Source organism: Pseudopipra pipra, chromosome 6 (assembly GCF_036250125.1).
Source record: "Pseudopipra pipra isolate bDixPip1 chromosome 6, bDixPip1.hap1, whole genome shotgun sequence".
NCBI classification, from domain to species: Eukaryota; Metazoa; Chordata; class Aves; order Passeriformes; family Pipridae; genus Pseudopipra; species Pseudopipra pipra.
In genome coordinates this window covers 10,120,253-10,361,679 of record NC_087554.1, presented here as the reverse complement: position 1 = coordinate 10,361,679, position 241,427 = coordinate 10,120,253, and the positions used below count along the sequence as shown (strand labels likewise).

Genomic DNA, 241,427 nt, shown 5'->3' with positions numbered 1-241,427 from the left:
TCTGCTGAATAGACCAAGGTCTCATAAACTCTTAGTGATTATTCCTTACTGCCTCAGATTTGTGAAGTATCTAAAACAATAACAGAAAAGAAGTTTTTATCTAAAAGAGAGATTTTGAGTAAATGATGTTACTTGGGTGTCATTTCCATAGCTTCCTTCTCCCTGTCTGCCAGTGAAAATAATGGAGGCAAGTGTTTGGTGGAGAGATTATGAGGGTGAAAGCTGGGACATTTTCAGCCTGGCATTGGTTTGCACTGTGAGCAAGTTACTTCCACAACATCCACAGCTGCAAAACAGGGTGAGACTTGAGAGTCCTCAAAATAAAAACCCTCTCCTTTGTAAATGCAAATTCTATTTCTACAGTACTACTTCTGTGATTGTACAGATCTGAGACTTGTCTGCAGAATGTGTCCCTCGGGACATTCCAAAGGTTCAGGAATATTTTGGGGTTTTGTTAGGGCATACAGATTAGGACAAGGCATGTAGGTGAGGTTGTCTTTAAGCTAAAAATCTGGACAAAAGGAAATACTTCTACTCCTCTTTCTTGATTGTGGAGTGTGGAAGAACTTCTGTGGTTGTTGCCATGATGAATCATGCAGATAGTAGTTATGCATGAGTTATTGTTTTAGGATGGAACTCCATGCTTAGTTTTTTGATAATGCTTCTGTTCTTGAAGGGAGAACTGAAAATCGTTGTGTTCTGTATTCAATTCCATCTCTAATTTTTTGGCAGATGAATATGCTGCATGATGCTTGTGTGATTATTTAAATAACATTCATTTTTGTGCATAGAAAACACAACAAGATCTCTGATGTTCTAGAGTTGAAAAATTAGAAATGAGTTAGTAAATAAGTTGAAAATGACAATTTCAGCCAGCTATGTCTTTGCATTTCCAAGATAGTGTCTTATGCAAGCTAAAAAGGTCAAGTATTTCTTCACAGCAATGGCCACCCCAGACCAAAAGAGAGCAGAGGGAGTCTTATCCATGTTACAATTTTTGGTCATAAGCCTGTTTGTTTGCTTTTGAAATAGTAGAGTAATTACAGAAACAGAAAGCATTTCAGAGTGAATGAATAAGCAAAATATTCTTATTCTTGGTGAACAAGTGCCTATGTGCTCCCATTGACAGAGTGAATGATTTCTAAATGTGCATATCAAAAAAATAAGGATCAATTTAAACAATATTTTGACTCATCAGTCAAGTTTTAAGCATGCTCATAATTTTCTCACTGGTTTTGAATCCCATGTTTGGGAAGTGACTGAAGGTATTGGCTGAGTCATTTTCTGGTGATTAAGTGGTATGTCTGAACAGGAAACATACTGCAAAAGGCTTAGGGGGGTTATAAATAGAACATGTTCTGAGGGAAAATTGTTATACAGACAGCAAAGTCTGTTGATACATGGCTGCATAGATGTTGTCTACTGTACACCACCAGTATTTTTAAGGAACATTTTCTTGGGTTTGTTTTTTTTTTAACCCCACTTTAATTACTTAATACCATTTCTTTACATCCTTATTTTATTTAGATGAATGTCTGGGGATAGTAGTCACTTTTAAACTTCAAAATAAACTGCCTTGATAGTTGTCCTTTTTTTTCAAGGCCTAAGGTTTTTTGACTCCAAGAAGACATTTCTTTAAACTTATCCTTGCTAAACTGACAAAATCCTGACTTATTGTGCACTTCCTATGTGCTTTCTGCTGTGATACAGTCTGTGTATGTCACATGAACAGAGAGAGCAAGGAATGGGACACAGGCTGGGAATTCCAGCATGACTTCTGCCATTGGTAAACTAGTGAGTTACCTTAGACAAATTTTTCCATAATTTCCCTATGTTTTCCTAGAACAGTGATTTATCTTCACTTTGTTCTTCTGGAAAGGTGAGATAACAACTGCTCCCCCATTTTAGAATGCTGAATACAAAGCATTACAGGATACTGTATGATTCTCTTGAAATCAAGGACTTTGTCCACAAAACCAGAAAGAACATCTTTTTTCCCCTTCTCCAATTAGCAGCAAACTCAGGATCCCTATCTGGTCATATTCCAGTACAATTTACTGACAAATGGATCACTTGACTGGAAAGAGCAGTTCTGTCATTGTTGAAAGAGGAGCTATGTTGCTAACACAGGAAGAAAAATATTGTGGACAAGTAATGGAAATAAAATCAAACTTCCATAATTTATAGCTGGATCAAGAGCTAACCAAAGCCAGTAGGAGTCTTTCCACTGACTTCATCAAACTTTGCATATTTGTCCTCAAAAGTGCAAGTAATGCAGCCCAGCCAGGCCCTGGGAGATGCTCCAACCCCTTGTTCTCAGCTGACCTTCTTTGGCCAGAGCTGCCTGGGTGAAAGTGGTACTACACACAGAACCAAGGGCAGGCCAAATGAAAAACCTGGAACAAAAAAATGCTGTAGGAAAACCTGCACTAAACCAGACAAAGCTACATATATATAACAGTAAATGGTAGCAGTATTATGGGTTCTTTTGCCTGCAGGCAAAGCACCCACACATTTATAAATAATGACATGCAGACATTAGTTTAGTTTAAGATGCTTATTGATGCTTTGTAGACTAATGTTTTAAGCAAAACAGAAGGCAAGAGTGGGCAAGTTTCCAAAATCTGGATATATTGTGAAGTACATGTAAACTTTCTCTCCGTGAGCACACAGTGAAATGTAAGTGTTTGCTAAAAATCCTAATACTGTATACTAAAATAAAAAAAATCCTACTCTGCCACTGCCTGAAATAAATGATAAGAGAAGTGGCTGGGCTCAGGAAGGAAATCCATTTAACTAAAGCAGAAGCCTCCTTGCAATGCAGAACTTTTTTTTAATAAGGAAGTTTCATCTGTAAACTTTCACAATAAACCCTTCTCTGAAACGGTCTGTTAGATAAAGACCATATTTTATAGACATTTAATATTAATTATCCATGTATAACTAAACTTTTGTTTAGTATCTGACAACAAATATTTGTCTGTGTGGGCAAAAGGCCAGACAGTGATCTCTTGATCACCAGGAAGTAAATCAAACATTTGAATCCTGTGGAGATATTTCAAACTGACTTTTTAAAATTTTGAAAATACCTTTTCGTCTTCAGCTTATACACTGCTAAACAGTGTGTTGGTGAATGGGTGATGGCAGATGCCTATCTTGAAAGAGCAGCATAATTGCTGCTCATTAAGAAATTGCAAGGCAGCAATATATAGCTAAAAGAAGCACTTCACATGCAGAAAGAAGCGCTTGCAAATCAGGAAGGCTGAACAGGCAATAGAAGACTTTTGAGCTGTGCTGAGTTTCTCAGGTCAATCCCACGTATGAATTGTAAATATTGCCCTATGAAAGGCACTTGAAAGAAATGCCAGTTCTGTGAGCCAGGCGGAACAATCCCAGAGCGAGCTGATGGACTAAGTTTCTGCTCAACAGGATTTCCCCTGGGAATGTGGCAGTTGTTAGTCTTCATCTCAGCTGTTGAGAAAACGCGCTTGTGCCCGGGCTTTGTTTCCTCCCCAAGTGCCGCTGTTACCATTCCAGGGAGTTCAAAGTGGTTTTGCTCTCGGTGTGTTCGGGCTCCTCCTCCACCAGCTGAAATCTGTTATTTCAGACTCTGGATACAGAGGAGCAGGAAAGGTGGAGGGATGCCAACTGCCCTGTTGACAAATTTGCAGATGCACGGGACCTTTCTTTAATTAAAGTATACTTTTTTTTTTTTATCCTGGTACTAAAACTGGAAAGCTACTGGCAGATGGTGCAAGTCTGAAAACGTCTCTCTTTAAGCTACGATTGTTCCTAACAAGCATGTTCCTAACATGGCATGTTTAAACACTATATGATGGAGTTCATAAAAATATTTTGCAGGTTGTCAGGAACAATACTGCTTGTGCTGTGATCTGGTGAGATTGCATGAGCTAAGAAAATTCAGGGAACAGGAGGCTGTTCGACAAGCCTTGGTGTTACCCCGGGAGCTGGTGGCTATTTGTGAGGTGGCACCCCTCTGCCAAGCCCTAAGCCAAAGGCCAAGGGGTGGCAGAAAATGTGGTGCTGCAAAGCCTGCCATGCCTGGTGGATGCAGCAGCCAAGGCTGAACTACCTGCAACATCCCTGATATCTCCAAAACTTATGGCAGGGAGGAGAACGGCCCTGGCCTTATTCCACACACGGTCTCAACCTTGCCAAATGCTTGCTGAAAAACTTCTTTTGCTCTTCCAGGTGGGCTATAGCACAGGTCTTCCCTCTCATAAGCAGTGCTGAAGAGGATTGTTTCGTCCTGAGCCCCTGTGGATTTGGCAGAGAGGTTCTGGTAGTGCCGATGTCTGTGCATGGCCCACGTCCGTCCGGCAGTGCTGAGCTCCTCTGGGAGCAGAGGTGTTATGGAAGGCTGAGCTCTGCCCTACAGATTTATGGAAAACTGACAATGCTGGCAGGGGACCAATTTAACTGGGAAAACCAAAGTTGACTAAGCTTGAACAACTTAATTATCACACAGGGTTAAACAGGTAAAATGGCTTTAGGCCCCATTTAAGAAACCAGGGATGAAAGGGTGGAAACAGGAATAAGCTGCTTTTTTTTTTTTCTTTCTGTGATCAGATAAGAAAGAGAAATCTTCAGTGCTGCTGTAGCTGGATGCAAAATAAAAAGAAAAAGCCTTAACATTGCAGCAAGTAGTTAAAAAGCAATTAAACTTTGAAGAGCACATTCCCAAGTAGCATTTTGAGAACACGGTTGTGTTTTTACCCAGTGAGAAGTCCAATCTTTTGAGGATAATTTTCCTAAGTTTAAGGTAGTGATTAGACACCTATAACTCGCAACTTTATAACATCAGATTTAGGGAAAGGTCTCTTGTGTCTGTGTTGTGGGCAGCCTCTCAATGCTATGAATACCTTCAGCTTCAGCAGTTGTGTTGCTGTGTTGCTGTGCTGCTGTTTGGCCTCTGGTGACCACCACTGAATTCTTGCTTTTAGTGGATGTCTTAGTCTTTTTTCCTTTCTTCTTTTTATTTTTTTGCAGTTGAGTGAAATCAGAAGAAAAGTTGGTTATTGTTTTAAACGAGCATAGTACTGACTCCAGTGAAACATAGGAGGCTGAATGAAATTTTCCCTCTTACCAATAAGCATAGTAGTGAAAAATGTCAATATGCACACGCCACTTACCTCCTGGACCATGACAACTAAGCAGTTTTAAATGAAGTATTTGTAGCATTTGTAACTTATATAAATCATACTGAAATGCAAACCTACAGATAAACCAAATTTTTTAAAGTATCAACACTTCTTGATGAAATATGTATAATAAGCAAAATTTATGTGGAACGTATAGGCCCTCAGTTATTCCCCTCTTCTTGACAGTCTCCTTTGAAAATCCATAAATGGCATTAAACGTGCATAACTCTTGTTTCTTAGCAACCTTATTTTTTAAACAAAGGGGGTTTGAATGCATATAATTTATTTATTTTATGCTGTCAAGACAGACAATGATGTATAACAGACAAAACTAATACCCAGCAGTTACTGGTTGTTTTCTATTATCTCCATAGAGCAAGTTAGAAACATTTGTGTTAGATAATTTAAAAAAAAAAAGGGACTATATCTTCTTCCTAGTCATTCCTTCTTGGCTAAGCATGGGAAGTGAAGTCATCTCTTCTCTAATACAGCATAATGCAGCACAGTAAATGATCAGCCAAAGATCTCCCAAAGTAAACTCTGGCATTGCCAAAGAAAGTACCTCCTTCCCTGAGATTTAGCACTGAACTTCTAACATGGGTTTGCTCATGCATATGGAGTCATAGACATTAAAGAAACAATTACAATAGCACAGACTTACTAGAAGTGTTTAACTTAAAAATGAGGAACGAGAATCTGTGAAAGGGGAAGGATGGCACTTAGAAGTGTTGTGGTTTCATCCTTGAGTCAGGCAAGTGTGTCTGAGTGTTCAGCTGTCTGAGAAACAGTAATTTCCCTAAAACATCTCTGCATTCAGACTTATCCTGATGGTCCTCACTAGTTCAAGCTCTGTCATTCTCCTATTAATGACACTCAGGGAAGTTTTTGTTCAGTAACACCCACAAATCATAAATAACATTTAATTAAATAAAGTCTCTGCTAAGATTTAATATGCCAAGATCAAAGCATGTGGAAAGTGATCTTTGTCTCTGACAGAAGGTTTCCCACAGACAAGAAATAATCTCAGGTTCTTGCTGACAACACATACAGAAAGGTTAATTTGTATTAAGAATGTGTTTACAGAAGATTCCCTTTATTCACAGACAGTCACATTCTAGGAACTATTTTCATGCAGGTGTGTGCTAAATACACAAGTCTTCTGAGTTGTTTTTATTGTTTTTGTGTTTGGGGTTTTTTTTTCTTTTCTCACAAAATTTCCCCAATCACAGATCAGTGTATTTTTCTTCTAATACAATCTGGAGCACCCTATCTGCCTGCTTTGCAATGTGACATCCTTCAAGCAGTTACCAGCTCATGCAGATGTTTTAGCACCCCAAGAAAGCAGAATCTATTTACCAGCTGTACATGGCCTGGAATCATTTGCCTGTGTGTTAATTTAAATTTCTTTATTACTGTGGTGGACAATGAAGTTTCACTTCTCTCTGCAAAGTCTTAATCTGAAATCAAGCATCACCAAATTCAGAGCACATTTTCAGGGAAGGTATTAGTGCAGCAGTGCAGGAAGGAAATCTTATCAGCTTTGCTGAGCTTGGTGGGTTAGTTTTACAGAGAGTCGTTTGTCAGCAGAATCCAAAGCAGCAAAGCTGCAAGCACTAGCTAGGGAAATGAGGCCTGATCCAAAGCCTATTGGAATCCATGCAAAACAATGTTTAATTCCTTGATCCTTTTCCCTCTGAAGTCAGTGAGATGTTGACATTTATTTCAACAGGAGAAGTAGCTTTATGGCTTTGATATCTCTCATGTATTTCTCAGAGTAGTGACTTCTGCAAATCAAAGCAAAATCAAAAGATTTCTTTTTTTATTATTATTCCTTAGAGCACAAAACCCCAAGTGTCAAAAATGAAAATATAAAATATCTGTGGAATAAACTCTGATGACTCTACATTAAAAAAATTAAGACTTTTAGTGATTTTTTTAAGGAAATAATAAAAATATGTCCTTATGGAAGACTAAATCTTTTAACAGCTGACTAAAAGACTGACTACAAGGACGGGAAAGGACTAAAATGGAATTCTTTACCATGCTGACCTATTCTACCCTTCCAAATGCCCACCTTATTTGATTATCTGTCAAATCTTCTCAAAATTCAAACACATCTTACAAAATGACATGTGCCCTAAGAGAAGTTTCAAACTTTTTAAGGTTCTGCTTGTTGCTTTTTGGAACTTGAAAATGTTTCCATGATTTGTAATTACAACATCACCAAAGCTGGCATTATCCCTTAATAAAGTAAAATGACAGTGAGACAGGACTCTTATCATAGGAATAAATACAGGACTATACTTTTTTTCCTTACTAAAATGAGAGTTTTCCTAGAGAGTCTGAGGGTCATTTCTTCTGCCTTCAAAGAAGGAATATTTTATGATTCCTGAGCTAAAGATTTTGAAGAGGCTGGTGGTACTCTCTATAAATCTCTATAGAGAGCTGGGTACTCTCTATAAATCTATAAAATTGCATTTAGCAAAGTATTTTAGGATATGAATCAACTGAATGACACTGGGAGCAAGAGGTCACCTTGTGCTCAGATTTGGTGTATTGTTAGAAATTTTATGTCACTAAAATCCTTTTTAGCTTCAGAGAGTTACCCAACAGATATGATCCAAAGAGTGAAATTTCCTAGATTTGTGTCAGTAACCTGCATTAGACCAGCTCTATCACCTTTTTGTCAAAATATCAGAGAAAATACACACAGAAAAAAATAAAACCACCCACACACGTGCCCCCAAACAACAGGTGGTTTGCATTGAGGAAAGAGGGACTAATGGTACCAACCTGGGGATGAGTGATTGGCCAGGTGTGCTGTGGGATGGTTTGTTAGAGCTTGCCCTCTTAAAGGGTAGAGGCAGCACAGCGCAAATACAGATCCTGGCAGTTCTGTGCTGGTGTGGAAGAGCCCTACTACTGTTTCTGCAGCAGGAATTGCTAATATGAGGAAAGGTAGGATGATGAAGAACCCATCCCCAAACTTCCCTAACAAATTATTTTGTAGTCTTCTGTGGGAAGAGGGCTAGAAAATTAGCTATGTGTGCTTTGTAGGTACTTCTGTGTGTTGTTTTTAGTGAACCAAAGTATTTTGAACTGTTCCTCAAGAGAAATGTGTAAATCTGTTAATGTGCTTGGAAACTTGAACAGAAATGTTGTTTAGAAGGTGTCTCACACTCGAATAGTTCCTTTATATGCTAAGGGCAGCATATAAATACATCTGATACATCCAGGATTGGGTAGGAAGGGCTATTTCCTGCACACGTGGTAAGAAAATCCTGCTATTCCAGGCTCCAGGAAAATTATATGCTCCCACGTAAAGAGCCCAGCTTCCTTTCCTTAGATCTATTTTCTCTTCCTCACTCAAGAGAGCAAAATTCCTTTAAAAGAACCACTCTAATGGCTTTATGTGTTCATGTAAAACAAAAAGCATTACTAAAGGAAGAAAAAATTTTTATTTAGCTACTGATTCTCACCAGAGTTGAGTATGATGACTAATTTCAGACCCAGTGCAGGAAAACACCAAGGTACCCGTAACGGCCTTTCATGTGATGTAGCAGAATGTCAAGGTTTCACCCTAATAAGAGGTTTTCACCTTCATAACCCCCACAAGCTAAGGAAGTCTTATTTCCTGCACCCTATAGATTGCAAACTGATACATGATGTGTATGTGGATTCTCAAAGTCATAAAGGAGGTGAGTGGTGGAGGAGGGAGCTCAGCATGGTCTGCTGAGAGCCAGGCCACAGTGTAACAGCCAGACCATCTCCTCTATATGAAACATTCAGTTAACTTTGAAGAATACCACAAGAAGGGCTTTTTTTGTGTTGGATATGTAGATAGGATTACATTTGCAAGAATTTGAATACATAGGCTTGCACATATCAGGAAAGGGAGTGTTGCACATAATCAGCCACAGTGAGGGATGAACAGCCTAGAGCAGAGTTAGCAGGCATGGCCTTATCCTAGTTGATAAGGCTGGATTGTTTTTTGTAAGGACTATTCTTATTCTTTTTTTCCTATCCTTTCAATGGGGGAGAACAGAGTATGTTTGAACAAAAAAAAAAAAAATTACAAAGTAGCTGCCAAGTTAGAAAAATGGGCTAGGAACTTGGACTCACTGAAAGGGGAGGCTGTGCAGCACCCAGGGAAGTTGCTATTTCCCTTTATGGTTGCATGTCCCACTCTTCACAGAAGGGAGGGTGGGCTAGAGTAGCCAGTACAGCCCCATGTAATGCCAGATTGGTGGTTCCTGATTAGTGTTTGTTAATCTAATCTGTAGTGAAGAGTGCTCATCTTAGCCCAGAGGGATCAGATTAGAGAGTATCTTAGTTATGTTTTCCTTTGAAGAGAGGTAGGTGTGACTGTGAATAAAGAATTTTTTAATTCTGGTTAAGTAACATCTAATGAAACATAATTTTTAAAGATGGTTATCATAATATTTAAGATTAGTGAGTGTGAATTATACATTCATCTTTTGGCTGTTTACAAAGATCAAATAGTTAAGGGTGAGGAGTAAATACACTAATTATAGTTATTAAATAGCAAGGTCCCTGATGGTCTTCATGCAGCCCCATATGTGTTTCGCTAGTGATGCATAAAATTTTTTGAAGGACTTGGCAGAAGAGAGTCATCTTTTTATGGACTCATTAACTTTTTCTGAGAGGTGTGGAGGGAAGAGGATAGCTGTGAAGGTGAAGAGACACATGGGAGGCCAGTGCTGTAAGCATCTTTCCCAACAAATAAGGAACAGGTACTCTAAAGAAGGAAGTTTTGGAGTATTTCCTGGTAGAGGTTAAATTCTTTCTGACTTTGTATTTTCTGGGCTCTCTGGCTCTCAATGGTGGACTGAAACTAGGAAGACTTTGTACAAATCATATAGATATTATTTCTTTCATACACACATCTCCTTTTGCTAACTACAGATCACTTTTTCTGGAAGTTTGCCAAGAGCATTTTCTCATTCCTTGTTCTTGCCTTCCCCAAGGCTGCTAAAGAAGATAGTCTTTTAGATAACAGGAAAATGGTATGCACCATGATTTCTATATTCTTGCTTTTATCACTTTGAGGAAAAAGTACACTTAATCTCCTGAAGTGAAACAAGCAGACAAACATACTGCAATTCTAAGTTAATGGTTGAGTAAAACTTGGGTTCAGCCAAGCACGATGCAAAAAGCTAGAAGACAAATTTCAACTCAAATGAAAGATATTTTCTACAACAAAATTCCTGCCTTAAGATCAACAAATTATTTTAGAGACTTGGTGAAACACTTAAATCATTACAGATTATGTTACATTCAGCTGTGTGTGGATAAAAAGGGCTACATTCACACTTGTTTTCTCTCCATGTTAACCAAAGTCACTTCAAATTTGGCTCGTAGGAGGCAAGTGTGAAAAGGGTCAGATAGCTTATGTCATGGCAGAACAGGGTCTGGCTCCCTTGTTCTGCCACAGCCTTCTTCTGTGTCACTTAAATGGGACATGTCAAAATATTCACGACTGTTTTAGGTTATCTATAAACTAGGCCTGCTGGGGCTTTTATCAAACCTTTAGGTGAGTAAATATGAGCTTTAGCTTGTTCACCTTCCCTGTTGCAGCACTTCAAGTGATTCTTAATAGTTTTTGTTTGTTCCTTTTCCACAAAACTTTGTTTCTGCCCCTAGCAAGATGTTGTTACTGTTGACTGAAACCAGGCAGTCACAGTGCCAGTGTTGTCAGTCACATCAGCTGTCGATCTTGAACTTTCTTTCCAGTTGTCTCGTATTTGCACGGCGACCTAAACCTTCTTGAACCTCCCGAATACATGACAGCCTTTAAGCTTCCTCGGAACCAGAACCTGAACAGGCGAGACAAACCGCCCCGAGTTCCCCATTCCGCTCCGCCGGGTGCGCTGTCCCCGCACCGCTTTCCCCCGTGACAGGTGGCAGCTCGGGGCCGGACCCTCCGGCCGCGGCTGCGGGGTTCGGAAAAGCCCCAAAACCGGCGCCGACCGTGGGTGGCGGGGCACACGCACCTCGCGGCTCGCAGGGCGCTGGTGGGACAGGCGCTCGCACGGGGCAGGGGCAGGCGGTAACACGGGGCAGGGGCAGGCGGTAACACGGGGCAGGCGGCCCGCCCGCCCCGGCCCGCCCCGGCCGGCGGCCCCGCCCCAGCCGCGCCGAGCGGAGCTGAACCGAGCCCCGGCGGCAGCGGCGGCAGCAGCAGCATGTGGAGCGGAGCCGCCGCCGCCGGTAGGTCTGCGGGGCGGGGGCGCTGCGGCGGGCGGAGCAGGTGCGGCGGGAGCGGGGCTGGGAGCGGGACCCCCGCGGGCCGTCCCTCCTGGGCGGGCGGGCGGCAGCGCCCGGCGCCGGGCTCGGCTCCGCGGGCGGCGGCGCTCGGGGCCGCGCCGGTGCTTGGCCGGGCGCGGAGGGCTGTGCCGGGCTCTGCTGGGCTGTGCTGAGCTTTACTGAGCAGTGCCGGGCTTTACGGAGCCGTGCCGGGCTGTACTCAGGTCTGGGCGCTGCCGGCCGCGGGCTGTACCTGCCCCCCGCGTCCGGGGCACCGCCGGGTGACGCCGCGCTGGCCCGGGCGGCCACGCAGGGAAACTCAAAATAATCTTTCACTCCGGCGATTAAGGGAGACCTAAGTGCTTTCCAAACGTGTTACAACACTGAAGTGGGCTATTAGTTCGGACGCGTCTTAATGAGTGTGTTAATCAGCATAACATCCTTCCCCGCTCACCTTTTGGGCTAATTGAATATGGCATCTGCTGGGTTTTCTCTTTGTGCTTTGAAGTGTTTGTTAACCTGTGATAGTGATTGTCTTGTCGTGTTCACTCCGTTTGTAATGTGCAAATTCAGCATGTGACTTGAATTCAGATAGTTGGCCGTGGGTTGGCTCATAGACTGATGAATGTAGATTTATTTGCCCCAAGGGTTATAGGGTTGAACTAGTATCAAAAAGTTTAAGTTCTCTCTCAAACTTATCATAAAAGATCTGGAGGTCTCTGTCGACTTTAAAAAACTGTTTACAATTGGCAGCCTTGCTGGTACCTTCAGCCAAAGTGAGATCTGAGCGTGAAAACTGAACTGCATTCTTGTATCTAAAGACGGTCCCTTTGTATCTAAAGGTGGTCGATGCAGGTCGAAATGGAGGCATGTTGGCATGGTCAGGAAACTTGATGGGAATGTGAACTTATTCCCCCCCTCCCCTTAAAGACTCTTAAGTCTTGTGGTAAGGTGGAGCAGCACAGTCCCCTGCTGCCAGTGCCAGCTGGGGTGTAGCTGCCCCCTCTCTGACTCTGCTGTTGGTTTTGAGGAAGTTCATAATCTCTCTGTGACTCAGTATCCTAATCTTTAAAATGGCTTAATAAGACTTGTCACGCTTGCCTCCCAGGGACATTAACATCTAATTGATGTTCATGGAGTGCCTTGATCTGGGAGAAAAGAGGGCATCTTGCTTCCCTCATTTCACCACTCTGTGTTGGGTGCTAATTATGTTACATGGGTGGAAAACAGATTATCCAACAACCAAACTGGAATTCATGTCTGTTATCATTGACACAAGCACTCTAAATGAGTGTATGTCCACTTATGCTGAGTTTGAGGTGTCTGGGTGTTTCTCTAAATACGGTGGGGTTTTTCCTTTCTTGAGGATGCAATCTGAGAAATGCACTTCTAAAGTACTGTACTGAAGCATCAGCAAACTTTTGCTCCTAACTCTAGAGTTTTTCTCTGTATTCTGAGGTCAGTAAAAGTGTTAAGAATTAAAACTCAGCGCTCAACACGTCCTTGATCTTAGTCTTACTCTAACTGAATCTTGTGTTCAGTCTTGGTTTTTGTCATGTTTCACTTCTTTAGAAACTGGAAAAAATACAGTTTTACATTTCTCTGCTTGAAAATACAAGATGTCTTTTTAAAATATGAATTTTATCTTTGTAACCACTGTACTTGCTGCCCAAAGCAGTAATTAGCCACTTTACTCCCCTGAGTTGAATCTTACCCCACCTCCTCCTTATCGCTGCTGCCTCCCCCTCGAGCAGATAGCAGGGCCTGCCCTGGCAGTAGCACAGGGCTGGGATGATGGGGTCACCAATGACATACACTAGGAGACATCAGGATTCCATAAATCAGCTGATGTGAGTTAACACACCTCATTACAGCACAGGCCTAGTGGTCTTTTTCACTTAAAACCTTGGGTTGAGAAATTCTCAGTCCTTTTCATACGTCTTGTTTTCCCTTCTTCATTGCAGGGCTGACTAGCCAGGTACCAGCACATTTGACTCATACATTTGATTCAGTTCTCCTTTTCAGCATTGTTTCTGCGATCTAGATATATCATCCCCCATGTTTAAACAGACCTGTCAAGTTGATACCTCACAAATAGAGCTTTTAAAATGCTGCTTGACATTTGTTACTCTTAATAGTACTGGCAGAATATACTGGAGATGTGTCTTGTAGTGTGTGGTGGAAAACTGAAGTTCTGATAGGAAACTGAAGCGTGCTGCTTTCAAGTTCCTCTTGCCATGTGGTCTGCAGCAAGTGATGTGAGTTTTCCTGCCCTGGCTATAAAATTAGGTGAAATCTTAGCAAACCAGTATAAAGAAAAATACATAGAAATGGGAAGTTGTCTCTGTTTCAAATTCTGAATTTCATTTTTTGTTTATTTGTTCTTCATTGCCTTAATGTTGCTCTAAGGTTGTATAGCACCCTGATATCAGAGTGGTGGTTGAACTGCTGTTTGTGAGTTCAGGTTTCCTTCAGTTTTGTCTACAATGTAGAAGTAAGAATGATCCGAAAACATTTTTTTCTTTACTAAGATATGCTGAAGTAGAGTTTTCTTGTCTGGTGTCCATGTCCCATGCCTTGTGGAGATGAGAGAGCCTATGTTTTTGTTGGAGATGTTCTTTAAGTGTAAGAAATCATAAAGCAAGAGAGGTGATTGCTATCCAGTTTCTCCATGCTTTAAGTCTTTCACCTCTTCTAACACATACCTTGCATCTGCTCCAGCTGTCTTGCTGCTCTGGTATTTTATAATTAGTACCTTGAAAACTCAAGGGAAAACTTTCAAATGCTGTATATTTCCCACTGAGGCTCTTCCACGTGGCTGTAACATTTGTTGTGAGTCCTTGGTAACACGTATCTGTTCCTCAGGAATCCTTCGTCTGTTTGATTCCCCTGGCATCAGCAGAAAAGCTCTCTTTTCTAGTGGAAGAGGCTTTGCCTCTTAAGGGCATAGTGTGTTTTGAATCTCTTAAAACAAAGACAATTTCAGGTTGCTGAAATTAAGGTCTGCCTCCCAGTGGTCCTTCTGTTGTCTCAGCTTCCTCACGTGTTGGATCCGGAGCCAAGGTGCTACAGAAAGGCTGAGAGGTTGCTTTGTGTGTCTGTCCCAGCAGCGTGGCTTGCATGTACCTGTAAAATGGATGTGTGCCTGTAAAATATACATTTGGTGTGGGCATTTTGCGTGTGAGCAAATTGTTTCTTGGATGCACCTTTTCTTTTCAAGCTCTTGCTGTGTGAGGAGTCCGTGAGTTTGAAAGACGCAGCCTCTGCTCTGTGTCTGGCAGCCTGGCTGTGCAGGGATGGCACACTGGTTGCTTTGCTCATCACTGGGACCAGGTTTACAGGTGTTTATACTGCAAATTGACTCTTTCAGAAGTTGTGTTAGTAGCTGAGGGTATTCCAGCACAATACATTAGGCTATTTCCAGAAAATAAGTTAAGGCTGTTAAATGTCCACTGATTCAGTGACCGTGCAGATAGTTAATATTGTGTTGTGACACATTCTGGAAATTGCTGCGTTTATTTTTGACATGGAGAAGATGACTAACTCTTTCATCTATGCGTAGTTACATTTACAAGCAAGTAAAAACTTCCCCAAAATGATCTCTAGACTCTTAGTTCCATGAAAGGAAAAAAATTCGGACTTGTGCTTAAATCTGAGCTGCATGTGCTGCCCTCTTCCTGCTCTGAGCTTATAACCCTGTGTTCAGTGGGGGTTATGTTTTCAGGGGTTTTATCCCCTCCAAATTTTTGTGGGAAAATCACTGTATGGGGAATTGGGCAAGAGAAACCCCATTCTTTGTTGGGAAAGGTAGACCCTACTACAACACAAATTGTAAGACACTGCTGCCCTAGCTTATGTTTAGTTCAAATTCTGATTGTTCTCGGTTCAGTGTCCCAGTAACACTGATGTAACTAGGAGGAAACATGGGTTCATTTCTTCTTTCTGTTGGCCTTCTAGAGCTGTGATGGTGAGACCTGGTGAGGCAGGTGGTTTATTGAGTTATGTGATGGGAATATGTGGGTTAGATTTAAACTTTTGTTCTTGGCACTGACATCTCATCTGCCGTGGTCTGGAGAAGCAATGCCAGCAGTTTCTCTGCTTGCTGCAGTCAGCCAAGGGGATATTACCAATTCAGTTTTTAATATGACTCTGCCTGGCACTGTAAGTGTGTGTTGTGGAGTTTTTGGCTTCCTGAAAAGCAGTTTCTTTGGATCTGCTAGCCCACAATAAATCCTTCTCAGACCTTTTAAGCTTGCAGCTTATTGCCTGTTTAGACTCCAGTAATGCCCAAAGGGGTGTTACAGTTCATTGTTCTGTATTACTGCCACAGCCAAGCATCAAAATAGAATTTCCAAAGCCATGTGAAATTTTTTGTTGGGAATGTGCAGGGATGTTCTGTAATGAACTTTAAATAGTCTTATAGTAATTCAACAGACCTTAGATCAGCCTTCCAGTACTTTACAAGGTCCCTCTCCAGCTTTCTTGTAGGCCTCTTTACAAGGATAGGTAGTGGTAGGATAAGGGGTAATGGCTTTAAACTGAAAGAGGACGGGGTTGGATTAAATATCAGGAATACATTCTTTACTGTGAGGGTGCTGAGAGACTGGAACAGACCATTCTATGAATTTTTTATTATTTTTTTAATACACTGTTACTTGTAGAAGACTGAGAACATTAAAATACTTGGTTCAGATAACCTATTTTTCGTCTTCTTACCTGAACAGGCAACTCCAATAGCCAGTTGTAAGGCTTTTATATCTTCCAAGATGTTTTTTTCCTAGTCTGTCATGTGCAAATCATATATGATGGAGTCAAGAAGAAAAAAAAATTAACAAATTTCTCAACAGCAAAGCAGAAGGGGGAGCAGGAGCAGAAGACAAATTTTGCCTTCTCTTTGAGAAGACTTGTTTGGCAGATAGTGGAATTCTTTTTTGCATGTAATCGGATAAGAGTGTATTGCAAAGACTATAATCTGTGTTATTGGCTGAGGTGAGCCCCATCTGTTAGTGGTGTTAGGGATGTGCAATACCCTTGCCCTCTAAACTTGTGCACACAGGGAGCAGCACAGAAGGATTTAGAGGAACAACTGCAGGCTCTGCTAAGAGTTGCTAACAGCAAAGGGAGGAATTCCTAGTGCAATGTGATGATCTCTGCTGACACCATTTCCAGCTGAAGAAAGCTGTGGTTAAACATGAACTTTACAAGATACTGGGTAGCTTTTGGCTTCTGCTCATTCATGAGTTCAGCTTCCTTTTGTACAGGTTCACCTATTGCATGTGCTTGTTATTAGGCCATTTATTGTGGATTTTCTTTATGCTGTGTCACCTTGCACTGATCTGGGTAGTAATTTTAAGTAGCAATCTGAGCTGCTTAAGAGAAAATTTAGGGCTTGTGTTGCAGGAAGTACTTGGGCTTAACTTCTTGGTAGTAAACATGTAGTCAGTGCTAATTTTTTTTAAAATCACCTCCCTGTTGTCACTTCACCTCAGCTGTGAATCAGACACAATTTGTGCTTGTACACTTGAATTGCCATTGGTTTTCCCCTTTCAGAGGCAGTAAAAAAGTGAGCATCCTGAGACAAGAACTTACTTCTCCAGTCTCATTTCCATCATAGGTGGACTGAAGGAACTGCTGATGGAATGTGGTATTTGAGTTTGGATAATTTATGGGAATCAGTTTTCTTTCAGATCTGATCTCCTAGTCTTCTGCTCAGTACTTGATTTTCCCCTTTCACTGAGTGCTACGAATTCCTGTGGTTGCCACCTATACAGCCAACTTGAGTTGTCTGTCAGTTCAGAAAATTGTTTAAGTAATTACATGGCTATAGGGACAAATACTGAAGTCTGGAGCTATTTTTCAGATTTAAGAGTTTTACTTTACAGAACGAATGCAGAATGTAGGTTCCTCCCATTTCTGTGGATTTTTGGAAGTAACAGCTACACTCTTCTGGACAGTATTTGTGTTCAGAACATTAGTGTGGTTGAGTGAATGTCAGAAACGTGCATGTGTTTAAGGCTTTGGAAACAAGCTCCATAAGTATGAACTATTGGTGCATTCAAAACTGAATTCAGTGGATGCAACCACATAGCTCTTGCTGTACTTACTCTCTGAAACACTGCCCTTGCACCAAGTCAACAATAGGTGCCCTAGGAAATGCATTAGGAAGAATAAGGCTCGTGTAAAGAGCTAAATACGTCACAGTGAACCTGTTTAGACAAAAGAAACCATCTTTCTGTGGTTGTGGTGGGGGTGTATGTGATAGGGAAGAAGGATTAGGGTGGTTGCCTTTATTTCCTGGAAATGAATAGCATACATTTTTCAGTGCATAGAACGGATATTACTCAGTTTGTGACCTGCTTCCTAGTAAAAGTATCTTGAAGTGGGGATTGGTTTTAAATCAGTTGCCTGCATTCTTGACACACAGTGTTGCACGATGCTATCTTGTGGCAGAGGCTGCCATGTGCCGTGATGTATAAATAACCCTGTGTGTCAAAGGTAATTTGAGACAATGTGCCAAATATTTAATGAAGTGCTGGGTCTTGTCCTGGGTACCTGGTGTACGTTTGGGAGTAGGTATCAGGACTGAAACCGTAGCACAGGGGTGTGATGGGTAACATAATACTCCCCAGCACATGCTGCAGAGCTGCTCTGTAGGGTGCAGGAAGACACAACCAGTGAGTGCTGCGGGTCAGCCACATCTTATCTGTAGCTTTGATGCTTAGATAAGCAGGCAGGAAAATAGGTTCATGTGCACTAGGCCAGCCTGCTTTGTGCACGTTGTGGGAGGAAAAAAAAAAAATTGCCTTTAGTATCCTCTGCAGAGTAATTTTGATGACTACTAAACATATCAATTTTCAAGATAAAGATAGAATAGCCTACGGAGGGGAATGGCTTTATTCCTTCAGCAGCGTCATTTCTCCCCTCGAGGTGGACTCAGCGGGATGCCGAGCTCGGGCAGTTCAGCACGTTTTGTGCTTCAGAGCAGAGCTGAGGGAGCCCTCTGAGGGATATGATGGCTCGGGGAGATGTGAAGCAGCAGGTGCTGGCAGGGGCAGGAGGAGCTGTGTCACGCACCGGGAGCGGGGCAAAGGTGGGTGCTGGCCCCTTGCTCAGAGAAGAGGGTTTCTGTCTGTGCTTCCTGATTTGGGAATGAAAAGTCACAATGGGGCGTTTACCTCTGTATTTATGTGGGAAAGGAGATGCCCAAGGTCTTTATCTTACACTTACCTATGCAAAAATGCAAAGGGCAGGGTTATTTTTCTTTCTCTTCATTTTCTTTTTGACTGAGGAGCGAGTTGTGATTGTTTGCTGAATGCATGCACATAGAGAGCTTCAGCAGTATTTCAAATGCTATTTCATGACAAGTGCAGAAGCTTGATAATATCTTAAGGCCTTATTTATACATGCATTTAAATATATACCACCAGATCTGTCTATAGCTACTTCCTTAGCTGCTACCTGACTTAATGAATGGATTGTTGTTGTAAGCATGTAGAAGCATCTTTGGGCTCTGTTATGGAACTGAAACATTTGTCTCCCAATTATTTTATGTTTATCAGACATTAATACAGACCAAAATGAACATGGCTGTTTCAGAGCAAGGTGATGCATTTTTGTGTATTGTTCACAAAAAATAAGTCCAAGGTTCAACATGACATTCAATAAAATACACAAATGACTTGACACTGTATTTGATCGTTTCTTGACTCAGCTTTTTCTAACAGAGCATTTGTATGCATCCTTTAGATGGCCAGGTAAAACAGGTAGTTCTGCAAAGAAATGTCAGTATGAAACCGCTGCCCTTTGAGGTAAAGCTCTGTGGATTCAGACCCACAACTTAATAGGATACATATCTGTAATTTGGCTCGTCTGAAATCTCAAGCCGATATAACTACAAACACTGACTTCTGGAAAACAGCTGTGTAATTATTTAACTGTCTCTCTTATTTCACTGATTTCTAAGATAAATCCAGGATTTGCTTATATAGTATAGCAAATCTGCATTTGCACACAAGATTTAATTTAGAGGTAAATATTGGTGCAGATACATCACTGTTTTTTTACTCTAACAGTCCTAGTGCACAGAGACTGAGAACCACTGGTTTTCAATTTTATTTGCTCTACTGAAGTAGCACACAGACAAGCAAAGGACTTTCCTTGCCTCTCTGCCTAATCAGCTGTCATCCAGCCAGTATGCCAACCCACGGGCAAAATTTATTGAAAATGTGTGCAAGAGAGAGAATTACTGGTGCTTCTACAAAGTGGAAAACAAACTTACTTCTTTACTTTGTCTGACTTTCCTCTGCAAGATATCGAGAGGCGATGTAAGGTTGTGACCAGTTCTTCTGATGAATTCATGGAAGCCTTTGTTACATTTATTTTCAATGACTGTTCCTCTAATGAGAAAAATACACCCTTGTCATACTAAGAAGCAGCTCATGTTTTGAATCCAAATTTTCTACTTTTCTTATGGGTGTTGTCTGTTGTATAATATTTAGCTGGGATGTTATGCCAGGCACAGGGCTGAAATAAAAGTTTTTTCTAATTTTGGGGGAGGAAATGAAGTCAAACAGTGTTTTCTTCCTTCAACTGATGATTCTGTAATGATTTTGATGATCATTCTGCTTTCTTGGGGGAAACCATCCAAAAAAGAGAGAGTTTTTCTCTTTTTTGCCAAGTCTGTGGAACTTAAAATGAAAACTAATAGATTATTCTGGACCTCGTCACTAGAAACTAGTATTGACAACATAAATGTTATGTCTCACAATTAGAAAGAAGTAAAAAAAGCTAACACATTAATTATTTATTTACCTAACACATTGATATTCACATGAAGAGTTTCTGTCAAGTGAATCTGCTGTCCCCTTTCCCTTTTTGGAAATAGGATCCAAATTTCTAATATTTCTTACCTGATACATTTAAATCTTAAACAGAATTTTAATAGCAATTGTCCAGTGTGAACAGTTGTTTCGCATCTTGTGCTGTGTTGGTTTTTTTTTCTCTTGTTGAGACTCCTCAGACTTCGTTTGCAATGCTCTGCCTTTGCCATGCTCACCGACTGGAGAGTGTGTGTGTGTGTGGGGGGGGGGAGATAAGAAGAAATTACCTGCATTTTCAAATGGGTGGTTGAGTATTGATGTGCCCGAATACGTGCTGAGTCATGTGCTGCGAGGATGGCGAGTTTCGCTTGGCACACCCCGGCAGGTGCAGCCCCTCCCCTGTTTTCGGCAGAGCCATCTTCCCCGTGGTGCAATTGTAGATGACTGGGTTTGTTTTACAGCAGTGACAGTGTAATGATAACCTTGCCAATGCTCAGGGGAGGTGGAAACAGCTGAACTTTCTGCTTGTATAGCATGTTTAAAAATTTCGCTCAAGATACCGTGACTTGAAGTCAGTGTCGCAAAACTGTAATGAACTTCTGTTAGAAAGTGCCAGAGTGGCAGCGAGGCTCAGGCCAAAGGTTCTTCTCCCTTCCACCAAAATTGTATTTTAGTTGCTCATTCCATTTTTTTTTTGCCTTTACCTGTTTCTTCTCTCCTCTAAGCCTGTATTCTACATTACGTTCCTATGGCTTTTGATTAAAATTCCAGCAGTAAAATTGTCAGCTTTCAGCTGAGATGCACTGGTGTGTGCAACCTCACAGGGATCAGAGAAACAGGGTGTAGGCAAGAAAGTGGAGAAATCCATCTGGGAAATCTTGTGGTAATTGTGTTGGTAACTGTTGCTAATAACCTGGGTATTCTGTCTGGGAATAAAGGATGTTGGATTTACTATGCTTGACACCAGAAGTATCTGTGCCTGTGCTGTCACAGAGTCTGTCAGAGCTTGGGTGGACTCTTCCCTCTGTGCCCGTAGTGCCTGCGAGCGCAGGGCGTTTTCTCTCCCTGCTCCAGTGGTTGTAGACCCGGAGCTGTGGAGTCACAGTAGCAGTGGCTGTGCTGAATGTCCTTGTTGCAATCTTTTCTCCCGCCTGGCGGGCTGTGCCTTAATCAGATTTACTAACCTGACCTTTTAACCCGCTGGTGATGACTAGACCTCTGCCAAAGTGCTATGAGATGAGTTGGCCACTCCAGAGTGGCCCTGCCACTGAAGGTAAAAGGAATAAAAGGAGGAAACATGTAAGTACAGCTGCCACAACGGCAAGAAGATGGGCTGTGTGAAGCTGTCAGCTTCTGTTTTTAGAAAGCAAGGATGCTGCCTGCCTGATGCTTCACTGACCTGAAAATACCGAGGTGAACTGTTCATGCATTGCCATACACTGCCTGCCAAGATGCCTTGGGGAAATAGGCTCTGCAAAAGTTGATTCGTAATCAGTTGATGCTCTGGAAATTGGGAATCCAGTGAAGTGCTGCCTTCTGCACTTTTTTCTAGCAATCTCCCCTAGACCCAGTTTATATGTTCAAAGCAGAAGTTCATGTGCACATTTTATGGGCAGCATGAGGAAGGATTGTAGTAGCCACTGGTGTAACTCAATACCTGTAACTTGTACCTCTTCACAATTTTTTTTTAGTCTTCCTTTATGCAAACATGTGGCATCTTTTGTCCAGTGAAGAAAATAGTATTCTTCAACTATTAGCTTATCCTGTCAGTCACAGGAAGCTACGAATGAACTGTTCTGGATGTTGTTGGCTTATGCACTAGGGCCCTTTGTTACTAAAGCTTTAGAGTTTTTCTCAGTGTGCTTGTGTTGCTCCCCCAGGCAGGTCACTGGTCGCATTCACTGGCAAGACTGGTGGTCAGCAAAGGGCAGAGGTGGAAGAGCCCCTGCTCTTCCCACATGTGGTGGGGGAAGGAGGGCTGTGGATTGTGGAGGACAGAAAAACCATTAAATGAAATACAACAAAAGGTTTTCATGAAAGGGTCCACATTCGTGGCAGCAGGAGCCCTGGAATACGTGCTCACTGGTACATCCTTGGATGTGTGTGTGTGTTTTTAAATGTGGCAGTTTAAGGTAACAGGTTAATCTGGCTAGAAAGGAGCCCGTTTTCCCCAGACTGTGCTATGTCTGATGGAGCTTCTTTGAAAGGAGTTCCTTGAAGTTGATAGCATCAATGAAGAAGCTGTGCTCAGTCTAGCTTTGATAAGAATGTGAGGTCTGACAGCCCTCTCGTCCTGCCCAACTGCACCAGGCTCCAGAAGCACCACCAAAGGGACAGGAATGTTCACAGCCTTTGCTATGATAATCTGTGCCACACATAGGGGAGGTGCTGGGGTGTTTGAACTTGATGTACTTCACAGTGCTGTACACTTGGCAGGAATGAGGGCAGGGGTAAAACCTCTCATGTTGTACCATAAAGGAATTGACTGATTCTATGACTGTTGCAGTCACTTCTAGACGCCCTTTCATAAGGTTTTCTGATTTAGAAGTGCATTATGGAAATACCTTGACTGGCATTTGAGCTTTTTTCATGTTGCCATGCATTTTTCTTTTTTCTCCTTTGGCTACTGGTTTGAGAGTTTTCTTTTAAGTAGTATCTGGTTGTAGTATGACTTGCACACAAAAGAAGGCACTGTTCCTTGAGATTTTTGCCCCAGAGGTGATATAAATACTCTTTAAACTTCATCTGAGATTTAGTTTTCATGTTGGCCCACTTTTATTTTTTTTCTTTCCGTGATGGGGGTGAGCCCATACCATGTAAATTGTATCCATTTGGATATTGTGTCCAAACCTTTTTCCTTTGCTTTACGAAGCGTATCACTTGCTTGTTCTCTTTGGTAATCCACGTAGAAGTTCCAAGCAACTGTCTAGGGGGAGAATATAAACTTTCTTTTTTTTGAAGAAAATCCTATCTGGAATGAAAAGCTGGGGAGCTCAAACCATCCAACAGTACCACTAAAGTTATTTTTTCCTTTCTCTGCTCCCAGGGAGAAGCCCCAGTGCTTTAAAAAGCTGAAAGGTACTACATGATCTCTGGGGGTGTTTCTGCCAATTTGGGTTTTCTTTGCAGCGAGGTAGTGAATGGTGTTACACGAGGGTCCTTCGGCTGCTCATCCCAAACCAGCATCTCTGTGTGCTGTGACAGAGACAGAATCTGGTCTGGTCCAAATGCAGATTTGCTTTCCTGCCTGTTTTCTGTCCATCACCAGCCACCCCTGTGCCGATGCCTTGGCTGGAAGGTGGGCTTGGTATGGCAGTGGCAAAGGGAGACCCCAAGTGCAGGCTGCTACAGTCTGTGAAATAGCTAAGATAAAGTGCCACCCAAGTAAAGGCTGATACTGTGCTGTTTTCATGGGTTTATGAACACTCAGAGCCCGTGCAGGGAGCTCCAGGGATGTCCTACTTTTGAAACATGCTGCAACAAAGCCTGTGCTGTGCATATGGCTTTTGGAGCACTGGTTGTGTTGGTATTTAATCACAGTGGTGATACAGCTGCTGTATTAGGGCATTAGCCAACTCCTTATTCCTAGTAAACTACACCTTGGTAACTGGAGTGTAGATAAAAATCTGGTTGCACATTTCAGTGAAATAAAAGCAATACTGTTTACCTGTATGCAGAAGAGGGGGAAAAATCTGCACTAATATAAAACCAGAGAGAAGTCCAAGCCAACATAAGGTCTCAGGCTACATAACAAAAGTTTTTTAAAAAAAATACTTGTAAAGTGGAAAACTAAACAATATTTGCTTTGTGAATAATTTAGATCCAGACATCTTGCTCTCCATCCTTTTTCTGGTGGTCAATTCTGTTTTCCTTCTTGCTCTCTATAAAATGGGGAATATTATAACTGTTTGAACTATATATGAAGGAACTGTAATAACAAAATACATCTTTGTGTCTTCAGTTAATTTGCTTTGTGTAGGCACACTGGATGGATGGATTTCGGGTTTTCTTCTGATCAGCAGTTGGGTAAAAGCTTCTGGTATTCTGGCAGTTCCCACTGTTGGCAGAGCAGGCACAGTGAGGGAGGAGCAGAGTGCTCGGAGGTCAACGCTGTGGGCTCAGCCTTGGGGACTGTGGAGAGGCCAAGGGCAGCCCACCAGAGCTGGGCTAAGATTAAAGCTGCCCCATGCCCTGGGGGGCTGGCAGCACTGAGACAGGGGCCAGCGGGCATCCAACCGGCTTGCGGAGGCTGGGCTGTGCCAAAGCAAAACCCAATTGACCCAAGATGTTTCTGTAAACCACTTGCCTTCCCAAATTATTGTTTTCCTCTAACAAAGCCAGCTTTAATCAGCACCTTGTGCACCAGGCACTCTGCGGACCCAGAAGCAGTTAACCCTTTCTCTTTCTGAAAATTACAGACTGTTTGAGAGTTGGGGCACCAAAGCAGCTTTAGCTCTGTCTTCCTGTAGCTGTAGGAAACTGATGCCTCTTATTTACTCTGCACTGAAAACATTATGCTCAAGTAAGCACCATGTAGTCACCACATGGCATCATTTCAGGATCCCCAAGCAGCTGTAGCTGTTCCACGTAACCACATGTCAATATATGGGAATGAAACGGTATCACTGCCTGAAAACTTCCTGGGTATGTCTGACATACCTGTGATGTTTTTGCACTTACACAGGCTCAACTCTTTAAATGCACATTAACGTTGGCTTTCAGATATGTGTTTGTTGACGCTGGCCGTAGCCTGCTACAGATGCATGCTTTCATTAAGAAATGTTGACTCTTCAGTGCAGTAAAACAGATGTTGGGACTAGATGACAGTGAGAAAATTATCTTTTTTAGAAGAACTGACGTTCTTTGCCTTGGTACTTTAGAGGTGCCTGCGTTCCTACAGTGTCTGCCTGCTTACGTGCACTGAAGTGCATGATAATATAAATTTTGCAAATGAAAGAATGACTAGTGAAGAGCATGATGATAACATCATCTACGTATTACAGTGTAGGTCATTGGAAGCAAATGGCCAGTGTTGCATAAAACTTTAATATGAGAAGGTGCAACCACCTCTGACCTTCAATGCTGTTGGTAGGACTAACATAGAGAATTTAATCCTTAGGCTTCTGGAGCCAGGCTGTGTGATGAATAATTGCTCTAGGAAGTGAAACACCAAAAAAAGCACATTTTCTAGTAAATATTTCTAGTAAACTAGTTAACTTTTCTGTGCTGGAGAAGATGAATCATAATTTAATCCTGAATTTATCTCAACTTGCCTTGTGAAAACAGCAATGCATTTGTCATCCCTCCTGTTGTTGGTTAATGATGTTTTGCTCTTACAGTGAGTTGTTTTTTTTTTTTGAAGGGACTGCTTCCTAATATCTTATTCCCATTGGGTGATGTGGTTTCTTTTTTCTTTTTTTTTCCTGGTGGATTTCCAGAAACTAACGTTTTAAGATGTATTCTGTTGTTTGACTGATAGGATTTTTCTGCATCAGAAATGGATGATGTTTTTGTAACTCTCTTGGAATCTTTATTTGGTTCTTTTTATACTTTGTTTTTCTTCATTTTTTGGGAAGTCCAGGCAGAGGGAGGGTAGAAATTGTCCTGCACATTTTCTTCCAAAAATACTGTTTCTACTTTCAGAAAATATGTCTTCTCTAATCTCTTCTGGTAACTATTTGTCCAGTTTACAAGGACGAAAAAAAATAAAAGATACACAAAACCATCACAGTAACTTTCTTTCTGTTTTTGTCTTTTTATATAAATGTTCCTTGGAGCAGAGTTTGGTGTTTAACCTAGTTTTCTGGTTTCCCACCACCCTCTGGCTGACTTGTCTGGGTGTGGCTTCACAGTTCTCCACTGTCATTCAGTGGCTGGTTTTTGGTGGCATATTGACATTACTGCAACCAAGGAACCTATCATTTACAACTCAAAACCGCTTTGGGGTTTCTTTGATTCTTTAACTTTGTGGTTCCCATGGATTTTGGTGTGACTGATAACATTAATGCCCCGATAAAACACAGGAAGAACTGTGTGCAGCCTTGCACTAAGAAAAGTTATAGCAATGGAATGTGTTGATTCCTAAAAGCGTGTGTGTGTACACATAGGAAATATTGCCCAGAATGTTTCATTTCTTTGATCATTGGCAAAGCAATCCTGTCTGTGTTTTCAATGGATTAATCCTGGTTGCTGATCTGGAAGTCTGATGTCTACAGATGAGGGCAGCTCTGCCAAATGAATTATTGTGGACTGGAGCCCTCAAGGTCTTGCAGCCCTCGTGCTGGCTGTTTATTCTTCCTGTTCAGCTCTTGGGTAATTGCCACAGCCCTAGTAATGAGAGAGTAACATACTGAAGAGCAGGGATCTACAGATCCACGCTTGGAAAGACAACCTGAAACATTCTCCAGAGAGCTTTTGGCATGTATTTGTGAAAACTAACACTGGTGCTGTTCTTGCTCTTCCCCAAGACATAGCCTGGGCAGTTGACTTCAGCACAGCCATAATTTCATATTATGAAATTCATATTATGAAGAAATATTAATTTCCTTTCTCAAAGAAATCCTGAGGGGAAACAAAAGACAATCTTGCTTTGGTATCCGCTCTTCTCCAGAGGCACTTTCTGGTGTCTCCAGCTGATCTCTTCGGGCAGTTCTCAGCTGGAGTAGCAGCAGTGCTGGTCACCCTGTCTGCTGTGTAGCCTCTCTGGGTCAAGAGTGACACTGGGCACTGCCAGAGGCCTTGGCAGTCTCATGTTGCTGTGTTAGTTCATAGCCTGTCTTGCTGCCCCATCCTTCTAGATTATTCCTATTCCCAGTGTAGTTAACCAACATTATTTCCATGATTTGCTGACTGAAAGAGTCTGCTTTTTACTGGTTCATATGTTTGGGGTTTTTTATGGTGTATTTACTTCCATAATTATGTCCCCATGCATACAAAGGGAAAGCTGTGTGAGAGGAACGGCTGCCAAACGTGGCTCAGCTTTGTTGGTATAGCTGCATCTGTAGCGGGGATTTTGCTGACAGCTCTGTCAGCCAGCGGATGTGCATTTTATTGTGTTCCTCATAGACACAGTTGTGCCATCTGAGTTTTCCCTGTGACCTGAGGGTGGAGAACAGACAGGAGGACACAGGGCTGTGAGAGGGAGTGGGATGTTGAAGTTCTCACAGCTGGCCAAAAGTGGTGCCGGAGCTCCCTCTCCATTGTCCTCTCAATTGTCTGTCGCTGCCCATTGTGCCTGGCCCTGCCACCTCCCTGCTGGCTGTGACTTTGGTAATGGAAAGTAGGGTATTACTTGCTCTCCAAATTAGTCTGGCTCAATGTTCTAACATCCTATTGAAAATAGAAAGTCTTGTGCTGATCAAAAAACAACCAGCGCTGCCTGTTCTTTGATTAACTTTTATATCCCTGCTGTTCCAGTGTGTGAGCTTGAAATTATGGGTGTTACTATAGGAAAAGAAAGGGAGGAGTTTCAAAGAGCTTAAAGATTGTCCTTTTAATTGTTTTCACTGAGACTACATTCATAACATCTTTGTAACTTCAAGAACAGGTGCCTTTTCTTAAGCTTTCTTGCTGACTGATGGTATACTTTTTTCCTTTGCTCTTGTGATCCTAACCTATGGAAACATCAGCATAAACCTTCTACTGTTGCTTATATTGTGTTTCTGATCTACTACAACAGAGCTAAAAAATGTTCTTTCTTGTAACCAGTCTAAACAAGAGTCAGGTTTTAATATCTTGTTCATGTGTAACATTTAACCCCTAATGACTGTGTGTAATCATCTACACTTACTTTTGAAGATGTTAACTATGTGGGAACTTGGGACCTTGTAATAGAGCTTTTAGCACCCCTGTTAGAAGTAATAATTTTTAAATACTCACTGTAATTTGCACAGAATAATAAAAAATAGGAGACATTTCTCCTTAAAACCATTGGACTTGAAAGTCTAGAGTTACAATTTTCAGTGGAGTAGGTACAACACCATTACTTTAAAGAAAAACAAAAGGGGGAAAAAAAGCCCTTTGTAATTTAACAACTCGTTCTTCAGAAATGACAGTGTTTTTGATCAGTATTTCTGATTACTACTTTGAGTATATGCTGCATACAGATGCCTGGAAAAGTATGTATTGTCATTCATTTGAAACACTTGTGCTGGTGTCCGGCAAAATGAACGTCTGGGATTTTAGTGGTTCTCACAGGACAGGATTTCTGGTGCAGGCAGCAGAGTGGTGTGAACCCTGTGGCTGCCAGTTCTCTGTTTGGTGTGATCTGAAGCCTGGGAACCTGGGCTGCAAGAGGGTCACGTGCCTTGGGCCCACCAGCAGCTGGGGCAGATGCCTGAGCCTCCATCCCTGGGATTGCACATGGGGACCCTTGGGCAGCATCCCACACCTTACTCAGGCCAATGCTTTATGATTCTCTGAATGGAGACACGTGCAAGCTGCTGGCTCATGTGGTTGAACTCCTTTTACTTGTCACTGTCCTAGTGTATTCCCCCAGTAAAACCTGTAAGGCTCAGACCAGTAACATCGAGAAACAAACCGGCCTATTTTTAAAGCTTTCAGCTTTAAAATGTGTGGAATGTGACTTAGTCTGTGTGGCAGATAAAATCCTAGAGACAGGTCCTTTTATTTTGTGCTTCCTGTGAACGTATCTAAAATATCCACTGCAAAGCATTAGTGTACTTGTGCATGTTTCCAGCTATATTTTCTTGTGGATGCTTCCAGATGTAGCAGGTTAAATTGGCACAGCAGCACTTGTCGGAAGGCTTATGTTTGAAATGTCTCATATAACTCCTGCAAAACAAGCTGATAGCGTGTACAGTAACCTTGTAAGTTCATAGGCACAGAGTGTCTCAGTAGGAACTGTTTTGAATTCCATACTTGGCCTGAAAAGTTAGGAGTTCTGTGGAAGTCAGCTTTTTATAAAAATGAAGAAAAGTAATCTGGCTGTTTATAGAGATGGTTTGCGAGGCTTTGTTCAGAGCCAATTTCTCTTCATTGATGTTTCTGTTAGGACTGTGCATCTTAAGAAATGTGTTTTCTGTTTGTCACTGATAAAAAGCAAGTATTTCAGAACAATGGACTTCTGAGGTCTTAACTAGTTTTATAAGCGAAGCAAATGAGAGCTTTAGTTGTTACCAGAATCACTTTTTTTTTTTTTTGTGTCCTTCTATGTCAGTTTTAGGACAACACGCAAGGAAACCAAACCACCAAAAAGCTGTGTTTCCTCCAGATAGAAATATTTATGTTTAAAATGGTCACCATAAAACAGAATGCATAAGGAGAGCAGAAACAAAGTTGCAGAACCTAGAAGGGCTACAACATGGCCAGTTTCACTTGCAAACTTCATTTTTTATAATGGTGTTGAGATGTTGTTAAACAGCTCTGTCAGGGAAGAGACAGCAGGAGTACTGTAGTTTTAACTGATGATGAAGAAGGGCCTAAGCAGATGATAACTACAGATGTTGCAGAATCCAGTCTTTTGTTTCTGTTGATGTTTCTCGCCTTAAGCAAGCAATAAATGTATTGTGTCCTGCATGCCAAAGAGCAGTCTTAATAGAAGAATTTATTCTCAGTAAACATGGAAGAATTAGGGCTGTATTGAAAATGGGATCAGGATTAGTGGTATTGAAATGTGAGGAATTTAATTCTTTTCCAATCTCTCGGAGGAACATGTTCTCAAATATTAGAAGCAGAGCATTAAGGGACTAAGGAAAGACTTAAGTGCTGCAAGTTTGAATTAAATTAGTATTGTTCTCTCTCCAGTGGGACAACTAAGCCAAAAAAGGTTTTTAATTTTTGGGTGTTCTACCTCAAGACCCTGCTGACAAGTAACTCGCATAGTACTGCTGTCAAAAATTTATTTTCATTTAATGATTCATATATGTCAACTTTATTGCTTGCTCAGCTTGCTGCTGAAAGACTTCATGTGCAGACATGAACCAGCTCCATACATCCATTTAACTAGAGATACTTAGTGGAATTGCCCTGACAGTGAAGATGCTTTTTCAGTATTTTCAAAATCATCTCTGGTAACAGAGCTTGTTTCAACGACAGGAGATGTCAGCCAAGACTGGAGGCATTTTGCTTTCCTGGGTCTACATCTGTGCACACAGCATTGCTTTAATTTCTGCTTCCTCTCTGTCCCTTTTGCACTGCTTTCCTTTTAGTTGTAATAAGATCTTTGCTTTCTTCTTGGGCAGCCACCAGACACGAACAGCACTTCTCAGCTTTCCTTATGTGACATTCCTGTTTGCCCCAGCTGGAGGGCAGAAAGGAGGTAAGGGTAACTTCTAACAGTAGAAGGGGCCATCCAAATGGAATCCTTCTTATTCCCAGTGTTTGCACTTTGTGCCTTGGAGCCCTCCAGAGACTCCTGTATCACCCAGGGAAGCTATATGGAAAGCCACATTCTTCTGTGTGCTTAATACCTACTGCTTGGGACCTAAAATGGCAATTCTTGTCAGCTGTAAATCTAACCCACGGATGCTTCAGTTCTGACTTAAAAGAACTGTTTGTCCAGACTATTTCCTGTTCTCTCATTCCTTTCCTTTCCCTGGCCCAAATTTTTATTGGGCTCTGTAGCACTTCAGTGAAGTTGCAAATAAGCTGCACTATATTTTTGGATTGTGCTTCCAGTGGAAGTTCAATAGTCACTCTGAAAAGCATAGTTCGCAGTTTCAGCATCAGTACTCACCTTGATGAGACTTTTGGATCTATATTTCATCCCTGGAGTGAATAGGATGAAGGAAGAAAAAAGATAAATGATAATAAGAACTCAAGCACTTTGCCAAATGTTTTTTTTTCTCCTACAGGTAAGCAGTTTATGCATTGCCTCTTAAGCTTTTGAGACAGTTACAGAACAGGAAACTTTAATTACAGTTAAGAATGGCCCTGTTCAACTTCTTGTCTGTATTGCATTGTTTCTAGTGAATTATGTACAATATTGCAGCGAAATATCAGTGACTCCTCAGACAAAAATGCATTCTTTTCCATCAGCTGCATATACTTAGAGCACCATCTTCTTCTCTGTCATCTGTCAACACAGTGTTCATGCCAAAAAAAAAAAAAAAAAAGACAAAATAAATGGGGTTTCCTGCAATCCAGAAACCCTAGTAACCAGAGTCTCCTGTCTCATCCTGGCTTTTTGACCACAAAATGAGACTTTTTTGGAGAATATGACCTCTGACACAGTGAGGAGAAATGTTTCACTAGTGAGCAAATGTCTCAACTGAGATGCCACTCCACAGCTTTTCAGTATGGACAAGATGGGAGTGTTTTGGAAGTTCACGGGGAGAAGATTTTGTGCCCAGAAAATGTAGCCCCAGTCTTGGCTTTGTGGTGTTGGAAGAGGGAGTTGTAAGGCTGGAGAAGGTGTTCTGGCTGTCCTCCTCCTGGCTGTGGAAAGGCAGAGGAAGCCCAGGCTTACTGTTTGTGTTTGTGTGTGTGTGCATGTGCAGCACCTACTTCCACTCCTTGCTAAAAAGGTTTTTGTCCCCTTCCCATTGCCTGCAGTGGCTCCCGCTGATCTCCTGCCTTGTCCTTGCTGTTATCAGCACTGGCACATGCTGTTTTTCTTCTGTGGTTGGTTCAGATATGGCTCTCCTCTCTTAGCTTTATTCTACCCCCACTTCCTGGCTGGACAGAAACAGCTGAAGCTATAAAACTCTACTCTCTGTGAGCAGAAAAGATACTGAATTAAAGAGCTTGTGATCAGACTCACTTATCAATTATGCCAAGAGTTAACTTTTAAAGGTACTCGTGTGTTATGAACATGTAACAACAGTCTTCTGATGAGCTCATAAAACAGTGGATAGGAAGCACTGTTTATAGCTCTTGTGTTGGTCAAAGTCTTTGGTAGCACTGAGACAGCACCAATGTGAGTTAACAGCAGTGAAGGAAATCTAATCTAATAATGCCACTCCCTTAGCTGACATGTCCAAAGTGGAACATTTCCCTGATACTTCCCCACTCCCCAAGAATCTATTTGTAATTATTTTGAGGGAAAAGGAAAATACTTTGATTTTTCTGTTACAAAATTACCTCAGGCAGGTGTAGAAGTGCTTAGCCTTGATTTTAATCCTTTTTTTTTTTTTTAACGGGTCTCAAATCCCGAGGCGCCTGTTTACCAAGCTGTTTAAGCATCAGTGTAGCATCTCGCATTGTCTTCCACCGTTGTTCCCCACCTTTCCCTTTCCCTGTGGAACTTTTGGATCCATTGGCCCTTGTTGGACTGACCTAATCCTAATTCCCAGAGCTAGAACTGGTGAGGGTAATGCTGGGCCTCCCTCACACCCGCGCTGGGGGGGCTGAGGTGGCCGCGCTCCCTCCTGCTGACACGTAGTTGTTGGAGGGGTTTTCTCATTAATCACTGAGGACTTGAACCTGGAAAGGTGCAGGATGTCCTGAACTCCATTTGAGTCAGTGGGAGTTCACAGCACTCAGTTTCTTGAAAAATTAGACCTTCTGAAAGTTGGGGCACATAAAATGCTTGTTCTTTTACCTCAAGAAACCACAAGGCTCTTCAGAAAAGGGCACAGGGTGTACTATAAATGAAGTATTCAGAGGGGAAAACAAAAATTTTCGGACTTATTCTCGGCACCAAATATTTAAGCATGACATTTGGTCTAAGAAAATGTACAAACTCTCAACATTGCCAATTTATTTTACCCACAAACCAACAACAGACTGATGTGCACACAAAGGTTATTTATTTTGAGCACAGCCAGGGAATGTGAGTATTCCAAATACTTCCTCATATCTCCCCATGGGATCTCTTTAATAAGTTGCATAATATTTTTCTGTATTAGAGGATGGTAAGATAGACATGGTAGGTCTCTTCTTAAATACACTGGTTATGTTTCCTCTTTTCTTCTTTGAAGGAAATGCAAGCAGAGAATGAATAGTTTGTGAACAGTGTTAAATTAAAAAGCATAACTTCAGAGGCCTTTCTAACAATTTATTCTAAAGCTATCAGCCAACAGATGATGTTCCAAGTACAGTAACTAATTATGTGGGAAGTTAGGCAAGCACTGATTTAGTTTTTGGTTTCTTGGATTGGTAGATAATTCTTTAATAGTGAGAAAATGAATACATGACTTAAATTTCTGGACTTGAGTCCAGGTAAACCCTCTTCTGAGGACAAGTTTATACATAACCTGTAACAATTTTCTTGGAAAATGTAAAAGCCACTTGGATGTTTTCTGTGGACCTTGGCTGACTCTAAGGTGTTCCCCATTAGAGATTGAGAAGAAGGTTAAAGAAGGATAAGGGAGTGCCACAATGAAAGTATTTCGGTTCTTTGAAACTTATGTTAATTTAGAATAGCACTGCTCTTGCAGAATGTAAGGGTATTTATCTGGAATATCAGGCACAGTTTGACAGTGATCACGTTACTAGGAAAAGGCAGTGGGGCTTAGCGGGCCAAACATCATTACTTTATATCACCAGCACATGACAAGGTAAGACTCCAGACACATAACTTCAGCATTTAACATGTGGAGACGTGGAGATAAAATTCCTTTCTATGCTCTAGAGCACCAAACCCTTTCTCATTTTGGCAAGAGAGTTGGGAAAAGGGGGGCTCTCTGCGGGTACTTGTTTTCAGTTTCTCCAGTTCTGGTGTAACTTGTGATATGTTTCTGCTTAGCCCGTTTGGTGCGTTTGCTTGTGGTAAGTGGTTGTGCCAATTTTAAATTGCTCTGGCTAAGCTGCACTCTTGGCCTTAGCTTGTGCAACAGGATAAAAAAGATATCCCTTAAATAATGTTGACTTTTGGCTGCAGGTTTCCATGATTTTTAAGATTAAAACGTTACCAGAGATGTGGTAACTTGCTGTGACATAAATGCTGCTTGGGAAAAGCATCTGGACATTTGGGTTTTCTTCATCAGTTACCAAGGACTGAGCAAAAAATTAAAGAAATCCTCAGGCTGTCAGTGAAGCTGGTTCTTCTTGAAGCAGCAGGCTTGAGTTTGTAGGGTTTATATAACAGTCTTAGTGAGTACATGCTGTGACAGCACAGGTATGTTAAGCTTGTTTGTGACACTTGTGTGCCTGTTTGTACCTGGTTGTCCAGTCACTGTATGTTGGTCTTTTTATGTTCATATTGGATGTGGGTTTAGTTTTGTTACGCAGAACATGCTTTAATGTGACCTGTGTTTGTCTTTTCTAGGAATAACATGCTTGGAAGTACTCGGTATTGTTGATCACCTGTACCCTGGCACACGAGCTCCAGCTTAATCCTTTTCAAACTCTTCTCTCAGAACATGGGGGAAACCGATGATGAAAAATACAGCCAAGCTGGCCAGATATTTGAGAACTTTGTACAAGCAACAACATGCAAAGGCACCATTCAGGCCTTTAATATTCTCACTCGCCAACTTGAATTAGATCCTTTGGACAATAGAAACTTTTACACCAAACTAAAATCAAGAGTGACCACATGGAAGGCCAAAGCTTTGTGGAACAAGCTTGATAAAAGAGCAAGTCACAAAGAGTATAAGCGTGGAAGATCTTGTATGAACACTAAGGTAAGTGGGGTTCAGTTTTGGATTTCGTAGCTTCGAAACTTTCAAACTTTTTTTTCTGTAGAAGCAAGGTTTCTACCATCACATGCAGTGTTTCCATTCATGTAACCTTCCCTTTCATATATTGAAACTGTTGTCAACTGATTTGGACAAATTTTAAGGTATTTTTCTTCAAGTGTTGTGGAAACACATGATATGGAAGTGTGAGGCTTAAAGCAGCCTGCTTTACAGTCTATCTCAATCGTGGCAGAAGAGTTTTCTACCCTTTATAGACATCAAGCATCAGTCTTAAGATCATAAGATGCATACTAATGAAGGAAGTAGGCTGCACTGATTCCAGGCTCACGAGAACTACTTGCTTTATTAAACAGGGTTTTGCAAGGTACAAACCATAGCACATTCAGCAGGCTCCTCAGTTTGCTGCTCAGTGCCTGCTGTAAAAAGACCAAATGTGTTTCAGCAGCAGTTCCTACACTGTTCTCTGGAAGTGCTGCTCGGAGGTCTGGGGATCTCTCTTGGTCCCCTAGCGTTGGCTCTAGTAGACAAACAAGAGCAAAAGAAAATCCTGCACTATTTATGGATTTAAATACTTTCCTGTAAGTGCTTTTTCTCAAGCAGAATGTGGATAATTGCTATGTGGTAACTACTGAAAGGGACGGTCTGCTTGGTTGTGGAAAGGACAGGAAATGATCTTCAGAGAGAATGCAATACATATTTTGATAGAGACAGCCACTGAGCACTGGTATGAATCTTGCTGACAAAACTGTACCAAATACTCAAGTTCATGCCAGTTGTTTCATCTAGCTATCACACAATATTTCTACTAGCTCTGTCTCAAGAGCAATTCACTTGTTTACTGTCAAGTGATGGCTAAAAGTTGCCCCAAGAAGGGTAACTTTTCGGAAGCTACTTGATTGTATAGAGGTAAAACAGAGAGGAAGGGCACACAGAGGGGTACCTAGACACCAAACTGTGGAGGACTTTTTAACTTAAACTAACACTGAAGGGTTATTTCATGGGTAGGCAGTGTTGAAAGTCTCTTTATTCTTATTTGCATCATTGCATTCAAACTTCTCAAAAGGACCAGGGAGAAGGACACCACATTACCTTCAGTACTTATGGAGTCCTCTGTTTCTATTCATTTTTCATAAGCTCCCAAAGATTTTTGTTTTCTAAGGTAATAAATGTCCTTAACATAGTTTTATTTAAAGTGTCATTTCAGCTATTTGCACTGTGTTCCAGACAGCCACTGTTTTTCTCCTTTCCTTTTTTCCCCTTCATTTACCTTTTTGACCTGTGCTTCCTTCCTCCCTTTTGTTCTTTGGCAAAGTCCTTGAACATATGTCATGGAGCATCTTTGTGATGAAAACAGGCAGGAAAGGGAAGGAATGAGAGAGCATCCGATGATTAACAAATTATAGGAAATATTCCACATGCACCTTAGCCATGCAGATACAGCCCCAGGTCCAAATTTCCATCGTCAGTTTGAGGAAGCAGCACAAAAAAGCGGTTTTAAGACCCATGTGAAACGTAAATATTAAGTTGTCTCTCAAGTGTGACATTACAAAGCCTAGTTCTGCAAACTTCTTAAGCAAAGCGATTAATTTTTATATATGGTGAGAAGACTCGTGGAAATGGCTTGGTACACAAAATATATAGCCTGTGTAATGCTTTACAAGGTTGTTAAGAAGGAGGCCAATCAACACCTTCCACAGTGTTGAAAGTTTGATATTACTGCTCTTTGAGATTAAAGATTTATTTTTAGTGGTGTGGTGTAAGTATTTGCGGAAATTAACGGACATGATGCAAATATGATCAACTCGCAAATGAATATAGAATGTCTGTATGTGAATAGTGTGGGTATAGATATTCTGTGAAATACTTGTAGGTGTTCATCATGAACCTGGATCATGCCCAGACCTGCACTTCACTGTGTCATCGCTGATTTAACGAGAGAAACATGAATCTTCAGATTGCTGGGGATGAAGGCAGTAACCGCAGTCTGTGGGCTCGGTGGGGATATCTACCAAACATTCCTCACACGTGAATCACAGTCTGCTCTGAAAGCCTGTCTCTGCTCCCTGAATGAGAGGAGGCATGTTGGGGAGAGGAGTGCAGACTCCCAGGTCATGGCAGTGGTGGGCTCTGACAGCCCCATTACAGATAAGGAATTCTCAGAAATGCTGGCAGCCCAACCAAGGTGCCAGTGCAGGGAGATTAGGCTACAACAGACACACCAACGTTCCCCTTTGGTGCAGCTGGTGATGTTAGGTTTCTGTCTTACTTGCATGCTATGCCAGGTACCATTTTTAGCAGTGAAGCAGCAAACAGGAGTTGGCAGCTAAATCCTGGCAGCAGTGCCCAGCACTCACCTCTGCAGGGTTGCCTGGGGAGTGGTTGAAGTAGATCAGCCTGGAGTAAAAATCTTACTTGTTAAAGCAGGATCACAAAATGAGCAATGAGCTCAGTGGATTTTTGCAATTGCAGCTCTGTAAACAGTGCCAAGGTTGCTAGTAGGCATCACTTTAAAAAAATACATGACTTGAAGGCTTTATATGAGGTTGTGGCCTTGAACTCTGTAGCTGAGTCTGCAGCTCATGGTTCTTAAATATGGCTTTACAATCTTCCCAATCTTTGGAGGAGATAAAGGAGATACAAGGCAATTGGGTTCTAAATTACTCATGGGAGGGATTTTTTTGTTTGGTTTGGTTTTTTTTTTCTTCTAAATGCAATGAAAATCTGCTGCCTCACCCAAAAACTGTTTGGTTTTTTTACGTGTTATTTAAGGGCTGAGTGCTGTACTTGTTGATTTTTGTGCTTATAAACTCTTCAGCCACGCTTAAGTTACTCATTACAATATACACAAGTTTTATACATACACAATGTTCCACTCCAACTAAATAACAATAATCCCGTGTCTTCCCTGCCCTTGAAGAACATTGCCAAATATGGCTTTCAAAGTTTCTACAATGATACAATTTTAAGCTGGATGAATAAAACCAGTTGAGCAATTTTCAAGAAGTTCAAACCCACTGCTATTTCAGAATTGTCTTACTGGGGGCATTATTTTCCCTTGAATTCTTTATAGAACAGACAAACAAACAAAAAGGCACCCCCAGAATAAAACCAGAGCGCTGTAGAAAGACATGCACAAAATTGGGGCAGAAATTAACTTTTTCTGAAAGTGTTGGAGCTCACCTGTAGGAATGCTAATTCTGTACAAAACATAAACTTCCTTCAATCTCAAACTGGTAAGTTGGGAGTGATTCCTGTTCAGAATTGCTATTTCTGGAGCTGGTATTTTCACAGTTCACTGGCATTAGAGAGGAACAGAAGTCTGTCCTAAGTAGGCAAAACTGTAGATATCACACTGGTTTTTGCAAATATGTCTAGAAAAAGAGCACAAATTTTTTATGATGACAAATTTTCTCTCTGGTTTTCATCTTTTACTAATTAATGCAGAGTAGTGTGCTTGGAGTCTGAAGTGATTGTTTCTTCAGGGAATGAAAGGTAGGTAGCTGGACAATCAGAAGAACATTTAAAGGTTTAATGTATGTTGTTCCCCATGCTGGTAGTTTGAATGTCTCTATGCAAAACATAATGCAGTGATGAACAAGAATTCATCCAGCTAGTGTTGGTATATTCATTAGCCTTTTCAAGACATATGTGAGTGTTAACTTTCTGTATGGAGCACATTCATTACTTGCAGTTGATTTACTGTCAATTTACCTGTGTAAATTATATGAATATGTGCATGTACATATAAATGAGGCTCCCACTGATGTTTGTTTGAGGTAGGTATGTATATGGATCAGAGGGTAGGACCTGGCTCATGCTGTGCACCTGAAATTCTGGCTCTCCCATGCTTAAGGAGAGCAGAGATTGCTGCACATAAAACATCCCAGACTTACTCTCAAGGAAGGTGTTGATTCTCTCTAAAGCATGCAAATATGGTGTTGTCTTCCCCCTCAAACCTGTATGCTGTTTTTTTTCAAAACACAGGCCTACACTTGAGAACTAAGGAAACTTTGTTTAAAGTGCCACTGTGTAATTATCAGCTGCTTTAGTAGACTGGCATCTCTCTCTGAAAGTACCAATTTCAGATGATGGTGTTGGGGGGATGGGGGTGACACAAATTCCTGTGCACAGCTTTGGTCTTCTTAGCATTATCTGTATTGTAGACCTTGGGCACAGATCCTGGGCAGAGGAGTTGTACAGTCCGAGCTGCAGTTTCAAGGTTGAACTGAACAATATTAGAATAAAAGCCAGGAAATAAAATTGTGTACAGAAATATATGCATATACATATGTGCATTTGTATGTAGATGTGTATATGGAATTATACAAATTCTTAAAAACCAAATTATCTTGAACTCTGCCATAGAATCATTAATGTTGGAAAAGACTTCTAAGATCATTGAGTCCAACTGTTAACCCAGCACCACCATATTCGCCACCAAGCCCTGTCCCCAAGTACCTCTCTAGTTTTACTCTTGACTGAGCTTGGCCTTTCAAATCTTGTTTTATAATAGATTAGGTTTCCTTCCAAAAACTCCTGTTGGGAAACCTATTGCAAGAGAATGACTCTAAAAATATATTTAACCATGTTTCCAGGACTTATGTGAAAACAGTGGCTAGTTTTGGTAGCATCATGTGCTGCCAGTCTTACCTGGACTTAGTGGCATTGGTGTCCCTGCTGCAGAGAGGGCTCCAGGGATCCTTGGGTAGGTTACTGATTAGCCAAAGTAGCATTACAGAGAGTGTGTGGTTTCAGGGGAGTTGGGGACCAGGGTGTGAGCCAGCAGAAGAGGAGCCCTGGGTCAGAAATGGGGCTGGAAGTTTTGTGCCTGACTCTGCACTAGTTCTCAGCCTCGTCTCCCTGTACTAACCACAGTGGTGTACCTGTGAGTGATAAAAGGAGGATGGTCTTTGTCTGCCAAACCCCTTCTGCCTCTTTTCATATTGTCTTCATTTCCAAAGACTGCCAAATATATTACTTGGGAGTTTACAAAACTTACTTTGCCTGGTGTTCTCCTTCCCACAGAGCTGAGAAAAGGAAAGGTGCTCCTGGGCTGCGTTGAGTGCTGCCACATTCTGTAGCAGTAGGGTGATGAGGAGTGGATACGAGGTCCATATCCTTGTTAGGTAGAAATTGGCTTCCTACCAGTCCTCAGTTGTTTGCAAACAACCTCTTCTGCAGTCTTGCCCCTCATGGTAAGTGAGGTAGGTTTGGCTTTAGGTGTCTTCCTTGCCCCACCTTGCTCTGTAGTGCTAAACAAATACTTGTCTCTTAATTAAGCAAATCATCTAGCATGTATAAACTTGCAGATTTGGTGGCTACATTTCTTCCCAAAGTGCTGGCACTTGTTGATCCTTCAGAGACAACTGGGGGATTTTCAGCCAGGTTTCTCCAGTGCTGTGCATAGTGGTACAGAAGTCAGTGAGGTTGTGTGTTCAAGTGACCTGACTGATTGCATCCCTTGAGACAAACATTTGTTTTTTAAGAGAGTAATTGAATTGTAAGATGAAAGAAGGGAGTGCCAGTTGTGCTCCAACTCAAAAATATCCATATTATAATGAAAGCTTTAACCTGTTTATTCTATAAAGAGCAAACATCCAGAGGCACATCCCTTTCACTGGTTTCTTCAAAATAATGATTGAAATGGGGAGATTTCCAAACCTGATAATCAGGGTTTATAATGAACACACCAAACTTATCATAGATGTATTAGATAGTGTTGCTAACTTGCTTATTATAATGAAAAGGCATTCCTGTGAAGGTCATAGAACTTGAAACTAGAAGTTGACTACTGAATTTAGGAAGCTTAGGGAATGAATGGTTGTGGCTTTTCAGGGAGATACATTCAGCTGCTTTTTTGTGTGTGTGTTTGTTTGTTTTTTTTAATCCAAACACGCACTGATTGGATAGTAGAATCCAGAAGCTATTGAGATTTTTTGGGAGTATTAAGGGCCACATATTCCAGTGACTTTTGAAGTGACACCTAGGTGTGTTTGGTATACTTGAAAGACAAGCTGTTTATTTTGATATCTGTGTTTCTTTGCTTTTGTCTTTTAGGACAGGGCACCTAAAGCCTTGCACTGGATTTGCGTTGTAAATTTTTTTTTTAAGAGTTTTAATAAGCAACTTCTGTTTCAAAGCAGTAGAAAATATGGGACTAATGAGAATGAGTGGTAAGGAAAACTTATTTGAGATGAGAAACAGTGAATCACCTATGAACATGCAGTGAAACCACAGTTGTTGAACACTGTCTATGCATTCATTTCTCTAAGGATTTTTAGAGAGGGGATCGGGAGAAGCTCGGTGTCATCGGGTGATGACAGGACACACAGCAGACAGTTCTTTGAAAACAAAACAAAGTACTTGACTCTTGGAGATGTGTTTTAAACGGCGATTGAGCCAAATTACATCATCAAAAGCAAATGTTTGGCATGTGATTCGGTAATGAAATCACTTTATTTTTATTATCCTGGAGACATTTCCACAAACATATGGCTTTTTCAGCTTTATCAGTCGTGAAAAGCAATGAAGCCTGGCTAAAGTAGCATAATCAGACAGCCTAGATAAGACTTTCTGGGCATCTGGGAATTTAATTTTTTTCTTTTTTTTTTTTTTTGGCTTGCAAGGTAACAGTAGCTTTACATCTTACTTCAACAGCACTGTGCTGTTTCTCTGTCTTTGCAAGTAATCGAGAGAAGGGAACTGTCCCACCCTGACCTGATTTCCTAGATATTTTATAAAGATTCCCGCAGGGAGTGACACTGTTACTTTCACACAAAACACCACTATTGTCACCACGAGTGGCTTAATTAGGTCTGAATGAAACAAAAGGTTACGACAGGGTGTGTCCCGGTGACTGTGGCTTTGCAGGGCTTGGGGGCTTGGCCCTGTGGAGCAGCCGGACTGTCTGTCTGTCCGTCCATGGGGCTGTCTGTCCGTCCACCAGGCAGGCTGGGGTGGGGGGCAAGGGGTGTTCCTGCCTGGCCCCTGTCCCAAAGCTCGGCTGATGATCTGGGGTCAGAGAGAGAGCCCCCGAGGGTGCCAGGTGTGGTTGTTGGGGGTTTGTTGTTAGCTACGTTTCCAACTTTGCTCCTCTAATGTTTGTGCACTGATAAGTGAGGAAATACATGACTTTGGCTACCAAGAAGCGATTAAACACTTGGCTGCTAGACCCCAGAGTTCAGACAATAAGGCAATTTCCTGTCTCCTAGAGCTCAGGTCCTTCCCGAGGTTCCCATGTCTGCCCTGAGAACGGGGGTTTTGGGGATGTGGTTGCTTTCTTTCCTCTTTCTGCTGACAAATCTAATTCTCCGTTATCTTCCGTTTAGGCCTCAATGCAGACAGCTTTTCACATACTTTTGGTAGGCTGTAAAATACCAGTTTTAAGAGGTGCTGCGTAAGAAGAGAAAATGCAAAATATTTTGGTAGTAGCTTATTTTATTAAGCTAACAACAGAACTTCTATTTGCATTTTCTCTCTAAAAAGCCTTCACAGTGATGGAGTTTATGGTGAAAAAAGAAGTTTAACTAGGAGCTGTTATAAAGAAAATGTAGAAATTCCATTTTAATGCCCTTGAAATGGTGTTTATTTGCTTTACTTTCTCTGCTGTTTTACTTTCTCTGCTACACTGTCTAAAGGTGGATTATTTTATGTCAGATAGTTCTCAAAATTCCCACATTCCCTAACCTGTCTACACTTACACACAAAGTTTGCGTCTGCAACAGCCAAGTTTCTGCAAACTATTTGCCATTTCAGATCCCTGGGATATTTGTGCCTTAACCTGTATATCTGTTGAAAAGTGCTTATTGAAAAATGATCTGAGTTTATACCTTAATGTGACATTATTACAATTTTCTAGTTCTTCAGTCTTTGTTCAAATTGGGGATGGTTGGCTGAGCTTAAAGCTGTATTTTGAAACAAACCTGATGGGGGGAAACCTAAGTATTTCTGTGGTGAAAAGCCTTGTTAAGGAGAGCTGGCAGCTGGTCACTTCTTGCTTCAGATCTTCCAAAATTGTGAGAGTCTGGCAGGTACCCAAATGGGCCTTGGTTTTGTTCTGGAGGAGCAAGTGTGACCAAGCAGGACTAAGCTGCAAGTGCTTTGAAACACAGGATTAGAATGTCTAAAAATCTTGAAGAAATGGTCTGAGATCAACAGGGTAAAATTTCTGAAAGCTGCTAGAAGGTTATGAACCTCTCAATGAAGGGGTGTAATATCCAGAGAAAATTTGGAATATGTTGCAGAAAATGATCTGGTGCTTGTAATGAACCACATACACAGCCTGAATCCATAGGGTGTAGTGCTGATCCACAGGGAACTGATCCTGGGAGCCTGTCTGAGGAGACCTGCAGTGTGTCGGGGACTGGGATGTTTCCTTTCCACCAAGTTGGTACAGGAAGAATCCTTGCTAAAATATTTTGCTTAGTTTTAAGCAGACAAGTGGTAGATAAACTAGAGCAAGTCTAGAACAGAGCAGCTGTAATGGTCAGAGCTTTAGAGAATGTGACCTGCAGGAAAGGCTTAAGTACCTTCACCTAATCTATGTTGGGGGAGGCCCCAAGGAAAAGACCACAGAGCATTTCACCTTCTCCCTCTAATAGTCTGGCTGGTGTTGCTAGATCAAATTCTGATTAGTTTTTCAAACTTCATGTTTTGCCCTGGACATTTGCTGCTCCTGTTTTAGCCCTGAAGAACAACTTGTGTTTTCCAAGGGTAGGCTGTTTCTGCTTAACAAACCAACCAAGAGATACTGCCTGACTTGTCTTGCATCACTCTCTGGATCTAAGATACTGACTGAGAAGGAACCATGTGATTCTGCCACACTGTGAATTGGCCTTGTGTTGCTTCCTTCTACTCCCCTTTTGAAAGAGTTACAAGAGCAACTCTGAAAGGACCTGTGCAACAGCAAAATGTCCCGGTCCTGCCTGTACTGTGCCATCCTCGCTGGATTTACAATTCAGATAAAACAACTGCTCCAGGGTAAATTGCAGCTTAGATTAGAAAACATTGCAAGAGATGGCAGTGAGCTTCCTGCCAAGGACTACACACCCAGAGCAGTAATAACAAGTTATGCAGATCAGCGAGTGCTCAGTGGAAGGCAAAGGCATTTCTCTCATGTTCTCCCCCTCTCACCCCTTTTTTTCTCTTACTTGTTTTTTAGCAAGTTAGGAAATAGTCACATATGGGATGAAACCATTCCTGACGGGGGGGGCCGCCGCTGGGTCTGGTCCCTGCTTGGCCAGCTGTGGGGCTGCGAGGGCTGGGCTGGCTTCTCCATCTCCTGCCTGGCTGTAGGCATCTGGGGTAGGAAGTACACTGCCTGGCAGCCTGGATACAGCCCTGATAGTGGCAGAACAAGCGCAGCCGGTGTTGTTGAGGCAGGTGTCTCCATCTGAATTTCACCCTGGCTGGAATGTGAAAACAGGCTCATTAATACGTGTAAATAAACACTGATCTTCTGTGTATGTTTATCTCCCTTCTGTTGTGTCGGATGTTGGTGTAAAAAAGACTGTTACACCTCGTGATGTGCAATTTGCTGCCAAGTTTTGTCTTCAGCTCTTTGCTCCTCTTTTGGAAGCATTCTTCTTTTTAGATTTTTTTCACCCTTTTATATTTACTTTTATTTTCCACGACACTTTCCTTTAGTAAGAGGGTTTTACCTACCTTCTTTATTTTCATCCAGAAAGGTTTTGGAAATGAGAACTAGAGAAGCTGAAATCTAATTTTCACTGTGTGACATGCTGCCAGCAGCCTGGTTTGTTGGTTCTGAGTGCTGTTAACTTTTCCTGCTAAAAACCTTCCTCAAAAGTGTTATGCTAAAGGCACATTTTCTAATTCTGGTTGTTCAAACAATTCAGGCCCATCTTGCTTGCTGACCCTCTCGAATGCCACGTTGCCAAGAGGTGCTGGTTGGTAATTCATAGTGTTATCAAATTATAAGTAAAACTGTAGAAAGTAAAGGCATTGTCTATCCATGGTAAACTGATTTGTGCAAGTGACCAGGTAAACCAGAAAAAGTCAGGTTATCACTCTTTGGAGCTGTATTTAGCTTTACTTGATAAGTGGCTATGAGTGCAAGCACTTGAAATGTAGTGACTTGGAAGACTGCATGATGAGCTGGAAAAAAAGAGACCTCAGGAGCCCAGAATTCCTGCCTTCCTGTAGCATTTTGAGCTCATCTATAGGTTCTGTACACTACTGTACAGTCATTCTGCTTAGGAAAGTTAGAAATTATGGGATTAAATGATTAAGCTCTTAAAAAATAAATAAATAATAATTAAAAAGTGTGGATTCTGACTCAGAGCTATGTCTAGTACTGTAAAAGCTCATTTACCCAGTACTGGCTTCTAAAAGCCAAGCCTTCATTGGGTGTTGGTTAATAATTAATCTAACAGAAAGATATATTTTAGAACATATTTTAAAATATTCTGTGAAATATCCTCAAAGTACCTTGACTGACCACTTACTTGAAAAAGCCAATTTCAAAGTGGAAGCTTAGCTCACTAGATTGCTATGATTGTTGTTCTTTAGTTGTAAGTTCTAGGTTCAGTGTATTATTTCATCTCTGTAGACAGTCCAGGCTGTAGCGACAGGACTGTTATTTTTAAAGAATATTATCGATTTCTTCCTGTAGCAGAGCAGTGGTTGTTGATCAACTTGCCAGCGTGCTTTGGATGCCACAGAGTATGAGAAATCCTTTTCTCTGGGTCTGTAGACAAGTCCTTGCTGGCTGGTCAGCCCCTGACCCTTGAAACCATGTAGAGGAATAACTATTCCTTCTCAACCTCACAAGCGTCACTACTCGCAAGGCTCCCAACACTTGGTCTCTGCTTAGTCTCTGCTGTGCTCAGAGGTGAGGCTCTTGGTGCCTTTATTTCTTTATCTTTGTTCATCAGAGCTCTGTTTCTGAATGGATTCTTTGGTTTCACGGTTTTGTTCTGGGCTTTTTTTGCTAAGTTTTTAAGTATAGCCTTGAAGCACTATCTCAATATGACAGGCGTAAGCCTACAAAAAACAGGCAAGGTACTTACATGCTGCCAACCATGCTCATGGCTGGGAGAGTCAGGCAACATTCTTTCTGCAAGGTTTATCTTGTTTTCATTTTGATTGTTTAAGCAACTGGCCAAAACAAGAAAAGAAACTAATCTCTTCTGGGTTTTGGGTGTGGGCTTGTTTTTTTTTCTCTTCCCCGTGTTTTGATTACAATGAAAGACAGGTAAGAAAACAGCAAACATACTCTTAATTCCAAAGGATGTTAGAGGGCTTATTTTGTGCTTTATTTGAGGACATTTTTGGATTAAAGCATTTGCCTGGTTTCTGGTGGATAATATAGTATAATGAGTATAACATGTGTCGTCAGATGGTGTGCGGGTTTTTTCAGATAACTGTAACTGGTGCAGGAGAACAAACTTTCCAGGGATACTTTCCTGTGATACGTATGCAGTGTTTTTAAAATTTTTTTTGGCAGATGTTATAAAAGGCCTAAGATCAGGTTAGCATATGACCAATGCCACCTGAGAGAGCTCTTCAGAAAAGCTCCGAAGTCCCTACAGCTCTGCATCACTGAGTGCACTCTTGACCTTCCAGCACCCTGAATGCACACAGCCCTCCTTTAATGTATGCCATAGCAGAATATAAATTTCAAATGTCTTTCATACCATTGTTTTGATTTCAAAGCATGGAAAACTTTTTATGCACAAATCTAATATTAGATAACCATGTGGCAGAGAGGATGGACAGACAAGTGCATCCAAATACATCCAGGAAAAATGAAGGCATGTGTTTTTTTCCATGCAGAAGCTTATCTTCCAAAAAAGAGGAAAAAAAATCCCATTAAAGATGAGCCAAATGAATGCAATAATTGTACTAATGTTTCACTTCTGGCATTTTGACTCAATAAAACAGGAGGGCAGTAAAGATAGATCCTCTGATCCCTGGACTGTGCTGCGTCCAGCTGCGAGTGCAGCAGCTGCAGGGCCCGGAGCTGGGGGAAGAGCTCTGGCCAAAGTCAGCCTCTGTTAGGTAGCCTCAAATCCATGTTACAGTCTTGGAAGAAAAAGGAAAAACTGTGTCTCCATTTTTGCCAATCACTGACCTGGGTACCTTTAGTATGAGAGGGCAAAACTGCATATTTCTGAGCAGCTCAGCTGGAGGTACAGAGAGTAAAATACTGGTGGGATCAAAAGCAGAAGTGAATTGGTTGTGATTTGCTTCATGCACCAAGGCAGGGTTTAGTTGCAATTAGAGATGCATGAGCCTTGGTGTTCCCAGCTGCCTTTAAACTTCCCCAACAGTGTTTTTTTTTTTTATGTGGTGTTCACTGTCCATTCAGCAAGATGCAGCTAGTCTTAATAATATTTTAAGGTAAATTTTGGAGCTATCTGTAGAGCACTTTAAGCAGTGTCCACGTAACCCTTTGGACAGTTAGGACCTCTCATGAAAATGCATCTAACTGAATATTATTTTTGTCAAATGAAATGTTTTTAACCTTGCTAACTTTATAAGGAGTTCATGAAACATGGTACAGCAGAGAAAAAATATACTTTTAAATGCTACTTAATCTTCGTAGGGCAAGTTCAATTAGCTCCTATGCCTTCTCTCCCCCCTTCCTTTGATGGAAGAATTAATTTCTATTTATGTAATTCTTTTTAAGATTTTGCATGTAGTGTATATCTGTTAACCACAGAAAATTTGGGTATATGTTCTGGTATTTGACATCATTCCAAAAATGAATAGAAGAATTCATGTTTTAAGTCAGCGCTGTCCCTTTTCTGTATATGTATGCAGCCAAGTGGACACCTTCCAAATCACTGTCCTATTTAGCTACGGTTGTCCTCACTGTTCTTGACAGGGTCATGTTCTGTTGCCTTTTACTAAAAGCAGCTGTATGGGTATGGCAGTGCTCAGCAAGCACAAGCATCTTGAGCAGTGCAGGGCATGTCGCTGTCACGGGAGCGCTGTGCTCCTGCAGCTCTAATGTGTCTGGTAACAGAGTTATTTTATAGCAACACGTCCTTTGTTGGCATCAGTGGCTGGGCTGGTTTGTGGCAAAGTAGGTGACAAGCACTTTGTACAGGGGTCTTCATCTGCAGGAGCAGAGAGCACCTGAACAGGGTTGTTGAGTTTAGCAGAGCAGCTGTGTGTTGAAGTGCTTAGGTAGACTGGGCCTGTAGCAAGACTGGATTTGCATCTTAAATTGACAAAACATGTCATGCCTGTTGAAAGCTTAACATTTATTTCTGTTTTCATATTTTTTAAAAAATTAAAACTCCAGCCTTTGACATTTTTAATGTCTGAAGTGGCATGTAGATTTTAATCTTTCAGCTTCCAACTTTAAATTGGTTGCTCGGAGTGTTCAGGGTATCTGTGACTGCACTGCTGTATCCAGTGGCTGTCAATGAATTTATGTGATAAAATCTGAGACTGCAAATGTGAGATGAACTGTAAGTCAGGAATGTCCTACTGAGCAGTCCTATTTTTGCCAGAAGCATTTTCATATCTAGTAAAGGGGATGGAGTGAAAAGCATTGTGGTGGAGAAAGCTTCCTGCTGCAGCTTCTGGTAGCTGTCTGCCTTAGCTGCTTATGCAGCTGTTTCACTTTGGAGCCTTTCCAGGGAACAGTCACTGCTGATCCAGAAAATGTGTTGTTTCATTACATTTTGTGCCTGTCTCATGTTGCATCACATTTAGCTTTATCACTAACAAACACTTGTCCAAATCCACGTAGGATGTAACCCTGTGGAATCAGTCAAATTAGTCCTTGGTGCATCTCTGCTGCTTTGGGTGTTTCAAAAAGGCCAGGGCCAGTATGAAGACCTGGATCTGGTGACAATGGGAATGGACACGCCTGAGGCCCAGAGCAAGCTATAGAAGGAGGTTTGCCATGCAAAGGCAAAGCATTCTGTCCCTCTGTGTCCTGCAGGAGTCTCCTGTGACTGTGTGGGGCGGCCCACTGCTGCTGAGGACACCTGCACTCCTTAGGGTTAAGGGGTTTAGAGGCACATGGGGAAAGCCACCCCTTGGTACTCATTTCTAACAGCATGATCCATTCCTATAGGTTTTTATTTCCAATGGGTGATTTGGGTAAATATTACATTAAGCTAAAGGCAGTTAACTAACTTGAGCAGATGGTTTCCACTATTTTTTTCACTTGTGTGTGTGTACATTTCCACTGAAGAGTAGCAGTGGTGCTCCTGACTTGGCATACCTTAGGACAGCAAAAGGTGTCTCTGTGTCTGTTGTGAAGCTGGAGTCTGAAAATAATCTCCTCTTTTTTACCTCCAGAACAACTAAAAGGCAGAAATAAGAAAACCTTGAACTTCGGGTGTGGTTGTAGCTTCTGTCTTCATCCCAAGAAAATACAGAGAGCAGATGATCATTGAACACCCTTTTATTTTCCAGGATTAATTTAATGATTGGGTACTTTGGGCAGAAGAGGAGTGAGGGATTTAGAGTTGGATGATAACATTGGGGTAATGCATTGGACTGCAACAGGATTTGTCTATTCTTAACTATACAAAGATGCTGTTTGGTTGCATCCCCCCCTCTGCTACTACCAACTGGTAGATTCCTTGAGCGTGATCATGTAAATGCTGAGAGGTAACATTTTTTTTACATATTTCAAGGTCAGTGAGTAGATTCTACCTCTCAATTCAAGTGGATGAGATTTTTGTGACTAGGTCATTGTGGAGCGTTATTTTCTTTTGCTTTGTTGTTGGTTGTTTTTTTTGTTTGTTTGTTTTTTGTTAAATACAGTGCTGGTATTCTTGCCCTTTCCCTCCTTTCTTCCAAACCCTCCATTGTTTCCACAAGCTTAGTTTACTGTGTGAAAACCAGTGGAGGCATTCTGCAAATTCTCAGCTGTTAAACTGCATATGGTTTTTCCAAAATGGGATACAGGTGCCTGGATTCACAGGCTGCTGATTTAGTAGTGAGGGGATGGAAAGGGTTGCAAAAGGCCCCTACTTCACATCCCTCTCTCCCTTTCCTCCCCTCCTGTTTTGTAAATTGTGTGTTTGCACATTATATCCAGCAGATCATATCAAAAACCTGTGCCTGGCACAGAAGTCATTCTGCTATTGGAGAGGTAAACTGTGCTGCCATTTATCTCCACACTAAGTGCTCTAATTCAGTGTAGGAACGTTTTCTGGAGATTTTCAAGGTGCTGCCATTCCTAAGCATACTAATGGAGAGAAAGTAACATCTCTTACAGTCAGACTGACCTTTGAATAGAATCAAGCTTATGAGACTTAGCAAATGCTGTGTATGTTTGTATTATTACAACTGAAAATTTCTGGTATCTTTTAATTGTACCAGGAAAAAAGTACATGAAGTTCTGCCATATTCCAGTCTGAAGATAAATAATGCAATGTGTAGTGTGCTTGATTATAGTGTGGGACAAGATTAATACAGAAACAATTATCTTTTAGGGAATAGTACAGTACTTTTTAACAGTATCGTAGAAACATAGTATTTACTCAGTACCTTAAGTAGACAACTGTTATAAAATATACATGGGTTTATTAGTTTTTTATTGTCAAGTACAAAAATGTCCATGCTTTACTTATGAATTTAAACTAGAATAGTCCTAAGTTTGTCATTAGGCAACTATTACTAGACTGTAAACTGGCATTAGTCCTCTTCAATGGGAATTTTCTAAGGAGTATTCTAAAAATGCTCTTGCAGAAGTTTAACAAAGACCAGCTTGTCCATTTACTTATGATAATTTATATTGTAAGTGTAAAATTTTCATCGTTGCATATATCTTATCAGTAAATGGTATTCATATCCAGAATGTTTGCAGGAGTAGATGAATTTAGCTCACATAAAATCCTGATGAAAAGCACTTGTGGTGACCATTGCTTGTGGGAGTTGGTGTTTATGGGCACCCTGTCCAGAACTGCCAGTTACTGCATAGCTGGAGTTTGGTGGAGGAAATTTGGTGTACATGAATGTATAACTGTTGTTTTTTTCCTTCCTCATTTATTGTTTCTCTAATTTTGCACTAACATGGTGTACTCTCAGGATATAACATCCATCATGATGCTGATTCCTCTGGCAGCCCACAGAAGTTTGCTTGTGATATTACTCTTGCATAAGCTGCCCTGTAAAACTGTACAAATCTTTCTCCCTTCATTTCCAGCCTGAACAAGAAAAATGCAAAAGCTCCTTGTCAGTCCTCTTCAGCAACTTTTACTTGGAATAACTTGTCAAAGATGCTTTGAAAAATCAAGTTACCCTTTAGCTTTTTAGGGGATGATCTGGCAGTGTTAAAAGGCAGCTGATGTGTGAATGGTGATATGGATGTTGAGAAGCCCTTGGTACTTGTCCAACCCTGTTTGCTATGTTTCAGGATTGATTGTGTGAGACTTCCTTACGTGATGCTGGTTGTCACAATCTGTGTTAAATTGCAAATTAATTTCAAAAGCAGGCCCAGATGAGCCAGGAGACTGGGGTAACAGGAGTTGAGAACAGGATGACATTCAAGGTTTGTTCTAGGCTGGCTACAAGAAGGTTTCTTCTGTGACTGCAAGCAGAGAGCTGGGGAATGGTACTGTCCCTGCCCTTACTTAATAAAGATATGCAGTAAGAATTACCTTTGCAAGGGTTTTGTGCTGGTTTTGACCCTAGGAGTTTTAAAAAAAACATGACAAAATGCCAAGAGTAAGCTCTACACCAGCAGGAAGCATCCTTAATAAATCAAAGAACAAATAGCTCTGAGACCTAGATAATTATGTTTGTGGAAGGTAACCATGGATGATGGCAAATATACAACCATTTTTCATTATGTCTCTAGGCAATTATGAAGATACTTTGTCAATGGTGATAGGAGGATGGGGGAGGGCAGAATCCTCCTTAAAATTCTAACATTCTGTGTTGCAGAGCACCAGGAACAACCAGAAGGGCTTTCTGGGTGGGTTTCATTACTTGGCAGGATTCACTATGTCTAAATCTCCAAAGACTGCTTTTTTTTTTTTCTTTTTAAAGTTGCATTTATGTATATATGATACAGTTTGTCAGCCAAAAAAACAACCCCGCCTTATCAGAGGATGCATGGGTTTATTTGTAAAATGTTTCTAACTGCTTGCTAAACATGACTGGAAAATCCTGTAGCTGTGAAGGCAGTCACTCACTTGTCAGAGCTCAGTGTTCCCATGTTAATCACAAGAAGCATGTGCAAAAAACAGCTGACCCAGATCCACCAGTGAGCCTCTTCAGTCAGGCTAAATCTGCACTTTATTTCTTCCTTTTTAATTACATCTGTTGGATTTTTTTTTTATTTATTTATTAATTTTTTTAATATTCAGCATGCAGTGAGGAGTCTGCTTCTGGAACTGTGAATTAAATGTCATTTTAAGAGGAAAAAAGCCAAGTGGCTGATACAACAGCCTAACTTTAATATCTCTGGTTAACAAAACACTTGCCTAAAGTGAAGCCAAAGCACCCCACAGGAGTTCTCTTTTCAGTGGGAATTTGTTAGAATTATTTATTAAATTTTTAAAAAAATTTTGCACTTTTATGATTGGATTGGACAAAAGTCATGGACAAAAGTCAGCACCAGATACTTTTTGCTTTAGTTGTAAAATTTGAAAACAAATGATGAAGAAACCAAAATAAACAAATGACTCTATTTTATGAAATTGCAGTGTAATGGGAACCAGACTCATATCCAAACGAGCCTCCAGATACAGTCCGTGCCTGCTTTGAAACTGTAATCACTGTCTGGCTATGTGTGCAGGACACACAGGAGCATGTCTGGCCTGTGAGATAATGGCTTTGGATTTGCAACATGGCCCAGCTCTCCTGAGCTCTCCCCTCCACCCAGACCCACCTCAGCTCTCCCTGCCCCAGCCACTGCAGTGCCTGAAATGATGGCACAGATTTTGTGAAGTCTGGGAGGGGGGGTTTGGTGGGAAGCATGGAACAGCAGTGTTGTCCAGCTGTGAAACTGTTTCTAATCAGTTTTTAGTAATGAGTCAAGGAAATGTAAGCATTAGATATGTTTGGGTTTTAATTAGTTTGCTTGCTGGAAATCCTTTGCTTGTTAATCTGTGAAAAATTACAGCTGTCAACTAAAATTTAGGCAAGAATCCTCTATAACAGTTTTGGAAGCGATTCTTCTGAGGATGCCCAAACTTAGATTTAAGCTCCTAAGCACCTGAAGGTGAGGATGTTGACCACTGGGTGAAATGTAACAGGGCAGGCTGAGTTCCCAGGACAAGTCTGCTGAGTTCTTGTGACAGGTCCTGCTTTACATCAGGAGGTGAACCACTTGGTTGTATCCAGGGTACACCCTCACTTGAAAGAGAGAGTAACTAATGCTGTAAGGCTACTGGCTTATCACAGATTTGTTTAACAAGTCTAGCAAATGTACACCAATTTCCTCTGTAAAACAAAAAAAGCCTACACTAAGACCACTTATTTCCTTTCCCCTCCCTTTTATGTAGCTGTAATCCTGTTTACTGCAAGTGCTTCAGAAATGCTAAGTGAGGGTTGGACATATGTGAGCAGATGCTCAGAAGTGTTTGGCTTTTTGCTGTTCCTTCTGTCACATCTTTTTACCAGATGCTTTTATGTTTGCACTAAGCAGAGTTCATCCTCTTGTGTAAATTGACTGAACACCACTTGCAAACAAAATTTGAATGTTAATTGGCTTAAATAGATTCCTTGAATACACTCTCAGTGGTGCAAGTCCAGTTGACTACCGAGTCATACCAACAGAGTAAGTTAGAAAGTGTGTGGAAGTAATACAGAACCCTGTGTAAAACTCCTCCTTTTCTCTGCTAGTGTTTAATTATTGGAGGTGGCCCATGTGGCTTGCGGACTGCCATAGAACTTGCCTTCCTGGGAGCCAAAGTCGTCGTCGTGGAGAAGCGGGACACTTTTTCAAGAAACAATGTGTTGCACCTCTGGCCATTTACCATCCATGATCTCCGGGGACTGGGAGCAAAGAAATTTTATGGAAAATTCTGTGCAGGATCTATTGATCACATCAGTAAGTATCTGAGGGTGTGGGTGCTGTTCTGGTAAGAGGCTGCCAAGAGCAGGAGATTAATGGAGAGTTTCTCAGTTTGACAGAAAGTTCATCTGCCTTAAACATGTGCTAGTGCCTGTGTGCACACACACAGAGGAAAAAAATGGCCTCATTTAAGCAAAATGGCAGTAGAACAAGTTGCAGTCTTATGGAGCAGCTTTTTTGTTAGTCTGGACTTGTTAAACAGTAGGTTTTGATTATGAAGTGTGAAGAATATTGATATTCTAGTATTTTGAAGGTAGACACAACCCTAGTCTGAGAAAATATGCAAAAGTGGGCTAATTTAGAAGGAAGTACGATGTAAAATCTTATATCCTAAAATGGTCAGCATATTGGTTAGCAGATCCTTTAAATATCAAGAGGGAAAGCTCTACAAAAGTATGCTAAGCAACTCAACTGAAATGAGTTTTACCCACAAGATTGTGCTGCAAGAGGAAAAGGAGACGGAAGAGAACAACATCCTGTGGTGGTTGCTACATTTGCATTCATCACAGAGTAGGAAATAATACTGCTTCAAGCTTGTGCTAACAATGAATATCAGTTCAGTAGCATGCTGGGAGCAGCTGTGATTGCTTACTTATTAAATAATACACCTTTGTTACTTGCTGTCTGCAGGTATTCGACAACTTCAACTTATCCTCTTCAAAGTTGCACTTATACTGGGCGTTGAAATCCATGTGAATCTAGAATTTGTGAAAGTCCTGGAGCCTCCTGAAGATCAAGAAAACCAAAGTATTGCTTCTCATACTGTAGTTCTGTTCACAGTAACTTCTTTTTATGTGGGGCATTATGTGAAGTCATTCAAGGTAGTTGAATTCTGTTTAAAGACACGGGAGGTTTTTTGCCCTTCTTATTCAGCAGTCTTTGCTCTCTGCAGTTGTAGGCATGATAAGTATCGTGGAGACAGAGCACTGATAATTCCTAAAATATGACCCAGGCTGAGAAGCTGAGGTTTTGCACTATGCCTTCTGGCATGTGTTTGAGGCTTTGTAGGGAGTCTGGTGTGGCTTCTTGGTATCTTCTTGCAAAAACAAATTTTGATTGATAATATAAATATTGAGGATGGATTAAGCGCCCGAGGCCTCATTTTGCTTTCACATTTGATATAACTCCCACTGGCACATTGAGTCTTATCAACATTCTTATGCAAGATTTTTAAACAAAATAGAGAGAGATTTCTCATTCTTTTTTTCTATTTTTAAAAAAATATTAATATTTAGGGTGTAGTAGCAATAGAATATTTTTAAGTTTTACTTCAATTGAAATACTGTGCTATCTCTTAAAAGGATCATAAGTGACAGTAGAAAAAAATGTTTTAAGTAGTTGAAGTACATATAACTTTAAAATATGGACAATACAAACATATTCACACAATCAGCATTGTGTTAATGCAAAGGTTAAATTTTGCTTTGTGAGTATGCTTCCATTTAACTTCTATTTAGAAGACAATTAAAAACATTGACGATGGAATGCTGTTTCTCTTCTTTTAATATCCAGCTCTTCCTAGCTGTAACTACATGTAAGGTACTGCCCTGATAAGGTTATTTATGTGAGAATGAAGTGCTTAAGCATGTTCGTGTGGTATGGGTCTGAGAGGAAGTTTAGTGCAGCAGGTGATCCAGACAAAGGCTTCCTTTTTTTTTATTGTCAGTGTACAAGCTTGACACCTTGCTAATACAGCTTGAGTGTAGCTTTGACTGCAGCAGAACTTCCCTCCCTCAGGCCAAGGCAGAATTCAGTGAGAAGTACATGGTTTATCCTAGTGCCCTTTCTTCAGACTCTGAAATCCCTTCTCCACTGTGTTACTGAAGAATTAATAAATATCATTTGTGTTTTCAGAAACAGGCTGGAGGGCTGAATTTCTCCCCATGGATCACCCTTTGTCAGAGTATGAATTTGATGTTATTATTGGAGCGGATGGCCGCAGGAACACCTTAGAAGGTGGGTGTTGTGAATGTGTGCTTTTATGCTTATGTATGGTCTTTAGGGGATCTTGAAAGACCTGGGAGTCAGAGGAGAACACAGAGCAACAGGTTACCTTTCAATCCATTGATGTCTGTGTGGAAACTATTATTTTGTGTGGTATCTCTTGCTTTTGTTGTTAAGTTGTAGCTCAACTACAATTCAAAATTGTTAAAATGAAGACATTAAATGTTGTTACTGCTTCTGAGCTCTGTGTGTCTGCATTGCCTACAGAGTGCATCACAGTGCCATTGGGCTTGCTTCAAGGTTAAGTAATTATATTGTGATTTAACTTCAAGGAGGCTGACAAGATACATGTCAGGAACTGCATAGCCTTTGCTGTTGTGCTGTAAATTTGCCCTGTATGTTTGAACTAATGACCAAAGGGTGATTGCCAGGTATTTAGTGAAGTCATCAGAGGTATCAGTGTTTTTGTAGAGGAGATTGAGCTTTAGAAACAATTACTTTGGAAACAATACCAACAGATAATAAATAACTCTAAAGTGTGTGGGAGGAGAGGGGGTAAATGCTTCATGAACTTGAGTCACTGCTGAGAATTCAGACCACTTGAGCTGTTTTTCTTATCGAGACACTGGATAAGCTGCTCCTGTATCACAGGAACAAACCTGTTAATGATATATTTCCCTTTTAGGTTTGACTGTATCCATGCAAGTTTCTGTTCCCTAAGTACACTGTTTCCTTTTTCTATATTAGCTTCATAGTTTGTCTACTTATTCTTTTATCTGCCAACCACAATATGGTTACAGTGAATTCCTTATAATACTCTATTAGAAATTTCCCTACCCTGTTGTCCAGCTGTGTCTCATAAAGGGCTGTTCAAGTAGTCAAATACTAGCAAAGTGAAATTATTCTTACCTCAGCTGTAGACTCTATTGAGAAGTTAATGGTTATCATCATACCAGGAACTAAGGGAGTATTTGGTGCACTGAAGATACATACAGAAGCTGTTACTGTCATATTAAATCTATTCCAATGAAATAGCAAGAGCATATCGAGAAGCATAGAGACAAAAATTTGTATTTCTTCTCATGAAATTCTCTCAAGTCATCTGCAAGTGGCTAAAAATATTCTAAGCACCCTCTGTCCTACTTCATGATTTAATTATGGATAAGGGGAACATACAGATGGAAAAACTTAAATGTTTAATTGCAACAGTGTGGCTTAGTGGACTTTTTTTTGTTGTGAAAAGAGGAAGAAAAGGTGGAGCCAGAGAGCAAGGAACTTCACAGTCAGTCTCACCTTGGGAATATAACAGTTAAGCCACTGAATATTTTTCAACCCCAAATACCTTTGAAAAATCTCCTTAGCTGGTGATGTGTGCACCTAAGCACTGCTACAGGGGTTTCTGTTTTTCAGATCTTTCTCTGCTGCTTTTGACTGCTGATCTCTTGCTTCCTTTTTCATGAGCTGTTTACCACCTATGTAAAAAATACCTAATTTGCTATTTAGCATATTAAAAATTCTCAGTCCACTAAATTTGATCTGTTCTATTTCCAGACATTGCCAAAAAATGTTCTATGTTTTACTTTAGTCATGATCTTCCCTTAACTTCTTCCCATAATTCCTCTTCAGACTTTTTTTTTTAAATGAGACTTTATCTTGAATGCAGTACAGCTCCAATTTTACAGCTGAAAATGGGGAAAAAAGACACTTTGCATTCAAGGGAATTTTGGAGGAATGATGGAATGTACTGATGGCGTGTTGTTTGATGAAGTGTAGGACTAGATGTAGGAAAGGCACTGAGCTGCTCCCTCTCTGAAGTCCAGTGTGAATTTCCAGTGGTTTTAATTCTTTCTCTTTGCTTACCAGGTTTCAGGAGGAAGGAGTTTCGTGGAAAGCTGGCCATAGCCATCACTGCCAATTTTATAAACAGAAATACAACTGCAGAAGCCAAGGTAGAAGAAATTAGTGGAGTTGCTTTTATCTTCAATCAGAAGTTCTTCCAGGACCTTAAAGAGGAAACGGGTGGGTGCATCCTCATTTTTTCCACTACCAAATACAAGAGTCAGCAGAGGCCACCCTCCTATTCCTGATAACATCAATTTAAATATTCTGTATAAAAAAAATTCCAAGTGATAAAATGTTGTTGATGTCAGAATCTTGCAGATGGAGGTGTCCATTTATGGTACAGTGGGATATTTTTTTAGCTGAGACATTGCCACATCATAGCTTGTTTTAATGTTTAAATTTTTCTCACTGTAAAAATGTCTGCTATGTTGAACAAATTTAAAAGAGCATTTTCAGGGCCCAGAGATTTCCCTTAAGACACAGTTTGTTTTGTTTCTATCTGTTCACATACTGAACAGCTTAAAAACTTTGAAAAAAGCTCTGCCCTTCTGGGAGGAGTTTATTCTTGCTTTTTGATGTGTAGAGCTGATAAACTGAGAATTTATCTGCCGTAAATACTAAAAATATAAACTGTGAAATACTTCTTAATGGAAAGAGGTTTCAGAATAGTTGCACCCACTGTCAATACAAGCAATTCTGTTCTTGATTTACAGCTGATTTTTCTATTATTATTATTGAAAACAAAAGTCCTGATCAGACCAAGTGCCAGAGCCCCTAGCAAGCTGAAAAGCAGTTTGTTCCCTTGGCACCCAATTCTACCTCAGAAGGCTGTTAATGCTGTAGTTAACTGGCTGCTCCTGTGGGGTGAGGCTGATCTCCTCTCATGTTTTGTTTTATAGCATTTTATCCACTAATACTTCACCCCAGCAGGGAAAGCAAATGCATCCCAAGAAGGAAAGGCACCTGTGGGAATCACTCACATGTTGGTAGTAAATGACACAGGCAGTGCCCTGCACTTGGTAACGAATGTGTTGTCTCTTTTCAGGGATTGACCTGGAGAACATTGTTTACTATAAAGATAGCACTCATTATTTTGTGATGACAGCAAAAAAGCAGAGTCTTCTGGACAAAGGAGTGATTATTAACGTATGTAAAAATGCTGGCTAAACCTTATTTTATTTACATGGCACAGAATAAGTGTGAACATCTGCATAGATGTTGTGGCATGTTATTGAGGGTGTTTATAGACTTAATTGCTTCATTAAAGCTCAGGTCACTTGGATCTTACTCTGACTTCTTTAAAATTTGCTTTTACCTTCAGTCAACACAAAGTTTCTATAGAGAACTGAAAACAATACTGTCTAAATTTATCAGTTCCAAAACTGGCTGAAATGGGATCTTGACTCACCTTGGAAATACGTGGTGTGATCAATGCACCAGAAAATAAAAACCTCATTTATTTAAAGGTGAACTTAGCACAACTATGTCCAGTTTTATCAGGCAAATAAGGAAGCATAAAAACCTACCCCAGGCTGAATTGCAAATTTTCAACTGGGTGAAATATGGTAGAAGGAGGCTTATAAACACAATGGCATGAACTTTCAGAGGAACTTGGGGTTTTGAGGTCTTTTTTCCCTTTTTTTTTTTTATTTTTTTCTTCTTCTGTAAGATGTAGGGGTTTATTTTCTTTTGTTTCTAGAAAGTGTTATGGCACCACTTTAATTTGTCTTCCTGGAAACTCAAGAGAGGTTAATTTTTCTTGCTAACTATAACAGTGCCAAAACAGTCGAGTGTAATTTCCTGAAGGAAGTACTTGTGGGGAACTATCAGAAGGTTTCTTGGCTTTCTGGTGGGACCACTTAGCTCAGTGCCATAATTCCATGCCCATTTGAAGGCCAGGGGCTCCCAGGGCAGAGCAGCTGTCCATGACCAGCCAGGGTGGGAGTGGGGAGGGGCTGAAGCCCTTGTGGGGGGTGGGTGATGAGCCCTGGGGTTGTAGGGCTGGTGTGGGGGCAGTCCCAGGAGATCTGTGGGGAGTTTGGAGAAGAGGAGCACTGGCTGTGGCTCATCAGAGCTGTTTTCCTGACCTACTCAGGTCTGAGTGGAAAAAAAACCCCAACCCAGTCTGTCTGAAACAACTGGGCTAATAGCGGTTCTGTGGTATCATCCTGTGATTAGGGGTCTCATCCGTGATTAAGCTGTAAATAGAAACTGCCTTATTAATAATCACTGGCTTTAAGTAGGATGACCTGCATAGGCAGGGTCCTTCAGCACTCTGGGGGGAAAAAAAAAAAAAAAGAAAGCCACAGGCCAACACAGCGCAACAGAGAAGTTTGAATGTGGTGTCATTACTGAGATGTTAAGTCAAACCTTGAGGCTGAGCCCCACATGTTGTGTCATCAGTATTTCTGCTCTCATGTGGTTTCAGATGTGGGGTGCACATGTGCAAAAAAGCACTGCAGAGGTGATGATAACATCTTTTGATGGGAGGGAAGTAATGATATGAAAATAACACGTAACCAAGGAACCGGGAGGCGCTATAATATTCTGTTGCCAGTAAAACTCCTTGTTCAGTGTTGGCATGGAGAGTTCCTGTTTGGGGGTTAGTACAGTAACCTATGTTTGTGTATCAGCTTTTTGGAGGAGATGACAAGTCTTACTTGATTTTTTTTTTTTATGGTGTGAGTTGTGTGGTTCCCACTCGTGCTGTAAGACTGCAAGGTTGCGATTCAGGAGGACAGTGGATTATCTCATCCTAGATGCTTCTCTCCTTTGCAGGACTCCATTGATACAGAGTTGCTGCTCTGCGGGGAAAACGTTAACCAGAACAATTTGCTGTCCTACGCCAGAGAAGCTGCTGACTTTGCAACCAATTACCAGCTGCCTTCCTTGGATTTTGCAATTAATCACTATGGCCAACCAGATGTAGCAATGTTTGATTTTACTTCCATGTATGCTTCTGAAAATGCTGCACTAGTGAGAGAGAGGCACAGACATCAGCTTCTAGTGGCACTTGTTGGAGATAGTTTGCTTGAGGTACCTTGGAATGTGTTCCAAGTAGTCCATTTTTTTTTTCGCTCTTATTTCCTTAATCCAACCATTCAATCTACCCTCCTGATCAAAACAAAACATCCTCTCTTGCATGTCCTTAAACAGTGGTATCTTCTTTGGAATAGACTTTTTTTCCCCTTTTTCTTTTCTCCTTTTTTATGCCATAGTTTGTCGTAGCTAATGCTTGGCTGGCAGCCTCTGGCTGAGATCCCATTTTGCTTTATGCAAGTTGTATTTCTGTCTGAAAACTGTGAGCTCTGTGTCCTCAGCTTGGGTGCATGGCATAATTTTCCTGACTGCCATTATGGAGAAAAACTTGATCCAAATTTTTGTTGCAGGCTCTTTGCCTTAATATGTTCTTTTTTTTCTTTCTGAAGTGAAAAGTGTATGTTGCTATGTTCTTTTTTTTTTTTTAACCCATTCTGACAGCATGAAGCGTTTGAAGAGTCCAAAGCAAAATTAGGAGATGAGAAGGGCATAATTTTTTTCCTTTTTTTTTTTCTTTGTCTAATTCTTGAGTCTTCTTTTTTTTTCCCTCAGCTTAAACTTTTTGAGGTTAAGAATTTTGTTTTTAAATAGAGAAGTTAAAAAAAGTGAAAGAAGCAATCTTTTTCATTTCATTCTCCTCTTAGAGGAGAGATACATCTCAAAACTGCAAGCATTGTCTGTGCTGTATTTTAACTCTTTCTGGGCATGCAAATTCGCATTGCATGTTACTTTTGTAATAAGACCTTAAGAAATACAAGGAATTAAAGTGTAAATGCTTCTTACAGCCCTTCTGGCCGATGGGTACTGGCTGTGCAAGAGGCTTCCTGGCTGCTTTTGACACTGCGTGGATGGTGCGGAGCTGGGCTCAAGGGAAACCCCCCCTGGAGATCCTTGCTGAACGGTGAGTGCTGCTCTTGTCTTCTCCATCATTCCCAGTGTGTTAAATAGTCACAGTATTGGTAGAAGGCAGTGGATTTCACAATGGCATCAGGAGAAGTATTCTTCTTCCCTGTAGTGGCGTTGGGATGAAATCATCCGTTCCTTAAAATTACAGAACAATTGACAGTGATAACCAGTTGCTCTGTGAGCTTCTGCACACTAATACAGAGACCTGGCAGTGTGCAACACGTGGTTTAAATCACTTACTTAAATCACTAGTCACTAGAATTAAGTGTGATTTTTAAGGATGTAAACCAAAGATACTTTGTATCAAAAAACCCCACCCCTCCAACCATCTTAGCACCTGTTTTTTTGTTCTAAAAAAAATATGAAAAATCCTTAAAGAACTCTAAATAAATTCTTCAACATTAGCAGCTTTCATGATTGGTCTCTGTGATTTAAACTCTGCAGTTTGGCTTAGTAGCCCTGATATTCTCTTTAGGCTAATAAAAGCGTGGCAAAAGAGAATTACTGTGGTGCTGCATCATAAGCTTCTCTGTGTAATGTCTCTTTGACTAGAGCAAAAAAAATTCTGTAATTAAGGACACCAGCAATCCTGGTGTCACCATGGTCTGATGGTTGAATTTGCTGACTTTGGTCCTGCTGGCAGCTACCTTGCTCTGCTACAGCTGCCCAGGCTGTTCTGGGGCAGATACGTAATAGTCATGGTTGTGGTAATGTGAGTAGGAGCATTACTAACTACAGCACTTTGGGAAGTTTTAAGATAGGAGCCTGTGGGATGACTCAAGCAGGGCATAGACCCAAATGGAAAATTGAACACCATAGTAAAAAAAGCTGTGGTGGTTATTGCAGGATGACAGGATTTAGTGCTGTTATGTGGTAAAGAAGTTACTCCTTGGGTGGATGGTAAAACAAAACCAGATGACTGGGTGATGTAATCTTTTTTTTGTCCCTCTTCTTTTTCTTGATCACTTCCTGCCTCAGGAAAATGTGGGCATAAGTTCTAAGAGCCTCTCTTTTTGTTGTCCTTTTTCTGTCTGGCATCCTTCTGCTGAGTGGGGATAAGAAATGGGATGGATGCATTGTGCATTTAGTGCATGACATTTGTCCTGGCAGAACCAAAATAAGATGTAGGTAGCTGCAAAAAAACCCAAACAAAACAACCTCTTTTTATATAATGAGTATTTATTTTAATATATAACTCTTGCATACTTTTTCCTCTATAAGAGAGAGCATTTATCGACTCTTGCCTCAGACGACCCCTGAAAATATTAATAAGAACTTTGACCAGTATACCATTGACCCAGGAACAAGATACCCAAACTTGAACTCGAGCTGCGTTCGACCTCATCAGGTCAGTACATAAAAGGCTTGCTTGTGAAATCAGTTCTTTTTTTGCCTAGGATAAATAGAGCTGCAAGTAGTGTGCAAACAAAACCTTCAGGAGACTCCTGAATTTAGAACCTGCTGCCTGATAAGGTTAACCTGAGAAAAAAACCTCTTATTTTCTCTCCAAGCAATTCTAACATTATGCTGCTAATTGCTTTTCCTTGTAGGTGAGGCAGTTATATGTCACCAACGAGTTACAGCAGTGTCCTCTTGAAAGAGTGAGCTCCATCAGAAGATCAGTGAATCTCTCCAGACATGGTATGTGGCACCTCACGTTTGCCGCGGCTTAACACTTGTAGCCTTCTGAGCGTGCGAGAGCTGATTGAAATGTTTGGTCTCCTGTGTGACTGCAGAGTCAGACATTCGACCCAACAAGCTCTTGACGTGGTGTCAGAAGCAGACGGAAGGGTACCGGAACGTTAACGTCACGGACCTCACTACCTCCTGGAAGAGCGGCCTCGCCTTGTGCGCGATTATCCATCGCTTCAGGCCTGACCTCATGTGAGTGACATCTGCAGACCTCGTTGGGTGTGTGGGGTACATGAAGCACTTACTGAAGTGTGGTGCAAGACCGACCAGAACAACACTGATGCTCTGCAGTCCCCTTCTGTGGGTGTTTTCTGCAAGGAAATGCACATCATGGCCAGAGTTGGGGGGTGGAGAGGGTGGGGTTGGTTTTGCTTTGTTTTTTCTGTATGTCCTTGCATGCCATTTAAAAAGAAATATATATGCTTTCAAAGAGCTGGGAAGGCTTTGAACCTTATGATTTATCGTGTTTGTGGGAGTCATGTCTATTTAAGATGAAATTTGTGGTGCTTGGAGAATGTGAAGAGCTGCATTCCCAGGTCCCTGGAGAAAGGGTTTTAGTGTACATTTAAAACCACAGCCATAATGGCACTGTCATGAGTTACAGAAATACCTGGGTGAGCCTTGGATGAGCCATCCTCTGTTTTGTAGTGGTAGCTGTGACAATCATGTAGGGAAACATTGGACTATGGGGGTGGGTGTTGCACAACTCTGTCCAGAAGAGCACAGTGCCCTTTCATGTGTGCTATGCAGCAAGGGCTGGCCCCTGGAGATTAACAGCCTAGTGACTGAATGTAAGCCAGCATTCCCCTTTTGACAGTGTTTCTGGGGTCCTAAGGCTACAAGACCCAACTTCTTACGTGTGAATATTTTGTAAGGTCCCTCAGTTAGATACAAGAGGGTCAGTGTGTAACAGGTGCCAGGAAATGGCAATTGCTGGCACTGCTTGGTGCAGTCAGTGGGGTAACTCTCATCTCTCTTCACCAATCTCCAACATGCAGTGGGTGCATTCTCTTGCCTTCCTACACAGACTTAGGAGTCAAAAATGAGTTATTGTCAACCTCCCTTTACTGTGGATAAATGGAAGGAATGATTGAGCTCTTTTATGAGGTGTGTTAAGTTGGAAAAAATAGGAGTGGTACCCAGGGTGCTAGTTCGTACAGTTTTGCCAGAGGAAGAGCTGAGATTTTAATGATAAGATTTATTTTTTTTTTTCCTTGGGTTAGTTTCAAAAAATTAAAATTATGGATGTTTTTGTGACTGTAATGGGGGAAAAGGATATAGAAAGCAAAGTAATTTTTGCTGTCTGTGTAAAACTTGTCTTTTTAAGCACTGCTCTCTACAAAGTCGATAAATTTATCTTCCTGAGCTAACAGACCTCCTGCTGTTTAATGCTGTGTTTGGATCTTGTTGGCTTTTTGTTTTAAATGAGCCTGCTGAAGGACTTAGCCAGATGAAAGCCAGGCAGGCAAGAGGAGGCTGCCTGTGGGCCGTGGGCAGGGCTGAGGTGGAGGGCTGCCCACAGCCCCCTGGCTCCAGAAATGGGCAGTGGGTGGGTGAGGGAAGAGGAGAAATTCTTTGGCAATTCAAAAACTCACATTTGTTTATGAGGAGAAAGGAACTACCCTGCGTGGAGCTTTGTAATTTATTCACATGTTTATTTTAATCATGAATTTTGGAAGCTGTTCAAGAGATCAGAGTCTTAGAATAGGTCCCATAGAAAATGGATTAGAGAGTGGATAACAGAGTTCCAGATGTGTGATGTACTTACTCAGTGCACAGCTAAATTCAGTTATGACCTGGGCAGTAGGGCCTTGCTCAAACTGTGTGTGTTAATACCTTAAAAAAAAAAAAAGAGAGGTTAGTGCCTGTGCATATGTGTGCACACACATGTAACAAACTTTTTTCATAGAATGCCAGCCTAAATTTATTCCTCCTGACTTTGGTGATTTATAGAACTAATTGCAACTGAGAAGTCAATTGCTGACGGATGAAATTTGTAGTAGTGCAGCTGTGTTTGGAGAGGAAAAAGGTTTCTTAGCACTTCTGAGGAGGAATTGCATTTCTTCATAAATGAGAGAATCCTTTTTTGTGGGACTACATCAAGATACAATTCAGTGAAAAAGCCTTTAAATTACTTTCTGGCAAAGCCATTATTTGTAACGTGATTTGTGTGAGGCTCTTACATTTGGCATTGTGCGGACTCTGTAGCTTTGGCCCAGTGAAATGACTGTGCCTTCATTGCTGGTGCTGTTCTGTGCCTCTCCCATGGGCAAGGGAACACTGCATGTTACTGAGGGGAGCGGAGAGGAAACCAGTGCTGATGCCACTGCGTTGTCCCCGCAGTGACTTTGATGCTCTGAACGAAGAGGACGTTGTCAAGAACAACCAGCTGGCGTTCGATGTTGCCGAGCAGGAGTTTGGGATCCCCCCTGTGACCACAGGGAAGGAGGTGGGGTCGGCCGGGGAGCCCGACAAGCTCAGCATGGTCATGTACCTCTCCAAGTTTTACGAGCTGTTCCGGGGCACACCTCTGCAGGCCGTAGGTAAGCCAGACCCAGGCTGCTCCTCATTCTTGCAGGTTTGGGAAGCGGGAGCACTTCATCCAGGCTGCAGGCGAGCCCTGCTCTCAAGCCAAGAGTCCTTTCCCAGCTGAGCCATTCTGGCACGTGAGCGTGCCTGCTTCTGTCTGCAATAGTCACCCTGGACTTGTGACAGGAAAGGGGAAAACCTTGATTGAAGACCAAGGTTTTGTGGGTCCTTGGTGGTTTCAGAGAATAGGAGCAGCTGGATAACTGCTGCTTGACATCATGAAGTTCATGTATCAGGCTGTTGGTGTGACTCCCTGGTAAGGATGACTGCCCACAGCACATTCACGCCCATGTGTTTCTCTTTCTTTTTTAGAAAGTCACCCTACATTGTACATATTTACTTTTATTTGCCTGTGTTTCTTATATATGATTGCTACTAGCACTCAACTGGAAAGTTTTGGCTTAATCAAAATAATTTAAAAATAAATCTAAATAAATAATGTTGTTTTTTGAACAGATGCTGGTGAGAAGCAAAATGGAGAAAATAATGATCTTGGTTCAGAAAAATCATCAAGCTCCATCTCTAATTATTTAAATTTAACTTTACCAAGAAAACGAGTACCAAAGGTAAGTTGTGAAGGAAGACTTGCTCTATAAGTTATTCCTTGTTGAAAAGATGAAAGTAAGCTGTCAGGCTCAGAAATAAGGGTTTTATATATATACTAGTATTAAAAGACCTGTAAATTGAGATTTTTTTGAGTAAGATTTCACGGTATTCAAAACGCACGTGCACACTCAGTCATTATGATGTTTGTAAGGATAAAACTGAAGCCTTGTCAGTGTGAAATGGCTGAAGCATTAATAATGGTCCCAGTTAAGCATTCTCTGTAAATGCGAAATTTTGGATCTCAGTGAGAGTTTGGATGTACTTGGGGAGAATTCGTATCCATTGTTAACACCAATGTTCCTTGCTGGTAAAAGTGAGAGGAGAATGATGTTTTATTTGGTGTGTTTGAGTTGCTGTTTTCAACTTGAAGTATTTGAGATCTCAGCTCCCTTATGCCTATTGACATGTGTTTTATTTCTGGAGAATTTTCAAAAGTTGTTTTTAGGAGGTTTTGTGCAATGCTAGATACAAAGTTGTTGGTTGGGGGTTTTCTTGTTTTGTTTAGGGGCTTTGGGTTTGTTGAGTTATTTTGAGATGGGAAAGTCTGGAATTTTCCTAGGCTGTTTCTACCTTTAAGAAAAATAGTACTGTAGCTCTGTATTCCTAAATATAGGGCCATTCTGTTATATATCAGTTCAAATAATCACTGGTATACTAGGTTGGGAGGGAGTGCTGTTTTTTAACAAAAGCAGTGATTTAAACACTTTGTGGATTCTGTTTCAAGGTTCTGAAGTGAAACTTTCAGCTCTTTCAGAAGTCACCTGCAACAGTGGGCAGGTCGACTAGTGTGGCTCTGAGATAATGATCTCTTAGTCATACCTGTGTACTTTTCTGTCTTGGTCACTTATTAATAAAAATTTATTGGCATGCCCTGTTATGTCCCTGTATTATAAGAAACATCCATGCCCGTACATGCTATGATTAAAGACTCCAGAGCCTTGAAGGATTATGGAGACCTGAGTTAATACTCTCTGAAATGGGACTGCGTGCAGTGAGAGAATTGTCTGTGTCTTTGAATGGATTATAGCTTCAGAAGTTTTATATGATTTAATTTTAGGGGAGTCCTAATAAAATTAGTTAGTAATAAACAGTTTCACCTTCTGCCTCTTCCTTAGCTCAGTTGTCTTCTTAAAGGAGACCTTAAGGGATTTGCTTTCACAGCCAAGCCCATCTTCATTTTAACTTCAGTTTAAGTGGGAGTATCTGCACAGCCCAGCTCAGAGGCAGCAGTGCCTCAAGTCCAGCTGGTCTTAGAGGAGCAGCACAAGGTAGAGAACAGCATGGACTCCTCCACCAAAAGGAAGTTAACTTCTGCATTTTTCCAAAACACAGCTTAATGCAAAACTGTTCCAGGTTTTGAGTTTCCTGGGCTAGCTAAAAACCTTGTGTTGACTACAATGATTCTCAAGTTCTTTCTCTGTTTGTTCTTGTTCGTGGATTTTTTGTTTTGGGGGTCTTTGGTTTTTATGGTTTTTTGTTTGTTTGTTTTGGTGTGTTTTTTTTTATTTGGTTGGGTTTTTTAAGCAAGCCTCCTTAATGCTTAACTGTATTGCTTCATTTACACCTATTGATAGACCCTTAAGTTTTGCCTGGGAAAGTATGCATTTCCTACTTCTTTTGGAATTCAGTGTCCTAGTAAAAGTTCAGGTGTACATGTATGTACTGCATTCCTCAGTATTTAAATACATTGCTTTTTAAATTTGTTGCTCTCGTCTTGTAGAAAGGTGAGTTCTGGTTTTTTCACCCGGAGAATTACTCTGGAATTTCCAGATATTTCCTAGACTGACTTTTGTCTTGAATATTTTCTCTTCATAAACACATTTTCAAAACCTGTGGACACACAATTTCCTGGTAGCGTTGTACATCCCTGTTAGGAAATAATTTTTCCCTGTCACCCCCATACACACAAAACCAAGTGACATGTTTCCCAGATAACCAAGCAGTGAGAAACCAAACAGGCAAAATAACCTTTGCTTTTTATTGTGGGTGACTTGTTTGGTAGGAAAACCTCTTTCATGACCACAATGTTGTTGTTTTTCCATGAGTTATTTGCAGAAATAAATAGACTTTCAGCAGTGGGGAGAGCTTTCCATTACTAAGCCATGCAGCCTCTGACTAACCTCCCATCACGAAATAAGCCTTCTGTCATAGCAGAGCTGCAGTTCTTGGCTGCACATGAAAGCATGAGGTGATCTGCTTGATGGGCCCCTCTGGTTTCCCACTACAGGGGCTTGTTAACAATGAGAAGTGGAAGTGATATTTCCCAAATCAGCCTGGGAAGCAAGGCTGACAAGACATTTTGTAGGAGGTTTTGCAGCTCTGTCACGGTTAGGGTGTGAAACTAAGCAGGATGGGTTAGGGTACTTGGGTTAGGACAGAGACTTGAGTGCCAGAACTATATGAAACTACCTGGGAAATAAAGCTCCTTGGAAAGCAACTTCTTGAGTCAAGAGTTTGACTGTGGCTTCAGTTTTATGGTTCTTCCCCCTGAAAAAGGTGGTGCTGAACATTTTCCATTAGATAGATATAGTATATGTTCTATCCAGGCTGTAGGAGAGCACAATGTTGCTTACTAAACTTTCCACAGCATCTAGTTTGTCCTTTTATTTGGCTGGAAGTGGGTTTCTTATCTGGGTGCAGGCTGTGGGAGACCAGGAAGTGGAGCCTGGAGCTGGTGTAGCTGTTCTGGCAGCCTGTGCTGAGCTGGATCATGTTTTCCATTCTCCTCCGAGTGTCAGCCGGGCTGGAGAGGAACTGAGATTTCCTGTGCTCCAGACTAATAAACGAATGAAGGTGTTTACACAATACAGAGCACAGTCCTTTTGGAGTCTTGCTCGGCAATTAAATTGCTTTGTCTTTCACTTCTTTGTAAATATGTTAATGTGAGTCCTTTGTGTAAGATTTTTGAAAGGCAGGATCTTGTTTGCTCCATTCACTCAGGCAAATTCTGCTTTTATGTGGTGCAGGCTATTATGCAGAATACATTATGCTATTCTGTTGTTCACCCTTTTGTGAACTGATGACTATAGGTAGCATAAAGCTGGGTTGCTGAGAGCTGGTGCCTGAAAGACAGTGTACCAAAGCACACAAAGTAATCAAAATACCGTCATCTGATTCTCTTGGTGTTTGCCCAGAAGTTGTTTGGGATTACTTCTAGTCACTGCATAATGATTTATTACAAACAGTGTATATGTAAAGAGAAAGGTTGTGTTTTTTGATCTTGCTCTCTTTATTCCTTTTCAGGTTTTTTTTTAAGTTGATTGAGTAATCACTAAGTTAAAGTGTGGGCAAATGCAAATAAGTGGAGTATAATTTATTGTTCCTAAAGTATAACTTTTTTTGTACCAAATCTTTCAGACTCAATTTAACAAGAAGCAATACAAATTTCTAAGCATTGACTATTTTTCAAGTTCAGCTGGACTGAGTATGAAGTATTATTGATTTGTGTAATCTCTAATTGAGTAAAATAATTAAATATGTGTGTAGCTCAAGCACAGAATAGTCAGTTTGGTTGCTTAAGTACTGTAATGTTCAGCCATAGTTAGGGAGGTGAACCTTACGAGGGACACAGACCTTTAAGGCAGACAGCAATTGCTCCAAAAAGAAAATAAGACTGTGCTATGAATACATGATCTGCATGCAGATAGTTGTGCTAAGAGAGATGTGGGGGCTATAGTGAAAAAGTGAGGGGTTCCTGGATTTTGTTACTTATCTGGAAACCAGTGTAGTCTAGAGAAAAATTCCCAGAAAAACTGATGGTGTAGTACCTTTTTCATCAAGGATGTGTAAGTGCTTTTTGAATTATAAACTATTCAGTACTGAAAAGAGGAAAAGGTAAACACCAGACTTATGGAGCCTGTGTTCAACAAAGTGTTCAGGCATGTATTCTCCCCCACTGGAGTCCAATGAGAACTCCCAGTGAGGGGTTGTGGGACAGCTTTTACATACTTGATACCTGCCATGAGGGCCCACCAGGCTGCTGGGTGAGGAGCGATCCCCCAAAGGCTGGCACTGCTCAGCTGTGTGTGCCTGGTTTAACAGGGGCCAGGCCTCCCCTGCCTGGTCATGAAACTTGTTATTCTGGGAGGAACTGCTGGGGTAAACTTGGTAACTCCTGCAGTAATCCATGGAACCTGTTTTGGCTTTACCCTTTCAGGTTGAAGGGAAAACTGAAGAAAACGAGACTAACAAGAGACGTCGGAAAGGTCTCCTTGGTGTCTTCGAGGAGGTTGGTGTTCAGTGGGCTCCATTCATATCCCAACTCCTTGATGAGCACCAGAGCTGAGGAAGCAGCAGGAGTTGAGGGGGCCAGGGCCAGGTCTTATCAAGTTTGGCAGGAACAGAAAGCCTCTCCCCTAAAACCTTGAATTTACTGTGGTGTGCACTAAATCATTTGATAGGGAGGAGAGCATTAACTAAATTGCACTAGTTTTCATTCTGACACAAGGACACGTGAGATATTGGGGTTTTTTCCTTTTCCTAACTCAGTTATTTAGACAAATTTTTGTTTCAGGAGTTTGCATTGCAGCTTGGTTTCTAGCCCCTCTCTGATTAGTTACCTTTCTGACTGTTTTATCAATAGCAGCACTGATTAATGTTCCCTTTTACCGTACTCTGGGACCAAAGAAAATATTTTTTGGTGACTTTTACATACTAAACAGTGTCATTTTTAGTATACTGTAGACTGTATTTCCTTTTACTCTTTGCTGATAAGGATATTATCTCTTTCTCTCTCTTCACGAGTGTTGTAAGAAACCCAAGAAAAACATAGTTTTTTGTTTTCTTGCAGACTTCGAGCTTTTCAAGCCAAGGGACAAATGCTGGGAAAGCACAGAGTGATGGCAGAGAAGGAATGAACCAGAACAAAGTTAAATCAATGGCAACTCAGCTGTTGGCAAAGTTTGAAGAGAGTACTTCAAATACAATTTTACGGAGACAGGTAGGTCATAGATGAACATGAAAGTAATCTCTGAAATTAAACCACAGTCCCTCCTTGTGAAGGTGATGCAGATTTCCAAGGAGAAAAAAAAATGAATCTGTTATGTGTTTGAAGTGGGTTGCCTTTTTTAATACTTTATGCAAATGAAAAGTATTTCTCTCAATACTTGGAGAACAAGTATGACTAATATAGATTGACTAATGCATATTAATATAATGGATCTGTTATATTGAAAAGTGCAGTGAAATTGCAATGTCCAGAAATCTCATGTAAGTCAGCCTGTAGGACTTTTGTGTTGTTTGGAAGTCTAAGCTGGCTGCAAATGGTACACTACATATCCAGTGGTGTCTTTCTTTGTGGAAAATTTAGGAAGTGTAAGAAGGGAACCTAATCTTTTGCAACATGTGTCTGGCTGCTGTTTCCATTCCTAAAGTAGGCAAAATGAAATGTATTTGTGCATTCCACAGCATTTTCATGGTTTGTTTTTAGTGTGACTTGTGGTGTTTTAAAAATAATCCTGTGCTGCTGAGGTAGGGATGAGAAGCTCAAAACCACATTTAGGCCAGAAATGCTCTGAATCAGCTGAGTTTGGATCTGTCACCTGAAAGATCTGAAAGAAAGGGCAAGCAAGGTGTTGAGATTCTGACAAGGATGGCCTCTTTCTTAATTCTCTGTGCTTGGATCCATTTGCTTATTTAAATATTTAAGTCCTCCAGTAGTGTAGGCTCTAGAGATGTCCAGTGACTTTCTCAGTCTGTGAACCACTGTTGTTTGCACTCTACCTGACTACTTGGCAATACCCTGAGCTTTCTGTGTGTGTGGCCAGAGATTTGCTTGGCCATGGTGAAGGAAGCCTCGATGTGTTGCTTTTAATAATGAACTGTCCTAAAGAACACTGAATGGGCTCAATTTTAAGTATATCTTTGATGGTAGAAGAAATGGGTGGGTGACAAAAATCTGCAAAATGTGTTGTTAAGCTCTGTAGTGAAGTGCCTTTTAAAGCAACTTTTATTTCTTTCTGCCTCAAAAGGTCTTTGAACCCTATTTACTGTCTTCCTTTTTTTTTTCTCTTCACTCTGTCTTTACAACTTTAAAAATGCTTTACAAGGAGGTAATAGATAGACCAGCCCTGCTTGCTTCTGACCCTCCTGCTAATCCTCGCTTTGCTAAACCTGTGGATCCAAGTCTTCTTCCACCTCAACCAAAAAGGCAGGTAGGAACTCATATGGGTAACACCTGACAAACACACCGTTTGTCTTGCTGCTGGTAACTCAGTGTTATTGTGTAACTACAAGATATACAAAACAGTATTTGTCTGTAGTCTGCATAGTTAACAGATATATTTAGCTGAGAACTGTGAAAACCACATTAAAAGTTTTAAGGCTATTTTACACCTGCTTGACCAGATGAGAGAACTATTTGAAAGTGTGGAAACCACCCTAAAAACATAAGTGTTGATTTCTGTGTTACCACATTTAGACTTCAAATTGTATAAATATAATTACATAGCTACATTTAACGTGTGAGAAGACTACAGCAGTACCTGAAAATTTGTCTGTGCATGTACTCAATGCTTTGGGCTGTTGTAATGATAAGGCAAAGCGAGTGTTCCAGCCTGAGGAACCTGGCAAAAATGTCTAAGATGAAAGCTTGAGCCTTGAAAAGCTGATATCGATGGCCAAGTTATTTATTCCTTTAAGTGGAGTTTGTGATAAGAACTTCTGCTGGAAGCTCTTCTGCAGCATCATATACATGGGGCAAATTTTTGAAGACATAGTCTAAATTTTTCTTTTACTACTTCCAGTGAAAGCAAACTCATCTCAAACAGAATTGATGCTCACTTTACATTAGAGTTTTAAATTGAAGTCAACATCCTGTAGTGGTACTCCAAGAGTAGTGAAATGAGACCTGTATTGCATGTGGAAATCCACAGATCAGGAGCTACTTTATATGAAAATTCAAATTCAGAGACCTGTTCTGAACTCCTCAGAAAATGCCTCAATTCTGAAATACATTATAGCTTGACTTGAGCCAGACTAGATTTAGAGCTATGGCAAGAACTACTGTTGGTATTCTTATAAGCTTAGTCTCAGGCAGATGTGATGCTACAAAAACCAACCCAATACCTTTGCTATAAACCCTAGAAAGAGATGTAGTTTTATCTTCTGCGCTGGTGCTGTCTGAGTTATTCACAAAAACTAACACAAACCTGGAGAAGGATATCCTACATAAAATATGTGGGACTGATTTATTTTGGTGCATGTGCACAAGCATCAGAGCTGCAGTAGATAGTGTGCAAAGAGTGATGTGAGAACACTTTATTTCTAGTCCTGTGCATGCCTGTGCTGTGCTTTCAGAAGCATCCTAAAAAGCTGCATATACTGCATGGTGATGCAGAAAGCAGATTTTTTTTCACTTCAAGTGTTTCCCAGTTTCAGGTGGTAGCTAGGAGTGAACACGAGGTCAGGGAACCCAAACAGTCTTTCAGTGGTTCTGATCATATGACCAGGAGAGCAAAGACTGTACAAAAACCAGATACCCAGCCCAGTCTGTCAGAAACCTCTGAAAATCTCGCATCTGCCTGTTCTGCTGCATTTGTACTTTCTGGAGTGCTTGAGCGTCTTCAGCACCTGGAGGAAAAAATGAAACAGGTGACAAGCAACTTCTTTTCCTTTCTGTCTCTTAACTGCATTTGATAACCTGTATACTGTGTTTTTGCTGGCTATGCTGGCTTTTTCTCTGTTGACTTTAGCTTATATTAAGGCAAAGCTTATATTTCTACAAACTCGCTATATTCTGTTGATATATGTGGCATTAACTGAAATCTCTCTCTCTTTCCTTGACTTTCCTTCCCTGTCTGTCACTGCAGAAAAGAGCTCAGAATATAGCAAATAGGGAATTCCATAAAAAGAATATTAAAGAGAAAGCAGCACATCTTGCCTCAATGTTTGGATACATGGAGTTTCCAAAGGTGAATATTAAGTTTTGCACCTGAAGAAATGCTGAGCTAGAAGACTTGTAAGAATTCATGGATGGAAAAAGTTGCAATGGTTTTGGTTTTAACTTTCTTTCCATTTTGTGTGAATCTGAAAAGTAATGTGGATTCCACTGAAACTTGTAAAAAAGCATTGTTTAAATATTATTGCATAATTTAACTGAGGTAAAATACAATCTAAATTGTAAAGCTAGTCAGAATACTTTAGCAGGAGAGAAATGTGTTAAAATAACCTATGTCTTATGCTTAAGCATACACTGGTAGCTCAATTTCTAATCAGTTGGTGAGCAGTAGTGCTTAATTAGTGCACTCTGGCTTTTCCTGTGTTTCCTTATGCTTTCTCCCAGCTCTACCTTGCCTTACATCCCACTGTGAATACTTTGATAAAAAAGTTGAGTACGATAATATTGTTTACTGTGAAGGTACCATGATGGTTTCCATGGGTCCTCACTGTGCAGAAATAGAAGAACAGAACTATAGTTATCTTTATAGTTTCTTTGATGCATGACTGTGAACTTAACCATTGCTAATGTCACTGTCTCTTGGATAACTCTCCTGTTTCTGCTTTACACAGAATAAGCTACCTACTAAAGGCTTACCCCATTCTCAGCCCCCAACTCCCTCTTGCCCTCCACCTCATCATTCAGCTGCTGCTGCTGCTTCATCATCTGTCGGTTCAGCTTCCTCTGCTGTTCCTTCTCGACAGGTACTCTATTAACAGATTTTTCCTGTTAAATCCAAACTTGTGCTAAAGCTGCTTGGATGGAAGGTGCTGCCACCAAATCTGTTCTCTAGGTTGTAATTCACATTTAAATCAAAGTTTACTTCATTTACTGTTGTTAATTCTGCATGTTTGTGAGAGAAATCATCAGAAATAGTTCAGGTAAAAGCTGAAGAACAAAGCAAATAGTTAACAGTTTTTTGCTTCAATCCTGAAAATTTTGCATTGCTGCTTATTTTAAATGACCTGTTGTTGGATAGTACCACAGACCATGCTGGAGAAAGATCTTTGCATGGTAAAGCAAACTGGATGCTGTGGGGTTGGTTAGTTGTTCTTGGGTGGTATTTGTGTTTCTTTTCATAAGAATATCTATCTGGTCTCTAGTGGAGAACCTGCACGGTAATGGTTATTTTAACTAGAGGCCATGCCTTAGGATTGTATGAGCACTTACCAATACAAGCATTTTATTGTTGTTTGTTTAATTATTTGTACTTTAAACTTGCTTCTGCATGTTCATTGTTAAAATACAGTTCTTTGAAACAGCAAAGGAAACGTGCATACTCTGAATGGAAGAGATCCTCAGTTATTTCTACTTATGCTTGATGTGAATGGGCTGTGGAAGTTAACATGACATTGGCTTCTAACAACCTTTGTTTTAGAAGGATTTTGGTTGAATGAAATTTGACCTTTTTCAGCTTTTCAGGGCAGGTAAAGGCCCAGGTTTCCTTTCCATCAGCCACTTACTATGTAGCAGCAGTCTGGGAGCATTGTAGTATTGAGTAGGGTTGGTGTGGAAATAAAGGTGGAGACATCAAGTTTCCAGAAGTATTGAAGGTGACTGCTGTGACCAGTGCAGGTGCTGCTGGAGCTGGGGCTCTGCTGCCTGCCACATGACCCAAGTGCTCTTCAGCAAAATTGGGTGCCACCTCCGTTTGCTGTGAGGAGGAGCAAAGCTGCCTCCTCTGCCAGCTTTTGCTGCATTTAAGTAGCTGCACTTTTATGAAATAAGTATTCATAAGTATCATGAGTATTGCCCAACTTCAGGTAAGCCACAGCTGAAGGTATTTTCCCATCTGGTGGGTGTCTGGCAGGATCATTTAGTGGAATTGCTCTAGATCTTTTTAGGTTATTTTTACACCTTGTTGTTGATGCTGGTTGGAAATCAGGCTCACAGCCTCAGCAGTAACTGAGCAGGTAGATGCTGAGCTGACCTGCAGTTTGCAAAGGGCACATTCCTCGGCTGAGATAGAGCTGTGTTGAAATGACTGCCTGGCTCTCATTCCCCAGGGAAATACAGGCCAGACAGCCCTTCAAGGACACTGCAAGCTCAGCAGGTGACTTACAGCAATAATCTCTAATTCCCTTCAGCTTCAAAATAATTCCTTTGCCTGGATTTACCTCTTACTTTTTATGACCTAAGTGGTATAGCACGTGATGGGTTTTAAGCTAAGTAATGGTTTCCAAAATAGAGGTCTGATGCTTGTTGGATTTGGAGAGCTATTGTGACTCTGCAAAAAGACAAAAAAACCCACCAAATAACCTCCCCCAAACAACAAATAAACAAAATAAAAACCAACCAACCAGAAATCCAAACAAACAAACCAAACCCAAGCTATCTGAAAAACCTGAAAAAATATGAGAGCTAGGCTCTTAATCACATGGAAACTCTGTGACAATAATTGGGATTTTAATGCAGTTTCTTGGAGAACGTTTGGCCTGAGCAATCCTTTCTGGATGTTTTAAAAACTGCATTTTGTTTGAAGTACACTCACAGCCTTTTACGAGTTTGCCATTGCATTTAAATGGTGTAGCAAGAGTTTGTTGTGACTTGATTTCACTCGGGCTGAGTTTACTCCAATTGAAAAATGCTCTCTCTAGGGGTACTAGCAGAAGGCAGCACAGCTGAAGCAAGAAAATCTAGTTTTGTCACTAGCACAGTAAATATATATGTTCATCTCATAGGTAAATATTTGACTGGTTAAGTAGGATTACATGTATTCTTTGGCAGATCTACATGCATGAACATCTTGATGCCTGCATATGCAGGTCCATAGGTTGTGCAGGCCCAAGTCCTCATCTGCACTGTGTGCATCTCTTATGTGTAAATATGGTGCATTTTGGATGGCATATTGGAGAATTTTAAAATAGCAGGTCTGATAATGATCAGCTAAACATTTTCCTCCTCCCATTTGAGGCAGATGTGGCAATAGGAAGCTGATCCAAAGGAACCCCAAGTCAGGATGGATTGCCCCCTACGTAAACCCCTGTGACTTTTCTTATCAGGTGCCAGTGAGTGCAAGTGATATTGTTGATGCTATCCTTGCCACAGGGCTGACTAAGAGGTTACAGGGAAGGGGAGGTTGCCTGCCCTCTGTGCCCACCTTCAGCACAGTAAGGGATGATAAACAGTCACCATGGGAAGAGAGATGTAGGTCAGGCTTGGGGAATGGGGATAGGAGACCCTTAAATAGAGAGGAACAGGATGCTGGGGAAGACCTGCAGTCTGCAGCAGGACAAGTTTTGGAGCAGGGGATGCCAATGTGCCACCCTGCTGCAGCCTTGACTTCATAACAAGCCATCTGTCCATGCCCTTCCATGGTCACATGGTTTTGTTTGTGTTTTATCTGTAAAGATTGCTCACTTTTTAGAACTTCCAGATTTATGAAAATTTTATCACACTCTAAAATATAAACACTGACTAAATGTGAGGTGCTATATAAATAAAACTGAAAAATATTTCTGATGCACAGCATGCATTTTCAAGTGCTCTGTGTGATATTTTAACAATATGTTTGGGCTTCTCTGCTGTGAATATGTACCAGTAACTACCTGTGTTTGTGTTATCTTGGAGAGGAGGTTATAGGACTCAGAATTTGTATTTCTGGTCTCTGTTCTGAGAGCTATCACTAGGTAAGTCTAGATTTCAGTATGACAAAATGTTTTGGGATTGATAGGTCAAAGGAAGAGCTTGCTTGTGTCGCTCCCAGTGTTTCTGCTTCTTCCCAGCAGAAAAGCAGAAGATAATAGAGGTCTTGAGTTTTATAAGACTTCATGATAAATGACATATAAATATCAGCACCCTCCCATCCTTTAAATAGTTAGTACTCCCTTGAAATTAAAATGATGGTACTGAGGTTGTTACCAGTCATTGCACCTGCTGCATTTTCATTGGAACACTATTAGTTTGGGTGGCGTAGTTATTGTAAACGGTGGCTACGAAATCATACTGTCTCATTACAGAAACCTATTATGAAGTCTAAGGCCTGAAAGGAGCACTTGAAAAGGGGGCTATGGGACCATATTGCTTCTTTGAAGACATACAGTCATTACAACTGAGTAAGAATTAACTTGCGTATGCAAGATGCCAGTAATAATCAAAACTACCTTCTAGCTTTAATCACCTGTCAAAATTCACATAGCTAGAATTATGAATTAGCATATGTTATATTACAGGCTGGGCTTTGGTCATTCCTGTTCTCTGTTTAAAGCTGGACTGACCTTCAGAAAACTGTTCATCTGAGCTTTGCATGATTGAATCCACACAGTATGATGTAAGAACTATGAAGTTTTTGCAATCAATAGGCTTTGCTCCCTGCAGAGTTTGTACCAACTACTTCCTTTCAGTGATGTGACTCTAATTACGAGCAGTAAGCAGGGCTTGGGTGTTTCCTACACACAGTAACTTATTACTCAAATGTTGTTTATCTCAGAAGGAAAATGTATGTAGCAGGTTATACAAAAAATAAATAAATCACCCTCAAAGCAAAATAAGACCCGGAAAATCATTAAGGATATGAAAGAACAAAGGGAAAGCATTGCATTCTTTTGGAGGCAGAGAGCATATTTCCTTTGTTTTATGAAAATACTGCTGAGGCTTACTCCTTGGTTGGCTGTGGCATTCTAAATAATAGCACAGAGAAGTACAGAAGGCAGCTTTCTCTTTCAGTGTTAATAACCACCCTGATCAACCTGCTGAAAAGCTTTGGCAACCTGTCAGTGACAGGTGAAAAGTTTTAGTAAATCATAAACACTTGGGATTTTTGAGTGTTCTCTGATTGTGGACTGAAATTCACTGTGAATTTGAGTGAATTCACTCTTTAAGATTACTTTTCAGCAAAAGGATTTAAAGCTGGTATAAACCTGCCTGGACTGTGAGCAGTAGCCTGTTACATGCAGATAGTGGGCCCCAGCATTACAAAAATTGTGTGTGTGTGACTTCACGTACACCAGTAGCCTCAGGGGCAGTAAGGGCATGAGCAAAATACCACCTCCATTATGTGAATCCTGTTTCTAGGGTACCTGAGCAGCATCAGGCAGGCAGAGATCTGTGTGCTGTTGACCAAAGCTAAGCCATGTGAGAGCTGACAGGTTCTCTAAAGGAATGTGTGTAGATTTGGGGTCAGAGCCTCTCCTGCAGCTGGGGTTTATTACACGTACACAATTAGATGGGATGAGGATGTTATTCAAGTTCTTGTCCATAACCAGAGTGAGGTTCAGAGGACACACAGAAGGGATTGCTTGGTGGTTGTGCTGTTGATGTACAAGGGCAGGAAACATGAGCCTTGCAGGGCAGCACTGCTCTTGCACATCCTGTCCTTCCCATTCTCATGTTTCTGATGGTGGCAGATGCTCGTGGGGCTGCCCTGGTGGGTTCTCATTCTGCCCTGATATGTCTATTTTGTGACTGAGTGGCATTTGAATGGAACAGAATAGTTCAGTTGGAAGGGACATACAACAAACATCTCTTGCCTGACCAATTCAGGGCTGACCAAAAGTTAAAGCATGGTTTTAAGGGCATTGTCACTAAATTAAATTGAAATCCCATTCGCTTTTACTTGGAATGTGAATTCACATTAGTTACAAGGACATTTCCTTTTAATAACATTTTTAAAGTGTGTATAAATGTGCAATTTTCTTGTTTTGACTATTTTAATGTTGACATGGGTTTTTTTTCAATGGGTGGAGAACAGAAATCAGCCAACCTGATGAATTTCAAGGTGTAGTTCAAGCTCAAGGATACCTTTCTTAAAATTCAACTACTTGCACTTTAAGCACAGCCTTGTTATTAACTGATCTTTGAATGCTTTCTTTTACATTTGACCATGTAGGTAAGAAGTTGTACATGACCTGGAAGTTGCTCAGCATATTCAGAGGTGCAGAATTTGGGGAGGAAAATTTTTTCTTCCATGATCTTAAACAATACAAATGAACATAGTTTTCCTGTAGTAGCAGGTAGCATTTCCTGTATTGGTTTATAATTTGATGTACCACTTAGGACAGCATTATGGTATGTAATTAGCAGTTTACTTTGCAGTTGTTACGCACAAGTTGTGCAGATACTGAATAATGTTTAAAAGTCTTTTTATGTTATACAAAACCAAACAGTAGAGAATTTTGTCCCTTAAGTGGCCCTTGTCATCTTAACATACATATTTTTTTATCTGCCTGGATATGAAGTTAATTATAAGAGCCCTCTCAAAAGACAAGGGGAGCTGTAAGGGGTTGGAAATGTTCCCTAAAACATTTTTTTAGCAAGAATATTTTTATCCATCTTAATTTCAGAAAATACACCCACAATAAATTTTTAAACTTGATAGAAAATACTTTAAAATTGTTTTAAAGTATTGCAAATACCATTGCATTTATATTTTTCTTCTTTCTTCATGGTAACTTTCTGGTATTTTAAAACCTTCCCGTTAGTAGGACTTGGGGTGGTGGCAGCAGACAAATCATTTCACTGAGAAGAGTGGAACTTACTTAAAATTTGGGCTCTGTGGACAACAAATGGAGCATAAGAGATGAGATCATGGATTCTCAGGGGAGGAACAATGGCCTGACTTCAGAAGCAGAGCACCAAATCCCTGGCCCTACCAGGATGGCCCTTGCTGCATTTGGTACCAGAGAGACTGTGGCATCTTACATTGGCTATAAAGCTAAAATCCGAATCACTACAGAAAATTCAGTTTAGGATAGAAAATATTTCTGTAAATCTGTGAAGTCTTCACAGTCTTTTTTTCCAGAAGCAGAGGACTAGAGTACCTGCCTACCTGCTGCCACTCATTGCACACACATCTTTCTTCTTTTCCAGTCCCTGGGCATGTGTTTTGGCGGGGCAGCCTGGACCACGCAGTCAGTTGTCTGTCTACAATGTGTTTGGACCCACAGCCTAAGGAAGTGCAATCTCCTTGCAGGCCTAATTGATAAATTTGGTTAAACAGCCTAACACTCATGTAATAGTGTGATGAAGCAGATTAAAGGAGATGTCTTCCTTTCATGAGCATAGCTTCTCCAGTTTTCCCTGACATTGAGGCACTGGGGAGAGGGTGAATGGTTGCTCTGTGAGCATCAACAAAACATTTCTGTGTGCGAAATTGGCACATATGTTCTCACAGAATGTTCCCTAAAATGCCATGGTTTGTGTACTGTTACTGTGAAGTTTAATTCCACCCCTATTCTGAAATATAAGAACAATGTCCCAAGAAGCTGAAGTGAACAATAGGGTTGTTTTATTTTTTTTAATCTATCAGAATGTCCAGCCCAGATATCCAGGCAGTAGCTCCCAGCTCAGCCTTCTGTGGACACAGCAGGAGGCCTTGTGCTGCAGGAGCAGCCTTTGCTCCCATCAGCTATTTCTCCATCACCTGGAGACTGGGAGAAGTCCATGGGCTGCACAGAGGCCCTTCTGGGGCACCAGCTGGACCACGTTGGTCACGCATGAACATGCTTGTGCTCTGCTAGACTTTCCCTCTGCTCTTTCTCCTGCCTCCCTTTATTGATGTTTGCATGTTTTCAAATCATTCTTTTCCTTTTTTTCTTTAAGTTCTTTTTCAAAGATAACTGAAGCTCTTCCTTCTATTCTTCATCTTCTCCCCTTTTCTGGTTAGACGACTGTAGGAAAGGTCTCACGTGCAATTGGAGCTGTGGCTGAAGTTCTTGTAAATCTGTATGTGAATGATCACAGACCCAAGCCACAGCTTGAACTGGTAAGACTAAACCCACAAAGAAACAATAACTTGACTGAAGAGGAGTGTTTCCAGAATGTCATCCATAGGCTCTGAAGCACCTTAAGTGTTATGAAAGGTCTTAGTCTAACAACTACTAAGGAATCAAGTGTATATTGGCAAAACATGCTGATGTGTGAATGTGTTGGAAATGTTGCTCACCGTGTCTTCTATTTATATTTTTAGCACTTGACTGTATGAATTAAAACTTCAGGAGGCTTTTATTAAATGTAATTACTGTAGAATTAGTAACAGAAGACAATTACTAATCAGGGTGGCTTCTAAAGAAAGTTTTGTGCAGTACATGTTTATGCAGTTATTTTTAACACACAAATGCTGAATCACCATGCCTCATTTTGAAGAGGGCTGTTTTTCAACGCTGACACTGTTCTGTGTTGAATTCAGAAGCGATCTCTGGACAGAGCTACAGGTTCTTGCCCCACTCCTCACTCTCCATCTGCTGCCTCCACTGCTCAGAGCTGTAAGGTATTGGGAAGCAAAGTGACATGTTGTGTTGTGGTGATGACACTTACTTACCAGTCAGCACTAAACTCAATTGCTTCTGCTTCATTGTGACTATCTATTAACACCGTATTTTTAAAAACACATTTAAGAATGTATTTTTCCCTTTGCATGGTTGCTGGTTTGGAAAGTGCCATTCTCTGAATGATCCATCACAGCAAAATGGATTGCTAATGGCAGATTTTGGAGTAGGATCCTCAACTTTTAAACACAAGACAGTGTGACAATGACAATTGTGACTTGCATTTCGCATTAAAAGGTTGTTCCAGGGCCACTTTTTGCTGGTAAATTAAAGATGAGTTGTGTGGACTGTGTGCTGCTGTCTGAATGTGCCTGGACTGTGCCAAGCCTGTGCTTTCTCCATCCATCCCACATGTGGTATCTCTCCTGTGGCAGCAGGGATGGTGGAAGGGGAGGGAGATGATGATGGAATGCGGTAGATGCAGCATGCTTATCTGCACCGACCTGTGACCAACCATAATACAATAATGCACAGTAACATCCTCATACCTGCCTCTGTTAAGTAAAGGGAAGCCCTTGGTAGCATCTAATCCATTTATAATTTATTTTTCTGTACCTTTTGCATGTATATCCAAGAGAGGATGAGATTTGTGGCAGTTAGAGAAGATTCATTACCAACCTAATTTCAACAAAAACTTTCAAAATATTTCAAGCTGTTAATATGGATCATGTTTTAAAGTCCAATGTGTTAAAAAATGGTCTGTGGTAGGAAACAAATCAGTTTTTTAAAACTAAGCCCCAGCTTGGGCTGTAGTCTCAGGAGGAACATGGTTGAGAGGAGATGTCTGCAGAGATGTGAGTGGTAGTTCGGACACCAGGGTCGAAGACTGTCAGCTTTTCTCCCTGGACCTTAAAGAACAAGATTACATTCTCCTCTAGAGTGTGTGCGAACTAGTCTTCAGGACATCTGTTTTCTTGACTCCACCTGTGTGTCAGTTGTTTCAGGATGGCCAGGTCTGCCTTCCCCTTCTTCCAAGAAGCCTGCCCTGAGCCAGGGTGGTGCAGGGTGACAAGTGAGCATCTGGGGGAATGATGTTGCTCTTGTACCTGAGCAATCACAAAATGTTGGTGAAGTCCCAGAGGGAAACTGGATGCAAGTCCAGCACAGAAGTCACCCCTTGAAGTCCTTGTGATGCCTCATTTATTAGTTACTGCATAAACCTACAGAATTGCAGCAAACGAGTAGTATAAAAAGCTGCCCGACGCTTGCTGTAATTGTGCGTGGAGGGCGCTGTGTAACGCTTCAAGCAGCGAACTCAGCTGCCCCCTTAATAAGAATTTATATCTGGGTGTGGTGCCACGGCTTTATGTGCTTTTCTGGTTTTATCTTTTGACAGGGTTCTCTGCGAAAAGAATTTCCTCAGTCTGTTGGGGGGAGTGACATTTGTTATTTCTGCAAAAAACGGGTCTATGTGATGGAGCGGCTGAGTGCAGAAGGCCACTTCTTCCACAGGGAGTGCTTCAAGTGTGAAATATGTTCTACAACACTCCGGTTAGGAATCTATGCCTTTGATGTTGAAGAAGGTAATATAGGAGCTATTTAAGAATATTTTGAAATGTCTGAGTATTGATGCTTTTAATGGAGCTCGGGAAAAAGATCTGGCCCAGTAAGTCGGTCAGGAGGAGGTCTGCCAAGTATGTTCAGTTTGTGTCCATACTGATCTTTGAGTTTGGGTCCTTGTATTTGCAGTCCTGGTCTTTCAAAAGAATTGAGTTATGATGGACCTGAGCTTTAAATGAAGAAATCCTCAGTGGAAAATGAGTTGAGTGACCAAAATGCACTTTGTCCAATAACAGGTCGGGGTGGGGGGAGGAAAGGGTGATTTTTCTCCAACAATACAGAGTTATTCTTATCTCTCATTTATAACTGGCCATTAAATAATGTGATCTATAAGGATAAGCCATAATAGTGGCAGATTTACATGGATGGAGGGACTATAGGTTATTTCTTTTAAGATGTTATGGCTCAGGAGTTGAAAGCAGTAGGACTGGCCAAGCACAATGTAATTTATTCCTGGCTGCTGTGGAACAGGATGTTCAGTTCACTCAGTCCCACCTAGAGCCTGGGGTTCAGAGATAGGGAGTTTTTATTTTGTTTTTCAGTTTAGAGAGGAATTATCAAACTTGGCACTTCCAAATGATTTGAGTAGATCTCAGTAGATCTCAGTATTAACCTGATCTCCTTCTGCGAAAGGGTTAAAGATTCAAGGTCAGATACTCTATCCAGAGTATCTGCAAAGACTTTTTTTAGCTGATTATTTGATTTCTGGGTTTACTCAATATCTTGTGTTGGTTTGTGACTCTATATTTATGAGATTTTGGTGTTTTTTGTGATTTATTAATCTTATACCCGAGTGGTAGATAAATGGCCTTGTATTATTGAACTAATGTGCAAATCTCTGTTCAAGTTTCCCATCCCTTTTGCTGCCCAACCATTCATTATTTTTTTTATACATGCAACAGTGAGTTTTCAGTCTATATACATATAGGTTATGTAATAAAATTTATTTTTCCCTCTTATAGGTAAATTTTACTGTAAACCTCATTTTACACACTGCAAAATCAGTACAAAACACAGAAAGAGAAGAGCAACATTGCCAATCCCAGGAAAGGTGGGTATTGATTCTATTGGTCATGCAGGAAATGCTGAGGCAGTTTTATCTGGAGCAGGGTTCAATACCTGTGTGTGTGGGGGGGGATGTTTTCTACCTAATGTGCAGAAGTAGTAAAATCGGTGCTAAAATATAAACCTCCTGGTTCTGTGAGTTTGGCATATTTATAATCTGCTTCTTAATGGAAGTTAGCTTTTCCTATGCAAGGCAAAGTTAAGATCAATTGGACATGGAAATATCCATAAAGACTTGAAGGCATTAGCAGAATCTCTACTTACTTTAGAAGTGTATTTAACTCTTTTTTTTTTTTTTAATGCTTTATGTAAGGAGGCAGCAGAAGCATGGAAGAAAATGGAACCTAAACCCCCAGAGACCACCACAGAAAGCACTTTGTCTGCTGCTAGCAGTCCAGAGGACAGGTCCCCAGGTATCCTGACTTCCTTCTTTAGGGGCGCGCTAAGCTGGCCCCTGCGGGTGACAAGGGATCTGCTTGACATTCCCAGACGCCTGTCTAACTGGATGCATGGTTTTCTGCACGCTACCAATCTCCATTTCAGGGACAATGCATATAACTATACCTACTTGTACGAACTCTTGAGCCTTGGTGTGCCACTCCTCTGTGCTCTTCTAGAGGTACTTACTCACATGTACCGGGAAGCAGAGCTATCACTTGAAAACGTGCTTGAATGGGTGAAAAGATTCTGTAGGGTTTGAATTCTTCTACGTGTCTTACTCAGTTGTGCCTTTCAGATTTTCAAAATTAACAGCCTGACTGTTTTCTTGAGGGGGGGGTGGTTTGGTATTAGAGTTTTGTTTTGGTTTTCTTTTTTTTTTTTTTACTTTTCATGCAATTTAACGCATGACTTGAGTGAACGGTGGATTCCTTCCCATATAAACGAGGTACACCATCAAAATTTTCAACGTAAAATGTACTGTATGTTAGAGCATGAAGGACAGTGTCCAGACACATTTCCAGAAAATGGAGACAGATGAAGGATATTTTGTAGATTATTTTTTTCCCCCTGTTTTATTCTGTGATCAGACCATTGGGGAAGATGGTACATTTTGAAACCATTTTTCTCCCTGCCTACCAACCTACCAACCCCCCTGCTTCCTTTTTTCTTTTTTTTTTTTTTTTTAATTAGACCAAGAAAGAACATGTGTTCTTTCAGATGTTTGGGGAATATTTCTAACAAGTGACTGGGTTTTGAAACCTGAATATGGCGCGTAGCTTTTTTTTTTCTTGCTTTCACCTTTGCTCTGGGTTATGAGGTTTATAACTTGCATGAATATGTTTTGAAAAAAACCATGTACATAATTCACATTGCTCCTAGTCATGCCTTTTACGTTGCTTACATGTGATAGATACCCTTTGTTGATAGTGGGTATTATCTGTTCTACTAATTTATTTAAAGTTTTTAAATAAATTTGAAGAGCAAATGTTGGGTGAGTGAAGGCTTGATTGAAATTTCTAAGTTGAAGGAACTGGTAGTGCAATTAGACCTGACTTATTCCTCAGACAGAGGCCTCCTCGTTAGGGGACCGATATGAGGAATATGAATTTATGGAGCCCTCATCTGTAACTGAAATATCTACTGTTGTGCCTCTGGGTAGGCACTGCTCACAGTGTCTGTTGGAATTTCTTAAAAACACAAGTTTAGAACAAACAACAAAAGCCTATAAATGTATTCTAAGATTACATCTTAGCTGGGTGTTCAATTCATTTCAAGGTGTACAACCAATGGCAGCCACTAAGTAAATTTCTTTCAGATGTCTCTGAATGAGGTCTACCTTAGACAGAAGGTGTGTGGACAGGTTAAATAATCTATTTAACAGCAAGGACACACTGGCATACCAATTCTGATTATTTTCAGCCTAGTTAGCCAGTGAGGTAAGCATATTCCCTGCCTCTCAAATACTTACATGTTTAAATTTAGGAGTTGACCAAGAAATAGGTAAATACATAAACGTGGCAATATGTGTAGCCTAAAATTAAAATCATCTGTAGTATTTATTTGTAGCCAAAAGAATGTGGCATAAAGAGTAGGAAATACTGTCACATTCAGTTAGTACTGAAGTTGAGGATGACCCTTCCAGTGGTCTCAAATGACTGTGTTTCTCATGGGCTGGCAGTTTTGATTTTTTTTTTTTTTAATATAATGAGTGGGCAAAGATGATTTGAATTGTTTTGCCTCTTAGGTATTAAAAGGAAATGTGTCTTTTGTTTAAAATAAATTACAAACTGGATTTTTCTTCTAGATAGTTTGACTTTCTTTAAGCTATGAGGATAAAGACTTTCACATTTTAGAGTGGTTGTGTATTATTCGAAAAAAATTAAGTATATGCAGAGAACTTGGAAAAGTGCTTGAAGAAAACCGTTTAGATGTATGGTAGCATTCCTTTGAAATAAATTGCCATGAGTGCTCAAACATGTATTCAGCCAAACTTTGCTAGAACATTGACTGGACACAGCAATAATTATAGCAACATGGTGGGCATCTGTATATATGTAAAGAAATCTATCTGTACCTTTTTTTATTGCATTTTAAAAACCCCTACTTTGAAACACTGTATTATTTTTAATTGTTTTCTAATGGTAGTAATTGTTTAACCCTAAAAAGGAGAAAATCTGCAGTGCGATTTGTCACGTTACTCCTGCGACACAGCAAACTGCTAAGTGGTAAAGTTTGAAAATTCGGGTTGCCATCAATTTTAATTTCAGTTTGTCAACAGCAGGAACACTTTTTCCTGAAGTTTTTTCTTCCTGTTTACCACAGGAAGTTTTCTGCTTTTTTAGCAGAGTGAGCATAATGGTAAACTTACAGAAAATGGTGATGTACTAAGAAACTTGGAAATCTCTGGCCAATAAACTTAAAGCAAATGAATCTTACTAGTAGACAGTTTAAAAATCAGATTTAAAAAAAAAAAAATTAAAATATTCTGTTGGTTTTGTATAGATTTATATAATGGGAAATAAAATCCCTACATTTCCACAGTAGAATTCAGGAACTTGCATAATGCAAATGTTTTCCTGAGGAATCTTAATTACACTGCATATTCCACTGGGATTTTGCAGGTGATTCTATTGGAAGGGTTATTTTATTGTTATCAGTCTAATTGGTAGATTTTTTTTCACTTCTTCATCTTAGTATTCTGCTAGTAATATTCATACCTATTTGTCCTCATTCATAATTTAATGAAAAAAGGGCAGTTTCATTGTGGCCAATTCTTCTTTGCACCTATGTAATCTTCCTGATGCTTTCCTCTATAACCAAGTTAAGTTCTGTGTTTTCTTCCCTGCTCTCTTCTCTGTCAATGTCCCTCATTGCTTTTAGTCCGATTCAACATTCCGGTGCTGCACCCGCTCACTGGCTGAAGCCTTTCTGCTCCCAGGTGATTTTTTTTTTTTTCCTGCTTGCCAGTTCCAAAATTGTGTGACTAACACTGTCATTTGACAGCATTTTGTGTTTTTTTTTTTTTTTTTAAAAAACTTTTGGAGCAAACTGTGTGTGTCTGGTATATTAATGGAGCTTTGGCATGATCATTTAACCTGTTGCTGAATTCATGGTTCTAGAAAAGGCAGTGTCTGCACTCTTTGTAGGGAATGTTTTTCTCTCTGTCTGTGCATGTATGCTTCCCTATGCCTTTAAGGTAAGTTAGGCAAGTAAATAGCTTCTTGAAAGAACTAGTTAAAGCCTTATTTTTTTTTTTTTAAAGAATTGAAGGAAAGATTTAAAATAAGGTCAGGATGGGATTACCCCAATGATTCTCCTGGCTGGCATGAGCTCAGACGTGGAATGAGCAAGCAGCATCTGAGCACTGTGGTGCTGTCTGAGCACTTCTCTGCTTTCATACTGGAAAAATATGGTATAAAAAGATTCTGTAAGAAAAAGGAGCCAAAGCAGTGCAAATTCCAGTCTTCCACCCCAAGTGACATTGTAGACAGGCGTAATAGCAGTAAGTGTGCATGCAGTTCTCAGGCTGAAATATCACCATGCCAAGTTTATCTAACCAAAGTGTTTTGGTTTGAGTTGTTTTATTAACTGATTAACTGGGCTCCGTTTTGGCACTCTGATGGATGGATTTGTCTTGCTGCACTACTCCCCATGACAGACTTATGTGATTATTTTTACGTAATGAAATACATAAGTTTCAGTTTGTGTAATCACAAGTTGACAATCTTGAAGGGGAAATGAATCCAAACAAGGACCAAGGGCTCAGTCTGACCAGCAAGTGCACAGGGTCTGGCTGATGTGGTCGTAACTCAGCTGTTCCTGCTGAGGATCCCTTTCAAAGGGAAGGGCCTTCAAGAACTGATCTTAGGAGTAATTTTCAGGAGGGGCTGAACATCCTCTGCCATTCTCCCCATTTCACACGCTTTAGCCAGGAATGTGGAAGGGCCACAGGGTCAGAGCCCTGTGCTCCTTATCCTACTGACCTGTATGTTTGTGTGACTCACCTGATAGTATTTATTTGTGTGGGTATCCTAAAATGACTTGATGGCTCTGACAGTCCCCATGCTGTGCCCACGCAGAAACCTCTCTGTATTTTAAGGGTCACTTCCTGCACAGGTGGCTGGGATGTGACTTCCTTTGTATTTCAGGGCTACAGTGTGTTGTTACAAAGCTCAGCATGCTTTAATATGAAGGTTGTGACATAAAGGTCTGCCATTTCAAACCACTTCCTATTGCTGTGTTTTTTACTCTCTGTTGCAGAGTCTTCCTCGCTGTTCCTGCCCAGTGAGGATTCTGTCCTTCTCCTCCTAAACCTTCTGTCTTTATTTTACTTTATAATCTTAACTGAATATTTTTATTAAATAGTTTTTAATTCTGTATTTAAATTTTCACATGGAAACTCTGTATTTTGCACACGGTGAAAATTGTTTTAGCTTTATTTATGATATCTGCTGTAAACAAAAAATAAATGTAGTTCTTTATAAGTCTCCTTGTTTCATCTCTTCCTTATATAAAAATTTCCTGGGTACAGACTTAACAGTGACTTCACGCTGGTTTTGCAAACTCCTCTTCTGGTGGATGCTGTGGTGTTACCCTTCTTGTGGCCTGAGCCACAGGCCAGAGAGTTTCACTGTGGTGGTGTAATTGCATTTGTGTCCCTTTTGAAAGGGATATACGTCAAGGTCCTTGACAAGTTATCCCATCGCTGCAGATCCAAGGTGCCTGGTGTTGGGATTTATCCTTCCTGGCAATGATAAGCTGGTGTTGGTGAGCATGGGGGTTGCTTGTGTTGCATACACAAATGGCACTTGTGTCCTCTTCTCTTTGACTTCTGTTACCTTTCCTCATGTTATTATGTTACATATTAACATATATCATAAAGGCAGTAAGTTAATGTGTTTGGGATTTCATATTGTGTTCAGGAAAAGCAGGTAATAACTCTGGATAAAGCTTTATCTTTGCTACTCACTTTGGAGTGCTATTTGCAAGTTCCTGATATCTCCTGGACCCCTGGAAGCTGCAACTCCTGGTGACCTATTACCTGTTAACAGTGACCTTGTTTTATTTGTTTATTTACTTATCCTTCCTTTACTCTGCCATGGATTTTCTCTATTTTAATTTTTGTATTTAAAGCTGGTGATGTGATTGTTTTTAAACAGTGGGTTCTCCAAATAGCTTTCCTAAGTCTTCCTCCCCTTGGTTTTCTTTCTGTTGCTTACTCTGCAATTCTTAAGCTATCATCTCTTCCTTTGTATTTCAAGGAAAGAACAAATCCAAGAGAGAATAGTCCCAATAACTTAATGGAAGAATTGTGTGATTTTTTTAAATTTTTTTTAATGCATTCAAAACTGAGCCTCATGGGGGTTGTTTGAATGACAGAAATGAATTTTTTTAAATTGTTGCTAAAGACAACATTGCCAAAGAACAACAAATGTTATTCTCAATTAGCTATTCCATCTTCCCTGCCAAAGGAAAAGCCACCATGCACAGTAGAAAGTTTGCATAATGAAAACATAGGGCAACAAATACCATTGAAGACAATACTTGGCACTTCCTTAATTGCAATGGGCAAAGCAATTCGGGTGAAACTCAGTTTTGCTCTTTGCACAATTGACAGTTTCAGAGCAGGCTCAGAGGCAGTGGCAGAGGAACATCAGAAGAGGTTTTTGTCTGCAGAAAGTGATGATTTGTTTGACACTGAAGCTTTGAGAGGCTTCAGATGTTCATGCTGTTCTCGTAAAGCTTCACTTATTCCTGCTAAAATATCAGTAAAATGGCTTGGAATTGGGTAATGGTAGAGTCCAGATTTGTTTCTTATGGTGATGCAGAAGGCCAGAAAATTCAAATCACTGGATAAAATCCTATTGGTAGAGGCATATACCTTGCAGTAAACAGTCCATGCCCTGGAACACTCATGGACAAGACAAGACAGAGTGTATGGAAAAGAAAGAAAACAAACAAAAAGAGCAACATGAGGGAAGCAAATTTGTGTTAGTTCCCTTACTCTGTCAAAATTATCACACAAAAAAAAAAATATCCCCTGTTTTAATACCAGTAATGGTTCTGAAAGGAGAGACTAGCGGGTTAAGTTCTGTGTGAATTTAGCAAGTGTGGTTTGGGACTCCTGTCCTCATTTGGCTGTGTGAGCAGAGCTCCCTGTGAGCAGGAGACTTCAATCTTCCTGCTGCTTTTCTCTGGAGCTCTCTCCAAAAGCTGGGGTGTTCTCAGTGTCCAGCAAGCATGTACTGTTAGAAGTGCAACCCAAAGTCATAATGCTTTGTCCCTTGGCATAGCTGGAATTATTTGAAAGGCAGACAAGCTGCTACTCCAGTCTTGAGCTGCCCTAGAATTGGGTGTCTTCCAAAAACTCTGATTTTAGAGCAGATGATACTAATGCCTCTTTACATAGTTAATGCTTTCTAAGACCTGATGTTATAGATGCCATTGTAGCATGAGAAGGATGTGTCAGGCAGGCTCAAGAGCTGCTCTGTCTTTCCTCCTCTTTATACTGGTTCAAACTGGTCTGTTGCCACGAGGGCCACTTGGATTGAAAATATGTACAGAGATGTGCGTATTTGCTTTATTATATTTCTTTTTTTGAAAAGCCAGCCTAACCTTTCATTCTCAAAGCCAGGCAGCATCAGCTGCCTAGATGCCTGTTAATGAAAATCAAACATGTCAGGATTCAGTAAAGGTAACCTGCCTTTACTATAATTATGCTAATGCTTTGTAATGAAATAGATCTTGTAGGTTTTAAATGTGCTTGATTTGAAAAGAAGAGTACAGACACAGCTTCTTAAAATTGCTCAAATTCAAACACCAGCCTTTCATTAACTCTACCAAGAAGAGTTCTGTTCCTCTTAGTTTCTTCTAAATTACTACAGCTGTAAAATGCCAGTGAAAGTTGCTTCTGTTTGTCTTCCTACTTCAAGCAAGGACTATGGTCTGCATTTTTCCACAACATTATGGCAATTAGTTACTATAATGAGCTTTAATTCACTTCTGGCTCACTCATTCCTCTCGTTCCAATCAAAACAAGGAGTTTTGAAATGCACTGAATTCTGCATTAATACTTATGTTTTTGAAGACATGACATGTTTGTAGATGACTTGATTTTTTTGCATGAAAGATCACGTCACTGGAGATCAGAAGACATTATGTATTAATGCTTGATCCAAGTATACATATTAATCATGTAAATATTTCCCCAAGTCTCTTTCCTTTTCTCCATGAACTGTGTTCACCTAAAAAGAAGGAAGGCTTTGACCTCGTCTCATCAGGTGGTGGGCTTCAGATTTGTTTGAAATGGATGGAATTTCTGAAATGTTTTTTTGAAATGTGAAATTATGAAGAAGTTTGCATGTTGCTATAGTATTGAATTTGCTCTTTAAGCATTTATTCATTTATTCACATTTTTGTTTTAACATTTTTGGTCCTTTGAGTTTGTGTCCAAAAATACTATTTTGACAGACACTGATCACTCTGGAAACTGAAACTGTTGTTGCTGCACTCCAAATTCACAATTAATACGTGCCTTAATATACCAGACTAACACAGATTGCTCTGATAAAATGCGTGTTTACTCTTTATAGTGTGTTGTCATAGCAGGTTTTATTTGAGAATCAATTTTTCCTGGAGATATATATTCAAGTATATCTAGTAGGATTCTACTGAGTTGCTTTTTTCCCTATCTCTCTATTAATTTTTGCTTAGTTTGTATTAGCATGTTAATGTGCACCGTCCCCATGGATGCATTCAGAAGCTGGGGGGGACTCGGTCTTGCTTTGACAGCTTCAAATTCCCTGGTTATTTTTCATGCCTGAATTCAGAAATGTCTGTTTATCATGGGGATAGGAGGAATGGTCCGTGGAGGAGCCCATCACAGGGCCATGGATGGAGAAGGGGCAGCAGGAATGCATTTGTAGGCACTGGAGTTGGAAACCAGGCAGGTGGTGTGGTCCTGCTGCCATGGGGAGCTGCATGGCACCCCATGGATAATGGGAGTGTCAGGCACCTTTATTCTTTGCCACTTATCAGCCACGATAAAAGTGAAAATTACTTCTGTTATAAATATGAAACAAGCATGAGGAAAAAGCAGGAGAAATGTGGCAAGAACTGAAATCTGTGAAATGTCAGCCATTGTACCTTTTACAGGAATCCTTTTTTAAGGACTTTTTTCAAAAACCTGCCTGGTGGTATCTCAGGTGTGATGAAGAGTCCAAGTTTGGACAGGACATCAGTTTGGGAATGCTGCTGGAAGCTTTATAGCTTCCTAAGGCAGATCTGTGAAATACCTCAATGGGATGGCTTCAGTTTCAAACTCTGACACAGGCAGTGCTGCAGTGCTGCCTTTTTTGAGCTCAGGTTACAGGACACAGCTGAAGCTCCAACAGGTTTGAGCTTGGGTTTCACTTCAATGTGGGCTGGTGATCACTGTATTGCAGCAACACCAAGGTCTAACCAAGCTGGGGGTGTTTCCCCATTCCCTGTCCCAGTCCCATGTGGGCTGTGCTTCCCTGGTGAGTCCTTTCTGCCCTGGATCTCACCCCTGAGCTCACTGGTTTGTTTCAGCTGTGCTTGCACAGCAGTGGTGTTAAGAGACCTTCCTTCTGTCCCCACAGCTTTCTTAAAGCACTGCTGTATTGTCAGCTAGACTCAGATTATTTTTTTGGTTTATGGCACAGTAAGAAGTCAGGCAGTGAAGCGTGCTGGGTGTGCTACAAATCAATTTGTGGTGTGCTGACTGAATTTCTTAATGTCAGTTTTTGATGCCAACTGGTGTTTGCTTTCACCATCAGAGCTGCCCACGTTTGTGAGTAATTCCACTTTAGGACTGCTCACTCCTGTCGTTGTCTTAGTCAGCAGCTCCATACAAGGCCAGGCAGAGTCCACTTATCCTGTGAATGAGTTATGAGGTGACAGAGTTTAATGGCAGGCCAAGAGCCTTGGGATTGCCAGCCGGGAAAGCAGGATGCGAGTTAGGCTGGAGTCTTTACAGGGGGCACTGTTGTGTTGGACCAGCTGCACAGTGGGGAAAGTGAACCCCGTGCAAGCCTGGCACCCACCTCCCGCTAACCAGAGCAGCATTCTGGATTTTGGGGGTGCTTTTCACCTAAGGACCAAAAAGCCCTTTGCCAGTCCTGAATGGTTGGGGCAGTTTCGGGTAAGTACTGTTCCTGCTTTCACAGCTGTCAGGGAGTCACAAGAATGGAGGTGTGCCAGAGGTGCCAAAATATCACATCCTGACTGGAGGTTTGGACACCTAATTCTAGTAGGTTTTGTTCTTCCTGCCCACTCCCCAAACAAGGCTCACATCCCATCATTTCTTCTCTGCCTTTTCATAGCTGCAGAGCGGGTGTGGGGCTTGGGGCAGGGCAGTTGTGGCAGGGTCCCCTGTCACTGCCAGAAGCAAGTATGAATAGTTTCTTATCTCCTCTGAGGACCCAGCTGGGAGGGTCTCCACCTGGTCAGCCACCAGGCCTTGTGTATGGTGTGGGCAGATCAGGATGCTCTTGGAGGTGTTTTCTGGACCAGCGTCTCCGCAAATACTTTGTTCCTGACCACCAGTACCCCCAGTGTGTTGTGGCCTAAAGCAGAAAGGTTGATACAATTTTAAAATTTGTTGTTTCCTGGCTGTTTCTGTTTTTCATCTGCCTTCAGGGATGTTCTCTGGATTTGTATTAATTTTTAAACTGGTTAACTCAGTGTAGTTCAGTCCCCCTTTCTTCTTGTGTGGTGCTCCCGTTTGGTCTGACTCGCTTTAGCCAAGAAATCCCACAGGAGCTCTCACTGTACCTTGCTTAAAAATGACTTAAATGACTTAAAAATTACTTAAAACCAGCTAAAGGGGAGGAGGGGGAGAAACACGGATGCTTCTGGCTGCTCATGGCCCGGCAGCATTGATTTGATGGGAGAGTGGCTGCAGCAAGTTTGGTTGGAGATTTTGCAGTGGAGTATCTTTGACCATTTTTGTCCATGCAAGCCAGAGGCACGTGGAGAGCAACCACCCCTGAGCAAAGCTGATCAAACACAGCTGCCCTGAGTCAGCTGGTGTCCGAGCTGCTTGGCCCAGCGCTCCCTGTGGGGAGGAGGATGTTTTTTGGCAGAGTTCGGGCTTTGTGCCATTGTGGGCAGCACGTGCTTTGCCTGATGTGGGGGGGAAATGGCTGACCCGGTCCAGCTGCCCCAGCGGGTGCTTGGCTCTGCCCAAATTTGGCTGGTTCCCAAGCCCTTGTCATCTCCTTGCCAGGTCACAGTAGTGTGATTTGCCTGATGCTGGTTTGGCAGATGACTCAGGAGCAGCAGCAGCCCATACAGAGAGTCAGACTGCCTTGACAAGCAGGACTCGCCAGGATGAATAACATCTCCTGCTCGTGTCTGTGTGTTGGCCCTGGTGGGGGCTCTCAGATGCTGGAGCAATCAATGCCTTACAAATGGTAATCATAGAAGGTGTCGAGAGCTGTCTGCGAAGCCCCAGGTGGGTGGACATTAAGCCCCTTTGGAAAGGGCCTCTCCTTTGCCACGTGTGCAGTGGCACGCTGCTCTGGGCAGGGAAAGGGACCCGTGCCAGGGACTCTCGTGGGACCATGGTGTTTTCACCAGCTAAGCAAAACCCATTGTTATTGCACCTGCAAGCGTAGCATAACAGAGAGATAGGTGTCAGTGCTTCTCTCTGCCATGCTGAATTAGCATGGTGTGTGTGAGACACCAGCGTGTAACTCAGCACCTTTCCCTCATTAAATTGGTCTGGTGTGTTGGCAGAGTCCCTGGGACCAGGAGGAGGGATGCAGTGATGCATTTGTCTGTTTTGCATTAGCAGAGGGAGCTTGCCTGCTGGTAGATGGCATTTAGCAGTTTGTTAGTTGTGGAGGGGCAGTAAACAGCTCTGAGGTTTGAGCTTTCAAAAACCTGCGCTGGAGATACTTGGCAGAGCAGTCTAGCAGAGCTGACATGGTCCAGCCATGCTGGGCAGTGCACGGTGGTGCCAATACCATGAGACATCAGTCCTGGATTTGGGTCTTTGCAGCTCAATGCCCCCTGAAAAACCTTCCCTCACTCAAGACAGAGACTGGCAGTGACACCCTGCGATGTATGAAGGGTTCATGACACAGCAAGGGGTTTCTCCAGCTGCGCTGGTCCTGCTTGGCTTGAGCCAAAACAGCCCCATATTCCATGGATATAAACTGTCTTAAGCTCACTCCAGGAGTGAGTAATTGCTTGCAAAAGTAGTGTCAAGCTTTCAGGGCTGTAAGAATATTCACATATCTCATGTCTTTAATATGCAGCACATTACAGACAGGAAAGACCACTCCCCTGCTGTGCTGCACTGTCAGCTTTGCCCCTGTACACGAGGAAGGTGAACCAAGGTATTAGCAAAACCTCTTGAGATCCCCAAGTCCCTGATCCCACATGCCCAGAGACTTCTTCATTCTTGTTTCTGGGCTTGGGGATGACTTTGGCTCTCCCCACTGTGGGGACCCAAGGTCTCACTGCCATATTCCTTGGTACAGAGCCTTTGCAGAAGAGTGGTGCTGCATGAAGGCCCCGTTAGATGCTGAAATGCATCCAGACCACTGAGGATTGCTGGTATATGAAAAGTTATTTAAAAAAAGATTAAAAAGGCAAAAATGCTTTTTAGGTTAAGGTGGATCATCACTGGGTGCTCCAGTGTAAGCATGTGAATTTTACAAGCCTGTCATTGAGAGAATCAGGGTTGCAATGATCTTTCTGTGAGCGGAAGAGCCGTACTGAATTTTAGTTAGTATGATGCTGTCTCGAAGCTCTGAGCTTCCTGAAGGGCTCAGCCAGGGAGAGCATCTCCAGAGAGATGAAGGGAAAGGTCTTTTAAAAACTCCTGCAGGAGGGGTGCTGTTGGGGACCTCCAAATAGCACCACTATATTCCCGATTAGAAGCTGCTGCTTTGCCAAGCCGTAAACAAGCTACTCTTTGTTTCTCAAATTTGATAATCAGCTCGAAACAGGCCCCTGCCAAGGTACCAGTGCTGCCTGACTCCTGCTCTGCAGCTGTGCTATGGGAGCATCTTCCTGCAGCCTGTCCTTCCCTAAAGGGGGTGAAAGATTTTGAAGGAGGGGGGGCTCTGTGTGCAGGCTGGCAGTGCAGCGCACAGCCTTGCTGTGTCATCCTAAAGCCTTGGCTTGCTTTGTTGCCTTCTCTGCTCCTTGGTACAAACTTCCCTGAGTGATCCAGTCCACTCGGCTGCAGATGCAGCTGGATCTGATTGTGAGTTCCTGGAAGTCCACCCAAAAGCCACAACCTGGCTGAAGATGGTCTTGCTGTCCAAGTGTCCTCACTAATTTAGTGAGGAAATTAACGTGGTGTTTGGATTATTGGTTCTGTGGGGGAAAACTGAGGGTTAGTGTTCCTTGACCACGTCTGTGCAGCTGCAATAAGGCCTAGCTCCAACTTTTGTAAACCTCCCTAGAGTTAGAGATCTCGTAACCTCTTTGTCCCTCACAGGCTGCTTCTCTGACTCATTTGAGGCTTGGTGCAGACATTACTGTCTCAAACGCAAGGGTGAGCTGGCAAAATATTGAATTGAGAATACTTTGTATGACACTTAATGGAGAGAAAAACTGTGTTACTGGAAGGGGTTTTGTGTCTGTCATTTGGGTCTACAGAGGCTGTTAGGCCAAGCCCATAGACTGGAGTAAGTTTTGAACAGCCCTGACCTCTGGGTGAGAGCCGACCTGCATACAAGCCCTGCAGCTGAAGCTTTAGGAATACTTCTCAGTTACCAAAGGGTCTAGCTAAATCCTCGCCCTGTAAGAAAAACAGTTGTTCCTCTGCCCATGTGAGGAGGATGAGGTGAGTTTTGAAATGCAGACAAAGGAGAAATTGTTTTTATCCACATTTTTCATAGCGTTTGAGTGGGAGGGCCAGATGAATACATGATTGTTCAGTTGAAATCACTGGCTGTATTGCTGCTGTTTAAGTAGATGAAGGCAGCTAAGCTCTGCCACTTGCATTACAAGTAAAACAACCAAACCAAAACAAACTAAAGCCACGTTATTTTCTCTCAATGCAAGTCAGTCAAGGACTCTAATCAGGAGAGCTCTGACTGAGGAGAGACACTTGCAGGGAGGAGATGGGCTGTAGGGCCTGTGTGTGGAAGTGCTGCTGCAGGTCTGGTACTAAAGTAAATCAGCTCACTGCAGGCTTTGGCTGGGTGGGCAGCATGTTCTCTGAAGGCTGGTCACCCACACTACACCAGGGCCCAGCGTGCCCTTTGGCAGTGCCCTTGGGCTAGTGAGGGTGAGAGCAGCCCCCCCCTCCTCCTGCCCACACTGTGCCCCCAGTGAAGGGCAGTCCCTGACCAGTGTGCTTCCACCCAGCCTGGCTCTGTTCTCACTTTGGGACCTGCAGTTTTGTCGTGTGTGTTAGAAAGAGGAAGCGTGAGGCTGGTTTTGTGGTACCGCAGAGCTGTTCTCGTTGCTTTGGAAAGCAGAGCCCCTCCAACACCTTGTCTTGGGCCAGGTCCACCTGAAGCAAGATGTCCCCAGCCCTAAAAACTGCCCAGCTCAGTACCAGAGCCAGGCTGTAGCTGGGTGAGGACTGTTGAAGTTTGGAGCTGGAAGAAGAGGGAAGGGAGCACCCAGGAGTCTTCTGGCTGGCAAGTGGTAGTAGGGACATCCCCCTGAGGTGGGCTGCTGGGGAAAGGGCAACCAGGAGGTGGGGGAACAGTCCAACAAGGTGCAATGTGCTTGAGATGAGAATTTTGAAATTAATGAAACAGGCAATGGTGTGGCCAAAACAAGGCACTGGGGCAGCGTTATGGGTGAGAAGGATCATCATATGTGGATGACAGCAGAGTAAGGAAGAAGTTAACAGCAGCTTAAGGAATGGAAAACTTAAATTCCCTTAATCCCACCAGCCCTTCAGATAGCAAGTTGCAGTAGTGTAGACCATAAAACAGCACACCCTAGGTTGCACCAGCTGCAGAAGCCCCTGCAGCTCCTGGCCAAGCAGTGCTGGAGGGTTGCCCTGCCTGCTCCCTTCCCTCACCCCTGCACAGGTCAATGCCAAAGGACACAGAGGATTTGGAAATGAGCACGTTAGCTCCTAGGCTTGCTCACACTGACTGCCTTAGGAAACTTCAGCACCTAGAAAACATGAGTCAGTTGTTGTCAGGACACTTCCACTTTAACTGGCTGGTGGTGTGTGCTGCCTTCCTGCAGCTGAACAGCAGTGTGCCAGACCTGGTCTGACTGTGACACAAGGTTAATGCCTTCCCATGCACAGCTTGTCCACACTCTCTCCCCACCCCCCCTTCCCAGGGTAAATTATTTGAATGTTTTGGTAAAGGATTAGTAGGGGACTCCAGTCCAAACCGAGCAGGCAATTTCCTGATGGAGGTCTTTAGCATGCTGAGGTATAGAGAATAGGAAATCTGAAGTGGGCAAGGTGGAAATGAAGGAAGATCTTACACAAATGCTATTTTGAGTGACTGTTTCCTGAGGACTGGGGTTTCCTCTGATAACGTCTGGTGCTGCATGCAGGGGTCAGTGGCACAGCACCAGTTTTCATAGGCAGGAAATGGGGCTGTGCCCTTTTCCGTCCTGCAGATGGGATGTCTTTTTAGCTTTTACATTTATAAAGTTCCAGTTCCTCTGACTCAGTCTCCTAGCTTCTAATAGAAAATCTCCTGTCCTGGGTAGGAAATGAGTAAGGCATTGGAGCATCTCTCTTACAAGGACAGGCTGAGAGAGTTGGGCCTGTTCAGCCTTGAGAAGAGACAACTGAGAGGGAAACTCATCAGTGTCTGTCAGCAGCTTGAAGGGAGGGTGTCACAGGATGGAGCCAGGCTCCTCTCAGTGGTGCCAAGCAGTAGGACAAGAGGCAACAGGCAGAAAGAAACTGATGCACAGGAAGTTCCATCTGAACATGAGGAGGAACTTTTTTCCTGTGTGGGTGAATGCTCACAGGAACAGGTTACCCAGAGAGGTTGTGGAGTCTCCCTCACTGGAGATATTCATAAACTATCTGGGCTCGGTCCTGTGCCATATACTCTGGGATGAACCTGTTTGAGTAGGGAGGTTAGACCACTGGACCCCCTGTGGTCCTTGCCAACCTTACCCATTCTGTGATTCTGTGAAACCTGATGATGATGAGAGCTCTGACTTGCCATGGAAGTGCCTGCAGCATCATGGGTTGCCTGGATAATCTCAGATGAGTGGCTTCGTCCACCCATATGCCCCTTGCCCTTTGGGAATAGCAGTAATGCCATTTTGTGTCTTCTGGTAAAGAAGTGGGTTGATGTGGGAAGTACAGCCAGGCACAGACTTGTGAAAGGACTCAAACACTAGTAGTCTGAGGTCCTTAACTCTTCACCTGCAGTGTGATGGGAATGAGGGCACTGATGTTTCAAGCCTGGTTTCTGCCCTGGAGTCAGGTTTCCAGAAAATCAGCATCCTCCTGCTCAGCCTTGCTGTGCTGATGTCTCACTGAGGACAGTGCTGGTGCTGCAAGAATGCGTGGGTGTTCAGGATTCAGGGATAGCTGTGAGGCTGGAATGGAGAGGTACACAGGCTGCTTCTAATTTAGCCTAGCCTCTGTTCAGGAGCATAAATGTGCGCCTCACTTTTGTGTAAATACTCAGCCTTTGGGCTGATTCAGGAGAAGTTAGTTCAGGTAGCCCTTCTTCTCTAGCTGTGCAGAATGAGAGCTTTAAAGAAGTCTTGGCTTTCTTTTTGAACCCCTTGTTTGTATCAGGACATATTTCTCCTTTTTGATACTCGTTAAACATTAGTGGCAGCATTGGCCCGCGGCGGAGTCGCAGTGGTGGCCGACTGGGCGTGTTTACATTGCTGTGGAGGGGCAGGTAATGATTGCCAGGTGGGACCCAGGCCTGCAGAGCTCCAGGCTTTTGTTTGAATTGGCCACACTCTTCTCCTGTGGTGTTTACACGAGTCCAGCAGCAGCAAGTCCCTGCTGCCTGTACTCGGTCCATACGCCTTTTGTCCTCAGGGATTGAAAACTCTCCTCCAGGCTGGGTGTAACCACCAGCACCTGCCTACAGGGCTGGGGGTCAGTTCAGTGCTGCAAAAGGGGCTGCTTTTTGGGAGAGACCTAACATCATCAGAGCCTACAAAGAAACCCTGACCCTTGGGCCTCTGGGACATCTTTGCCTCCTGTTTGTGCCTGTTGCCCAAGGTGCAGCCCTGTGATGAGGGAGAGCAGTACTAACTTAATCTTTCCAAATGTCCTGCAGAATGTGTGACCCAGTGTTGGAGTCAGTGCACATGTGGGCATCCCATGTACCGAAGCACCAAAATGATCTAATCTCTGCTTTTGTGGAGTTGAGTGCAACGTAACTTATTCAAATTTATGTGTCACAGTACAAATATTGATAGAATATGCTAGTAAGGAGTGGTTTTGCTTTCTAATCCTAGAGTGATTTGGGTTGAAAGTGACCTATAGAGGACTATTCCAACCCCCCTGGTGTGGGCAGGGATGCTAATGCAGGATGCTGATCTTAAATGTGGTTAGTATCACTGTGAATGTAAACTTGCCTCGCTCAGAAAGGACTCTGCTGTCTAACAGATTCCTGAGAGGGTCAGCTTCTGGGTGCAGAATTCAAGGAGAAGAGGTGGTGATGCCAAAAAGAAAGAAAAAAGAAAAAGAAAATCAATAGGAAAAAAGCAAGCACAGAAAGCACAGAAATGTAACTCTTCAGAGAGTTACATCCATCATTGTCCTTCGGTGTCCTGGGTGAAATCCTGAGGTCCTTCACCAGCTCTGTTACAGGTCCCTGATGATTGAAAACTGGATGCGTAATAAGCTATTGAAGAGGGACTTGTTGACTGGAAATCTGTTCATGCTCGGGAACCACGCTGGGAATCATTGTAGGTAGTCTGTCTGTCTGTGGGTTTTGATGGTCTCCAGCTGTGTGTCTGTTAGTCATAAACATGTTTTCTCCTCTTTCCTGTTAGCGTGGCAGGGAGAGCATTAATGCATGGAGTGGGAAGGGAACACATAGTGAGCATGCAAGCAAATGGCAAAACTGACTTTCTTTGACAGCTGCTTGCAGTGGCCTCAGGCAGTGCTTAGTGCCAGCATAGGTACAAAGTTTATAGACAGAGCTGGAAAACTAGTATTTGGTTTTGTTTGCTCTGATTGTTGTATAAAATGCACTATCTTTTCAGGAGAAAGTTGAAGGATTTGGGTTTTACAAATTGGCTCACAAAACCAGTTTCTACTTGGCTTCTGGAGAGTAGAAATGGCACATCATGGTCCAGCCCAGCTCGTGTTTCATGTGTTCCTGTGAGGAAGGGCAGCCATGCCCTGCCGCCTCGTGGACTTCCTTGAGTTGCCCAAACACTGCCAGGCTTGCTGTGCACTGCCCAGACCACCTTTGGGTGGGTGGTCTTGGTGGGCCAAAGTAGAAGTCAGACATAAAAATCAGAGAGGTATGAATTTCTTCCATCTCCTAAATGAAATGGAATCTTGGCAGTCAAGGAACACATGGCTGCTATTGAGCTGGATGCAGAGCCCTGAGCACGTGTTTTCATACGGACACATCTTGCTCTGCAGAAGCAGCGAGCCTTAATCATACAAAATAAAGGCATAGCATAGCAGCAGTGCCCAGTGGCTGCTGTCTCTGGGTTGCAGGTGAACAGCTGTGTGTGACAGCCCAGGGACTGCAGGCAGGGAATTGTTTCTCCAGAAGGTCCATGGGTCAGCACTCGGGCTCTGCGGTGTGCGTAGTCCTCCAGATGTGTCTGGGATTCACTTGTAGTGCTTTTGCTCCCAGTGGGTTTCTTTTCCATGTTGAGCCCCTGCAAGCATTTGGTGTTCAAGGTAAAAACCCTTGCAAGGATGGAGTGGGTGCACTCCTGAAACAAATGGAGGAGCAGCAAATTAAATAGGAGTTTAACTGATGTTTACTGGATAGTTTGCTCTAATAGATAAGAAAATGAGCCATGTCTGAGGTCTGATGTTTTTCCACTTATACAGGTGTAAATTAGAGGCACCAGTGTTGAATTAGATGTGGTGAAAGCACCACACCTGGGAGGTGAACAAAGCAGAACCACTCTCCCAGAGCTTGTCATTTGTTCCTTCTGCACTGAGCCCCAGGGGAACTTGTGCAGCTGATATGTTTGTATTTACTTGGGCAGGAGATTGTGGATGGATGAGGTTGCTCAGGGAATTGCAAGGGAAACTTGACTTTATTCTGTATTCATCCTGCCTGAATGCACAGTTCAGGGATAATGCTGTTTAACTGCTGGGATGCTGCTGCTTTTCCCAAATCAGTGTCTGTATTTGCTGTACATGATCAAAAATAACCTGGAGAGTCTGTGTTTATTTTGCTCACTCCCACTGTCCTAAATTGACCTACACTTGTAGTATGAGGCTGAAGGTTTAGCCACCCAAGCAAGGTTGGTTTGCCTGCCTTCTGCCACAAGCACAGGTAAAAAGGGGGCCAGAAAGGAGCCCATAAATCCCTACTTGTGTGGCAGGCACGTGTCTTAGTGCTGCCACCAGGCACCCAGCCTGATGGCCATCCCACTGAGAAGCATGAGGACCTGTAGCTGCACAAGCTGAGGCTGCCCCTGAAGTTTCCTTCTCTCTGAATCCAAGCTGAGGAAACCTGACAGGGCTGTACTGGGTTGAAGGGATGTTTTTGCTATGCCAGGCTGTCCATGCACACACCTCTGGGGACAGCACAGGGCACCACCAGAAACTACCCGCGATGGCCAAGGACTACTCAATTGAAGGAGTGAAGTCCCTCTGTGGTTCCCTCCTCCCCTAACACTCTGCTATCACCTTTGTGCTTTTCCAGGCTGCTGCCTGCCCTTGGCTGATGAGCCCACCTCCCCCAAGAAGGCGAAGAGCATCCCTGGGTGCTGCGGCTCGGAGAGCTGGTTCTCACCCCCTTCCACCAGGTGTTCTGCCATAAGGATCATCCCTGAGGAGGAGATGACTGAACATAACTTTCTTGCCATCCGAGTCATGGTCACCAGTGATGCAAGCAGGTACTTTAAAATATGAGTAAGCCTATAGAAAACCCAGTTTGATTTTTGTCTGGACTGGTTAAGAAAAGTATGACAAAACATAGTACTGTGTGTGTGTACAACTGTGGGGGGAAAGAAAAAAAGAAAAAGACCAACTGCTCAGAATAACAATTGTTCTTAACCGCAGCCATAAATCCCCCCAGGCACATGACTCACTTTGCAGGAAATCTTCAAACATTCACATCCCACACAGGGGCCTGAATCAGAGGGAAAAACGTTGCCCTGATCAGCCTGGGTTCAGCTCTTGGAACAGACATTTTTTGGAACACAGGGATTAAGACAGTGGGTGTGTTGTGGCAAAAGGTGCATCCTGTGACGTAGCCACCTCCCACCTTGGGCACCGTCCTGCAGCTCCACACCCTGGGCCTCTTCTGGGACATTTGAGAGCCTGCCCACCCCTAAGAAATTGGATGATCCTTGAGGAGCTGTCAGAGGAAACACAATTTCTGCATGCACATTAGAATATATTTGCTCTCTGGACAGGATTCTGTGGGATTTCATTCTGCCTAAAGATTAGATTAATATCCCCTGAGTAAAGAAGCTTTCCTTACTGAGAACTAAAAAAATAAAGGGGGGAAGGAAAAACAAAAAGAAAAGAAGGCAAAACCGAAGCCAACTGTTGCAAACACTATTGCTCTGTAGGGAAGCTCATTCAGATTCCTGACATCCTTTAAACACCTGTTTGTGGTGCTGTGTAGATTGTGGAGAGCAATGCTCTGAGAAATGCAACTTTCTGCTGTTCTCTGCAGTGGTTTGTGCTCCACACATGGGTCTGGGTGCTCTTACAGGGAAGGATGAACCTATCAAGGGCTCCTCTCCCATGAGGAAATGGAGAACACAGGGAAGGGTTTACTACCTCTTTGACAGTCCCCCCCTTCCCCCCTCCGGAGCATGTGCTTGTATCCCTCGCTAATACCCTCCTGCTCGTGGTGGCGCCCGGGCAGTGATGAGAGCCGGCTAATCCCTCTGATCTGAGGGATCAGCTCCTTTCCCTGCGGCAGCCCCCGCGGCTGGACGACAAGGCCCCTGGTTCTCTGCCAGCGGGACACGGCACGAGGAGCGACGCCGCATCTGTCACCAGCGCGGCGAGTGCCAGGGCTGCGAGGTCAGGATCCTGCTCCTCCTGCCCCTCGTGCTGCTCCGGCAAACCAGCCCCTGCCTAAAAACGGGGGACAAGAGAGATAGCAAGTGACAAATGGCACTGCTGGGCTGCGTCCGCGGGGAGCTCAGTGGGACTGGGAAAACGACCAGCTCGGTGACGCAGCTTTGCAGTTCAGGGCTTTAGGTGCTGTGAATAATAACTACCTACCAAGCAGAGATCAGAGGAGAAGCTTCATGCTGGAGCATTTACCTCCTTACTGGCCAAGGAAAATAACCCTTTTGCTCTTTAAAACAGAAAGATATCAATCAATGTTGATGGCAGGGCTTTTTCTTTGGTATGGCACTCTGCCTGATCTCAGTGTGGTATCTCCCCATCCACACAGGGACTTGGCTATCAAAGCCTTCATATATTTAGTTTTTTATATGTATATATATATATGTTTGATGCTGCTTGAAAGTCACCTTAAAAAGTATGTTTTAGTGGTGAAATATCAGGCCACTCTGATTCAGCCTGCCGAGAACTGCACACCTGGAGCAATGTTCCCATCCCTGCTGTCTTGCCCACCCTGGCCTCCCAGTACTGTTGGTTTGCTCAGAGTGCAGGGATGGTGAGTGCTACCTGGATGTATGGCTTTTAGCCTGGCTTTGCATGGTCTGCAGCCTGTCCTTTACCTCCTCTTCCTCCAGACTCCGCAAGCAATGCTGTATAAACACAAAGCAGCATTCTCCTTGCCACGCCAACAGGATTGCTCATGGTGTGAGCTCCTCTTTTTTTTTAAGGCAGAACTATTAATCATTACAGTAAATCTATGAATTAGGTTAGTAGTATTGTTTGCATTAAAAATAGGCTGAGTGGGATCATGCTGGTGGTGAGAATGTGGTCACATCAGAAGGGCTGACAGTATCTGTTCCCTGCAGTCTGGACTGCAGAGATGAAAGACATGGCATGATTATTGGAAAAGGGGCTAATAATCACCTCAAGCTGTCATTCTGCCATGAGGCAAGGTCATGATGTGTGTACCATTCACATGTGTTTGTGTGGCATATTTTTAATTACATTTAAAGCAAGGGATGCCATGATGGGCTCGGGTGCCTCCCTGAGCTTGTTGTTACATGGGCTGTCCCAGTGGCTTCTAGGAATGAGGAGAGTTTATTTTTTTATTTCCTGTAGACACCTTTTGCATGTTTGAAGGCTGCTCATGCGGCTTCACTCAGTCCTCTCTCTCTCTAGACTAATGCTTACAACTTTCTCCAACTTCTTGACTAAGCCTTGTTTGCTGGGCCCACAGCTGTCCTCACACCTCTCCTCCTGGCTCCTTCCTCCTCTTGAATTCCTTATGGATACCTCTTACTTCCAAAAATCTGTGCAAAAAATGTGAGAAGTGTAGAGTTTTGACCGTCATGCCTTGTTTCCAGGCCAATTGTGGCATTGCTGTTTCCCTTACTTCATCTTGTTGTACAGTCTTGCAGGCAAGTTGTACAGTCCCTGCTGAGCAAGCAGTGGGATGTTTCACCCCAAGTCTCTCTCAGTGGCACTTTGACACCAGATGCTGGTTGTGGGTGCAAATGCAAAGTCTGATGGGAATAGGGATAGCTCAGCTGTGTAGCACCTACAGCAAATTACAGTCCTGTAACGAGGATGATGAAAGAGGGAAAATGAGGGCAACGGGTCTGGCTGCCAAACACCTATTTCTCTGAGGCACCCACACTGCTGTCAGTGCTGATGCCAGTGCTTATTGCACTGCAGGGGAATAACTCTGTGCCATATACCTCCTGAAATGTCCCACTTCCTTTCTATCTTGCCCTTTTTCCCGGTAGCTCTGAGCTGGAGTCTGATTTCAATGGTGACTCATCGAACTCTGAAGTGAGTGAAGGACAGACCACGCTGCTGGGGCCCCCTGCCTGCTCGAGCCCCATCCAGAGGTGGGCATCGCTCATCAGGAGCCCTGTGGTGCCAGAGGAAAGCTCCAAAACATCCAAAGTTGCTGATGGTAAGCGGCATCCTGACCTGATGCTCCTGATGTATTCTGAGGGCTTCAAGCAGGGTTGGGGGAGAGGTTTCAAAGCAGAGGATGCTCCCTCTAGTGTTAGTTCCCACTAACAGGTTGTACCTGTTAGTGGTGTCTTTGTTTGGGGTGTTTCTGCCTTTCTGGTGCTGCAACTGAAACACCATTTCTGGGAGGCAGGGTAACCTGGAGTAGCTGTGCCTCATATTCAGTTCTCAGGGGTGGGATGAATGTTTTCCCACAGGTAAAAAGTTTGGATGTTCTTAGTAGTCAATGAAATGTCTAGGCAGCATTGCCTGGGCAAGGGTGATGTTGGGAAGCACTAGAGAGCTCTGCTTCATGCAGTTTGTGTTTCTACCAGTATCTGCTTAAAATCTTTTTTTATCCAGTGAAAACATAAGGAGGAAATGATATTAGCCAGCAGGGAGGTATGGAAAGGTTTAGGAACAATCTGCCTCCAAATGGAAACTCATTTCTGAACCCAGTCAGAACTAAAAGATGTGCTAAAAACAGCCAAAGAAATTGTTTTGCAGAAAATATAAGGCCATCAGCATTCATTTCTTCCCATCTCCCCCCACCCATCCCCACATCCATATATGCATTTTTAATACAAACAGAAAAGAGGGGGTTTCATACAGCAATTTGAATTGACTCTTGGATAATGAGGCCCTTGTTTAGGGCAAAAGGACAGCTGCAGACCCCAAAGAGTTCCCAGCAGCATGTGACCCATACCACTGAAGGGTTTTATCCTTTTTCTTCCCCAGTTTCTTGCTGTCCACCACCCCTGGCTGCTAAAGTCATCTTCCTACCACCATCACTTTCCTCCCCGCCATGCCAGCCGGGTTATCCAGATCTTCCTGAGCAGCCTGTTTTGGCTCTGCATCCTCACCCAGCTGGATGCACCCAGCGCATTTCCACCCCCCCGCCCCGCGTTCAGTCTGCCCCCTCGCCCGTCTGTCTGTCTGTCCGTCCTTCTCGTGTCGGCTACTCGGAGAAAAGAGCCGGTGTCGATATGGGGATAAGTGAGCAGGTTCCTGAGCTGTCCCACCGGGAGCTGCTCCCGGCATCCCGCGGCGTGTGCGCGCTGCCCTCTCCCGGCCGCGCCCTCTCCCGGGGCCGCTGGAGGCTGCTTGGAAAACTGACCCCCGGTGCCAGAGGTTTGGGGTTTTTTTTCCTCTACTTTTATTTTTTAACATCTCCATTTTTCGGTCTTCGACTTTTGCTGCATTAGCTGAACCTGTGTCCTTTCTGTTTCTGTTCAGCACTCCAGAGAGCCAACAGCTTTCACTCCACAGCCTTAAATAAGTGTCAGAATTGGAGAAGAAAACTCCAGACAAGTGAGTAAAGCCCAAGAAGTGATTGTATTTTTTTATTCATGCTGGTTTTGATATTTCTGTCTCTTAATTATCTGCTTCCCCTTCTTTCCTTTACAAGTTTTGTATTTTGAGTCTCTAGATGAGAAAACAGAGATCTAAAACACATCAAATATTTCTTTTCTGTTTTCTCATCCTTGAAAGATCGAATTCCCCTTCTGTGTGACTGTCCTCTATGTAATTACATCCATCAGTGAGTGGTGTCCTCTTTAATTCTCCCGATGAGAGCATGCACTCCTATCCCAGAGCCGCATATTTTGTCTCTAGCCCTGCCCACACCAATTGCTTTTGATCAGGTGCGACACTGGGTCTAACATCATGTCACGTATTAGAAATGGTGCCTATTTGCATCCTTCCACAGGTGCTCTGTCACCTCTTTTCTGTTGGGGAAAAAAAAAACCAAAACAGGTAATATTTCTGGTTGTTCAGCCAACAGCTGTCCCAAGAGGTGAGCTGGTGAAAACAGGTGTTATTGGTTCTTGTCCTCCAGCAGTTTCCCTTGGTTTGAGCTGACCTGTCTTTGCCCATGGGAATCACACAGGAATGTAGTGACTTTGACAGACTGGCTTTGTTCTCTACTCACTTCTGAAACAGTGTAGTCACCCCTCACAGCTGAGGCTGCATCTAGGTACCCTTTCTCTTGGGCTAGAGTCCCCAGACAAGCCAGCCACCCTTAGTCACATCCTTGCTGCTTGGAACTGTGTTACCCATCCCCCTTCAGCACAGTCCCTTGGCAAGTGGACACACTTTCATCCCAGGATCCCACTGAGGACTGGCAGGTACCTGCCAGGATTGACCTCACCAGTATTGGGGTTGGGTGAGCTTACCAGCATCTCAAACCCTGTCAAAGCTCTGTTAGAAATGCAGTTATAGACTGGAGTGTTGACAATCCTAAGTGTGAAATGTGAATGTACAGCAGCAGAAAGAGGGGCTTTGTGCATGTGACCGGGTGCCACAGTTTCTGGTTCAGGAAACAGTGGGTTTTGGGGAATGGTGGTGACAGCTGCTCTTTACCCTGCCCTAAGCTTCCCTCTGCAACAAGGGGGATTTCTGCTGCCACTTGGAGTCCCAATTACCTTCAGAGAAATTATATTTCTGCTTCTGAAACAAGTAGGACCCCTGTGCCCATTATAGTACCAGTGCTCAAGCAGAGGCATTTTGACTTGCTTGCTTTGAGTGCCCAAGAAAGCTTCATGGTCCTGAGGGAAGGCTCCCACCAAGCTCAGCTTCAGCAACCCCTCCCCTCCCTCTGGTCTATCCCCAGAGAAGCAGTTGTGGCAGATGGACAAGCAGACAGGTAAGATGGGGCTGTGTTCCCTGGAATTCGCTGCACTTTCAAAGCATGAGGCCTTGCCGTGCTCTGAGAGGCTGCACGGGGTGTACCACCCAGGGGAAGGCTGTCCCATGCCTAGGATGGGAAGGTGGAGCAGGTTGTTCTCCAAGTCCCATGGCATCTGTGTCAGCCTTGGCTCCGCCTCTGAGCATTTGGAGATTGGCATATACACCAGAGTTTGGCTCCACCAAAGGACTGGATTTTAAATCTTACCTTAATTGATCTCAGTTGTTGAAAGCTCAATCAAAAATTATGCTTATTCCAGATTTGAGGTGGGGGTAAGAAAGACAGAGAGGAAAGAAGAGAATATTGGGGGTGAAGGGGAGCATCCCTCTTAACTAATTTTCAGCTTGTTCTCAGCAAGTACATTACTTAATGGTTTGCCAATTAATTTTCCCATCATTTTGTTAAAAATCTTCTGCATGCCTCAAGGGCTCTAGAGGGAGCTAGAAGCCTTTGAGAGGGTTGTGCTGCATGAGTCTGTCTGAACCTCAAGTACGCTGCTAAAATGAGGTGTAAAGCACAGTCAGCGTACAGTGGGAACAGAATAAAGGCATTTTCTAGTCTCTGGAGGAACACTAAGTCATAGTTTCTATATTTAATCCAATTTGATTACAGGAATTTTATATGATCATCAGTCACAGGGAAAAAAAATCTGTCTCCTTTTCAGACATATTTCCCGAAACACATATGTTTCATAAACAGCGCAGGGTACACGGCCAAGAAAAGGAAATCAGTGTCACAGCTATATTGGCTGAAAGGCTCAGAGCAGGATATTACCTTTCAAAACCTTTAATCCCCATCGCCTGGCCACAGGGAACACTGTGCTCTTAATTTATCTTGGGATTTTGGGCCAAGCAGATCATGATAGTGCCCCAGGGAACTTTTTTTTTTTTTAAATCTCGTTTTGAAAGTGAATCTGAAAATGTAGGTTCAGCGTGTTGGTGGGAATAAAACCATTATCCCCGTGACAGGCGGCAAGCTGTGGCTGCGTGTGGAGCAACGATCTCGTGTGTGCAGGTCCTGTCCTTGTGAGCTAATGCATGCCCACGGGAGCTGGAGTGGGAAGCAATTCTCCCTGTGGGTGTGTGCCCTTACCCTGCAGACCCCTGGGCTGGGGGGTTTATGTCCTTGTGGGAGCTGTGGCTGTCGCTGCTGCAGCGGTTGTGTTCCCCCTCAGTGTGCTGAACCATGATATTTGCTCATGTCAGGAGGCTCAGGGCTTAGGCGGATCAGGCTAAACCCCCCTGGCTCACTTATGCAGGTGGTGGTATTTTTTTTTAATCCTAATTCTGGATTCTCATGTTTTCCCGTGGCTCAATTGACTTTATAAAGGTCAGCCCCTGGCTGCTGTCCCTGCAGCAGTTCCTTGACGAACTCCAGCACATTGTTTCCCTCCAATCTTGATTGAACATAACCAGTTGCATCAAGATTGGGTACAAATAGGTGAGACACTGAGAAGAAAGGAGACTTGACCTCTCTCCCTGGCTTGCCTTTGCTGAAGTTCACATGCAGGAACTGTCCTCTCTCCCTGGAGTCTCATTTGTGTCCTTATTCAGTTGTTAATCCCTATGTAGAAGAACCAAAGTTTGCTTTGGGAACCTGCATGGATTTCAGAACTAATAGGTGAGTTTGGCAGTTAATAATTCAGCTATAATATGCTTGTCATCTTATAGCTTGAAATGGTAATATCTTGGCTCAGGGGTACTTCCATTTGTCCAAAGATTATTTATTGTGCAAAATTCCCACAGGCACAAATATTGGAAAGTTCTCCTGACTCCCTTCAGGTGCAAGTTGCCTCCCTACTTTCCCTTTCAGCAGTTCTACGTATGTTTGTACTAGTTTTGGTTCAAGGCCTTTAGTAATTAGTTACCTTGCCTGATCCTAGGAGAGCCCCCTACATGCTGCCTGTTTTCCTGGCTTGGGAGACTGGGATTATTTCTGTACTTATTGCCTGCAGATGGATGCATTTCCCATTTTTCTTTTTCCCATTCCGATGAACAGCCCTCTCAGAGGTCACCCATTTTCTTCATTTCTCAGAACTACCCAAAGTTCAGGAGTCACAGGTTGTTTTGACTACCTCTGCTTCTGAGGCCTGAAAGCCCTCTAAAGGGGGCTGGTTTTCCAGAAAGTTTCCTGGAACTCAAAAGCTGCTTCACTACATCCAGCCAAAAAGTGAAAGCAGTTCAAGTCCACCGCTGGAAATATCAACACGTGTTTGGCACAGCATGCACACACAGAGTGAGGCCATAAACTTCAATATTGTAGGTCACTTCTTCGGGTACAGCTGTATCCAGGTGACTGTTTCATTTTCTAGTCTCGTTCTTTAATTGTGAGCTTTATTTAAGACAAAATCAATAGCAATGTGACAGTGAAATTTGTGTCTTTGACAGGCTTTCCTCTGCTGTCCAGCAAGAAACCTGGGCTACACTGGAAGGACAGCTCAGGCAGCTGTCAGAGCGGTCCTGGAGAGGGTCATTCCCAAACACAGGTATGAAGGAGAATTGTGCAGAGCAGAGTGAGTGTAACTACTGTTGGGGCATGTCTGCTCTTGGCAGGCTGTCTGGGCATCCTCTGCTCTTTCAAGTAGTTTTGGTCCTCACAGTAACCACTGAAGTTGGAGTTATGCTTGTGCTGTACGTAGGGAGGAGAACTTGCTCTGGTTTGATGTGATCGTTCCCAAATCAAGCGTCTAAGTCACGTTTGCTGTGGGACTCAGACCTCTACTACATGAAGACTTAGGCACTGATCTGTGGCATCAGTCATGAAATCATAGAGTGGTTTAGGTTGGAAAAGACCTCTAAGATCATTGAGTCCAACCATTAACCCATCCCTACCAGGTCCAACACTAAACCGTGTCCCCACGTGCCACATCTACATGTCTTTTAAATACCTCCAAAGATGATGACTACCCCGCTTCCCTGGGCAGCCTGTTCCAGTGCTTCGCGACCGTTTCAGTGAAGAAATTTTTCCAAATATACAATCTAAACCTCTCCTGGCACAACTTGAGACTGTTTCCTCTCGTCCTGTCACTTCTTACATGGGAGTAGAGGCCACTCCTCACCTCACTACAACCTCCTTTTGGGTAGTTGTGGAGAACATTGAAGTCTCCACCAGATCTTCTTTACTCCGGGCTATACACCCCCAGCTCCTTCAGCTGTTCCTTAGCCCTACACTCCAGAACCTTCACCAGCTCTGTTGCTCTTCTCTGGACATGCTCCAGCACCAAAATATCTTTCTTATAGTGAGTTGCCCAAAACTGAACACAGTAGGTAGGCACTGCCACCCTGCCCTTCCCTCACAATGTAGGGCTTAGCTGCCACTGGGATTTCCTTTGTGCTTCTACCCAAAGGAGAGGAAATCCCTGAAAGCTCTGTCCCATGCTCCTCTCAAGCTGGCTGTTGATCTCTCCACGTGCTCATGGGGCTGGATGGAAACGTGTGGCACGTTGGGCAGGGCCATGTGCCAGCAGCAATGGACGGGGTGGGAGGGTATCACATCTGAGTGGCTGAAATGCCCCTTGATCACTGGGCAAAAGCCAAGTCCCAGCTGTGACCTTGGAGAGCAAATGTGGGAGCCGAGGTGAGGGCTTGCATGGTGCCAGCCATGGAAAACCTGGCATAGGAGATGAGGGACTTCTGCTGTTAGAGCCTTTAGACATAGGTGTCCCATGTCTAATGTTTTGCCCTTGCCTCCAGTGGGCAGAAGATTTCTAAACTTGCAGCAGGCCCTGGGCTCCACACCTCCCACTGCTCAGGAGTATCTTCTGCTTCCTTCAGGACCTAGGATTTCCATTGTGTTTTAGGGGGTTTTAATTTATTTTTTTTCTTAAGGCTGAGGAAGGGTGGACCTGCCCTAAGTGCAGCACTGCAGCAGGAGTCATGACCGACCATCCTGAGCAAAGGGCAGCACATCCCTGGACTCGGAGCCAGGTGGAGCGGGGGCCAGCCCACATCCTCTGTGCCCTAGCCAGTTGTCCTCACCCTTGGGTTAAACATGATTGATATTGCTTGACCTCAGGGCCTGTGTTAGAAAAAAAATCAACTCTTCCACATCCATGGTGGTAGTTGAAATCCGGTGCAGGACAATGGGGCCAGGAAGGGAATGTCCCAGGGGAGCAGAGCTGCACAATGCTGCCTGGCCACTCTGTGCACAAGGAGAGGTGACTCCATGCAGGTCCTGTTCTACAAGCAGTGCTTAGTGGCCTTTTTCTTAAAGAGTAAGGATTAAGAGGGTGTTCATTTGCTTGTTGGTGTTTCTTACGTTTTTCTATCTGAGATCCTGGCCAGTAATAACTTTAGTCTTCAAATACAACTGTGAAATGGAGAGGAATCATTACTGCTTTAGTTCTGGTGCTTATGGGAAATGAAAAGCCAGACAGATTAATGGCTTCACCCATGTGAATTTGGGTATCTGGCACGTAAATGGAAACAGGAATTGAATCTTCACGCCATCCATTATCATGTAGCACTGATGATAAAATGCCTCCCTTTTAAAAGGAAGAAAGAACTCAAGTTTTGGTCTGCTTGCTAGATAATGTGGATATTTATCCTTGTTACAATCTTCAGCAGAAGATTTTGGTGGCTGAAGTAATGAATTTAAACCTTTACCAAAGGGAAAATGTCATGAGAGAGAACTAACTGAATTGTTTAAAACTACCATCTTGCATTTTATAGTCTTTTTTGGGTCACTTCTTTAATTTCTGCCTCTGCTATGTAAGCATGCAGTATTATAAAAGCATTTGAAGAGGATGGATGATGGTCTCTTGTGCTTTCTCAAAACACAAAGGTGATGCAACTGGAACACACATAGGAGAATAGAGCAGATCTGCTCCTGTCTATTTTCCTGGAGATAGGATTGTTTCTTTCTAAGGAAAATATTAAAGGCAATTCATTAAGATATGACAGATTCTTAGCATGAATGACATTATTTTTAGACTATTAAAATCTCCAGTAATATTAGATCTCCACTCCTAGAGAAATATTAGCCCTTTAGGAAGAAAAGCTTTTCTTAATTTATTGTCATCTACATATGTTCGTGTGTATAAATTAAATATTATGTTTATTATTATTATGTTAGGATTAAAATGGATTAAAATATTATATGAAATAAAAGATATACAAGGCAGTATTTTTCTATCACTAAAATAATCTTTTTTTTCATGCACATCACAGTCGACTTCTTACAATAGACCACCAGAAACTACAAGAGGACATTTGAAACCCTACAGCCCAGTATTTCAAAGAAAAGAAAAAGCCAGAGAGATGCCTGAAGACACATATTGCTATGTCCCTCATTGTTCTTTTCAGAGCAGCACCACGGGTTCTCCAAGGACCTCTCCTGGAAATGGGAAACTGGTTGTTGATTTTTACGAGCCTGAAGATACAGATAGTGACTCTGGGACATACTCAGCCCAGGACTGGAAGGAAAAAACATGGAAACATATCTCTGAACCAGAAGATTTTAGTAAGAAGACAAAAGAGCTGTCATCTCTGGATTTGAAAGGAAAAGATGGCAAAAATACCAAGCACCCAGAAGAAAAGCCTGAGCAAGAATTAAAGGAGGCAAAAAAGAGGCTGGGGCTTTGTACTCGACAGCAACCCTTGTTTGACTCAAAGAGAACAGACTTAGGTGGAACCAGGGCAGGGTATCAAAACAATGGAGCCCTGTGGACTACAGAGAAGAAGGATGATGACTGCAGAAAAAACGTGTTCAAACGATCTGGTTGTCCTGTGCCTCTTGAAATTGCAGATGATGCTCTGCCAGCTTTGCCAGTTGACACAAAAGAGGCTCTGAGGAGTCTGGATGCAGTTTCCAGGCAGCACACAGCCAGCCAGCCAAAATCACCACTGCGGATCATTGCCAATGCTATCAAAAGGTCCATTTTGGAGCCTCTAACCTCAGCTCCAGGAGGACTGAAGCAGGACTCAGAGAGCAAAACCAAAGCCTCTTCAGAACAAGCTTTCTTCAGCTTCCCCACTGCTCCTGGTTATTCCCTAAGCCAAAGGAACACTAACAACAATAACACTCAGATACAGGATCCTAAAGTAGGGGAGTGGGCAGGAGAATATTTAGGAGATGGAAGCCCTTTCTCAAATCCATCTAATTTTTCTGTCAGCTCCAAAGAGATATCTCTAAGGGATTACAGTGAACAGGTATCCCTCACATCCTCCAGTCCTCACATCAGGCTTCCCAACACAACCAGTATACCTCAGAAATCATCTTGCACTAGGATGGAGGATGTCCCGGGACTCCTAGAAAAGTTTACCTTTAAAGACACTCCTCCAGGGACTCCCATGGATGACGTGTGTATCCGTAAGGAAAAATCCACTCTTCTTTCATCTCCAAAGCCCAAGAACACCTCCAAGGACAATCTGGATGACTCTGCACAAAAAGGTAGCCTTGGATTGCTCTTCAGTAGACTGAGAAGTAAAGCTCATGAAAGAGAAGGGAATTCCTTGATGTCATCTCTGCTTTTCCCGAAGGACCGTTCTCCAGACGACAGGTTGTGCTACCCTTCCACAGGTGAGGACCTGAGTGGAATTATTTTGTTGCTGCTGTTATTATTGTTGTTATTATTATTGTGTAATAGCACTTAACCTTTAAAAGACCTGTGCGTGATCATGCAAACACATATCTGTTGTATGTTATGTTTAATTTGTAGTTACTTTCTGCATAAGAAGACTTAATAAATATAGTGTAATAAGCACCTTATTGACCCACGGTGACCTATTTGAAAGTCTATCTGGGCAGTGATTAAAAGGCATCAATTTTCATGTTTGCTTGCAAGAACAAGGTTAGTATTAAAATTGTAGGCAAGTCCAAAAAATGTTGATGTCAGACAAAGAGCAGTCTGAGTAATGTGAGCATAGGCTCAAAAAGAATTAGCTGCAGCACAGTTTCAGGGATGAAATACGAGGCATGAGAGCTGCACCCACCTGTCTTTCTCTGTGATCCATCTTTCCACGAGCCCACTGCAGAAAGGCTCAGTTATTTAACTGAATAACCTATTGAGTTTTATTGGCATACCTGTTTGTTTCTTACTTTATTAAATTGCAACCCCAAATATAACCCCAAACTGCAGCATTAAAATCTGTGTGTAAAATGTGAAGTCACTGAAATGTACCCACTGAGCTGCCAGACCCTTTTGCATCCCTCCTGCTTCAGAACTGCTGCATAACTGTGAGGAAGAGAGACAGCATGTAAGAGACTTGATCTGCAGCTCATTAAAATTGATAGAATAACTCTGCTCTCATTCCTGAATTCTTGGGTTGGACTGTGGAGCATCCTTTATCTAACAGCTCACAAAACCAGGCATCCCCATTGAGCCAGAAGTTGCTGAGGACTGCACTGAAGCCACAGAGAGTTGCTATTCACACTTGTAAAGCTGTGGCCCTTAATTGGAAGCTTTTTTGGAGTTTATACCTGGTCATCACCCATTAACTGAGCCAAGCTGACTTGCTCTTAAAATGTGTTACAATAATTGGTATGCTGTGGTCCTGCTAAAATGGGAAAAGTTCTTGTTAGGTATGAATAATGCTTTACTTTATGTTTTAAATATTTTGGGAAAACACGCTGGTTTGATATGTGTTGCATTCCTCTGCTATGCAAGCCAAATGAGGATTCTTAAATTGTTACAGTTATTGACTATAACCATTGAAAAATCTGTTTAGATAAAAAAAAAAAAAAAGTTAAGCTCTGATCTAGCCATTGCCCTGTAATCTGTCGTTTTCAACATTTCAACATTGCAGCTCCCTGAATTTTTTCAAAATTCATATTTGAGTAAATCAAACTGGTGAAGAGCCAAGTCCTGCTTGGCTCTCTAAAATGACATTTCTGTCTCATATTGGCACTTGTCTGAGGGCCAGACTTGCCAAACTTCAGTCTGATGACGAGCTTTAGCCTACATTTCATGTCATTATTTTTCTCTCTTGAAATTTACCACAAATCACAGAAAACTTCTTTAATGAAAAGAAAGTATTCCCAGCACCTTGCAGAGAGCAATTTAATGAGACTCTTTCTCATACTTCTCTTGGCTCTTTATAGTGGGACTTTTCTATCCTGTTTGAGGCCAAACTGTTTCTGTGCAAGTATGGCTGGTATTACATTACACTGGTGTTTTCTCCCTCAGTGGCTTGTGGAGCCAAAGAATGAGCTGGATGATAAAAGTCCTTGGGCTTGAGATGAGACTGGGCAAGCTCACTGCAGAGAAATCCTCTGAGGAGTAACCAAATACTTAGGAACCAATATTCCAATATTGAACACTCCTGAACTGAAAAATCTTTGGAGGCTGGGCGAGTGTTGAGGGGAGGAATCACATGCCTGTGGTGTTCCTTTAGACATACAGTGCTGGAAACAGATTGGAAGGACCTTCTAGTCTCACCCTACACCTCTACTCCTGTGCTATGTGGCTCATCTTTCCTTACACCTCGTCTTACTTCAGCTGCAAACACACATCCAGATGTCTTTCCTATGCTGATGACCCAGGTGTCTGTCCAAACTAAAACTATGTTCTGTCCTTCTGTCCTCTCCTGCCAAGTGTTCAGCCCCCAGCTGAAGCTCAGCATCAAGAATCATGAGATCTTAGCAGCAGATTGCCTGTCATTCAAACTTACACCTGCAGTTGCACCTTCCTTGTGGATCATACCAGTTTCTCATGTCCAGACCTGCTTTGAAGGCTTTCTGCCTAACACTATCCCTCTGTTTCATAAGAACCAGTCCTTCTAGCTCCTTGGAAATTTTGGGCCATGCAAAGATCCAGGTGGACAGACTGCTTGTGTGAGACCTAGACAGAGCTTACTGAAGCAATGGGGGTTCGTGCACACTTTTCAGTGAGAGACTGGCTTAAAAAAAAATACATCCAAAGTTTGCTGTAGAATAGACAACTGTGCAAATAACCTCACTGGAGTTCCTAAGTGCAATTCCAGATTTTTGATATCTTTGAGGCTTTTGTCTTTTGATTCCGCCTTTGTGTTTCAAACTGCAGTGAACACCTCCTAAAAAATTGATCAATAAAAGTGTTCAATCAGATGATTAACTGTTCTCTCCTAAGCCTAGTTCCCCTTTTGAAATTCAAAAAAATGCCAAAGTGCCATATTAATTACTGGTACGAAAAGTCATTAGTACAACAGGAGAACAACAGTAAAAAGAGATTTAAGCCAGGTTGTGTGAGCGTAGCAGTCAGCAGTGTTTGTAGGGAGACGAAGTGGTGGATCCAGGGATTGCTTTTGATGTACAGACAGGCCTTCTGGAGACCAGTCCCTGAGGGTGGTTGTTTGTCAGCAGATGTGTGTGACTCCGGGTTTGCTTCTTGATAGAGATGGAGACATGGGAGGAGTATTTCTGTCCCTGACAAAGAAGGGATCATGTGAAAACATTCCTAGAATTGCCCCTTACATGAGATGAGAGTTGTTATAACTCAATGTGTGTGTGTGTGTTGTTTACATGGCACATATCATTAAGCAGGACAACCAATTCATCTGATGAGAAAATTTAGCATGAATTCACTTTGCTGATTTTGTGATTGAAAAAGGGATTTTAGATTGAAAAGGGATTGCTTGCAAATAATTCAGGTTCCCATTACTGCATCTTTGTACCACAGAAAGTCTGTGTGTTTGCAGTGCTCTGGTCAGCAAGGACACTGCTTTCACAGTGATTTTGTATTTCAGCATGGGAACTGAGACAGTAGAAGATGAAATTTCATGTCTAAAACCACATGAGAAATCTGTAGAGAAGTAGAGATGTGAAGTGAAATAACCAAGCCCTCTCTTGGTTCCTACTGACCATTCTTTTCATCTCCTTCCTCGTGCCAATTTCCATCTGGTTTTGAACATCAGTGCCCCAAGAGATATGTTTAACTTTGCCTCTCTGTTGTAAAATGCTGAAGTACTTACAGTGGTCATGATTAACTCCCATGACTTCTAAAAATATGCAATCTTGGACATTCACAGAGGAAGCCAACAGATTAGTATAACATTATGTTATAAAAACAGTTCCTGCTCCAAGACAGTTCTGTGTATTTAGGCTGCAGTCATTACCATGACACAAACACACCCCAGGAAAGGGAGGTTGAGCTGGGACAGGCAGACTGGCGGCAGTGATGGTTTTCCCTATAAATCTCCAGGACAATCAGCGGTGCTCCCACATGTAACAGAAGGTAGTGCCTCCTTAACCTCTTCATGTGACATCTCACTCATTGTTCAGAGGCCTTCAAGTTTCCTGGGAATATGAGTACCTTGGGTGTGTATCTTAAGGGAGAGGTTCTCAAAGCACTGCACTTTGATCCAGTTGATCCCCCAGGGCACAGTGAGGCATTCAGTGATGGCCTTCAATGGCAGCAGGCTTAGGCCAAAGTGTCTTTGACACTCACCCTTGGATTGTCGAGCTGTAACAAACTGGCCATAGGAAGGAATTTTAATTTTATGGGTATAACTTTTCCTCTCTCTTATGACACACACATATGAGGATACCATGGCAAGAATTGGAGGTTTCCTCCACCAGTATACGTTGAAGTGTATTCTGTGACTCTGTCAGGCTCACTAACAATTAATGACAATAATAATTAATACTATTTTCTGTTATTTGACATCTGTAAATCAGGTATGCTGGAAAAGTCTCTTGACCAAACTCCTGGTAGCTACTGAGGTGGAGACTAAGAATAGACTAATATACATTTCAGAAATATTTTTCCTTTGCCCTTTATAGTTGAAGGGCAAAGGAACAAACTAATACTGTGACCGACCACTCCTAGTGATCCAAAGTCTTGTTAGATGGGGAGGAAAAGCTCTATATGTTAATTTGGAAGTTAGGGTGATGCTAGAGTACTTAAGAAGTAAGAAATATGTAAAAAATAACACCCAACCTGAAGGGATGAGATGGCTGTAAAGATAAAACCCAAGTCTAGAAGACTTGAGTTGATATTTGGAAAAAACCCATACGTTTTAGAGATCTGTTCTGTAGCCTATTGAGCTTTAAGGCTTGGTATATTTGAAGTAGACAAATTATTTTTGTGGCACTTCAAAGTTTCAGATTTTAATGATCCAGTAAGTGTGAAAGTCCCTAAGTTGAATATTTTTATGTGTGAACTCCTTGTCCAAATCCTCACAGCTGGTGGCTAAATTCTGCCTATCCCACCCCTTTCTGTTTGAGGGGGTTTTTGGGTTTTGGTTTGGTGGTTTTTTTTTTTTGTTTAGTTGATTTGGTTTGGTTTTTTTTCAAAAAAACGTGTGGTATTTTTTTCTAGCTCTGCATGAAGCAAGTTCATTCTGTGAGGTAATTTCTTGCTATGGTTGCTATAGTTGTCTTGAAGTTGAAATTTGCATCTGGGGTACACTTTAGAGCATAGTTCTGGTCTCTCTCATGAAGAAATAGCCAAAGAAAATTAGCTGAGCAGAGCACTGAGTGGCTGCCCTTTTAATGTTGAAAGAAATGCACTGTCTCCCATTGTTTCTGTATCCGTGAAAAGTGGGAGCCAAAAACCTGACCTCTTATCCCAGTTCTGTCACTCTTTTTGCTCTGTGTTTCCAGACACCTCATGCTTCAGTTATCCCTGTTATATTAGCAAGAATATCAGTGCTGTGAAATGTGTTTGCAATAATGGGACAATGAGCACAGGTAGAACCATCAGGTGCCTCATCACCGAGTAGGTCATGTGTCCCTTCATTCTGCAGCATTCCCAGGTGGAGACCATGAAGGGTGCTGATCACAGTTGGGTGACTGTTGCCTCCCATGGTTTTGGGTACTGGGTCCCTTGAGAGGCTGAGCTGTTTGGAGTAATCTAAATGGCTTTTCTCTGCAGAGCAAGGTGCAAATACCTGCCTCTCCACAGCAGAGAGGCATTGGGAGGACTGTGGAGGAGGTTATGAATCTATTCCATGCACAAGCATCAGATTCCTTGTGCTTATGAGATAGGCCTTGGAAGTCCTTGGGGAGGTCACTGACCCTCTCTCTGTCCCAGAAAGATAGAGAGTTCCTGAGTCACACCCCCAAGGAGGAAGCAGGTGCCCTTTTGTTAGAGCAGGCTGCTTTTCCTCCAGACCTTGTAACGCTTTTTAAATTATTGATATCACTCAGAGGGGAGGACAGGGGGAAGCAGTTGCTTATTCCCAGCACAGCTGAGAGAAGAAAGGGAGCGTGTAATTGCTTGTGTTTCCAGCCCTCCTGGGCTGTAAGGTTTGCCCTTTGCATACTGTGGAATTTGATTTCTCCAGTGGTATGACCACAGGGTAGTTACTTCAATCTTTTTGTTGCTCAGGGATAAGCAAGAAGGGAGAGTTTAGTCACTAAAAGGACAGATGCCTCCCACACCCGGGAAGGGCTGTATGTCTGACTGTCCCTGCTGGGGACAGAGATGGAGTGCAGCTGGGAATGCACTCCTGTCCACAGAGCGTGGGGCACTGTGTGGCACTGGCCTCACCCCAGCAATTGTGAGCTGTCAGAGAGTCCCTGGCAAGTCAGCAAGCGGGAGCTGTGTCCCTCCTCCAAGATGTGGGGTGGCAACTTGGCAACTTGGGCATTTCTGGAGTAGAGTCACCTGGGAGGCTGGAGACCTACCTGGAGGGCTGTTGCAGCTCCCTGCCTTCACTTGCAGGTATCTGCTGCCCAAGGACCTGAATCACAAAAAGGATGGTGAGACCCAAGTCTGCTCCACTGAGCCAAGCATGAGCTTGCAGCTTCACTGAGCACAAGGACTGGGTGCTTCTAAAACTGAGATTGCTGAGAAAAATCAGAATTTCTGCCTCAAATTACTTGGATTTGTATTTATTCTTTACTGTCTGGGGTGAATAAGTTTCAAGGATCCTGATTTTAAATTAAGGCTAGAGACAAAAGTCTGACTTCAGGACTCTGCTCCAGAACAAGGCAAAGAAGAAACATTTACACTGGGAGAATGGGAAATAATTTTAATCTGAATACAACTTGCACCTAGAAGGCCAACTGTTACCTAGCAGATAAAAAGAAAAACTAACACTGTTAGCTTTAAATAACGTACATTTCCAAGATGCCCAGCTGTTAATCATTAACACTGTAGCAGGTTGAAGCATAGAGACAGATGTTCCAAAAGCGGTTTTATTTTCTGAAATAAAGAGAATGAAGCTATGCATTAGACAAATTAAGAAGAAATTCAAATATTTGCACCCAGTTGAAACAAGATGCTGGAAAAACAGGCATGATAAAATTGCTGCAATTAAATGTAATTTAATTTATAATTCTGAAAGCATGCTTTTTCTAAGGGCAGGCTTTGAGTTTTCCTTGTGGAGTGTACATATTGTTGTGATGTATGGATTTTCCTGACTTCTTATGGCATTTTAATCAACAGTCCAATGATGTGATAATATTCCTAAAGCAGAAAAATAAGTGACGTTTGTTTAGACATAATTAATGAAATATTTATGTTGCATGAGGCTGTGTGATAAAGCCTTGTTCTCTTAGTCCATTTGCTTCTGATTACATTTGTGATTTTTTTATATGACCAGACATTCTGACGCCAACTATTTTACACTGAGCAGATGTCATGTAGTAAAAATGGGTGCCAGATGCTACAAGCCACATAAGGGTAATTTGTTTAAGAGCTGGCTCAGACTTTGTGCATTCAATTACACTGTATAGTGAGCCTTATACAATCATTTGGGTAATATGGCTAACTTCAGATATACATTTTAATGAATGTTGAGTGCATTCAGAACAGCGAGCTACATGCAGGGTGCTCAAAGAATTAATTTATTTGTATGTAGTACCTAAAAATATATATATATATATATATATATATATATATATATATATACACGCAGGCAACTTTTGACAGGGATCAAAAATTTAATTAATGCTGTCAGCTGAATTTCCAAATTGCTCTAGGTGATGCTGATTAGAATTCAGGGCAGGTGCAAAGTGTCTGTTCAAGTTAAAGAACAGTATTTTTTGCTTCACTGACTATTTTGTTCCTGCATTTTAGGATGTGAACGCCTACCTGTCAGAAAACAAGCTAGTGAGTATTCGACTTCGTCCTCTGATGATGAATTTGAATTCAAGCCTTCATTAACACACAAGGTAATCTTTGCTTGGGAACAAAAGGGTATTTCCTTAGTTGGACTGTATTTAAGATTCATCATGTGATTTTGATCTAAACCACACAGCAATTTCTCAAAGTGGGGATTGGGATGTTGGAGGTTACGTGTCATGGAGGGAAAATACATTAAAAGTCTTTAAGACAGATGAACACCAACATTTCTTTTTCCTCTTTGGGTCTTTAATTCCCCCAGGTTATACCAGTGTTGACAGAGGAGGTCTTAATTTGACAAGCAGGCATGTTTCACTGAAACCACTTTGAAGCTGCATTCTTAAGTGGCCTTAATATGTAGCCCAACAAGCAAACTGTTGAAAAAATTAAACCAAACAGATGCAGATTTCCTTTGGGGAAATACAGCTTCGTTTGAGAAGTGCTACAGGCAGGTTGCCTGGAAAACACTCTGTTTATCCTAATCAGCACAAGTGTGTGAGCCACGAAGCCACACCCAGACCCTTTACACCAAAAGGGCCGACTGCCCACCTGGGTCCTGAGCCCTCCCATGGCGAGCAAGAGCCGTGGGGTTAAAGCACAGTGAACTCTGAGTACCCAGCTCTGGTGTGAGGGAACAGAGCTTTTGTTGACTGAATAGCTCGTGGGAAATGTGTTTACCTCTTTACTGTGAAGGATATCTGTGAGTGGAACTAGTAATATGAGGTGGCCTTTCGATTTGTTGTCTTTTGGCGGGGCGGGGGGGGGGGGGTTGCGAAGAGGAAGGAAAACAAAGTACAGTACATGGAAAAGTCAGCCAAGCTGAAGTGAGACTTTGAATGGAAATCTAGTTGTGCAGCTCTGGAGGAACCGAAATGCCATGAGGAAGAAGCACAGCAATGTGTGACAGCGCTTGTCACCAGTGGCTCAGTGTCAGGATGCGCTGAGATGTCAGAAATCTTGTTTTTCCTGTTACGGGAAGGACAATCTATAGCAGGATAACGTTATGGTGAATTAAATAAGGTTTAAACAAAACAGAGAAAAGAAGAGAGACATGGGAGCCACCTGGATCGAAGCAACCCCCGACAGTCCAGGCAGGGAGAAGGCAGCTCTCCAGGCAGCTGCCAGAAATGGAGTGAACAAGCAGCTGTCGCACACGGACACTAGCAGCGATTCAGTTTTGATGCACATGCCCCACTCAGCATGTTTCTTTCAGCTGCCTCCTACCAGTTCTGGCTGCTATTTTGTCAGTGCCACCACTGGTACCTGGCAAAACTCAGTGGGAAAAGTTTTAGTGGCTTCCTGACTGGTTAATTATTTAATTATCTTGTCTACAGTGCTGATATATTCTGTCTCCTCCAAAATAGGAACACCACAGCCTTGAAGCACTTCAGGTTAGCTTGGGTCAAAGGCAAGACAGAGCAATGGCAGGCAATTCCCTAACCAGCCCTGCAGCATTTGCTGCCCAGGTCTCCTGGCAGCAGCAACAGGTGCCTGGGGAAAGGCAAAAACCTCTGTAATGCAGTAGAGAAATGGCACTGGGGAAGGTTTCATGGGGCTTCAGGTGGTGTCCTGTGATGACTGGCTGTTTCAGCTGTGTCCCTCTTACTGTGTTACAAGAGATCCAAAGTGAATTTTTCTACTTAGCAGCAGAAATGGGTTTGAGTTTCCTTAAGCTGGTGCTTCCCTCACCCAGTGCCTGGCCACATATGGTGGGATGTTGTATAGAGTCAGCTTTGTGATTCAAACATTTTTAAAGATAGACACAGTTCACACTCACTTAGGGTTGCATTAAGAGCTTGTAATGATTTGAAGTCAATGTAAGCAAATGCTTGTTTCATTTTGGTTAGGTTGCCCCAAGCACCCTGCAGTAGCTCACCTCACTTTGAGCTGGGGGTCAGGTTAGATGATCTCCAGAGGTTTGTCCCAACCTCAGCAGCTCTGTAATTCTGGGGAAGGTTGAGGAAACCTGTAATTAGTGTACTTATGCTTTGATTACCTTTTCTTTTCTCTCTCTCTCTTTTGTAGGCAAAAAGAGCTCTCAGGAGGAGAAGGAAGCTGGAGAAGGAGACAAAGCAGTTGATTAAACAAGAGGAGCTGAAGAGGCTTCACAAAGCACAGGTGAAAATGTAGCTTGCAGATGCCCCCTTTGTCTCCCAAGAGTGACTAGTGAGGATGGGGGTACCCAAAGTGGGCTCTGCACCTCCCCTCACTCCTGCTCACTGCCTTTTGTGCTCAAGTTCCCCCAACCAACAGGAGCAGGAAGGTGTATGTGGCAGGGCCCTGCATCTCTCTCTGTGTGACAAATCCACGTGTGCCCCAGGAGATCATCCTAATTCTGTAATTGCGTGTGAAGAACAATAGGGAATAGTGACTGGCTATAAGAGGAGAATGAACTGAAAAGAGAAAGAGAAGGGGAAATAACATCAACCCCATAGAATGTAAGAAAGTGAGCTACTACCTCTATGTACAGCAGGAGGATACAAAAATGTGGCAATGGCTTTTGTTCTCCCTCTGCCATAACAATGGAAGTGAACCAATTTCTTTTTTAATGATGGAAAGTCACTTCATTTTGTACATTTTCTCTTCAGAAAATGCTGGGAAAGCTCTAGACTCTACTGAAGTGTTTTATTTCCAGTTACAGTTTAAGATTTGTGAACGCACTTCTGCACAGTTTGGTCTCAGATGTGTTTTAGTACAAAGTGGAAGCAACTATGTTGTAGTTTTTATCTGAGAATTGTAAATTATCTCAAGGTAAAATTAGATGCATACATACCTTCTCTGACTTTACTGGTTTGGGGAAACAATCAAGTTCAAACTTTTTGAGTCATCTCACGTGTTTGTTAGGCTGTTGTTGAGGGTTTGGCTTGGAATGCCCTAACACAGCCTGAAATGGGAACTGCTGAACATACATCTTTGACATTTCAACCTTTTAAGGTGTTTCATGCCTATTAGCCCCACGACACCTCTGAAAAATCTTACTTAAAAAGGGATGGACAATGAATGTGGAAGTCCTTCCTGAAGTGCCACTGAATTATCACTTCTTAGCTGTTAGACCCTTTTCTTTCTAGGTCGAAAGCTTGTGAAGTATGAAAGCAAAACAAACAACAAAAACCCATGGACAGCAAAATAGATAGCAGAGCTTTCTAGCTGTAAACCTTCAATATTTATATGAGCTTTATTCATGTAACATCACAGAATGTGTGTCTCTGGATATGTAAGGTATTGACTTTTTACACCCTGTGAGACCCAGATGATCTCTGATTTACAATGGGAGAGCTAAAGCTCAGAAAAACTGATGTTCTTCTGGTACCTATCATACTTACCCACATAAAAATGCCATAGATACCTAGCGGAATTATTAAATTGCTTAGGCGCCTGGTACACTCAATGAGTTGGCAAGAGCCAGGACTCCTCTGAGACCTTTTCAAGCTGTTTCTCTAACCACTGAGACCATCTTTTGTCTACTGAATTCTGAAGTTATGTCTGTAGCTTTTATATCATTACAATTTTGCAGGCAGTCCAACGCCAACTAGAAGAGTTGGAGGAAAGACAAAGAGCTCTGGAGATTTCTGGTGTCGAACTGGAGAGAGAACTAAGAGGAGAAGCAGGTACACAGAGCAGTTGTTTTTTGTTTGGCAGTGTTTTTTTTAACCTGTTTCAAAGCAGAGGGATTTATGATTATCATGAAATAATTTGGTGTGAAATCTGAAAAGAAACAATAACTGGAAGGACAAAAATAATTGTTTAACCTTTTTCTTTGAGCTCTGTTAGCTCACACATCTTTACATTGAATGCTATGAATTTTTTGTTGGGTATCACAGATTTGGAATTATTTACCTTGCTGTTGAACCTGAAGCTATATTTTGCCCCACTCCCCAACATGCCTCTTTTTTTTTTTTTTTTGAGTCCCATCCTGAGCTTAATTTCATCTTTTATAGGGAACCAGTGAGGTTTCCAGGAGCTGTATCTCAGTTACCAAGCCAGCAGCAGCCTGTGCCTAGTAACAGAGTCCTTAATGACTTCTCCTGGAGTGTGAAATGCCGTTAATATGATTAGAGCCAGTGGCCATGCTATAGCAACAGCAGCATGCAGGCACAGAGACCTTAACAGTGCAGCTTTTCCCTCAATGGGCAGAAGATTACAGGGACGTCATCCTGACCTCAACCAGAAGCAAGATTTTTCCCTCTGATGAGCTGACAGTCCCAGCACCCAGGGCTGCAGCATCCTGCCACTGGCCCAGCCTTGCCACTGCTCCCCAGCACACACGGGGTGAAGCTGGGGAGACCTTCTGGAGAGGGAAGGGACATCTGGGGGCTCCTGCCAGGCTCAAAATGAGGATGGGACTACACATGCCTGTAAGGAACTTCAGAGGGGGCTGTGGTTCTGTGCTGAAGGGACTCTGGTGAGCTGACAACCTGAGTGCAAACGTGTCTTTATTTACCTCTGTGTCAGAAAACTGAACCTTGTGCTTTCATGACAGGCAGTTGCACAACACAGAAAACCTAGATATGTTTTGGCACCTAATCTTGTTGTTGTCTTAGCCAGGCAACCCAGCCCAATTCCTACATGCTGGCCTTTTTAATGCCTTATTTCATAGCAGCTGTTGCCCCTAGTCTAACACTGAACTAACCAGTTCAGCAAGAGAGCATTTACCTAGCCTTTTATATTTATTTAGTAATTTTCTAGAATTGATAGTGTCAGCCTATTTCAAATGTTATTTAAAAGGTTAGCATCTTTTTTCTTAAATGAAAGCATAACCTTTTATCAAACCCCCCCTACTGCCTGTGAGAAGGTCTGCTGAGTTGTATAAAGGTGGTTGTTTTCTGGAAACCTCAAAAATACAGAAGGACAAGAAGGTTCTAGCTCTTGGGGTAGACACTGAATACCAGGATAAATGGCCTAAGACCACCTCTTGTTTTTGCTGTTTTGACAATCGCATTTCCTAAAGAAGGCTGTCTGCCAAGAGATCGATGCTTCTCATTCTCTTACCATCCTTAGTAATTGGATTGCCCTCATTAAGGTGAAAGTACTATTTTTTTTTTTCCTCCCTGGTGATTGTTTGTGTGTAGGTGGCCAGTTACAAATAGGGCAGATACTGAGACGTAGGATGTTACTGTTTCTGAATAACTCTCCTGGTGCAAAAGCACGAAACCATAAGTTTCCCAAACAAAATGTGAGTGCTTTGCTACTTGTAATAGCATATGTGTAATGATGCAGGAATTGGTGAGTTTAATATTCTGTTCAACCTTCTTAAAAATAATGAGCATTATTGTTTAATGAATGACCAGTGTTTATTAGGTTAAGTTGTATTTAAGCAGGTCTGCGCTTATGCAATTGAAGTGATTTAATAGGTATTATTAAGGCAATTAGAAAACGATCACAGTTCAGCAATAATATTGAGCTGCAAAGGTTGTGAATAACCAAATTTAGAGGCAGGCCTGCAAACACTAGTCTTCAGTGACATTTACGCAACTCTCCTCTAATAATTCTGTAAGCCTGGGATGAATGGCCCCTTTGTTAGGGGGAGTTATTCATTAGCTCCTCAACTGAATTAGAAGAGAACATGCGTGGGTGCGAAACAACTGCCATGAAGACTGATGAGCAAAATGAGGTTTTGATGATCTTCTGATTGTGGTGACAACAATTCATGCATTAAAAAAAAAAGAAAAAATAATATCAGTCCTACAAATAATTTTTCATGCTCGTTATTCCCTTTATTCTGGTTCGAAATACCAAATAATAAATCACTGATGTACCGTTTCTTTGTTTTCCACTGACATTTGTGGAGGCTTATGGAGATCTTCTGCCTACAAGAAAACACAGAAATAAAAAGCTCGAAACATGTTTTCCACTGAAATTAGCATAATGGATCAGTTGACTAAATAAATCATGAAAATGATGGTAAAGAAGAAAATCTACATTGAGAGAATGTTAAGAAATCTCTCGCCATGTTTTAGAAGGTGAACAAATATTTGCACATGTTGTAGCTAGTTTTTGATTTCATAAGGAAAATATCCAAGGTTTCTTGGAATTTTCAATGGAGTCAAAAGAAATCTAGGGAAAACCTGTAGGAATAGGGAATATGAGGTTTAACTGTTCCTAAAAGGGTGCAAACTGGCCAAGCCCCCTTTACTGTGTCATGACTATGTGGAAGGACATCAATCTGGAGAACAGAAGGTTCAGGTTTTGAGAACAGTGTTCAGGAAACACTCCTCTGCAGCCTGTCATTCCCTCAAAAGGGATGGAAATAGAAATACTTATGATGTCATTAGAAGAATGTTTGACTTTCAAATGGATCTCAGTTAGAGGAGACTTGGGTAAACCAGGAGGAAAGGTTTACTTTAGCAATGCTGTAAGGAAAAGACAATGTGGCTTGAAAAATACACTCAGAAATTGTTTTCCCTCTAACCTTTAAGATCTGTTGTATTGCATTACACAGAATACTTCATGGGCTTGTTCTGCCCTTAGAAAGCATCAAGCACTCCATCACACTTAAAAACCTATTAACATTGTTAGTAACAAACAGTTGAAAAGCTCAAGGGAAGAATGCCATTGGGAACACTTAGGGGGCATTCTGTGGGATGGAGGAGGTGGAAAAAAATAGGGCTATTTTTATTTCAGCTTTCAGTGAGGATTTTGCTAAAATGAGTGGTTTTTTTTCCAAAGTGCATTATCTTTACTTACCTCAATCAACCCACAATACACAGTCTTTTATTAGAGATACAGAGATTTTAAAGTGTAAGGTGGAAAAGTTAAAAGAAGGAATATTTTTGCCTAAATAAAAAACCAAAAAGGATATAGTAACCCTCTCCCTCTGTGCAGGACTTATGCACACCTGTAATTGCAGTGTCTTTACTGACAGTAAGATAGACCAAATTTTGATGATAACTTCTTATGGTGGCATACAAAGACCTAAGGCTCTTTTAGCTAATGCTGCATCTTGCACTGGATTTGTGAGAAACTGGCATGTTCCAGCAAGGGCCGTTCCAGCAGCCACTGGGAAGACACTTATCACCACTTGCTGACCTGGAAAATCCCCCAGGAAAACATCTATTACTTCCAAGTTTTAATGGAATCAGGCAGAAATTGAAGCAAGTTTGCTCTGCCCTCTCCTGCTGTTTTATCCTCCTGTTCCATGGTGATTTCCAATTGGGGTCAAGTCCTGATGGAAAACTGCAGAACTGCACCCAAGCCACCACGACTCATCCTTGGCATGGGGGCCCATGTAATTCCTCTGACACTGGCAGGAAGTGACCTGCATTTCCTGGGATAATGGTGGCTGGTGAAAGCACACAAATGGCCTGGTGATCTCAAACACCCAACAGTCTCCCTCATGCTCAGGAAGATTGCTAAAGGGCTGCACTGGGTGCAGATCATTACTGCCCAAAGGAGCTGGGCTTCAAACTGCTGTTCTCTGGCTTTGGTATAAAGTGAGGGACAGCTGAAGCTGTAGAGACAAGAGGGTAATTCCTGGGGCCAAGAATGAAGCACATTTCAAAACTATGACAGAAAGGCATCAGAAACACTGCTGAACTGTCCAGGGCTCTGGTGTCTCTCCCCTTGGTAACCTAGTTTAATGGTGCTCTTGTAATTGGTGTCTCTGGAGCTTGAATCTGACACCTTTGGGTTTAAATTTCAGTGCTCTCAGTCATCTGAATTAAAGGTGCAGTCCTCTTAAAGGAGAAATCACATAAGTTTCCCACCACCAGAAAACAGACAAGCTGGATTATGGGGATTTTATGCTTGGTTATCTAGCAGTGTGATGTAAGGACTGAGGAGCAGAGACCTGTGTTCCCCTGCCTGCTGGTGGCACCTCCTTTTGCTTTGTCCCTGCCTCTAACATGCGTAGTGAGGTCTGTAAATACCACATGCTGGGGCAGGAGCACAGGCTGGCTCTTGGTTTTATGCCTCTGAAGGTGCCAGTGTGTCACCTAAATTGTTGCCTCAGCCTGGACTAGTGTAAGGTATTTTCTTCCTACGAGTGATCGCTATTTTGTGGCACCAGGCAGTGGATGTGCAAAGCAGACGTGGGAGGTGTGTTGACAGTGCCATCACTGTTGCTGTAATTCTGCATCTAAGGGTGATGGGGTGGTTTTGCTTTGTGGAGAAAATGAATGGAAAATGTGAAGTGATGAGGATGTTAAAAAGGGCAATGAGAAAAAGAAATACATATGTGCTTTGATTTGCCATTTGAAAACTCCCAGGGGTTTTTCATTGCCAAAGAGTTTTGTACAGATGGTATTTTAGGAGTAGTAAAGGCCCTCACCTGGTGAGAGAGATCCATCCTCCATCCTCCTTTGCAATGCGGAGTCAAGCTCTGAACTCTTTGGGAGAAAGACCATCTCATGTTTTGTGTCTCTATACTGTCTACCAGTGATGCCCTGGCCCAAAGTGTTATAAAACCACCCAATAATCATAGATTTCTCATTCAAAGCAGATACAGATTTAGAGGCCAGTTGACAAATTAAAGGAAATTTCCTGATGTCCACTGGAAGCAGGGACTAAGTTGATACTTGCCAGCATGTGCATCCTGAAGTCTGATTGTGTTAATGGGATATGGAATATCCACTTAGACATATAGTTCAGCTCTGAAGCCCAGTTTCAACAGAGAAACTATCTTATCAAAGGCAAAACTAAGAGAAAGACAAAGTGCCCACTAAAAAGAAAGTCTATGCGATTATTTGAAAGGAAAATCTTTAAACTAAAAGTGTTTTAAAATCTGGTACCTCTTTATCTGTAATAAGCCACAACATTCAAACAAAGGTAGACAAAACTGTTGTGCCCAGTCATTATTGATGTAAGTTGCATACAGCAAAACCATCTCCATTTGAGCTCACATTGGCTTACAGAAGACTGTTGAAAGGGAACTTAATTGGCAAAAGCATTGGAAAGAAAGCTGGTAATGCACACTAAAGTCTCCTATTTTTTACAGATTCAGGCACAAAGGATGAAACTCAGATGCTACATGAGTGGTTTGAGCTGGTCCTGGAGAAGAATAAGTTAATGCGTTATGAGTCTGAGCTCCTGATTATGTAAGTAAAGACAAGCATTAGTATTAAAGACGGGGAGGGGAGAGGGGTAAAAGTGTACTCACAGTACACCTGAACACCTTGCTGTGTGCTGCAGTTTGAGACAGTTCTGGAATAAACATACCCAGAGTAGCTACAATCTGTTTTGAACACAGATTTGTAGTTGAGCTCTCCTCATCCTTCCCTCTTGCAGTGGTTCAATTATTTCAATCCTATATGATGCTCTGAACCAACACAGCATATAGATGCCTTTACATCACATGGGTTTAACACTGGGGTACTTTCTCCTGTGGAAGAAAAGTAGTCTGACAAGTTAATCTCAGTTTTTACTGGACGTAGGAAAAAAGATCCAGGAATTCACTACAGCAGTGAAACAAGAAGATAAATCCCGCCTCAGATGCCACTGTTGTGGTTGATGGAAACAATATTTGCTGTAGCTCCCTCACCTCGCCTTCTTGGAAACACACCCAAGAGACAGGCGGAGGTGACTCTCAGCTATTTTCTCCACTATTTGTGGGCAGTGTGGGAAGGCAATGAGAGCTGCAGCAATCATTGCTCAGCCCTGGATTTCACACCAGTGTGGGCTGCTTGTTGCTATTTATCAGCTTCTCCCCATCTGTGCTGATGCTGCCAGGGGCCAAACCTTTTCTTGCCCCTTCAGTTGCCATTGGGTGTTTTGGTAGCAAGGCTTCCTGCTCACACTGCCTGCAAAGCGGAGTTAAAAAAGCAAAAGCAGGCAGCTTTCACCCCCACAGGACACAAAAAGTTGTTGTCTGGATGCGTTCACGTGTGTTAATTCCTTTGCCTCAGGACCTGTTCCTGTGCAGAGGGCCTGGCAGGGCCCTTCGTGTGTGGGAGTGTTCAGCCCTATCCAGAATTACACTGTGGGTGCCACCAACAAAGCACAGATGGTTAAAAGCCTTGAGTGTTGCGCTGTATGAGGGAGCTGAATCTGATACATAATGCAAAAGGTGGTAGTGGTACTTCTGCTGTGGAGATACTGGCATAGGCAAACCTTTTAGACTTCCCATGAGGAGAAAATACAGGATAAACAGAACACAAAATCTCTTGGTTGAAATAACATATGTGTCTTTATTGAAAAAAAGCTTATTCTTTAACATACTTTTTGCTGTACCTAGAGCCCAAGAGCTAGAACTGGAGGACCACCAAAGCAGGTTGGAACAAAAGCTAAGGGAGAAAATGGCCATTGATGGTAAGTCAAAGGGGACGGTGTCACTTCACAGTGACAGACTGTGTCTTTGTGCATCCCTCTTTGCTCCAAAAAGGACCAGGATGGCTGAGGCTCCTGTGCTCTCTGCCAGTGCAGCTCAGCCAGCAAAATGTGACTTGTGAGATCTTCTCATCTGACTCCTAGTGAAGACAGCTGAGCTGACCTGCCCAGCTCTACACTGAACTGGATCAGAAGCACTGCACGTGTAATTATGCTGATTGTGGTCTCCAGGCATTAATGTCCAGCTAACATGCAATGATGGGCAGCAATGGAAAGTAACTTCTTCAGCCACCTAAATAAAAGAGGTTATCTGCTTTTGTGTAGCATTGCTGGCTGCCACAGCATTTTGGAACTGCTTTTAGGTACTTGGGATGACAGTTTGGGCTTGTCCTTTCATTTGGTCTTTGAAAAAGGAGCATGGAGAGGAAGAATCAAGGGGCAAGAGGGGTTCCAGAGCACTGAATACTCCAAAATATCCTGTTGTGTTTAGGCATGTGGATTGTAAGTGAAGGCAGTTCCTATTTTCTTACAGGTACTACATTTCATTTTGGGCTTTTTACCTTATAAACTAAATTTAAACTCCATCTTAATTGTTTTTATAAACCAACAGTGCTTTTCCTATTCCTTTCAGTCCAAATTTTGTTAAAAGGTCTGCTCTAGACGTTAGGAGCCTTAATGGTCAACTTCAAATGGCCTGAATGCAGGACAAAATTTCCCTGAACTATAACTTGAAAAGTATTAACTGCTATTGCCTTCATTTGTCATTGACTATAATGTTCATTCAAGCTGTGCTCTAACAGTTAAAATGCAAACAGATTTTAATCTCTTTTTTATGATCTTTTAGACAGCCTTAAAGATGAGGTGGATCTGAATGAGGAGGATGAAATTTTTACTGAGATGATGAAAGTGGTTGAAGAAAGAGACAAACTTGTGTGTACCTTAGAGGAGCAGAGAGTGAAAGAAAAAGCAGAAGACCAGCACTTTGAAAGCCTTATTTTATCCAGAGGCTACCAGCTGAGCAGGATTTAAACAGCCACATGCAAATAAACATCATTTCAGCAACATTCCCAATCATAGAGATACAGTCTTCTGAAAAATGAAGGAATTCAAATTTAAAATCAGCTTATTTGGGAAACATGTCGTTCTGTTATCAAAAGCCTTTAAGCAGTTCTTTTGCTCATACTGGAGTGAGTCATTTCACTGGCAGCTCAAAGGATCACTGGAATACAGATTTGGACTGAATTTGCCTGTCTGATGGGCATCAGGGTTTGTGAAAGGGAAATCAGAGCTCTATTATTCTCTTGGAATTTTATTTTAATGCTGAAAGTAGAGTTTCTGAGGAACATGATGACATCACTTCGTATTTTTGAGACAGCATTACTGTCCATCTGTTTGTCTGAATCTGTGTGTGGTTTTGTTAATATTTTGGCACAGCCAAGCCATGGTCAACTATGCAAAAGTCAGGAAACAAGCATCTCATATAAAAATAGGATTAGTTTTTATTTCTGGTGGAGGAAGAGTCATTTGACTAATGACTACATGTAAGCACTCACTAAAACTACTGTAAATGCAATGTCAGAAATTAATTTTTCAGGTATTTGTAAGTTTTATTGCACTGTGTGTTTTTGAACAAGGAGTTAAAGTGACATTAAATCCCTACATTTTGTAAAATGGTAAGGGATTATCAAAGGGGTGACTACCCTTCAAGCTGTTACACGCTCAAAAAAGTTTCTGTATGTCAGAGATTAAGGTCTTTAAAATACAATAAAAGGTCATTTAAAAACAGTAGTCCAGACCCAACTGATACTTATAGGGTAGCCTTAATATGGTAGACTTTACAATTGCTTGATAAAACACATGACAAGTTGTACTGTAGGGAGCGATGGCTGGTATAGCAGTTAAAGATCTCCCTGAGAATAATTCCTGAAAAGAACTGCAAAAAATGTTGAATTTGTAATGCCAACATTTGCTAGAAAATGTTGTGGCTGTATTTAAACTGCATTTATCTTCCTACTTAAGAATAGATGCATATTTTTAGCTTAAAGGAACTATCTCCTATCTTTTTTGTACATGCATTTGTAGATATTGGCAAAACAGTTGTGCAGAAATTCTCCTGATTTAGATACTTTCTTAAATCTGAGGTAATTCTGCAATTTAAGATTGGTAGTATTCCCAAATGTATGTTTGATGCACTAGATTTTCAAACTGGAAAAAACCCAAAACAAACCAAACAAAAAACAGAAACTGAAAGACTGTTTATTTTTGAATATGATTTTACCTCATGCTCTGAGAAGATTCGATGTTCTCATTATTTCATGAGTGGTGCTAACGTGCAGCATTTGCCTACGGTGCAGCCAAAGCTAGAAGCATTCCTGTCACAAAAGCTTTAAACTAAAAAACCTCTTGGTAAGTACTTGCAGGATAACAGACACACTGGATCCTGTCACAATAACTTATGAATTATCTTCAGGTTTGTTTCTTTTTTTTGTATTAAACAAATTCGAAATACTCATCCTAAATATAAAAGCAAGTTTTTACTATTGGCCACAGATAAATAATATACCTCTGTTGGTGCAAGGACTGTGCTGTTGTTCTGCACTATTTATGTATTCATATTTATTTTTTAGACTGTTTAAAGAGGATAAGTGCCTGGTTACATTTTACAGTTTGGATGTTGCCTCTGATTTTGGTTGAAAAATTTCTAACAGCTGTGTGTGGGAAAAGCTGTGCATTGTAGAGTAGACAGCCCTATCAATTTGGTAAATAATTAGCAATAAAATATGAATTAAGATTTTAAACAAGGTTCTCAGTTACCACAACTTGAAGGGATACCCTCAAAACATAGCAGGCAGGGCTTTAACAGTATCATTTGTCTTCCATCACAGTGCAAAGACAGAGGAGAATCCTTGAATGTGTTCCAAAATTACCATCTTTTTTTGTCCTGTCAATCATAGGCTAAGCATGCCTGTTCTTCAGATGACATTTTTATTGAGATGAGTTGCAGTGATTGATACAAAGTAGGAGAGGCAGAGCAGCAATAAATATTTTGGTTTTCTCTGTTGAAATCTGCTGATATTTCCAGTTAGGTGGTGAAAATTTCTGGGTTTTACCACTGTTGCTAGAAGCCTCGTGTAATCCTGTAGAACAAGATGGTCTAGAACATCTATCATGGTTTTCTGAAGAAAAACAGAGAGTCATAATATTTTCAAGGTATTTTTAAAAAGTGAGATTTCAGTTTACAGGAGATACCTGTCCCGCTATAAAACCAAATAGGAAAGGGTGCTTTCCCTTTAGCTCCAAAGTTTTGCATTCCTGAGAGTATTAGAGACAACAGAAGCTGAGGGCCATCAGCACTTTAGGGGCTTCAAAAATATTCTTTGCTAAAAAAATACTTTTTCTGGATGCCATGTGGTTGTAATACATGCTCCACCCAAAACTACCTGTCTGCTCTTGGGTGGAAAAACCTGTCAGGCCACTGTAACCCTGCCTGATATTAAGTACCTCACAAGATTAGAACCAAAAATAAACTGTGCAAGTGATTTAGAAAATCATAAACTCTTAATTGAGTCATTTAAAGCAGGCCTTTGTGTATTGTGAGAGTAGAGAAGGAGGTAAAAAAAAAAGGGAAGCTGTGTGCACTGTTCACGGGTCAATTTGATATGGTTGGCTTGTATTAGAAATGTATTTAAACACTGGTTTGGTTATGAGTCTTCTTGCTGCTCAATCTTTTCTGTGAATTGGCTCACTAATTTATGATAGATTTGTTCATTTTTAAGTTCTTGGCACTGTCATTTTGGGGTATGATGTGATGTGCTGGAATGTACTGAGTGTGTCTAAACGGACTGAATGTGAGCAATTTTCTATTTGAAAAAATAAAATTCTATCTCACTCTTTGAAGTCTCAAAATCATTTCCGTCGCAGTTTCTCTCCACTGATACCTACAGTGTAATAATGTGTGATGAGGGAAGATCTATAGGTAAAAAATTGTATCAGTTTCTTAATTCATCTACTGGTAAGTAATTTGCACTTTCTTGCAGTGCACAGATTCATTTTGTAGTTTATAAATAAGGACAGTCTGACACAAGTTAGTGGGCATTCAACTCTAACACAGGAGTTTACAAAGCCCATGAGATTAACAACTTCCACACATGTCACATAGGAATTCACCAGCTAATTTCCTTAGGTAATTATATAAATTATATAATTATATAAAAATTATAGCAGCTTCTTGCAGACTCAAAAGGAAAGTGTCTCTGAATGGATTAAATGGTGATGAAAACCTTAACTGTAATTTTTCAAATTCCACTAATTTTACCTCTATCAGGTCATTTTGTTATTTTCTACCAGTGGGAGAGCCTTACAGAGCAAGACAATGTGCTACTCAAAGGAGAGAAGTGGATAAGCAAGACTTGGGCTTATGTTAGTGCCAGGACCATTGTCCTCTGCTCAATGACTCTGAACTGATTGATAGTTCTCTCCTCTTCAGAAGACAGATGGACAGCTGCTTCTCTTCACAGGTCAAGGTAATTTCTAACATCTTTGAAGTTTTCCATCTCCTATCCTTTCCCTTCCATCCTGTGTGCCTCAGAGTGGTGACTTCTCTTGTAATACCACATATAAGTTCTCAGGACTGTGTATAGGAATTAACCTGCCTGCTGGGTTTACTGGAAGTAATACATCAAACACTTATCCATGTCGAAAGCCTTGCAGACACATTGGCTCCTCAGCCAGCTGGTCAATAGCTGGAGGACTTTTCTGGCCCAGGAGTGGGATAGAAATTCTCTCATAGGAATTACTGAGCTTCTCCTTATCACAGCACACACTCTCTCCTTGTCCTTTCTTCAAAAGATCAGAGGTCTAAAGAATCACAGTTGGTGCTTAGGGACATGGTTTAGTGGTGGACTTGGCAGTGCTGGGTTAATGGTTGGACTCTGCTCTTAAAGGTCTTTTTGAACCTAAACAATTCTGTGATTCTATACAAAGTTTGAGAAAAGGATTTTGTAAACTGCTATTTGAATCAAGACCAATCCATTTGCCCCAAGGTGAAGGGACACTTCACTGATTTTTAGTGTATTTGGCTGGGTTTCTCTGGGCACAGGAAACAAATCTAGAGGTTTTGTGCTATGTAACTTCTGCTCTTCTAGCCCAATGCATATCTGATTTCAACTAAGATTTTTGCATTAGTTTAATAGTCTTTTTTTTTTCCAGAAAGATATATTCTGTTTTCTTTCTTGCTTGAGCAAGTAACAGGATGTGGCTTAGAAGACTGGAGATTCTACAGTTTTGAGACTTTGCTACTGTTAAGATTTAAAGCTGTCCCTGCTGGGTTTTGCATGGACCAAACATTTTGGCATCATTTAGCACAATGGGTTTGCCATGTTGGCATGCAAATACTATCCCTACAGTTTTCATGGCAGCCACATCTCATGAACCTAGATAATGGCAAATATTTCGTGATGAGCAAGGTATTTGCTGGATTTCACCTAAATCTCTTTGCCTGATATTTATGAACAAATTGTGGTTTCTTCTTGTTACTTCTAAAGAACTACAAAAAGAAACCTGATGGCCCTGCACATCAGCAATGTGTTTGCTGGAGTATTCACATAACACAGCTGTACAAAATTACAGGCCCAAGTGAAGGGCAAAAGTAAAGCTTATTATGAAAAAGGTTGTAATTTTTTTTTTCTAAAACTGTCTCAAGAAGGACAGTTGTAAGTGCAAGTAAACTTACCCAAGTTTTTATAATTAACTGATCGAACAACATGTTACCAGAAGAATTAAATATGAGGATGATGTTCTCATTTTGCCAAAAAAGCTTAAAACCCACTTCCTTTCCATTGAAACTTTCAAATTATTAATCTCTGTGACTGCATGCAACATGTTATCTTTTGTCTTTCATGTACTTTTTTCCTCATCACATCTTAGTCTGTCTTTTTTGCTCCTTGATTTAAAACAAAAAATACATTGTACTTTTTAAGAATCTGGTTGGAAATACTCTGTTACTTTTATGAAACTATGTTATTTTGTTATATTACTTAAAGAGAAGATTCTTATCTCAAAGAAGTTAGAAGTTGAGTAGAAAACATAGCTCTCTTTTAAGCATGAGCACGTGCTCAATTTTAAATTCAGTCTGTGAGCTGGAAACAAATTTATCCTCAAGTGTGAGTTTTAGATGATGGTGGCCATGAAAATTTGGAGCTCTTCTACCCTGACACTGATGCTTTCTGCTTTTACAATGTAGTCACATTGAGATGATCAGTCAACCCTGGGCCTGTCTTGCAGAGTCTGAAGTCACATGCAGCAAAGTCCTTTGGGATGTGTAAGCTTTCGTGTGTGGGTGTGGAATACAGATGTGGAAGTACAATTGCCATCCAGGTGTGGCTGTGCCTCAGCCTGCTCCCTGTGCTGCCTCTCTCAGCACTGTGCAGAGATGGCCACTGCCCACAGCCACGTGAAGAAGAGTGGGACTGCCTGGTGAAACCAAAAACACGTTCCTACAGGGCAGGGCTGGAGGCAGCTCCTGCTTCCCAGCCCCCTGGGGCGCCAGCGTTGCCCACAGTGTTTCCTCACCACACCGGAGGGAGTGCCTGGCATATCTTCTTCATGGACGTGTGCAGGAACTCTTGCCTCCAGGTATTTTGGGGCACTCTCAGGAAAATCCCAGTCAAGAAATAGATATCGAACATCTGCAAAGTAACTGGTATGGAAACACCTTATTTTCTAAGTGGGTTCCTTTACCGTGCCATTAACTATCAGGGTGGGGTGGGCACGTTCATTAGTTCACCCCACAGAGTTGCCAGGTCAGCAGAAGGCTGACTGCAAATTTTTAGGAAAATAAAAAAGGGTAGACATTGATCTAGTCCTCCTCTTCTTGAAGTCAGCAAAGGGTGTTACTGTAGGCAATCACGGCAGTGGCAGTAAGTTGATAAAGCGCTTTTAAATATTCTACTTCCATTAACTTTGCATGATCAAACGGCCAAAAGGCTAGAGCAGAGGTACATCTAGGAGAAAAGTGTTAGGAGAACACTGTAAGACAAGTGAATGATATTTTACAGCCTTAGCCAGCTGGGCTGCTCTTTCTTACCAGCCTAGGCTGTGGTTGGGATATTACCCACCCTGCCTCTTCCATCCCATTCAGAAAGTAAACCTCTGCTCCTGATAGTTCTGAGTTTTGTAATAAAAGAAATAAAAACCAGCTGTGCGTGGACAGATATGAAGGTGAATAAGAATTATTTGAAGTATGGGGGGGAGGGGATTTAGCCTTCTTTTATTGCCTGGCAAAAGTACATATGTGATCAGGATACAATTAATTTGATCTAATGTTTGGCTCATCTGTACGAACAAGGCACTGACAGGGAGCGTGGAGAGAGCTCTCATGGTCTGCTCTGGATTTTATATGCCAGGTGCAGCAGGGCCAGCCTGAACAGCAGCCTGCTGACTGCTGTGTCCTGTGCTGGGATCATGGAGCGTGATCGTGAAGGTATTCAATTGTCAAATATAAAGCAGAGAAAAACTCATTCCTGTATCTGCCATAACTTAGACACTGTGCATATCTATAAGGCCTTTGTGCTGAATGCAATATTAATTTAAGGCCATATGTCCATATATATTCCCAGATAAAAAGAAAAAAAAGGTAGCATATGCAGTTCTAAACTTAAGATGCGGGGGGGAAAAAAATGTTGTAACTATCCTCAAAGAGAAACATCACAATTGGAAAAAACACTGCAATAGTGTTATACACAAAGAACTACAAATAAATCCTGAAAGGAACCCATTAAAAAAACAAACAAACAACCAAAACAAAACAGTAAAATTAAATCTGCCTGTTGCTTTCACATTATTACATAAAGCCCACTGTATTTCTTTTTCTAAATCTGACAAAGTTGATTTTAAACGCAGTAAATTTCATTTAATTTTTTCCCCTTGTGATGTGAAACTCCCATAGTTCATGAAGCTATTAAGTAAGTAATATTGTATTTACATAAGCTGAGTGTAGTGAAATAGGAAAGATGCTGGGTCTTTTCAGCTATTTTGTGAGAGACTTGGCAAACACATGTTGAATTCTGACTACCCTGTGCTGCACAACCCAGCACCCATTACTGTTCATGAGGTATCTGGCTTGTTCTTTCTGTCTTTAGAGGTACAAAGGCAAGCACACTTGTGCTTGCCAAAATGCTCTCTCTTCTGCTGTGCCTACAAAATATTGACATCTATGTATAGTTGGGCTCCAAATGGAGATTTAGTTGGGTCATTGCTCTGTTTGTAAATGCCAGAGATTCACTGGCATATAAAAAAGGGTTTAATGTGTTTATTTCTCCTTCTTTTGAAATCACCTTTTATTATGTTCTTAAAAATTATTCAGAACTGTTTATCTCTTAATCTATACACTGTGTGAGCAGCACTTCTGTAAAAAGAGAGTAATGTGTGAAATTCAGACCTAAATTCTATAGACAGCAGTTCTGAGACACAATAGGTGCTGTGAACCAGACAGAAAATGTAAGGAAAGGACTGTGGTAATGGCTTGGGCTCACTCCTGCTTGTAACTGATGGCAGTATGGATGAATAAAGTTTTTCTCCAGGGCATATACTAACTGCATGCAGCAAATAGGCATTGATGTCTACCCCTCATCAGCTAACCAATGTTACTGGCTTGTAAAAACACAACAATTATTAGCTGATTTAGAAATATCCTCATGATAATTTCATTTCACTTATGATGCCTAATGGATAGCTAGATATTTGCATGAAGTGTGTGTGGCTTTTTGCCTGAATTGTTAATCAAGTGATTAAGTGGTAAGTGAAAGTAGTGCATCCAGATGACATTAATGCTGTTGCAGTCCTGAGCGCCTCCTGAACCAGGCACAGCAAATTATCTGTTTTAAACATACTTCTCTCTTAAGCTACTCATCTGCAAATCAAAGCAGGGTTGGTATAGACAATCCATTGTGTTAAGTCACCTTTCCTTCCCACTAGCTTTTTGTACTGGTCTGACTACAGCAGTTGTTTTCTTTTGCAGAAGTGGATGTGATGATGCCCACTGTCTCTCACCACAGACATAGACCAAACCTGCAGGCAGAGGAGCTGCTTTGCAAAATAGGCTGAAGACTGAAATGTATTCAGTAAGATTGAACTCTAACTTGCACTAAACTATTTAGTGACAATTTATTACTTCATGAGTTCTTTTCTGTGTCCTGATCTGGGGCCCTCAACAAAAGAATGGCGTGAACCTGTTTGGAGCATGTCCAGAGGAGGCCATCGAGATGCTCAGAGGGCCAGAGCACCTCTCCTATGAAGACAGGCTGTGAGAGTTGGGGCCTTTCAGCCTGGACAAGAGAAGGCTCTGGAAAGACCTTCTAGCGGCCTTCATGTACCTAAATAGAGGTTACAGGAGAACTGGAGAAAGAGTTTTTGCAAGGGCAGGCAGTGATAGGGCAAGGGTGAATGGCCTTAAGCTGAAGGAGTGTAGATTTAATTGGATATTAGGAAGAAATTATTTCCTGTGGGGACAGTGAGGCACTGGAACAGGTTGTCCAGAGTAGTTCTGGATGCTCCATCCCTGAAGTGTTCAAGACCAGGTTGGATGGGGCTTTGAACAATCTGGCCTAGTGGAAGGTGTCCCTGCCCATGGCAGGGAGTTGGAACTAGATGATCTTCAAGGTCCCTTCCAACCCAGACCATTATTCTATGATTCTGTTGGTGCAGGGTATAGCTGTGACCCTCCCATCCTTCAGAGCCTTCACCTACGAGTAGCTGTGGGTGAACTGAGCTGTCTGAGCCTTGGCATTCTGTCCATACCTGCCTTTAACTTTTGGCACCCCACCACACCGGGGCATTTGACCACCCAGACCCAGTCAGTGCCTGGCTCCGCTGCAAGAGCGGAGGATGGACCACGGGGCGAGGCGCTGTCCTGTGCCGCAGGACACAGCCGGGCCCCCCAAAAAGGCGGTGGGTGCCCCCCCGGGAGCGGATCGCGGTCCCCGCACCAGCCGGGGCCCGCAGGGAGCCGTGCGAGGGGAGCGGGCCCTCCCCGGCGGGAGGGCGGGCGGGAGGGAGGGAGGGAAGGAGCGGGAGAGCCGGGAGAGCGGAGCAGGAGCTGCCTCAAATGCTTGAAATAATTCCGCTTCCGTTCCAGAGCCGGGAACAGCCTCCCACGGCACCGGGGCCTCGGACCCGTCTGCTCCGTCCCCGAGCGCCCGCGGCGGCCGGGCCAGCATGGCAACCTCCCCGCAGAAGTCCCCTTCTTCCCCCAAATCCCCCACCCCTAAATCCCCTCCGTCCAGAAAGAAGGATGACTCCTTCCTGGGCAAGCTCGGCGGCACGCTGGCCAGGAGAAAAAAAGCCAAAGAAGGTAAAAAAAAAAAATAATTAACAGGTTTCCGCGTTTCCTGGGAGTTACCTTAATATGGGGGGGGGGGGACGGAGGACGGGGGGAGGAGACAGGGGGAGAGGAAAAGGCTCTGGGGAGCGGGAGGAAGGGGCTGGCGGGGAAGGACGCGCGGGGTGGGGTGGGGTGGGCAGGCGGCGAGGGAGGAGCCGCCCCGGCCCCGCCGCTCCTGGTGCCGATCCTGGGATCTGTGTGCGGGGGCTGCTCCTGGGGTCTCTGCGGGAGCCGATCCCAAGGTCTGCGTGCGGGGGCCGCTCCGGGGATCCCTGTCTGGGGGCTGCTCCGGGGCTCTGTGCGCCGGGCAGCCGCGGAGCTCGGCCGGGGAAGGAGCGCTCCCCGGGCAGGGCCGGGGGCTTGTCCCTCAGCAGGATTCACCTCCGCAGTTGTGGTGCAAGCACCCAAAACCTTAGTGCTCGGATCCTCCGTGATTCATAAACATGCAGTGTCGGTGTGCGGTGTGGCCGGCACACGTCGCTCTGAGGAGCCAGCGTAATGCAACAACTGATTTAATGTTCATAATCATTGCTCAGAGGCTTGTAATGTAATTTGCTTGTCCTGGGGCTAAGCAAAAAAACCTTCGCCTCACGACAGCGGACCTTTGCAGAACGCCGAGTATGTAGAACAGTCTGGTTCTTTGTCCATACATGTGAGTTAATGCCCACCCCCGACTGAATCTGCCTGTTTGAAATCCCATGAGGCAGAGAATTGGAATTTAACCTCGCTCGCCCATCGTTTTCACAGCTGAAGTTAATTTAAATATGATGCAAGTAGAGCCGAAGTAACAGCTACTTCAAAACAGTTTTTCAGGCAACATTCGTTGCTTGCAAGTGCAAAGAAAGGTACTACACTCAGCAGACCCTTGCTCCTCATGTGCCCAGGGGCCATGAAAGGAGGCACAGAGTAGCATCAGGGCTGTAGACAAGGATGATACAAACTTGAGAGAGTACAGCCCTTCATTCTGTAGCTATCACATCATCTTTCTGTGTTGCATGGGCTTGCTTTTCCATTAAAACCCATGTTGCATGATTGTGCTTGCTTTATTTGGCTTTCTCTGGTCATTGTAGATGGCCCAGAAGTTGATGAAATAGTAAAGAACGACAAACTTTATCAGTTATCCACTTTTTTACGTTATTCTGTTAAGAGTATTTGTGACCATTGGCAGCACTGAACTAGCAACAATCTTCCTTAACGAGTCCATGTTGTAGGTATATGTAGAGATCTTTAAGTTGGCCTATTTGTAGCAGATTTGGTATGTCCGTTTTATTTTTATTATTATTTTTTATTATTAAATGCTCTTTTCCTTAGTGACAGATGTTTAAAGTCACGAGTCTCCAGCAAACTGTTAGAGGTAGAAGCTACTTTTATCTACAACTTGTAATCTTACAAAAAGATGTATTCTGTGAGATCATATTTCTTCTCATTACTTTTACGTCTGTATTGAATTTACTGACTAAAATCTGCACCTGCCACTTCATTACCTCATCACTGTTTACCCTTTTGAAATTTTGAACCTGCATTAGTATTGTCTTCTGTGTTTCCCAATTTTATAAAGTCTATTTAAAAATAACAGTGGCTTGGAGAATAGTGGGTTTTTTTTTAACTTTGTGAGGAGTTTGTTATTTGCTGATGGACAAAAAAGTATTGTATTAAATTCACCTTATCCTTCTTACTTCTGCACGTATTTGTGACATTTCTCACATTTTTTAGTGGAATGTCAGGATCTGGATGTTCTGGATTCTGTAATGCAGTTTGTTAGCCCGATATCTCTACCTACACTGTTTTAATGTGAATGTTGATCCCTAATCTTGTAAGGTCTCTCAAAAAAATGAACTGTTAGTAGCTCTTCAGAAATAATGCTCTGTTGTTGTTTTTTTTCCTCATAGGGTATTCATTTCCCCTTTTCACCTATTTAGTCTTGTGATTTGTCATTTTAATATTCCAGTAGAATAAATCCAGTAAATTCTGGATTTATACCAGTATCTCACCTATATTGGTATTTCTTCATGAGGCAGCAGTTCTGATTATTCCAGTTTGTTGTTGTGTTTAATCTATGGCCAGTAGAACAAGTGCTCTTTTGAATGAATGTAGACTATGCAGAAGATACCTCTGTCATCCCAGTCTCCTGATCAACTGGGTTAAAGGCCTGGCTAGAGCTACTGTGGCATTTTTTCCAACCTGTACACCCTTAGGGGCTACCATGGAGCTGCTGCACACACCCTTCTGTTTTGCTACTCTGTGTTAAGCCAGACCCTGATCAGAGTGCACACCTGAAATCAAAAACTTGGGATCAGACCTGGGCCTCTCTTTCAGTCAGTGTAAGTTCTGCTTTTACACAGAGGACAGAAAGCTACTGATTTGTTCCAGTATTTTGCTGCAAGGGCTAAGAATTGGTGTTTTTGAATAATGCAAGAACGTTTTCTCTCTTGTAGGGAATATGCTACTTACACTTTAGTACTGTCTGTGCTGTGTACGTAGTTAACTGTTGTAGATGATACATTATTACACATGAGTTTTGACTTTGTCACCAACAGCCAATTTTATCACTGTCAAAGTGATGTTTTCATTTATTGCAACAATACAGCAAGTGCCAAAATGCTCCACCAAATGAAAATCCTTTAGGATCTGAAGTGACATTATGATAAAGAAAAATGCAGATTATTTATGAAGAGAGTCGTCTATGTAGTTTTTGCTACACCTAAAGTATTTTATAATATAAAGTGGGTTTTCTGTAATAACATTAATTTGTATATGTAAACCAATACAAAAATATATAGCAACTTCAAAGTTCTTGGTAATAGTAAGTAGTCCACCAGAGGCAGAGATGAGGGTAGTCTAGACAAGTGAAATGAATTCTCTAATATGACAGCACAAATTGTTGACCAAAACAAAGAGAGTAATCCAAGATACTGTTACTTGAGATATCGTATGTGATGTAAGCAGGGCTTAGTCATACCCTAAGACATATGTTAATATGGAAAATACATTGTCATTAAATCTTAGAGAATACTTGATCAAATCTAGGATTTGGAGCTCAAATTTGCTTATGTTGTCATCTATCATGTTGGCTTTTATCTGGTTTTCATTTACGATATCTCATCACCATTGATGTAATTCAAGGATGAGAACATTGTACTTTAGTCTTTCCTGTGAAAGCATGTGCAGCTGCATTTTTAAATGTTGTATATGTTCTCTTAAAGTAAAAAAAAATTAAAATTATTGAATATATTTGGAGTTAAAGAATTAGCTTTTTATCCAATGAGAGAATGGTGAGATAATACTAAAATATTTGATGACCTGTTTGCAAACTGAACTGCCATATGCAAATATTATTTGTAGTTTTTAGCAAGGTTCCATCCCTTTCATTCCTGAAAGGCATTCAAAAGCTGAGCCACCCCATATATGCTACTGAAGGATCCCAGTCCTTGTCTATCAGGAGTTCAGATGCATGGTGGAGCTCGTCATATTAGCAAAAGCAAACCACAGATTAATTTTTTTGTAAGCTCCTTGTAGAAGCTTGAATTGTGGACTAAATATATGTCTTCAGACAAGTGCAAGGAGAGAACTGAATGTTGTTTTGGTTTTTTTTTTTTTATAAGATGTGTGTGGAGGGCGGTGTTACCTTATGAATTTTTCATGGTGGGTAAGGTCACGTGTGATTGTCCTCCTTGAGTTTTCCTGGCCTGGCGATTATAGACACAGAAAAATCCGCTCCCCCTAATAGCTTACCTTAGTGGAGAATCTAAAAGAATTGGCCCCTGACATGCTAATAAATCTGTGACACGTTTGGGAACGGAGAGCGAAGTTCGGAATTGCTTAAATTGCGTAGGAGCAGATGGGAAACACAGAGCTTGGACCCCTGCATTTGGCAGAGAGCAATTGTACAGGCTCAATCAGTTTTCCAATTGATATGACATCAATTTCAGCAATTTGACTGCTCTTCTGCCCCGTTTATTTGGTGTTGATGGGCAGGAGAAGGAATGAATTTTCTGCTACCTTCCACTTACAGTATTTCATCTTTTTGTGTTGCACGTCTTGTTTTGATTTAGTTTTGGTATGTGAGGTCACAGCAGGCAGTATTCTCTGTATGCCTAAGAGAAGAGCATATTAACAGTGTAAAATATCGTAGATTCTGGTGTGTTTTGATAATAACCTTAAATTTCTTAATCTTTACCTTGTTTCCACTTTGCATTTTATGGAATAACATGAAACTAGGACAATCTGAGAATACAAATTAAGAGTAAGTGTAGGGTAATGAAAGCTTTTCAGGTATTTTAAGTAAAATGTTTGTCTTTCTGCAGTCTGTGAGTAAAATGCCTTGCTGTGTGACTCACTGACAGAGAGATTATGCCTTTGCCTTGCTGTGGGCATTTTACTGTGAAAGAAGTGTATTCCTTGGTTTACAAGAAGTGTTCTGCTGAATTTTAATTGATATATTCGAATCATTTTCTTTGGACCTGTTTCTGCAACTTACTTTTGAGTAATGCACACTCTTAGTGCAAATGCCTAGGTTTTTTGTCAGTAGATTTTTGTGCCTCTCTGTTTCTCACGTGAGAGATTCTAGGCTACTCGAAATGCTTTGCAGGCTTCCTCTCATCTTCTGCTCTCACCCGGTGCTGAATTTAAAATGCAGACGAAGCTGGAAGAAGAACTGATCCATGCCCTGCCATCATATTTGCTCATGTGTGCCATGAATGGTGAGAACGAACCACTGAATGCTGATTTCATACTGGTGCTTTGAAGATGGCATCTAGTGTCTTCTGTGAAAAGGAAATAACGGGGGGGAAGGCTTTACTGTCAGTCTTGTATCTCTACTTTTGAATTGCTGCCTTTCGCTGCAGCATATCAGTACACCAACCCTAGGCCTTTTTGTGCCATCTGAGGAGCTCAACAGCTGTTTTTGCTGTCTGACATAATGATCTCTACTGCCAACCTTACTGCATAGCAACTGAAATGTGCTTATAATCTTTTCCCTGTATACTGTGTTGCATATTTCCATGTCCCTGGGGTACTGCCACAGGCACCTTATGGACAGCTGCGTAGCTGATGCTGGGCAAAACCTGTTAGCATCACCATTGAAATAATTATTGCCTTGGAGCAAGTTCTGTTGAGTAGGTGGAAGGAAGAAGAGAGGGAAGATCCACTTGCTTTGTTTGTCATTTCATTGCTACGAGCCGTGTGAGCATGAGAGTAAGAGAAACTACTAAAGAGGACAGCACTGGGTTTTTGTTTCCATCCTTTGAATCCGAATTGTCAGGGGATATCCGGGGAGGCCTCTCTGCCCTGGCCGTTGGAGGGATCGCTCGGCAGAAAGGAAGATAATTGTCTCTGAAACGCTTCTGTTGGCGGAGACGGACAGCACGAACACCCAACTGTTGCTCGGGCTGTGCTGGCAATCACCCTCCAGATGCAGCTCTGGGGCACGTTTGTAAATGACAGCTCTGACGTGCTCGAAGCTGTTTGTCATCTGTCAGGCCGAGCTGTGCCGGGTTTGTGCGGGCGGAGGAGTAACTGCTGCAGCCTTTGGTAGTTTTGGGGTCTGTCCCGCTCTTGCCTTCCCGCCTCTGCCTCTTCTTCCCACGAGGGCTGCTCTCCGCAACAAACAGGAACCAGTCAGCACTGTTAGTTGTTATCTGTAAGGCACTGTTAAGCATCTATTACTGTTTATATGTGGCTAAATCAAGGGCCAGGTCTTATTGTGCTAGGCACTATACCTTCACAGTGCCAAGAGCCCCTGCATGCAACAATTTGCAACCTAGAGCTCTTTATCTGTTTATCTTGCATATTTTTCTGGCTTTTTCTTCCTGTAATTTGCATTTTAACATTACACCTGGCATTTCAGTTTTGCTAGTACTCATGATATCATCCAGAATTTTTATTTAGCACATTTTCTCTTTGTTTTTTTGTTTCAGCAGCTTCTCCCCCCCCTTTTTAATAGCCTCTGGTTCTGGTTAGTTCAGAGAAAGATATGAGAATACTGTCAATGCATTTCTGAACCTCAAAAGTCACAGAGAGCCCTAAAATTACTCTAAACAATTCATTGTTTCAACCAAATATTCGTGTAGGGCCCAGTCCAATTATGTTTGGTCCATGTGTTTCCTGTACAACAAACATGTGAGTCCCAGATGCCAACCTTTTTGCCAGACAGGTTATTGAGTCTGTATCCGGAGTTATCCCATCATGGTATAGCTGAGCATATCAGTGCCTGCTTTATGTTGAATGTCCCCTAGGATGTGCAAAGGGGTGAGATCCTATGGGATTGTAAAACAGGATACGGAAAATGGGCTGCCAGTGTTGAGGTTAACACAAAGCACAGCACTGCCAACCTCTTCTGTGCCAGAGGGGGGCAAAGGCAAGTGGTGGTGTCTCACTGGAGGCAGGAGGACCCATGCATGCAGTAAGGGGATGTGTATGAAGAGGACACAGGCTGACTCTTCCCACAAGAGCACCCTTGATCGTTAAGTATATCCAGTTGCTTTTGAACTAATTCAAGTGACACAGAATTTAATTTTTTTTTTTTTTTTTTTTTTTTTACTGTATGCATGGTTAATTTTTGAAACTTATTGCCATGGGATGTTTTGGATGCCAGAAATATTTTTTAAAAGTGGGCGGAGGGGGGGGGCCTAGAAGTGAGTCTGGCTGGATTTTAGATGGAAAGATACTCCAGTGTCTGTAGAGACCCACCTGGGAATCATGTAGGCCATCACAGACATTTCAGGTTCAGAAATCATGAAATACCTGTTATGAAATTGAAATCCATGGCTGTTAGGAAGCTTATGCAAGTTTTATTGGTTTGCTTTTCCCTGTGTATGTTGTAAAGAAGGTGTTTCTGCCAGGGACCAGGACCCTAGGCTTTGTTGTCCTGTTCTGACCCAATACAGCCATGAATTCTGTTGTTCTGAATTCTACCTGCAGGAGGGCATAGAGTCATTGAACTCTGTCTTGGCATTTGACTGCCAAAAGCAGCCTAAATTATGTGGACAAGTAGCTGCTACACAAGTATGCCTTTTATTTCCTGTGTTTTTCCCATTTGAGCAGTTTCTCCATCGTCTGAACCCACCCGCCTCATACAGGCTAAAACTAAACATGCACAGAATGGGTTAAAGGAAGGGAGGTGGTGAAGGGGAGTAGAGAAGCAGAGCAAGGGGTCTGGCTGGGGAAAGCAGCTGCTCTCTGAGGTGCTGCTTCGCTGGGAGGAGGGACAGGGCTGGAGGGCAGGGGGAGGGAAGGAGGATGTGTGGCTGTGTCCATCCCTTCCTCTCCTCTCTCCAGCAGCAGCTGCTTCCCCCCTCTCCTTGTGCTGCCCTGGTTGCAGTGGTCACTGCTGAGCTCTTTGGGGTGCTGTGAGCAGACCTGGGTGAGGGGGCTTGGTGGTTTGGCAGAGCTCGTTGCCACCACAGCTGTTCCCCATCTGTGGGGAAGGGGTGATGGCCACAAGCTGCCAGCTGGACTGTGCTGTCCTAGGGACAGCTTGGGTTGCAGAATTGCTGAATAGTTACAGTTGGAAGGGACCCCTGGAGACTGTCTGGAGATGCAGGTGGCTGATGGTTCAGGATCTCAACTGAGGGAAGGTGGACTGGTCTGGCCCACCAAGCTCGTACCTCTGACTGGCCAGGTGTGATGAAGGCAGTGGTAACAGTGTGCTCTGTCAGTTCTTTTCAGTATCTGCTGTAGTTGGCTGGATGCATAGCAATTATCTAGATGAAAGATAAAAAAGATTAAAGTGGTGGAATAAAATCAGCATTGAACAAATGGTTGAAGAGCTTCCAGTGCCTCCAAATTACAGGACAGAGCCATGGAAAAGAAAAAAAACAGCTAGAGACCAGCTCAGACTGATGTACCTTTATTTCAGTGTTAATTTTTTTCTTTACATCTCCAGATTTAAAATATGCTTTTCCTTAGACTCATGAAAGCATGTATCCAGTTTCCAACATGAAGGTGGATATAGCTAAATGAAGCTGTAGAAGAGAGTAAATGCAAAGTTCTCATTTTCGTCCTCATTGAAGTGAGTGTGCTGTCAAGAGAATCTGTAGTTTTAGAACTCTAATGTTTCCTGTAGCATTTAAAGGAATCTGCCCTGAAGATAAGAGAAGACCTAGAGACCAAGACTCTGACCAAGAGAAAAGTTCTCACTGGGTTTGATTACTGTTTGTGGGATTCTACATCTTCTGAAACATTTTATCATAAAGGCATCTTCCTGAAAGTACAGATTTGTGCTACTGGGAATCTTGCTTGGACAGAATCTCTGGGATGTATCCTAGTTTTAATTTCCTTTTTTTTAATGCTTTCCACAACCATTAAACAATGCCCTCCCTGCAGACCAAATAGTTTAATTCTGTGCTCTCTGCCTTTCTCACGGAGATTAAGATAAGGGCAGTCCAGTTATTTTGTTACTTCACTGTATCTGAGATCAAGTGCTTCCTAATAACCTAATCCACAGAATTGTGCAGTCTTTTTCAGCAAGATGCTAATGTTGCTGAAGGTGAAATCAGAAGTTGTAGGAGCACAACTTAACTTTGTGAAGTGGAATTTGGGAGAAGCAGTGGTTAAGGTGTACCTAAAATTTTGTTGCTTTTCCATCTGCTGCTTCTGTCCTCTTCCTCCCCACGCTAGTTCCTATTAAAATACAGTTGTTGTTGACTTGTATCTCTAATGCTAAGCTGTTTTATTAGCCAAACTGCAGCCAAAACCAAAAAGGAGATGACCCTTGAAAGGACAGTTAACACTGCACTTGGTGCAGTCAGTGCTGTGCTGGAAGCCGTTCGCGTGATGATGCCATTTTGCGTGAGAGAGGATGAGCTGGAAGGGAGGATATTTTGCAGCTCTTCACATTTTCACTTGTAGCTCTTCCAGATGCTGGGGTGGGGCTGAAGGCTCATCTTGCTCTCTCTGTGTATTCTGTGTGCCTTCCCCAGCTTGTAGTAGTTCCTGTGATGCTTTTGAGTGTGTGGTCGGAGCACCGAGTAGCAAAGGCACTCGGAGCCTTGCTCTTCACATGTTTCATCATACATTTTTTGCTTGGTGTGCTAATACTTATTAATAGATAACATTACTTGGCTTGGATACCCTTGTCCCTGTTGGAATTGGGTGTGTATTGATGTACCAGTGAGTTAATTCACTTTGGTGACCAGACTGAAATACAAACAAAAGATGTCTTGGAGCAAAAGCCAAATCAGATCAACAACCTTATGTGAATCCTTAGCCTACTTTGCAACCACCCCTTGGCAAACTGTGCTCAGGCCAGAGAAAACCAAGGGCCAGAAAAAAATAGGGATGTGGCTGGTCAAGAGTGAGTTGTATTGGCAGAGCTCTATTAGGAAGATTAGCCACCATCTGTTCACCCAAATCCTGCACCTGGCTCTAGACTGTTCAACCAAGCAATGATCTTACTCAAAATATTAAAGAATTGCAGGGTTAAATAACAAGGCTCTACAGCGTCCCAAACATTCTGCTTTCCTTTTAGTTTTGTAGTAGTCTCTGTAAAATAATTGCACGTGGTACTGTGAAATGTTCTTGTTATATATGTGGATTTCATACAAAATAAAGGAGAGCACATTGGTCGTGAGATGGCAACACTGCTTTTATTTTAATCTTCGCACTTCTCTTCCTGACGTCTTATTGATGTTTGCATTAAGCAGCACGTAGTGTACCATGTTTAACAATATGTTACTTTTCCCTAGATAATTATTTTTGCAAAAGAAAACATGTGCAATGTATATTTTTGTGAGTCATTCTCGGTAGCTGTAGTCATGTTTAAGTCCTTCTGGCTTCTCTGATTTCTGCTTAGCATAGAGCTGGTCCTGTTCTTCACCTTTCCCATAGAGTGTCTGTGGCACTGACCCAGTGATGGGAGAGATCAGCCTTTATTCATAGTGAAACCTGTGAAATCCTGTTTGGAGGAAGGGGCTTCAGTCAGGGTGGTAGGAGAGGGGGTGCAACAATTGTCAGTGGCCACTGGTCCCCCTCAAAAGCTCTGAGCAGAGACTGAAGGGTGTGGTAGAGCGAGGAGCAGCTGCTCATCTCCAGACCAGTAGTAATTTCCCAGATATGAAAATGCAATCTCATACTGCAAAAGCTTTGAAAGAATCAAATCCTAGATGGAGTCCTAAACATTATAATTTCCTCAATGTTTCTTTAGCATAGGATTCATAATTTTTTATTGGAATGTATGTTTGCAAGAAGAAAAAGTTTGTCACCACATCAGTGGTATTAATACTGAAGTCTCATGTGGTACTTGAACCTCTTTACCTGCCTTTGCATGCAGTAAGTCAACTTTTAAGTGCACTAATTAGTTCTGGCCTCTTGGCTTTGGCTGCTGCAGCAGTGAACAAGCAGGTAATTCAGGTGAAGTTAAGCTAACTATGCTAGAAACAGGACTGAGAAGGGGAGTTATGAAATAACATTTTTCATCTGTGCTTTTCTGCCTTATCCTTTGGAGATACCAGCCTTTCCAACTGGCCACATTTCTTTGATCATTTTCATACAGTGCTTTCTGTGTTCATGTCTACTAAAAATACCTAAAGCTCCATGTTATCAGCCATGTTCAGTAGGTGGACTTCAACATAGCCCTTTTCTTACCTCAGCAGGTAATGATTGCTGTCTTATTTTCCACTAGGATTTAGCACTCCAGCTTCTCATTTCCTGCAGGGGAAAAAGTTAACTTCCTTCCCATGGCCTGTCCATGGGCTTTCTGGCCTGGATTCTAGGATGTGCACGTTAATGTGTCAGTGCTGTCCTGCCAGTTGTACCTGCACTTCTTTAGCTCACAGTTAATTGTTTCCCTGGAATTACAGACAGTGAAAGGTGTTAGGTGATCACAGGGCTGTGGCTGACCACGTTCCTGGCTCAGAAAACAGGCAGGTGTCATACTCAGCAAACAGATGGAGGGGGTGCAGGCAGCCCAGAGAGCACGTGTGCCATCAGGGTGGGTGCTAAGGTCAGAATTTCCCAAGCAAGAATGTCTAAATTGCTGTGCCCTACTTATCCAACTGTGAGCTGGATTAATGAAAGGGAGAGTTTAGACAGAGAAGTACTTTGGGTACATTTAGTGAGAGAAGAGATGTTTTCTTTTGTATCTGTACAGGTGGTCCTTTTGAAGAAAGCCAAAGTAAGCTTCCTCACCTGGGTAACAGCCTGAATAGGTTGGCAGGGTGTGAATCCATTTTCAACACATGTAAAGAAAAGCATAACAGTTTGCCAGTATACTGCCCTTCATTTATTTTTTTCTCAACAAGTTTTTTCTTTGGCCATTGAGTCAGGCTGAGGCCTAATAATTTTTTTTTTTTCTTTTAACCGTAGGCGGTTCTAAAGTAGCAAAGTATTAATAGTGAAATATTGGTTTAGAAGAACACTAATGCACAGGGGATTCTAGAGCAAACGAGGCAATGCTGTCAATGGTTCAGATTGTTCTTAATTACAATAATGGCATTATAGGAGCTGCAGTTGCTGTCGGGCACAAAAGAAGATAATGATAATGTCAGAGTGCTCAGAGTAAATGCAGTATAATGTATTGCAGTGCTGAATTCAAAAGATGATATGCCTAACTTGTCATCAGAGTGCATGAAGAAGAAGAATGGTAAAAGGTCAGAACACTTTTTGTTGTAACTATGCAGTTCAGGGTTTGGGGGTTTGTGGTTTTTGGTGGGTTTGGGGGTTTTTTTTGTGGCCTACGCTTTCAGGCTTAAGAAGAAATGTCAGGTCTCATGTGTTTGAATGATGCATATTGATTTTATTAGAAGGTACGATCACATCTGTCCTCCCCACTTGGAATAAAGAAAATCACTCTTGCTTTAAGAAGGAAAGGAAATACCTATTGGTTCAATAGCCTCATACCCTCAACACATTTGATATTGATCCTATTAGAATAAAAGAACATGAATATGGTAGGTTTGGCCCCAAGTCAAAATTTGCCCCAGTAGCTTCTGGAGATGTGTCCAGATCTTTTTAATGCATGTGATCCCTATTTTATAACGACCAAAAAAAAAATTCACCTCTGAGTTTTGGGCATGTTTCCAAGCTGGATTTGAATTTTATGGCTAGAGGCCAAATCTGAACTGCAGCACTTGTAAACATTTTTAAGGCCGTATGCTTACGTAAAAGAGACTTTACTGTTTTACTGCAAAGCAAAACCCAGCAAAGCAGCTTGTGGTCTCAGATTCTTGTCACTGCTTTGTTATGATTCTCAGTCATAGGTAAGAAGAGATAATAAACTGGAAAATAGTTATCCCATGAGTGTTCTAAGTGATTTAGTGTCTTGCATAACTCCTAAAACCTCATTGCAGTGGTGGGTTGGATTGGAATAAAATAATCAGCATCCAGTCGATTTGCACCTTTATTATTTTGTTAATTTTTAACTGGCTCGAAAGAGTAACCAGCAAATGAAACGATTTATGTAGAATCCTAATAAATATTTTTCAGGAGTTGTTGTCTCATGCACAGAAAGCCAGCGTGTAAACACAATTTCTCCTGACGGGACCTCAGGGTGCAGGTGCTCTGCAGGGCACAAGGTGGCTCCAGCTCACGAGGAAAGCTGGCGTGAGCCGAGTGAGTGCCAGGAATTAGTTCAGAGGAATCAGCCAGTAGTGTGTCAGAATGGAGCTCAGCGGTTTGCTGTATTGCAGGTCTGGTATTTTAAATATGGGCTGAATCTTAATGGCCTTTAGAAGAAAACCGGGTCTGGCCTTAGAGTCGGACTGGTAAATTCAGGTTGCGTTTTGTATCTCGTATTTCGTTTTAGAGGGAGTTTCCCCAGTGGATTTTATCAGACATTCTGAGTGAAGTTGGTCTTGTCCAAGTAAATAACAACTCTGTTCAGAACAGCATTCCAAGGGTAAGCTATGGAGATAAACAGAGTTGGTGTGTACACTAAGAACACAAATGTAAAGTAAGCTGGGCAGAGGGTAAAACAGAGATAAAGGTTCATGAGAAAGGCTTGAGGTTTTTTTTTTTTTATCAAGGAGGTTGTTAAAATTTATTGGGCAGAGAAGATAACAGAATAAGTTGATAAGAAAATTGCACATTATAACCAACAATAGAAAATGCTTTGTGTCTGTTGTTGGTCTTGCACTATGTAACAACAGCATTTTTGTTTTCAGAGTCACTTAGAAGTGAATTGCTTGTCCAATTCTATTTCCAACATAATACTAGCTGCTAGTAGTCTGTCCTTACACAGAACATCTTCATCTGAATGTTTTTAAACACCTGAGAATTTTAAAGTGAGACCAGAAAAGGAGAAATGTTTGTTCTCTCCACACCACCTGCTTGGGGCAACTGAGACAGAAAAAAATGAATTGATTTACTCATGTGATCAATCTGCAGAGTAAGAAGTGGAAGAGAGCAGTGGTCTCCTCATTTCAGTGTTTAGTCTTACTCCATTAGATACCTTTGTGCCATTAGAGTTTTTTGTTGTTTTGGTTTTTTTTAACTGTCTGATGCATGCCTTGATATAGTTTAGACTTTTATATGAAACTGAACTTTTAATTGGTTGGGTTTGTTGTTTTTTTTATTTAACAGCAACTAATCTGGTGTTGCATTTTTTTTTTGTTTGTGTAAACTAGGTAGAAGTTTCCTGGGGTTTGAATTTTTAAATTTGCTTTATATACAGTGGCAGCAGGCATTATGTTAAATAAGTATGTTAATAAATAGCAGTTCTCAATGTGATCTTTGCCTCTGTACCAAAGGAGGAGGTTTGCTTAAGAGATTTAAACTGTTTTACTTGATAACAGTCTTTCTCAAAGTAATGTCAGGTGTTAAAACAAATTTGTAAATCTAACTTTGCTGCATTACTTATTTTAAAAGTCTTGACGGCTATAATTTTCTTTTCTAACAACTAATGTTAAATACAGTGAAATAAATGTTAAAATAGTGCCAAGCACCGTTTTGGCTTAGTAGATTTTCTGTATTTTCAGTTTTACAAAATCATCTTATCAAAAATTAACTGTGGGCATGATTCTAATTAGTAACTCCCCATATTAGATCTAATCCCTTTGTTCTTCATTCAGACAGAACGCCCATTAGAGTCAAAGAAAGTTTTGCCTGAATAAGGAATACAACAACTGGCTCTAGTTTTAGTACATATAGGGCCAGATTGTGGGTCACGGCCAGCTCCAGTGTACAGCTCCAGTGATTCCAGATCTTGTGCATAATAGGCAGATCCTTCACACTGTTATGATGGTACTTTATTAACATGTCAAATACAGAAGAAAAAAACCCTGACAGTTTTATGGCTGCTCAGAGTCTTACTAGCACGTCTTAATGTTTTGTGTTTCTGAACTGAAAATTATGCAAATATGTCTTCAAAAACATTTCCCTGTTTTCATGAGAGAGTGAAGAAAATAGAAGTAATCAAAAATTGGTATTAAATACGCAAATAGTTTGGCCAATTAATAAATCTGCTGTTGCAGAATAGAAGGTCTGTGGGCTGGAGCTGGCTCTTAACTTAATGTTAACTTACATTTAATTAGCCAGACCAGATGGAAGCTGGCTAAGCTTCGCATGAAGGCTTGTGGGAAAAAGACATAATCTTCCATTTTGTCAAAGGAACTAATACCACAGATTAAAGGTCGGTGTTCTTTTCAGAATTTAAAGAGTGGATGCATAGTGGCTGACAGCAAGAAACAGCAAGGGCACTAACAAATTAGCTTAACCCCTCGATGACTACTATACTGGCTCTGCTTCATTTGATTCCCCAGTTCAAACCATCGGTCTCCAGTTTCAGTAATAAGTCCCAGACAGATCAGAATGTCTGTAAATTTTATTCTTTTGTCAGGAAAGTAAGAGTCATATGTAGGCAGTTATCATGGGTAGAGAGATGAAGTTCTGGGAAAGGTTTTCTTACCCAGTGGAGTAAAAATTCATGCTGTTCAGATGCTAAGCACTTGGGATCAGTCTGACAAACCACTTAATTCCTTGCTTAACAATAAACATGCAAGCAGACAAGTCAAGTAGACAAGTCAAGAAACCATTCATGTGCTCAAAGAGGTGCATACATGGATCAAGTCAGGGGCTCAGAACTTAAGGACTCTGTTAAGGCTTGAAAATGTAGTAGAAAGAGTGAACGGATCTGTCAGACTGGACCTCAAACATAGCTGCAAGAAATTGCACATTTTTAAAAATGAGGAAATTAAAGTCTATTAAAAAAAGCAAGCAAGAAAGAAAAGGGCTTGGTTTATGCTAATTGTTCAAGCATTTAGTCTTCAGGGTTACTTTCTAGTTTTTTCTGCAAGGTAAGAGAGAGTTCTTTCTGAAGTGGAGAATAGTAACCTACGTACCAAGAAATTAAGACAAACTCAGCCTTGCCATGAAAAATCAAATGACACATTGCTTGTGCAGAAAATAAGGTAACCCTCTGGAGTAGGTAATAATTGCTATGACTTTGTTCTGCCATCTTTCAATATCCTATTTAGAGTGGAAATACTTGTGCAAAGTCTAGCTTGGGAAAGGCAGCTAGTTGAATTAGGTTTATACCTGCGTTCATGTAAACCAATAGGGAATTAGATACCTGTTGGACTTTCCCAGCTGGGATGCAGGCACCTGTGGAGCTGGTAGATGTCTTCTGAACACCTAAACACGCAGTGAATATAGGTACCTAAACAGCTACTTAAGCTGCCACAATGCATAGTCTCCTCATAGTCACAAGGCATTTTTAGACACTTAAAAACAAACCTTTCAAAACATTCTGGAGCTTGCTTCTAGGGTTTGTAAACGTTTTTGCTACCAGACCATCTTGCCTAGTTTGTTGCATGTGAACTTTCCCGTAGTGGCCACTATTCATTTGATGGTTTTGTCACATAAGTAAAAATCATTTGGATGAGATTGGGTCAGTTCTTACAAAGAGCAGAGTATTTTGCAAATCTCAGTTAATAATCTGTGCTTGCTGACAGTCCCAGGAGAGAGGGCTGGGGACCTGAATAAACATGAAAACTCTGCAACGTGTTTATACAACCTGTTGTATAGATGGAGATTTGATATGCTGAGGTGAGGAAATCTGTGCTGCTGTTTACTGTAGCATTTTCAGAGTGTAGATAAACACAAGATTCCAGCACCATGCTCTGCAAAGTCCACAGATTAAAAAAATTAATTTTAGTGTGCAAAGCTTTTATACTGTATCAGCTGAACTGTAGCACATATGGATTTGGAATACCACTGAGTACTTTGAAAGTTGTATTCACATGTATTTGTGTCGATGCTTTCGACTCCTTTCTCATTTTTAAATAATTACATCCTGGGGATGGAAGAAGAATTGTTCTACTAGTCACTGTTTACTAGACCACATTTATCTATAGTTACCAACTGGTGGCGTTAGAGATAACCACAGTTATTTTCCATTTTGAGTTACTGACATATTTCAGATACCACTTAGTGACAAAATATTTGAAGGGAATGGTAAATTTAAAAGCCATTTTAGTTGCAAATGATGGAATTAGGGTTTACTTATCAAGCTCATTTCAACCTTTATAAATCCAGAGAAGTGTAGGAGTAGGTAGTGCACTTTTGGGAGAAGTGTAGGTAGTATGAAAATACTGGGTTTAGTTTTCTCATCAGATAAAACTCAACAGTGGACATCTAGACTCAGCTCCTGTTCTCTGATAAATGCCCACTGCCTCACATGGAGAGTATAGTACAGCTCAGTAGGATTTGTCCCAACAAGTACATTTGGAGAGAATCTTTAGGAACAAATTTGTTCATATACCTTTGATGAGTGTGTCAGACATCTTCAGGTGGGGATCACACTCAGTTTTGTGAGGACACAAGTACAAATTCTACTTTCATTAAACTCTCTTACAAAAAACACTGTTGAAATTGGAAGAGTTTGGGAGCAGCCCTTTTCAGGGAAGTACTGTGCAGTATGAAACTTGCCAAAAACTAATGGATTGTTTGCAGGAAATTGGAAGTTAAAGTGCATGAGTCAGTCTACTTCAAGGCTGAACAGTTTCCACTGAACTTAAATAATGAATGCCAAGACCTAGAGACAGTACAATCAGCTGCAGCAGTTTTCTTCTGTTGTTTCGTCCAGGCACTGTAAAGGATTCTATGTTTAGCAGAGTCCTCCTCGTCTTTTAGTTCATCAGGCTTTTTAAAAGTGTTAGCATACATTGCTGTTTCTAACACAGAAACCTTTGCAGAAGGAGCAGCAACCCAAGCATTTTTCTTTTTGCTTCAAAGCAGTTACTACAGAGTATGGACTAGAATGTGCAGTTTCGGGGATTTCCTCTGCGGAAAACAACTACCTACTTTTGTAATGCCAGTCTCCAGAAAAGGACAGGATCGTTTCTTTACTCAGAAGTGATACATGTTAGCTTCACAAAGTACTCAAGTCATTTGCTTGCCAGTGTGTGCAAGGATTTATGAAATATATCAAACACTAGATACAAGACAAAATAATTCTTAATATTTTTGATTTGTGGCAGATCTTATGCCCAGAGCGTATTTGTGCAGTACCACTTTTTACCAGAGTACTAAATGAATCTAACTCTTTGTAGGAATGCAAGAAAAGAGTGAGGTGCTCCTGTATATGCACATGGCTTACATTTCCTTAATATGAGTTGGTTATTTGATGTCTGTGCATATAAAGAGTGGTTGGGGGCAGGCATGGCCCAGTCGATTCTTTGCTCAATTCTGTGCTCCTGCAGTGGGGGTCCTGTTCTCCAATTTGCCTCAATAGCTGAACTTTCTAAGCATTTCTGAGTTGGACAGTCACTGTGTGCACCAGAGCCTTGGGACCTCGGGCTCATGCAGGCGGTGTGAAGGGAGGTAGGTGATGTATCTCCATCCATCTGCAGTTGCTCGAGGCAGTGTGAGTGCTGGGCCACAAAGATCACTGTGTGCCTGGAGTCACAGAATCACAGAGAGGCCAAGGTTGAAAGGGACCTCTGGAGGTCATCTGGTCCAACCTCCCTGTTAAGCAGGGCCACTAGAGCCAGCATGTCCAGATAGCTTTTAAATATGTCCAGAGATGGAGATTCTACAACCCCTCTGGGCAACTTCTGCCAGTGCTTGGTCACCCTCATGGTAAAAATGTTTTTCCTGGTCACCCTCATGGTAAAAATATTTTTCCTGACGTTCAAATGGAATCTCTTGTGTTTTGGTTCGTGCTCATTACCTCTGGTCCTGTCACTGGGCACCACTGAGAAGAGTCTACCTCTGCCTTTTTTACAACCTCCCTTCAGATATTTGTGCACATTGATGTGATCCCCCTGAGCCTTCTCTTCTGTAGGCTAAACAGTCCCTGCTGTCTCATCCTCTCCCCATGAGAGATGCTCCAGGCCATCAGTCAATTATTTAGAATTCTGCTGTGCTGATTCTACATAACATTCTGTTGCCAAGTCTAGAAAGTTGCCCACCTAGAGCATGCCTCCTAAATAATGGCTACAGACTCAGCTGTGTTAATTTACATGTATGGGTCAGAGTGCAATTTCTTTTCCTTTTACCCACAAAAGGTAATTATTTCCTCTGGAGGTTTCATTGCAGAAGACCGTTGAAAGGCCCCAGAGAAATCTTACCATTTCAGGTCTTGAAATAAAAGCTGAATTACACCCGTGGGTATAATTATCTGATAGTTTTCTAATGTTTATGATCTAAGTAGGAATGTTGGAGTCTTGATTTCTTTTGTTAATTTAATATTTCACTTAATAAGCATTTTTTTTATAAATAGCAGCCCTCTCTCTTATATTTGCTAGTTAGTATGAAGACAGACAAGTGAAGGCCCAACCAGCTCAGCACATAATGGCCAGAGATGTACGTTTGTAGAGGAGTATGAGACACATATGATGGTTTTTCAGAATGCTCTGCCAGCCTCCACCAGTTTGGCAACTCTTTTTGTTCACTAAACCTCTCTCCAAACAGTTTTTCTGGGGTGAATTTTCCCATTTGGCCTCTGACCATGTGAAGGTTTTGACACCTGTAGTATGTTATATAAGGAGTTTCTCAGTTTTACCATGAGCTTTCTGAAGACCCACCCCCTAATGCTGGTTGTACTGTCTAGAGTATTGTTTTTTAAGTGCACATTCCCTCTTCACCTTCTCTGCTGAATGATCACGTGGTCCTGAGTGTTATCAGGATTTTGGAAAGTTCCAGCACTAATGGTGTTGTTTCATTAATCTTACAAGCTGACTGAAAGATGGAGTCTCACTCCCATCATAAACTCTGGGGTGTTGCCTCCCTTGAGCCAACTCAAGTGTCTCTGTGTCTGTGGAATGTGTGGGATCAGGAACTGACATAGGTTAGAACTAACCTTTTTTTGTTGGCTGGTTGGTCAGTTTAATCCAAAGCTCTTTCCTGACATAATTTATCATAAGGCCATGTGAATACTTGTGCAAGAGATGATGATCATGTGGGAGTAAGAATGATCAATAACTTTGGGAACAAGGTGCAATCACCGCTTTTAAAAGCAGTGGTCATGGCACAGGTTCCTGCATTAGTTTGGATATTTAATTATTGTGTGCCTCAGTTTCCATACACGTGAAGTGGAGCGCAGCGACGGGGATTAAATTTGGAAGAACCTTCGAGCTTTCGAGACGAAAAATGTTAAGGGTTATTAAGTGTGAACGTGGTGAAAGGCTTAGCAGACAGGTGTGGCTTAAAGAAATGGTTTGAAATCCAGTAATTTAGTTCTAGGTTTAATTGAAAGTTGTAATCCCAGCAATTGGTGCCAGTGTCTTCTAGGATTTAAATCCAGCGCGCTGAAGCGTGTAATTTAAGGCTTTACGGAACAGTATTAGCGCATACACGCTTATCACTCAGCACGTGTTAGCATTATTCCTGTGGAATGCTCCTAATTAAAATCCAGTAGTAGCTTACAGTGCATTTGGTGCTTACTATCACGAGCACTCAGTCAAGTTAGCAGCAAAATAAATTTAAAGGAGTGATTTTTTTCTCGGAGCTACGATGCAACTGGCAGACGGTTTTGTAACTGATGTTGTCATTAACATACAGGATGTTTTGGCAAGAGACTCGTTTGTTGATCAAATGATTTCTGTTTTCATTTTTTTCAAATCCTAATATTAGCTTAAGTAGGAGGAAAGGGACTTTCAGTTGGTACATCAGAAAACGGGATGCTTTTGCAGCAAAGTAGCCATTAGGGCATGCCTGGTTTACACATTGTACTCTGACATCTCATACTTCAAAGCTTGATTTGTTTTGGAAGAGTTACACCCAGAGAGTCTCGAAATCTGTTGCTCTGGTTTTGAATGGAATGAACAAACATCAAAATAAGTGTTTTGTAACATCGTGTTGCTTCTTTTTGAATTTTTTACATTGTTTTTTGGGGGCCTGGTGTATAGTTGTTGCTCAGTAGATAGGGTTAACTGTTTTAGTGTGAGCAACCAAAGTTTTAAGTATGAATTCTAACTTTTTGACCCTATTAATCATAAAACTGCCTGACCTATCTTACTTACTGTAAAACTGCTTTTTTTTTTCCAAATTGATGAGTCATGAGCATATATTAAACACAATTTCTTTCAAAATTAAAAAAAAGCCCTGCTTGCGTGTTCAAATGATTTTGTAAGCTAAGAATTCAGCCTTATGTATGTCAGTCCATATTACAGTGGGCTTATGTTATAATAGCTTCAATGAAAATTAGGTCTAAACTAGAGTAGACTTTGAAAAAAGGGTTGTGGGCACATGTTTCTGGGAGTGGCTGGAAGAACTTACTGTAGGGGAAGGTTCAGCCCTGTATGTGCTCTACCTAGAAACCAGATAGGGTGATGTTTCTGGTTAAAACAAGATGCAGAATTTAAAGCAAGGAACCGCTGAATGTGAAAATTAATTTTTGTGTTTACACAAAAAGAAAAAATCCAACTATGCTCTAATTCATTTTCTTTGCTTCGCCTTCCAAAAATATTTTTAGAAATTAAATACAAAGCATTGAAGTATTTCAACAACCACTTAGTTGCAGGGTTTTTTTGTTTTGTTTTGTTTCGGATTTTTTTTGTTGTGTTTTGTTTTGTTTTTTATAATGTTATTAAAACTTCTTTGGAGGATAACAACCCTCTTGAGGACCAAAACCCTGCCCTCTGTTACAGCCAGTGCTTACAGGGCTTTTTAACCCGCTCTGTGCACAGAAATCACAGAGTTGAGAAATCACAGAGCTGAGCAAGAACTAAACAAAGACCCATGACAAGATGTAATTCTTTCTGTCACTCAGTTCAAAAACAAGTGTGTTTTGAGGTGCATAGCCTTTTGAAAGTGTGGGAATATTTAACTCCTGTGTGTCTGTGGAACTGTTTTTCTTCAAGGCACGAGCTTGCTGCTGCTCTGTGTTTCTGAGCACTCCACAGAGCTCAAGTGAATCCTGGCACTGCTCCCCGTGGGCTGCAATTCCCCTGGGAGCGGGTGGGTGGGGAAACTGAGGCACGGAGCCACAGTCTGGCTTCTGGTGTACAGAGCACAGCCAGCTCCAGGGCTTCCTTTGCTCTTTGGACTTCAGGGATCACTCTGTTTTCTCCCTACCAGCTTGCTCTCTTCCAGGATATTTTCTTTCTACTTTGCTTTAACATTTTTCTCCCAGAGACCAGCCACTTGTTAATTTACCTACAGATAAGAAATTGTGTGTACAGTTAGCAAAAGCCTTCTTTGGTCTCATTCACCTTTACCCCCTCTCCTCCCTTATTTTCTTCTAATTCCCAGTGACCCTTCTTTGACTTTTATTACCTTTCAAGAAGTGGCAGAATCAGGCCATTAAGTTGAAGTGAGTTATGAAATACTTAACCCTCTTGTCTCCCCTCTGAATGCCAACCCCACACATACCAGTTACGCACGTAGGGCTTTTTTTTTGTAGAAAAATGTGACGTCTGAGTGTTTGTCTCCAGCCCGGATTGCGACGTGTGTGAGATACAGGACGGATAAAAACAGAAACTGAATTTCCTCCCAGTCTGAGTCCCTCATGTCTCCAGGAGCAATACTTTTACCATTTTAAAAATGAATTTTGAGTAAAAAAAATACACTGCAGGGTTCCACACTTTATTCAAGGAGTTAAAAGTCTGGAGCCGTGCTTGATGAGCCAGATGGTCTTTAACAGTAACATTGTTCATATTGTTTAGATTATCCTGTTGCAAGTACAGTGCCTCGTTTACCTTTTATGGAAGAAAGTGTGGAAAATTGACCACAGATGTAAGTAACCAAGAATGATGGCTGAGGCAATTCTTACCAGGCCTCCCTCTCTAACACGCCTGATCCTGCAGATAAAAATAAATAGAGAAATGTGAGGCAGCATGAGAAATATCTAGTGTTACCTATTTAAGTGTTTAATTTGAGCTCTGCGAGCTACCAAATTCTTTATTTTCTTAGACTGAGATTTCTTCATATTGAACTGGTTTCAGTCTCTCGGTGTAGGCAGCCTGAATGTAGATTTTTATCCAGGTACTAAATAGCACATCATTATATATTTTTTCCATCCTGGTTGAAAAAAAGGGGTGTGGGAAGAAGCCAAGTACGCTGACCTCAAACACAGTTTATGGTCCAAAAATCTTCATGAGAAGATTGGTACCCATTTTGTACTGTAATGAGAGAGCACAAACTCCCCATTAATATTGATTTGATTGGTATCAGAAGCAAAGGCTGCACCAAATTAATTAGAGGTAGCTCATTGTTACTCCTAATAATGGGCTGTTGAGTTCGTGAAGCATCTTGCAAGTCAGTTACAGATTGAAATAAACTTTTTTAGACAGGTATCTCTTTTGTGCAGCATCTGGAATTGGAAGGCTCAAGAGAACAAAGAGAAAATGCTACAAATGAAAGCAATAAAGCCCTGTTTTATAAAGTCCTTTTGTCTCCTATCACTTTTCTTTCTCTCTCTCATTTCCTTCCTCTTATTAGGAGCTGCTGTCAAAGTGCATTTACTTATGGCAAGTGGTTCCCTTCGGAGCCCCTAAGCTGATATCGCTGCATTTGCATGCAGGTGCTACTGTGGTGGAGCACAGCCTCTCAACTGCCCTTTCCCCCTGCCCTGGCAAGGCAAAGAGAGCTGTAATTATAAACCAACAGGTTCACTGTGTGAGGGGCCAGAAACTGAAAATCTCCTGTTTGTTCATCAGCACGGGTTGGCTGGCTGGTGCTCTTTAACAAGGTGGTAGATTCCTTTGACTGTTAAAGGCAACATCTTCCCTTTATTACACTAAGCCTTGATTGATCCAGGAAATATTTTCTTTCGCTTATGCAGTGCTTTTAAACTTAATTCTGCCAGCACAAGTTTCTGGAAGTATATACTATCAGGTTCTCTTCCTAATATTATTTAAAGACTTTTCAAAAAACTGTCAGGAAAAATGTTTTACAGGGGTCAGAGAAGGATGGAGATTGGTGACAACTATGCAATCTAGGATGTAATGTAAAATCAGCAGTTAACACTTGGAACAGATTTGTAAGGCAAAGTTCAAACAGTCAATTTAAAGTGCCTCTGAGTGGGACAAGAGAGAGTTAATAATACTTTTCATATTTTTAATACCTGCATTCAAAATATGATAAATTGGATTGGCAACACAGGGTGCTGTTTTTCATCATTTACCTTCTGGTTCTGCTCCCTGCAGGATCTGGAAAACAAGATCACTTGGACATGGAGGCTCTGGCTCTGTGCCTGCAGTTGTAGGGTCGAGAAGGGGGAAGCCATTGCGAGGAAGTGGCAGCAGCAGCACCAGAGCGGGAGAGTGGGAAGGTGACAATAAACCTGGGGCTTGGAGGGGGAGATGGACAAGGTGAAAGTAGTGTTCAGAAGGTGACCAACTCGAATCAGGAAAGTGGATGAGAGGACAGTGATGATGTGGGTGAGGGACTGCTTCTGAAGTGGACTAAGCCTGTGCCTGGGAGACAACAGCCTTGAGCACTAATCCTGGGTCTGTTCTGAGGCTGCATGCAAATTCTCTTTCTTTTCTGTCATATTCATGAAATTGTGATAATGACCATTGTCTGCATCCAAGTGGTGTCAGGAGGCTTAAAGTGCCATTGTAGTTCTGAAACGGCAGAGATGTGTTGACCTTCCTTTGTGCCTGCAGTTGATAAATGCTTACCTCAGTGACAAATTAAGGGTTTGCTTTCTTCTTCCTGAGCAACCACAGCTATGAAAAGGGTTTGGACACCATCCTGTACTACAGCAGACTTGTTAGCTTAATTGCAATTGGGCTGCACAAATAACAAAGGGCAGGATTCGCCTGACATGCCCTGTAGTACTAATGAAAATGGAAACATTTGAAGAAAAACAGAAGCTTTCAGGTCCTTGGTTAGGATTAACTTGTTCACTGATGTAACATTTTGCAGCCAACTTCTAAAACTGATCCAGATCTGTCAGATCAGGTTTTGTGCTTGAGCTGATCATTCAGCAGGGAAACGTCACCTGTGTTTTAACTCATTCAGACTAGAAATAAATTTTAAGATCAACTAAAGTCTGAATGTTACAGAAAATTGTTTTAAAGCAAGGCTTTCCAGGGATGAACACAGATTTCCATCTAGATTAAGCTGCCAACACGTGATTCATAAGACCCCAGAGATTTCCCATTAGATAGAGCAGAACTGTTGATCTCTGCTGGCACTGTAGAAAAAGGAGATGAAAAAGTTTTCACTGTCTGGGCATGACCAGTTCAAGAGAGCACACAGGAAGAACATCAATGCCACAAAAACTCTCCAGATTGATGTGCGAGACACTTTGCTTTTGCTGTCATAGAATGTCCTGCAGAGGCAAGTGCTGAAGACACAGAGCCCCATAGAATTTATCCGTGGAGGCAGATTTTTACTCTTTTACTGAATGGGCTACTTGTTAAATTTTACAGGAGTAAGGCAAAGAGTGCTTAATGAGTTGCAGCTAACCAGTACAGTAATTCCCAACTTGGTCCCTAGAGGGTAAAGTCAACATATCTATGGTTAAAGCTGCACTGTGGTTCTTACAGGCCTGCATCACAAAGGAAATAAATTATCTATTTCAAGTCAGTGAGACCTTACCTGTAACCTCTCAAGTGTTGTGATACACATCAAATAGACCATAGAAAACAAAGGTCTGTGGATCCAAAAGCCCAACTAATAATGTTTAGAGAAGCTGAAAAGTAGCCTCTTCTATGGTTCTCTTCAAAGCAGACTATGAATTCAAATAGAGCCCTGTAAGACACACAGGGAAATGTTAGGGCACCCAGACACCGACCATCAGATTGTTCCTTGAGTGTACCATGTGCCTTGAACCCTGGCACTACCATTTCTGGGATTAAAATCCAGAGCTCAAATATGTGGAATAAGTACCAGATACACACAGTGGGTTGTAGAGTTACCTTTTGTCTCACCATTCCGCAGTGTGTCCACATAACAGAAGTGCTGTAAACTCTTGTAAATAGGCTGTCCAGTTCACTGAAGCTTTCATGCCATTCCGTAGCAGCCTACAGAAGTCCAGATATAATTCTGTTTGGTTTAGAGTTGCCTCCATGGGAGCTAAGTCACTGGTTCTGATCAGCAGGATGGCAGCAGAACGGTAGCGTGTAGGCTAATGATTTTATGGAATCGTCTGAAAAACTAATGGAGAGTTAGGTTACTGAATGTGGGATCAGAAATAGTCTGTGTGCATGTGACGGGTGAGAAGATCTCTCTTTTTCTGGTGTCTGTGTGGTGTTTTGACTTGTTGCTCTTTTATGAAGGTAAGACTGAGGAGTGAAGCTGTGCTGCAGAGGGACACGAGCCCAAAGCTCCAAAGAGCATTACTTGATTTGTAGAACAGACTAAGGTCTTCTGATGAACAGCACGATGCAAATATTACATTTTTAAGGGATGTACCCTGCTACTTCTTGTTTCTGACAGACATGCTGGGAATTTCCTTTCTCACAAACAATGCCTGTCTCGCTAGAAACCAGTTTCCATGACTAAAACTATGGTGAGAGCATCAACCTAGTATGGTTCCAGGAATAACCTACACGTCAGCTCTACTCTGCCAAGAACACAGAGACTGGTTACTGAGATGAATGGTTTTGGTTAATATGCACCACAAAGTAGAAAAAAAGATGCCTATATGTTTTAGTTCATAGATAATTACCGAGAAATTGTGTATGGAGAGAAATAATGTACGGTTGGAGAACAGAAATATAAGCCTTGAACTTCCTATCCTGAAAATATAAATCACTGCAAGTTTTAAAGCACTTGCATGAGTCATATGCAGAGGTCATAGACCAAATTTGCTGATGGAGGCAGGATGAAACAAATTCGGCTGCATTTTTATGATATTTTTCCTGCTGCTCCTAGCTTTTTATTTACCCAAAGTAATATAATTTTCCAGAGAAGTGTAACAGCTCCAACATATGGAACTGCTATCCAGTTCACTGCTTAGGTGCAGAACTGAATGGGAACAGTGGTGTGTCAGTAAATAGCTTACTGCATGTCAGGGAAAGTAGTCTCTCAGGAACCATATTGCCAGCTTGGCAGGATTCTAGAAACGGAGATCTCAAGTGGAATTGGTGTAGTAATGCAGTCAGTGAATAGGGCCCGGGCATAAAGGAAATTCAACTCGAGTAACATGAAGACTAAATGGAAGGCAGTGAGAGAGTAATGAGAAAGAGGGGCTTGTTAATGTACAGGCCTATAAATCAAGGGGTTTTTCCTCTTACTCTGCCACAAACTTTGAGCCAATTTTGGACATCTTTGTAAGTCAGTACACTGTAGTTCTTCTCTTGAGAAGTAGCATCATGGCACTAGTAAGCTGTTTGGCAATCAGTTGTGCTGCCTTTACTCTTGCTGAGTAATATTTTTGTGCCACAAGAGAAGTTGGCAGGGGTTGTGATTTAGGTCTGACCTGCATACCAGTTTTATGCTGCTGAGATTCTGCTGACTTTGTTTCTGCATTTTCAGTAGCATTGCTGTGTTTAGATTTTGATCCAGCATAGCTCTCTTAGAAAATGAGAAGAGAGTTATTCCTACATTCAGTTTAAAATGTCAGCACATAACAAGCCAACAAGTCTGGCTCCAGGTGAAGGTTTTAGACCTGAGTGTGTCTTGATTTAATGTCAGGGAGTGAGAGTTGCTTGTTAAGAGAGAGAGGCTGTATTATTGAGTGTTCCAAATGAACTGATTTTGTGTGCATGTATGGTTGTAAAGATTTTGTTTATGATATAAGGCATAAAAAGGTGCGTGTATTTATAGATATAACACCATTTGCTTCCTCCTGTGTTTTTAGGGAAAAGGGTAATGGACCTGCCTGTGTTTAGTGACACTTGGGCCTTGCAAGGTGCACTACAAATAATAGCAACATTCTGAGTGAGCTGTAATTCCTCAGGTTCTTGTCAACATATTTTTAACTATTTGTCAGTTATATTATAGGTGAACTGTGTCATGTCAGTGATATTTTATTTTTGTCAACAATTCTAATTTTTTTGCGTTTGCCACCTAGATCTAGTTGGAAATGCCCCTTTTGAATGTCTTTTGTCAACCTTCACCTGTGTTATTTGGGAAGGTGTTTCATAATTTGGATTTTAGTGAATGGTGAGGGGAGGTTAAGTGCCACCCCTGAAGTCCCAGATGTCAGCCTCATATCATCCTTATGGGAACTTGGGAAGGCACAAAGGTAGTTTGGTGATACCTCTTTCCTCCCTGCACTTACACACCAATAGATGTTGGCACTGCCAGGGATCTGACCTATAATTTCTTTGTAAATGAACATTTTATGTGATTCCCAGTTTGCATGACTCTTGTTTCTGCTTATGTATAGTGTACAAGGTCTGTCTTCTCTTCTTCCATGCCATTCCTGGCATTTTAAATTCAGGTAGATTAGATTTAGACTCTTTGTAATGAATCTGCATCATTCTGTGTTCTGCATACTCCTGAAATAGCCTGGGGGAACGTGATAGACCCGATTTATGTGTGTCATTTAGAGGCATAAGAAAGCATCTGATTGATTTAGTCTTTCTTTTTTTAGCTCTTTCCTATAAATCTAATCATCATTTTCCTTTAGCATTACACTATTGAGGAAAGTATGTTTTTTCAAAGGCAGGATGCCTTCCATATTTAAAGGTGGTGTTACTTAAAGAAAAATGGCTTAGAGGTCTTTACAGAAGACTTTCTCTTGCTAATTCTAGTGGTAGCTCCAGATCACAGTTTGCAAGGTAGAAATATGTCTGACATTTATTTCACCAGCAGTAAATTCAACTGCTTCATTTTTGGTACTATTTCCTGACTTCAACAGGGTATGATATGGGTAGGATGCTTCTGAACAGCACTGAGCTCTACAGCTGAAAAACTGTGTGAAAGCATAAATGGGTGCTGATACTGCAGTGCATGGCATGTGGCAAAGGAGAAAAAGGACTGATGAGATTTGGCTGTGTTTCTTACTGTGGTGGTGAGAGGCTCAGCTTCTAGTCTCTGTCACTTCTGCACAGAGCAGAGCAAAAGAGACAGAAGCATTAAGGACCTAACCCTGTAATTTTCCAATTGAAATCACTAAGTATAAACAGTAAGCCAAGTTTTCTTCTAATATCAATCCATGTTCTTCTGTTGGCTTTAGTAAGGCTGTGCCCATTTGCAGTAGCTGAGAATTAAGCTGTTGCTCCCATCCCAACCTTTCTGATGACTTAACATAATTTTTTAAGCATAAAAGTCTTGTTTCAGGTCTGGATTGTTGGCTTATATGTTTAAATTGGAGGGTTGTCAGTCCTCATGTAATCAGCACTTGGAAGAAGATCCATGAGTGAGGTTAGGTAAAACTGTGGGTTTTTTCCCTACTACTATCTGGATTTTCTCAGAACCTAGATAATTTTATCCCATTTGCATCAAACATGCAGGTAACTTTAGAATCCTGCATCTGTATTGTTTCTAGGGAAGCAAAATAAAATTACAAATGACAGTAATTGACATTACATGCTTTAATTGAATTTCCTCCTCTGTGAACCAAAACCTTTTAACCAAGTATTGCAGTGCTATTTCTGTATTTATTTGTTACATGGGTAAATGTGCTATGTGGCAGATCCAGTATTTATCCATTTTCACAAATTAAGCTATCAGTGTCATGTTGCCTTTGAATTGTTTCCTGTATTGATGGCCAAAACGGCTTGAAAAAGACTTTAGTCCTCCCTGGCTATACTTCTGTTTTTACAAAGCTGAAAATTGCAGGGTTGAAAATGAGCCCTTAGGAACAGTTTGGGAAACTCTAGGCCCAAAGCATCTTACCAATGTGCTTTTTTTCCTCTGCAGTGATCTCTGCTAAAGGAAGGGGGAAGTACACAGGCTTTTTGAGTGATGATGTTGCAGGAATTAGAAATCAAGCCCTGTTTGAATTTGTTTGTGGCAAGTGAAAATGAATTACAGAGAGAATGAGCAGGGTCCCCAAACTATGCACTTCAGATCTACTATTGTCAACTTCTTGCCATGTTATACCCTCAGAGAAAGCAGCTCTGCTTTAGCCAATTTACAGCTTTCTTACTCTGCTGTAACCTCACCTATTACCTGGACATGATCTTTTGTTTAGTACTGTAGGTATATAAACAAAAAAAATTTCATTTACTATTTTTGTGAAATAGCTATTGCTGTGCATGCAAAATAGTGCTGCTTTGTACACAAGTATAAATAATCGCTTGCAAAACAGCTTGAATTGATGATGCAGGTTGCTGTGGATTCAGACTTTGTGAATTTTCATTATATATAATCATGTTCAGCATTGAAGTTTCAAGTGAAGCATGGTTTTCCTTTAGCTGTACTTATCTCCAAAATGGGATTGCCCCAGTAAAGTATCTGGGACACTTAGAGTTCTATTCAGAACTTAAGAAAAGGAAAGCTTGGTAAAGAACTGCCAGCTCAGTATTGTCCTGTGACTGAATGCTGTTATTCAGCAGTTCAGCAATCCAGTTTTCCAGTGCCAGAAGGCAACAGGACTCCAGGAGTCAGAATGGGGAGCCCCATTACTACTTGTGAGTACTGCGTGAAATGGAAATGTTGGCAGGAGAAAGCTGCTTTTAGGAGTGACCCAGTAGCCACAGACCAATGTGTATCAGAGACTCATTAGAACTGGAGAACAATGCAGTTTCAGAACTGTGATGGGGGCTCCATGTCTTTCTCTGCAAGGAATCACATCTGACATGAAACCTGCGGAATGAATGTTGTGCAGCACAGCTGAATAACACTAAATAATAAATACTGCTTAGTTCTCCATACTTGTCTTTTGGCACTGGTACTTTAAATGAAGTTCAATTGGAAACTAGAAAGGTAACTACTTTCCACTACTTAGAAATGAGCCAGGGATGTGTCACTTCCCTCATCCAGCTCCAAGTTGAAACAGACACTTAAACATTTTACAGCTTCTGAAAAGTTTTAGTCTGTAGAAAACTTCATAGGAATTTGATTTTTAGTCCAAGCAAGTAATTGCTTTAGATTATATTTTCATTACTGTCCCTCTTTGGAAGGACCTATAGACCATAAAACTAGTTTATTTCTTACCAGTAGTTTATTATTCTTTTGATGGCTCATACCTCTCCTTTCCTTTGCTTTTTAGCTTTTTATATGCCTTTTACTGTTTCAGAGCTTAATCCTCATTCCATGTGAGTTTTGCTAATTATTTCAGTTGGGAAGTATTTTTAGAGAAAAGAGTGCTGTGACCAGGACCTGAATTTGGTAATATCACACACGCACCTCAATTCTGGAAACAAGCTTCAAGGATTCTGTAACTCCTGTTGATCAGATTCTGTTTCACAAACAAACAAACAAACAAACAAAAATATTGCCATGTCTATGCATAGAGCTTTCCTACACTTTGAGGGGAACTGTGACTTTATTCAGTTATAAGGGGAAAAGGTACAAATTACCTAGAGCAGAAACAGACTGCGATTACTAAAAACGTGTGTTTTACACTTGCCCTTTGAGCACTTTGTTTAGTTATATGACTGATAACAAAGGCACACAATCAAAACTGCATCACAGCCTTCAGAACACAACTCACCAAGCTGCAAAAAGCAGATTTGGTTTCTTTTGCAGATGGTCTATGAGTCTCATGTGGCATCATATTAAATTATAAAGGCAGTCAGTCGCTTGTTCTGAAGCGATGCTCCGAGCCGAGAGTTGTGATGTGCTTGGACCATTCTGTTGGAAAACAGGCTCTAAAGTTAATACAGCTTCTCTGAAGAGCAGCAGCAAAGGGGCCTGCAAGGGGCTTCAAACACCTTAAGGACTGCAGTCCCCCCTGTGATGCACTATGAGGGTGGCCCAGCGACCCCACGATGGGCTGTGGAGCGTTTTGCCCTAAAGGTAGGAGACTAGACTGACTTGGTTTCTGTGATACTTTAGGAGCATTGTTTTCTGACCTTGTGTATTTCAATGGCAGTTATTTTTGGTTTGTAATATTTTGGAGATAAGAAGGGGAGTATATTTTCTTCTTACCCTTGTCAGACTTCGCTTTTCCTGGGTAAAAGAGGAAGAAAATACAGCAGTTAATTTTGAATGCTATTCCATGAAAATATTTCTGCAATATTAGTGAGATAGAATTAGCTATTTCATCCTAGTGGTATTTCATAAGAGTATGTGTTTCTGTTAGCTTCAGTTTGGTACAAATTCAGTCCTTAAGTAACACTGGCTCCAGTGCGAAAACAGCGATTTTTATCAGCTGAATTTCCACTCAGAGCAAGCTGTAGTTGAAAGCATTCTTGGGATAGAAATTTTCAGATGAGCTATGTGTTATGCAGTAGGTAAGTTTTAATATTTGTGCTTATTAAAATGAAAATTTTGTGATACTGTATGCTTTCTAATAGGAAGAGCAACATAAACTCATTTATGACATCAGCAACAGAAAGCTGCAGATTATTTCTGAGAAACTCCAAATGTGTCAGTGCTATGAAGTAAAACCCATTTAAGGTTATCTACTTAGATTATTGAGTTGCAGGTTTTGGTACATTCACCTGCAAGGTAGGAAATACAGCCACAGCTACTATTGATATGATTGCTCTTCTTGCTGAAATAGATACATTAGTAATGACAGCAACCCATGAAATGCATTTGACAGGTAGGAGCTTACACAGTGGTGTTTCCCTTGTCTGACAGCTCTTGACGGGTGGTAGCAAGTGCTGCTCCAAACTTACAGCTTGTTTGGGATTTCTTGGAAAAGACGGTTTTAATGCATGTGCAGTTCAGAGCTGGTCCTCACAATAACATGTGAACTTCATAATCAGATGAACTGTTCAATAAAGTACTTTATTTTAGGGCATTTGGAAATTGGAGCAGCTGTTTGAGTTTTATGAGGAAATAAGGAAGATTAGGAACGCACAAGAGGGTACTGGGCAGGGCCTGTGAAAGGCAAGGCACAGGGCTGGATGAAAATCATTACTACTGGTTATATGGAAAGAAGGGTGTTCTCTTTACAATGATATGGGTTTGGAAAGCAAGAGTATTCTTGTCCACTCTGTGTCAGGCTAAGTGTAACATTGCAGACAGGTAAGGCTGTATTTTCAAGTGCCAAGCTTCCATTTTACAAGTGCAGTTTATGTCTCCAGAAAGGAAACATGTAGATGTATTCCATCATCTGAAATTGCATCACTTTCTGTGCTGCAGAATGGGGATAATGCTATTTTTTTCTGTTGGTGGGATGTTAAATGAATTAATTCTGATTAAGGGATTTGAGAACCTAGACTGGAAAATGTTCATTTATTTCCTGCGCAAATTGAGAACTAACTCTGCTTTCCTAGGCCAAACATAGTTTCCAGCTTGTGCTACCAAAGTCCTGTCTTGCATCATCATCTTACACTTTTGTGTAAATATGTTTTAGGAGAATAGCACAGCCATACTACTGATCACACCACACTGTGATTTATGCCAGCTGACCAAAGTCCTCCCTCTAGCCAGGGATTGCCACAGCCCTAATATCTCTGTCCCTGAAATGGCCTGTCAAGCTGTATGGCTGGGAAAAAGCAGAAGGGCTTCCACACATCAGACCTGCATCCTGCTGGTGCAAACTCCTGTGAGATAAGAATGGGGAAGCAAGTTTACCTTTTCTGTAGTCCTTGCTGTCACAGTCAAACCCTGAAGCTTTTCTGCTGTCAAATACCTGTTAACCTCCACGTTGGTGAGAGAACCCCAGAGGGCAGCTTACTCTTCAGTATGCTAGAAGATATATTTCTGCCATTTTAAGGTTTCATTTTTTTGCCTTTGACCAAATCCGGCCCATTTTCTTTAAGAATGTAGCTGGGTTTCTGTTGATCCAGCCAAAGCCACAGCCTAGTTTTCCCATGTTGAAGGCCTGTCTTTAGATCCCAATTCCCAAATTAGATCCTGATTCTGTCCTTGACAAAAAACTTCAATTCCCTAGGACATGTTGCAGAGATTTTTAGAAACCATCTGTGTGGTAGGCACAAATAATAAACATAGCAAGAAACTGAAAATCTTTAAAGTGGAGGGGAAAAACAGAATTAGATGTTGCAAGTTAATTCTCCTTCGTTGTACTGAATCTGAGAACCATGGTTAGATGCCCAGGATTGATGCAGAAGGTAGCAAAAAATGGGCTGCAAACTACCAATTATGTAAATTAGTAATACATCTACATATTTGTATTCATTATTATTTTAATTTCTTTGGGTGACTCTTATCCCATCTTTCATGTGTTTGCTACTTGTCCAGCCTCTGTGTCACCCCCAGACTTCATCTTGGTTGACTTTGACACCAAAGTAAGTTCTGGAAGTGTGAGGAACTTCCGTAAGATATTAAGGTGGTTTGGGCTTTGTGGTTTTTTTTCCTTTTGAGATGTAGAAATTCTTGGCCATTTACTACAAATCTTTTGATCCTTTGTCACAAAGTCATTCCTTGAAGATGACAAGATGCTTATCTTAAAACACAAGTAGCTCTAGGAACTACAGTTTGAAAAGAGTGTGATACATAAACTAATTTGCAGTCTCTGAGAAGGAACTTCAACTTTCCAGTAAATGTAGTAATTTTTCTATTTCTTTCAAGAAAAAGCAATCATCTAGATGACTGAGATGCAGTAGGTCTGACACTTAACTTTTTCTCCTTCAAAAGCGAGGCTTATATACACAAGAAGAAAAGAGCAAGAAATTCAGGAAATCCTCAGCTTGCTACTGGTGTGCCCTCACATTCCTATGAACTATTTTTGGGTTTTCTCTTAGGAATAGCTAGAACTTGTTGAGCTGGGAAAGACTTCTTGGAACAGATCCTTGGTTTTGTCTTCTCTGCATGAGTGCCTCATGTTGATGTTGGAATAGCTACTATTAGCTGGTTGGTGATTCACAAAATGAGGCAAGTCAGCCCTACAAAATCAGCTTCTCCACTCCACAATGTTTGGAAAAAAACATTGTTGCAGCAAGCTGTTGTGCATATAGGATGAACAATTGCCTCCACTTGCTTCGGGTTAGGACTGCAGCAAGAGGTCTGTCTGCCTCTCCTCTGCAGATTTGTTGTAACTCGAGAAACATCAAAATATCAGTGAGAAGGATAAAAACGCTTCCTCCTTCTGTCTCTGTGTAGCCTCGAGTGCTCTGTGTAATTGTGATGTGCCTCAATAAATCGGTTTAGGGATCTGTCAATACTTACCTCAATAATTTGGAAATCTCAGCTGTCGAAGGATTGGTTTCAATGAAACACTTTGAATATAGGGATACCATGTGCACACCAGCAAACAACCTGTGTGTGTCTGTTGCACAAAGACCCTGTGTAAGCATCTGAGGCTGTTTGGAGCTTGCAGGCTGGGATCAGATTCAGCACAGCACATTTTGATAACAACTTGGAATGGTCACAGCATTTCTCATATGCGTGATTTATTCTTCAGTGGGAGTAAAAATCAGTGTCAATTAAACTCTTGTCTGTATTTGTTCCCAAAGCTGCCTTTCGGGGTTTTTTTGTCTGGGTTTTTTTTTTTTTTCAGTAGGGTTTTAAACACTCCTGGAGGGTAACAAGCTTCTCAAAACATCTGCAGACACTGCTTATGTATTTTAAAAGATGTGTTGAGAGGATGTGTTGAAGGAATGAATGGAATGACTGGTATCTGTGTTAGCTTGACACTGCACCACTTATTACCTCTTAGAAACTACAGGAAAATTCTGAGAAAGGAGGACTGAGTTTGCTCCCTGATTTGTTGTTTTTTACCTACTCAGACCCAGACCAGACATTTGTCAGCCTATGGAGTTGTTTTTTTTTTTTTCCCTGTTAATTGCAAAAGAGAAAGGAACAGCAAACTAGTTACTGAGGTACTTCAGGGTGGCTTTGGACTTTAAAGAAAGCTCAAGGCAATAAGCATTTAATTTCTGCTGGATACATGAAAATCAAATCATAGCATTTCTCCCATCTTTTTTGTGAACAGCATTACTCCTGTTCCTTTTGTGTGCATGCCATGTTTGGTTTAATGGAGAAATGAGAAAAGAAAATAGATTCTTTTTTGGAGACTGAGTACTAATGTAGAAACATTAAAGACAGGCACATTGTTGTCAGCCAGTTTGCATATTTATTTACTTTTACAAATGGTTGGCTTGGAGTCAGCAGTTAATGGAATGAGAATGATGTTCCTGTACAGATCATTTCCTGAGAAACATTTTCAATTACAAACATATCTCTGCTTTTCTTCCCTCATTTGTTATGTCTTGGAGAATAAATGGGGAGTAGCATTTACAACTCAAGGTTTATGTTCTGAAGACAATTTTAACAATGATCCCCACATAAAAAGGCCCTTTTGTAGTTGCAGACATATGTTTATGATGTTTTGTGCTGTGAATATCAAATTTCTGGTGGACGCTGTGTCACACTCTGCAAACTTGTAAACATCTATAAATCCATTGGATCATTTTAGTACCATGTGTTATGCAGATTTATTGTCTTTTGTGTGGATTTCTTTTGTTTCGGAGTTAAAGCTGAGCTGCCAGAATCCATGTTGGATGAATTATGTATTCCAGAAAATTAGGCAGTACCATTTTAGATTAATATTTTCTTTTCTCTTTGTGGAGTTACAAGATGCACACACACAAGTATTTGAAATTAACATTTTGGATGGATTGCCCAGAAAGCAATTGCATAAGTTTGCTTGACTAAATAGTATCATCCTGTAAAAGCTTAAACTAGGACTTTTTGAAAATGTTTTTGCTGTTTTTTTTTTTCCTCATTCTCTACCATCTTAGGTAATTTTGATCAGTTTTCATATTTACCAGTACAAATCCAGAATTACTCCACTGGAATTATACCAGCTTATAGAACTGGAGTATGTGAGAGGGAACAGGAATCCCACTGAGCCAGTGATCTGGTATAAATCAGCATAAATCCACTGAAGTCTGTGCAGATACACTCATTTACACTCAAGTCTGCATTGCAGGCCATCAGATTGGTAGAAGAAGTAAAGCTGCTCTTGTGCAGGAGTGGTTACAAAAACAAACCACCAAGGTCATGGGCATTTACCAGAAATTTGCACCCAGTAAAGAGAATATGAAACCAAAAAGCAATTCTTCTAAATTTGGCTCAGTTGTAATTGAGTGTGTGTCTTACACAAGAGCAGTAAAGACAGTTCTTGAAGAAAATCAGCATTCTTCTGAACTGGCTATGACTTCTGGCTACATATATAAATGTATGTAGCATAGGCATGCATGTTTGAATGTGGGCATATATACAAATATCCAGTGTTATTCTGGCAATATGAATGCAGCTAGCATTCCAAATGGTCCAAAGAATAAGCTTAAGACAGAGGCATGACATGTAAAGCTACTGCCTACCATAGCAGTTTAAAATATCAGATATTTTTTGACTTTTTATAGAAAGCTTAAACTCTTGGAGTCATGGGAATGACTCAGCTTCTACAAAAAAAAAACAAAACAACAAAACTAAAAAACAACAAACCCAACCAAAGCACATGCAACCTTCAAAATGGCAGAGAAGACCTTGAATGGAAAACTCTTAGACTGCAGAAAGAAAGCAGTTAAAGAACTGCAGAAATGTTGTATGCATTTATGTAGGTGTATGTGCATATATTTAAATCTCCTGGTTTTGAAAAATTGCGGTCAGAGGCATTGTGGCATTGTGCTCCTCCAGCATTAGGGCTCAGTTCTAGTTAGTCACACACTTCCAGAATCGATCCGTTACTTTTGTAGCACTTGAGTAATTTTAGTTTTGTAAGTACGGGATCAATTACATGGGAAGATATGGCTGTAGCACTCAGAGGAGAGACTATTTAACACCGCATCTTGCTGTATTTATTTTACGATTCTTTGGATAGATATGCTAAAATATGTCTAAACCACAGAGAGTGCATTGGGTGATGTGGCATTTCTGAGCTCGGTTAAATAATGAGATGTGTTTCATTCAAATCAGAATAACATTAAGCCCTGAATACTAAATAGGGCAGCAAAAAGCCTTCAGCACACAAAACAAACAAGTAAAAAACCCAAATGAAACTGTCTAATAAATACAATGTGGAGCAACAGGCTGCATGCACTAGAGGAATTAAGCCAATTTAAACCGTATGGGCAGTGCTCCACTTTCAGATGTGCTCGGCCTCCAGCAGTTCCAATGGCAGTTGGATGCACGCATCAAAGGGCAGGGCCTGGCTCAGAGCACCAGCATGGATTTGATAGCATAGGTTTATGACCTTGTAATCCTAGAGCATCTAAACCAGTAAGAATTCCATCCAGCTTAAAATAGCTGCTGTAGCTGCTGTTGATACAGGCCTGCGGGCTCCCCGGCTCTGGGGCCAAATTTGGTGCTGGCATGGTGGGAGGAAGTCTGTTGACAGCTGATAGCAGTGGAGTTACACTTGATTACATCATAAGAAATTTGGCACGTGGAGCTGAATCAGAAGTCTGAGCAGAAATGTCCATTCTTTGTCCAGCGTTAAAACTGGGACTTGCACATTGCCAATCCACAGAGATTTGTCTGGCCCGTGTGTAACTGTTGCTTTTAAGGGTCTTGCTCTAAAAGTACATTCAGCCCCCAGTTCCACTCAGCATGGTGACTGAAAAAAAAAAAAAGCCATGAAGGACTGGATTTTATTCCTGTGTCCAAAAGGATAAAGTCTCTAATCCTACCAATATAAGCATGACGAGCATAAGTCCCATGGTAGCTGATGAACTGGGCTGTGTCTGGGTCACAGCAGAGGGTGAGAACAGAAAGGTGGTCTTAACTCTAATTACTGGGGTTATCCAGTGGCCAAGCATGCCCCAAGTCAAACAGACAACTCTGTGGATACTTTCCTTCAGAGGAACTGCCACAGGTCCCAGTGCACTGGTCTGGCAACTGATGTGGTATCGATGAACTGCTGCAGGTGCATCCCTTCCTCCCTTCCTGGGGCTTTACACTGTAAGGCTTGGAGTGGAGGTTTTACTGATGCTCCAAAGTAATTCCTCAAAGTATTTAAAAAAATTAGAGTATTTTACTTTAATTTCAGCTGCTGCAAAAATTGCCCTACTGCTGTGTTCTTTGTTTTTATTAAACGACTAAGTTGCTGAAGTGATTTTCATGAAAATTAATTAAAACAAATTAGTGAAAGGCAGCTGAAAAATTGATTCCTCTGCTGAAACTGTGGTATGCAAACTCAACCTCAATCACATATTTGTGGTTCCTCTATAAACACCTAAGTGTATAGCAGTGATTTGTCATGTTTGGGTTTTTTTATGACAATTCTTAGAAAGTGAGTCTATACTACGTAGTACATTTTCACTCACTTTACATACAGCTTGATGTAATGCATGTGCTTACTTGATCCATTTAGTAGTATTACTAATCTGTAGTCAAATCTTTGCTCTTCAGTACTGGGAAAGAATTGAAAAGATGCTGTAAGGCTCATGTTTTCTGCTTGTAGGGAACAGGAGAGCAGGTGGAGTCTTTATTATGGGATTAATACCAACCTGGGGCAGGGGTTGTGCACTGCAGAATACAGTGGCTGAGGAGGAGCTGTCCTCTCTGCAAACTGGATCCATCTGGGATCTGTGGATCATCTGGCAGTGTGTTGGGTATGTTCTGCATACGGCTCTGGCAGGTGTGCACAGTGTGTTTGCAGTTTGGGGGAGCTGCTTACAGCAGCCTATAGAAAGCAGGGCTTAGCCCCTGCTGTACAACAAATATAGCAGTTGCATTCTAGAACACATCAATGTATTAGTTCCCTGTGTGTGTTTCTTATAATTTTCCTTGTATCTTATGTTCCCTTTCCATGCTAAGATAATGGCAGGGTTTTGTTTGCTTTCTCTTATTTTCAGAAACTCTGGTAATATGATGAAGGTCATGTTATTAAAAGTAGAATGTAATAGTTGTGCACATTGGAGGACAAATGTGGGGAGGTTCAGTGGGCCTTGTAAAGAATTCCTTACATAACATTCAACCTTGAAAGGTCCGCTCAGTCTCCTTGGAGAAATGTCAGCCAGCTCTGCCAGCGGGTTGCTCCCTGGAGAGAGGAACCAAAAGCTTTCATTATTGTCCTTCACTAGGAAAATGAACTGACTGCTTTCTCCAGTGTGTCTTGCCCAAGCAGAGCTTTAAGCCCTTTGGGAGAGGGGAGCTCAGTGGAGGCAGTTGGCTTGAACAGATTTTAGTTACTATGCTCCCTCCTGGGACTGATGTGAAAAACCCCCATGTTTTCTGCCTAGGAACCTTTGTGCAGAAGTCCTGCAAGAACTAAAGATGTCAAACCAGAAAGACCTCCACGTGGTCTACCCACTGACATTTTTATGCCCATAACCATTTTGAACCAAAATAAAAATAATTTAAAAAAAAATCAAAGAGGTTAATAAAACCAACAGTTATTTTCTCCAAGGAGTGCTAATAATTCCAACAACTGCCATTAAGTGTAAACAGTTCCTGAGATTGTACATGCTAGACCAAATTCATCTTTGCTATAACTCCTCAGAACTCAGTGGAGTTACATAAGGGATTAATTTGGTCTGGTGCTCTCAGCCACCAGTTTTAGAGAATACACAACAACCGAGGGAACTATTATTGTCAACATTATTTTATGACTCTTTAGAGCTGCTCAGTATTTGTATTTTACAGATACACAAGCAGAGTGAGTGTGTGGAGTGAAGTTACGGGTTCAGTATTGAAGGCAGTGGATTTTTCAAAGATATTTTTGTTCAGTTAACAGTAATAAGTATTCCAGCAGCCATGATTGCTGTGAATCTTACATAGATGCCTGAATACAGCTACACAGATTCTTGAAACATGCACAGGCATTTCGTCAACATTTCACAAAGCGTAGAAAATATTTGGAAAGTTTTAAGTCCTGTTATCACACCAACTGACTGATTATCACAGCGTTCATGTGAAATTTAGCTACACTTACTGCATACAGGAAGCTAAGGCAGAGAGGCAAAACATCCAAAAGCTAACCTATGAGTCAGCCACAAAACACAAGATCTCTAAAGTACTTTTCTGTTTTCTCCCAACCTAAATTGTTTCTGTAATTTTCAGAATAAACTGAGGAAAGCATCAGCCAGTAAATCTGAACTATTGGATGGTGAATCTGGATCTGCACATAAATCAAACACTTTAGTTCACATCAGAAGGTGCAGACAACTATTTGAATCTACAGGACATATGTAGGATCATTGAATTAAGTTGTTTAAGTTTAAACCATGACTGGAACAGATGTGCTAACAACACCTTTTAAAGGTCTGTACTCTGGAAACTAAATGATCAAAACAACATTTTTTACTTGCCATTCGTAAGACAGCAGACAGCAAGCCTCCTTCCTGGTTTGATAAGCCAGGTTTGCACTGATTTCTTGGTTACAAAGCAAGATACAAACTTGTGGGTTCCCTCTCTGCGCAGTGCTGTGAGTTCTTCCATAGCAGCAGGATTAGTGTATTGGCTTCTTTGTGTTTATTCTTGTCTGTTAAGGAGGCATGTTTGGGCAGGAAAGGAGAGGTTTTGTCTTTGCAACCTACTGAAGTTTTGGGTCACCCAGAGGAATGAATGCTCTGAACTCTACCAGGTGCAGAACTGGTGGCAGTCCTCCTTTTACACCACTTCTCTGGATCTTTCTGTTCTTACATTCTCAGAGCATGTATTACAAGAAGATTGGTTTTTGTAGTGTTTGGGGACTTTGGCTGAGTAAGAACTCATCTGTATTTCCCAACAACTGCAGGTATCTTCAAACTATGGGATCTTGGATTACTCCTCCTTCTCCTGCGTTTGAGCTCTTTCTCAACCTGTTGCTGGACTCCACTCTCAGGCAGTACTTTTGAGGGTTCATCATCTTACACCTGTGTCTTGCTACCGTGATTTCTGCTAAGGAAAGGCCAAGGACACAGGCCAGAAGCATCCCACAGCCTGCTCTAGCTGGGCTGCCTCTGACCTGAGCAAAGGAGGTAGCTGTGAGCTGCAGCTGCACCTTCAGTCCTGAGTGGTTTCTCAGTGTGGCAACTCCTGCATGGATATATAGCCAGGCCCAGCTCTGCTCAAGTAGCTAAACTTGAAGCATTTCCAGAGCAAGGGTGACATAGCTGAGAGCAATAATCATTTCCCTCAGCTAAAATGATTCATTAGTGTTAAAATATCAGGACCATTAAAATGCAAGTGAGCCTTTTAAAATTCGAGGACAATGGGCCTTATCCTGGAAAAGATTTGAGGCAATTGCATGAATTCCAGAACCATTACCCACGAAAAATCTACTCATACAAGTAAAGGTTTATTGGCTGGACCTCCAATTTTTGTTAGCTATCCTTTATTGCTGTAATTACACCTAGTGGCTTATCTAATAGAGTCATGTTCTTATAAGGAAATTAAGACAACTAATGCTACTTTTAGCAAGAGTGAAATAGTAAGTGAAATCAAACTGAAATTTGACCAAGCTCTTCTTTTTTATTTCCTAGTATCTGAATTACAGGAAGAAGGAATGAATGCCATTAACTTGCCTCTCAGTCCAATTCCATTCGAACTAGACCCTGAGGACACTATGCTAGGTAATTCACGACAATTTTACATCTCAACATAAAAGCTTGATGTAAAATAAAGTGTCATGCTGTAATAGCTACTAATATCTTTCTTTTAAACCTTCCAGAGGAAAATGAAGTCCGAACAATGGTTGATCCGAATTCAAGAAATGACCCAAAATTACAAGAACTAATGAAGGTAATGAAAAGCATGTAAACACTCTCAGGAAAGTGAAACTATTTTTTGATGCTACCCGTGCCTCTTTCATTTGAACACTTCAAAGCACCGGTTAGGTATTAATTAAATAAAACCATCTGGTGTGCACATCCCAGTGAAATGGGTAGGTCATTCGCTGCAGCATCTTTCTCTAGATGTGGCACAGAGAGACTTAAGAATTTCAATTAAAATCCTGAGTTTAGATTCTCAGTGCCATCCCACCACCAACATAAGATCACACGGACTTTCCCTTGTCTTTTTGATTCTTGAGGTTAGAACTTCAGCAGGATGCTTCATCAGAATCAACTTCAGAATCTTTTGCTTCACAATGAAATGTTAAAATGTGACTGAAAGCAAGGGAAACATTTCACTCCAGGAGGCACTGAATCCATTGGTATTTGTCTAGACCTTGTGGTGCATTGACACAGCCACCTTAGAAGAGTCTTTCCTGTTTGCTTCTCATGGTATTTCAGGCTGTATTTTGAGCCATTGCAATTTGGTATTCTTTCTATTTTCTATTTTCATCATCGTACAAAATGACATGTGTTTTAAATTGCAAATGAATAGTCTATAATACTGCCAAATTTGTGTTTCCCATATAGGTATTAATTGACTGGATTAATGATGTGTTGGTAGGAGAGAGGATTATTGTGAAAGACTTGGCTGAAGACCTGTATGATGGACAAGTTTTGCAGAAATTATTTGGTAAGAAAAAATATACGTGCACGCTGTTAAGGCACTTTTGTCAATAAGTGGATCTCTTATTCCTACTTAGGAGCCTTGGTATCATCTTACATTTATGCCACTAAGTGATATAAAAATAGCATTGTATTATGAGGCCCTTGAGCAATAGGCTGCACGCACAGTCCTCAGAGCTGCAGTGCCATGTGTGGTGCTCTGCAGTTGATGAGAACAGCACAAAGCCTACCTGGGGTGCTAGAGAGGGAGGGTTCTTGTCTTGGCAACAGGGTTCAGTCCAATTAAATTTATTATCTGCATATGTGCTGCACAAACTTAACTGTGTTACAAGTGGAAAGTAAGTTTGAAGGAAAGGGTATTTTCAGTACAACGGTGGATGTTTTTAATCTCTGCTCATTCCGTACTGTAGTTTATTCACATTGCAAAGTTCCTCTGGAAAGCTGGAATTTCTCTCTGATTTGATGTCTGGCTTTTAATGTTGCTGAGGTAATGGTGCCCAGTGGACTGCAAACTGAGCTTCAGCTGAGAAACAGATAGAGAAAAGAAACTGCTAATGCAGAGCTGGCATGTGCTTTTTACAGTGCTGGCTTGGAAGCCATTTTCGTAGTTATTACAGCTCATAAAGTCTCCAGTAAATTTCTTTTCAGTATCTTAAATGAATCTTGAAACATCATGTGAGCACTTACAATAAAGACTACACAGACTATTCCCTTCTATGAATGGTTGAGTCATTGAATATATTGTGATGGACTGGATATGCCCCAGACTGAGCAATTTGATTCACATGGGCAGACCTCCAGTGACCTCACCCAAAATCCAAAAAATGCGTATCAGATGCAGCCTGACTCCTAAATGTCCATATAATGATCCAGCATTTATAAATTTCAGTGGAATCTTTTCTGTTACCCTCAATTCCTTGTGGATGAGGTCTATGCTAACTGAAGACTTTGGTCTTGTTGTGAGACTGATTCTGAGGAGGCACAAGAAACCCATGGAGACAGCAGTCTCTCAGGCAGGATTAGGATATATAGCAGGATTAGGAGATAGCAGTCTCTTAAACTGGTAGCTCAGGCTCGCTCCCTTTGGGAAGATACTCAGTTCCCTTTGATGAGAACAAGATCAGCTCTTACCAAATAAGATATCTCTTAATGGGATATTCTTTCATAGAAGTAAATTGATAGGTGACCAAGCATTTTGTTTCTGATGTTGTCATCTTACTGCTAAATTTTCTTTGCTTGCTGTTTAAGTTTAAACATTAAGCCACGTATGAGAGACATAGCAGTCTGTCCTAATCAGTAACACACCAATTCATAAAGTATTTTAAATTTTACTGCAAATTTTGAGTGCAGAAAAGGGCTGTGGTTTCATAGAAAGAAAATGCCTGAGGTTTTATTTGTTTTCATGCCTCCAGAAAAACTTGTTTGCATTTCTTTGGTGCATCCTTCACCTCTGTGAATATGGAATCACTTCACTTTTATCACAAATGGGCCAAGTAAAATTTTTTAATCTCCTGCATCTGAGGTAGAAGCTGGGAGGCTGAGGCTGATGAAACGAATCTGAAAGTTGGTTTCCTAGGTTTGATGGTCTGCTGTTAAAGCCACTCTCCTGCAGAGTGGTACTCTCTCATTCAGTAGCAATAGAAGTAATGGGCCATACCTCCGAGTCTGGTGCTCCCTGAAGGGAGTTTCAGCAAATATTTGTTAGCCAGTAGTGTGGCATAGGATAATACTTGGCCTTCCCCTTGGCAATGTGTAACTAAAGGGAAAATATGATCTTATCTTTAGGTGCTCAGTAGGGTGGGGGAAAGTGGCCCTGGAAGAAAACTTAAGATAATTTTAAAACTAGGAAGTCTGGTACCTCTTAAATGTACCTCTGGGTGTATGGAATATCTTTGTGTTCTTCATGGAGTTGACAACTGGTTTTCCTGTTTTTTCTTCTATCGCTTCAGAGAAGCTTGAAAGTGAGAAGCTGAACGTTGCCGAAGTTACTCAGTCTGAAATTGCTCAGAAACAGAAGTTACAGACAGTGCTTGAAAAGATCAATGAAACTCTTAAACTCCCCCCAAGAAGCATTAAATGGAACGTTGACTGTAAGTTGTGTTTGCTATGCCGCTCTCATTTGTTGGCAGCTGGGAGTTTATAGGTGCTATCTGGAATTCTGAAATATCCAATGATAAGGGAAGGCTGAAATTTGTTATTTATGGTAGGAACTGCTCTGAAGGGCATTTCCAGATATGGTTCACTCTTTACTGGTGCTCAGCCTTCAGTTTCAATGACCTGTCCTCTCAGAGTCTGTCAAAGTATGGTGGTTTTGCTCTGAAGACCATGTGCATACCAGCTTAAGTTTTCTGTTACCAAATAGGTTTGTCGAAACAAGCAAGTACCTGTATAAATACAGTAAATAGGCAGAAGGAGGGTTAGGTCCTAGAACTCTTTGTTTGTGTAAAATTTGCAGCATTGATGGGAATAATATTTCCTGATCATTTAAGACAAAATCTGAGCCACTAGTTTTGATTACAAAACTCTCATCAAGGTTAGTTTTGAGTCCTTCCTTTTTTATGTATTAAAAATGAACATAGCAATATCTAACAGAAATGCCTTCAGTGGCCCAACACGAGACATTCTGGTGCACATGTGTTGCAGAAAGCAGGTTACCAGCTTTAGAAAATTAGGCCTCTTAATCTGTTTTAAGATTGGTTTTGAGAATCATTTCATGCTGGTGAATACCTTGACCAGTACATAGCAGTTTCCCTGTCTCTTGTACCTGTTTTGAGCTGAGCAGTTTTGTGTCCTGTTCCATTCACAACAAATTAGTGAGAGGTAGAGAAATATCTCAAGAGATGAAGAGTGAACATTAGGCATTCTGATTTGCCCCTTTGTGTGGTCCTGCTGAATTTTCTGTCCCCTTCCCTTTTCAGCCTCCCCCCAGGTTTTTTCCATTCTCTGTTTTGCAGCTGGAGGCAGGGTGTGTGGAGTGGCCCAACAATTTAACTTCTAGTTTTAATTTAATGTTTTACATGTGTTTTAGAGCTGAAGTAAGAGATAGACAGCAGCAGCTGGACCCAGCTGTGGCACACACCAGTGCCAGGCAGACAGACATCTTTGTAGTGCTCTCTTAAAGCACCTCATCCATGACCGCTGGCACACCACCAAAATTTGACAGCAATGCCACATTTTATATGAATTGGTATCTCCATGGTATAGCTGAGACTTGCATTGGAAGATAATGAAGAAGCATATTTTAGTGCTTTACCAGTGAAGTAAGGTAGGAGTTATTGGTTAGTTCAAGACAAGAAACTTTAAGTGCACTGTACCGTAGCTATGAAAGACCATTTAGGAATACTGCTCTGAGGAATGCAAAAACAAAATAGAAGAAGAAAGGCAATAATAAGAATTAGAAATTATTCACTTTCATGCCAATGGCTTGATACTTGATTAAGGATTTCCTACAGCATGGCTTTTGATATCTTGTAAGTTGTGTTAGTGTTAACTATCCCTATGAAACCTGCTGTGAAAAAGCTTCAATAACAGAACTATAACAACTTCATGAGGAATGTTTGAGTCATTGAGTTTAGTAAGTTATTGCTTAAGGCTTCTGCCAAAATAGGCTCATTTATCATCCTGCAGACATTGTGACACTTAAAAATGAATAAGTGCATGTTATGAGTACAAAAATATCTTTCTGATAGTCCATAAATCCTTATTGAAATAAAAGGAATAAAGGAGAGGCAAGGAGAATGCAGAGACGGCACTTAAACTGCCGTACGTGAAATCTGGCTTTTGGATTAGCTTTAGATTTCCATCTGCATAAGCCTATGGCATCCAGACATGGTGCAAAGAGTAGCACTTCAGTGCTGACACACGTTGCTGACTGGGTCTCATTCTCACAGCCTGTCGAGCAGGAGGAGCTCAGTAGAGACAAGGTGCCTTAAAAGTGCCCCCGGCTCCAGGTGGTAAGAGGAAAAGAGTCCCATCATCCCTACATCCTAAGAAGTAAAAAAAATATGTGCCCCAGTTACTTTGCAGTTTGTAACTTGTGCTTTTGATATCTATTTCAGCTGTTCATGCTAAAAGTCTCGTAGCAATACTTCATCTTCTGGTTGCATTATCTCAGTATTTTCGAGCGCCAATCAGACTCCCTGATCACGTGTCCATTCAGGTGGTTGTTGTGCAGGTAAGAGAGGTGTTAAACAGGTAGTGTTGTGAAAATGACTGAGGGGTTTCTTGAGAAATGCATCTGGAGTTTCTGTTTGGATGGGCATGTGTGTGTCTCTTTGGCTGGTGAGAAACACGTGTGCATCTTCTCTGCTGACAGTGCTTCAACCAGAAAAAGGCAGAAGTGCTTTCCTAGATTGAGCTGGGGCTCAGAATACCTTATTTTGATTGTGAAGTGGCCAGACTGTGACATTAAAAATATATGAAGCATTATTTTTGTTGGAATGTGTTTATCACTCAGTGTGATCTCTAGAATTATTATTTTTCCCATTTTTTGACGGTCTTCTCACTTGTGTAGAGATTCAAATCATTCTTGGCACTGAATGATGAATTGTCACTGTTTATTACATTCAGATTCATGTTAGGTGACTAAATATTCTTTTTCAGCCTTGTGCATACTAATTCAGTCTGATTACAGTGTTGGTTTTCTCACAAGCACGCAAAAAACTCCCCATCAACTAAATCTTTTTTGTCAGTCGGTCTCGTTATTAGAGCCTCATCCATTCAAACTCTTTATGTTATTCTGTCCATCATTTTTCTTTCAGTTGGACTTGTGCTTGCCCTGTCTTACTTGGCCTCTTCCCATTTAATCTGCTTTTCTTTCTCTCCAATTAACTTTGCCTTTATTTTTCATACTGTAACTGTCTTTATTTATGCCTTTTAGCTGATGTTACCCTGAAGTAACTGGTGGAAAGAGCTATTGCTAAAGTTTTGTGTGACTGAAAAATCTGTGAGACAGATCTGAGAAACTATCAGCTCTTTTTTCCGGCATTCAAATAGGACAAGATTTGTAATTTGGGGAGAAATCTGAAGGAGAGTCTGGTAAATGTATCACTGGTGCCTGGTAATGACTCATTGACTCTCAGATTCTGCTTCATGGGTTTCTCTAGAGATAGGGGAACCCCAGAAATCTGCATTTAGGCTTCAGAGGAACATAGTTTTCAAGCACTTTCCTTTGGCTATTGTAGAAGTGTTATTTACACTGCTTTATCTCCAAGTTCCACCAAAACCAACTTAAGAAATCGAGAGTACAGTGGGCAGGGCATCTTTATGCTGAGAAACTAAACAAGAAAAAGAACACAGTCCTACAGGGGAGAAGCAGATCTTCTGCTGTCGCTCCACACATCCAGACAAAATTCCCATTGAAATCAGTGGATATAATTGTCTTCTTGTTTAATAGGCTAATGTAGTTCAACAGCAAATCCACTGAAGTCAGTACAGATAAACCAATTTAAAAACAATAAGTAGTGGGAGAATCTGGCTCACTGCTTTGCCTCTTAGTTGCACAGCTGTAGCTCAGGCGCCAGTGAATTGTGGAGAAGCATTTGCAGCAGAATAAAATCCAAGTAATGTTGAGGAAGATTTTGCCCTGCAGACCCCAAGCTGGGTGAAAGCCACTCAGTGGAACTCCAAAGCTGTGCTGATTCCTATTAACAGAGGGTGGGGGCCAGTATACTTACTGTAATTGTTTGAGACATTTATCATTTTTATTTTATGCTGAGTGGGTTTTTTTATGCTTGTTTCTTAAATCTGTCTTTCATGTCCCATGGGACTGATTCTGTGTAATGCATCATGTACCCTTTGAACTGAATGGAGGTTTTAATCAACAGTCAGCAGATCCTAAAGCCTAATTTAGTGGTCAGACTTGCACACCTCAAGTTCTAAACTCTCATACATTCTGTAAAGTAAGGTCAAGCCTAGGGAAGCTTAACAAACTATGTGGTAGCTGGTTTTAAATTCTGCCAAATATGGTTCAATGAAGAGAACAGTAGAGAGAGGGAAATTAAAAGAAAAAAGTACTTTTATGAAGTCTTTAAGAAGGACTAACTTAATTCATTTCATGATTTTTCAAGGTGCAGGAACACATAAAATCTGAGGGTTGCCATGTTGGCTGGGTGTAGTTCATTGAAATAGAAACAAAGATATTTGTGAAACAAAAAAAATGTGCTTGTGCCCAACAGGTTCTTATGAAAGCTTGTTTCCTTTGGCTGTTTTGTACAAAAGCTGTTAGCAATGAGAGTAATATGAAATCTGTGTTATGAGCTGATTTGGGAAAAAATGTGATAGTTGGACCTTCTGTAGCTATTCTGTTATATTATTTTCTTTTCCTTCCATACTAACGGAATGAATAACTTTGAACAAAGCCCAGGCTTTGTCTGATCGTATCTACTGAAACAAGGGAGAGCTTTTTTGGAGAGCTGGATCTTGTCATCAAGTTGCCTCTTTTTAAAAATTATTTATTTATGCCGTCCATGAATGATTAGATGACAGATTGTTTGTGTGCAAGAGATGTAAGTCAGAGAGCATAAGAATGCACTGGCAGAGCAGCCAGAATGGCTGCAGTATATTCTGGGACAGCAGTTCTTGGGTGCCTAAACTACTCTTAGGCAAAGCTAGGAAATTGGTGAGATTAGATGAAGGTGTACATCACAAGCTTAGCTGGGGATCACTGGTCCCACTACCTGGGAAGGTCTGAAATGTTTAAGAGCAGCATTGGCTCCATGTTCCCAAGAAGTCTTTTTCTGAACCTGTGACAAATGTGTTTCTTCTTTCAAGCTCCAGAATAATTCTGCATTTCATTTGGGGCAATTATAAAACATGATCCTCCAGATGAATGGATAGCAACAATACATAGGCAAAAAGCCATCCAAGTAGTGGGAAGGTTTTCAAAGTGTGATTTCTTTCTGGGAAATGAAGCGGTTGGCCCTCAGTTACATAGAACTGCTGACACAAAGGGAGATGAAGAAAAGACCTTTTCCATTTCCAGACGTCCTACCCAGATTTCAGATGTATTTTTTAGTTCTAGTGGTAGTTGACAACTTAAAATGGTAAGTGATTAGGAAGATCATCATGGCTTTTTGTGGAGTCTTTCAGGTGTGAAGGAAGAAAATGCCAAGCTTGTCCACTAAAGTCTCCTGTTGTCACTGGAAAGTGCACCCAGCTTTTTTTTTTTTTAATGGGGAGTTAATTCATGCTTCATTTCTCAGTGACTTTCAAATAGTAGTGTTGATTTTTATAGTTTGCTATTTCAGTTGTAGCCACTGTTGCCTTTAAGGAACATGCTGGACAGTCTTTCAGTCCTCAAAAGGACCTTTTTTTGCTCTCATACTACCAGCCTGGTCACTGAAAAGTACAGATACCATTGCTGTGATGCTCAACTCTTCTAGGATATGAGAGCAATAGAACTTTTGCTGCAGAAGGCATCATTGGCATGTCAGAGTCATCATGAGGAGGAAATAAAAGTTTCCTTTCACCCTGCAGCAAAGGGAAAAATAAACAAAAATCTCAGAGAGGAATTCTAACTGGAATTAGCATGAACTGGATTGTAACTTGAAGTACAAGCACTTACTACTGTCTGCACAAGCTGGAAGTGAAGATAGCCCTAAATCATATCATTTTTCTTCAGATTTTCAAGATATGTGACAGAAGATATCTCAGCAGCTGTTCTGTGCCCCCTCTTTCAGTATGTAACATGCTGGACTCCACTCTGTCTTTTTAATGTTCCAAGGTCCTTCTTGAATGCATTTTTTACTGTGTTCAAGATACTTAGTAACAGAACCTTAAAAAATATTGTGGAACCCCCCTGAAACTATCATCTAGCTAAAAGGACAGTTTAGATTACCCCAGGTCCCAGTCTGGAGTGACCCAGAGGGTGCTGTGTTCAACTTTCTTGCAGAAAGAAAGATATTTCTTCATGTATTTTAGTAATGCTTTATAGAAATAACAGACTCAAGGCTGGCTAAATCCTCAGCACATCATAAACTGAGGACTGCCTCAGGTAGGGATGTGCTATCTTCTCCAAGGCAAGAAAGAGCAGCAGCCGAAGTTCACATGCCGGGAAGGACTTTTCCAAAACGTTATTCTCCTTTTCTATGTAGAAGGCAAGTCTAGGACCAGCATAAATTTATTTTTCTCATTTCCTTTTATGACAGGGAGCGAAGAATCGTGAATAATTGCCTAATGTCTAGACTTTACATGCAGCCGTCAGCGTCCGCCTGACTTTTTTTTTTTCCTTTATTGCAAAATTTTAGTAATAACCAGCGAACAGAATTAACAGAGAGAACACAAAGAGAGGCAGAACATATGTGCGGTATTTACGCCGCCGCCAGATGTGACTGCGATCATCAGCACGCTGGAAACAGTGTCAAAACTTTTCAGCTTCTTCGTTTTCCAACTGACTCAGACAGCAACCATTTGAGTTGGGTTCTGCCATGTTGTGTGCAGCCTCTGGGCAAAGCCCACGCTCAGCACCACGTACGAAGGGCTTCTCACATCTCAACGTTGGAGTCAGTGCTTGTATTAACACAGGGCAACTGGGGGCTGGAGCAGGCTGTGAGTGTGAATGGAAGCTCCAGTTTGGTTTTCCATCAGAGGCAAATAGAGCTCTTTGTCTGGAGAGGAGTCAGGAAAGGGAAACACTGCGGCGAAAAAAGGAAAGAGCGTGAGCAGGGCAGAAAGAACAAATAGCCTGGGAGCAAGATTTTTGCGAAAGAGAAGCACGGGCACCATCTGCCAAAGCTGTTCATTGAAATACAAGGTTTAATTCAGCTCACCTAGGCATACCTCTACTAAAATACTTACATATGGCTTTAGGTGTTTCGAATGTCTTGCTGAATTGGGGCCTTTAAAAGAAAAGTGAATTAGGAACAATGGAGAAAGGAAAAGAAATACTTCCTTCTGCAGGTGGAGTTTCAAGTTTCTCGTTAATGTACAAAAGAGTTTTCTGAAATACTTGCAAGGTAAAATAATATATTACTGTAAGCTTGTTTAAGAAAAGTTCTTATTTTGCAGGCTTTTTATCTAATTACTTTTGTGGATCACAAATAAATTTTTACCGTACCCTAAGCATTAAACTTTACTGAGAAAAATGTCACTTTTTTATTTTTTCCAGAAACGAGAAGGAATCCTCCAGTCTCGACAAATCCAAGAGGAAATAACTGGTAACACTGAGTATGTCAACACCACTTTTGCCAGCAGTTCAGTAATTGAACACAGATGCGTCTCAGAAACTCAAACATTTGCTGATATTTAGATTTCAGTATTGGGGTTCCGGGGAAGATGATGCATCAGCCAGTGACTGCATTTTAGCCTTTTCAAGAGCTGCAAACATGCATCTAAAAATACAGAAGGGGGAGGAAATAGAGAGGAGGGGAACTAAAAACAGGAGATCAGGGTAGAAGAGAAGACAGAGTGAAGATATACAAAATCTCTACATTGTATTTATCTACTATTAATTTATTTCTATTTTTATTCTATTTATTTTTATTTTATTAAATAGTCCTTCAAACAAACAAGGAAGACATGCCTCATTCTTTTCTGTTGGTTTTTACTTGATAAAGAATGAGATTTGTTCAAAAATATGACTATTTTTACGTGGTTTTGACTTTGGGAATGTGAAATGACAGTAGTAAGCCCTGTATGTGTCATCTCACTGAACAATTTATAACAGAAAAGTTATTCCAAACCAACAGAGAACAATAGTAGAATATTCTGGTTTCTAACTGAATGGAGAGAAGCTGTACTATTGATTTATTATTATCTGTATGGATTTGTTTATGTGTGATATTTATATGAGGGATCAACTGGAGCAAAATGCTTCAGTCCTTAAGAACCCAACCCAAGTCTTGTTTTGGCTGCAATTGTATTATAGTTGGTGTGTTAAATTCAGCTTTTAAGAAGAGGGGCAAGTTTTACAAAATCGACATGAAAAAACCTTCTTCACTCAGGCAAGGTGTGTTGATTTGGTTCAAAGTAGAAAATATGAGATCTGGCCTCCTGTGAGACTTTAGTGAAGCCAAGAGATAGCTGATAGACTCCAGACTAATCCAGATTCTCAGTTGGAGTATCTTAATGAAGGTTTTCTTAGTTCCATGGATCCACTCCAGTATCCACTAAGTTGATGATCTGACCATGTATACTGTTTTCTTTTGCAGCACAATATCTGTAAGTGAATTATATATAACAGTGTTTTGTTCTTTTTCTTTTTTTTTTGTTTTCCTATAGGGCTTTATCAGGAAGGCATGGTAAGTTCATTTGATTATTATCTTTTCCTTGAGGCAGCCAAAGCATACATTAGTTCTGCAGTGGGTGGTCACTTTGATCAACCTGCAAGGAAGTAGAGGATTTAAAGTTGCCCTGGCAAATATATGCACCACAGGCTATTGTGGCAGTTAGCAAAAGGGGAAAAAAAACATCAAAATCAGTCTGACCATCTTTAAAACACATTTTATTGCGTTTCAGCACATGTTAATTTGCAGGTGCTTCGTGGTTTAACCTCCAGAACGTTACTGTAATAATACTGATGGTTATAAGTTCCCAGCATAATGTAAAATGGTGGCTTATCATGAACCAGCTTGTGAACATGATGATATTCTTACATCCATTACCTACTTACACTTTAAAGACTTGGAGTCATCATTCAGCAGCCCTACACACCATGCAAGGTCCTGTGCCTGGCAGGTCTTACTGCCAGGACTGAGACTGGCCAGATGCCTGGCCAGCAGAAAACACTCACCTGAGCAGCTTAGGGGGAGAATTTAGCTTTTCCTTCTTTATTTTTTACCACCAAGGATTTAGCTTTTGCTTCTTGTATTATTTCAATGGCTGCCTTGGAGCTGATTTAAAAGGCTTCGTGAATGACTTCTTTTCCCAATGATATCCCTGAGCAGTCTTATCTTGTATAAAGTCTGCCTTCTATAAATGCCTTTGGATCTACTTTAGGGTTTTTTTAATTGAGGAATATGAATGTAACTGTTTATGGAGTCACTTGGTGATTGTCAAAATGAAAAATGCTCAGAAAAGGCTCTGGTGGCTTTTTTTTTTTTAATTATTTTTTCTGTTGTCTTCAGAAGGTCACTACAGTAGCACTCCTGTCATGCTACTGTGGGTTACCTGTACTGCAGATAATGTCCTAAATTGCATATCAGAATGGCCCAAAACATCTATACAAAGGGTTGTATTGCAGATGAGTAATCATAGGCCTGCTTGAGTTGCTTAATACCACAATGCAGTCAGTAGCCCATGGGAAAAAATCTTCATCTGTAGATGTAGTGGCTCTGATGTAAACTCCTGTTGTTCTGCACAAAATGATTTGGTTACTTAGCTACCTGTATCTGGCTGTTAAAGGTTTTATGCATAAAGATACTACTCTTTGTTCACTTTTGAGAAACAGGGTCATTAGGTAATCCAAATCCTACTTGAAAATTATATTTTTTTTAAATAATAGAGAATAAGTTACTAGCAGCTTGTAGCAAGAGAGCAGCATGAAAAATACATGGTACTTGCAATACAGAGACTATACTGAAACATTTTGCTGGCTGTGTTGTCTCAAATGAGTATGTGTCTCAGTAAGTGTTTATTCTGCACTGGAACAAGTGCTGCTCAGTATGTTAATATCACTGAATGTTTTTCAGAAAGAGATGCATTCGACACTTTATTTGACCACGCTCCAGACAAGCTCAATGTAGTGAAAAAGGTTGGAAGGTTTTTATTTTTGAAATACATAATGTATGCATGTGCATTCTTGTGTGTCTCTGTTTGTATGTCTGTAGTGAGTGTGTGTGGATAGAATGTGTAATTGGCATAGTTTGCATACATTAAATATGTATTATGCTTAAATGTACAAATTCACGATTATGATATTACTTTTTATTTAATGTTTAGCAGCATGAACTTAACTTTGGAACACACAACAGCATATACTTATCAAAGGTTCCTTCAAAAAAGTTCTCACAAAGTGTTATGTTGAGTACAACCCAACTGGTACATTGACTGTACTGATGCCAAAGAGATACCCAGTTTACAACTACTAGAGGCCTGACCTAGAGTATTTTGGCTGCTGTCAAATTTGAGTGGAGTCCAACTACCTACTTCTCTGTAGTCTGCTGCAAGTGTTTGTTTTCTATGTTTTAACAGTATATTTTTGTTACATTATCACACTTGTTTTATTTCTGTTCTTCGTTCTTGGAAAAAGAATTTTATTTTTTTTTTAGTGTCACATTTCAGTTTTAAAACTTAGAGACTGTGTTACAGTCTCCTCACTCGTGCACTCTCTTCTGAGTGGAGTTCATACTGATTGTGTTGGACTGCTGCCCTACTGAATAGGCCTTCACTACACTGTTTTCATATTTCAGACTCTCATCACCTTTGTGAACAAGCATCTGAATAAGCTGAATTTGGAGGTGACTGAGCTGGACACGCAGGTAGAATTTTATAGCCTTTCTTAAAGGGAAGAGATAGTTGCACTATGATAGTTGCTCTATGCCCCCAGCTTAACCCAGAAATTTCATTGAATTGTTATTGATTGAGCTCTAAGTTTTTATTTCAGCATGAAACCCTTCATTTCTAAATATGCTTATATGAGGAACATCCTCACCAATTAAGCATCTAAACCAACTTTTTACTTTCACTAGCATAAAAATTAATTAGCAAATGCTCCCCTTTGGGTGCTGCCAAGGGCTGTAAGGAGAACCTGCTTGTTTTGGTCAGGAGAGAACTCCGTCCGCTTGGTTTGATCCAACGTCAGGCTGAGCAGTTGTTTCCTGCCTACCTTTCCACAAGCACGTGGTCACATGGGATTACAATGGCTCTATTCAGTGAGATACATTCTCCAGAGTAAAGCTACTCAAGTGTACAGGCAGCTGTACAGCTGGGCTGCAGGCTTGATTGCACCACGGAAATAATGCGGTGCGTGCTCTTCTTTCTTGTCCTCAGCTGCTAAATTGGCTGAAAAGGAGCTAAAAGAAAAGCTTAATCCTGCTGTATTAATACCTCCCCAATTGCAGCAGTTATCATAAGAAAATTACGGGGTCAGGCAGGAAGGGGTGGTATCTGCACTATCAAAAAAGCCCAGGCATCTTCAGGTCAGGCTTTATTTGATGTCTTGATTCATGTTATTAACAGTCTCCGCTTTATTTAAATAGCTATCAATCAGACAGAGATTTTTTCAAAGGTAAAATCAAGATTTAGATGGAAATAATGTGTAAAGGCTTTCAAAAGGGCATTCCCTATACCTGCTTATTGTATTGTTTACTTTGGGGAAAAATGTATTATTCAAATGTACCTAGAAACTCCTTAAGCATTTATGCAATACGGTATTCCCTAAGATGAGAAGACTGTGTTTCTATCAGTTGGAAGAAAATTTCCTTACCTCAGGAAAGTGATGGGTCGCTTCAGATAACTCAGTTTGAGTGTGGAGATACCTCAGTGCACTAATAGACCTGATGTCACAGGGGTAGAATTGAGAGGCCTTTGACAAAACCATGAAACATAAAATGTTTTGGGTTGGAAGGGACACATTCCACGAGACCAGGTTTCTCCAGGCTCCATCCAGCCTTGCTCAGTTCCAGGGATGAGGCATCCACAACTTCTTAGGGCAACCTGTTCCAATGCCTCACTGTCCTCACAGTAAAGAATTTCTTCCTAATATCTAATCTAAACCTGCTCTCCCTCAGCTTAAAGCCATTCCCCCCTTGTCCTGTCACTACATGCCCTTGTGAAAAGTCCCTCTCCAACTCTCTTGTAGTCCCTTTAGGCACTGGAAGGTGCTACAAAGGTCTCCCTGGAGCCTTCTCTTCTCCAGGCTGAACAATCCCAGCTCCCTCAGCCTGTCTTCACAGGAGAGGTGCTCCAGCCCTCTGATCATCTTCGTGGCCTCCTCTGGACTCGCTCCAACAGGTCCATGTCCTTCTTATGGATGTTGCTATTTTTTTAGATAGAAATGAACATATATCATAGCAATTAGATATCTTCCTCTGTAATTACAGACACTTAAAATTAGACATAACAGAACTAATTAAATAGTATCAAAGAAGTGAGATTACATCTTTTAGATGCAATTTAAAATATTTGTTTTAGTAGTTTGCTGACAGTTCTGCATTAGACAATATATATCTTGTTCATTAAGAAAAGCAATGAGATATTTTTTCAGGAAATGTACTGAGAAATGTCTTTTTTACAGTTTGCAGATGGTGTGTACTTAGTCCTCCTAATGGGTCTCCTAGAAGGCTATTTTGTTCCCCTGCACAGCTTTTTCTTGACTCCTGATAGTTTTGAACAAAAGGTAATTAGATTGTATTTTTCTGTTAAAAACAAACAAACATATAAACATGTCTAGTTTTACAAGGATGACATAAATTTTTCCACGTAAGTTTGATGTTGATAGTTGAAAGAAAGGACTGTACTGGTAACCATTTCCAAGCGTTTAAAAAATCTCGGTATAAATACTTATCTGGAATAAAACAGAAAATTATATTAATGATGGTGTGGTTAGCAAGTACTAACAGATTTTGGCAGCCACTGTGTGATGCTGTCATTGAACGAGACTTACTGTTCATTAAGTGCATATAGGGTTACATACAAGAATTGATGACAGAACTGATTTTTTTTTTATGCCCAAAATCCAAGACACATTTAATGTTTGAAAAGTTTAATGGGTTTTGGAAGCATAAAGGCATATATGTACAATGTGTCAATTTGAGACCAACCATTACCTCAGTGTCTGTTGCTATCCAGGCAGTTCAGCTGTCTGTTCAAGACAAGAGCACTTCATGGGCCGTCATGTTCCAATTTTTATACTTGAGGGAGGTGGGCTATTCTTACTTGTAAGTAGTTTTTCTGTGGGTAATGTTAGTTTGTATGTTATCTTTCAATTAATTTTGTATTTCTGAAATCACCATCAGCCTAAAACACCAAAACAATGGATTGTCTGGATTCCATGAACCAAATCTTCTGTTCATAAATGAAGCCCTGACGGTTTTTTCCTTCTGCACCTTTAAATAGGTCTTGTTTTGAACATTTGTACTATAAAATATAAAGTTCACAATAGTGACTACCTTCATTATATTACTAGGTCCTCAACGTATCCTTTGCATTTGAGCTAATGCAAGATGGTGGATTGGAAAAACCAAAGCCAAGACCAGAAGGTATCTATTCTACCTTTTTTGTATCTCCTTAAAAATTTGCATTGGGTCCAGATGCTACAGGGTTATGGGATGGCTAAGTGAAGGTTAAAACATTAATCAAAGAGCAAAAGGCAAGATACGTTTTGAGCTGCTCGAGTAACTCTGTATTTTAAATGGCTGATAGATACACTTTTTCAAATTCTGCAGCAGTTCCTTTCTTCAGTGGCCTGGGTAAAATTTGTATGACCACGTATATGCAGTAATATTCAAATATTCACTGAAAGGAAAAGAATACAGGTGTGAATGGTGTCACTGTCAGATATGAATTGCTACAATTGCTTCATTTTCCCCCATACCGTAACTTCATACTAAACCTCAAGTATTCCAATGTAATTTACAAGATTTTCACAAAAGAGGGAGATGTGGAAGAAATTGTTCACACAACTGCCTTTGAATGCAGAACCTAATAGTGCATATTTAAATTAGGTACAGAGTTGGAGACTGAAAGTAAAACATGTCTTCGAGGAGGATAAAGGTTCTGCTGCTGGCTTTAGCAGCACCAGTGTTCCACTCCTCTTTGTTCTTATAATTACAGTGTTTAAATCCAGCTGTTTGGTCTGGATACAGAGCCCTTGATTCACCATGGTGTTGATTCACCATGTTCTTGTGGCTACTCCTATAAGCAGTTACCACTTCTTACCATGCAGGAGCTGGACATGCAGCTTCTGTTCCACTCCTCCTAACCTGATAGCTGGGTTTCTGCTGGTTGCCCACCATAATAATTAATACATAAATGTGTGTTTTCAAGACCAGTTGCAGATTCACATTATATGGTGCTCACAGTCTTTTCCTGCTGTAATACTGGATTGTCATTCCCCAAGGAGCTGATATGATCTGTTGCTTCTAATAGTAAGAACTCTCTGGAGATTCAGGCAAACGTTGCCGAATCAGGTTCTGCTCCATTCTACTTATTTTCCATCCCTCCCAACTCCTGGGAGCAGCAGGCATATGCACACACACAAAATGATGCATCTCAGTGTCAAGCCTTTGCCACCTGTACATTAAATCTGGACCTACCCAGCCTATTTTTTTACTTCTTTTGATTGTCTGAACTCTTATCCACAATCACGCTTAACTAAATGACTGGTGAGTATATCACAAACCTTTATGTTTGAAATAGTCAAAAGGGAGAAGGGGGAAACAGTGAAATCTAGGGATCCAAGTAAAACAGAGAGTATCTGTGATCCCTTACTCCCCATGGAGGTTTAAAATTCTTATGGCATTTAATTTTTCAGGTATTTATTGCTCTAGGGGACAGCTAATTTTTCCAGTATAAATCAAGCCATAAGGATATTTCAGCATATATAAGACATTTCTTGTGCAATTATTGAAATGCTTAATATGAAACTTCCTGCCCAATGTGAATGGAAAAACACATCTGTTTTATGTGTTGTTACATTGGGCACAATGCCTGTACTTAAAATTTCCAGTGAGCAAAAGAGTATTGAAAAGGATCTTACCCTAAATGTGTACACTAAATTCTCTTTAAATTCCTACAGTGTTTCTTTGAGGTTCTTGAGGAAAAAATATGCTGAAAAGTGCTTTAGAATATGAAAAACATATTTAGTGGAAAAAAGAATGCAGTTAAATAAATGAGTATAAAACCCAATGATTTTTATGGGGTCAACAGTTTATTTGGGTTATTTGCAATATAATTGAAAAGGTATTAAAAAGCTTTCCGTGACCTTTTACTTTAAAAATGGCTGGAACATTAATCTACTGAGTCTATAACGAATTCATTTGCAGTCTGAGCTTTTTCAGATTAGTTCTTGAAATGTGTACATCGAAGCCAAACTCAAGCTTCTCTTTTTGAAACTTGCAACCAGTAAAATGTTGTACATGCCAGTCAAATGCATGAAGCAATGGAAATAACTCATCTTTCTTTGGGAGCGTGCTTCTTTCAGTTTGGGCCTTTCTGTGCCATTCTGTTGTGGTGGTGGAGTCTCCTGGTATCTTTGCAAAGACCTAACAAAGTTATGTCTTTATTAATTTGGAGGTGTATTAGGAAAAAAAGGTGTTATGCACCTTGCTCCTGGCCTGAAAGAGGAAACTTCCATGTTACATGCAAATGATATTGCAGATTATAGCAAGAGGTACCTTTCCTGTAGGTTTTGGCATTTCCTCTTCCTGTTATAACCAAGCATTTTTGATCTGATTTTTTTGAGAGCCACAAAACCCATCATGGGTGTGGTTTCATGGCCATGCATCAATCTAGGCTTGAGTGTTTTCACCCTTTGTCCATGGATGTCGGTTTGCCACGTAGCCGATATCTTTGGCCCTTCAAAGTTTGCATACTTTGGGACACCACGTGTAAGTTTGATTGGATTAATTCTTCAAAGGATGAGCCCTTTACATTCTGTGAGAAACAGCACTGTAGATACCTACAACAGCAAAACTCTCTAATGATTACCTACACCATTTACCAGGCTTATGTGGAAGTTTTGAAGGTAAGGGGGAGTATCCACACCATCTGCTATACACCTTCATGGCCAATTCCAAGACCAAAGTCAGAAATCTGAGTTCCTATATGGTCAACAGAAAGAGATAGGACAATACTAATTCTACTCAGTTCTTTCTGAGGGCAGTTCCAAATCCCTGTTTGAGACTAAATGTTCCTTGCAGCACTAGCGTAGACTGCTGCAGTAGTACTTGTCAGTTTGTTTTATAGATTTCTTGTGAAATAATATTGACTTTCTGAAGAACTTCTCTTTGAAACAGAAGGTATTCATTAGCTTTTTGTTTCATATAAATCCCTTACTTTAGATGTTGAGTTTCTGAGGACTGATTCAGCCGTGTATGTCAGCTAGCTCAAAGAATTTTCAGAATTGTCTTCAAGGAGCACTTGTATACCTAGCTTCCTTAGATCCTTTGGAAAATTTAAACTTGCCTCTAGCTATCTTGCTGAAATTAGGCCTAATAAAGGATGTTGCAGCCCAGAATGTGCTAACTCCTACAGTTCTTACATAAGAGGAGAGTTCCATTGTTTACTGCCTGATGATTTTTTCAAAATTGTTTCTTTTCAGCCACCGCTGACTGAAGGTTAAGTCATATAAATATATGTAATCCTGGACACACTTTGTCTCAGGGGTACCTAAACCTTGGTTGCATTTCAACATCGGTAGCATTAGCTATTTGTATCCCTAACTAAAAGTGGTTAAAACACCAATTTTTGAGTTGCCAGTTTGAAAATTGTGCTTTATTGATATTTCTACTCTTTCTTACTATCTGTGTGATCCGGATATTGATCCAAACAAGGGATGGGATGGGAGTAGAGAATAGGCACCTTTTTTTCTGAAAAATATTTTGAGCTAATGAAGTTACTAATTTGTTTTTCCTTGTCTTTTTTCTAGATATTGTAAATTGTGACTTGAAGTCTACACTGAGAGTACTGTACAATTTGTTTACCAGATACAGAAACGTGGAGTGAAGAACTGATTTGGGTTGTAAAGGAGTGTTAACAAAGAAAGCATTGTAATTAGCATATCTTTCATCCATATTCCTCTGCATCTTTACCCTGATCTGAAGAACTTTTAATTGATTATTCTTGCACTACTATTTTCATAGTAGATTTAAAACTATATAACTTAAAAAGAAAAAAGGGTTGGATGAAAATATTTGAGTATATTCTGGGAGTATTCATGTCTCAATAATAATTGTCTTCATGCTGTTTTTAGTAGGTCAAACAAGAATGAAACAAACCGATTTGGTAACTTTGATTCAAATCAGCCTTTGAAGCCAATCATAGGAAGATTCTGTACTGACTACTTTAATATTTTTTTACATATATCTTTTTTGAATCTGGGAAGGGGAAGAATATTTTCTATCCGTGATAAGACAGTTCCATTCTAATTGTGAGGAATTATAATGGAATTGAGGGAAACAGTTAAATACACTCGTTCACATGACGGCTAAAAAGAAGAGACTTTACCTGATTAATATATATTTCCTGTGCTATTATTAGGTTTTAATTTTATGGGTACAAACTGAAGTGGCTAATCATTCCTTCAGACTTATTATAATGTGATACTCTGCTTTAAATCTGTGTTATTGAGCATTCCACAGCAGCACACTTTGCAGCTTGTCACTTGGTTTTGTTCAAGGCAGAGATATTTTTTGCAAAGAACACATTTCAGGAAGACACACCTGTATAATACAGTTTTTCTATAATATTTGTATTATTACGTAATATTAGAAAGTAGAAGAATGTCTTGGTTTTGTTTTGGTAGTTTAATCACAGGATTATCAGGTTTAGATTTATTGCTAAATAGGATTTAGAATTGTCCTTTGGTTGATTTTATGATGAATGTATTTTGCTGCATAATGTCCAGCACACACATACAAAAAAAAAAGATTAATTTTCTAGAAATATTCCCATAGTGTTTCAGATACAAAAGCACTGCTTTTTGGTCAAAATTGCTCCCACCTGCAAAGATTCCGTTACACTGTAAAGTTCTTTGGTGATTTTACATGCCTGTAAAGGGTTTTTTTATCTAATAATCACCAAGTATAAGCTGTTTTCTGTTTGTTTTTAGCTTTAACAAAGACACAAAGGAGAAATGGGAGTTGATTTTTCCCTTTGACTGATACCAAGCACCAGTTATTTTTCCGTAAAGAAGCCGATAGAGGCTGCCTGAATCACTTTCTAAACAAAGTGTTCCACTGCAACCACAGGTTCTTGGAATCCTGGGTTACACAATAAGGAAAAAAAAAATCCTTAAGCTGAAGTTCCTAGACAACTGTTCAGAAATCTTTGGGCTGCTTACTGCAGGAAGGAGACTTGTTAACAGTCATCCAGGTCTGGCAGAACTTGTTTCGGTAAAAGGAAAAGTGATCTGTTGACTCCTGAGTCAGTTCCTCGGAAGAAAGGCAGTGCTGGCAAGAACAGTCATTAACAGTTATATGTTACTTATTATGTAAAGCATGACATATTTTTCAATTTTCCAGGGCTTGCTTTTTTTTTTTCTTTTATGTAGAGCTTTCCAGTAGAACATTAGCAAAAAGGGAACTCAAGAAATTGCTTTCTGTCTTTGATAAACACCAACTGATGTTTCGTAATAAGGTGATATGAGTTTCTGCTGCAGGGCTACGAAATTATTCTTCTGAGAAGTAAATATCAACTTTTTCAAGGGAAAGTCAGTCAGTGTTCAGTTTAAAGGACAATGCCTGGAGGTTCTATGAATTCAGAAATTGTTATCTGATTGTTATAAGCATTCTAAATATCTTTGTTAGAATATTTTCTTGCCTCTGTATTTCTAACTGAGTTTCTGAAAGTAGAGGTACAGAAAATAACAATTATTTGCCTTTTACAGAGAGAAATAACTGGACATTTTGACCTCAGTGAAAATGAACGTGTTTTCATTACAGCTTTAATATCTGAGAAGCTAAAAATTAAGAATTAACCAAACATTTTCCGAGCAAACTGAGACAGAACTTCTCATGTACATACCAGCAGCCATTTCAGTTTATTTTAATGTTTAACATGTAAGTTTTTTATTTGCACACCTAGATTTTAGTAATTGTAATAGTTAATTAAAAAACATATGTTTTTCTGCAGATCATGCTCAGCTAAAACACTTTTACATATCAACAGTGACAAACCATTTTTATTGCCTTTGATTTCAGGAGCGCACTTTCTTTAAAGAAGGGATTTATATATGTAAGGTGAACAGTGAAACTCGGTTTTTTGCCTGGACTTGAAAATAAGTATTTCTTGTGCTATATTGGTATAACATTTTTGGAGATTTTGAAGCTTATCAGACTCCATTTTCCATCCTTAAAAACATAATACTGAGATGGAGTGATGAAATCCTCATGCTGAAATGCAATTATGTAGAACCAGAGAAACATTTAAACAACATCCAACCTTTACACAATTACCTATCCTATGGTAACAATTTATGTAAATTAAAATCCACTATATAATCGAGAGTGTCCTGTGTAAATATAGATCCATGTGATAGTTTTAACACATTCACACAAATAGTATATGCTGCCATGTAGGAGTGGGTCACTGCTTATATTTTTGACAGTGTAGATTTAAATAGCTATCAGATAAATATGAAATCTAATATACAGATTATATCTAATATTTATTGCTTTGATACAGAATATTTTAGAGATATAGAATACTACTGTAGACAGTTTGCTCTTCAGCCATTGGTGTGGGTCAGCCCCTTCCTCCAGGGAAGGGAAGTGTTAAGTTAGCTGGGCCAAATTCTGCCAACGCCTTCATTGCTTTTATTCTTGATACACAGCAGTGTGTACTGATATACTGCTGGATGCAGAATTTTCCTCACTGTTTATATTAAGATAGAAGTTGTTTAAATTTTAGGTCAATCCCAGGTTTATTTATAATTACTTTAAATGATTAAATGGACCCAAGTCAATTGATTTAGCTCGTGTAAGACATGAGCAGCCACCTGGAGAGACCAGTTCCTCTGCTGGTCCCAGAGAGAGCCCCTGTTCTCAGGGCTGCCATCTCAGCACTTTGACTGGATTTCTAAAGCCAGGCAGTGTGAATCCAAGCCACTGCCTGAAGATCTCGTGGTGGTATTTGGATCTCATCCACCAGACCAATGTGCTTGTCTGGTTGTGCTCTATCACACGAAGGCCCACGGGAAGCTGAGTCCACCAAAACCTGGCAGACTATAAGACTGCCTTGAGTAACAAACAGTAAACATTTCTGCTGCTGGGGCAGCACGAAACTGCCATAAGAACAGCTTTCTGTGCTTCTCTGACTTCTAATTTGTCCGTTGCATCCAGCAATATGGTATCCAGTTTTGTTTTGTGGTTAGACATAGCATCTTTTCCCATTGTTGGATCCTGACATGCTCTTCCAACCACACAAAACTTGCTTTTCTTTCAAAGAGGAGCTACAGGTTTTTCATAGTGTGTCCATAAGATGTTGTCAAGATAATTACCTAAAATCCTAATATGTTGAAGTCAGCACCTTTCAGGTTTCTCTCCCAGCTGACTGACATTGAGTTTCCATAAAGAACAGACCCTATAAAAAAGGTATTGAAGGAACTTTTGCATAATTTTACCTAAGACACACTCATAAAGTCCAGAATTGGATTGCTCTGTATTTCTGATGGAGTACAGACCGAGTTTCTCATTAAATGAGCTGACTGCAGAATATCTAGTTCTTTGCATTTCTTAATCAGTAAGTATCTTCCTGTTACAGGGGGTAGCAGCCCTTGCAGCTACATAGCTCAGGAATTCAAGTGGACCAGCAAGAGCTGGGAAAGGTCCTTATCTGCTTCAATTAGCTGTGGACCAAGTTGCTGACTGGTGTATCCCGTGTAAACCAGTGGCATTAAACCAACAGAGCCTCTGTTTTACAGAGGGTAACAGTGCTTGGAAATGGTTTACATTCAGGCAGACTGTGTTGATTGAGGTAAACTCTACTTGGATGACTTTTGTTCTTACTTCTTTTCTGCCAGTGTGTTTTTAAATTCATGTTTCAGATCAATTTAGCAGACACCTTACTGCAAGCAGTAGTGTTGTAAAGCAGAATGGCTTTTAGAAGTAATGGGTTTTATTTCATTAGAGAAAGATATATATGATATTTAATATACTAGATACCAGCTTTAGGTCTAGTTTTTGTTATTCTTGTCTCCCTATCGAAACAACCTTCATAAATGGCCAAGCACCCAAAGAGGAAACAGTGCCTTGAAGACCTCTTGCAAGATTATTTACACTGTTACCTAACAGATTTTTGTCCTTTTACTTTAAGAATTAGTATGGGTTTCATCTTTATAGTCAAAGTACAATGACAGACTGAAGAAATCCTTTGTAAAAAGTTATTATTAGTTTGAATTTAGATATTTTATTTTGATTTATCACATGAAAAATTGAGATTGCATCATCAAAATTCTAAAATTAGGCGTACCTCAGCATTCACAGATTTTCCAAAGAGGTTTTGAGTCATTTAACATTTACAAGGGCTAATTTTGTGTATTTTGACAATATTTTGTGGGAGTTTTTTTCTTCAGTAGTGAGATTTTCTTTTTTGTCTAACAATTTAATACTATGTCCTTGAAATATTTGGTTCTCAACTTCAATATCAAACTAATTGAGAAAAAAGAATATTTGCGAAATTTGCTTAACACGTATCTGAAAAATAATTATTAGTTTAAATTAAGCTGCCTTGCTTTGAACTGCAGAGTTAGTGGCTTTCACAGAATATATATACTCTGTAAGTAAAAGACACACTCTTTTGATGACTTTTTCCCTGTGCTTTTTCTGAAACCTTTGTTATGATCCACAATAAAATTCGCACCTGAAAATCAACACTGCATGTTGTCATTGGGTCGAAGAATGAGATGTTCAACAAAAAATTAGGGAAGTTGTATGGTTTATGTTCTCAGAGCTTCCAGACCTCTCTGTGTATCTAACCCATTTCCAGTTAGCTCTTTATGGGTGTACAAGGTGTTTATTATTATGTTCTGTGGGGGCTGGTGACAGCTGGAAGTGGGTTGGCAAAAACAGTCATGTAAACATACACTTGAGATGATTAACAGCAGCAGGTCAGGAAAATGCTGTCTTTGACTCAAAATAGCAAAGTATACCTTTGCTTTAACGTTACTGTGCCGAAAACTTCAGGGATGATACTGCAGCTGGGCATAATGCAATTTTCTGCGAAGTAATGTTGTTAATTTGAAATCTAACAAAATGTTAGTGAAATGTTAAAATGATTGAAATTAAACTGCCCATTTCAGAAAATAACTGCATTTAGGAAGATTTTGAGATCTGTTTCTTTATAAACTTATTTTTGTTTTGACCCTTTAATGCAGGAGCTTCAATGCAGAACTTGGAACCAGTCCAAAATTTAGGCATCTGAAGTGCTACAGATCGACATTTTTAGCCCCTGAATTACTGGAATGAATCCAGAAGCAGGTGTTTGATCTTTAGGTCTACTTGTAAAGCTGAAACCACCAAGCAGAGCTGCCTAATCAACAGGGAACACTAAAGACAGGGTGAGTTTTAATGAGTCTTCAATCCCAGTCTGTTACTCAGGGCTGGAAAGAAGTACCTCTGTCTCCTTAGGATCCACATTCATAACCCCCACCATATGCCCTTACAGCTTTTGTCCTGAATTTTATGGATTTTGTCCTGAAGAGCAAGTAGACTTGCTCTTCTTCAAACATTGCAGTACAACAAAAAGGTCATGGTCTGGCTTCCTCAATTTTTTCATCGCTATTCACACAGAAAGTAAAAGATTTGGGTTTAATGCCCTTCTGCACCTGTGGGAGTGACTTCTCCGCCTTTTTAGAAACCTGCAGTATGAATTTAAGGTGATATACTTTTTTTAGTGTTGTTGGAGGGGCACTGTTGCCACCTATGCTGAAGTTGTAACTCTGTGTATAAAGTAATTCCACATTAACTGAGAGAAGAATAGAGCAGAAGAGGGAGCATAGCTGGTGATTAAGCTGTTGAAAAGGTAGAAGGGGATTTGGGGGAAGAACCTGTCTTCTGGGCTTCCTGTAAGGCCAGCTTCTATATTTTAGTCAATCAAAATTCCCAAACACATTTTGAAGAGGAAACGGAGTAACATCACCTCTGTTTCAATGCAAAGTTCCTGCTGAACTTGGGTCACTTTCACTCCTCTCTCCCAGGACTCAAAACTGCCACAAGAGAAGGTATTCCTACCCCACACAGCCTGCAGGCTGAGTTAGGTTTACATTTCCTCAGGCAGAGCAGATAATAGTTTCCTCCCCTGCTCCCTACCTGTTCTCCAGCCATTAGGTGAGCTCATGTGGGAAGGTGAGCACCATATGATCTACAAGCTGTGTTTTAGGAAAATTACAGACACCACTGCATTTTGTTTGTAAAGCCAGCTGGGGTTTGTTGGGACCTCTCTGAGCACAAGTACTGGATTGATGCCACATCTCATTTTTGGATCCCAGCCAGATTACAGCTAGAACTACTCAGTCCCGTTGAGACTGGGTCAGCCTTGAACATGTGCAGGCATAACATGCGAGGGACTTTACAACTGAAAATCGAGGGTGAAATTTAGATGGCTTCAGGGAGAGGTGGTGCAACCTTGGTGCCTGCATTCTGTGCAAAGAGCAGAAAATCTGCCTGGGGCCATATTCTCACATGGGCTGGGGAGGGAAGACAGGAAGAGCATCTTCTTCTTCTGACATCTCCGTGATGTGGCAGCTGCACAGGCTGTTCTCTACTTGGCTCAGTTTAATTTTATTGGGAATAAGCATGAAAACATGTTTTAACTGTTCCTCCTTCTCCTGGATGTTTGCACTGTTCCAGTTAGGTGAAAATTAATACTAAACTAGCATGTTGAGGCTCTACAGTCTTCAGCTGTGACTAATCAGCACCTTCCACTTCTCAGGGCTTTTGATGCTGGGAGGAATGAATGGTGCTGACTGTAGTCATGTCTCTGAGTGATTAGTCCATTGGATCACATGCCAAATTTATAACTGTTATATTAGATGAACAGGTGAGGGCTATTAAGTTACATGCAGAGGGGCTGAAGGGACATTGTCGTGACCAGAATTTCATATTTTCTTTGGTTGGGTTTTTTTGTTGTTGTTGGGTGGCAGTACTTAGGTGAGGGGGCAACCCCCCGGGGCAGTCTGAAGGTAGATTGAGGACTGTAACCTCAATCCAGCAAAACACTGATTTATCTTTAAATATGTGAGGAAAGTCCTTGTGGTTTCTTTAAATCTGTTTTACCTAGACACGGATAAATATTCGTATCACTGTGGGAAGCCTCAGTCACATTTACACTGAGGCCTGTGTTGTATTGTCTTCACATCCCAGCACAGCCCTATATAATTACACCCACGAAATCATTACTTTTAAGGCCTGCTTTCCTCAAAGGATCCCTTACAAAATAGCTCCCTTTGCAAAACAGCTCACAAAATCCCTGCAGTTCTTGTCCTCTGTGGCATTCATTAAGAGTTTCACCAGGATGAACCATTGCAAAAGAGGGATGGTTTATATCTTCTCTTGTGAGGCCCTTGGAGATCAGACAGCTAAATCAACTACAGAGCAGCAGAATTCTGGTGTCTGCTTTCAACCTTGCACTAAGTTTTAGGCAGATGTAGCTGAGGTGTGCTTATTATTGCTGTTTGGTTTATACCCATGCCTACAGGTTTTGTTGCACTAGTTTTTGTTCCATGAATGCATGCTGTGATACAGTCTTGTCTTCCTCATGGTCCTTCAGTTCCTTTGCATGGAACTTCATGATAGTTATGGATTGGGAACAATAGTATGGACTAGGAACCAAGTTCCCCTTTCTGTACCCTATCTGTGCCTTTAAGTTGTGGTGTAAAACAAGGAGCTAAATAGTTACCAATGAGGCTGGTGTGGGTGCCAGTCCCCCAGGGCAAAGGGACCAGGGGAGTTACAAAGGCTGTTGGCTTTAAAGATTTTCACACTTCCTGTGGTAAAGATGTAGGTGCTCAGCATCAGGCCACTAAGGCAAGTAGGTATGGGCTTTTGTTAGGTGGCTGAGGGAGGAATTCTTCCTGTTGAAGTACTGCAGGGCCACCACCAGCTTGGGGGAAATTGCCAGCATTACAAGTTACGTGCATGTGATTTAGACTTTCCTCTATGTGACAGTAGCTTAAATGCTTTTATGTGCATATTGTTACAATGATAGAGTATTGAAGGCGTCAGTCCTGGATTTCTAAGCCTTCTGTACCTCCAGATCTTTCTGAACTGTTTGTAACGACACTTGAATAGACAGAAAGGACATCATTTGAACAGATCTCTGTTCTTAATTGCATAAAAACCTTGTACATCCACTGTCTAAAACCAGCACTCAGTTCAAACAGTGTCATAACCTCCAGCTCCATTTTTTCTGTGTTATCAGGACAAATTAACCCATTAGCTGCACAGACTCTATTGTGAGTCAGAGGTATATGACTCATATGAATAGAGCACATTTCTCTATTCTGGTTTTAATTAACTTGGCCTCCACCCAAATCCTCCTTAGAAATGAAAGATACTAGATTAGCTAAAGTCTACAACATATTTTTATGGTTTGCGCTATACTTACATGTGTATTTTTATGAGATAATGCTACAAAAAAAAAAAAGATTTCTATTAATGGACTAGTTTAAAAGGTAAGCAACTGGACTGCCTTATTTGACAGGCTGTTAAAGTATTGTAATTAATCTGGTTGGTTTGTTTGACTTGCAAATTATAAAAGGGAAAAAAAAAAAGAAATGCCCAATTCTAATACATTGGGAAAATAGTCCCAGTCTTGATTCAGATAAATGGAAAACAAGTTTATGGGGTTAGAATTTCAATAGAAGTACAGTCTTAAGGTGGCGCTTCCCATTGCAATTCTCATACTTTTGCTATCTGGCAACTTTTTCTCTTTTCTCTTCTCTTCTCTTCTCTTCTCTTCTCTTCTCTTCTCTTCTCTTCTCTTCTCTTCTCTTCTCTTCTCTTCTCTTCTCTTCTCTTCTCTCTTCTCTTCTCTTCTCTTCTCTTCTCTTCTCTTCTCTTCTCTTCTCTTCTCTTCTCTTCTCTTCTCTTCTCTTCTCTTCTCTTCTCTTCTCTTCTCTTCTCTTCTCTTCTCTTCTCTTCTCTTCTCTTCTCTTCTCTTCTCTTCTCTTCTCTTCTCTTCTCTTCTCTTCTCTTCTCTTCTCTTCTCTTCTCTTCTCTTCTCTTCTCTTCTCTTCTCTTCTCTTCTCTTCTCTTCTCTTCTCTTCTCTTCTCTTCTCTTCTCTTTTCTTTCTGGAAAATGTAAAGAATGAATTTATAAGGATCTCAATTGGTATTTCTAGTAGTAGTAGTAGTAGTAATTGTACCTTCTCTTAATAAAGCAATACTAAAATTAAAAAAACTCCACACATACAAACTGCAGAGGGGTAATCTGAGCCACTACTCAGGGTAGCCTGTGAGAACAGAAGCAATACTAATTGTATTTACACAATTTTGAAAGAATCAAAAGAAAAACAAGAAAACAAAAACACTCCTCTCTGACCCTCACAGAAATCAAAGCCTGAATCTTACTTAAAACTAAACTTTCTTCATGGCATCTTAGGGGCTCTTGATGCAAATGAGAAGCAGGCATTCAGACTCTCCATGGAGCCTTCCCACAACACCAGGATCTCTAAAGAAACAAGCACAGAATAAAAGCAGAGAGGGTGAGGGGAAGAGAGAGAAATGTATCTTTCTGTGAACACTTTCTAGTTTGCAGCATGCTCATATAACACAAGGAGGGTGGGCCAGACTGATAAATTAATGAGGAGTATGTTCTGTGTGCCACCAACTGTCCAATGACTAATAAGTTAGTTTGCTGCTTTGGCAGGTTCCGGGTTACTTGCAGCATGGAGAGGAGAGCTGGAGGATAAAGGTCAGGTTTTAAAAGAGGCTTAGTTTGAGGGGCTCTGAAATGAAAACTTGCATATGGACCACTACTTCCTAGACTCAGCAGTCCCACAGTTTAATTCCAGTGGCTCAAAGCACTTAATCGAGGTCTGCCTTCAGCTCTGCCTGCTGCCAGTTAGTCCTGATAAAGCCCTAACTCACCTCCTCATTGCCTAAGTGGTGACATTAGGACTTTCATCAGGGCAAAGAAATTAAAGGCACGTAGCAGACTCAGCTTCATTGAACCAGAGCTCCTTGTCCAGATTCAGAGATTTTTCTGTCTTAGAGGGACACTGTCCTCCCATGCAAGAAAGGTAGTGTAACAATAAATTTACAATGCACACTTCCCAATCATTGTAGAAACTTATCTAGTTGGTAGGAAGCCACTTTAGGGCACAGATTTATCTGCTGATATTTTGAACAGTTACTCTGCTTTTCAGGAACGTGCGTATTCCACGCTTGGAAGTTTTGAGCATTAACTCCTGAAATTCCATTGCTGATAACTAGACCTTGCTTTTTATTTTTCCTTTGCCACAGTGGATTTTTTTTTTTGTCTTCATTGATTGAGATTGGACTACCAAACCTGTCTGGATTCCTGTTTTATGCTTACAATAATGTCCCTCCATTGGGCAGAGCTCCTTTGTATAATCATCTGCAAGCATTGTAGAGGTTCAGAGGATGATATGAAGGTAGGATACTAATGGGCAAGTTTCTCTGAGTCAGCTCTTCTCCTTTGGGAATATATACGTACAAGGAAATCTGCATCAAACCTCAGGATGTCCCTGTCACCCTGTGTGCTCAGAAAAGGAAAAGATCCAGGGCTCTCCTTTGCTTTGTGGGAAGGAAGTTATGTGTAGTTATACTACTGGAAGGGAAAAGAAGCATTTGTACTCTGATGTGAAACGGAGGATGGATCTTACTGGGCAGTACAGTCCCAGCACCTTTATTAAAATCTTTCCTAGCAAACTTGTAACTTGCATTCTGAGCACTTTCAGGAAATCAGCTGAACCATCTTGTGCTGCTGGGACTTCTGTATGCACCTCAACACTTGAACCCCAGAAGTCTTGTGATGCTCTGTCCTCTCCTCTAGTATGACACAACCTCACCCAGTAATTTTGGTGTCAAGACCGTTAACTTTTGCTGCTTCTAAGGCTTCTTTCCCAATTGCTCAGCTACCCAGGCAGACCTCTGGGGTAGGGAATGAAACCGCAGTGAGTAACACCAACAGAAAACTGCTGTCTTAAGTCAGACAAAATTTTCCACTAGGTGAATTCCCCCAATTAAAAATCAGAAGATTTGTTCCAAGGAATCAAGACACGCCTGTTATTTAAACACAATTTCTCCTTTATTACTGGCTTATTAAAACTTACCATTCTCTATTAATCAGCATTTCTTAATTAACATAAAATTCCCAGGGTCTGGTACAATTCCACCACCCGCAATCCAGTTCTATCCTGTTGGTTTCTATTTAGACCACATATTGCTAGAGTATGCAGGATTATATTGCATGCTGCAATTATTTTCAGGGAGGACTGTGACACTTGGCCTTGATCTTGGCTTTCTCTATTACAGAGCGCTGTAAATATTCTATATTTATTTATAACTTGTTGAGGGGAACAACAGAGGCTGCCTGACACTGTGTACTCTCTTCTTTACATTATAATTCTCAGATGGGTCTCTCAGGATTTACAGGGAGGAGAGCTTTGCCATTTGGAGAAAAGGTCTCACAGTTTAATCAGAATACAATTTTAGCCAACCAGCCAGTTCAATCAGCCAGTCCAATTATTGTGGGTTGAGCAAGACTCTGTGTTCAGGACTCCCTTGAGTTGTTTTTAGTTATGAAATAAAAATAAGAAATTAGGTCAGTTATACTCTATTGATTTCTAGTCATACAGCTTTCAAGAGTATATAGCAGCATAGTTTTGCCTCAGTTTATATTTGGCATCTCACTGCCGTGACTAGGCTTTGCCACCACTTGAAAGTTAAACTGGGAGTGCTCATTCCAAATGGCAAATTAAATATGTGCTTGTCTCTGGACTGGCACATGTGGACATAAGTCATATGGACTTGCCTCTGGTTTTAATTCCTGCAGCACTGCAGGGGAGTGCTCTCAGTCCAGTGCTAAAAGAGCTGCATCAGCTCTCCCATCACCATCTAAGAACAACAGATACTTTGCTGAGTGCCTTGTCCTCTCCATTGGTTATTTCCTCCTTGACAGACTCTCCTGAGATCTTGTAGCCTTCATACCAAATTTTTCTGAACTACTGTTGCCCTTCAAAAATTCCCAGCTCCCAAATCCCCCTTCATCTGATTGTACCTTATGACCTACCTCATCTTCAAGCTGTCCCTTCTCCCTGGTTAAGGCAGCTGTTTAAGCCATCAAAATCATGCAGCTGTCCATGCCTTTGTTTTACCAAAACCCCATTCTTTCCAAACTGTTTTTAAAAACTATGTCATTCCTGTTTCTTTTCTCCAAGCCACATTAAAGGCTTTGAATGGTTTCTTTATCTTTATCTGACCCTGTGTAACAACTGATGGAGCTTCTTCTTTCTATTATCAAGCTCTCATGTTCTATGGGCACACTCAAAACAATCTCTCACTCATCCTCCTGCTATAATTTTAAAAGGTAGGATTGAAAGAACTGTACCAATCACTTCCTGCCACAACCCAGCACATTCTGCAACATGATTTTCAATACCTTCTTCTTTTCTCCTAAGGATTATTCTAAGAAAAAAAAAATCCAAATTCTGACACAGCAAACAGCCTGTGGTCATTGCTTCTTTCATGGCTGGTCAAATAGGTGTCTGCTCATACAGACTGCAGTTTAGTGACTGCACAATATGAAGAGAATGGCTCCATGTCTCTGCAGAGCAATATTAAGCCAGAAATGTGCCAGGAAGTCCTCAAAACTGCCTGAGTTTGGATACATCCCAAATGTTTTGGTTTCTTGTGTGCACTTACAGAAGTCAGAAGAGAAAACAGAAAGACCTATAAATGTGCTGTTGTTCATTCCCTTCCCTTTAATTCTCTGATCCTGTCCTTTTAAGTTGCTGCAGTCTTTATTCACTCTTTACCCTTCACCCCTCCATTGCTGATGTTGCACTACTTTGCATACAGTGCCGTGGAAGCAAATTGTTGAAAACAGCCACACTGCAAAGGGAACATGGGATTTGAGGAATTTCTTATATATTAGCTTAAAAAAAAGAAACAAACAAACAAACCCAAAATGCATGGAGTTGACACATATGAAGGTTTGCAAGTTAGGAAATGAAGATATTACACTTCTCACATGAAGGTGAGTTGCATCTGCATATCTGTCTGTGTGATACTGTTATTTTTTAAGCCCAGGTGAAACTGAGTTATAAAACTTGCTTCTTTACTGTTAGTGTTCTGTGCACCCCAGGACAGCTTTATCCACTGATACCACTCTGAAGCTTCCTGTTTTATGAAATAGAAGTTGTGTATTTGTATATGTGGAATTAATTTCCCCTGCTCTGTGGAAGCAGAAGATGAATCTGCTTTTCTCTAAATCATTTTCCTTCTCACCAGCAAGTCGTGTGCTTTGAAAGCTTTGCAGGGTAACAGACTCTTCATCCTTATTGCAAAGCCAGTGATTGTCCTTCCTCAGCATCACTGGACACAGGTCAGTCCAAGCTTCCTGAAAACAGAAATAATATTTTCTGTTGAGTTATCCTGTGAAGGAAGTAGATTATATGGTATGGTCTGAATTATTAAAAAACTCAGAGATATTTGTGTAGTGTAATGAAATAAAACTGTATCTAAAGAGGTACTTTGCTAAGTTTTAGTTAGATCTTAACATTTGAGAGTGATTTGGCATTTAGGATAGCATGAGAATTAATTCCAGAGACAAGATATAATCAGTTTACCTTTCTTGGCACTGTATCTTGCTAAATGTAAAAAAAAACTCTTTTAATTTACTATATAATTATCCTTGTGTATTCTTGAATGAAAGCATAGCAAAGATCACATTTCTGGCACATTTGGGAGCAAAACAGTTAAATTGCTAACAAATAATGTTTTGTAGTTTGTATGAGAGCCAAGAAGATTAATGAAATGTTCATGAGAGAGTCTGGCAAGTGGCCACATTCCTATGGGAACATTGCTGTAGTGAGGTTTAACGGAGCATGAGGGACATTAAGAACCAAATGTGTGGGAGTTTTAGGGTGAACTGTAAATGATAAGAATCTAGTAAAACTAGATATCGTGTATTTTGCCTTTGAGGCTTTCCAGTGGATCTCTGTAACATTTCTCATCCTTATCTAAAGCCTGCGAGGAAGAAGAGCAAAGTGCACCCTCCTTGGGTTTTTCAAGAGCAGCTGTCAAACACTTGAGCTCTGCTGACTTCTTTGAATGTTACAGCAGATGTAAACTCATTAAACAAATGGCTACAAAAAATAAGTCTTTTAGCCTGACTAGAGTTTTTGTATAGAAGCTCCTCAATTTAATGCTTAATCCGCCAGCCTTCCCAAAACTTCCGTAGGCTTTTAATTGCAAAGAGCTGTGGTAATTTCATTCTTTTAGACAAGCCAAGGGGAAGCTGCATTGCTGCAGTGTTATTTCTATTTCTGTTGTATCACCACCTCCCCTTTCACAGCAGTTGTCTCTGAAATACGTCCTTATTGACCATGGGTATCCACTAACATGCTGTATTTATATTAAGTTATTTAATGTTACATTTAATCAAAGGTAAGAGAACAAGCTAAATTTCCTCTATTTCAGAAAAAAAAACTCTTTTCAGTAGATTGCTAACAGCAGTCAAAACACCTCTATCATACCAAAAGATAAGTTAAACAGGAAGCTATTGATTTCCCTGAGAGCAGGGCAGGCACTGAGAGATGTGTGGACTCTAACAGTAGTACAATTTCTAGAGGTTGTCCAAATTAACTAAAATAATCTTAGATGATCATCATGGATAGCTATTTAAGTGAAGAAAACCTGTGTTCTTACTTACCTTTCCACTAGATGGCAATGGTACATGGTAGTTATGTGTACTTTAGTACAGGAAACCTTTAAAAACGAAAATTTTATTAGAGGTTTGAATACCTCTTTAAATGAAGTCAGTTGGACTATTAACATATGCTGAAACTCAGCTGTCTCAGCAGAGCCTGTCTTAAGTAGTAAAACTAATTTTCTTTTTTTGCATAACAAATGCAATATCCTGATTCAGAAGTAACAGATATGGATAATAAGCCTATTCAAAAGCAAATACAGTGCTGTGATGAAGAGGCTGTCTAACACACCGAAGTTTGTGTTAAGTTTCTGCTTTATTGCTGGATGAGGCACTTTTCTGGTATTAAAACCAACAGACAAACCAAATCTTGAAGTCATTTCATTGACTTCAGAAGAGTTGCATTAGGGACGCATTTGGTTCAGGGATTCTGTATTACAAAATTAAGAGTGCACACCACTGTGTGAGGAGGAGAAAAGACTTTTTTTTAGCATCCAAAATGGGACTCCTCTGCAAAAGCTGCCCCCAAAACCATTTGGAGGCTTAACATCCTAAAGGAGGTAATGTTGGAGGAGGGATGTGAGAGGGCGAAGAGAGGCAACAAAAAATACTTTTTTTTAATGCACCCAAAGATCTGAAGAAATGCAGCAGACATTCAGAGAGATGGGGTATCTGACCCAGGCTGCTGGTGAGTTGGCATCTGGACACCATTTGAGGCCTGCCTGTAATTCAGTCACGTTTTTCCTAAAGCGTGACAGTTTGTTGTGATGTGGATTAACCACCTTGTTATGAAAAAGCCCAGAGTGGTCCACCTGACCCCACAGGACCTGCTTTCCAATGGCTAGATAGAGAACGTGTGCATATTAAAGTGTTTTGGCTTCAGGAAGATCTTTGATGTGATCACAAATGCATATCAATGTAGAACATTTGTCCTATGCTAATCATGTGCTTCAGACTGAAAGGTTTTTAATAGATACCACCTACAGAACTTTCAAATTCATTTCATGACAAAACAAGATCAAATTCAAAATACAGTAGTTTAACTGCCTCCTAGCCAAAATGTTATCCCAGCAAGATTAACAATCAACCTTACATTGCTATATAGAGTTTTGTGTTTAATTACTGTTGTGACTTCATTTTGTACCAACAATTCATCATACTACTATTCTTATTTACATCTGTTTCTGGTTGCAGCAAGGAACCAGCCACTCACATTGTTATCAGTGAAACATTTTGAGATTTTTATTGGTTTAGTTCTTCCATTATGACTGCTTGTGACTTCTGAAATTAAGTACATTACTGCAGTTTAGGCATTGAACCATATCTCTGGCAAGAAGATGATTTCCTTTCCTTACTCTGCCACCCTCTTTCCCTGTGGAAAAGACTGTGGCTAATTTACTTGGACATGTCAGATATGTCCACCTCACTTCCAGTGACAAGCATTCCTTACTGTCTGGCTTCAAATCACAGTCAAGCAGGAGCTTGAAGCAGTAGGATTGTGGTGGCCACTGGTCAAAGCAAATCTGCACTGCTGTTCTACATCTTTAAAGGCCTTTTGCCTGCCAGTAAAAATAGGATTTAAGTGCCCCAATATCATGAAGAATTAGACTTTTGTTTGTCCACAGCCCTCTAGATTGTTACTTTCACGTCTTTGGAGGTCAAACCCTTGGATATCCACATCTTCTAACATTTAATTCTTCACAAGTTTTATAGGATGTTCAGCAAAAACCTTGTCCTTTCACCCCTCTCCCAACCACACAACTCTGTTAGTATTCACCCTGGTAAATAGCTGGTAAACACAGGGATACCCAGGGATGCCAACAGCCAGTAAGACACCGCAGCAGCCTCACAACAATGGGGTATCTGTCAAAACATGCAAATCAGAGCAAAACATGCCACATTCCCACTGGTGCTGGCTCTTGCAGGGATAGCTGTGGTGTTTCCTGTATTGGTCCTGGTGGATGTTTGTAGCATGTGACTCTTGTATAACAAGGAATAAGTGATGCTCCTCGTGCGGTGGTGAGACAAAGAGGTTTAATTCAAACTCGCGCGCCCTTTTATCCTTACAGATCATGTGACTTTCTTAACCAACCAGTTTACTAACTCTGGGGCATGCTCCTTGGGCTCTGTACCTGGCACATCCTCTGTGCCACCTCTGGCCCGCCCCTACACATGTTCTTTTGCTCTGTGCAGGTGTATTAGCAGCCTCTTCAGACCAGCTCCGGTATTTTGGAGGACCCTAAAAATGCTACATCAGAATCTTTCAGACTTGGAAGGTCTTCACAGGTTCCTTTTTTCCCTGGTGTGGTGGTTTTAGTCCTAAGAGAGAAATCTGGACATAGAGGCTTGTAGAGTCCCAGAGGTCCCATTGTGCTTTTCAGAAGCTTCATGGTTACAGCTGCATTACATCAATCCTTATAGCTGATGAAAAGTCATGTCTGCAGTTAGTGGACATGGCAAAGCCTCGTATTCTGATACATTTAGGAACAAAAATAGGTTTTTTTTACAGCTCAGCTCTAGTTGAAGAGGCTTTGCAGAAGTCCCAAAATACTGTCAAACAGAACTAATATTATTAATGTTGTCAAGTTCAGAGACAGAACTTCTTCAGGAAAGAGAAACAAGCAATTAAATCATGTGATCAGGTCCCATTTTGTCAGGTGAAGAGAAGTGGATTTCATTACCTGCTGTAATAGACCCAATTGCTCTTGTCTAATTGGAAGCTCTGGCAGTGCTTTAAGAATGATGTTGCTGGATTCTTTCACTTCTTGTTTTATTGTATTTTTTTGCATCTATTGACCTCTGATGGCAAATGAAAGATGCTGTTTGGGCATGAGGAAATGACAATTTCCAACATGTTACCTTGACATTACCTAGATTGGTGCACATTGGGTACACAAAAAACCCCCCAATTTTTCAGTGTGTTACTAATGACTAGACACTTAGGCAAAGGAAGAAATCCTTTCTTCAGTAACTTCAGAGTGCCCCAAAGCATGGGAGTTTTGTTTTAGAATACTCTTCTGTCTCAGAAAAAAGATTGATACCTCTTGCAGGATCTGTGTTCTGTTCTTAATTCTGAGCATTGCTCTGACATGCACAGTCAGCTCAGAAAGCCAGAGAGCAAAGCTTAGAGCTACAGCCTTGCAAGGAAGTCAGGAGACCTTTTGTAGCCCCACAGCTCAACCAAACATCTGAGGTGGCTGTTTGTAGTGTGGCCATTCCAGCCGAGCTCAGCCACTGGGCAGTGATGCTGAGGAACAAGAAAAACCTCTTTCTCCTTGTGTTGGGAAGTTCATTGCAGCATTTTCTCATGCTTTTTTCATAAAGTCTATTTTTCTGCCTCACAGCCTGACAGTTTTACCAACTGGACTACAAAAACACTCCAGCAAATGATCTGTAGGAAATGCTGTGGCCAGGCCTTATTCTTGGACACATGTAAAGAACTCTAAATACAGTCTGGAGCATAAAAAAAAAATCACAAATGTAAGTCAACATCATGCATTTTTAAGTTCTGAGTCATTATTTTGCATACATGTCAACAACAGTCCTGCTTTTGATTTACTGAGAACTGTAGATTCAGATCTCTGTGTTTGATTTTGTCTTGTCTCACCCTTACTGGAAGTGATTTCTTGTGTCAATACCTTCGTGTATTGATGGTGTAATACATAGTGAAAACACAGTACCACACATAGTGATAGTTTTCTTCTTAAACTTCCTAGCTGAACAAACTATGGAAGCAAGCTTTCAGTGTTTTTAAGGTTCAGGCACATTCTGTTTATCTTCTGTGTGTGTTTCTGTGCCAATTCATTGAGTTAAAGGAAATAAACTTACAGGCTTTTGGAGGAATATGAGCTAATTAATTCTCAGCAAACTGGCTGCATCTGGCCATAGCACGGAGAAGGAAGGACATGGAACTGATTCCGGCATCGTGTCTGGTATTTTCCAGCTCATCTTCCTGTCACTTTACTTCCAGAATTTGGGGCACAGGTATATTCCATACTCTGACTGGTGCATAAGTAGAGCATTCACTCAACTGCCCCTGAAGACTTCCTGGCACAGCTCCAGCACGGGGTTACACTTGGTTAGTCCCCCTTTGTAGAAGCTCTTAGGCACTGTGGTGATGAAGTCGGTGAGAGGGCGCCTGTGAGAGGGAGTAACAGGTTTGCTCCCGGAGACTCGAGTTGCTGCAGGAGGGCGGCAGCCACAGCACCAACTCCTCGAGGCTCCGGGTCTGCTGTCACAGAACAGCCTGACACTGCTCTCCAGCAATGGTGCTCTGGTTGTTAATCCCCACTGTGAAGAAGAGGTGGGTGATACTTCTACAGCTAAATCATTCTTACTAATTAGTCAAGAAAAATGAATAAGAAATATGTTCTTCCCCTCAGAAGGCTGTAATCCCACTTGACTGAGCAGTATTAAGCAATCCTATCAAAGAGAATGTATTTTTGAAGCAGTCCTTAGGGCAAAATTAGAGCTTCAAGAATAAGAAATAATGAGAGTTGTAAGGGGGAGAGGCTTTTTTATTTTTGGAACAAATATTAAAGAAGAGCCTTTGCTTCTGAGTCAAGTTCCCATGCTTTTTCATTATGTTCTTTGGCTGAAGTGGTCTTTAGATAACAAATGTGTCAAGCTGTTCTGTCTCACTAAGTTAGAATTAGGTTATGTCTGTACAGAAGAAAGTTTTGGAATAGCTGCAAAAACAATTACAATGCTGCTTGATTCACTGATGATGTTAATTGTAAATCCATATTAATCTAGGGCTGGGCAGGAGTTGCCAGAAGGATTCATTTGCTATGTACCATGACAGATGCTTGTCTCCCTTTCCTTTTTTCTGGTGCCTCAGACCTTAGATATCTCCAGTATTTTCTGAAAGCATAAACAGTAGCCTTAAGCAAAGTTGCAGTTGATAGGAAGGTTGCAATAGCCTATATAAATCTCCTTACATGACTTCAGCTCTCATAAAAGCAGCTCATAATATTTTAATCATAATCTGGAAGTACTCAAATACTAACACAGGAAATATTGTACCAACAGCTAGTTTCTTACTTAGGAAACTTTAAGATGAGTATTTCTTTTTTTTTGATGTGATTCTTAATAAGGAGCAAATGAAAACGGAAGATAATTTACTTTTTTTTAATCCATTTTAAATTTAAGGTAGAAAGTTGCTCTTTCCAGTCAGATGCCACGTCTCTTTCTGTTTGCAGGAGTCTTCAAACTCCTTGTCTCCTGCTGAGCTATGACAGGCTATTTGTGTGGGAAGTATTCCTGTTGGGAGCCGTGCGTTTGCAAAAGCTTGTCGATGCGTGTGCTACGGTGTGCGACTGTTAAAAGCTGCTCAGATTTTTACAAGTTGTTCTGGTGACAGAAAGAGCACGAAAAAAAATACAGCATACTGCTTGATTTTGCCCCTTATAGACAGATGACTTGGCAGTTTGTCACGTGATAGTACCAATTTATAAGCAAGCTTGAAGATACCAAGGCACAGTGTGGGTGCCGGGAGCTGTAACTGTGGTGTGGGTTCCAGCTTGCTGGTGTCACTTCAGCGTGGCCACACTTACCAGGGGCTGAGCCAGAGGTGGGTTATACAGCTGCCTAACTGAACGGAGAGAGTGGGAGTGATGTACCACAATCCCACAGATTCCTGCTTCTGGGGAGACCGCTGAGATGGAAAGAGCTTCCGTGAGATTTCTGCAGAGTATAGAAACAAAGTGTAAAGTCCTGTGTCTGTGGCAAAGCTCACATGAAAAATTCGATTAATTTTGGTATATTGTTGAGAAATTAGTGGTTCCATGGCTGCAAGAGCAATGAAGGTACTGATCAATATGAACAGGGCAGTTCATATTCACAAGCCTCTTATTAGGCTCTCCACAGACTCAGGAAGATCTTGCAGTTTCAAAATATGTTTGAATCACATTTTCTCCCCAGGCATAAGAGCTAAAAAGTTGGGGGAGGGGAGGGAAGTGGTTAATGAACAGCAAAGATGGGTGCAAATTCATGTCACTGCAGTTGAATAGAGATCACAGATCTTCCAGGCTCTTCTGTAGCTGGCACAAACAAAGGAACCACTAAATTGTTCCTGTGACAGAGACTGCACAGCCCGTGAAAGGGTCCTATTAAGTGTGCTTTTACCCAGAACATTTATGACTGTAATTGCTGATGCAAGTTACTTGGCACAGCAACTGACAGTTCATTCATAACTTGGTGGTTTCTCCGTTAATAACTTACCCCCTAATTAGTTCCTGTGAAGGTACTTTATGAAATCATAAAGTCATATTCTTGTAACTTCTCCAGTATCACATCTGCCCCATGCTAGCCACAAAGGACTGGAGTTCACCAGTCTGCTGAGCTAGAGTTGGAAGCTGTCTGGAGATGGGAGAAAAAGGTGTCAACTGCTCTCTGTTCTTCTCAGTCCTAAAGTTAAGGGTTGAGCCAGGAACTGCATCAGCCAAGGCATTTAGGCCCCTCCAGCACCCAGGTGGTTGGTGGGGAAGTGGAATGCATCACTGCAATGAAGAATGACATAAAGACCATTAATTATGGTGATACAGTATCCTCTGTGGTTCCCCATACTCAGGTAAGATCCACATCTGTGGAGGTCCAAGGCTCTGACCATGATTTCTTTTGGTGGCTTATGTTTCCATCTAGTTCTTGTCAAAGAAATCAAACCCATTTTCTACAGCTAATCCAAGGATAAACTGGCCTTCATTTTCTGCTGTGCTTCTTTAGCCCTCTTCTCCATATTCAAAGATAATAATGGGTTATTGATATCATTCCTTTGCTTTTGTTTTGGGTTGTTTAAATGAATTTCCAAGTCTATGGCCCTCTGCATTAACAGTAGCATCTGCTTGAGAGTGACAATTTCCTCATCTTGACAACCAAAGACCAAGAGTTACAGCTCTGTACACTTCCTGTTACTGTGCAGCAAAAAGAGCCTCTTGGAGCAGAAAAACCCCAAACCATGTTTTTACTTATTGTAGTCACAATAATCCTTGATAGTGCAATGATATCCAGTGCTATCATCCAGTCCTAACTCACCTTTCAGAATAAATTCAGAGCTGACCATTATCTGCACTGAGACCACTTAAGCAGCATAGTGTCCTACAGGGACTGCACCATTTGAAATCAGTTAAATGGTGGTCTTTACTCAGGCATTTTGCATGGGCTTTTTTCTTTCTCTGGAGTTAGGAATCTGAATTTCAAATCCAGTTAGGTCTGAAGTTATCTAAAGGCTCATCTCTGGCCCACCAAGTCCTACGAGAAATTTATGAAGTTTGGGAAAGTAAATGGTTAGTAAAGATCTCTCATCACTGTAAAATGTATCCAAGTGTCAACATAAACCTAGAAATCTTTTGGCTGGGTCTTTTTTTTTTTCAGTCTCAGTCACAAACTTCCAGGAAATGCATTTTTCTAATGCTTTTCAGCTAAAGGTCCCGTTTAGCCAAGTGCTTTGTACCTAAATATTTCTGTAATGACTAACTTAAACAGATGCACTACTACTACAGCTAGGTCTCCTTTAGTTAACCCAAGTTTCCTGCTGTCATGTTATTTATTAAGATGGTTATTTCTTGAATTGAAATTTGAGATACCTATTAACACATATTATAAGCTGAACAGATGGCTATATACTTCTAACTCAAAAATATGTTATGCAGCCAATACAGCTGTCCTGCCATCCAGAGGAGTCATAAAAATTAAAATCAACTAAACTTTACCTAACAGGTTTATATTTTTCTTCAGTATTTATTCATAATTTTCTGAAATGCAAATTTTATTGCCCTAGAAAAATGCTAACTTTCATGATACTTCACATGCTATAAAAGGTGATCCCAAGATAAGACATAACTGCAGATCAAATCTAATGACTGACTTGCAGAGCAGCAGTTTAAAAAATAGGATCTTGGCTTACACCAAATGATCAGATATGGCCATTATATGGACAGAGGATCCAGAGCATGAAGTCATGGCAAAGAGAAAAATGTCTTTTGCCTCATCAAGTGAAATTTCTGAACTTGAGTTGAGCAGCACAACCCAGAGGCACTTTTACAGCTATCGAAGGAGCCTCAGTTGAGAGTGGAAGAAGGGCTAGGTGAGAATTTCTCCTGGAAGGTGTGTGCTGAGGGACACAAGAGATCTGTCCAGCGTGGCCTAAGCCTCTTGATGAGCAGAAGAAGCATTAGTAATTTTGCTGTTTGTGACACTACACCTTTGGCAGTGCCAACTTGGCACTTAGTATCAAAGTAACTGTTTTTGTAACATTAAATATTTTTATTATTTTTTACAACCTCAAGTTTCATGGGATTTCTGTCAACCAGCTGCAATCATAACAACAAAAAAATACATATTTGTTTAGTGAATAGGGTGCTGGTGAATGTCTTGTATTGGCTGCTATTGGAGCTGATGCTCTCCATTTATCCAGGGAAGAGATGTTGCAGGTCAGCAGTGGGCCTGGCCAGCCTTGCTTCCAGGATGAGCTCAGCCCATGCCAGCATGGCAGGAGCATAGAGGGGTTGAGTATCCCACTTCTGCAGCTGAAGGGAATTGAAACACAAAGGGGGTAAAAGATTCATTTGAAGTCAACCCTCCAACTAGTCCCAAAGCCCACATTTCACAGGAGTAAAGCCCACACTTCTGCAGCCTCCACTAGTGTGTTTCACAGTCAGGCTGAGTTTTTTTTCTAATATCTACTGCTAAGAAATGCACTGAGACCTGTTTGTGTGTGATTTCAATAAACCAGCCGCGCGACTCCTCGGGGAGGAAACGCACAGTGAAAAGTTATGGACTGCAGAACCTCATTACTTCAGTCACCCAGAGTGCAGCTCTGACCAAGGGCTGCTCCGCTGACTCCAGGGGAGGGAAATGCCAACTCTGCTCCAATTCGTTCGTTCGGGACCATTGTCTCTAGCACGGGTGTGACACTACAAAAGGCTGACGGTGAAGTGTACACAAACTGAAGTTTCTTTTTCATCATGGAAACTTGGGAGCCGGGCTACGCTGCCACTGTAGAGGTCCCTGATTTTGTAGGGGGTGGCAGGGCTTGTTTGAGTACCACATCCAGCCCGGACACAGCAACCCAAACCACCACATGGGGTAGTTACCCTGCAAAGCAGCTTCGTGGGATGACAGTGAAGCATTACCCGAGCCAGATTGCTCACCTGGCTCTCTCTGCTGCACTGCAGGTTGCAGCAAGAGCATTCTCATGCCTCTTCTGTGGGGCAGCATGAGGACATTTGAACAGCTTTGGTTTAAAGCTGGCCACTTCCATAGAGAAGAGACAGGAGAACTGTGGATGAACACTTGGCATGAACTCTGATTTTGGTTCTAGATGTTATGGTTGTTAAATCCGGAGCTCCACTGAGAAGCATCGTGAAGGTTCCTTCCCAACAGTTGTTGCTGTGAACCAACTAGAGATGTGAAACAAACAGGGGCTATTGTGCTCAGAAACAAAGGTAACAGCCTCAGTTTAAAACTGACATCTTTGGAGGGGAAAAAAAAAGTCTGCCATGTAGGCAGAGTTGGACTTGAAGCAGTTTTGGGGGAACTAACAGATGAAAGGAGGAAGCTTTAATTATATTTTTAAAAGCCCAATAGAGGGATGTCCTTAGAATCACAGTTCTCAACTCAGCTAGGATGGACAGTCTGGGGTAGCAGGAAGGGAAAATATGTTCACACTGTAGCAAACACAGAAGAAGAAATCTTAACCAAATAATGTGTGATACCTTTTCTGTTTGCTTTTCTTGTTAGGAAATGGGCCAGTTTGAGGAATGTAGTTTTTAATTTTCACTACTATGGTGGGTAAACTGATAGCCTTTGCAAAAATATGGAGCAACGTTCTGGGGATAAAACCAGACCACACTGACTGACACACAAAGAAATTGTCTCTTTAGAAAACAGAAAGCTTTAGAACTGCAGGACTGTGAGGGATTTCAGAAAATCAATCTAGCCTTGCACTGAGGTGGGATGAAAGACTCCCAGACCACCCTGGCACACACACATCCTAGCTTCCCAAACACCTTCAATGACTGAGACTCCTCTGGCCCACCAGCTGGTCTGTGCTGGCGTCTCACCATTACAATACAACATAACATAGCAGAGATTCAGAGCATGGCTGTGTTATGTTCATAGTTGGGACAAATGTTCACTGCTATGACAATGTAACTAATGGACTAAATGATTCTTGTGTGTCCCTTCCAGCTCATAATATTTTGTGACATCTGTGAAATTGGTTAAAGTGAGTTTTTAACTTAAACTTTAGGACCTTTTTACATTGCTGGAGCAATATAAAAGGCCCACAAATATAAGTGAAAGCAGGGCTCTCAGTTTCTGATGACCTTTCTAAGGCTATAGACTAGAAAAACTCCCCAGGACAATGATGGTATTGGCTGCATAAAGAAAAGTAGATCTTATATTTCATCTTTTCCTGATAGTGTTGAACACTGCCAAAATTTGAATTGTCTGGAAGTAATAAAAAGAATTGCATTGATAGCAAGAGAGGGTGCAAGATTCTGAAACCATCTGTCATATAGTTTAACACATATACAATAGACTTTTGATGTAATATAATAGGGGTTTTTTCCCATGCTTTCTGTATTCCATCTTCCTTAGTTTAACATAGAAGGAGAGCTTTCAGATACACCTATTGTGTGGTACATCCCACATCCAGATGAAGCTGCACAGGACACTCCACAAGGTAAGCCTGCAGAAAATCACAGATTGCATTCCCTCTCTCTCTTGCTGAAAAACAGCACAGCTCTTCTCCATTTCTTTCCCTGCTTGAAATCACCTGTTGATCTGCAGGCAGCTCCGGACCTGCATCTCGGGCGTTCGCGGAGCGGCCCTGCAGCTTCCCCTCCTGCGTGACCCCGCGGGCTGGAGGCAGCTGGTCGGTCTGATCCGTGATGTATTAACCAGCTGCGCTTGGCACACGGCGTTCTGGAGGCGAGGAGAGGCTGCAGGTGAGGGTGTGCCCCTGAGTGTAGCCCCAGGGCTGGGAGCAAGGCAGCTCTTCAGCTGCAGCACAGCGCTGGGTGGCCTCAGCTGCCCGTCACCCATCTGCGGTGTCTCGCTCAGCGCGGCAGCAAAAGCTGAGGGGCCTGAAAATCTGTTTTGTTGCACGATGTGCCATAATTGACAGCGAGGTATCTGGTCTTCTCCTAGAATGCCTATTTTTAAGGATGTTTTCTCGCTCGGCGGATTGAATAAACCAGTTTTGCAATTCGCTACAGGCCCCACCCTGCCTAACCCTGGCTAGTTAACCTGTAACAGATTGCAAAACTGGTTTGAGTCACACACTGAAGAAAGAGACATAAGTTAGGTTTTTGATGGTTTAACTCTCCTCCTCACCAATAACATAAGCCATCAGTTGCTGACAGTGGTGCCATAGAAGAAGCACAGCACGTGTCATCCGGTCACTCCTTTGCCACACTGTAATGGATCTTTTCATGGGTTTGGAGATTAAAAACCAGGCAGAAATAAAGGTCCCTCCCCAGTGCTGCAGCCTGGATGCCAAATTCATGCTCTGTCTGTAGGATTCATATAGATGCCATGAAAAGCTCTGACAAAACTGAGCAGCCATAGTTCAACTGATTACGCATTGCCTTGCTAAGCCACTGCAACTGGCTTGTGTCTGAGCCAATGCTCAGGAGATGGAGGTAAATAGCTACAAACCCTTTGAACCTGGGCAGCAGAACAAACCCACATCTCAAACAAACAGTTTTTATTTATTGTTTTTCACTGGCCTGAGTTAATGAGACACATACAGGTTAGACAACAGTCACCTAGAGAAAAGAAAACAGAACAAAGAGGTATAGACAGTGTTTTATACATGTAGGATGCTAGTATTGATATGTTACTAAAACAACTTGATCCCACGCAAGTTTCTTTTCCCTGTTGGTTTTCCATGATGTGTGGTCAGAAGGAGCATGCATGCCCAGCTAGTGACTTGACATCTGAAGTCAATGAATGCTCCTTCTGAGCAGTTGTCCCTTCCAATTGGCTTTAGATTTTCTATTGCCTCTTTTATTGCAAAGAGGAGCAGAGTGAGCAGAAGTTATAAAGCAGAGATACCTTAATGCCTAATTCCAGTCCAGGTGAAACCAAGTAAGTTTTGCCCAGGCAACACTGAGGCCACACAATTGATGAAGCCCCCTTATCTGTGTGAGAAGGTATATGAGTGGCCATGCTCCTTGTCTTATGGAAAGGGGAGAGGACACACCATTTCAGTTCTCAATCTGGAGGGGAATAGCCACTACTGGCTTGCCCAGAAATGCTGGAAGAGACCCACATAAGGAACATAGTAAAATGCAATTAATAGCTCTGAAGGAGAACCCACCATTCTGCAACAGAGCTGCCTCCTGCTAGACAGTGCTCTCTCCATGGGGCTTGGAGGAGTGGATTTCCCTTAGGCAGAGAATGACGCTAAACTTGAATTTCCTTCAGTCCTGAGTGGACCGAAGCTTAACCACTTTGCTACAAGGGAGGGAATTGCAACATGACCTTCTTCATCTGGCTGTAAAGTACAGAGGCCAGCTGTTAGTTTGAAAAGCAAGAGCAGAAACACCCACTCTCAGCAGAGGCCACTGGGGTCCAAATTGCAGGAGAACACCTCCTCTTATGTCAGACAAGGTGTTTTTATGCTGACAGAAGGCAGACCTCTAACTGCTTTCCGAGGGATTTCCATTTTAGCTGGTACTGGGTACCTCTGACTTACCTGTGCTGAGTGTTATTCTCAGGCATTGTCTTTCCCCATGCATTGTCCACTGCTTCCCACATGAAAGCAAATATGTAAGTCAGCAGTTGCAACACTGACTGTTGGGGAGGTTTATCCTTAAGAGCATCAGGTCTGGGGCCACCTGTTTATGCCACTACAGGGAAAACATTTAAGGATGAAAAGACATTATCATGAGCAAAAGTGAGGTTTTTAAACCTAGCTGAGGTTTTATTCAGGTAATTTTTTTGTGTGAATGGTATGACTCAAATGAGCAGAGCAAATGCTCATAGAGCATTTTTGTGCTGAGGGGCTGGCAGGTGGTGATGTTCTAGCAGAGTTCAGCTGCATACTGCTTCTCTTTGCTAGTATGGACAAGATTAGTGGAGGAAACACTGCCCAAGGAAGGGGTTACAGGCTTCTAATTTTGTGTAACTACTACCCAGTTGTTCTTCTTTACTTGCCTTTGGCTGTTAGAAGAAGACTCAAAAGTCTTCTCCTGCCTACAGCTCTGTATGTAAGGCCATTATTATTAATAAATCAAACTGCTTCCCTTTGTATGTGGTTGGAAGGAGTTTAGCATTGCTGAATGCTCTAGTGCAGCTGAGAACTCAGCCCTTCTGAGTTTTGGTTCTTTCCAAAAGTTACTGATGTCAGTTTTGAAATACCTCTATTTTACAAGCCATTTAATTGCTTACTTTAAAAATTCACCAAAGCTCAGCTGGGGCCTGATTTTCAGTGAACCTCAGTTCTGTACCCACAAGGAATTTAGATGACTCTGTGACCTCATATTAAGTGAATAAATTAGAAAGATGGTTTTTTAAAACTGTTGGTTGTACCTGACAGACATTTGAAATAAAAATATCTTAAGGCACAAAAGTTGTACTCATCTGTTTTTAGAGTATTTTGGAAGTTGATTTCTGGATAAATTGGGAGTTTGGCTCTTCAACTATACCAGAGACCAAAAAGTTGCAAGAACTTACCAAGATGAGGAGAGGATTTTCATATGTAAATAAGACAGAAAAAAGAACTACTGGAGGGCAGTGTGGTATATGTGTTTGCATTAGGAAAGCCTGATGTGCTACAGGTGTAATTGCATGGCACTGAATCTTGCTGTTACCTTAGCTACTGTGAGGATTGCTTTGACTTCCCATTACAATTTCCAGTTGGCAAAAAGGAAATACTAATGCTTAGGGCATAGGGGTGGTGTGAGGATCGACTGCTTAGTGTTAATAAAGTGCTTTGAAAATGATAAATGTTATGTACATTGGGAAATGCTGACAGTCATCACCCATCTGAGACTGATTGTGAAAAATAAGAAATGAACTAATTTCTTCAGGATCTAGAGGGTAAAAGAAACATAAAACTCACAAAGCTGTGCAGGTGGTAGAGTAACTGCATTTGTGAGATCACCAAAGATGAAACCCTATGTGAAATGAGGTCAGGATTCTCAATGTTTATGATAAACATTTGTCCCTTACATCATCTCATTGTTTGACACTCTTCTACCCAACTATTTAATGACCATTTACAGGCCCTGTGACTCACAGGTGTGAATGTGTCCCACTTCCCTGTGACACCCACTGCGGGCAGAGCACGTTGCCCCGTGTGCTGTGTGTCACACAGCCCTGAGCTGGGAACGCTGGCTGGCCAGCAGGGCTTGTGGTCAGCCCTGTTTGTCCTCTGACAAAATCTGCTTGTTAAAACTGTACAGCTAATCCCCCCCATTTGGGAGGCATTGTTCTTCCTGCAGGATACTGGCTTGAGGTGTCCTCCATTTCCATGGACCACTTCAAGCACTGGCAATGTGTCCCGACTGGCCCTCCATGGGTTGCAGCACATCATGAGCATAAGAGCAGAAAAGCCAGAACAAAGAGAGCATTTGCAGTCAGGATTAAACTTCATAGCAGCCAGTCCATCCTCTGGAGCTTGCAAAAAAACTGCAAAACTCTGATTTCAAACTCATTAAACAGTTGGTTTAATTTCAAGTAAGTAGCACTGCCAGTTCAGTTACTCTTTGTTATTTCTGGAACATGGCAGAAAGAGCAGTAAGAGAAGAGGCAGTCCAATATTAAAAGTGAGGATCTTATTCTGATGGGCTAGAGCACCAGCTTGTCTCAGTGGCATCTACATCTTGGGCTGACTTTTCTTTTTCCCCTGTTTCTAAACTGTCTTCCTAAATATGGGCTAGATGAAAAGCATTTGTGGTTTCCCCCTGGGAAGGATGAGGAAAGGTCAGGATTTACATGGTGATATTTATGACTACAAATTCTGTAATGGCCATTCCAGAAACTTGATTCAGTAGTTCTCATCCCTGTGAACTGAGTCCATCTAAATACATACCCATACACCATTATGATTTCCCAGCAGCTTTAGGCAATTTTTTCTTCTTTCATTACCCAATCAACTGCAAATTACTCTTTGTAATTTTCCTACTGAAAAGCCATGTAAACCTGGCCTTCAAGGATTACTCTCAGTAAGGAATGCATTAGCTCTCTTTAGATTTCCTGTTATACTCATTTGAACATCCAAATAGGCAAGTTTAACAGGAAATAGGTATATATTCTTCTAAGAGTCCCTTTCCTTCAACTCCCCTCTCTCACTTTTCCCCCTTCGAAAGCAGAAAAACCTGAATCCTGCTAGTTTTGAATTGCCTTAGAACTAGTACTGTGCTCTCTCAGTTCCTCTGGTCTGTTCTGAACAAGCCCTGAGCTTTGCAGGTGGCTGGAACAAGTTTCTATGTCATGCCAGAAGAATATGCACAGAGAAAATGATGAAACAAGAGGAACTCAGGTACTTTTTGCAAGTCTCATTATGCAGATGACATAGGAGAGCATGTGACAAGAGGACTTATCTCTTCTGACTTTTCCCTTTCTGAGCAATGTTGCCCTTAACACCTCTGCAGAGCTCAGACTTTCTCACTTCTCTTTTCTCCCAATTTTATTTCCCATGTGCAACTCTACCGGCATTACAAATGGAGAAATGGAAAAATCAGTGTAATATAAGGGTAACTATATTCTAGTTGGGCCTTCAGTGTGCAATCTGTCCTACCTGCCTTGATCATATATCAGGTATCCCTTCCATTCTCGTGAAGTTCAGGTTTGTATTTATCAGAACCTCCACTGATACTTTGCATTTTGTGCGGATAAGGAGAGTTAAAAAAGTCTTCCATGTCTGGGACAGTTTGTTTTCACTTTAGACACTGTCATTCATAGTTCACTGGTTTTGGTAAACTTTCCCATATCTGGCAAATTCTCCCTTCCCACATGGCTTTCCAGGGATTAGGTGAGACAGCAGTCAGGGAAGTCTAAGTCTGCTGCTCTTGGTGTGACAGGGGAAGTGTCCTTGACACTCCTGACCTGGCGCTGAGGAGCCTCAGCTCAGCTTTTTGCCCAGATCAGGCAGGGAGATGGATCTGTGGGACCCACTGCCTTAGTGGTGGTGACAAGGTGGCCAGTTTGGGCTAACTTGGAAGCAGCAGTGTTAAGGGGAACAAAAGCAAGGCTCTCCCACATGAAAGGACACACCGCAGCCTCTGAGACAGAGGCAGGTGGTGCAGAGCTGGATGGGCTGCCACAGGGGCATGCTGGGACAAACTGACATGAGGAATGGTGTTTGTGTGTCCTTGGTGACTGGAAAAGGCCTCTTTAGAAATAATTCATTTTGGAAAGAGAGAAGTCTGGCCCCTTCCTCTCCCTGCAGAAGTCACCTGTGGAGTGATTCTAGTGAGATAAGTGGATGCTTGTGAAGGACCTAGTGCAACAGATCTTGCAGCAGATGGTGCTTTAAAGTGCTTTGAAATGTTCCTTGGATGTAGATTTTGAGCATGATCCAAAGGAAGCCTCTAACAGTACTTAGGTAGTTAAGATATCTTTTATTGTTACTGTTATTTTTATTACTATTATTATTATTATTCATGTGTCTAGATAAGCATTAAGATTTCCCAGAATAGATACCCACCTAAAAAAACACTGAAATCAAAAGAAATTGGGTACTTAGATACTGAAGAGAATTAAAAATACCTGCACCTAACATCAAGCATCTAAATACCATTAGAAGCCTAGGCCAAAATGAAGAAAGGGAACAAAATACGCCATTTGCATATTAAGGAGTCTGAGAAATGCTCACAAACCTGAAATTTTTATGAATGAAAGAGATTCTTAGGGAATTTAAATGGGCAATTTTTTTTCTCCTTTTTTCTCCCAGCGGAAAATGATGGTAACACCACAAAATTTGTAGTGCAAAATATATTTTTAAAAGCCCAACCACACAAGTGGTTTTGACAGCAATTTGTTTCAATCAGTGGTGCTAGGAATTATTGCTATCAGTAAAAGGAATAGGCTGCTGTGCCTATATTGTTTGCTCTAAGGCAGGACAAGAGCCACACCATTTTGATGTTAGTGATTTTGTCAATGGGGGAAATACTGGACTCTGGTCGTGTAATTTTAAAATTCACCTTTCAAAATAAGCACCCGGGATTGTCTGAAATTATATATTTCCACTCTTCTGTACTATTTTAACTCAGTTGGGCTCTGAGGCCGTGGTTCATACCCTGGCTTCCTTTTGACTCAATTATTGTAATTCATTATTAAACTGTTATTTGTTTTCATTCTTTACGCTGTCTGCTGCTTTACAAAGTTCAGCAGCTAGATTTATAATATGGAGAGCTCTGTTCCATTACATTACAGCATCCCCATAGTATTTTTGTTGGCGTGTTCAACGGCACATTGATTTGGGTATTTAATTCTTTGCACACTATAGATTAACCCAAATCTGTGCACTGCTTTTAAGCATTTCCTGAGATTAGCGGTTTTCCTAATCTGAACTGCAATCCAAATATGTAGTTTTAAAATTCTTTCAGTGTTTGTAACAAAAACGCCGATTCCAAGTGTTGTCGAGCTTTGAGGTTCATTCCAAGTCCAAAATGGGGCTCTGGATCTAGAATTTCAGAAGACCATCTTGTTTTCATCTGCCAGTACTCTCTGGACAGAGAGTTTACTTATTCCTAGAGTTTGTGAGGAATTCTGTTAACCCTGTGTCTTTGGGTACTTTTTCATCTCTTAGAGACTTAAAAGCGTCATCTGGTTTTGGGAGGCTGGGATAAAACGTGTAAGTTATGTGCCCTGTAACTAATGCCCCCTGCTATCAGTGGTCACATTAACGAAGACAAAAGTGGTTCCTATATGTAAACCACAGTCCAGCCTCCATCTTAAGTATGTTCACACTTGCCTGCACACCAGTCTCAATAGGACTTGCACTCAAAAGAGTATTTCACTGACAAATCAAGACTTGATAGTACTACAGACCTTTATTCTCTAATTGTGTTCTTTTGCTTGCTCTTTCTATCCTTCCTTACCTTACTCCTTTTGTGGTTAAGCTAATTCTCTTTCCTCACTGCTGCCTCCTGTTTCTACTACTTCTTATTTTTCTTCTCCTAAACTACGGTCTCCCTTGTTCTCCCAGCTCATTTCTCTTCAGCTGTTCTTTCTGCCCCACCAATTCTTTTTCTTTCTCCCTTCTCCATTTCTATCACCCTTTTTAAACTTTCTTTTCATTTTTCCTGCCTTCTTTCTGTAATCTCAAAAATTTCCTTCACTTTCCATTCTCTCCTCATTTCTGTGTCTCTCCTCTTTCCCAATCTCTCCCCCCCCAAGTCTTTTTATCAGCATCCATCACTTGAATCTCATTCTTTCTCTTTCTTAACACATTTTCCCATATTCCCCACTTGTATGTCTCCTTTCTAGCTGAGATAAGCATTTGTCCCCAGGAAATGCCCCTGTCTGGGCTTGTCCCAATGTCCCTTTGTTTTCTTCAGCTTTTTTAGTTCTCTGCGCACCTGTGTGCCTGGAGAAGCCATTCATCAATAAACAGAGGGCAGGCAATTCATCAGAGAAATTTCTGTCTGTGAATGTACCTTCCTGCTTTATCCACAGGGCCTCCAAAGCCCATCCTTGCATGGAGGCAGTGGCTGGACTCACAGGCTGGATGACAGTGATTCTGTTTTTCCTCGTCTTTACCCCATGTCGAAATGCACAGACCTCTCTCTCTCCCCAGCACACCATTTTTTCCTGCCAGAACTTCATGGGGATTCCAGGCATGTATTTTTTTAAGTGACTGCTAATAAGGTATGGCATGCCATGGCATGACATGACAACCTACAGGATATATGAGCCAAGAGGCAAGAAATACTTGATGGAGTTTCCCTACCTCAGTGTTCAGAGGATATTGGTTTTGTCTGGAGCTCTCTGGCCCACAGATCTGTGCTCAGCAAGGGCCATGGTTTAGTCACCACACTAGTTTGCTGTTCATGTTGGCCTCGGTTTTGGTAGTTTAATTGGTACGTACAGTTGCTTGTGAGCAAGATATTGTCAGGACTCAGCCTTGAGCTGAAAACTGTGGATTGTGGATGAACTTTTACACTGTGCTGATGGAAGACCTTCAGTCCTCCCCAGGCATTTGGTTTTGCATTTCTTCCACAGATGCACAGGGAGCATTTCTTCCTGTGAAGAACACCACTGTACAAAGTTTCAGAACCTGAGAAACAGTCTGAATTTTGTGAGCCTCCCTGCTGCTAGCAGTTAACAGCAAAATATGCAGGTATCAGGTAAATTCAATTATTCTTCTAGAAAGTTCTGAATAGCAAAAGAACTACTGAACTGTCTGTCTGCAGATAGAGGCAAACAGCTGCAACCTGTTTTGAGTCTGATTTGTGTTCATCCACAACGATGACTGCAGAAACAATCCTCTTCTTTTTCTTTTCCACTAGGAGAGCATAATCCTACAAAATTTTCATCACTTCTATTTGCGAGAACTGCTCTAGGTAAGAAGTTTACAAACTCTATTTATCTATTCTCCAAAGATTTGCTACTCTCCCTCCACATGTGCAGAGCTATGATACCTTTTGGGCCCTGCACAGGCATAGAAGTTAGAATCAGTATTCTTTGTACTTTCTCTGCAAGCCTTAAGGAAAAAAAAAATCACATTCATTTAAAGACATTTCACATTTCTGTTCATGCAGTGAACATAGTGGAATAAGTTTAAGCCTAGTGACTAAAAAATCTATGGTATAGATGTTAGGGGGCAATGTTTTTTCCCATTTTTCTCTTCCAGCTTTGGAAAAGAGTCGGTAAACTTTAAGTGCACTCAAGAGACTATGGCTTTTGTGTAGACATCTGCAAAGTGATTGAATTTTACAAATTGTGCAGGCACTCAGACACTTATTAGACAATATTACTAGAGCTATTTGGAAAGAAAGAGTGGAAGAGAAAAGAAATTATGCATGTGTGAAGGGGTTCCTTTAACCTACTTTGAGGAAGAAATTTTCCAGCCAGTGTGGAATGGTGTGGGGAAAAAAAATATCCTAATATATGTTCATTTTTG

At 41.3% G+C, this 241,427-nt stretch overlaps 2 protein-coding genes across 9 annotated transcripts; both read left to right on the top strand.

The window, feature by feature from the left end:
* Positions 1 to 11,246: 11,246 nt before the first annotated feature.
* Positions 11,247 to 138,679, top strand: MICAL2 (microtubule associated monooxygenase, calponin and LIM domain containing 2). 7 transcript variants are annotated; one of them, XM_064657292.1, is made up of 36 exons: positions 11,247 to 11,393; positions 34,419 to 34,776; positions 53,578 to 53,785; positions 54,440 to 54,556; positions 55,664 to 55,765; positions 57,617 to 57,772; positions 58,641 to 58,741; positions 60,374 to 60,631; positions 61,420 to 61,535; positions 62,762 to 62,888; positions 63,091 to 63,181; positions 63,277 to 63,424; positions 65,576 to 65,775; positions 66,278 to 66,387; positions 70,584 to 70,655; positions 71,217 to 71,366; positions 72,475 to 72,579; positions 73,805 to 74,017; positions 74,236 to 74,337; positions 74,936 to 75,067; positions 81,967 to 82,065; positions 82,489 to 82,569; positions 83,964 to 84,150; positions 85,150 to 85,238; positions 85,566 to 85,665; positions 104,494 to 104,686; positions 107,645 to 107,817; positions 109,095 to 109,169; positions 112,932 to 113,029; positions 115,713 to 117,063; positions 124,487 to 124,581; positions 126,557 to 126,649; positions 128,046 to 128,139; positions 133,464 to 133,563; positions 134,700 to 134,773; positions 135,636 to 138,679. In XM_064657292.1, the coding sequence occupies exons 2-36, from the start codon at positions 34,513 to 34,515 to the stop codon at positions 135,818 to 135,820; spliced, it is 5,859 nt and encodes a 1,952-aa protein (XP_064513362.1). In that variant the 5' UTR covers positions 11,247 to 11,393; positions 34,419 to 34,512; the 3' UTR covers positions 135,821 to 138,679. The 7 variants fall into 7 exon arrangements, 6 of the variants coding, with proteins under 6 accessions (XP_064513362.1, XP_064513359.1, XP_064513363.1 ...); XM_064657289.1 differs by having other exon boundaries at positions 73,799 to 74,017; XM_064657290.1 differs by lacking the exon at positions 11,247 to 11,393 and adding an exon at positions 17,972 to 18,519 and having other exon boundaries at positions 73,799 to 74,017.
* Positions 138,680 to 144,844: 6,165 nt separating this feature from the next.
* On the top strand, positions 144,845 to 211,323 carry PARVA (parvin alpha). 2 transcript variants are annotated; one of them, XM_064657307.1, is made up of 13 exons: positions 144,845 to 145,139; positions 186,881 to 186,970; positions 187,069 to 187,139; positions 187,760 to 187,862; positions 189,805 to 189,945; positions 191,914 to 192,029; positions 196,962 to 197,020; positions 198,074 to 198,093; positions 199,483 to 199,544; positions 200,203 to 200,271; positions 202,029 to 202,130; positions 202,920 to 202,992; positions 206,382 to 211,323. In XM_064657307.1, exons 1-13 carry the CDS (start codon positions 145,004 to 145,006, stop codon positions 206,456 to 206,458), a joined length of 1,119 nt encoding a protein of 372 aa, XP_064513377.1. In that variant the 5' UTR covers positions 144,845 to 145,003; the 3' UTR covers positions 206,459 to 211,323. The 2 variants fall into 2 exon arrangements, with proteins under 2 accessions (XP_064513377.1, XP_064513378.1); XM_064657308.1 differs by lacking the exon at positions 144,845 to 145,139 and adding an exon at positions 175,994 to 176,351.
* The last annotated feature ends 30,104 nt before the right edge of the window (positions 211,324 to 241,427 follow it).

Coding starts and splice junctions, on each gene's coding strand:
- MICAL2 (XM_064657289.1), top strand. CDS start 34,513: ATGGGGGAAACCGATGATGAAAAATACAGCCAAGCTGGCCAGATATTT. Junction 53,786..54,439: donor AGGATCTATTGATCACATCA/GTAAGTATCTGA, acceptor TGCTGTCTGCAG/GTATTCGACAACTTCAACTT. Junction 71,367..72,474: donor ATACAATTTTACGGAGACAG/GTAGGTCATAGA, acceptor ATGCTTTACAAG/GAGGTAATAGATAGACCAGC.
- PARVA (XM_064657307.1), top strand. CDS start 145,004: ATGGCAACCTCCCCGCAGAAGTCCCCTTCTTCCCCCAAATCCCCCACC. Junction 145,140..186,880: donor GAGAAAAAAAGCCAAAGAAG/GTAAAAAAAAAA, acceptor TTTATTTCCTAG/TATCTGAATTACAGGAAGAA. Junction 202,993..206,381: donor ACCAAAGCCAAGACCAGAAG/GTATCTATTCTA, acceptor TCTTTTTTCTAG/ATATTGTAAATTGTGACTTG.